Here is a 221,551-nt window from a genome sequence, read left to right as displayed (position 1 = left end):
TGAGAGGACTGGAATGAACCGAATAAAATTACTATTAATTAACCTAAGTAATAAATTAAATATAACCCATATGTCTGTTACGAGTGCTGAGGCACTTAACAGACCAGGATTACATAGCGTGGACTTGACCATAACCCAAAAAAGAGAACATCGCACACCAAAATCCCATTTCACGGGCGGAACAAGTTTTACATAATTTAAAGTATAAAACAGTTATTTAACTAATTAACTAAAATCACATAGAAAACTGAATAAACAAGTTACACAAATTCAAATTTAAGTCACACTTATCTTGGTTGCTGGACGTGCGTCGTTAGTGGTATGGTACGTCCTCATTGTAGATTCAAACAAACGCAGGACTCAACCACAAGACTACAAAAATTCATTTCTGATACATTGGACTGAACATTAACACTGAAATAAACCCAACAGCACGCAGCGGAAGAAACGAAAAGAATACTGAAGCGTCTGATTGGAATAGTCAACAGTAGTCACGACGAGTAACTTTGGCAATATGGTCGGGTTACTGAATCACAGTTCTAGCGGAATGTGAATGTCAACCACCGCTAAACAAAGGTGTACGATAGGTCTTACTTTGATTGATGCACACTCTGACGCGTAGCTACTGCTACCGGTACACAGACTTGCTTCCACACCGGCAACGTAGACGAAACAGAACTGGCAAAATTTCCATAACGTCTTGAATGAGACACCATTATTACGTCCCAACGCCAGTAACCTTATCGAGGCCGCGTCCACATGCGGCATGCGAGCGCCGACGACGGTCGCACTACTCGCAGCCCCTCCCCACTGCCGGCCTTCCCGTCACCCCCTGCTGTGCGTACAACGAGGAAACGCTCCACGCAGAGCACACAGAGCCCGCCTTGGAATAGCTAGTAAACAAAAGATGCAGCGTGGCGGGAATTGAAATTAACGCTGCAAGTGACATTAAGAGGGAGAGGAATCGAACTGTGAGGAACACACAGTTCAGTTTGAAATGTTTATTTCTTCTATAAAAAAGAAGAAATTTCCATTCGATTTGATCATGGAGCACAAAAATTCTAAACTCTGATCTCAGACACTCACTTCGTTTAATGCCGCGTGCGCGATCTGATGAAGTAACATCATAACTTTGACTGTCATTTTATGGGAAATTATTGAGTGTTGTCACCTACGACAAAATAGGTACCCATTTATTTTGTAACTGTTCATATTTTTGATTGTTCTTTGTTGCATGTGTTGTTGTAAATTAAACTAGACTAATTTCCTACTCATGTCTGTGTGGAATGAGAAACTGAGCAATGCAAGTAATGTGTTTGCGTAAAAGTTATTTGATAAGAAGAGTCGTCAAATCCAACTGAAATTAAATAAATATTAACAATAATAATTAGAAAACTTAATACTAGATACTATACAAACGATTCTTTGAAAAACTGTATTGTGAACAGAGCTATAATGGATGACATCGCAGCACCTCCCTTGCAGTTCCAACATACGAAACTATTAGAGTAAAAATTTTACATATAATTAAAAACCCTACTTTGAAAAAAATGAATCTCTAAACAGCTTTTCTGAAAATGCCCTATAAATTTATTCATGCAAGTTCATCATCATCACCACCATTATCATCGTCATCGTTTTCCAACTCCACTTTCCCAGGTGTGGCGCATAAGCGCTCGCCATTTCCTTGTGGCTTCATAATTTTTCTGTACCAGGAAAACTCATTTGTGTCCTTTCTCCTCTGCATCTGATCTTACGGTCTCTATCCAGCGTTTTTTTGGTCTTCCCCATGGTCTTCTCCTTACGAGGTTCGGCTGAAATGTCTTTTGGCAAGTCTTTCACTTACCACTGATGCGTGCGTTTCTTTATGACACTGGTAACAGGAACCTGAATCTCAGCTACTTCTTTATCCACATCGTTGTTTCTAGTTGTCTGGTTGATAGTTCTAATGAATCTGATTTCTGTTGTCTAAATTCTGCTGAGGTCTTTGTTTATAAACCATATGTTAGGATTAGTACGAAACAGGTGTGGTAAATCTTCGCTTTTGCTTTTGATGGCATTTCATCGCCCCAGAGAAGACTTCTGATTTGATTGTAAAACCTATGAGGTCATCCGCAGGAGTGCTAAAAGGAATCCGTTAAATTTCGCTTACACGACAAATCTGTCAAATATATAGCCCCTAAAACTCAATTCAGTACCTAGGAATTTCAATTACGAACAACTTAAACTGGAATAAACACATACAAAATGTTGTGCAAAACTATAGACTTTGTTTCATTGGCAAAACACTTAGAAAACGTAACAGATCTTTCTGTCCTCCTTTTTAGTACTGCTGCGCGGTCTGGGAACCTTACAAGATAACTTTAACGGAGTACACCGAGAAAGTTCACGTAAGAGTAGCACGTCCTGTATTATCGAGAATGTCACTGAAGTGACAGAGGACTTGGGGTAGACATCATTAAAACAAAGAAGTTTTTCGTTTCTGCAGAATCTTCTCAAAATTTCAGTCACCAACTTTCTCCTCCAAATGCGAAAACATTTTGTTAACGCCGATCTGAATAGGGAGAAAGGATCATCATAATAAAATATGGGAAATCAGAGTTTGCATGGAGGAATACAGATGTTCGTTTTTTCTGCGCGCTGTTCGAGATCGGAATAATAGACAATTATTGTAAAGAGGCTGAACCCTCTGCCAGGAACATAAGTGTATTTTGCAGCGTATCCATGTAGATAAGTATCCGCGTAGTAGATGAAGAAAGTTCATACAGGAGAATCGTACAAATGTAACATCATTTGTTCATCGGGACCGACTCCCGTGTGGACGACATAGTAATAACCATAACTTGCGTACAGAAAGAACAAAGATTTGAAGGCAAATAAATCACCACCCTCGGATGGAATACCAATTCGATTTTACACATTGGCCCCTTACCTATCTGTCATTTATCACACATTTATCATCTAACACGAAGTCCCACGAGACTGGAGAAAAGCGCAGGTCATTCCAGTATATAAAAAAGGTTAAAGAGCGGATCTGCAGAATTATAGACCAATACCCCTAAATTTGGTTTGCTGCAGAATCCTTGAACATATTCTCCGTCCGAATATAACAAACTGCCTTAAGACTGAGAAGCTTACCTCCACGAATCACTACACTTTTAGAAAGCATCATTCGTACGAAAGTCAGACCGCTCTTTTACCACACGTTATTCTGGCAACTAAGGATGAAGGGCATCAGACAGATTCCATATTTCTACATTTCCAGAACGCATTTGACCCGGTGTCCCATTGGAGGCTATTAATGAAGGTAAGAGCATATAGAATAAGTTCGCAGATACGTGAATGGCTCCAAGACTTCTTAAGTAATAAAACTGAGGTGAATATTCGTCACGGCCAAGAGTGTTATCAGGAACGCCCCTGGGAAGTGTGATAGATCCCCAGTGTTTGTTATGTACGTAAATGATTTGGCGGACAGGGTGGTCAGCAAACCATGGTTTTTTGCAGATGATGCTGTGGTGTACTATAAGGTGTCGAAATTAGGTGACCGTAGGAAGATAGAAGACGACTTAGACAAAATTTCTAGCTCGTGTAGTGAATGGCAGCTATGACTAAAAGTGAAAAATCCTAAGTCAGTGCGGATGAGTGGGAAAAAGAAGCCCTGTAATGTTCGGTTAAAGTATTACTAGTGTTCTGCTTGACACAGCCAAGATGTTTAAATATATAATTCCAACAATGTAAAGCAATGTGAAACGGAACGAGCATCCGAGAACAGCGGTAGCGAAGACAAATGGTCGACTTCGGTTCATTGGGAGAATTTTAGTAAAGAGTGTTTCACCTGCAAAGGAGACCGCATATAGGATGCTGGTACGACCTATGCTTGAATACTGTTCGAGTGTTTGGGATCCGTACAAGTTCGGATTGAAGAAAGACATCGAAGCAATTCAGGGGCGGGCTGCTATATTTGTTACCGGGGAATCCCTGGAGGGAATACGACATTCTTTTGAATGCGAAATTCTTTTCGAGAAACACAACTGAAAAAAAAAATAGAGAACTGGCATTTTAAGCTAGCTTCTGAACGGTTCTACTACCGCCGACATACATTGCTCGTAAAGATCACGAAGATAACATCCGAGAAATTCGGGCTCATACAAAGGCATATACAAAGTCAATTTTCCCCTGCTGTATATACGAGTGGTACATGGTACGTCGGCCACGCACCGTGCGGTGGATTGCGGAGTATCTGTGTAGACGTAGATGTAAACGGGGAAAGTGGCAACTGCATAGTTGTTGCCCTGAACAGTACTGCAACTTGCCAAGATTTGGTGGCAGTAGCGAAACTGAAAGGGCAAGCTTGTTCCGTTGTTTTTAGTGAAGACCGTTTTGATTTTGAGTTAGCTGATATTTTTTAAATGTTATTTGTTGTATTCGTGTTATCTCATACATGTGGAGCGAAATAATTTTTGACAACGTCAATACTTATCAAATTCCTTTCATTCACAGATGTAGTTCATTGTTATTTCTTTCAGTTTTTTAGTTTCTTCTGTGGATCACTAATGCCGACATGGTACCAAACCGGAATGAACTGCCGCACTACCAGATGGGAAATGTGGCCGAGGTGTTTACCTTGATAAGAGTTTCTTATTTCCAAAGAACACGCATAATTCATTAGAGTAGGCAGAATCTTATAAAAGCTTTAATCTGGAATTCTATCCCCTTGTGATATTTTCAGTTACTCAAGTTACATTATTTAAGAGCGCCGAATACAACAACCTATTGAAAATGGTCTGTTGCTGTTCTTCCAGATAGTGTGGTGTGAAGACGCTTAGGAGTGTGCTCGGAAATCAGAAAAACAAACATGAGATCATGTTGCGATGGCATTGGGCACGTTACCCTCTTAGGTACGGAAAACTGGTCACTACTTAAACCTTCGGAAGAATGCGTGTAGCTCCTATATATTATTTTCTTTTCAATTAAAATATTTTCTGTGACACCATATAAATTCTGTAGATACACAATGTCCAAGTGGCAAGCGTCTGCCAACAGCCATGGCTTGCGGAAAATTAAATTTCCCTTTGAGTGACCACTTTACGCTTTACCCTACCAGTTGCCCGCCCCCACCTATGCAGCCCGATGTGTCACGCTACAGTGTCAATAGTGGCTCACGAGTAAAGAAGTTTGACGACCACTGGAATAGAGGGTTTAAGTGGAAGTTGCAAGTGTATTTTCCGATTATATGACGAAAACATGTGTAAGTACGGTGGTAGGTACTAGATGGGACGATTGACAAGAAGTATAGTTATGTGTGAGTCTGCGAATATAAGTGAAAATGGATGCAAAGTGTAACAATGAATTACATGTGAATAATAACAGTAGATGACACACTAGCAGTAATCGTAATGACCGAGCAGAACACGAGTGACATAAGAGATGAGACACGCAATGAGTCACGAAAACGTTGGGTTTTAAATCACTTGGTAACGTTCGTTTCACAACTCAGAGCAGAAAATATTTCAAAAAGCAGGGCAACGATAACTTCGTCTCCCCTCAGACAGACGCGATTATTTGCATATGCAAATAACGCACTATGATACGATAATCACCTATAAACGTCAAAGATATTACATAAAATACATTCTTGCATTAATGTCTTTCACTGTTTGTTACATTATGCGAGTTCAAATGTGGTACACTGTGAGCATACAAAGATATCAACTTAATAGAAGTGTGAAACATGCGTTCCGTACGAAATTGAATTAAAGAACTGCTTTAAGACCACTTGTCAAATACAGAATGGTATAAATCTGTATATATCTGTAGTAATAAGGATAATTAAGGTGAAAGTGACTCAAGACAAATATTTGCTTCCATCAGCATAAAGAAGTAAGACTAAACATTTACATATACTTGACAGGAACAGTAAAATTGAGACGATGTAAATCGTATCGCTTTGTAAACAGACTTTGACAAAACAGAAGGAAAACGCAGTGCCGATTCTTTAACGACCTCGTCCACGTCAATGTGTAGATAATACACAAGAGTTATTCATGATTAAGCTACGCTGTATTATTTTTATTTTTGTCTTTTTCCAAAACATTTTTTTCTTATTAATGTAATCAGACTCTATGTACTCTCTGATACATGCCCCTCTATCGCAGCTTCTAGGTAGGTACTGTAGAAACCACCCCTGCTGAATGTAGCTAAAAGCTTAGATCTGACAGAACTACGATGAAAATCCTGATCTGCAGTGAAGAAATTACCTAGAAAAATGTCTGAAATAGGAAGAACCTCGAGTTACCCAAAACAAACTTTAAAATTTCCTTCTGTACCTAAAACAATGTAATACAAAGAAAACTAACACGTAGCAAGCCCACTCCTTCTTTTAAAATGTTGGTTTCAAAATTTTTGCGACACAAATTATAAAAAGCAGTATGTATTTTAGAGTAAACATGTGTCGAAAATAATATTTTAACGGGTTTCTACGTGAAATTGGTGCAAAGGTGCACGGAAATGTGGAACGATTTTCGTGCATCCAGAAGGTACAGGGACAATAAATTGAAATTGTGACTCGTGAGATGTATGCACAGTCTTCGTATTAAAAATATGTTACAATGTTCAAATTACGGAACAAAGACTTCAATCATACGTGCATCAACGGGTGTACGACGAAGTGTTCCCTGGACGGTAGTGAGACAACGGCTGTTAGGCACGGGCGAATTGTCACTTGAGAAATCTGTTCGTGGTGGTGCAGAAAACGTACCTTATAAAGGTTTTGCTTGTATGGACCAGTTCTGACTTCTTCTTCGCGTCGTTCGGCCACATAAGAATCTTATATTTACTTGGAGGGACATTTATGGGACACCAGATAAATATGAGCGTGCAGTCGCACCCACTAGCAGTGCAAGGTGTCAGCTTATTCCTGTTAACCGACGCGCTGACAACATTTCAGTTCTAGCAAGTGGACCCAAATAAGACGACTTAACAGCAAGGAAAGTCGAACAAGGCTGTTTAGATGTCGAAAAAAATTGCTACATCAAGAAGAAATGCAGATGATAAACGGGCATTCATTGGACAAATATATTATACTGGAACTCACATATGATTACATTTTCACGCAATTTGGGTCCATAGATATTGAGAAATCAGTACCCAGAACAACCACCTCCGCCCGTAATAATGACCTTGATCCGCCTGGGCATTGAGTCAAACAGAGCTTGGATGGCGTGTACAGGTACAGCTCTTCATGCACCTTCAAGACGATACCACAGTTCATCAAGGGTAGTGACTGGCGTATTGTGACAAGCCAGTTGATCGGCCACCACTGACCATACGATTTCAATTGGTGAGAGATCTGGAGAATCTGGTGGCCAGGGCAGCAGTCGAACATTTTCTGTATCCTGAAATGAAACGTCCACTGTTCAATGTGCCGTCAATGCGAACAAGAGGTGACCGAGACATTTAACCAATGGCACCCCATACCACACGTCGGGTAATACGGCAGTATGACGATGGCGAACACACGCTTCCAATGTGACGTCATCGCGATGTCGCCAAATAAGGATGCGACTATCATGATGCTGTAAACAGAACCTGGATTCATCCGACAAAATGACGTTTTGCCATTCGTGCACCCAGGTTCGTCGTTGAGTACACCATCGCTGGCTTTCCTGTCTGTGACGCAGCGTCGAGAGTAAACGGAGCCATGGTCTCCGAGTTGATAGCCCATGCTGCTGCAAACGTTGTCGAACTGTTAATGCAGATGGTTGTTGTCTTGCCCCCATCTCTTGACTCAGAGATCGAGACGTGGCTGCACGATCCGTTACAGCCGTGCGGATAAAATGCTGCAGCCATGCGGATAAGATGCCTGTCATCTCGACTGCTAGTGATACGAGGCCGTTGGGATCTATCACGGCGTTCCGTATTACCCTCCTGAACTCAACGATTCCATATTCTGCTAACATTCATTGGATCACGACCAACGCCAGCAGCAATGTCGCGATACGATAAACCGCAGTAGCGATAGGCTACAATCCTACTTTTATCAAAGTGGGAAACGTGATGGTACGCATTTCTCCTCCTTACACGAGCCATCACAACAACGTTTCACTAGGCAACGCCGGTCAACTGCTGTTTTTGTATGAGAAATCGGTTGGAAACTTCCCTCATGTCAGCACGTCGTAGGTGCCCCCACCGGCGCCAACCTTGTGTGAATGCTCTGAAAAGCTAATGATTTGCATATCAAAGCATCTTATTCCTGCCTGTTAAATTTCGCGTCTGTAGCACGTCACCTTCGTGGTGTATCAATTTTAATGGCCAGTAGTGTAGTAAAGGAATATGACGCAGGGAAAAAGTCACGAAACACATACTGAGCGCGGTCGTTTTATTTCGCGTTTGTGCAGAATAGAACTGAGAGGTGTTCGCTTCGAGTTACGGGCGAGACGTTGAAGCGAGTAATGTCTTTACCTGCTGTGGGCGGGGCCTTTTATGTTCTGACGTCACAGCTTGGCGGTGTCTCGACTGCCAACGAGGTGACACCCTCTACAGGAATATAAACAACAACGAAAAAAGGAAGGAATGTAAACAACAACGAGCAAAGGAAATTCTAAAATGAAATGTCATTTAGCCTTCAATGAGTATGTTCTACATATTTTGTATGTTGTATCTGCTCTAAGTTACGAAGTAATTGTGATTGTACACCAACAGTAACTAATACAAGACAGTCAATTGTGAAATGATGACATCACTTCGTAATTAGAATAGATGTGGTTTTTCGTTCCTTCAATGACAGCTAGAACGGGACGAGTTCAAATCTTTCCACGGCTACCTACTGTTCTACGGAGATAGTTCTTTGCAGGACCTCCATTTAAAAGTATAATTAACGGTGACCGAGTTACTTTAAAGTTGAATTAACGCACGATACGTCGGATGAAATATCGGATGTGGGTGTTCTGACTCAGCTCCAAACACGTAATAAGAGGGTCAGAATCAGTAATCGTCATCCACTGGTCCATTAGTAAAGGATTAAATCCCTGGTCCATGTTACACTCACAGTAACATTTCGTATTGTAAGACTATATATGAATTTCATGTATAAAATATCATAATGTATACACTGCTGAGCCGTTCGTAGCTCGTGTTCCTGCCATCATGTATTTACACACTGTTTTTAACGTACTTCCACCTCATTACGTTAATTTAAATTGATACTTCACTGAGTTGCTGCTGTGCCTGACCTTGAGCGGCGCTAGCGGGGCTTACCGATATATCCCTTCGTAGTATCTTTGCTCTACTGCTATTAAATCCCGCTTGTTGCTTGATCTAATTTTGTTGGTGGCAGTTCATCGCGAGTTCGGTTTGCGAGTTCGGGCTGCCAGTCAGTTGGAACGCGTCAGGAGCGTGGTCCGGACCTGCCAGTCGGGAGTTGCAAAGCGGCACTGGTGCAGTCGGATTGGAGCAGCAGTGAGGTCTGCGTCGACATGGCTCGCCGGACTATTGCCGCCACGTATCAGTCAAGAGGGGCCACAGTCTTGGCGGATCGTCGGTCGGTCGTCCAACCGGCATCGACTACCGATTTGTCTTCGTATCTGTTTAGTTACTGTTGGGGTGTCATTCAAGTATTCGTGTGGTGTTTCTCGGGCTGTGTGTGTTGTTGGTGTCATTTCCTGGCGACTATTTTAGATGTTGTCTGCATTTTGAGAGGTGTCGGTCGGTTGTTGCCGACGAGGGAACTAATCTCCTCGTGGTGCAGTCGGCTGGGGCCGCTGGCAGCCCCTGCGCAGTGTCGGAGCGTGTGTGGAGCTGTCCGATCGCTACGAGCTTCGTGGTTCGCCGACTGAGGAAGTCCAGGTTGAGTAGTGGTTTCAACGACCCAAGCCACGTCTCTTCATGTTGTGGTGGTTCGCATAGGTGGTTTGCTTTTGGGGAGGTTTTCTGGTGAGCAACACCGAGTGGTTCTACTGCTGAGATTTAGCCGCCATACGGTGCAATTAACTTTTGGTCCACTACCATTTGAGTGCACCAGTGGAATTTTCTGTCTTTTGGCCGTTAGTGCCGTTAGTGTTCTGGTTACCTGCCCTGGCCACTAACGTAATTTCAGGCATCGTCCTTTCCTCACATGTTGTCGTTGTCCAACATGGCGTGTAATTTTTACAGCTAATACATATTCCGTTGTGGATTATCACGTTTGTAAAACTGCCGATTGGAGTTCTCATGTACTGATTGACGGGAAGCAAGTAGTTGTTTCGGTCGGTCAGTGGCAGTCCCCTGGTTGGATTCCGACGAATCTAGCATAGTTGCGCTCACCACCTGTCTCTCCCAAGTGAACGAGGGCAGAACGACCTCCTTGGAGGCCTTCTGAGTGCCACCGGTGGTTAATTATCTGTTGTCAGCTATTTTAAATTTTAGGCTTATTGTTATTTGTTTTGTTTCTTAAAATTTTGCAAAATTAAATTTTAAATTTATTTTCCAAGCTTAAACACGGCTGCCTTCTGCCTTTAAAGTTAATGGAAATATTTTTTGAAATTTTGGAATTTAAATGTGGCCCTCGGCCATTTTTATTGCACTTTGTGCGTGTTGTTTTTTGCGTTATTTTATTGCTATCTGAATTGGGTTTTAATCTTGTTAATATTTCCTGTTGGAGACCTTCAGCCGTGAAAGAGCTGGTTGTAAAAGTTGTTAAATTACAATAAATGATAATTATAAGGAGAAACTGACCTCGACCTGTGGCCCCTTTCCACAATCCTATTACCTGTTTTGCCCAGCGGGTTTAGCGGACGTCTCAACTGCGTACTGTCCTCGAAGGAATTAAGATATCGACGCCAGTGTCCAGTGATGATGGAAAGAAGAAAGAGTGGTCATTTTTCCTTTTTGATTCGACGATAAACATTATTATCTTATAACAGCTCACGCTAAATTTCACATAGTAATGGAAACCAGGAAACATGATATCTGTAAGCACCAAATTAAAGTGAAAGATTAGACTGCATACATTTTTTTAATTAGATTCTTCTGTCAGAGGTGTGATGTTAAGAGCGATGGTTGTACGGAGCATACATAACAATACTCTGTAAGAAAAATGCTTATGTCGAAAATATAACTGCAAGTGTCGTTAAAAGCCAAACTTTTTTACTTATTTCTCTGTGAAAGTGTAAAGGAGTCGCAGCCCATCGGAACACAAAATCAATCGATCCCTGAATCCCGGCTACACGGACCACAATGAACTAGCAGGAACTGAAATACTACGGAATGCATAGATAGAAGCCCATTTTCACTATTTTCAAACACATTGACACCAATATTTTTCCAGAAAAGACAATATAGATAAAACTTAACATTGTGTAAACAAAAGGTTAGTAAAAATTTTTTCTAATGTTTCTTTCAGTATCTGTGAGGGCCACATTAAGACTATATAACCACATAACATTGTTTTTTATGGAAAGCTTTGTGCTACAAATAACAAATGGTAAGCTGCGTTCGTTTGGTTTTCGTCTGCCTATTAGGCTCCATCGTAGTATTGCTGTCAATTACATGTAGTCGTTGCTGTGCAATTGTTTCTTCTAAAGATATTCTGTCATTTATCATGTCAGATCCGACGTTTTAACTCTAAAAAAAAGCGTACACCACCATTTGTCTTCTTTCGATAGCGTGAAGCTTCACTGTGTAAAAATCAAATATTTAGCTGTGCCTGTCAAACACGGTTGTGTGGAATATTCCAGGTACAAAGAACTCATAATATGCAATTAACTATTGTAAATATGCAAATCATATTACTGTGTTGCTGTCAAGTAACATACACTCCTTTGAATATTTCATTTTATCATGTCTGTTTTCTGTGTTATAGTTTCGATAAACTTGTTCGCAAAATTAATAAACTTTAATTTCATGAAAACAAGTTATCATCTTTTTAGAAAAGAGGAAAAAACTATCAGGGCAAACTGTACTTCCAGTTACATAATTATTTATTAGGGATCTCCTAATTTTCATATTGCACCTCTATAAAAAATTCCGATCATACGTTACTAATTTCCATGGCATGGTTTAGATACCTTAAAAATTTCACCCAATGATTACCAATTTCCTTCCTCCTGATGATTTTGGAAGCAGTTAATATGGGAGTATCATAACAAAACTCTAAGTCTTATCTCAACCATGAAATTCGTAGGAGCACAATACACCAATAACTATAAAATGGCTGCTGTATTACTGCGGTTTCTGCACAGTATTATTATTATAATTGTTATTGTTATTGGCGGCAGTGGTCAGATACAAACATTGGCAGCCTCCTTCCAGTTCCTGTCAGATCAGACGGTAGGAGTGAAGCAGTCTCGTGATTTACAAACAGTACGTATTGTGCATACATTTTAACTTGGTTGCTTTTGAATGTGGATGTAGTCTGTCGCTGTGGATCGAGTGGTGCAGAAGAAGTACGTTTCGTAACAAGTGTTTGTCCTCAAAATGGGTAGCTAACATTCTTCTCAGACAACAAGTTGTAGATGGCATTCGCATCGCACTGAGAATTGCTTCATCATTCTACAAATGAAGGTTATAAGAAATAATTGTAATGCCATTTGTCTCACTAACTCAAAAAGTTCACTGTTTAATAAAATATGTAAGAAAATACATATCATTCTTTGGTCGTTTAAAAAATAAAAGTGGCTTTGGAAAATGCTTTTCATTAAAAAAATTGTTTAGTACACACAGGCGTGGTCCCTTATGAGTTGTTAATTTTATTGTGATGAACGGTTTGAGCAATGTTCTCCACTCCAGCACTGATGGGTCTGCTCCACGCCAGCGACATCAACTATAACAAAGGAATGTAGATATGATGATGATGATCTCTGTCGTAGCTCTAAACCTGTCAACAAAATAGAAAGTAACAAAAAATGTTCCAGAATATCCCAAAATTTAGCTACAAGGTAATACTGTTGATGGTGAGAGGGAATAGCAGCTAATATCTGACTGCACGCTGGGGTAATGATTTCAGCAACTTTGGAAAACACTGGTCTAGTAGAAAAACGTATAAGACAGTGGACGACTTTATAATTGAAATATGTTGTAACTGATAATAATTATACATTTGATGCCAAAGAACTTTCCTTTATCCTACTGTAATAGTTTTCGTGCGTTGATGATGGTCGTTTGACAGAAACTGGGCGTCGATAAACAAATACGGATGTCTGCAGCTTTTGCTGGTTTCGTGGCACCGCTCTCTAAAGAGTTTATTAGTATTGAAAGGAAGTTTTAATGCTTCTAAACGGTGACATATGGTTCCAGACGACCTAAACGCTAACATATGATCTCCGACAACGAGGAACAGCCTTAGCAGTCAGGAGTTGTAGAGGCATCAGTCTGGATGACTGATCTGATATTATAAAACCCACAATGACCTTGCTACAGTCCAATACCACCAAAAAAGGAAGGAAAAAGACGCACCAAGAAGGTATTATTCGAATAGAGCTCAAAACCGGTAGATATGATGTACACGTAGAGATAAACAAATGACTGCAGTTTCCCAAAAATTGGTTAATGTATCAAGATAAAGAGCTTCACAAATTGGCCCTAATGCAAGCAATTCGGCTTAGCTTGCGCCAATTGATGCCGGTATTCAATGTCCTTCCGAGAGATATCCGATCTTCGTGAAACTATAATCATTTGTTTGTCTGCACATGCTAAACACATCAACCCATGTCCGTCTCATTCGAATGAATCATTCGTAGTAGGTCTTTCCTTTTTTCTTGTGTTGCAAGTGGCTGCGGCTGTTATACATACCGAGCTCATGCAGCTGTACTGTATGTTGTAATCGGAGGAACAATATTAATTTCTACAGGTCAGTGCGTGGAATAATAGATTCCTTAATTGTGTAGGTAAATTAGAGAACTTGGAAAAAGCGAAATGGGTAAGATGATGTCATATTTGGTGGGAATTTGTGTAATGCGGTTGCAGCAAGACAGGTCTTCTAGTCAGAAGAGTACAGAGTTATCGAGACAAAGTCAAATAGTGGTAATGCAGGAGTAACAATGAATAAGGAAAACTCCTCGGAAGAGCATGGTGAATGACGAAGACTATTCACTGAATGAGCTGCGTGTATTGCTCTCAGGTGCCCAGTTGGATGCAATCTTTGACAAAACATAGTCGAAGAGCTTACCTTGCCATCAATTTCTGATGACTAATACTACAGAATAAGCGTCTTTGCTACACCGCGTCTACTACATCGCTGTCGAAGTACTGTGTTTCGTCGAACAGTTGCAGCCGGCGGGACGTCTGAGGGACACGAAGACAGCATAGTGAAAGTATTATCTTCGTCAAGAGAGGCACGCAGCCAACTTCCAGTTTAGTAGCACGAGTTTATATGCCAAATAGCTCTGCGGATAACGAAGAGATTGGAGAAGGTATAATAATATACAATAATTTATTCAGATCGTTAGTTGTATTTGGGAATTGTAATGCGTTAGTAGGCACAGTAAGATAGGAAAAAATAGAAGGACGTGGAGTAAGGAAAAGGAATGAAAGGAGAAACACTTTATCTGAGAATCACGAGAGAAGGTCGTGTACGTGGCAGAGGTCTGGAGACCTCTGATTATTATATGTAGGTAAGATTTTAAAATGTAAAGCACTTAGAGGGGCATGTGTGGGGTCTGATTTTTTAATTTATTTGTTATGATCTGCCAACTGGAACTGGAAAACGAGACAAAGGGAGGTAATTAAGGATGTGGAATCTGTAAAATCTAAAAGAAACAGAGGTTTTAGAGAGTTTGAAACGGACCATTAGGCAACATTTGACTGAAACAGAGGAATGGATGCACTGTTTTTCATTCCTAGCCATATTCAGTTGTCTCAGTTCACACATAAGTTGGTTGTTAATTTTGGACAAATACATTATTATTCTGACTGAAAATATGCTACATAATAATGAATATTTCTTCAAAACAATACAAATCCGTAAAAAAGACATAACGTTAATGTAGACTCAATTTCACCATTGTAAGTTTGCTGTGAATGAGACTCCTTCCATATATTTTTATAGATGTTTCCGGGACATTCCATTTTTATCGATTTGACGAACGCTTCTAGATGATTTTAATTTATCAGTAACGTCAAGGACGTGGAGACGCTTTAGTGCAGCTCAAATTAATGACGTAGACAAAATTTATATCACCTGGTCATGCCCCTAACTTGGCGTAAAAGCGGTCATGAGTTTAATAAAAGCTTTCTACAGCCAGGGCGATGTCGTTTTCCTTGAAGTGATGTTGACAATGGTTACTGTTGCTCTCAATGCAAAATACTACACATAGATGTAGTTTGAGGCCACTGTTCCAAGTTGTTTTCATCAGGGTAGAATTGTATTGATTAAGGCGTTTTACAACAGCAGCGTAAACGTTAACCTTTATAGAAACATAACAACGCAGACACATACACCGAAATGTTTCATATCAGATGCGAACGGCTGTAAAGCCTTCTCTCTCATGAAGTTAAATTTGAATTTGCACAAGTACTAGGCATTTGTTCACAAATTGTGCAGATATCTCCTCAAGGATAATACTTGTACTTACCTTGTGGTCTGTATATGATTAGTGAATAAACAAAATAAAACAAAAAGTAAGGGAGACAGTGAAAAATCGTGAAAATTATTCATCAGACAGTGATTTATTATTTATTTCGTAGATAGCTTGAATGGATATTCCAAAAGCAGCGCAATATTAGGAAGGTATTACAACTTTAACACGAATTTGCCGAACCGATGGATCGGTACGGAAAATGACGGACAGCGTAACAAGGCAAACGACGCAACAACGTTGTCCATGGTGGTACCCTAGTCTAAGTGACAACGTTGCAGGCGATGTAGGTGGGATCTGCGATGCAGTCGGTCCAGGGCACCCACGTGTTGTTCCAGCGGGATGGGCGTACCAGCTCGGGCTCCACAGGGTTGTCCTGGACAGGCAGCATGGGGTCCGAGAGCGCCTCCAGTCGCTCCTGCAGCGTGTCCAGTACGTCACTGGAGTTGTCAGAGGTAGCGCCCTCGCAGGGGTCCAGCACCACGTTGAAGACGCACACACCGTCCTCTGTCTGAGGGACGCACGCTGGCTCTTCCGGCCTGCTGGGACAGGACACAGTGGCCTCCGCTCGCAACCGCAGCATGTCTTCAGACGTGGAGGTCGCCCCCAGTACGGAGGCCACGGCTCGTCCTGCCAGGCTGTTCGCCACCTGTTGTGGGTCGTACTGTGGCGTGTAGCGCGGATCCTCTGCTCCGCTCGCTCCGTAGTAGCCGTTGCTGGTTGCTGGTCCTGCGGTATGGAAAAAAAACCAGCAATACACGCTTGTATATTACCCGCCTTACTGCAGCACGGTTTAAGCCTATGTTCAACTGTTGTTGTCGTTGTCTTCAGTCCTGAGACTGGTTTGTTGCAGCTCTCCATGCTACTCTATCCTGTGCAAACTTCTTCATCTCCCAGTACTTACTGCAACCTACATCCTTCTGAATCTGCTTAATGTATTCATCTCTTCGTCTCCCTCTACGATTTTTACCCTTCACGCTGCCCTCCAATGCTAAATTTGTGATCCATTGATGCCTCAGAACATGTCCTACCAACCGGTCCCTTCTTCTTGTCAAGTTGTGCCACAAACTCCTCTTCTCCCCAATTCTGTTCAATACCTCATCATTAGTTATGTGATCTACCCATCTAGTCTTCAGCATTCTTCTGTAGCACCACATTTCGAAAGCTTCTATTCTCTTCTTGTCCAAACTATTTATCGTCCCTGTTTCACTTCCATACATGGCTACACTCCATACAAATACTGCCAGAAACGTCTTCCTGACACTTAAATCTATACTCGGTGTTAACAAATTTCTCTTCTTCAGAAACGCTTTCCTTGCCATTGACAGTCTACATTTTATATCCTCTCTACTTCGAACATCATCAGTTATTTGGCACCCCAAATAGCAAAACTCCTTTATTACATTAAGTGTCTCATTTCCTAATCTAATTCCCTCAGAATCATCCGACTTAATTCGACTACATTCCATTATCCTCGTTTTGCTTTTGTTGATGTTCATCTTATATCCTCCTTTCAAGACACTTTCCATCCCGTTCAACTGTTCTTCCAAGTCCTTGGCAGTCTCTGACAGAATTACAATGTCATCGGCAAACCTCAACGTTTTTATTCCTTCTCCATGGACTTTAATACCTACTCCGAATTTTTCTTTTGTTTCCTTTACTGCTTGCTCAATATACAGATTGAATAACATCCAGGACAGGCTGCAACCCTGTCTCACTCCCTTCCAGACCGCTGCTTCCCTTTCATGCCCCTCGGCTCTTATAACTGCTATCTGGTTTCTGTAGAGATTGTAAATAGCCTTTCGCTCCCTGTATTTTACCCCAGCCACCTTTAAAATATGAAAGAGAGTATTACAGTCAACATTGTCAAAAGCTTTCTCTAAGTTCACAAGTGCTAGAAATGTAGGTTTGCCTTTCCTTAATCTATTTTCTAAGATAAGTCGTAGGGTCAGTATTGCCTCACGTGTTCCAGCATTTCTACGGAATCCAAACTAATCTTCGCCGAGGTCGGCTTCTACCAGTTTTTCCCTTCGTCTGTAAAGAATTCGCGTTAGTATTTTGCAGCTGGGACTTATTAACTGATAGTTGGGTAATTTTCACATCTGTCAACACCTGCTTTCTTTGGGATTGGAATTATTATTATTATTATTATTATTAAGTTGAACTATGCTATATTAATGTGAATATAGCGACCAACAGTGAGCACAACCTGAATTGTCTCTACCATCCCAGAGGAAAAAATAAAGATCTGTCCAGAAAAATGGAATCACCTTTTTAGAATAAAATGTCCCGACTCGAAAGATTCATTCCCACCCTCCTGCGGCGTCGGACAATGGTGCTGGAGCACGTTACCTGTCTCTCCCACAGAAACGAGCCTATATCAGTCGATGTGACTCGCAAGGGCGGCGGGTGAACTCGAGCGCTGAGATCCGCACGGTTATGTGCTGAGAATGTAGATCACTCATTCCGAGAACAGCGTGTAACATTACAGGACATATTGGGACATATTGAAGTATTCGATACTGTAGACTTTTAGGGGATGTCGATACAGATATGCAAAATGTAAAGGGAAACTTTGGTGATGTTTAAATATTGTACTGTGTCAATATTAGGACATTTTGCACAGAAAGAACAAAAATATAATTAATGTAAATATATATTAGTGTTAGTAACCTATTTTTATTCAATTTTGTAATTATATTTCATTTTGTAAAAGAAAGACTCACTGTTTGCTGTAGCTCTGATTAATTGTATAAATTATCAGTTTTGAGCTAAATTATTTCGTATAATATGGACTAGATACTTTTAAAAACTCACCAGCTAAAGAGAAAGTCTGAAAATGAACGTTGTCTGGAACTTTATATGGAGAAATTCTATATTACGATCGCAAAAATACGAAAACTTGTGAAAACTGTTTCATAACCTAATTTCGAAAGACGATTTGTATCAAGAAATATTGCTAAAAAGATTTATTTACGTTTTGAAACACGATTTAAATCATTTTACATATAAATAGTTGTTCTAAATCACTCAAGAAATATCCAGAATCAAATGTCAAGATATTTCTGGAAACATCGGTACAAATCTGGTGAAGGTTACCCAGAAGCTGGTAGAAAAATGTTATAAAATCTATTTGGAAATTATGCTTGTAAGAATTTATATGTACTGATCCTTTTACTTACTTTAATCTGTACTAAAATTCTGTAATGTCTAATTTAGTTTTAAGTCGTGAATTACTATCGTATTGTAAACAAAACATTGTCGAAGACTCTCATTGTTTGGAAAGATATTAATACACCTAGGAGTTGTCAGTTGCCAGTTCAGTTCAGTTCGGATATGCAGTGCGGTTAGCTCGGAGAGTCAGTTGTTGAGTCAGTGAAGTCTGTCAGTTCTGTTTGTAAATAAATGTCTGTAATGAAGAATTACTTGTTGTCGTCAATATGAACTCAAGACCCTTTGCACGAAGCAGACACCTCCTAATGCAACGTTTTAATTTGGTGTTGAGGAGCTGAAATGTTATAATTTTGTGCAGAAAGTCCTGGGACGTTATAATTTGGTTGAGGAAGCTGGGATGTTATAAGCGGTATGAGCCATTTGCACGAAAAACTACGGGTCTTACCGTGAGAGAAATTTGACTATCTAACAGAGGAGTTTTGATAACGTGAAGAAACAAAAATCGATATAAATGGACCAAATACCCAGATTGCAGTCCTGTGAATAATTTCCATATTTTCTTTTGCATAAAATAATTTTGCTATCTGAACAACAAACTACAAAACTACAGTGTGAAGAAGTACAAGTAAAGTTACATGATGGTCGTTTCAACAACAACCAGCCCTCGACTTTCTGAACCAACTTGCACGCCTATGTTTCAGTATGTGTGGCAAAAGGATTGCAATGACTATGACATTCCAATATTGTGTTTGAAATTGTGATTAGTGTGGCGTTTGGTACTGAAATAGTGCTACGCATAAGCGGTGCTCAATGTGAAAAAAATGGCTTTTACGAAATATGCGTTTTGTTGTTTCCTTCTTTGCTTCGACCAGTTCATCGCAATCGCACAGCTGCACTTTTAGCTCTGAATAGCCATGAAGCGCAATGATTTCGGTGTAAAGAGTCTCTCGTTCAGATAACGTAACTTTTTTAAGCAGAGGGAAATACGAGACTAAGAAGGACTTGAAATGTGTATGATTTTGGTCTTATTATATCGATATTATGTTCCTCCGCTCTACCAAGATTATTCTATTATACCTTGGATAGAAGATCATTCAAATATCTCTCGTGGTAAGACGTGTAGTTTTACAAGCGAATGCCTCATACCACTGTTTTTGGGATAGGGCGATGTATACTTCAAGAACATTTTCGTGCGGTTCTGAGCAATCGAGGTCACGTATAGCCTTTCTCAGAGAGAAAATTCACACACCAAAGAAGAGGCGGCACAAAAGAATGATACAAATAGGACGGAAATCGGTAGAGACAAATGATTATAATATCAGGAACGCTCAACGATTTATTGAGGAGAAAGAGCTTCACAAATGCCAAGTCAGTAACGCGTTGGTCGACGTATGTCCATTACGTAAGTAGTATTAGGATTGGTATTGACAGGCAGTTCTTCGGCTTGGCATTGACTGACGGAGTTCTTGGATATCCCCAGATATCGTACCAAATCAAGTCTAATTGGCACGTTAGATCCTCGAAATCCCGAGCTGTTTGAAGCGGCCCTGCTTATAACACTCCAAACGTTCTGAACTGGGGAGCGATTCGGCGACCTTGATGGCCAAGGTCCACCAAGAGAAGCATTACAAACTTTCGACGTGTGCAAGCGGACATTATCTTGCTGAAATGCAGGCCCAGTATGACATTCCTTGAAGGGACACGAAAGGGGGCAGAGAATATCGTCAATGTACCGTTGTGCTGTAACAGTGCCGCAGGTGACAACCAAAGGGGTCTTATTATCAAATCACGTACACCAGACACACTCATGATTCTCGGGCCATATGGTGGACGAAAGTCCGGTTCGTGACCCACAGCTGTCCAGGGCGTTTCCATAAGCGTCTACGCTCCTGAATCTGATTGACTGAAGCAAAACTGCCTTCAGTGATGAGTCCCACATCGACCAGAGCACTGATGACCGGCGAAGACCTGTCTGAGGAAGGGCTAGACAGCAGTGGAGTTCCAACCTGACTCTTGGCCCCCATACTGCTGGACACAAGGGGGTGGTGGTCAGGAATGCCATTTAATTTGATACCAGGACCCATTTGGTTTTCATCCACCTCACCCTTACTGCACAGCTATACGTCGACAGTATTCCGTGCACCGTTTTGTTACCCTTCACGGTAACCCATCCTGGAATTATATTTCAGCAAGATAATTCCTGCCGGCAGACACCTTCTCTTCGTGTTGTCAAAATCTACCTTGTTTAACAAGGTCGCCAGTTGAGAACGATTATGGGCAGTCGCGTCAAGCAACGCAGAATTTTAATGAGCTAAAGCGTCAATTGGACAGATTTTGGCACGAGGTCCCCCAGGGGGACTCAAATCAACTCTATTATCAGTCATGGCCGAGCCAAGTAACTGCTTGCATAAAGGCCTGGTGTGAACCAACTTATTGACTTGCTCAGTTTGTGAATCCCTGTCCCTTGAAGTAATCATTAAACTGTAATCTTTTTATGCCTGCAGATGTACATCACATCTACAGATTCCTGTCCCGCTCGGATAATTCCTTTGTGGGTGGCGATTTTGAAGTGGCATAAACACTAAACTAACACCAAGCTGCTTCTTCCTTCTGTCACTCAGAAATTTACGTGATCGCTATTTGTGGAAGATCGGTCGTGTGGTGAAAACGCAACAGTTATGGGAGCAATCCACCACCACCAACAAATGACCAGCTGTCTGTTCACCTTCTCTTCTCACCTTTGACGAGCTTCCAGGCGCCAACCCTGATGGCAGCCGTCCCGTCGTCGTCGTTGCGGTTGATCAGGACCTCAGTGCGTGGCCAGTCGCTGGCAGTGACAAGCGCATCCCATGTGTTCATTCCGTCCAGATCCGAAGGGATCTCCGTCAGGTTTCCCCCTGAGCATCAAGATACTTCATCAGGAGAGCACTCTGTACAAGACTGACACAGCAACCGGGCTAGAATATATTTCCTATATCTCGCATCATCCACACCTAGGGCAGCTTACGTACATTGGTTTCTCTATCTTTAGGTGCATGAAATAATTTAAGGGACAGGTTAGTTTTGATCACCCTTATAGATCTCGGATATCTTACGTAATTTTGCCTCTGCACTTACGAACGAAAGTAAACAATCTTCTACTGTAGCACGTGTTGGAGGTGTGTTGCTGAACTACTTGCCGTGTGGCGCACTCACCAGCAGCAGCGTAGAGCGTGGGCAGCCAGTCGCTGATGTGCATCAGCTGGTTGGACACCCTGGGCGCGCTCCGCAGCAGTGGACTCCACACGAGGGCCGCCCCCCGGACGCCACCCTCCCACAGGGAACCCTTTAACTGAGACAAAAGGACACAAAACACAGCACTGCATCTCACTGTCATAACTGAGTACTGAAGTAGATATGTAGATACATCGGTGAGCTAAAAATATATGAGCACAAGCAGTACAGCGTATTGGTTTACCACTGGGAAGCAAAGTCGAAGCAATTCTGCGTTTCATTGAGTCAACAAGTCCTTGGCAGGTTTTCGAATGCATCTGACAACAGGCGCAATGCACAAATCGCGCCACTCCCGAAATTTTTGGTCCGGATGTTTGCAGTCGCGCAAAGCCTTGCAGACAAACAAAAACTAAACGAAGCGGAATGTACTATGAGGAGGGCTATGCGAGAGACGTTCAACGAATTCTAAAGTAAAGTTCTGTGCACTGACTTGGCAGAAACTCCTAAGAAATTTTGGCCTTATGTCAAAGCGGTAGGTGGATCCAAACAAAACGTCCAGACACTATGTGACCAAAATGTTACTGAAACAGAGGATGACAAAGGCCGAAATGCTAAATGTCTTCTTCCAAAGCTGTTTCACAGAGTAAGACTGGCCAGTAGTTCCTTCTCTAGATTGTCGCATAGATGACAAAATGGTAGACATCGAAATAGATGACAGATGGATAGAAAAACAATCAAAATCGCTGAAAAGAGGAAAGGCCGCTGGACCTGTTGGAACACCAGTTCGATTTTACACAGAGTACGCGAAGGAACTTGCCCCCCTTCTTGCAGTGGTGTACCATAGGTCTCTAGAAGAGCGTAGCGTTCCAAAAGATTGAAAAAGGACACAGATAATACCCATTTTCAAAAAGGGACGTCGAACAGATGTACAGAACTATAGACCTATATCTCTGACGTCGATCAGTTGTAGAATTTTGGAACACGTATTACGTTCGAGTATTATGATTTTTCTGGAGACTAGAAATCGAATCTGTAGGAATCAACATGAGTTTCGAAAAATACAGTCGTGTTAAACCTAGCTCGCGCTATTCGTCCACGAGACTCAGAGGGCCATAGACACGGGTTCACAGGCAGATGCAGTGACTTCCGCAAGGCAGTTGATACAGTTCCCCATAGTTGTTTAATGAACAAAGTAAGAGCATATGGACTATCATACCAACTGTGTGATTCGATTAAAGAGTTCCAAGATAACAGAACGCAGCATGTCACTCTAAATAGAGAGAAGTCTTCCGAAGGAAGAGTGATTTCAGGTGTGCCGCAGGGGAGTTTCCTAGGAGCATATCTATTCACAATATAAATAAACGACCTTGTGGATAACATCACAGGTTCACTGAGGCTTTTTGCGGATGATGCTGTAGTATAACGAGAGGTTGTAACAATGGAAAATTGTACTGCAGTGCAGGAGGATCTGCAACGAATTGACGAATGGCTATTGAACCTCAATGTAGACAAGTCTAAAGTGCTGCGAATACATAGAAAGAGAGATGCTTTATCATTTAGCGACAATATAGCAGATCAGCAACTGAAGCAGTTAATTCCATAAATTATCTGGGATTATATGGGAGTAGGCATTAGGAGTGATTTAAAATGGAAAGACCATATAAAATTAATCGTCGGTAAAGCAGATGCCAGACTGAGATTCATTGGAAGAATCCTAAGGAAATGCAGCCCGAAAACAAAGGAAGTAGGTTACAGTACACTTGTTCTCCCACTGCAGGAATATTGCTCACCGGTGCGGGATCCGTACCAGATAGGGTTGATAGAAGAGATAGAGAAGATCCAACGGAGAGCAGCGCACTTCGTAACAGTATCATTTAGTAATAGCGAAAGCGTTACCGAGATGATAGATTTACTCCAGTGGAAGACTCTGTAAAAGAGACGCCCAGTTGCTCGGTACGGGGTTTCGTTTCGAGAACATACCTTCACCGAGGAGTCAAGCAGTATGTTGCTCCCTCCTACGTATATCTCGCGAAGAGACAATGAGGATAAAATCAGAGAGATTTGAGCCCAGACAGAGGCATACCGATAATCTTTCTTTCCACGAACAATACGAGACTGGAATAAAAGGGGGAACCGATATAGGTACTCAAGGTACCCTCCGCCACACACCGTCAGGTGGCTTGCCTGGTTCAGACCAGATGAGTCAGGTGGCGAAGAAATAGATCTGAGCACACTAGCATGCTCCTCGAACCACCGCAGTACGATTCTACCATTCTGACACGGACAGCCATACTAGTCTAATAGATGCCATCACCGTCGGAGAAACCACCGAGGATGAAGAAATGCAGGTGGTTCGCAGCAGCCTTCCGGCAGTCCACAGCCGTGGTGGTGCCATCAGTTACAACCGTAAGATCAATGGAGGCCCAAGTGGAAGGTCGACACCCGAGAGCTGCACCTTTCGATCAGAGGTTCGCTTGGAGAACGGCATACCTGACCGCAACATTCGATACGGTGTAACAATAAACGTGATTCATTGGGACAGACGACATGATTACGTGTATCCAAGGCAGAATATCTTTGACCCTGGGCGAAGTGCAATTGTAATTTTACGGTGATGTTACGTCAGTATGGGAATTCACAGTCGCTGTACAGATTGTTCAGATACACTTCAGCCTACAACAGCAATCCATGTTACTTCCGCCACAGGTCGCGACTTATCCTGCTCTGCTGAGCGAGCAAGCTTCCGATCCGTACGTTCTGTGATCAGTCGTGGACGTTCAATAATTTGTCCCCTGCTGGTGGTTTCACTGCCCATCAGTCGCTTTTCACGTCAGTAGTACGCGAACACCCGAGCTCCTGCGGTCTTAGAGTAAGCTCTTTTCCGAGCCCTGGGTCGTCACGATCTGCCCCTTGTCAAAGTCGGTTATGTTAGCGGATTTTCACATTTACAGCTTGTGTGGTAGTTAGAATAACTTATCATTTCCTTCCCTTGTGTCCTCACCGCCATCACCATGGCCATGGCCAGGGGTCAGAATTCCAGGTGGTTACAACTAAATTGCAGCTCTCACGATGTTGCGATATGGGCTGCAAAGCTTAACAGATACGCCTATGCATTAATGGGGATACGAACTCCGCTGCAAAACAACTTAGTTCCAAATTTTGCCAGCAGGTTCAAATCTGGCGCTGTAAACTGTTTGTATGAGGTTATACGAGTAATATCCACGCTGTCATCTGACACGCCATAACGTAAGTGAACACCATGACTGTCGAGAAGAGAGAGAGTGGGCTTTTAATGAAGCTGTTTTATGTGAACGGCAGCAATTACAGTGCTGCACTGAGAAAGCATCGCCGACTGAAAATCTGAGGAGAGACCGGGTGACATTAAATGGTTTAAACAAAATGACAATTAAACTAGAAAACAGGTCTGAACTTAGTGAGGTACCTGGAAGAGTAAGGGTTCATATCCCGGTGAAAGCTGTTGGTGACGTTGATGTTGCTGTAACTAACAATGCAGCATGTGCCCTGGTAATTCCGACAATTGACCATAGTCAACAATACGGAAAATTTTGCTGTCTGTTTTACACTGGTAGCTCTACAAGATCCAGAAGGTGCAGCAACTGAAACTTCGTAGCAACGTTTTGAATTTCCTCTTCGCTTTTTGACATGGATCGAAGATGATGACACTCGGCCGGGTAATAATGCATGTAATGACCCCGAGGCACCTTTTACGCTAGACAGTGTGGTGAATGCACAGAATTGCCGAATCTGGGGTATTGTTAAATCGCATAACGTGCACAAGAGCCATATGTCACAGTGTGGGTCCACAGGTATCTCTATTATCAGTGTTGTTCTTTGAAGTAAATACACCCAGAGAGACTGTCAGTTGTACAGTGACGCCTGTATGTCGTCGAGACCTGCTTGTACAGCATAAAATTCCTTCTTTGGGAGAAAGCAACTGTGTGGAAACCACTATTTTCATGAAACATGAGGCAACACCCCGTGTCGATGCCCCCGTTACAGATCTGCTTGAAGCAGCTTTCCATGAACTTGGTATATGAGGAGGTTTTATCAGATGCACGGCTTGCTACATCACCTGATCTGTATCCACGTGGCTTTTGGCTCTGAAGATACGTGAAACAGGGACACGTTCGGTCTCTACCTGATGATGATGATGATGATTATGATGTTTGGTTCGGTTTATGGGGCGATCAACTCCGCGGTTACCAGCTTCCGTACAAATTCCCAACTTTGCTCAATCCATTCTCGCCACTTTCATGAAGATAAAATGATGAGGACAACAGAAACGCCCAGTTATTTCGAGTCTCTACCTGATCTGAAGCCCAATATAGAGTAACAGGTTACTCGTGCGAGGAACTTTTGATGCCGTCGCTGTACAGATGCACCATCTCGTCGACGTCTCCGGTGCCCATATTGAACCAACTGTGTAAGAGGTGGTTAATAATAAAATCAATATTATGCCTTTCTGTCTTGTTTGATTTTTCTGTCCACGTCCCGTTTTTTCCTTCTCATATTGAAGCATTTGTGTATCTCTTTCTTTCATTCACAGCGCCAGATTTTCAGCTTTTAGTCAAAATTGGAACTAACATTTTTTACAGCGTAAATCTGTTACGCATTAACGCATTAGACTAATAATATAATTTCGCCGCCATGTGCTAATTACAGGCGATACTGGACCTCTGTGAGTAGCTGCACTTTAATTACAATCACCTGGAATAAGGGGCGATCAAAAACAATCCGTGTGACGGCGTTGCTGCAGCGTATATACAACGTTGCACGACTTCGATGCTGATGTAGACAAGGGATTAGAGTGGCATTATTGTCTTTCCGACGGGCCTGCAATGAATGCGGAAACGTGAACTACGGTGACGTCATTACCATACCCATCCAAACAGGACCAAAGTGTCCTTTTTCTTTTCTTGGTTGCCAAATGACAAACACTGCTAGACAACCATCGAAAAGTTAAGTATCTACTTAGGGCAGCACGTCCTTAGAAAACGACCGTTGCGGAATGCGGTGCCAAGTTCCGTGCTCCTGCTTCGCGATAACGAACGACCCACCATCGCAGAGGTTACACCAGCTCAAATGGCAGCATCCGCTAACGCTTCGGTTCATACATTCGGAATTGGAAAATTAAGAAATTGTCTTTGCTAATGAGATAGGAAGAAACAATGCAAATGTTATCGAGAGTGACTTCCCTCAATACGTCATGTTAAATCCTAGACTATATAAACGGTAAACATTCCTACGTCTACACCTAACTTTACATGATTACTCTGCAATTCACACTTAAGTGCCGGGCGAAGGGTTCATCGAAACACATTTAAGCTACTTCTCTGCCATTCCACTCTCGAACAGCCCGGAGGAAAAACGAAAACTTTTTCCGTGAGAGCTCTGATTTCTCTTATCTTATTATTATGACCATTTCTCTCCCTACGTAGGTGGGTGGTAACAAAATATTTTCACACTCTGAGCAGAAAGATTATGATTAAAATTTCATTAGAATGTCCCGCGGATTAAAAAACGCATTTGCTTTAATGATTGCCAACCCAATTCGTGTATCATATCCGTGGCTTTCTCTCATCTATTTCGCGATAATGCAAAACCAGCCGTCCTTTGACAATTTTCGAAGTCCTAGGTCGGTCCTAACTGATGCGGATGCCACACCTCGCGGCAGTACTCCAGAAGAGGATGAACAGGCGTGGTGTAAGCAATCTATTTAGTGGATCTGTTGCATTTTCTATGTGTACTGCCAGATACCGCAGGTAAAGGAACAAAACAGAAATTAAACTGCTGTATGATCGAGAGTGGTCTGTTAGTTTCAAAACAATAACAATAAATTAGATTTCGTAATTATCTGTCATAACTGCAGTAACATTAACTCACCCCTCTGTGTGGGTAGTTGGAGCTCCAGTTGGGCTGATCCATCCCATCAGACGGCGCTCCATTGTCTGACACAAAAACGATGATGGAGTTCTCCAGCATCCCGCGTTTCTCCAGCGCCGCCACCACGCGACCCACGGACTCATCCAGCTTCCAGAGCACACCTACGGACATGCGAGCGAAAGGCATCAGTGTGCACCTGTGTGAGCACACTCTGTATTAAACAGACGTCTCCGCACGTCACAACTAGCGCACCTGCCGACATCACTTTACACGGCTGGCCGATCAGTTTTATGGCACATCGGGTCAGCAGAATTCGAATAGGTTATAAAGGTAAACGCTCAAATATTTGTGGATTGCGGTATATTCCACAAGAGTTCCAAGTGTCTAGATCCACTGGCAGCAACTATCGTTTGCTCGAATCGCCAATGAAATGTTGAATTCATGATTGGTTAAATATAGCCTGCTACTACCAATCCCTTGTTTATTTTTTATACTAGCAGAGACTTTCGGCCGTAGGACATTTTTAAGTTATTAGACGCAATTATTGGTTGAGCTACTGGTTATTTAGAGCTGATTCGTAAATAAAATCTGCTACAGATAATTTTTTTTCGGATCATGCGATGAACGATTACTTCAGCAGGAATGGAAACTACACTCATGCTCATAAATTAAGGATAATGCTGGTACATGGTGAAACAACGCTCTGGTTGGCGGTTTGCGGGTTTAAATCTTCTCGTGATATGACCATGGGGTGCAAATGATCTGCTGTCGTGGCGCTGGCAGCAGTCCACATACGCAGAGGTGTGTTGGTGCATGTCAAAATACGGTGCAGCGAGTAAGTGTGCAGACGTTTTCAGACTTCCTAATGGTGACTGTGTGTTGAAAATGGCTAAAAGAACACACATTGATGACGTTATGAGGGGTGGAATACAAGGGCGACTGGAGGCTGGTCAAACACAGCAGGTCGTAGTACGGGCCCTCCGTGTGTTACAAAGTGTGATCTTAAGATTGTGACAACATGTTTAGGAGCTAGAGAAAGGGGCGTCCTCAGTATACCACACCACAGGAAGACCGATATCTCACAATCAGTGCCCGCAGACGGCCACGGAGTACTGCGGGTAGCCTTGCTCGGGACCCTACCGCAGCCACTGGAACAGTTGTCTCCAGACACACAGTCTACAGATGACTGAACAGACATGGTTTATTCACCTGGAGGCCTGCAAGGTGCAGTCTACTGACCCTTGGTCACAGGAGAGCCCGTAAAGCATGGTGTCAAGAACACAGTACGTGGTCACTGGAAGAGTGATCCCACGTTATGTTCACGGACGAGTGCAGGTAAGTCTAAACAGTGATTCTCGCCAGGTTTTCATCTGGGAAGAACCAGGAGCCAGATACCAACCCCTTAACGTCCTTGAAAGGGACTTGTATGGAGGTCGTGGTTTGATGGGGTGGGGTGGGATTATGACTGGTGCACGTGCGCCTCGCATGTCTGTGACAGAGGAACTGTAAAAGTTCAGGTGCATCGGGACGTCATTTTGCACCAGTATGTCCACCTTTCAAGGGGTTCAGTGGGTCCCACCTACCTCCTGATGGATGAAAATGCACGGTCCCACCGAGCTGCAATCATGGAGGAAAACAGAAGGCATCATTGAAACAGAAGACATCAAACGAATGGAGCAGCTTGCCTATTCTACAGACCTAAACAACATAGAGCAGGTCTGGGCTACTCTCGGTCGACGTATCGCTGCACGTCTTCAAACCCCTAAGACGCTTCAGGAGCTCCTACAGGCACTGGTGCAAGAATGGGAGGCTATACCGCAGCAGCTGCTCGACCACCTGACCCAGAGTATGCCAACTCGTTGTGCGGCCTGTGTACGTGTGCACGGTGATCATATCTCATACTGATTTAGGGGTACATGCGCAGGAAACAGTGGCGTTTTGTAGCACATGGGCCGACCGGTGTGGCCGAGCGGTTGTAGGAGCTACAGTCGGGAACCGCGCGGCCGCTACGGTAGCAGGTTCGAATCCTGCCTCGGGCCTGGATTTGTGTGACGTCCGTAGGTTGGTTAGGTTTAAGTAGTTCTAAGTTACTGATGACCTCAGAAGTTAAGTCCCACAGTGCTCAGAGCTATTTGAACTATTTTGTAGCACATGTGTTTCGGGACGGTTTTCTTAACTTATCATCAATACCGTGGACTTACAGATCCGCGTCGTGTATGATCCCTATGTGCCTATGCTATTAGCACCAGTTTTGTGCAGTGCCACGTTGTGTGGCAGCACATTATGCAACTATACTTAATTTACGATCATGAGTTCACATTATCGCAAGAATGGTGTGTTTCTTTGCCATTAGTGCTTCTGAGACAACGTTAATAACATAGTGAAATTGTGTCGCCATAGTAATTCTATTTATAATAACTGTTGGTGATCTTCGAATTGCACAACATGCTGCAACATTTCCAGTTAATCAGCACTGGAGAGTATGTCGTGTTATGTAATCAGGTGCTGACCAATATCAAGGACATAGAAATTAACACTTCTAGTGGTACAAATTTAGAGTCCAACAACGGAAAATAAATGGAAGTTCAGCACTTCTGTACCGGATGATCATAATTAAACTTTCCACATTTAGCAAGTTGTAACAGGGAAATTAACTATCGTGCGAGCATCAAACATGGTGGCAGTAGCGTCCGTGCGTCACAGCGCCACCGTCCAGTGCCGACTGTGACCACCTGCTGCCGTCATCACTTATCTCACACACCCGACCCGTCGCAGTGCACTTGTTAACGTGTCAACATGAGCTTGGACAGAAGGAGCAGGGCAACATTGGTGAACCTATATTATCAAAACAACAGTAATGCTACTTCAAGAGTATCGTCTGCTGTGCGGAGCATGATGAAGAATTTCGAATCAACTGGAGAACTGGCCGTGGCTCCGGGAGGAGGCCGACGATCGGTTGCACCACAGGTGGTGGATGTAATCGCTGTCGCTATGGCAAACAACGCTGCGCCAAATTTCCGATCGCCAAGCAATGTGCGTGATGTGTCACGACAATTGAACATGTCGTGGTCACCTGTACGGTAGGCGCTCCGAACCATTCTCAAATGGTATTCGTACAAGATCCATACCCTACAGCAGCTTGCACCACAGGACGAACAACGACGTGTTGACTTCGCTCTCCATTTTTTCGCCAGGATTGAAGTTGACGAAGGGTGGTCCTGGACATACGAAACTCAGTTTTCTCTCAAGGGTGAGCTGAACATACAGAATTGGCGAGTGTGGTTATCTTCACCTCCAGTCACTGTGCATGAAGTTCCTCCGTATAGTGAACGTGTCACCGTAGGGTGTGGCTTTACGGCTACCTTTATCAATGGCCCATTCTTTTCTGAGCAGGTTGTCGCTCAAGGACCAAAGATGTGCAGTGTCACTAACCAGCATTACTGCGATGCGGTTCGCCGGCATGTCATACACGCCCTACAGGAGAGATACGCATTGAACTCAACAGTTTTCATGCAAGATGGGGCTCCAGCGCACATCACTCGTGATGTTCACCTGCTTCTCTGAAACGCATTTCCAAACGATCGAATTATCAACCGATCGTTTCCAAATACTTGACCAGCACGATCACCTGCTCTCACTACCTGTGATTTCTGATTGTAGGGCTGCCTATAGGACAGGGTTCACCAGGAGAACATCCGTACATGTGCTGATATGAAGCGCAGCATATAAAGAGAGATAGCGAGCATACCTAAGGACATGCTTCGTTCTGCTGTGTAGAATACAATCCGGTAATTTCAATCTCTTCAGGACAATCATGGTCGCCATATTGAGCCCCTTTTACAGCAGTAATGGTGCCGGTATGTGATGAGATGATGTAACCTAGCAGCACATTAAGTTTTCCAATTGATTCTTCATTACAGCCGTCCGCTGTGGCCGAGTGGTTCTAGGCGCTTCAGTCCGGAACCGCGCTGCTGCGACGGTAGCAGGTTCGAATCCTGCCTCGGCTATAGATGTGTGTGATGTCCTTAGGTAAGTTAGGTTCAAGTAGTTCTACGTCTAGGGGACTGATGACCTCAGATGTTAAGTACCATAGTGCTTAGAGCCATTTGACCATTCTGCATTACTTCTCTTCACCAGTTCTTGACATTAACGCTTAAAAGTTTGACCCTCGTGGGGTAATTAGTTTCCGTGTTATAACGTGTTAAATAGGGAAAGTTCAATTATAACCACCCACTAGATGAAGGTTAGTGGCACTCGGGCTTAAAACTTTGATAGTCTTCGTGGCTCAATATCACCCTCTTTCCATTTGAACAAGTATTGTTCGAGCCCGTACATCACCACCTATATAAAAATTTTCTTTGTTCTCTCGTACCACGGCCTCTAAATTCATTCCGTGCTTTCTCGAAATTTTTCCGACTATTTTTGGGCTGTTCGGAAAATTTGTGTTTCAGCAGTGTGGGACCATCGTGTGTTTTTCGTGTTTCATCCATATTCTGGACATGTATTCATTTGCGTTTGTTGGATAAGTCAGGTTATTGAATTGTGTTCAACACAGTTGGGAATGATATTGTTTGCGCTATAACGAACAGAAGGGACTTGTGTTAATTCTTTAACAGTCAAAAACGATTTATTTTGCGTATCAGCGCTTACGGTATCCGCCAGTCAATAGTGGCTGTGATATTTATTTAAATACACAACTACTTTATGAAACTGTGTCTCACCAACATCAGTTTGTTGTAGCTTTCCCCATCACCTTGACTCCATTCAGGTACCGTGAAGTTCCAGGCAACTGTGTTCTACAACTTTACCTTCTGAAATGTCATCGACGAATGCGTCCTCCCTCCTAGACAACAAATGGCCGAAAGCAGTAATTGTGGTCGCGCTTTAGATCAGTCTGTGGTGCCAGAGACGTACTTCAGAAACATTTTATTTTGACAGTCGTATGGACTCAACTGCCACTATTGTCTTAATTTATCTCATGACACAAAGACAATGATAACAGGAAAGAATGTAGCTTCGGATCCATACAAATTACAAATTTTAAGAGTGTGGGACACGTTATGACTGCACATAATACTAGTCAGGGTATTTAATCATACAACCAATTACAGGAGGTTTAGTGTAGCAAAGGAAATGTGTTGTAAGGAAACACTTTACACATGCGCTGAATGTAACTTAAAGTGACAAGAGAAATAACTGACTTGTCGATGAGTGTTGCTTTTGTTAGAAATAAAGAATGCAGTCAACAGCATCACAGCGTGGGAGTTGTTAGATGTCTGTAGATCAACAATTCCGTCTAGTCCTTTCTACTCTCGAATTTTTGTAGTAGTGTAATAATTAAAAAGAAAAACTTCGTGTTCTCTCTTACGGCAGGTCTTCTCATGGGGGCACGCCTCGTCAGAGAAGTGCACCACATAAGCGTCTAGGGAAGTGATTGCAGTGGTGGTTTCCCGTTGCCTTCCACTGATGATGATGAAATGATAATGTGGACAACACAGCACCCAGTCCATGAGCGGAGAAAATCTCCGGCCCAGCTGGGAATCGAACTCGTGCCCCTTGGTGTGACAGAAAGCGGCGCTGACCACTCAGCTATCGGGGCGAACAGTCTAATAATTATGTACGGGAAAAAAAAAACACCTTTCGAATGATACGGAAATCGATATATGTGATGTAAATGTGTAGACAAACAAATAATTACAATTTAAGAAAAAAATGGCGATTTTTTCAGGATGAAGAACTTCTTAAACTGAGCAAGTCTTTAACGCGTTGGTCCACTTCTGACAACATAAAAGGCAGTTACTCGCCTTGGCACTGATTGACAGAGTTGCTGGATGTCCTGCTACGGGATACAGTGCCACAATCTGTCCATGTGGTGCCTTACGTCGCCATAGTCCGGAGTTGGTAGGAAACGTTCTCCAATCGTTCTCAACTGGGGAGAGATCCAGTCACCTTTCTGACCAAGGTAGGGTTCGGCAAGGCCGAACACAAGCAATATCTTTCTGAACTGTAAGCCCACGATGTCTTTCAAGGAACAGCAATAAAACGGAATGTAGAATATCGTCGACGTACCGCTGTGCTGTAAGAGTGTTGAAGATGGCAGCCGAAGGGCTGCTGGTATGTTGCGAAGCGGCACTCTACATCATCACACGCAGCTGTCGGGCCGCATGGCGGCGTACAGTCAGCTTGGTATTCCACCACTGTCTGGGGCGTATCCAGGCACGCCATCGGCCTTTAATCTCATTGGCTGTAGTCGGTTTGCGTTCAGTGATGTGTCCGCCTTCGAACTCAATCAGGATGACCAGCGAAAATGTGCCATGAGACGTCCCAGATTGCGGTGGGATTCGAAGTTGACCGTCGCCCACCATACGGCCCAACAAACATCAGTGATGGTTTGGGCTGCCATCTCACTTCATAGCAGGACCCCTTTGGTTGTCAACCTAGGCACCCTTGCAGCTCAGCGGTATTCCAACGATATTCTACGTCCCGTTTGACTGCCCTCCACCCCCTTCTGTTCAGCAGCTCCTCATTAGTTACACGATCTACCCACTGCATCACATTTAAAAAACTTTTTTCTTGTCTAAACTGTGTATGATCCACGTTTCACTTCCATACAAGTGTGCTCTCCAGACAAACACACTCCGAAAAGACTCACTAACATTTAGATCAATATTCGATGTCAAACGACTTTCTTTCTTCTGGGACGCTTTTCTTGCCTTTACCAGTCTACGTTTTAAACCCTCTCACTTCGGCCATCGTCACTTTCCTGCCGAAATGGCAAACCTCAGCCACTTCTTTAAGTGCCTCCTTTCCTCATCTACTTCCCTCAGCATCGTCAGATTCCATTCGAATACATTCCTTACCTTTGTATAGCTTTTGTTGACGTTCATCTTATATCCTTCTTTCATTACACTGTTCATTTCATTCAGTTGCTCTTGCAATACTTCTGACGGAAGTACAATGTCATCGTGGAATCTCATTCCCTATATTTCTTCTCCATGAACTTTACTCCCTTCTCAAATTTTAAAAAAATTCAGTGGAAACGATTAAATAAACTCTAGTGATCGTTTGGTAACAGCAAATATGCACACGAAATGTTCACAACGTCCAAGGTAAGATACGTACAATCGGAATCTTAATATACATAGTTCTTGTAAGACATTGAAGGGTATCAGACGGATGCCATATTCCTTGACTTCCTGAAAGCGTTTGACTCGGTGCCCCCCTGCAGATTCCTAACTAAGTTACGAGCATATGGGATTGGTTCCCAAGTATGTGAGTGGCTCGAAGACTTCTTAAGTAATAGAACCCAGTACGTTGTCCTAGATGGTGAGTGTTCATCGGAGGTGAGGCTATCATCAGGAGCGCCTCAGGGAAGTGTGGTAGGTCAACTGTTGTTTTCTATCTACATAAATGATCTATTGGATAGGGTGGATAGCGATGTGCGGTTGTTTGTTGATGATACTCTGGTGTACGGCAAAATGTCATCGCTGAGTGACTGTAGGAGGATACAAGATGACTTGGACAGCATTTGTGATTGGCGTAAAGAATGGCAGCTAACTCTAAATACAGATAAATGTAAATTAATGCAGATGAATAGGAAAAAGAATCCTGTAATGTTTGAATACTGCATTAATAGTGTAGCACTTGACACAGTCACGTCGATTAAATATTTGGGCGTAACACTGCAGAGCGATATGAATTGGGACAAGCATGTAATGGCAGTCGTGGGGAAGGCGGATAGTCGTCTTCGGTTCATTGGTAGAATTTTGGGAAGATGTGGTTCACTTGTAAAGGAGATCGCTTATAAAACACTAACACGATCTATTCTTGAGTACTGCTCGATTGTTTGGGATGCCTGTCAGGTCGGATTGAGGGAGGACATTGAAGCAATTCATAGGCGGGCAGCTAGGTTTGTTACTGGTAGGTTTGATTATCACGCGAGTGTTACGGAAATGCTTCAGGAACTCGGATGGGTGTCTTTAGAGGAAAGAAGGTGTTCTTTTCGTGAATCGCTACTGAGGAAATTTAGAGAACCAGCATTTGAGGCTGACAGCTGTACAGTTTTGCTGCCGCCAGCGTACGTTTCGCGGAAAGACCACAAAGATAAGATAAGAGAGATTAGGGCTCGTACAGTGGCATATAGGCAGTCATATTTCCTTCGTTCTGTTTGGGAGTGGAACAGTGAGAGAAGGTGGTAGTGGTGGTACAAGATACCGCCCGACACACACCGTATAGTGGAAGCGGAGTATGTATGTAGATGTAGATGTAGACAATGTTTACAGTCCTTGATTTAGTTGTGACATGATTTGAACTTGATTTGTGCTATCCTGCAAAGGTAAATTTACGTATAAGACAATGTTTCCCGCTATCTCATATGAACCTTCATTGGTTAGTGATAACCTTCACAGATAAAAACTTTCCTTAAAGATATGAAAAGTGCAAGGAGTTGCTGGAGGAAATAAAAATATACACGCCCACATCAAGTCCACTATGCAGGTAGAGACGAAAGGTGCCTTTCCCTTCTCTGTCGTCCTTGGCCACCGAAAAGCAAATGGACGTCTAAGGGGCAATAGTTACCGAAACTCGTCCTACACGGACTGATATCTGCACGCTAGACTCTCACGGACTGATATCTGCACGCTAGACTGTGCCACCAACCAAAAGAGAGATGATCTTTCCTGAGGACGTTGGTGCTTCGTACGGAATCGGTTTCAGACGCTAATAATATGACGCAAGAATTGTGCGCCTATTGCTACAACAACCGACAAATTTCGGAAGCCTTTTACCGAAGACACTTCAGGAGCAAGATGCTGATCAAGAGACGAAGAAACTTATCTTTTTGCTTTTCCATGTGTCAGTGACAGAGAAGATTAGCCAGCCCACAAAGAGGCATAAAATCGATTTAGTTTTCCGGTCATAGCAAAGATTCGGCAACTCATAAGAGCTGTGAAAGATGGTCTAGGCGTTAGGGACATGCAACACCATGTGTGTGTACGTGTGTGTGTCGACTGCTTTACGTTGGACAGACTGACCGCAGTATTGATCAGCAACGTTTACAACGCGAGAGGTGATTACGCCTACAGTATGCCGAGAAATCAATGCTAGCCGAATTTGCTCAAGAAAACAAGCACTGAACTACCTTCGATAAGAGACTTATTATAAAACGCGGAAATGGTTTCCCGGACTGTGTAACACATGAAACAGTCGAGGTAATAACATTCAGCAACATCCTCAAAAAGACTCTGGCCCACATTACCTTATACGATGCTGGACTAGTTACCAGTGACAGCATAGGTTGTTTCACCGCTATACGACGTGTTAGCGGTATAAGTGCAATGCTGTTGCTAGTAACAGAGAGCAGTGTGCTAAACATTACATCAGTATTTACTTCATTTTCAGGCTAATAATTAAAGCTATTAGGAGTAGTATGTTTTTAGCATTGTTGGCACCTCCAAGTACATGTGGCAAGAGTAAGCCATCAATGCAAATTTTCCCCTGACCATCAGGTCAGTGTTGAAATGTGGATGAGTGGATGCAAAACGATGAGTTTATACTGATAGGTGTAGTCCACTTAGTGGTGCTGTTATGCATGCGTAGAAGAGATCAGGTAGTAAATTATGCTAGCTGTTTGCGGGAAGACAGTAGGATGCAAAAAAAAACTGAAATGGGTACATATTAAAGTACCAATGATCACAAGGTCTTCACTTGAGAAACCTAACAACCTGCGTGAGGAGAATAGCAGCAACCAAACGACAGTCACCATTTGAGACTGGTCGAGAAAGACACACCTGTGAGCTCATCGATATCTAACAACTAGATAAGAATAGAAGCACGTGAAACTTTTATTAAGTTATATCACCATGAGACCATGCATTCGTTCAAATTTTCTTAAGTTTATCACCAGGTTCCGAATGTCCTCGCTGGCAATGAATGTCGTGCAGTGAATGTCTAACTATGTAGCTGTAAGCCATGAACCAATTCATGTGGTAAACCTTCTGGAACATCCAGAGTTCGTGCACATATTGATAAAATTTAAAAAAAAAATGTTCTTAATAAAAATTATAAGGAATGAGCTACACTGTTCTTAATAAAAATTATAAGGAATGAGCTACACAATGTGCCTAACGATTGAATATACTTGCTATCTTTTATACACTCACGCTCATAAATTAAGGATAACTGAAAAATGTGGTGCCACACAACGTGGCACTACACAAAAATGGCGAGAACAGCATAGGTGCATGGGGAACAAACACCACATGGACCTGTAAGTCTACGGTATTGGTGATACGTTGAAAAAACCGTTCCGAAACACATGTGCTACAAAACGCCGCTGTTTCCTGCGCATGTAACCCGCCATCAATACGGGATATGATCACCATACACACACACATAGGCTTCACAACAGGTTGGCATAGTCTGGATCAGGTGGTCGAGCAGCTGATGGGGTATAGCCTCCCATTCTTGCACCAGTTATTGTTGGAGGTCCTGAAGTGTAGTAGGGGTTTGAAAGTGTGCAGCGATACATCGACCGAGAGCATCCCGACGTGCTCGATGGGGTTCAGTTCTGGAGAACAGGCAGGCTACTCGATTCACCTGATTTCTTCGGTTTCAAGGTACTCCTCCACGATGGCAGTTCAGTGGGGCCGTGCGTTATCACCCATCAGGAGGAAGGTGGGACCCACTGAACCCCTGAAAAGACGGACGTACTGGTACAAAATGGTGTCCCGATACACCTGACCTGTTACAGTTCCTCTGCCAAAGACATGCAGGAGTGGAGTGTAAGCGCACCAATCATAATCCCACCCCACATCATCAAACCACGACGCGCATACAGGTCCCTTTCAAGGACTTCAAGGGGTTGATATCTGGTTCCTGCCTCACGCCAGATGAAAACCCGGAGAGAATCACTGTTCAGGCTATGCCTGGACTCGTCCGTGAACATAACCGTGGACCACTGTTCCAATGAACATGTACTGTGATCTTGACACCAGGTTTTAGGGGCTCTCCTGTGACCAGAGATCAGCGGAGTGCACCTTGCAGGTCTCCGGGCGAATATCCCTTGTCATTTCAGTCGTATGAAGACTGTGTGCAAGGAGATAACTGTTCCAGTTGCTGTGGTAAGGTCCCAAGCAAGGCTACCTACCGTACTCCGTGTCCGTCTGTGGGCACTGATGCTGAGATATCGGTCTTCTTGTTGTGTTGTACATTGTGGGCATCCCGTATTGTAGAGCCAGGACACGTTTCCTGTCTGCTGGAATCGTTGCCATAATCTTGAGATCACACTTTGTGGCACACGGAGGGCCCGTGCTACGACCTGCTGTGTCTGACTAGCCTCCAGTATTCTACCTCTCATAACGTCATCAATATGTGTTCGTTTAGCTATTTTTAACATACAGTCATCATTAGCACAGCTGAAAACGTCTGAACACTTACTCGCTGCACCGTACTCTGATATGCACCAACCAACCTCTGCGTACGTGGACTGCTGCCAGCGCCACCGTGCGACGACCGCAAGTGAGATGCACCGCATAGTCATACCCCGAGGCTTTTTAAACGTGCAAACTGCCCACCACTATGTGTCAGCATTATCCTTAATTTATGAGCATGAGTGTATATGCTTCTCTACTTACATGATCTACCTATATGGTTCTGATAATGGTGGTTTAATTAATTTAAACAATATTTCGGCTTTTTCGTACGTTAAAGAATCCATGTGATTTCTATGTAAAGCATGCAATCCATAGCGTCGCCTCGTCAGCTATTGCATCACTGTTGCTTATACAGAACCTTGCTGATGTTACTGTCATTGTGAGTTTGATACCACTCTACATAGCAGTCTATTAAGCCCATGTCTATTCATGCATCCATGACTTCTGTAAGATATCTCTATTTTAACCTATTTACTGTGGTGAAACTTTTGTGTCTGTCTACAGCCTTATCCCCCCCCCCCCCCCCACACACACACACACACACATTCATCTGTATTACGAAACTAACAACTGTTCGATACCTAAGGTTGTGTCCTATCAAGCCAAACCCATCTTTCAGTCAAGCATTAAATTGCTCTCCTAATTCGATTCGGTACCTCTTCAGTGTACCCATCTTCGCCGTTCTTCTATAGCATCAAATTTCTGGTGCTACTATTTCGCTTTGTTTGTACTATTAATCACTTCTGTGCAAGACTGCAAATTCTGCAGGTAGGATCGACCCAGGGACCAAGATGCAGCCCTCATTTTCACAAAATATCTTTAGCATTTTAATTTATATTAGGTGAATCGCCAGTCAGTTTTTTTTGTCAAGAAGTGTCGATCATTTTTGGCATAAATGCATTTATTGATATGGCGGTAAAGAATCCTTATCTCTCTTCAAAGCTCACACGTTTCCCGAGGCTCCCGAAATTCTTTGAAACAGCTCTAAAAAGCCTTTTTGCATGGTGATCATTCGACTCGTCGCTGTCGCTTTTTTTTGCATTTCATGGTTTCTTTCTGATAACTCTAATCGTGTTTCTTTCAGGGGTACTTACAGCATCAGAAACAGCAAGAAATGGAGATATTCTGTGGGGGAGGGGGGAGGGGGGAGGGGAATAGGCAGCCTGACTATCAACTGGAATGCATGAAGCCAATGCGCAGAATGGGCACGTGCGTGATCCTGCTGGAGGTGCCAGCTCTTTTCTGGCCATAGATTGGGTCATTAGCCACCCACAGCATCATGAAGGTGACAAGCGACGGTCTGGCAGAATTCCTTTGTGATATTTTGGCATTGCGAGGCGTATCCTTGATGCAGTACGCCTACAGAGTCGAAGAAAACGGACAACATGACCTTAACATTAGTGTGTGGAATGCATCTTGGTCCCTGGGTCGGTCGCACCCGCAGACACACATCTCACTGCCTGTGATCATAGTCTTCAGGAAAATGGGGCTACTTTTTTGACCGTCTAGCATGAGGACCGCGCTTTTCCATACGGCTTCACTTCTGCTTCTTTATCGACAGTTTCGGCATACATTTCGCGGAAAATATCCCCATGCCAAAATAGTGGTCAAATTTGAATTTACCGATCCGCTGTTCAGCCTAATGTCACTCAGAAGTCCTCACTCTGTGATACGATATTCTTCAACGACCACAGTCCGCATTTCCTAAATGACTGTCATTTCGGCTCCTTGATGCTCAGTCTGAACGTGGTTCGATGTCTATTGATGTGCGGCCATCTTTGAACTGGTTGCACAGCTTCCCTGCCCGTTGAGTTTCTCATCGCATCTTCTCCGAAATCCTGTTTGATTCCCTTGATTCCCACTTGGACATCGCCGACGTTTTGTCAAAATCTGATGTAATATCGCTGCTCAATTTGTTTCGCCATTTTACAGCTTGTTCGAATCCGACAAGCCCTCACTGAACTTTCTTACTCATGGGTCTGACTAGTTTCGCTTGTGGGAAACAAATTCACGGGTGCGTAAGTCCCAAGTCATATCCAACGTAGAAAGTCTGTCGCACTTATTAGTTTACGTGGGGAAAAAGATGTTTTGAGCCTTTTTAAACATATCTCATAAACACAGAAAGCAGGTGGGATACAGTGCATGCAAGTGATCACCAGCAGTGTAGAAACTTACGGTATTTATCTGAAAACTAGGATTCGAGCTACTAAATAAAATCACTGATTTTAGCGTGGCTACGTAACTTCCGCTTCCTAACGCCACGACAGAATCTTGCCGTAAGAGAGTGCAAAAATTTAACAGAACATGGAGGATGCTCCGCTGAACAATTTGAGTTAGGGAACCTGAGGTCTGAGAAGCCAGCGTAAAGACATAATAGGAATAAAATCACAGTCCTGTGTAGTTCGTTATTTACATTTGTTACAGTTAACTGCAAATAGTATCACTGACATAATGAACGTACCTTTTGTACTGTATCTTACAAAATGTGCTGGAACTAACCGTCATCAACCTCAATGCAAGCATAACACCGGCGAACAAGATTCTGACGCATCCTGACAAGTATCATTGGCGGATTTCTAATAACGTCACAGGCAGCTACATTACCGGCAACTAACTCCATCTCCATATCCACTGGGGTCTCATACACAATTGACTTTAGATATACCGACAGGAAATAATCAAGGTCCATGGACTAGGATCCCCCCTTCCAATACAACTACAAGGGAATACTTCCTAGTTACCGGGCTCATCCTCCTAGTTTCCTTGCAGGAAATAAAGAATGTACATATAAATAGAAAGAGCATGTTAGTTGTAAACAAGCGTGAAAACAGTAATGCTAGACAACGAAGTAGACAATAAATAATCACATTGCGTGATGAGGATGAAATTATGGTGAGAACAACACAACACCCATTCCCCGAGCGGAGAAAATCCCCCATCCGGCCTGGAATCGAACCCGGTCCCGCCTGCATGGGAGGCGAGCAGGTTACCACGCAGCCTTTTTTTTTATTATTAGTTCGTTGCGTTTGGTCTGGGCGGACGTCACAAGACATGCGCTGAAGTTGATCGTTGACTCCTTGATTCATTTTTTTTTTAATTACAGAGAGCATGCAGCCCTCTGAGCGAACACGCTGAGCTACGGTGCCGGCATGTAAGGGGGCGGACAACGAAGTAGACAAGAATACTTTCGTACCTCCTTAAGCTGGCTTCTCCGACCCTAGGTTCCCTGCCTCAAGCTGTTCAGTGGAACGCTCTCTATGTCCTGTTCCATTTTTGCACCCTCTTACGGAAACATCCTGTAACTTGTGATAGTACTGTTCTTTTGTTAATCCGAATTCGGGAGCAGCATTCCTCCTGGATGTGGCTAGTTAATTTTAGTTGTTATTCCCGACTACGCTCAGAATTGGAAGCGCAGATGCAGTACAGGTAGAATGAATGGCTAAAAGCCTGTTCAAACGGTTCAAACGGCTCTGAGCACTATGGGACTTAACAGCTATGGTCATCAGTCCCCTAGAACTTAGAACTACTTAAACCTAACTAACCTAAGGAAATCACACAACACCCAGCCATCACGAGGCAGGGAAAATCCCTGACCCCGTCGGGAATCGAACCCGGGAATCCGGGCGTGGGAAGCGAGAACGCTACGAGATGCGGGCTAAAAGCGTGTTACGTATACATTTTCAATGATAGATTTTGGATCACGGGCCCCAATAATGGAACCCCACTCGAAGTGTTAGTTATCATTTAATTGCCAGATATCGACGATACCAGACGAGTGGTAGCCATAGATGAAATAGTTTAAATGTATGTAGCAGGTTCAGGTAATTTTGCGCGTTTCAATGTCATTTCGATCTCTGTGTGCGCGATGGCACTAGCTTCAAACGGACCGCAGACCACGCAACGGTTCCCGATGATTGCGTCAGGTATTACAGCACTCCGAGGAAAAATGGTTCAATTACAAGTTATGTTTTGCAGAAATTAATTGGTAAATTAAATATTGCGATAATGAACGACATTTGCAGAAAACACAGAAGGGCTTCGGCCATCGAATACTGAATGTGGAGTAGCATCATGCGCCAATTTTGCGGGTGAAGAGCGTCCGAAATTTCGAATGTTGAATAACAGATATTGATATTTCAGCGAAAATTGCATCTAGCTCCGAAGATTGCAGTGGTGTGATGCTACACTGCCAGAAAAAGACGAAGAGAGGATTGTCATGAACTTAATTGTGTCTGATTTTTTCCGCAGGGCTATTTCAACGGAGTGAATACTTCATTATTTGCTTTCCTGTCATTTAGAAGGGTGAATGAGGGCCTAGACTAAATCACAAAGCAGCACATTTTTGTAAATAATAAGAAAACAAACAATGCTAAATATAAAATCCCAAATCCTAAAACGAGTTGTTGTGGTGTCTTGAAGCGGTCGCACTTGACAGTGAGCAGAAAGTCGCAAGACTCTACCAAGATAGAGTACGTAGCGAACTAGCGAAAATCGTTTTTTCCACTTAGGAAACTGTTAGATTATGAATATATAAACTAAAATTGCCATAACTTATTTCGGAAAACGACGTAGTTCACTTTCATTTTGAACTTTGTCATATTTGAAAATGCTTTAGTGGCTGATCTGTTCTACGTTATGCGATTGGGAGTAATCAGTACAACGCTTATTCAGTTCTTAACGTGTTTAATCCATACTTTCATAGTTGTACCATTATTATTAAACACGGAAATAACTCTACCTATTACGTTTTCACGCCTGAACCGATTCCGGTGACATTTGATATGGGGTAGCTTGAACCCTGAGAAAGATCATTGGCTACTTTAGAAAGTTGTACTATCTTTCATGGTATTATTAAGACTTTTAAATACGGTGTAGGTGAGTGGGATGCGAACAACGCTGGTGCGATAGTCGGCGCCCTTCAGTGATTATAGATTATTCCGCGGAACTGGAAATATAGTGTTATTGTGTGCGTGGTATATGATATTGAGTTGCTACACCACTTTGCAAAGCTGTAAATTTTCTGTGGTGATACAATAATAAAATCCGATGGCAAGCCCGAGAACTGCATTTAAAACTGTTACAACAAGCCTCGTGACCGTAAGTATGATTCAGAGCATAGTTCAAAGCGAACTCGAATTGTGTTGGTTTCTCGAATTCAATATAACTCGCAGCACTCTCATGTCCGCCAGAACTAGGATGCAGAATGTCAGGTGGCCTTAAGAGCTAGAGAGGCATCATAACAGACGCGAGCCCGACGCATTTTAAATGTAGAATGTCATGCGTCTGTTACAGCTTCCGATACGTTGAGCCTCATTTAAAGACTGTGCGGCAAATAGAAAAAGACGTCGTACCTTTACATGGCGAACCTGGGAGGCTTATGGTGAGGCTGCATTAGAATATTATCTTTCAATTGACTATGTTTATTATAAATTAGTCATCTTAGTGGGATGGATCAAAATATAGGTACTATGATGCACTGTAATTTGAGATACAAACGGTTGGTACGTGTTTCTCTGGTAGCAAAATCTCTCATCCAGTACCAGATGTGCCAGAGGAACCTCTAAAAGCTCTACTTCTTTAAGAATGCATTGAATTGAGACATTTTTTAATCACAGTAAATACGATGCATGGGTTGAGATTCTATTTGCAGCAAAATAGAAACACATCCATTACCTACCTGCATACCGGCCTTGCATAATTTTTTTGTGTATTTGTCTCTACATCTCTATATACAGAGACGCGTATAAGTTGTCGTCTCACTCATCATGACTACTGATACGCGAGCGCAGCTGCGGTTAACAGTTAGTGTCAGATATAACACTCTTATCATAATGACTGTGGCGCAAAATATATAGAATGGCTGGTTAAGTATAAGAAAGTGCCTGATGGCCTCAAACTTTTGAAGGTTGCAGCAGTGTCTATAAAGGAGGTGCTTCTACTACACATTTAGAATTACACATCATCACTAGATTAATCACGGATTGGGCAACAACACGTCATACATGTGTATGGAGTTATCTACCTAGCCCATTAGACAACTGAGTATCGTATTGTGAACACCTCACACATATGTAAGGGGTCATCATCTTTATACGTAATATAACTGAGTTTCAGATTCTTATGGATGAAACAGATGCCTCCATACATATTTATAACGTTTTGTCACGAAAACACTTATTAATCTGAAGATGATTTATGAATCGAAAGTAGATGCCTCCATACAAATTTATGACATTTCGTCACGAAAACACTTATTAATCTGATGGTGATGTATGAATCGAAACTCGTAATTGAAGGAAGTGGTAACCACACAATCTGTGACTTCCGTGTATTTTTATAGCATACTTCGCGCTAACGCAACCTTCAAACTACGTAAAAATGGGTGCATAACTCTTACGTGGCTTCACGTCAAACCTCGACTGTAATCTCATCAATGTCAATAAAATTTACCAACCACAGTGTAACGTACGATGTTATTTGATTTTATTTCCAAGAGCAGCAGTTTCAACATTTCACTATGCCATCTTCAGGCACCATATGCGTCTCTGCAAACAAGACGAAAATATCATATAGAGTCATAAATACCTGGATGTCATGAATTCAGCCGGCACTCTAGTGCTTCATTGTAAGACTTGATAGCAAAAAAGCTGCTAACAAACAACTGTAAGAAATTTTCGTTTTTATTTGGGTAGATGCATAAGTGGACTGAATATGATTCAGTCACATGCTGAAACTGGTAGACTTCAAAATAACATAAAATAACATCTTAAGTCACATGCCTGTTCGTGAATTCCATTGACATTGACAATTACTAAATCATTCGATGATCATTGCCCATGATGGACTAACAAAGACAATCTTATTAGGATGAATGAAACAATAAATAATATACAATGAATGAATGAACCATGCCGGTTGATGCAGTGATGCTTGGGAATGGGTAGCAGGCGATTACATCTAAATCTGTGTATGCACACACATATACTTTGCGGATAAGGGCATGGTGGAAGTTACTAAGCATATCAGATTTTCTGACCATTCCAGTCGTGTGTGCAGTGGGGGAAGAATTACGGCTTCGATGTTTCTGAGCTTTCAGTATTCCCATTCTAACCGCTGTAAGTTGAAACCGCGATGGATGACGACCAACAGTTCTACTCTGTTATGAGCTCGACCTGAACAGGCCCATAGCCAGCTCCATGTGGCCCCAGGTAGCATCGGTGTTGTAGACAGAGCAGGACCAGCATCGGTCGCTGGTCGAGGGTGTTCCAGTGTGTTCCCAACGTTAACTCATTTCTGGCTGTGCACCGTTGCGGTGGCGCACCGGGGCCCTACTTCGAGCCACACAAGCTTCGAATACATCAACCAGTTTAGTTCAAATTCTTTCGGTTGTGTTCACGTGTCTCCTTTCCGAAATAACGGCACTATCTGCAGTTACTTGGCATTTCCATAATCAATGGTCTCCTCGGTCTGATGATTCATCAGGGCATGGCCATGTTCTGTTCTATTTCGCTTCAATCCCTTATCGGCAACTTGCGAAGTGCAAGCTGATTCGCTAGCGTAGACTGTATGGTCAGCACATTGTTTTAAAAAAATTTCTTTAATGCAATTTTTATGTTGGACACACACTGCAACACCTTCTAAGCTCCGCATGGTCTTTGCTGAACGAACTTCTGACCCAAATGAAATTTTGGAAAATTTATGTTAATCATATTTTTTGCGTTCTTGTTGTGGTATTACCACAGTAACTTCATCCTTAACACATCTTTCACCGAGAAGTGAAATACCACTTTTTATACATCTACCTTTGAAATCTTTTTAAGAGAAGGAAATATTTTCTTAAAAATTTGGTCCTCTGTTTTATCCGTTAGTGACTGAATTTCCTAAAATTCTGAAACACGTATATATTTTCATTTCTGAATGAGAAACGCAATTTCAGCTTCAAAATAGCCTTATTACCGACTTATACTATAAGAGCCTTTCTCCCTATTTCACCTCCATAGGGCTCAATTTTCTAGAACAGTGAAACACAATCTTTATTTCCAAACAAAAATTCAGATTTTAATATATTTAGCTTTAAAAATTCTTTCATAATTCAACAATTTCATATAACATTAGTGATGATTTTCCAAAAGCCCTGAAACACTTCTATTTTAACCGAGAACTGTAATATCAGTTTTCATAGATCTAGTTTTAATAATTCTTAAACAGTTCTTTATTAATAATCTATTTTCTTAAACCTCTCTCCCATTATTTTACGCTCATAGAGGTCATGAGCGATTATAGTGCTATTACTATATTCATAACGGTTTCTCTGATAACTAAAAATATGACTGCGTTTATTATTGCACTGATTTGCTGTACGCCACAGATGGATTGGAAGAATTTCTACTGCGTTTATTATCATTTTTATGTTTCTAATTTCGTAGTCTTGAGATATTAGCTAGCAAGTCAGTAATGGAGTGACTATTTACGGATAGTCTTTGACCCAGTCGTATTCAGAGCTGGGTCTGTATTCAACTAACATTTTTTTCCCTGTAGATTGAATCTTCTGATGTCTCCTGAGAAAACTGAAGGGAAGTTGAACTCACATTAATATTTCCTATATTATAAAGTATAAGACCAATACGGGGGTCCTTTATTAGAATATTTGTAGCTAGTTCTCGTCCTCGCTATTTATGTAAGGAAAGAGATTTTCATGAATTCAGGTCCTAGTCACATCCAGTCCCCCTTAAATTAAGTTGAAAATTTTAGCCGCTGAGTTAATGTACACAATTTCCGCTGACAGTTCTACTGCAGGAAGATTGCTTGAAATATGCAACATGACGAAAACAGCATTTGCACACACTTGAATATTATTTACTCCTGTTTGTATAATCATTATAGTTAGTGGGATGATACTGACATTCGTGAATATTACTTTTAGATCTAAACGACGATGTCATTGAGGTGGCAAATTCCTATGAAACACAAAATTTTTAGTGACTGCGTAATGAACTGATGGGCAGACGTTACGCAACCGCACACGGAAGTTTTAGAATTTGGAAGAGACTCTGATGCAAATAGTACAACAACTGTTTCTACAGTTTCAAACACTAACACATTAAGACTGTAAGAATTGTAGTCTGGATAGTGAGCATCAAGTTCACTAGTTAGTGAAACGTCCACGATAGATGCAGCACGTATGGTAAGTTAACCTATGTTTCAAGAATCTTTTTACGTAAGTCGTGAAACTATCACCGCTTCTAAGTGGCTGCAAATGTGAATAATAAGCATGGTCTAAAACTAGTTGTGAACCACACTTCTTTTGGAAATATTTTCCTCCGGAACAGAGGCTGTGACGCTGATAATTTCCTACAGTTTTTTCAAACTTACCAGTGAAACTACCATGCATAATTTCGTACTCCTGATTCATTCGTATGAATATGCACCACCCCATAATCGACGCTGCACTTACGAATATATAAGAAATTGAATAGTTTTTCGATTAGGTTTATCATTTCGAGAGAGTACGCACTGACCATTATCTCATTGTTTCTGTGGTCTTCAGTCCAGAGACTGATTTGATGCAGCTCTCCATGCTGCTCTATCCTGTGCAAGTTTCTTCATCTCCCAGTACCTATTGCAACCTACATCCTTCTGAGTCTGCTTAGTATATTCATCTCTTGGTCTCCCTCTACCATTTTTACCCTTCATGCTGCATCCAATACTAAGTTGCTGATCCCTTGATGCCTCAGAACATGTCCTACCAATCGATAAATTCTTCTAGTCAAGTTGTGCCTCAAGTTCCTCTTTTCCCCAATTCTATTCAGTACCTCCTCATTAGTTACTTCATATATCCATCTAATCCTCAGTATTCTTTTGCAGCACCACATTTCGAAAGCTTCTATTCTCTTCCTGTCTAAACTGTTTATCTTCCTTCTTTCACTTTCACACATGGCTAGACTCCATGCAAATACTTTCAGAAAAGACTTCCCGACACTTAAATCTCTCTTCTTCAGAAACGCTTTCCTTTCCATTGGCAATCTACAATTTTTATCCTCTCTACTTCGACCATTATCCCAAACAGCAAAACTCGTTTACTTCTTTATGTGTCTCATTTCCTAATCTAATTCCCTCAGCGTCGCCTGCTTTAATTAGACTTCATTCCATTATCCTCGTTTTGCTTTTGTTGATGTTCATCTTATATCCTCCTTTCAAGACACTGTCCCTTCCTTTGAACAGCCCTTCCAGGTCCTCTTTCACTGTTATCCTCGATGAAACATTTTTCAGCATTAGTTACATGGATAATGCGGATGCCGCTTTTTTGATTGGCAGTGTACCGCCACAACTCACCGGCCAGTATGCGCCTGTTGGGGTCGCTGATGTAGAGGAACCTGTTGATGACGTCGTGGGGCGCGTCCAGCCACTTTGCGGCGTCGCCCGCGTGCACGGCCTGGTGCGCCAGGTACAGGAACAGCGGCCTCTGCAGGTCGTGTTGCTGGATCAGACGCTCCGCCTCCTCTGTGAAGACGTCCGTCGCGTACCGCCCGGCGAACTCCAGGCGGTCGTCATGTTGCTGTGCATGTCGTAGCCTGCGCCGATGTCCTGCACGGAAAAAAGCAGTTCTCCTCTGGGTCGTGGGCAACCTTGACGTAGTCATTCCGCAACGTAAAGCAGTCACTTGTGCCGGACACTTCTTTGTATAGTAAGGCAGGGTGACAACTACTGAACTACATGAAAACAAATGTAAATTATTTACAAACTACGATGTGCACACACCATGTAAACGTCACTTTTCCGATGTAGGTTATGACGCATTCGATAAGCCTGCCATCATTGGCGATGATGTGGCGGAGACGGAAAGCGAAATTCTGCATGACCCGCTGAAGTTTCGGAACGTCAGTGCTGTCAATGTCCTCCTGAAGAGCTGTTTTCAGGTCAACAATGGTTTTGAAGTTATTGCTGTACACCTGTACAAAAAGGTGTCGCATCTGTCCCAATCGGGAGAATACGACGGCCGATCGAGGATCATGCCAATGGCTTCTGGGTACCCCAGAGCCAGAATGCACCCCCAAAGTGCTCCTCTAGGACATCACTCTCATACTTAGGTACGGTCGAGCTCCGTCTTGCATGAACGACATCTTGTCGAAATCAGGGTCACTTTGGATAATGGGGATGAAATCACCTTCCAAAACCTTCAATTACCGTACGGTAGTCACTGTGATATCAAGGAATATCGCAACGATTATTCCGTGACTGGACATTGCACACAAAGTGACCCGTTGAGGGTGAAGACACTTCTCGATCGTGGAATAACTATTCTCAGTCCGCGCTAATTTTGCTCATTGACGAACCCATCTACATGAAAGTGAGCTTCGTCGATAATCCAAATCATACGTACATACTAATTCCCAACGGTGGAGTTCGAACGTCCTAACGCAAATCGTTCAGAAGTAATGACAATCTTATTTCATATAGTACAATAATTGTCACTCTGTATATATAATGTTTCAGAAGTGAAAGTAAATACTTCAGAACGTAGTACCACAGACTAATTCGATTAAAACAGTCTATTTGAATCCAGTTTTACAAAGGACACAGCTGCATGAAACTCAAATAAATACTGGCACAAAAGACCAATCATCGAGCTCAGAGCTGATTTTCAAAAATTCCACCTCCAGTTTCAATATACTTACGGATTTTTTTGGCACCACAACGTGTAAGTCTTTCTAGGTCATCTTGCCGTTCTTTTACGATTTTTAAGTAAACTTTTCCACTCCTTTTGTCATTTTGTACAATGATGTTTTCTCTTAATTTTCTACTGGTACTTAAACAATGAAAATTTTATCTTCTAAGACAAATCTCAGCAACTAATGTAGCGTATGCGGCACACCAACACACACACACACACACACACACACACACACACAGGTACTGTTTTTCGCTAAGATTATTTCAATAGTTTTCTGGGTAGCCGACTGCAGTTTGATCGTCTCCATATCTCTGTTCTTAACCTGCAGTCTCTTCACTGCCACATGTTCACTGCATCAGTGGCCTACTGAGTTTGTGGCATGAGGTTTCCCTTGGCAATATCTTTCTGTTTTTCTCGGTGCACCATCTCATGTAGAGGAACCTGGCCCATTTCCTTCTTCTCAATTTCAGTCACAAATAAAGTGAAAAAACTCAATAGCAGCTTGCTTATATCTCCCTCCTTCTTCTTTATACCTTATATTTTCATTGCTTCCAGTGCTGAGGTAAATTTACAGACCTGCTCCTAAATTAGCGCGATGTTAGTGTGATGTGCTATCTTGCTCTACCGCTAATCGTAGCTAGATTCTTCCTACAGCATTGCCATATGACGCTGTTCTCTCCACAAACGTTCTGCGGTGGTCGTTAAGATGTAACGCCACACTTTCTACATTTGCCAGACTGTGATAAATGTAATCTATGAAGCTTCTTTTTTCGGTGGTTTATTTCTTCCATAGTCATTTACTAGACTGATCATATATCGGTTTCTAGGACTTTTTGAGAATGTTCTCCCAGATTACTGTATGTTCCAGTTCTTATAGTGCGTTATTATCTCCCCCAGGTGGCTACCTTCCAGCAGGAAATCCTGTTGTGGTTCGGTACTGGGATGTGGCCCGGCTCAGGTGTCTCTATAGCACTACTCAGCACAATGTCCGAGAATTTTTGGCTTAGTTGTATCATACTCCGTATCAAAAGTGCCTGGTATTTTACTTGGGTTTTGTTAGCCCAGGGTACATCTTTTATGGCGGGAGGTTTCATCCTTCCAGATGTACCAGCCAATAGCAGCCACTATTTTCCTAACCAAGCTTTGAACCACAGGGTTTAGTTGAGCAAAGTACCATATTTTTGGTATTTTGGTGTTGACCAAATCTGCCCTCTGTCTTTGTTGTGTTTAGAGTCATCTATTCAGAATACTCTTCCGATTGGCATTAGACTAGTTTTTCCTGAAGTTTGCTTTAGAGTCAGACACTGTTTCATTCTCCTATGTGTTGTTATTGACTTCCTGATGGTCCTAGTCCGATCACACTGATACCCGCGTCATCTGCATATGCTACGCATTCAGTTATACTTGAATACAGATTTATTGTCTGATGTTTGCAGTTCACCATTATAATTAATGCGTCAACTGCAATAACGAAGAGCGGCATTGACATGGGGTTGCAGTGTCTAACCGACGTCTCATTGGCTATTTCTCTGGTTATCTGTTCATTGATCAGATTGTTGGAACTGGTACGGTTACATATTTTTAATCATTTTAATAGGTTTTACTTTCAGTCCTATATGGTTCGGTACTTGGAACAAGTAATGCTGAGAAATCCCGTAGACGGCCTAACTTAGATTTAACACTAAAATTCCAGCCTGTGGTCGCGATATAGCGAAGTAAGACGTGATTTCTCTATAATCTGCTAGACGTTTAACCTATTGTTCGTCCTTTTACTGATGCTGTCTGCCTATTATGTATGATCTCCCCTAGAACATTCTTTATTCTAGCTTCAATAACGCGGGCCACAAGCTTATAAACACAGTTCAGGAGAAAATGGGACATAGTTTATTTAAATCTTCATGTAGGCGATCTTTCGGAATCATGACTATAAGGCTATCATTTAAACTTATCGGTATTTGCTTGGCTGCTAAGCTCATTGTATGTGCGTCCAAAGCAATATTCCAATTAACAGCATACAAAAGCGGCTTAAGACATTCCATTGACAGACCATCATTTCAGGGTGGTTTATTAACCTACACCTTCCGCGGTGAACTCCGAATATATTCCGCGATTACTTTATTTGTTAAACGATTTGTATCGTGCTCATTTAGCGTTATTGAAAATAGTTCTCATTGTAGTAGTTGATTCTACGTTCATACTTTGTACACTGTACAGTTGTGCACAGTATTCCGTGACATATTACCTTCATTCAGCCTGAGATGTCACACAGCTGCCCTATTACTTTTCAATCTGTTAATAAATTGTCCTCTTGTGCGATATTTCTGTTTCCTGAGATGCAACGATAGTGAAGATTCGTGGGAGTTACTGTTACTATGTATGGAAAGCATTTTAATTTCATCCATTAGTCTTCTTTTAAACAGTGACAAAGTTGACTTAATTCTTTCGACTTCTATGAAACTTTCCGCTCCTAGAAGTGTATCACAATACAATTCACGAAGGAATCGAAATTCGGTAATTCGTTTCTGCAGCTGATTTCCTTCATAACTATAAGCCAAAATGTAGCTAATGAGTCGATGTTTCTCACAGCATCACTACCACAGCAATATCGATTGAAATGTGTGCTGTTAGCGCCAAATGGTCTACCATATTTCTTGCACTCGTTTACGTAACTCCTTCTTCTCAATTCTGTCTTGTCAATCGAAAGGTACAATGGTACACCAAGTGGACTCAGGAATATATTGGCCGGATTCAGTAGCTCATTTTCTTCGCCACATACATTCTATAGTGGCGTAGCTGTAGCACTATGATAGGAAAAGCGTTGTCGATCTCCCTTCACAATTTCGCAAGCCTCCTCTAATTCTAAATGAACTACATCTACTTCTAAACTGCGCTTTTGATTAAGTTTGGTCTTTGTCTTTTGGCTTTATAACACCATTAAAATCTCCGCCGACAACCGCTTCATCCAAATTTTTTGGTAGGCGATATAGCATCTCATCTGGAGGAAATGGGCTCGTTTTCACGCACGCTGGTTCCCGTATAAGTTCATAAATCCAGTGCCGTTATACTCAGAGCTCTGACAGTTGAAGTGGCCTCGGTGCACGTGCTTCGCGCGTCCACGACGGCCAATCAGATCATCAGATTTTGGTTAAGTTATCGTGACGATGCCCCAGTAATACTGTCGCGTTAGGCAACCCCTGCTTTCAGGCAGTGGTACCGCGTGCTTCATTCAGGTTTGTGTGTTTACATGTGCGCACCACTAATTTTGTGAGTTTCTTGCTATACGTGTAGAAAATGGCGTCCTGTAGTGCAAAGAAAAGAACTTCTGGAAAACGAGCTACGCTGAAATCTCAAGTACGCTAATTGCGCGTTTACTTTGAAAGCGAAAGAGACACTGGTGGGCCCTTGACACCAGTGAGTGATGCGATTGGCAGGGTGGCAGAAGCATTGAACACCTACAGTGACAGTGAAGAGAGTCTCTTTATGTTACTGAATCATGTGGTGCGCAAACCGATGCTTCTTCACACGTACAATGCGATGTTTGTCGATGAAATCGGAATGCCTACACATTCATTGGAAGCAGTTCTATTAAGGTGTATACCGTTACGTAAAGCATGCGACGGGTACGTTTACTGACAGGTAAAAACAGCTTCACTCGCCTGTTATAGAAGTGCCGTACTATCATCACCAGCAAGGAAAATCACAAGTAGAAGCTATGCAATTAAAATGTATATCTTGATAGATAATCAGTTGCAGGCTCCTGCTTTCCAGGAAATGCTTCCATGTTCGTGGCTCCACGCCAAATTATCGCCAGATCGCGAGGTTGTTTTCCTAATGATACGTACACAGAAATTGTGAGTGTGGTATATATGCCTTCCCAGGTTGCTTGTGGTGCTCCAAAATACTATGCTTTGAATCTTTTTGTGAATGTACGTATTCTCTTGAAGAATAAAATTAAAAATAAAAATACTAGAATTTGTATGTTTTTGATTTCAGTTACTGTTAACTATATAAAACAAGCGATGAAAAATTCTATTTTAAATAAGATTTGAAATGCTGTCGAGTAAGAGCGTGGTCGGCATTACATACAGATGGTAAAAGATATCGGCTCAGTACTTTCACAACACGACAGAGGGAACCTGTGTCCTTCGTGCAATCTTCATAAAGCATTGTTGTTGTTGTTGTGGTCTTCAGTCCTGATACTGGTTTGATACAGCTCTCCATGCTACTCTATCCTCAGCAAGGTTCTTCATCTCGCATTACTTTCTGCAACTTACATCCTTCTGAATCTGTTTAGCGTATTCATCTATTTGTCTCCCACTACGATTTTTACCCTCCACGCAGCCCTCCAATGCTAAATTTGTGATTCCTTGATGCCTCAGAACATGTCCTACCAACAGGTCCCTTCTTCTTGTCAAGTTGTGCCACAAACTCCTCTTCTCCCCAGTTCTATTCAATACTTCTTCATTAATTATGTGATCTACCCATCTAATCATCAGTAATTTTCTGTAGCACCACATTTAGAAAGCTTTTATTCTCTTCTTGTCCAAACTATTTATCGTTCATGTTTCACTTCCATACATGGCTACACTGTATACAAATACTTTCAGAAATGACTTCCTGCCACTTAAATCTATACTCGATGTTAACAAATTTCTCTTCTTCAGAAACACTCTCCTTGCCATTGCCAGACTACATTTTATATACTCTCTACTTCAACCATTAACAGTTATTTTGCTCCCCAAATAGCAAAACTCCGTTACTACTTTAAGTGTCTCATTTCCTAATCTAATTCTCTCATCATTACCCGACTTAATTAGACTTCATTCCACTATCCTCGTTTGTCTTTTGTTGATTTTCATCTTATATTCTCCTTTCAAGACGCTGTCCATTCCGACCTCAAAGTTTTTATTTATTTTCCATGTATTTTAATTTCTACTCCTAATTTTTCTTTTATTTCCTTTACTGCTCGCTCAGTATACAGATTGAATAGCAACAGGGATAGGCTACAATCCTGTCTCACTCCCTTCCCAACCACTGCTTCTCTTTCATGTCCCTCGACTCTCATAACTACCATCTGCTTTCTGTACAAATTGTACATAGCCTTTCGTTCCCTGTATTTTACCCCTGCCACTTTTATAATCTGAAAGAGAGTATTCCACTCACCATTGTCAAAACCTTTTCCATGTGTACAACTGCTAGAAATGTAGGTTGGCCTTTCCTTAATATTTCTTCTAAGATAAGTCGTAAAGTCAGTATTGCGTCACGTGATCCAACATTTCTACGGAATCCAAACAGATCATCCCCGAGGTCGACTTCTACCAGTTTTTCCATTCGTCTGTAAAGATTTCGCGTTGATATTTTGCACCTGTGACTTATTAAACTGATATTTCGGTAATTTTCACATCTGTCAACACCTGCTTTCTTTGGGAATGCAATTATTATCTTCTTTTTAATGTCTGTGGATATTTCACCTGTCTCATACATCTTGCTCACCAGATGGTAGAGTTTTGTCAGGACTGGCTCTCCCAAGGCCGTCAACAGTTCTAATATTGTCTACTCCCAGGGCCTTGTTTCGAATCAGGTCTTCTAGTGCTCTGTCGAACACTTCACCCAGTATCGTATCTCCGATTTCATCTTCATCTACATCCTCTTCCATTTCCATAATATTGTCCTCAAGTACATTGCCCTTGCATAGACCCTGTATATACTCCTTCCACCTTCCTGCTTTCCCTTCTTTGCCTGGAACTGGGTTTCCATCTGAGTTATTAATATTCATACAAGGGGCTCTCTTTCCTCCAAAGGTCTCTTTAATTCTCCTGTAGGCAGTATCTATCTTACCCCTAGTGAGATAAGCCTCTACATCCTTGCGTTTGTCGTCTAGCCATACCAGCTTAGCAATTTTGCACTTCCTGTCGATCTCATTTTTGAGACGTTTGTATTCGTTTTTGCCTGTATCATTTACTGCATTTTTACATTTTCTCCGTCCATCAACTAAGTTCAATATTTCTTCTGCTACCCAAGGATTTCTACTAGCCGGCTTCTTTTTACCTACTTGGTCTTCTTCTGCCGTCACTACTTCTTCGCTCGTTCTTCTTCTACTGTATTTCTTTCCCTCATTCCTGTCAACTGTTCTCTTACGCTCTCCCTGAATCTCTGCACAACCTCTGTTTTAGACAGTTTTTTCCAGGTCCCATATCCTTAAATTCCCACGTTATTGCACTTTCTTCAGCTTAAATCTATAGCACATAACCAATAGATTGTGGTCAGAGTCCACATCTCCCCTGGAAATGTCTTACAATTTTAAACCTGGTTCCTAAATCTCTGTCTTACCATAATATAATCTATCTGATACCTTCTAGTCTCTCCAGGATTCTTCCATGTATACAACCTTCTTTTATGATTCTTGAACCAAGTGTTAGCTATGATTAGGTTATGCTCTGTCCAAAATTCTACCAGGCGGCTTCCTCTTTCATTTCATACCCCCAATCTATATTCACGTAGTATGTTTCCTTCTCTCTCTTTTCCTACATTCGAATTCCAGTCACCCACGACAATTAAATTTTCGTCTACCTTCACTACCTGAATAATTTCTTTTATCTCATCATACATTTCATCAATTTCTTCATCATTTGCCGAGCTAGTTGGCATATAAACTTGAACTACTGTAGTAGGCATGGGCTTCGTGTCTATCTTGGACACAATAATGCATTTACTATGCTGTTTGTAGTAGCTTACCCGCATTGTATTGTTTTTATTCATTATTAAACCTTCTCCCGCATAACCCCTAGTTTACTCTTAATTGTTGACTGAGGTACAAGAGAAGAGACGTGAGTGCAGCCTACGCGTCGCGTTTATCAAAGATATTTGATGCCGACTGCCAAACGTTGGTTCATCGTTAAAAATGAAGATTGGATACTTCAGGAGAGCAAATATGGGAGGCACCGCAGAAGGCTTTGCAGCGACTAGAAAAAGAGGAAGGTGTGCAGGTACTGGATCGGACTTCGTTCTGGCGTAACCACAAGCTCCGGAACGAAGATGAGAAACGCAAGACCAGATGAAGTGAAACAACGTCGGCCAATGGTGAGCGGAATAGGACCGCACCACTATTGAAGCGCCTTCAAGATGAAGTGAATATAATCGCCGCTCTTGCCAGCCTATCCATTCAAATCGGCTGAGTATACGGACAATATAGGTACAATTGTAGACCGGCACTCGCAGATCAGTTATTAGCAACGTGTGTCTAATTTAAAGGGATTTAGCATAGCCAAGAATATTACTGTTTGCACTTCGCTCATCGTTTGTGACTACTCCTTGTTAATCTCGGATTATCGTTAATCTGCTTTATAGAAATGAAACTTCTAAAGTTTTTTATTGAACTGTTGTACAGCATTCCGAGAACGCCGCATCCTTTAGGCACCCTATACGAAACAAGTGGGCAGAACCCAACAGACCTCACATTCGCCTTGCACTGTGCTGGAATTGCAGCAACGTAACTACCTCTGTTAAAACGTTGAGGCACCACCCCGTCCCAGTACATGAGAAACTGGCGAAAAAAATATGAATTAAATGAAAGTGATAATTTCTCGTGGAGAGGCGCAATAGAAGTGTATCCAATCTCTCAGGAGAACACAGATTCCTAGGAACACTATACGAGCAATTATGTGACTAATAAAAAATTGCATGCTTGGCCGAATTGGTAATTCTACCTCCTAGCTCTATAGCGCTCTTTAGATTAAATGGATCTTATTTGGATTTAACTTATTCCCCAACATAAACCATCAGTATATAATCGAACAAGGCACAATCCATCTTACTATTAATGAAGCGTTTGCTTGACTATAACACTCGCCAGTAATACTTTAAATTACTCTTCATCTGTAAATAACGTCGTAATTGTTACTGAGTTGTATCGCTTATATAATCCAGAGTCTGGAGTATTTATATTTTTCTTTTGTGAAGAATTCGCCCAGTATAATTATGTATCGTATGGATATGTAAGTTAGCATGTATCATAAATCCGCTAATAAACTAAAATATCTTATCTCGCATTAAAATACAACCTTGAGCATGTGATAGTTGGGACTAACTTTTATATACCATCAATTACTTGCAAATCCATAAGTGTTGAAAAGATTCAGAATTTAGATATTTTCATAATGTATTCTGACATCCAATTCGAGAGATACAAATTGTTTCTAAGGCAACGTAGATAAACTTCTTTAGGAACCTCCTCTGATTATTTGTACTGCAACTCATGACTGTTTAATATAATCTTCAGATATATATCAATTCATTCCTTTCGCAAACCTTTTAGAAATATTCTCGCCATCTCTAGTATTTAATGTATCGTAATATTTCAATTCCAACCTCTTACGAAGTCGTTTCAGTGTTTTAAGCTAACAGGAGATATTCATTTAAAATGACGCTCTTTCTTTTAACTGTTCTCAATGTCATTATCTAAATCCAATCGCTGATTCGAGCGCTCTTACGCAGTTTACTCAAAGTTGCTTTTATTTTTAACTCTTTCCCTTTGAAAATCAATTATTGAAAAATCGCCGTGGCTATATGATAATTCGGGAACTAGAATTTATTTTCAACCAATGAAAGTTTATTTTCTTTCCTTTTAAATCTAAGTGCTTTGTAATGATCAAACGCCAAGTGTGAGTGAGTGACGGTCAAAAAACCTAATATCCCACACTAAACTAGAAGAAATTCGTATGGACAAATGACGCTATCTATAACAACACACCTCAGATTAGTGTTTTCCTGTGCTTTATTCGCCAGTCCAGAAAAGCTTCGAGAATAACGCTAGGTAAGCAGTTACTCCACCTCTAAAACAACGTTACAACCACGTACTACGATTTCTCAACTAACTTAGAATGAGGCTTTGTGAATACCATCTAACCAAATGCAACACCCAAATCCACTGGTATGTGTATTAACTAGTGTCGCAGAAACACTAAACATATCACTTGAGACAAAATCACTGAACTCAAGCCTTACGTATCGTCATATTTTAAGGACTCACGAGTTCTACAATCAGATACCGAAATACCCTTGTCTAAACACGTGCCAACTTAAAATCACTTGGCCTTTCGTCAAAGGTTATGCAAAATACAAAGAGACTGACTCTGACAAAATTCAGAAAACAATTACACTCCCCATACCTTGGGGAGTACTCCTTGCATTTTAAACACATTTCTACAAAATCGCGGAAAATTACACACTGACGAAATAATCGATACAATTTTGCGCTAGGTAGGTATCGATCAAGACTCTTTTAGGCGTGTCCTAACTCATATGCAGTAAGACATATGTCATCTTACTGACCCAAGCGCGCTATCTGGTCAGCTTCTCAAAGACGACTTACTGAAACCCCCTTGAGTGACATAGTTGAGCTGTTAATTCAGAAACATGTGGGCTGCTACCTTTATTAAAATAGAGAATCTCATGGCCACCAGTTGCTTTTGTAGCGGCTGATTTCTGACGCCCCCAAGCTCTGTTGTCGGGCAAGATGCGTGGACGATCTTTGCCTATCGTACGAATACATGCGTGGCTAGACACAGTATGGATTTTTCTAGAACTTATGTATCACAATAGACTTTAGTTACAATGAATTCAAAATGTCACATGCTCTTCGTGGACTTAGGTAACTTCTTGGCTGCTATTACAGTAGACTGGAGTGATGATATATTTGACGACACGAACACCGCTTTTTTCCGTTGTATCCTCGCGCTATTCCTATTGGAAATGTATAGTTTTACGTAAAAAAGAAGTAGCGAGAAGAAAAAGATCTCCACTTTAAAACAGCTGCCAGAGCAAATTCGATGCATTTCGAGGTCTCTTGCTCGTGAATACGCAGAAAACTTGGTTTCCAGTATGCCTGGAGATGCCAAGCTACCATCGAATCTGCGGTTGACGGAAAGTATTATATACTGTAACTGCATTTTTCTTTTGTTCACATACGTTACACATATACGCTTTAGATTATTGTCGAATAGATTTTTCTACTGATTAACCACACTACGATCTTGCATAACAAACTGAATTAACTTTATTTATAAATCCATTGCATTTTACGTTGTCACAAAAACAGTGATGTGACATCTTACCACGACAGAAATAGAAAAATAAGACGTAAGATTCGATTTCAACACGGGACTTAAAACTTCGAAATTTTGCTATTAGCGACTGTACTACTAACTCACTTCTTGTTACGATGACCATGTGGAATGATGAAGTTTTACCGTCAATTTCTCGAAAACAATTAAGTGTTGATATCTAAGCCGCAATAGATTTAGCATCATTTTCACGGTTACTTAAACGTGCAAAGTTCCGACTGTAGAGAGCGAACTAAAGTAAGTTCCCCTTGTTATAGAGAATTACAGTGACAATAAACATGTTATGATGCGTACAATTATGTGGTCTATTATAAATACTAAGACAATAGGCAGCAGTTATGAATAAACCACCACCACAAGACGTTCAGAACATTTCTGAATGTCGTGGCACCATGAACCAAGCGTCTCCGTCCCGGACGGTTACCAGCCTCGCTTTCAGCCTGCTGAAGAGGTCAACCCAAGATCTTCTTGATTAGCTCTTTCCACCTGCTCCCTGCTCTTCCTCTTGATCTCTTCCCTCGATATTCTCCTAGGTTTTGTCCATGGCTTCTCACAATATGGTGAATGAAGTGGAGAATTTTTTGGTTGACTCGAGAAGAAGGCTCCTGGAGATGCTGCGTTGCTCCATAATTGGCACGTTTGTTGTTCTTTTGGCCTATTTCATGTGCAGCATCGTGCACCAGCACCAAAGCTCAAATGCATGAACACAGTGCTTGTCTCTGGCCTTAAGCGTCCATGTTTTGCAGCCATAAAAGAACACAGAAGCACGAGCGTTTCAAAAAAAAAAAAAAAAAAAAAAAAAAAAAACTCAGCTTGGTGGTCTTCGTTGTCGCTTTGTTCTGCCATATTTCCGTGATCTGCTTCATGAACACTCGGCCAAACGAGATCCTCCTCCTTACCTCATGTTCGCTGCTTCCCGTGTCGGTTGACCCAAAGTAGACGGAAAAATACACGACTTCCAGTTTCTGCAGTCGACATGCAAGTTTAGTTCCTCGAACAAATATCGTGAACAAATAAATCAGAATACCTCATCAATTTTGTTTTACACTGTGTTCACTGTTTTCTGCAAAACTTCAAATTATTATCACCTCGCAGAAATAGCACCGCCACCTGTTCGAAAAGAGACAGCTGCGAACAAGTGGAAAAGAAAATTACTCATCCTCTGTATGGCCATGAACCGCATCCGCAACGACTGAAGTCAAGGAAGAACTTCCTTAGCACATCAAAGGAACCTAGAACCACTGCTGAGAAAGCTATACTACAACTACGGACGGTTGCGACCTGCCTTGCCCCTGGTTGGAAAAGAATTTTTGAAGCTTTATCTCCAGGCCGTGATGGGGAATGGACAACTTGGAAGTCCCTGAATAGGCTGAGATCCGGAGTCGATCAAAAGTTAAGGTGGCAAAATGGGGATACACAGATCCAAATGATACTACGGTCTGACTGTGGAGAGGAACAGACAGTCCGGCACATGCTTCGGGGTCGACTGTGCCCACTCTCCTGTTCAGAAGATGACCTTCAACAAGCAACAGAAAATTCACTGGAAGTGGCCAAGTTTTGGTCAAAAGTAATTTAATCACAACTCTATAAAATGTATGTACATGTGCCTGTATGTTTCTGACATGAAAATAATGATAACATTTGATGATAAGTTTCCAAGGAACTTATTTACATGAATGAAATAATCGTATGGCATTGACGGCCGGGAGGCCCCATTCGGAAGGGATCGGACTAAGTATTGCAAGTCGTCTTTAATTGACGCCACATCGGCGACTGGCAAGTCAGTGATGGTAGGCACACAACAGCCAGTCACCTGCCGGGAATCGAACCCGTGCCCCCTTCGTGGTAGGCGGTAACGTTACCACTACGCTACTGAGGCGGACACTTAATTACATATCAACACTGATATGTTAACCTATTCCTGTATACCATCGTTTGGAAGATATTCACTCAAAACCTAATACGTCAAAATAGTTTTCGGTGTGTTTTATCCCTAAAAAGTTAAAATGCGCACAAACAAATGAATACGTCTTGCATTATTTTGCCCCCTCTACACACCCGCCAAGTTTCATCAAGATAGTTCATTGACACTTCGAAATGTTTCCTTGATAGTCGAAGATTTTCCGACAGTTGTGCCCTCTGTGGTCGATCCACTTTACTATCACGGAGCACATGTGTTTGTTCTACGTCCAATGTGACCGCTTTGTAAGCGGCTTAATTAACTGACATTCAGACTCATACGACGTACGTCTGCCTCTATGCTGCGCTTCGTTCGGTGTTAATGCTCGGTTATACTGACCGTTTTGTAAATACCTGTGTCTTATATACTTACTCCGGTTTATTACTATTACCATCTGACGTACTGTTTTCTTTCAGTCGATGATTTTTTCCCCTTCATTTTGACGAATCATATATTCATCCGGTAATATGAAACGGTTCTGATAGCGTTTCGTGTTTACTTCTTTCCTCGCTTTTGGAAAATAATAGAAATAACAATAATAATTTTAGAGCAGATTGGAAATAAGCCCAAGAATTATACTTCTGTGCGACATTGGCGTTCTTTTTTTTTAGGTTTTTGATAAAATCTGATGTATACTTAACCAATCGGAAAGCATTATTTGTAATAAAAATAACATTACAGGTGAGACTGTTTCTTTTCACAAAGAAGTTCGTTTCTACTTTGAACTGCTGCAGATACAGAGGTCAGAAACAACTAAAGACAAGTGACATTTGAATGGCAGCATTGGTTTGCTGTTGGATTCAATAGCGAATATGTGGAAAGATTAGCCCAACTTCAAATGGCTCAAATGGCTCTGAGCACTATGGAACTTAACTTCTGAGGTCATCAGTCCCATAGAACTTAGAACTGCTTAAACCTAACTAACCTAAGGACACCACACACAGGCAGGATTCGAACCTGCGACCGTAGCGGTCTCGCGGTTCCAGACTGCAGCGCCTAGAACCGCTCGGCCACTTCGGCCGGCCAGCCTAACTTCGAGCAGCAGCCTGTAGTGTGTCTCTGGAATAACAGAGCGCCCTGCATGGAGGGGGAAAAATAGTCTGACTCTTCCATTCCTTGCCGGCCGGAGTGGCCGAGCGGTACTAGGCGCTACAGTCTGGATCCGGGCGACCGCTGCGGTCGCAGGTTTGAATCCTGCCTCCGGCATGGATGTGTGTGATGTCCTTTGGTTAGTTAGGTTTAAGTAGTTTTAAGTTCTAGGAGACTGATGACCTCAGAAGTTAAGTCGCATAGTACTCAGAGCCATTTGAACCATTTTCTTCCATTCCTTAATGAAATGAGGAATCGCGAAGTAATTCCAAACCAATCAGACTGACAACAGTATTCTGTAGAGATATCGGACATATTTGGTACTCACGTTTCGTTACTTTGAAACAGGTTTCGGAATACCTTCCTGTCGGAGTCAAAAGAGACTGCACACCATTGATCGTAAGAAATTAACTATAAGACTGATAATTTAAACACTTCTTAGCCACAAGTGCGATTTACAAACGTTTGCTTAAAACAAACCATTACCCAGTTAGCATTTTTTACTGTGTGAACCCCGGGGTTATAGTATATATATGATGCGTGTATGAGTGGTTGCCAATGTTGTGTCCGCAATGGAAACATCGCACATACGAATGAATTAAAAACAGCCCTGTATTGACAAACTACACCTAGAGGAATACATTAGATGAGACACCTAGTCTAGCTTAATTAGTAAATCTATAATGTCGAATAGATATCCTACTAGGGTAATACAGCTAGATACAGTAAAATTATTTATTTTCAAACAATAGAGGAATGATGTAAATGTATAAAACAGGTGCAGAATGTTAAATCCTAATCTAGCTTTGAGATTGGGAAACACCTGTGACTGTTCTCTAAATGGCACCCTCGTTTATTAGACGCTCACACTAAGTTGGGTGATACCGATTATCCCCGTGAGCCGTAAGACTTCCAGCCTTACTGGCACTGACACTAAAGGGCTTAGAGAGCAGGCAAATGGAACTAACCACATTTAGTGTGACTGTGTCCCCATCTGCCAAGCAGTGGTGCGTGTGTCACCGATTACGGTGCAGAAGATGTATATTGATGACCCAAAACATTATCACTACCTGCTTAATAGCTTGTTGGTCCGGCCTTGAAACGAAGTACATCGCTGATTCTGCATATCAGGGATCCGAAAATTTGTTGGTAGGTTTGCGGAGGTATGTGGCATTAGACATCTTGGGACAGGTCATGCAATGGTTGTAAATAACTGACCGCTGGCTCACGTATGCGATGCTGGTGAATGATAGAAACGCAGACAGGTTGCATAGGATTTACATCAGGCAAATTTGATCATCGAGATATCAACCTGAGTTCACTATAAAGCTCCTCAAAGCACTGTAGCACAGCTCTGAGACAGGGACAATTACAATGCCAATAAATGACATCGCCGTCGGTAAAGACCTCAAGCATGAAGCGATGCTGCGTTTCGCAACTCTGAGTGTGTCTTCGATTACTACCACAGGTCCCTGCAAGCGCAGAAGAATGTCTCCCATATCAAAGTACGAACGCCGGCAAAATGTGATTCACCCGAAGAGGTGAGACGTTTCCATTGATCAACGGTCGAATCCTAATGGTTCCGTGACAACTGAAATCTTAATTGACAATCTCATTTGGTCAACGGATAAACACGTATGGCTGGTGTTCATATTCAACAACGTACGATGAACGGTGTGCCAGGAAACACTTGTGCGTGCACCAGCATTATGCTCTTCCGGCAGAGATTCCAAAGATCACCATTTATCCTGATTTACAGATGAGCCTCCGAACGCCACGTTCTCTGAAGAATCGTGGACGTCGAACCCAATTAGCGCCTGGAGGTAGTTCCACTGCCCTTTAGCCTCTTTGGGTAAACGCTCACGACACTAGCACGTGAACATTCGATCAGCTTCGCGGTTGTAGGGATGCTCGTTCACGGGCTCAGAGTAATAATACTGTGCTCTTTGTCAAAATCGATTACCTCAAAAGATTTCACCCTTGGCAGCCTATATCTTTGCTAGGTGATCACCCGCCCGTGTCTGCTCCTTTCACATGCTTACCGCGTCACGTGATAGCAATCCAATCAGGTGGCATCCAACGTCTCAGTACGCAGTGGTCGTAATATTTTGGTTTATCGGTGTACGTTGCATACCTGTGAATTCTGTCTGCACAGTGGAACTAGTGTAGTGTCCGCAACCTCCTAAGGCTGAAACTGCATGAGTGCGACACAGAAACGATTCGAGGTTTCTGTTTGCTCAAAAACTACAACAGAAACACAGCTCAGTTATTCGTTCGTCAGAAAGAACTTCAGTATGCCGCATACTCTACAGAGAAGCAAAGAATCGTCACTCTGGTTACTTAACTCACCCTACGTGGCGATATCGACACTTTGCCAATTCTGACATTGAGACTCTTCAATCCCTCCCTTATCAGCGTTCCTTACCAGCAATACGTCCTCTTTCGACGCCTGCAGGTGTGTATCTTACATGCAGTGTGCCGGTTTCCTGCGAGGCTCGCGGAAACTACGTGTGGTCTGCCTGCAACGAATCCCCGTGCCTTACGAAAGCAGCGTCTCCCACTAAATGGGTCATGAAACTCCCAGCCAATTCCCTGATGATCATATGGCGTATAGGACACTGTTCTAATACACACTAAAACTCAGCCTACAGCCAAGGACACCACTAATGACATTCAATTCTCTATTTTTTTGACGGGAAACATCGCTCGCTTTTCTCGTGGGAAGGTCTCGCATCCGCCGTTCGTGACACCCTCGCATCGCTCCTTATGCCCTCTTCACATGTGAGATGTTAACGGCTCTCCACCCCCTGCTCTCAGCCTCTGGCAGGTTTCCAGCGACACGAGTTCGTCTAACCTCATTGCACCGGCCTTGTCACAGCGAGATCTCCCGTATGGCTATATAGCCGCTGTCTCCACACTGTTTCCTATAGTGCATTCAAACTCGTACCTCCCGGTCGAACACGACACGGCGTCTCTTCTAACCTCCCTTATGCTGATCGCCGCTTTCACGGTAACGTGTTACAAACACCAATACGTGCTGTCAGGGATCAGCTGAAATAAATTTCCTGGCATGTAACACTGCAGAAAAATTTTAGTGCCTGAGCTACTCAATATCAGACAAAGAAATGATCAATTATCCAATCACTGACCGTCCATCGCGATGTCATTTCGGATAAAATAGTTAAATGAACTGGTTCAACGTTACATGTATGCGCAAAAAATACTGCTACCTTTCATCGTATCTCCTTGCTCCCCACCTGGAGAATCGTTTTGGTCTCTATTTGTCTTTTTGCGGTGTTATATATTTCTTTGCGACGAATTTGTCGTGAATTTGTAACACACATTTTAACGTTAACACATGCGTAAAACTGTGTCGACTTTGAAATCCATAATACAAATACGCGACAGATTCGTTGCACAGAAGTGTCCACCTCTACACGAAGCCCCCCGTCGGGAAAGCAATGAAACCTGTAAGACACATCTGGAAATTCATTTCTAATAAATCCGAAACGGTTTATACTTTGCTTTCAATAAACCTCTGTAGGCCATACTAGTGTCTGGCTGGTTTTTAAATTATAAACTTCGCCGTGTATTACAGCCGCGTTACTCAATACGTCTACTTTTGACAAGATAGCGAGAAACTAATTAATCTCTTACCACTCACGCATTTCAGGTTGTAGATAAGGGAGCGCCAGCCTACAATGTGTTTCTTGATAACCGGATACCTTAAGTACACCTCGGACAAATCGTCAAGGGAATATCGAAACTGGACAGTGATTTGATTAAATAGTTCATAAATAAGTGAACGCGATATTTCGCTGTTGATAAGATGCTATCACTACAATCAAACTGCTTATCAAATGTTTATGCGACACCCAGTGTCAACGCAAAACTTCTTTTTTCCGGTGGAATAAACTGGTTTTTAAAACCGGAATTTTACGTTATAATTCAACAGAGTGGTCCCACATTGGTCTAGCGTCGTATAAGGTTCGTGATAAGTGTTATATGGAACAGTAAAACAGGAAAAATAACTAGTAATCCAGTGGCAACTGCGTAGCGCCGTTACATAGCTGGCAGGTAGTACAGGTAAATCACATGTAAATGTTATTTTAGGGTTTTTTGTATGGTCACGTATTAGGTCAGTAAAAAACGCCAAATACTTTGTTTATTAGAACAGTCTTTCAACATCTCCTGGACTTCGAAAAGGCAACTGCGCTCAGTTGGCGATACGAACAGTGGAACATGTGACTTACGATTCAAGTAGACAATATCAGGCAGAATAGGTACGAAGGAACCTAGTCCACAGTTGCTGGACGACATTAGCAAAGACTCTTTCCCGGTTTTGCCAAGAGGAAATATAGATTTTCCGAGGTTACGAACCTGTTTCCTTTCGTTCGGTACAGAACCTCTTCGTACATATGTCGACCAAAGAGCTTCGCTCCATGAATGTCACACGAATGTTTTACATATTAATTACTAAGTGTTATGTTACACCGACGTAATGCTTTTGAGATACAGAAACGTGGTGGTATATCTGTAAGTACTAGTGTACAGAAAAACAGGTTTTGCACTCGTTTCAGCACTGACATACAGTCGTAGATGTTCTGGCTGCACATCTTGAGAAACCACTTCACACACACACACACACACACACACACACACACACACACACACACACATATATATATATATATATATATATATATATATATATATATATTACTTTCTCTGGTTTTTCGTTTTTACTACTTGTAGCTGGTGTGAGATCTAAACATGTACTGCTCATAACGTCCTCGTTACCAAAAAAAAAAAAAAAAAAAATAAATAAATAAATAAAAAATAAAAAAAAATTATTTTTAAAGTGGAAACTTACGTCCCCTTTCCATGGCATAGCTATAGATATTATGAAAGCGTCGGAAATTGAATGAAAATGTTATGTAAATATAAGGAAACTGTAAATCGTTTTGCTTTTGATACTTGTACAAACATGTTAAATTTGTTTCTTTTTGGTAAATCTGGAAAGACACCATTTAATGAAAAAAAATGTTTAGAGCAGATAATGATGAAACTGAAAACAATCTAAGTTTTCTGCCTAGGAAGAAGCAAGGATCAACTGCACATGCTATCACAATTATCCATAATACCAAGCTTCTGTTATTTTGAAAATTGGAATTTTCTTCTAACTTTGTAAGGAATTCACCGAAGAAGATGTGTGACATCCCTCTTGCTTCGTAGTGAATTATATTTCATAAATTTTACGTTTGCAAGAATTCAGCAGAAAGCAGAAGTAATTTGTTACTCTAAGAAGCGCTCTACGATAGAGTGCCAGGGAGAGGGAAGCTGGTTCCCACGAACGGAGCGGTGACAAGTGGTCCAGTAGTCAATACGACGTGATAGTGAATCATGGGAATGGAGAGAAGAAGGAGAGCCCTGAGAGCTAATGTTGCTAGAAGGTCAATACTGAGGTGAGTCACATGTGTTCCGGTGCGGAACTCGGAACTACCTTTACTAAATATTAGTTATTAAGGTCGAATTTTGACATAGCAAATACTTGCAGCAACCTACACGTCATCAGAGCCTTACTACCATAACATCGCTATGCAGTGACCCAGTCAGTTCAGTAGCCAAATGACTTCTCTTACATTACTGAATATTAACTAGGGGCTACGATGTTTTATGAAGCGTGCAAGTGAATTCGGCCGTCCATCAATGTTGCAAGTAGAGAAAGAGTTCTTACGCAGGCCGGGATAAAGGGGGGGGGGGGAGTCAGTCGGGAGGGATGGGGGGACAGAGCGAGTTATCTGCCTCGGGCGGTAATTTCAGGGGGGGGGGGCAAATACATATTCTTGAAGAAAAAAACCTTATTCCACGAAGTTCCTATCATCCAGGTCACCTTCTTCTATCGATTATTCATATGATTTTAAACACATCTGAGTTGGTTTTTGAGCAGTTTTTAACACACTCTAACTTGCTTTCTGAACAAATCATACGTTGATTTTTGGATGCGTGCATGATGTACGAGATGTCTTTGCCAGGGGAATCTCTGTCGCATCTAGACATAAAAAAAACTTCCCCCTGGGAAAAGGGGACGGGGCTATACGAGCTGAGCCGAATAAACCCGAACGGGTGAAGGCCAATCGGTGTTTGTGTAAGTGGTTGATTGGACGAGCAAATTATCAACGTTGTTATAATGATTGGTGATTCAAAGATTCAGATTACTTCAGTGGAAATAAGCGACTAACAGTAATAACAGGTAAGAAAGATTACGTATCATCTTCTCGCTGTATCGAAGAAAACGAAATTTTGACACAACATTTTTGCCAGATGGCAACAACAGCAGTTGTTCAGTTCTCGTTTAGCAGCCACTTTAAACTCTATTCTAGCAAGAGCGTGGAAGAGGCGTCGTACGAACACGTAATAAAGCTTAACCGGAGAATAACGCGGGATTCTGTGGTTCTGGCACGTTTGGTGAAGTTAACCGTAGAATAAGTTTTGACAATGGCAGGAACAGTTACAGAATCGGTGGTGACAAGATTGTCCTTTAGAACGAGAAAGGACAAGAAACGGGGACATTACACAAATTATATGGAAGAATATGAAGATTGCAAATTTATATAAGAATTTCGTACTACTACGTTTCGATGTCATGTTCGAGAAAATGGAGCTTATAAATGGAATGTCTAACTATTTTCTGGCACAAAACATTCTGATTGTAGTAGGTCTCATAAGCATTCGATATTGGTACCACGTGAATTATATTCTGTCATGATACTTATATATATATCAGGTAGACAAACATGACGATTTGTGCAAAAACTGTCTCGCTTATTTGGTGTGTGTTGCAGTTGCTGCAATGTTAGAAGGACCTTTTTCGTTTTATCATTCACAAAATAAACATACACTATGTGATAAAAAGTATCCGGACACCTGGCTGAAAATGACTTACAAGTTCCTGGCACCCTCCAACGGTAATGCTGGAATTCAATATGGTGTTGACCCACCCTTAGCCTTGACGACAGCCTCCACTCTTGCAGGCATCCGTTCAATCAGGTGTTGGAAGGTTTCTTGGGGAATGGCAGCACATTCTTCAGGCAGTGCTGCACTGATAAGAGATATCGATATCGGTGGGTGAGTCCTGGCACGAAGTCGGCGTTTCCAAACATCTGAAAGGTGTTCTATAGGGTTCAGTCAGGACTCTGTGGAGGCCAGTCCATGACAAGAATGTTATTGCGCCGGCCGGAGAGACCGAGCGGCTCGAGGCGCTACAATCTGGAGCCGCGCGACCGCTACGGTCAAAGTTTCGAGTAATGCCTCGGGCATGGATGTGTGTGATGTCGTTAGGTTATTTAGGTTTAAGTAGTTCTAAGTTCTAAGGGACTGGTGACCTCAGCAGTTAAGTCCCATTTTTTATGTTATTGTCGTGGAACTACTCCGCCACAGGCCGTGCATTATGAACAGATGCTCGATCGGTTGAAAGAGGCCATCGCCATCCCCGATTTGCTCTTCAACAGTGGGAAGCAAGAAGGTGCTTCAAACATCAATTTAGGCCTGTGCTGTGATAGTGGCACGCAAAAAAGGCGTGCAAGTCTCCTCCATGAAAGACACGACTACACCATAACACGACCGCCTGTCAATTTTACTGTTGGCACTATACACGCTGGCAGATGACGATTACCGATCATTCGTCACACCACACCCTGCCATTGGATCTCCACATTGTGTAACGTGATTCGTTACTCCGCACAACCTTTTTCCACAGTTCAATCGTGGAACGTTCCCGCTCCTTACAGCAAGCGAGGATTCGTTAGGCAATTATCGGCGTTAAATGTGGCTTATGAGCAGCCGCTGGATCATGAAATCCCAGTTTTCTCACCTCCCGCCTAAGTGTCAGAGTACTTGCAGTGGATCCTGATGCAGTTTGGAATTCCTGTGTGACGGTGTGAATAGATACCTGCCTATTACACATTACGACCCTATTCAACTGTCGGCGTTCACTCTCAATCAACAGACGATGTCGGCCTGTACGCTTTTAAGCTGTACGTGTCCCTTCACGTTTCCATTTCACTATTACATCGGAAACAGTGGACCTAGGGATGTTTAGGAGTTTGGCAATGTCGCGTACAGACGTATGAAAGAAGTGACACCACATCACCGACCCAGTTAGAACTCCGTGAGTTCTGCGGAGTGCCCTGTTCTGCTCTCTCACGATGTCTAATGAATACTGAGGACGTTGATATGGAGTACCTGGCAACAGGTGGCAGCACAATGGACGTAATATGAGAAACGTATATTTTTGGGGTGTCCGGTTACTTTGGATCACACAGTGCAATAAAACCGAGAAAACAGAGCAGTCTTGGGTACTATTCGTATTAACAGCTTTTTCAGCATCAGACAACGCCATTTTGATTTTTCATGTAGAAAAACGGTTGACGAAGCTTGAGATAGTAGATTCTTTCGCAGAATAGGAAAGCACGCCGTGCAAATATGAAGTAATATTAGAGAGAAAAAGATACTCGGACCTAAGGATTGAAGAAATGTGTACTGTCTTGCTTGTTTCTTGTTTTTTCTAATTTTATGTTTCCTATATTTAATTTTATGTCCCGCAAAAGAGAAACTTATTAGCTAAGAACCAACAAAGGGTACAAATTTTCTGAAGAGTCCTTATTCTTCCGGTCGCAAGTAATTCCACTCAGTGTTAATTTTTTTTTTTTTTTAAGAGGGGTAGAGTACCATACCGGCCTTCTAGGACCAGATGAGGTACCGTAGAAAATTTTAAGTTCCACCGTCCTGAATATAGGTTTGATGGCTCCCACTACAAAATACACACCTTGAAATTCCTCACAGCGGAATACAGTGACGTGCGATAGAGGAAGTCTGGTCCCAACCGCTCAAGGGCTGACGGAGGGCGGAGTTGTGGGGGCAGGACGGGCGCCAATATCAGGTTTTTGCCCCGGTTCTGAAATACCGAAGATGGGGGGCTGTTCTTACGTTTCAGCCAGTCTCACAATGCCTTTAAGTTTTATTAATCGTTTGAGAGGAATTATTTCATAATAGAAAATTGTTACCCTTTTAAGGTGTATGTTAATAAGCACATCGTAATGGCATCCCGGGACTTATGTCAAATAAATTAGCTATACGCATGTGAATCATTTCGAAGAATCCAATGCACTAAAGAGTTGCTTCGACGGACAAGATCTACGAGAGAATCACAGAAAACAGGTAGGTGAAAATCACATACAGCGATTCACTGAAATAATCCAAGAAATGGTTAGATTAACAACTACAGTTTCGTGTAGGAAGACTTGACCAGTTATCAGTGCTTTACTTGTATCTCTTTCTACGGAATCGTGACTAACTTGAGAAACTTTTACGCCAGTTTCCTACAACGACGGAATGTGACACGCTGTATCCCTAAGCTGGGAATAACCTAGTGGGTAAAAACTAATATTTTACAGGCAGAAGATGCAATTTGAAATTAAATACAGTGAATCCTCTGGAAAGAACTCAAGTTTAAGCCGACCAATTCTCTAAATGGCCGTATTTTTAAGGAACGGAAGAAAACCGTCCGTACGACCAATGGGTGACGTGTGACAAATGAGCAATGAGGAATGTAATATCATACTTTTCGTAGATAATGCACCGGGTTATCAAACCTGGATCTAAAATTTATTTTTCCTACGGACACATAAAAGAAGGTTGTATACATGGATGAATCCTGGAGATACTAAAAGGTATCAGATAGATTATATAATGCTAAGACAGACATTTAGGAATCAGGTTTTAAATTGTAGGACATTTCCAGGGGCTGATGTGGACTCTGACCACAATCTATTGGTTATGACCTGTAGGTTAAAACTGAAGAAACTGCAAAAATGTGGGAATTTAAGGACATGGGATCTGGATAAGCTGAAAGAACCAGAGGTTGTACAGAGTTTCAACGAGAGCATAAGGGAACAATTGGCAGCAATGAGGGAAAGAAACACAGTTGAAGAAGAATGGGTAGCTCTGAGGGATGAAGTAGTGAAGGCAGCAGAGAATAAAGTAGGTAAAAAGACGAGGGCTGCTAGAAATCCTTGGGTAACAGAAGAAATATTGAATTTAATTGATGAAGGGAGAAAATGTAAAAATGCAGTAAATGAAGCAGGCAAAAAGGAATACAAACGTCTCAAAAATGATATCGACAGGAAGTGCAAAATGGATAAGCAGGGATAGCTAGAGGACAAATGTAAGGATGTAGAAGCTTATCTCACTAGGGGTAAGATAGATACTGCCTACAGGAAAATTAAAGAGACCTTTGGAGAGAAGAGAACCACATGTATGAATATCAAGAGCTCAGATGGCAACCCAGTTCTAAGCAAAGAAGGGAAGGCAGAAAGGTGGAAGGAGTATATAGAAGGTTTATACAAGGGCGATGTACTTGAGGACAATATTATGGAAATGGAAGAGGATGTAGATGAAGACGAAATGGGAGGTAAGATACTGCGTGAAGAGTTTGACAGAGCACTGAAAGACCTGAGTCGAAACAAGGCCCCCGGAGTAGACAACATTCCATTAGAACTACTGACGGCCTTGGGAGAGCCAGTCATGACAAAACTCTACCAGCTGGTGAGCAAGATGTATAAGACAGGCGAAATACCCCCAGACATCAAGAAGAATATAATAATTCCAATCCCAAAGAAAGCAGGCGCTGACAGATGTGAAAATTACCGAACTATCAGTTTAATAAGTCACAGCTGCAAAATACTAACGCGAATTCTTTACAGACGAATGAAAAAACTGGTAGATGCAGACCTCATGGAGGATCAGTTTGGATTCCGTAGAAATGTTGGAACACGTGAGGCGATACTGACCTTACAACTTATCTTAGAAGAAAGATTAAGAAAAGGGAAACCTACTTTTCTAGCATTTGTAGACATAGAGAAAGCTTCTGACAATGTTGACTGGAATACTCTCTTTCAAATTCTGAAGGTGGCAGGGGTAAAATACAGGGAGCGAAAGGCTATTTACAATTTGTACAGAAACCAGATGGCAGTCATAAGAGTCGAGGGGCATGAAAGGCAAGCAGTGGTTGGGAAAGGAGTGACACAGGGTTGTAGCCTCTCCCCGATGTTATTCAATCTGTATATTGAGCAAGCAGTAAAGGAAACAAAAGAAAAATTTGGAGTAGGTATTAAAATTCATGGAGAAGAAATAAAAACTTTGAGGTTCGTCGATGACATTGTAATTCTGTCAGAGACGGCAAAGGACTTGGAAGAGCAGTTGAACGGAATGGACAGTGTCTTGAAAAGAGGATATAAGATCAACATCAACAAAAGCAAAACGTGGATAATGGAATGTAGTCAAATTAAATCGGGTGATGCTGAGGGAATTAGATTAGGAAATGAGACACTTAAAGTAGTAAAGGAGTTTTGCTATTTAGGAAGTAAAATAACTGATCATGGTCGAAGTAGAGAGGATATAAAATGTAGACTGGCAATGGTAAGGAAAGCGTTTCTCAAGAAGAGAAATTTGTTAACATCGATTTATGTATCAGGAAGTCGTTTATGAAAGTATTTGTTGGAGTGTAGCCATGTATGGAAGTGAAACATGGACGATAACTAGTTTGGACAAGAAGAGAATAGAAGCTTTCAAAATGTGGTGCTACAGAAGAATGCTGAAGATTAGATGGGTAGATCACGTAACTAATGAGGAGGTATTGAATAGGATTGGGGAGGAGAGAAGTTTATGGCACAACTTGACTAGAAGAAGGGATCGGTTGGTAGGACATGTTTTGAAGCATCAAGGGATCACAAATTTAGCATTGGAGGGCAGCGTGGAGGGTAAAAATCGTAGAGGGAGACCAAGAGATGGATACACTAAGCAGATTCAGAAGGATGTAGGTTGCAGTAGGTACTGGGAGATGAAGCAGCTGGCACAGGATAGAGTAGCATGGAGAGCTGCATCAAACCAGTCTCAGGACTGAAGGCAACAACGACAACAACACGGACACATCATCAAGTGTTCAGCCTCTTGATCAAGGAGTGATCCGGTCTTTTCAGCTGAATTACGGAAAAAGCTTCAGCATTCTCTAGATGTGAAAATGCACAACGCCACATCCGTGTATGCCCTAGCTAAGTCTGTAACAGTAGACGATGCTGTCAGCAAAAAACAAAAAAAAAAGGCAATAAATCACTTGCGCAATGCTGCCATTACTGAATTGGATATTGCTACAGTGAACGAAGATATTGGGTGCATCAATAGTAATGGTAATTTGTAACATGATCGGAAATGAACGCACATCCTCAGTGTAGTGACAACCGGAACAATTATAGTGAAGATGACGCAGTTCCTGTAAGGCAGTTCCACTAGGCGATGCCTTACATAGCGTTGCTAGACACAAGTCCCTTGCTACTGAGTTTTCCAACCAGAAAGTGATGAACTTACTATCTGAGGTGGGAAAGGAACATGAGAATGTGATTGTAAACAAACGTATGAAAAAGGATGTGCAGATCCCGATTTCAGCGTACTTTGCTACGTAAACAATTAGGTACTTACTGTATTATAATTATGGTTATTCACACATCACAAGAGCTTGTTTTTCATTACGGATTTTTTTTTACTTTATTTGTATTTACCTTGATCACTCTTTAAGAAGACCATACAGACAGACGACTACTTTCTGAGGAAAATTCAAGTCGTCAGCTCTAAAAGGTTTCTGTCTAAGTAGAAAATAGAAGCAAGAAGTGAATTGTAAACTAGAAAGACTGAAATTTGTGGCTTTCAGGCAGCAATGTCGAGTTACAGTTGTGTGCGTCGCGGAGTACGACAAGTGTGTTGCGGAAAGTAACGAATTCACTTCTCAGAAAGTTGAACCGCGTCCATGGATGATGAACATTTCATGAGTGAAACACACCGAACGATAGCCAGGAAGATATTGCGAGGATGAAAAAAGAAGCCAGCGGCAACAGTCTTGGCGACGGCAGTCACGTACCCGGGGGGGGGGGGGGGGGGGGGGGCATCTATGCAATCTATACATGCAGAGGGCGTGGGGGAATCTGTCTGTCACCACGGCAGAGAGGGGGTGTCCCTGAGGCGCAGAGGTCCGGAGTTCGACACACCGGCGAATCATCGGCAAAATGTACAAATGGCTACCTCATCCGTAGAACAATAAAACTTGCCTATAGAAAGTCAAAATTCACATAAAATATGAGAAGGAGTAAATAAAAATTTTGAAATATAAATAATTATGGGTAATGTTGTGCTGCCTAGGAGTGATACTACGAGCCGAAAAGTCAAGTAGAAAACACGGAGCATAACGTGGCTCAAGAAGCGATAGGCTCAGCAAGAATCAGTAACTCATATCCATGGGAATATTTAAGTGATTTAACGTTAAATCACGAGCAGGAAACGGTTCAATTGGCTGTGAGCACTGCAGACAATGTATCTGAAGCACATATTCTGGTCGCCATTTATAAGGACGTAATAACAGAAAGTAAAAAGTGTACATTGAAGGAAATAATGCAGAGCTTGAAGACTAAAGTTGCTGAAACTAACTACAAAATGGAAGAATTTTGTAGGAAGTCTAACCAAAAGTTTGAAGAAATGAGGAAAATCATTGAGAAGACTAAGAGAGAGACTAGGAGATGGCACCTAGTAAAAATATGAATGAAAATGAAGATACGATTAAAGTTTTGTGAGCTGTTGTCAGTGATGAGACTGTAGAATGGAGGAGGACAGTCTCTGATGCAAACAATTAGTTCGTTCCAAATGAACAGGTTCAGTTCATACTAAATATTACAATAAATTCTGAAGTAAATATGAATCTAATTAAAACTTAGTTACAGATGAGCCAATCCAAAATACACCATCAATTAATGTGGAATCTGTTAGTAATGCAAAGGAGGTGCTTGTTAAATTTGCTGACATTCAGTTATGATCTTAAACTGTAGACACGGAAATCTCTCCTGAAAACGTAAAGAAGAAATTAGATTCAGAATCGAATACGAGGGCTAAAGTAAGAGATCATCAAAGATGACAACCAATAAAAGTAGGTTGTTTTTGTGAATTTCCATGTAAGAGAAACGTGCATCGTATTGAGAATCACAGAAAGAAAATAGGAAATGTTTCGGAAGCTTTGTGTTAGGTGATTGATTTGCCAAGAAAATGCAGCGAATGGAAGAGGGTTAGACGGAAATTAAAAAAAATGGGGGAAAGGAAACAAAGGCAAACTTTCCCTCAAAATAGCATTAAAGGTTAGGTGATGGTTTCCCTAGGAAAAGAGTAGGTGCGAAACGAAGGGCTTCATGTTTTACGGCTATATGCAAAACAATAACTGTGACAAAAGAAACTCTGATGAGTATTTACACTCTGATAGTAAGAGACAATTTAACGATTTTGACAAAGAGGACTTTCACAGGACTTCAGATTTTCATTGTAATACATGATGTAATAATCATGAGTAATTTAAAGGGAAATGAATAAGGGATGAGAATACAAAGAATTATCAGTTTAGTGTGAGTGCTGACGTTCTTGCTATTGAAACAATAGTGGTCACTGCAATCAGTAGCAGGTTAGATGCCATTTTACAAGGAAGATCTTACGAGCTAGTGATAAGTACATAGAGCATGCCAGTTTGTCCAGTGCATAAATTGCAGGTAGTACATGCCGTTAGAATAAAGAAACAGGCAATAATTGAAAAGGAAAAGTAGTGAGAACTATTGCCATGCTGGTATCAGATCGATGTATTGGCTTTATTATAGAAAAGTTGGTGAAGTCGTGCGTTTTGAGAAGGATAGTGTGACCGTTAAGATCTATGGTACAGAAAATAATACAAAGTTCGCAAATACTAAGTGTCTTGTAAAGAAGTCCAAAATCGATCCTTTGTGACGATGATTAGTCAATGTTTTCTGTACGAAACCAGTAAATATGAAATTGCCAAGGGAAGAAAAAAGAATCGTCATAATATTGCTGAAACAAAGAGCGTCAACCAGTAGATAAAAGTTAAAGCAAAGGAAATGAAAATAATTAACAACATGGAAAAAGGAGGAGAAAGTAATTGGGGTTTAAAATATACGAATGTGGTTTCAAATATCACAAACGTGGTGGAGTGTGACGGGAAGATACACTACATTACTGATATGGTAAAAGTAATTTAGAAGCTGTAAAGGAAGGATTAACGAATTGGCTTTCTAAGCAACAGAATGAATTTTGGGAATGTACAAGATTATTGAAAATGACGAGAAAGCATTTAGTATTATGGGCAAGGTAAAGCTGTGTTATTAAATTCCTGAAGACCTCTAAATTATGGGCAAGGTACCCAATTCAAAAACAGTAGAAGTGACGCACTCTGAATCCCAGTCGTTAAAAGGCGATGTTAAAAAATACCGTCGTAATGAGTATGTGGCTAGCATGGATTCCAGATAATGAAAACAGCACTTCTTTTGTGAATAAATGGTCGAAATAAATGGTTGATAGGTAAAGGACTATGTAGTAGGGCTCAATGTCTAGAGGAGAGTGGGGAGATGCTACTGGCAAAGGGCAACTGATGTTAAGAAATCATGCATAATTTATTTTATTATCGTGTCTACATACACGATGTCAACTGAGTTGAACGGCCTTGTAGATAAGGAAGCGAACAGAAGGTGATGTCCGGAGTGGTATTTAACGTGAAGGGATCTAAGGACAGTCCCGAACCAATGGATTCCTGGAAGGTGGCGTCCAAATGTCAGGTCGACGTTAAAACGATCGCATAGGTGACGTAATAGAGGTGAGCCACTGTTTGCATATAGAAACAGCAAACACCAGTAATATTAAGGGACTATTGTAGCCAAATATTCTATGTTTGATTGCTTTGTAGTGAGTTCCGTTTTACATGAACTAGTTGAACTGGTGAATATGATTTAATGTGTATATGTAGTAAATTCAGTAATTAATTAGTCGGGCCGTTGAAAAAAATTTCTGTGCCATTTGGGAGAGAAAGACAATAATTAATAATATGCAATCAGTATGGAAAATGTGAAAGCTTTGTAGTATGTCGTGTATAAAATATGTTCGTTTATTGCACGTTCGCTACGGTCGCAGGTTCTAATCCTGACTCTGGCATGGACGTGTCTGATGTCTTTAGGCTAGTTGGGTTTAAGTAGTTCTAAGTTCTAGGGGACTGATGTGCTTAGAAGTTAAGTCCCATAGTTCTCAGAGCCATTTGAACCATTTTTTATTGCACGTTACCGTAATGAAACTGATGACGCCTGGAACCACAGGAAATTTGGAGCCATGATAACAAGATGACATGACATGAAAGTCAAAAACAGAGTGGCAGTCAGTAACAAAAAAGATTCGACTGAAAACCGCGTAATTATGGCTGACAGTGACGAAGTATACTGCGACTACAGCATCCAGGATCTACAGTTTCAATAAACGAGTGAAGCACGGTTTAAATGAACATAATGTCTCAGTGGCATAAACTATAAAAGAACTACAATCAGGTCGGTAGCGCTTATTGAAAATGTTGTGGTCGACGACCATGTGTTGTTATAGAGTAAAAGGAGAATAATTACCCTGTGTTCAACGTAACTGAATACCCGGAGCGATAGCGAGTAACTAATTAAGGCATATGTTTTTATATTTGGTTTATGTAATGTTAAGGAATGTGGTTATGGATTTCTATAGAGCGTTAACGAAGCCGCCAAAAATGTGAGTCAAATATTTAGTGTTGTTTATACAATTTACTGTTACGAAATGACATGTGACTAATAATTACCATTAAATTCTGTAATTAAAAAGAATATTTGAAATTTTGTGTTCATTGTCTTGAATGCTGAATGCGAAGTTTGGCATTCTCTTTATTATTTTGCATTCATTATTTATTATATTAAAAATTGTAATGGGTATATATATCACGAGAGCATCTGAAATGGAATGGAAATAATTTGACGATACTCACACACTGAAAATCAGCGTGCTTTTGATGTTTGTATAAGCTCCTCTTTAGTCAACAGTAGCAACTGTAAACTACGTTCTCAAATGTTCACTGAATGTCTTCCTGTACAGTTTTTACTGCCTATCGCTCCATCTAGTAACATGGTGTCGTAATAGTAATTCTGTCATCCTATCCTTCTTCTTGTCAGTGTCCTCCATATATTCCTTTCTTCACCGATTCCGCGGAGAGCCTCCTCATTCCTTAACTCAGTAGTCCACCTAACTAAGAACACTCTTCTGTAGCGCCACACCTTAAATGCTCCGATTATCTTGAGTTCCGATTTTCCACAGGTATTCCAAATGTACATTGTCTGAAATTTCTTCCTCAATTTAAGGTCTATGTTAGATACTAGTAGACTTCTATTTGCCAGAAACATCTTTTTTGTCAATGCTAGTCTGTTTTTTTATGTACCTCACGCTCCGGGCATCATGGGATATTTTTCTATGCCAACAAAATTCCTTAACATCGTGTAATTCGTGAGCCTCACTACTGCTGTTTTGTTTCTCATTATACTCATTTCTGCTACTTCTAATTAGTGTCTATTTTTTGTCTACTCCTATAAACTATAACTCGATGACTCCCTTTCTTTCAAAAACGGAATTTTCTTTCAATGAATCTGCAATTTTCAACGAAATCACCGAATAAATTTTACGTTTACTAGAACTCATCAGATAAAAGAAGTACGGTAATTCGAAGGTTTGAAGCAGAGCTGTAGAGAGTAGGCAGCTGGTTCCCACGAAGGTTACGGTGGCGAGTGGACCATATGGCGCGGTAGTGAATCATGTGAGTGTGCACAAGCACGCGAGCCGTGAAAGCTAATCTTGCTCAGTAATCAATTCAGAGAGGAAGGACTGTTGTTCTGGCTTCAAACTCAGAATTTCCGACGTTAAATATTAGCTACTGAAGTCCACTTTTGACATGTCAAATACTAGGAGTAGACTACGGATCATCAGACCATTTGTTCCTTAACATCGCTACACAGTAAACCAGTTAATTCAATAGAAATATGAATATGGTTAAATCACCGAAGATGTAAATAAGAGGTTTCGCCAGTCCCACCATTCGGTGATAGGACGTTCCATGTAGCCTGTTGTTATGCAGGAGTCGCTCTTACAATGCGCTCGAATTTATTCACTTTTTGAGAGGAATTGTTTCATACCACCTAATTTTAACTGTTTTTATGTGTTTGCTAATAAACGCATCGTAATGGCAACCTGGAACTTACATTTTAAACAATCGGGGGTAGCCTGCCTGCACCTTCCAAGGAATCCAAAATGCTGCAAGAACTACTTCGATGGACAATATCTGCGAGGGATTGACAGACAACACGTATGAGGTAATCATATGCGCCAATTCGCTAAGATAATCCAGGAAAGGATTAATTTACCTAGCGCTATCTCGTGTGGGAAAGCATTTATGTCACTTACCACACTTTCTATGGGATCACGGCTAAAACGAGAAACTTTTTTATCTGTTTCGCATATAGAGGAGAATTTCCGTACTTTCTGCGTGTCATGTCACACAACAGGAAGGAAACTTGCAGCAGGTGGACTAGGGCATTATCCTCTCATGTGTTGTCCGCTGTTAATAGCACGACAGAAGCTGCTGTGTTTGAAGTGATCCCATGACTGCGAATGGCGTCGCGATGTGTTTAGCGTGTGTGACATCTTCGGCGAATATGGCGGCCAACTGGAGACTGGTCCCTTTCTTCCAATGTTTTTCAGAGCCACAATGGTGGTACTCCTGGCATCATGGTGCGGAGAGACGTCGATTAAGGCGTTGGATCATGGCGGGTAGCTCTGACGGCAAAACTGTACAGTACGCACATCCTTTCACGCCATGTTTCAACAGGACAATGTTCACCTATACTAGGGTCGTTCAATAAGTGATGCAACAATTTTTTTTCTCGCACAGGTTCGGTTAGTAAAATGCGGAATTTGTTGTGGGACGTCGTGGAATGTTCCCTCTTCGGTTTCTACAATTTCGTGAGGTTCCGATAGCTGGTGGAGCTTCAGAATGGCGTCTGTAACGGAGCTGCGATCCAGTCAGAGATCTGTGAGTGTCTTTTGGTGGAAAACCAGAGCATCCATATTTACAGGCGCTTACAGAATGTCTACGGAGACCTAGCAGTCAACAAAAGCACGGAGAGTCGTACGCGAGGCGTCTGTCATCACCGCGACATGGTCACGCAAACCGATCCGATCTCCTGCGTATTGGTGGACCGCACACAGCTCCTTCGAAGAAAGATTCAAAGCTGTTCACTCAACCAGTAAGGTCATGAAGACGGTGTTGGGGTACTCTGGAGGGAATATTGCGTAACATGTCTCCCTAAGGGTGCAACTATCAACTCTGAAGTGTTGAGCTACCTTCAGGAAACTACTTCGGCATGCTACTGGACACAAAAATGGAATCGAACTTCTCTACAATAATGGAAGGCCTCTCACAAGTCTGCACATCCCAGAGGAGCTCAGAAAATTTAGTTGGAGGGTACATCTTCGCTCACCCTACTGCCTTCAACTTCCGACTTCCATCTGTTTCGCCGACTGAAGGACGCACGTGGATGGTGTTGAGGTTACTGATGCAGCATGACTTTGGCTCCAACGTCGCCCAGTAGAGTGGCACCATTTGGGCACACAGGATCCCCCAGTAATGTGGCGTAGAGCTTTCGAACTTGACGGAGATTATGTTGTAAAATAGGCTTTTTCAGCCAAAGGGTAGGGGAATAATACGGTGCAATGGAACCTGAATGAAACCAACTTCATCTAAAAAAAATTGTGCTTTACTTATTGAAGCCCCTCCTACATGGTATATGTCACTATGAACCATCAGCGTGATGCTGAAATACTTCTGCGGGCAGCAAGATCCCCAGATCTGTTCCCGACGCAGCATATGTGTGTCTTGTTCAGTTGTGAACTCTTTCCCAGCGCCATTGTGTGGGATGTCAACGACCAGTTACCATAGCTGTAGGTGATATACGTAGCTTCGGGAGAGGATACCATGCCATTATGACATACCTCCGAATCGAATTATTGCTTGCATACAGGCCAGAAGCTGTGAAACGTCATAATGAGGGTGATCATATTGCCTAGGGTCTTTTTCTCCTTTTTTTTCTTTTTTAAATCTGACTCGTTCTTAATTACTGAAAAAACATTACATACCCGCTATACACATCAAGTTTCATTTCTTTCCTTTCTTACCTTCTTGGTGCTAACTTGTTTTTGTCAAGAATTAACGATACATAGGTACAAAATGAATGAATGGACGTGTGTAAGTGTTTGTGTGTATATGTTCCACATCTCCTCCTAAACCTCTGCAATGATTTCCACTGGCTTGGTACGTGTATGCCTTACTGTCAGAAAATAATTGCTGTGGGGGTAATAAACATCCACCTATCATAGTTCAGGACATATGACGTCATAAACAATAAGATGCGTGAAAAACTGCCTCATCACGTGTTACGCAGAAGTTTATTGCTTCTGTCCTACTAACGCTGGACGCAATACATGTAGCAGGCAGTATCCAAATATGCCGGTGAATACACCTGCAACATCATATCTCGGTAAAACATATAGTCCAGGAGATGTAACGTCATAAACAATGAGATTCTTCAAACAAAGCTGTATTGCGCAGAGCGTTTAACTTTATTACTCCTTTGATACTAATTCAATTCGCAACAACTTTTGCAGACCGTACCCACATATGCCGCTGAATGTACTTACAGCAGTACACCATCGTACGAGACGCAGTGCAAGATATATGGTGTCATAAACACTGAGATGCACGAAGAAATCCCGCATCATGCATGAATGTCTAATATATTTATTATTTGCTGCTGAGACACAGTTACAGAAAATTCCTGGCACCTGTGAGCGCTTTTGAGAGCTTGCAAGTGCAAAGTGCCAACGGCTGTATGCGCAAACAACAGCCGTTTGTGGAGCTATGTAGAGGCGTTGCCATAGAGACGTTTACAAAAATGCGTTGTGGATATGCAAAGAATCTCCACCCAGCGTAGAGGAACAGTTTCATAATTTCAAAGCTGTTGTGTTTTCACGAATACAAATTTTTTGTTTTCGTTCCTAATAAAACAATCTGGGCCGAGAAACGTCATATTTACAACTGAATATAACCTGGTGTCATGTGTGGGCACCTGATGCTTTAGAGTTAGTATACAGTGCATTTCGTACGTGTCTCTCAGGTTTTCATAATGTTGATTTGTGACAACACTAAGACATACCTAAAGCAGACAAGTTCTTATTTCACATTAAAGGTGCTTACCTTTTGTGACTTGCCGGAAGTCAATAAATCTATACAACTGATTGAGGCCGGTGACACTAACTACCTGGAAATCTGTGACAGCAACCTCCTTTAGAAGTCTGTTTAAGGGTTGCCTATTTGCAGGTGTGAACTAATTACATATTACAGTAGAGAGTGGACGATTGGTCCTAATTATCTGACACGGCCACCGCCTACCGCAACTATATCACAGCTCATATTACGAGTAGGAACTTGTAGAGATGTTCTGTTCACTGATATGTATATTCGAGCAGTGATCTACTGAAACCTGTATAAGCCCATCAGAGACGAATCGGAAATTAATGTATAGAAACTATTTGGAAAAGGGGAAATTGACTTTTTCAAAGGGGTAGAGGAATAAATTTGGAAACGTCACAGAAGGGTTCCATCGATATTAGACCAAGTGAGTTTGGTGGCCAAGACATCAATGAGTTCGTTACCACGCTCCTCAAACAACGGAACTACGATTACTGTAAATATGAAATGAGTGTTAACAGCAAAAATACATCCAAGTAGTCAACAGGGCTGGCAAGCTTGGGGAATTTTGGCAACTGACTAATGACAGAAGTCACTGGGAAATTAACATTTTCCTAATATACGCAGACCAAAACATTTAGGTGCAAAATTACACAGGGGATTGTAGAGCGAAAATTGTGGTGAAATCAGTTTCGGCTGACTGAAGAAAATAATTACTGGCCACTATAAAGTACCGGTAATAACTTGTCGCTGGCGAAATGTGGACGTTGAATGAACTCATTATTATAGAACTCACATTATCAATGCAGAGGAATGGAAAGATTAGAGTTGGCGTCCACAAAGGAAGAAAGAGAAAAACGGTAGATAGAAGACGTACAAAACTGTCGGTCACTTAACGGAAAGAGCACAGACCTTGTCATGGCAGTCGCGTGGTCATGTCACTAGAAGAAAGGATGGCAAAATGGCCAACTCAAATGCTAGAGTAGAGGTTAGTCAAACGAAAAATCTACAAAGAACGAAACTTGTCTAGCTTGATGGCGCTACGGTTGGCCCGTTAGATGGTGCTGCCGTAGGTCAAAAAGGCTATCAACTGCGTTTTTTTAAATAGGAACCCCAATTTTTAATTAAATATTCGTGTAGTACGTAAAGAAATATGAATCTTTTTGTTCGACCACTTTTTTCGCTTTATGATAGATGGCGCTGTAATAGTCAGAAACATATGGCTCACAATATTAGCCGAACAGCTGGTGACAGGTAGGTTTTTAAATTAAAATACAGAACGTAGGTACGTTTGAACATTTTATTTCGGTTGTTCCAATGTGATGTACCTACCTTTGTGAACTTATCATTTCTGGGAACGCATGTTTGTACAACGTAATTACCTGTAAATACCACATTAATGCAATAAATGCTCAAAATGATGTCCGTTAACCTCTATGCATTTGGCAGTACGTGTAACGACATTCCTCTCAACAGCGAGTAGTTCGCCTTCCCTAATGTTCCCGCATGCATTGACAATGCGCTGACGCATGTTGTCAGGCGTTGTCGGTGGATCGCGATAACAAATATCCTTCAACTTTCCCCACACAAAGAAATCCAAGGACGTCAGATCCGGTGAACGTGCAGGCAATGGTATGGTGCTTCGATGATCAATCCACTAGTCATGAAATATGCTATCCAATACCGCTTCAACCCCAATCGAGCCATGTGCCGGACATGCATTGTGTTGGAAGTACATCACCATTCTGTTATGCAGTGAAACATCTTGTAGTAACATCGGTAGAACATTACGTACGAAATCAGCATACATTGCACGATTGCCATCGATAAAATGGGGGCCAATTATCCTTCCTCCCATAGCGCCGCACCATAAATTAACCCGGCAAGGTAGCTGATCTTCCACTTGTCGCAGCCTTCGTGGATTTTCCCTTGCCCAATAGTGCGTATGATGCCGCTGTTGGTGAATGACGCTTCGTCGCTAAATGGAACGCGTGCAAAAAATCTGTCATCGTCCCGTAATTCCTCTCGTGCCAAGTGGCAGCACTGTTCACGACGTTCAAAATCGTCGCCATGCAATTCCTGGTGCGTAGAAATATCGTACGGGTGCAATCGATGTTGATATAGCAATCTCAACACCGACGTTTTTGAGATTCCTGATTCTCGCGCAATTTGTCTGCTACTGATGTGGGATTAGCCGCGACAGCAGCTAAAACACCTACTTGCACATCATCATAGGTTGGAGCTCGTGGTTGACGTTTGACATGTGACTGAACACTTCCCGTTTCCATAAAGAACGTAGTTATCCGGCGAACGGTCCGGACACTTGGATTACGTTATCCAGGATACCGAGCAGCATATACAGAAGACGCCCGTTGGGCATTTTGACCACAATAGCCATACATCAACACGATATCGACCTTTTCCACAATTGGTAAATGGTCCATTTTAACGCGGGTAATGTATAACGAAGCAAATACCGTCCGCACTGGCGGAATGTTACGTGATACCACGTACTTATATGTTTATGATTATTACAGCGCCATCTATCACAAAGCGAAATAAGTGGTCCAACTAAAACATTCATATTTCTTTACGTACTACACGGATATGTAATTAAAAGTGGGGATTCCTATTTTTTAAAAAAACGCAGTTGATATTCATTTGACCTAATTCAGCGCCATCTAGCGGGCCATCCATAATGCCATCTGGTTTCCCCCTTCAAGCTAGACGAGTTTCGTTCTTTGTAGTTTTCTCGTTTGATGCTCCTTTTGTGGGATATTTGGCCCGGTTACTATCAGTGAACCACCCCGTATATGTGTGTGTGTTTCTTTATGTGTGTTTATGTGTAAGAAGAAAATGAATTAACACAGATCTATACAGCTTGGTGTTGTCACTAAATATTATTATGAAACGCAGGAAGAGTTGAATACGATCAGTGTTTGGCTGCAAAACTGACAGAGAATCCTCGATGGAAATAAGAGCAACATAACATGTGTAATGCTTGTAACTACACGGAAAGATCCGATAAGTTATGAATACACGATCGCTGATCACGCACCGAGATCAGTCACAACAAGCAGATGGTCCATGGCGATTTCAAGTTGCGGTACTACTTGAACCTAACAGTGTGGAATGTAGATGGAAGACATCTATTGGAAGATTTATAAGGAACCACAACGGACCCACGTACAAGGTAGCTTACAAAACACTGGAACGACCATTTGTTGAATTTCGTTATCAGGACTATTACATTTGGCTGAGGGGAGTGACATAGAAGTTTAAGAGGAGAGCAGCGTGTTTGATTGCTGGTTGTTGATTTTGACCTGGAGCATCACACACAGTCTCATCAAACTTTGATGGAAGACGTTACGAGAAGGTTTTGTGCATCGAATAGTGTTCCGAGGATACTCAATCAAGTACGAGTCAATACACTATGACTTTCGACTTACCTACATTTCACATAATAACAACAAGCAAAACAAGGAATAAACTACTGATATTATTGCATGTAGAGAAGTACTACCATATACAGACATGCATTCTTTGCTGTGCGGCATTCTAGAAAGGGACAGGAAGAGAGAGAAATAGTTTCAGCGGGCTGTGCAGTCACACAAATGTGGTGGGGTTTTGAGTACATATGTACGTGTACCACAAAAGTACACAGTGCTCTATAAAAGTCTTCAAGTGTTTATTGCACTGTGGCATCTATGTGTACGGTACTGAGATGTGCATGAAGTAAGTTACTTAAGAACTTAGTAGAAGATACTTACCCGATAGTCCAAAATGATGTCATAATATCCAATGTGGCCGTTCCAGTAACCTAGGTGCGAGTCGAACCCGCGGTATGTAGGCGTCAGCTCCTTCTTGTGGAAGCCCAGGTGCCACTTTCCGATTGCCCTGGTAACGTAGCCCAGATCCTTGAGGTACTGCGGCAGGATCTTGCCTTCAGGTAGACCTCCCTTGATGGTGGGATTTAGAGGCGCTCCCTGCATACCTGAGCGCAGAAAAGAAAAAGCAGACGTAGAATAAGGACGTGCTTAGCAGGACTTCAAACGGAGAAAACGTTCTCCACTCTAGGAAGCAATATTACACACTTCGGCTACACAAAGAATATTTCAGAACTGGCTTAAGTGCAGATCGCTTTCATCAACAAAAGTGCTTTACTGGTGTAAGATGCTCATGTGTAACTGAAGAATAAGTTCTTGCAAGTTTACGTCTGAGCCACTTGAGGACTGAACCTTAGAAAAATGAAGAGGGGACTAGTAGAGTCTGAAGCTATCAAAAAATGGAGACTATAGTGTAGGCAGTAAAATATGAATTGAAAGGTACTGCAAAGACTAGGTACAGAAAGTAGTCTGTGGTAGACAATTACAAGAAGAGCTCCCATATGTATTACCACTTCACTATCGAGCACATATTAAAAGTACAAGTAGATTGTTACTGTCGTAACTGCGTTTTGTGAATTTAGTTAATAATGAAAGACTCTCAAGAAATTGTTGAAACCGTAGTGAATTTCTTATAGACGACATAAGATGCCTCAGTACTTAAGCAGGACGATTATGGACACTACCCTGCAGCTGCTTCTCGTTTTATTACAGACAAAAAATCATCGTTTACCTTACACATATATTCACTTTTATCGTAGATTTCAAGATAGGGCAAAATACACTCATGGTTCCAATCTTTCAATAATTGTAAGGAAACAGTCCGAAACAAAGAAAATTACCATAGACAAATTTTTCAACGTGTTTTTACTTTTCCTGATGTCACCACATGGATCAGTATTGAGTATACATTACTTCTCCTCACTTAATTGTAATTTTTGTTATATGTGTAAAGCAAGTCCTGTCAGTAGCGAAGCAAAGGAAGACTTTGCACTGCTCGCAGCGTAAAGAGGTAAGGCCCCTGCATCCTCCTGCTGGGCATTTTCACCTGTTCTTCGGAACATGGCGATCAAGCCTGGTATTCAAGCTGAAAGAATACAACGCCACTACCAATGAAGTAAACAAATTGGGATTTGAGGCCGAGGTATCATAATGTAGGATACTTGGAAGATTACAGCTTATAAGTCCGTTGCAACGCTAAATTATAATTAGCTATTAATTGAGGAGTCTTTTTAAAGCTTTAACAAATTATTAAAGCATGTGAAAACACCTATGGTTAGAAAAAGATCTATCCAAAGCCGAGACATGCAGTGTAGCTGCACGATTAGAATCGCAGTGAATGCTGACAGTCCTGTGGTGCTCGTCAGAAGGATGAAGAAGTGACAGGTGCAGGTGCGATGTGTATTGCGATCTGTATCGCACATGATACGACAGGTCAGAAAACGTTTAGCTGCGTACGCGCCCGAGAAAAAAAATGAAACCTGGAGTTATGGCTTATGATACCTCTGGGCGGAAAGCGTAAACCAGCTCCAGGTTCAAATGGTTCAAATGGCTCTGAGCACTATGGGACGTAACTGCTAAGGTCATCAGTCCCCTAGAACGTAGAACTACTTAAACCTAACTAACCTAAGAACATCACACAGATCCATTCCCGGGGCAGGATTCGAACCTGCGACCGTATCGGCCACACGGTTCCAGACTGAATCGCCTAAAGCCGCTCGGCCACTCCTGCCGACTAGCTGCAGAGGTGAGATTAGTTTACAAATGGGGTAACGTGTTAAATATTAGACTTAAAGCGCGTAAAATCTATAGGCTGAAAATGCACAATCCCGAATGGGTGAATACTAATAAAGTGTGTGCAGAATTCTGTTAACTTCCCCAAGTTGTATTGAATGTAATGATATTTGTTTGATCTTCGAGTAACTATCAACCGATACATTTACTGTGCCAACATCGCTGCAGTGACACACTTGGTTATTTCAATGACATCTGGAGATTAATGGGTAGAAGACTAATGGCAGTGGTTGTTGGTCGATAAACGATCCCCTTTTTTTAATGTACATGGATACTCGAACATTTAGGTGCATAATTATTGAAATGGTAGGAAAGGATAAACTGAAAACTGTGGTAAAAGTAACCGGTGGCTGCAATTGAATATTTTAGACGGTAGGACTTCGTAAATGAACAAAGCGTGTAAGGAGCATCTTCGTAAACGTCTTACGTTTCGTAACAGATATACTCGTGGCCACGGTCAATTTTAGTACTGTTAGTCGTAGATTCACTAATGAGCCGAAACGTGATGATCAGCTTCTTAAAACAGTGTTGGTCCATCTATGGAACGTAATATGGCAGCGTTTCTGGGTACCATGAATTCGATAAGTCCTTGATAGGTTTCCGAAAGTATGCAACACAAAGTGACACGGGGAACGTATCTCTTGTAAACTGCAAGCCGTTGGGTTGCAGACGTGGAGCTATTTCCCAACTGAGCCATACATATGTTCGTTTGTGTTCAGAGCAGGTGAATTTGGTGCTGAAGACATCAATGTGATATCACTAACATGCTCCTAAAACCACGGCCTTCCGACAAGGTGACTCATATTGCTGCAAAATTCCATCAACTTTGAAACGATGCATGTGGTTCTTTATAACGATCACGCGTGGTCCACAGTTTTCATGGTGTCTTCGATTACCACGACAGTTCCTGTAGGAGACCAGGTGAATAACGTTACACCATTAGGCTTGCGTTTGTGCCACGGTGCATGTCTAGAGCAACCGTTCACCCGGATGACAGAGCATTTGACCACAATCCTCGACCTCGTGTAAAAAGATAATTCATCCTATCAGTCGACAAGTTTAACTTGATGGACGATCCAATCTCGGTGAGACTGTGCCAGCTGCAAACTTAATTGACTATGTCGTTCAGTCAACACGGTATGAGTCGCCGGATGCGGAGCCACTTGTTCTACAATGTTTACTGAACGGTATGATGCGAAACATGTCGGCACCAACACTGTCGTCAGATCTTCCACGGATCGACATCCATCCTGCTCTACATAACGGGCATGTATACGACATCCACTTTGTCTGATTAGGGGTGGACGTCCAAGGCCTGGTCACCTACTCGTGCTTTCACCGTCGTTCAGCTACTTTACATGGTTGCTCTTACACAGTAAGTTACGAGAAACTGAGTTGTTCCAGAGCTCACGAGGTCTGCGACGAAGAAACTTTCCCACAGAAGATTTTGAGGAAATGGTAATTGATCATGTGCGAGAAGATTCGAGAGTAAACATCCTACAATATGTCTCTGAAAGGTACATTTCGAGAAATACACGTTGGAGATGTCTGGAACAGTAGTCTTTGTGTCCCTGTTGTAGACAACGTGTGCAAACATGGGGCCAGCTGATTACGAGACCGGAGTTTAATCCGTAATGAATTATCCAAAGAAGTATTGCGTTCCTGAACTTCCACAGTTATCATTCTTAACTGTGGATTCCTTTTATAACATGACAGAGTTGTAAACTGCTGTAACAGCCATCTATGAAGTGATTGAGCTCTGCATGTTGTGGATCAGCAATAACGATTCTCTACCAACTTGTTAGTTGAAAATGTACTAATTCAATTATCTATACCAGTGTAATGGTGTTCCTAAGCCAGCATGAACCTAACCTGTACTGCCACAGCATTACGGAAACGATAACGATAAGTGTGGTTTCAACAGCATCGTGCACTACCCCATACAGATATTAATGTCCGAGAGGACCTGAACGGCAAACAGCCTATTTACTGAATTACAGTGCTGAGCTCATGTTTCGCGGATAACATTTATATCGGGCACCATTCAGCGGGGTGTTTTTCTTATCTGACTACGTGAAGTCGTTAGTATATGAAATATCAGTAAAAACTGAAGGTTATATGACTGACAGCGATCTTTTATCGAGAGAGTGCGAGCAAAATTTCATTATTCACTTTAATGTATGTACTGAGTGCGATAGTGATGACTTTTAGAAGTGGATCGTGAGCCAGAGCTGTATTACGTGTAACGTTAGTCAACCTAAATAAAGTATTCGTTACTGTACATTAGTTCTAATTGCTAATGTCTCGGAGCTCTGAGCACTATGGGACTTAACATTTGATGTCATCAGTCCCCTAGAACGTAGAACTAGTTAAACCTAACTAACCTAAGGGCATCACACACATCCATGAAGGATACAATATACGAACCTGCGACCGTAGCGGCCACACGGTCCAGGACTGCAGCGCCTAGAACCCCTCGGCTACCGCTGCGTTCTCGTTTCCCGCGCCCGGGTTCACGGGTTCGATTCCCGGCCGGGTCAGGGATTTTCTCCGCCTCGTGATGACTGGGTGTTGTGTGATGTCCTTAGTTTAGTTAGCTTTAAGTAGTTCTAAGTTCTAGGGGACTGATGACCATAGATGTTAAGTCCCATAGTGCTCAGAGCCATTTCAAGAAAAGAAACGTAAATTAGGTACATACTACGGCGTGCACACACTTTATTCAACATGTAAACATCACAACAGATGTTCGTATTTAGTTTATGACACGTTCGACATGCCTGCCGTCATTGGCTATGATGTGGCGCAGACAAATAGCGAAATTCGGCGTAACCCGCTAAAGTATCGGAACATCGAAGCTTTCGGTTACCTCCTGAATGGCTGTTAGCTCAGTAAGGATTTTGAAGTTATTGCTGCTCAACTTATCTTCAATATAGCCCAACGAAAAAGAGTGTCATGTGTTCAGATCCGAAGAATGTGGCGGCCAATCGAGGCCCATGCCAGTAGCCTCTGGGTATCGCAGTGTCTTGTCGAAATCAGGGTCGCTTTGGATAGTGGGGATCAAATCATCTTCCAAAACCTTCACGTACTGTTCCGTAGTTACAGTGCTGCACACCACACAGTCACCAGTTGAGGGTGAAGAGACTTCCCGTTCGTGATATGTGGATTCTCAGTCCACCAAATGCGCCAATTTTCCTTATAGACGAACCTACCAAAATGAAAGTGAGCTTAGTTGCTAAACTAAACCATACTAATTTCCATCATGCCTCGCAGCCGTCTGTATAGTTTGAACGTCCTAACGCAAACCGTTAGAAGTTACGACGACTTTATTTCATATAGTTAAATAAATATTACTTTGTATGTTATTATGGACAACTATTTCTGTCTAATAACTTATAATCACAGTGCTTTATCGATGTGTCAGTCACGTTTCAGCTATCGCGAAAAGATTTCCTGCTTTTAAGGCAGATGCCTTGTTCCATATATCAGGATCTTGAGAAAAGTATTTTCCTCACCTAAGCGTATGGGATATTTCCCTGTCAGCAGGGACGCCCTGGACGGTGTACATGTTGGCATCACGTAGTGGCTGTTCAGTATGATGCCGTTGTAAGCCAGGGCGTCAATGTTGGGCGTCGGGATCTGATCAGAGCCGTGGAAACTCAGGTCATTCCAACCCTGAAAAACAAGATTTTCTGATGTAGTAGTTATTCGTTCAAGAAACGAGGGGAATGGTATACAAGATAGAAAACGCTTTACACTTATATGATCTTAATGTTCGAAGTTTTTTTAGGAGTTGAAAAACGTCATGCTGACGTCCTTGAGCTGCTGAAAACATTTGTTATTTAACAACCAATTCCGGTTGACAACCATCATGAATTTCCTGTATATCATTTTAAATTATGCTCGGATATTTCAGAAGAGCAGGAAATTTACACATATTTGCAAAAAACATACGTAGTTAGACCTACTGTTTGAAATGAAATAATCTGATGTGAAAAATAAGATTTCAAGGGAAAATTTGAACGTCATGTCACAGATCATGTACGTGTTCCAACAAAGACGTCTGGTCTAATTTTATCTTAGTATCACATTACAAACTACTCTATCCCCCATGTACATTCAGTGATCTCTTTTAAGCAAAATACTTTTTGTTTTCATTCGTTTCTAAACGTCTGTAAAATAGCTGTAGTATTGTATTTGTTTTTATTTGTTTTAAAACACGTGTAAGAATAGCTGCAGCAACTCTATAGGCCTTGTTACGAGGGTGAGTCAAATGAAAACGTCAAATACTTTTTAAATATTATTTATTGTGAAGAAGTGGTACCTAGCTGTATCACTTTTCAACATAATCTCCCCCAAGCTCAAAGCAAGTCGTCCAGCGTTCACAAAGTGCGTAAATTCCTTTAGAAAAAAATTCTTTTCATAGTCTGTGCAACCACTCATGCACCACGGACCTCCATCCCTCCCAATGCGTCTTTGAGTGGTCCAAACATATGGAAATCATTTGGGGCAAGGTCTGGTGAATATGGTGTATGAGGAAGACACTGAAAATGCAGGTCTGTGGTTGTTGCAACTGTTGTAGGGGCAGTGTGGGGCCTTGCATTGTCATGTTGCAAAAGGACACCTGCTGCCAGCAATCCACGTGACTTTTATTTGATTGCAGGCCGCATATGATTGTTTCGGAGATCTGCACTGGTGACAGTGGTCCCTGTAGGCATATAATGCTCCAAAAATGATGCCTTTCTCGTTGCAAAAGAGAGTCTGCATAACCTTCCCTGCTGATGGTTCTGTTCGAAACGTCTTTGGGTTTGGTGATAAGGAATGGCGCCATTCCTTGCCTGCTCTCTTCGTTTCCGGCTGGTGGAAGTAAACCCAGGCTTCGTCCCCAGTAACGATTTTTCCAAGGAAGCCATCACCTTCTCGTTCAAAGCGCCAAAGAATTTCTTCACAAGCGTCAACACGTCGTTCTCTCATTTCAGGAGACAGCTGCCGTGGCACCCATCTTGCAGAAGCTTTGTGAAAGTGGAGCACATCATGCACATTGTGGTGTTCTGACCCAAGACTCATCTATAAACATTCTGCAATGTCATTCAGTTTCATGCGGCGGTTTTCCTTCACTAAAGCTTCAACTGCTGAAATGTTCTGTGGAGTCACAACTCGTTGTGCATGACCTGGACGAGGAGCATCTTCCACTGAAGTCACACCATTTGCGAATTTCCCACTCCATTCGTAGACTTGCTGCTGTGATAGACATGCATCACCGTACTGAACCTTCATTCGTCGACAAATTTCCATAGGTTTCACACCTTCACTACGCAAAAACCAATTAACAGAACGCTGTTCTCCCCTCGTGCAAGTCGCAAGTTGGGCGGCCATGATTATACTGATACTGCGACGGTATGTGTGCATCTGCAGTATGCTGCCACCTACAGGCCATTCTGCACTCTGTTTGTAGCACGCTTACCAAGTTTTCGGACAACGGCGCGGAATTTCGATTTGTTATTACAAATTTAAGGTTTTCGTTTGACTCACTTCCGTACTTCATTGTGTACATGTTGGACATGACAAGGCTTAGACACTTGTTGCCATCCGATGTTCTGTTGATGTGGTTAATTCTAGTGCGAAGCTTGTCTACGTGAGATTTAAAATTATATGTAATATAGAAGAATTAGTTGACTTACATTAACTGTACACTTCATAAAACATAGTTAATTCTGCATTCGTCTCTGTTGCTCCGTAAAAGAATTTAAGTTATCATAGGCGGGGGTTCGACTCCTCCCTCGGGCTTGCGTGTGTGTGTGTTTGTCCATAGGATCATTTAGGTTATGTAGTGTGTAATCTTAGGGATTGATGATGTTAGTAGATACGTCCCACAAGATTTCACACACATTTGAATTTTTTTTTAAGTGATCTTGCATTAGACACAACTGCCGCTTTACTTGTTTACCGGAAACGTTGATCAAACTGTTCGTCTGTGAAATCCAGCATGTTACATCTGTTATACACAGTTCTGTTGCATAAAGATGACAACCGTCTACCTTCGACATCTAAGTGCAATAACCACTCCCAGGCGGCAGGTTGCCGCACCAGCAGCGTAGGGAATGTATGGAACGTCAGAAGGACACTAAAAACAAGTGCCATCGTTGTTTTAAAGCGAAAACAGAGCGTTTTGCCTGTCGGCCGAGATGTCATGGCCAATGAATTTTGGGTCACGAGTGCAGCACGGGCCACAGATGACACGGGTAAACGATGGCTGCGGGAATCCGTACAGGGCGCATAGTCGTGCGTTGAGCAACTGACTGCTCAGATGAACTAAGGACTGACAACTTCTCAACGATTTTTCAGCGAACATTGCAGGGTATGTTCCGCCGCAGCAGGCGCCTGTTTCATGCACCTATGCCGACTGTTGCTCATTGGAGACGAAGATTGCGATGTACACGGCAATACCGCAAGCGTCAGTGGGCTTTTCAGATCTATCACGTTCCATGCTTCTTAGTACAGGCGGCCGTTGGCCTGTGGGGTGCGAAACGGTTGGAAACAGACTACCTGGAACAATCGTCGGAAGCGTCCAGGACGGGGGAGCGAGGTATAAGGTGTAGGGCGTATTTCCGCGGAATGTCCTGAGTGATGTCGTCATTCTGTAGCCCACGATGGATCAACACTAGTATCCGCCTGTCCATGCTGACCACGTCAGCCCCTACATGCAGTATGCTACCAGCAGGACACTGTGTAAGAGGTCCGTAATTAAAGATTTTGTTGCTAGCGCACTCGAGCTGATGTGATTTCGATGTATTGCTCACGCGCTGCCTGCGATATGTAAGCTAGAAGAGAAAATCTGTGAATAATAATCTTTCTCATAAAAAAAGTGTAACCTCCCCACAAAAATAAAATAATATGAATAATATTCTCATTTAGTGTAACCTGAAAACAGAAAAATTCCTAAACCTTTCAACAGTAAAAAAATATAATTATGTCGTTCACATTCAGTATAAACTACCAACAGGAAAATTGCGTAACGTATCAGTAATAAAATGTAACTAATCTCTCAATAAAAAAATGTGGGTCACTTATAACCTTTCAATAATTGACAGTCAATTTAACCTGGTAAATTTTGGACGTCAGCATTGCTGCGTCATGGCCCTGATACATCATTCTGAATGAACTGAAAAATCTTACCATAATTAGATCGCCGGATAAGGCGTATATATCTGCTCCTACAAGAAATTTTCCTCGCGCAGCTAAGTGCAATGCTGACCGATAGATTCGTCTTATATAAAAGGAAAGAACTGATTTTTCTTTTCAATAATCGGGATGGCCAAGGATTGGAGAAATTAGTGAATTCTTTAAATTGAGATGAATGTCAAAAGATACTTTTTATGAGAAAGATTATTATTAACAGATTTTTTTAAAGACATTTACATGGGACTTGATGTAACAATACTACATATGCGCGAGGCTGCTTTTACCTTATCCTACAACGCTCAGGCTCCGCCATCGCTGCACACGACCGGCCCAGCCAACACGATACACCAGACACGACTGCTCGCTAGCAACAACTTACTCCTACTAAAACACAGTTCTTACTGCAGTCACCGAGCGAGGTGGCGCAGTGGTTAGCACACTGGACTCGCATTCGGGAGGACGACGGTTCAATCCCGTCTCCGGCCATCCTGATTTAGGTTTTCCGCGATTTCCCTAAATCATTTCAGGCAAATGCCGGGATGGTTCCTTTGAAAGGGCACGGCCGATTTCCTTCCCCATCCTTCCCTAACCCGAGCTTGCGCTCCGTCTCTAATGACCTCGTTGTCGACGGGACGTTAAACAACACTAACCTAACCTACTGCAGTCAATACTGCTCTTTGGTCTCAGAATCTCTTCTAGCTTACATATCGCAGGTAGCGCGTGAGCAATACATCGAAATTACATCAGCTCGAGTGCGCTAGCAACAAAATCTTTAATTACGGACCTCTTACAACTGCTATGTGGCATACAGCTCGCACTGTACGTGCGTGCTTCGAAGGGTACCAGAATGAGTCAACCATACTCACCTACCCACGTAACTCCTCAGATTTAAAGCCAATCGGGAAACTGGGGGACCATTTCGATCTGGCTGTTCGCGTCACAACCAGGAAACCAAGGGGAGCTGGCCACGGCATTGGAGTTGGCGTGGCTCCAAATGAAATGGCTCTGAGCACTATGGGACTTAAATTCTGAGGTCAGCAGTCCCCTAGAACTTAGAACTACTTAAACCTAACTAACCTGAGGACATCACACACATCCTTGCCCCATGCAGGATTCGAACCTGCGACCGTAGCGATCGCGCGATTCCAGACTGAAGCGCCTAGAAACACTCGACCACCACGGCCCGCAGTTCCAAATCCCTGTAGGTTCCTTCCAGAACCTCACTGACCCTCTTCCCACACATCTCACAATGATGAGCGCTACCAACTGTGGTTATTCAGGTTTTGACGGCTAGATTAAAATGACGGGACAGTGTTTTTTAACATTTTCAGACAATTCACTTAGACGTGCACTTTATGTATCAGTATAGCCTGCCCTTTAATGTTACCGTACGGCGCAAACAGTGCACATGTGGGATGGGGCTACAGCTTGTCTGATACTAGAGTCTGTGTGTGTATGTAAATCGTTGTCTTATGCATTCCCCCTTCTGTCACTGCAACTGAGATTCTGTGACTGTAACACGTGAAAGTTGCTGTTTGACAAACCATAGGGGCTATCTGATATGAATGTCACGTTTCCTAATCGCAGAATACGACACGCAGCTTTTTCTCTTTTTGGGAGGGGTGGGGGTCATCAGTCATCTGACTCGTTTTATGCGGCCCGCTACGAATTCCTCTCCTGTGCTAACCTCTTCATCTCAGAGTAGCACTTGCAACCTACGTCCTGATTTATTTGCTGGATGTATTCCAATCTCTGTCTTCCTCTACAGATTTTGCCTACCTACAGTTCCCTCTAGTAACATACAACTCATTCCTTAGTGTCTTAACAGATGTCCTATCAGCCCGTCCCTTCTCCTTATAGTGTTGTCCACATATTCCTTTCCTCTCCGATTCTGCGCAGAACCCCCTAATTCCTTACCTTATCAGTCCACCTAATTTTAAACATTCGTCTGCAGCACCACATGCTTCGATTCTCTTCTGTTCCGGTTTTCCGACAGTTCATGTTCAACAATCAAACAATGCTATACTTCAGACGTACGTTCTCAGAAATTTCTTCCTCAAATTAAGGCCTATGTTTGATACTAGGAATGCCATTTTTGCCATCGCTAGCCTACTTTTGATGTCTTGCTTGCACCGTCCGTCAGCTAGTACAGTCTTAAGACACCACTCATAATCAATGCATAATGAACTCTATAGCCGTCTTTGGTTCTACCAGTAAGCAGTGATCGGCTGTGCATGTGGGTGTATGTGGTATGGATCGGTTCATGACGCAACGCCGACTGAAGATGTAACGCTAAAGAGTGCACTACATAGCACAAAAATGTTCAAATATGTGTGAATTCCTAAGGCACCGGACTGCTGAGGTCATCGGTCTCTAGTCTTACTCACTACTTCAACTAACTTTGGCTGAGAACAACACACACTCGGTAGCGTTCTCGCTTCCCGCAACCGGGTTCCTGGGTTCGATTCCTGACGGGGTCAGGTATTTTCCCTGCCTCGTGATGACTGGGTGTTGTGTGATGTCCTTCGGTTACTTGGGTTTAAGTAGTTCACAGTTCTAGGGGACTGATGACCATAGATGTTGAGTCCCATAGTGCTCAGAGCCATTTGAACCAACACAGACTCGTTTACCTGAGGGAGGCTTCGAACCTCCGGCGAGAGCGTCAACGCAATTCGTGCATCGCTGTTCAAACCACGCGGCCATTCCGCACGGATACATAGTATAGTTTTTGTAGTGATAATTTATATTACGATGTGACAACAGGCAACTCTGTATAAATGTGAAGCATTTGTGTTTTTATGAAACGATTTGTTCGTAAGTGGTTACGTCACTGCACATTTTCAGTGATATATTCACGGTTTTACTATCTGATGTCAGAGATTTTCAATTCACCTATGTTTTTATAAATACACTCCTGGAAATTGAAATAAGAACACCGTGAATTCATTGTCCCAGGAAGGGGAAACTTTATTGACACATTCCTGGGGTCAGATACATCATATGATCACACTGACAGAACCACAGGCACATAGATACAGGCAACAGAGCATGCACAATGTCGGCACTAGTACAGTGTATATCCACCTTTCGCAGCAATGTAGGCTGCTATTCTCCCATGGAGACGATCGTAGAGATGCTGGATGTAGTCCTGTGGAACGGCTTGCCATGCCATTTCCACCTGGCGCCTCAGTTGGATCAGCGTTCGTGCTGGACGTGCAGACCGCGTGAGACGATGCTTCATCCAGTCCCAAACATGTTCAATGGGGGACAGATCCGGAGATCTTGCTGGCCAGGGTAGTTGACTTACACCTTCTAGAGCACGTTGGGTGGCACGGGATACATGAGGACGTGCATTGTCCTGTTGGAACAGCAAGTTCCCTTGCCGGTCTAGGAATGGTAGAACGATGGGTTCAATGACGGTTTGGATGTTCCGTGCACTATTCAGTGTCCCCTCGACGATCACCAGAGGTGTACGGCCAGTGTAGGAGATCGCTCCCCACACCATGATGCCGGGTGTTGGCCCTGTGTGCCTCGGTTGTATGCAGTCCTGAATGTGGCGCTCACCTGCACGGCGCCAAACACGCATACGACCATCATTGGCACCAAGGCAGAAGCTACTCTCATCGCTGAAGACGACACGTCTCCATTTGTCCCTCCATTCACGCCTGTCGCGACACCACTGGAGGCGGGCTGTACGATGTTGGGGCGTGAGCGGAAGACGGCCTAACGGTGTGCGGGAACGTAGCCCAGCTTCATGGAGACGGTTGCGAATGGTCCTCGCCGATACCCCAGGAGAAACAGTGTCCCTAATTTGCTGGGAAGTGGCGGTGCGGTCCCCTATGGCACTGCGAAGGATCCTACGGTCTTGGCGTGAATCCGTGCGTCGCTGCGGTCCGGTCCCAGGTCGACGGGCACGTGCACCTTCCGCCGACCACTGGCGACAACATCGATGTACTGTGGAGACCTCACGCCCCACGTGTTGAGCAATTCGGCGGTACGTCCACCCGGCCTCCCGCATGCCCAATATACGCCCTCGCCCAAAGTCCGTCAACTCCACATACGGTTCACGTCCACGCTGTCGCGGCATGCTACCAGTGTTAAAGACTGCGATGGAGCTCCGTATGCCACGGCAAACTGGCTGACACTGACGGCGGCGGTGCACAAATGCTGCGCAGCTAGCGCCATTCGACGGCCAACACCGTGGTTCCTGGTGTGTCCGCTGTGCCGTGCGTGTGATCATTGCTTGTACAGCCCTCTCGCAGTGTCCGGAGCAAGTATGGTGGGTCTGACACACCGGTGTCAATGAGTTCTTTTTTCCATTTCCAGGAGTGTATGATTTGTTCATAACTGGTTACATAAATGTCTGTGTCATACTTTTATTTTCAGTGAAAAATTCATAGTTTTATTACCTGATGCAAGCGATTTTGTATTCTCCGAATCAGATGCTATAATTGCAAGTTTATTATCTCTGTGTTGTTGTTAACATTTGCATTATTTTAACATATTCGTGACAATTTAATCTTGTAATGGTATTTGTGCATTGTACAAACAGCTTTCTGGATGGGGCAACAACAGCTCAGAGACACTGTGAATAATATAAAAAAACTCTCAACACTCAATAACCATTAAAATTATCATAAAAATTATTACAGTTAGAAATGTTAGGAATGAGGATGCGTTTTCAAATGTTGCATAGCTGCCTGAATGTGATTTATTCGCAACTACCGGTTTCACGTCAGTATAGAGGGAATCTTCAGGTTTATCTGCAATGAACACAAATCACTGTTAAATTTTACCAAAAAGTGGAAATACGCTACTGTAGATAGTGTTGGGTTTCATCACGAAACAACGACAAGCACTCACAATGATTATAGTACCAGCGTTCGGGAAGTTATCCACGTTAAGAGTTAAACCACACTGGTGGTTGTCATTATAATAGTGAGTACACCCACAAGATCTTAGTCAAAGGCGTACAAAGCTCAACTGATGAATGAGACAGGCCCAGAAAAAGCGGTGAAACACAAATACCGTATTTTGCGGACTATAATACTCTACGGACTACAAGACGCAACTTAACTTTTATGCAGTTTTTTTTAAAAAATAACATTTTCACCATTTTTGTTGTTAGATTGCAAGCCAGGACCAAAAAGTCTTAGTTCATAAAACAGAACTGACCCGTCAAATCCCCGAAAATCGTCATCTTCCAGTTTTGGCCATTTTGCATTCGGTCCTCTATTTTCACATTTCTTTCTTTTCTTCTTTAACAGTCTGTCAATCCCGAATACTTTTTTTCTGTTTCTGGAGGGCCGAAATACCGCTCAGCGGCTCTATTTCCATGTTCTTCTGCATAAGCTCTTACATTCAATTCACAATATAGCCCATATCAAAGGAATACATTTCATTTTTTCATTTCGAAACTAGCTACTGACATAAATATTAAAATATTGTACTGTTACTCATGACACAAATCGCTTTCAGTTCGTTTATTTCACTAGGTGGTTCGATGAACCCCCTGCCAGGCACTTAAATGTGATTTGCACAGTATCCATCTAGATGTAGACTATAGACTGTAATTATGCATCGTACGGTAAACAATGTTCTGGGTTTGTGGTGGCGCGGGAGGGAGAGGAGGGGGGGGGGGGGGAGGGAGACAGGGAGACACTGTTAGCAAGCTTGTGAATGCCCCCAGCTCATGTTCGTCGCATTGATGCACTGCTGTTACCAATAGAATCCAATGTTGCTAGACAGAGATACGTTTCCCATGGCATCGAAGATATGGCCATTTTTAAGACTAGTGGAAATTTTAAATAAAACACTGAATATTTTTATATTAATTTTGACTAAAAGACGCACCTGTGTTTTGGAGGCAATTTTTCTAAGAAAAAAGTGCGTCTTATAGCCCGTAAAATAAAGTAATGAATAGGGCACTAATTTAAACGTGGATAAAACATGTAAAAATTAGCTAATGTCAAGGAAAAGTACTAATGTACACGGAAAGACTTCAGTATTAATTTTTGGATGACATCTTCCTGCCTACATAGAGTACGGTGTGCGAGAAGACTGACTGTTCAGAGGCCACTGTGAAGGGTGTTACTAGGCTTTGCATTCGCTATTCCTATGGTAGTAATACATAGGCTGCTGTAGTACATTCCACGATTTCTCCTTTTTATACAGATACCTAAAAGTTTATTTGTCGGCATTCGTGAGAAAGCATCCCTTTTAATACAGGTTTTTGAACATGTCTTTCTCACTACTCTTACTGTGATTTTTCCTGCTGCACTTCTTCGTATACGCTCAGTGCTGACTATTATTATGATATGGTGTGGGTGGCATGCACTAGATCAATGTGCTAAGATCAGTTTTTGTAAAGAATCTTCTTTACAGACTGACTGTATTTTCACAGTAATGAACGGATGCACCCACCTTCTTTACTGACCTACTGTGATTATTCCATTACACTTTCCTCATTATTGGACCCGCAGTGCTATCAAGTCAATAACACAGTAAGAAACTTAAATTAAAAGGAAGGTCAGCGTTGGCCGTTCCTTTTAATTTCACATATATGGTCGTTGTGCATACAGCACTCCATGGAGTCGCCAATCAACAGTTATAAACGGTATCAATATCTTCAGTTAGGTGTAAACAACTTAGTGTACACAGATACTGATAGAAAATTAGGTGTTCAATTTTTAAATATTCATATTATAACTATCTCAATTAATGTCGAAGCATTTTATTTAAATCTATGTAAATTCATTTTTATTAATTATGTCGAAGCTGTGCTAGAGAGCATTATTTTCGAAGTTGTAAGTTCTTTGATTTATATAGTGAGTCTGTTATTGTTCATCGTGCGCAGTCTTATCGGGGGAGCAGTTGCAAATGGACAACCTTGGCGGAAATGTGACGCGAAATGGACTGTCTCGTCGAAAGACCTATTGTAAATGGAGCAAATTTATTTTTGTAATACTGCTGATGGCAGAGGAAGCCACCTATTACAAATGGAGCTGGTGTGTATTTGCAGTTCTGCTGAAAGCAGAGAGAGCCGTCTAATATCAATGTCCTTTCACCATTATTTTGTATTAGAAATCGGATGCGAGACCAGCATGCACTAGATCAATGTGCTAAGATCAGACGGACAGATGACAATGAGGCCACCAGCAAAATAACAACGTAAGTGTTATTTTATAATTCAAGATGTGGATCAGGGATTCGCTGCAACTCATATTAAATTTTGATCAGTTCCTTGGATATTATACAGCGAAGACGCCATTAGCCACTCAAGGAAGCAAATGAGTTCACTGATTCCAATTGTACCCCGATGATACTGTAAGCGTAGGAAAATATGTAAATATGTTTTTATGTTTCGGGAAGTGCACAGTTATACGTTTCTGTTTGTTGAAAATAATTAGCAACCTCTGTAGCATTTTAAAATCTTACCAAGATCTGAACAGGCATTTGAAGAGCTATTTTTCTGACAGTACTTCATTACGGATACCTGTATCCTATGAATAAAATCTGATGTTACTATTAGTACTGATTGCCAGGTAACTCATACACCAGGAGAATAGTAAGGGTCCCAATACGGCTCCCTGCGACACCAAAGAAGCTAGTTCTATTAACGTACATGTCTCTTCATTCAAGGTACCATGGAGATAACGCATTTAGGGTGTATTAGTACATCATATCTTCCACATAACAAATGGAGAAATAAAGAAGTTATCGGAACACATGCTTTTCAATAGTTTCTTTCTTTGCCAGAGATCATAACGAAAATGAAACTAATTTCTATGAATTCATTTAGCGACTTTTGCTCTTCCTTCATCGTGAAGCGAAACTTACCAAGTCATCTGCAATTATGAAAATGATGTTTGGTGGCGTCGATTGTCCCTGCACGACTCCAGCTGCTGTAAGCAGGCACACTGCGGCCAAGAGGGCGGACATGGCTCACTCTGCGTGCAGAACAACCGCCAGTCTGTATACCTGCAAAAACGTTAACTTCTCTTCAAGAAGAAATGTAGTTGAATTCTGTGTGCAGCTATGCGGGTCTGTTGTTCGGCTGTACTTTCAGATCGGATTACCCTGAGTGATAAGAACCTACTCTGGATTCTTACTTCACTTTACGAAATTCTAAATAGGACGAAGTCAAGTACTCGTGACGATGTTAAGACTACAGACTTCAGGTAACTACTGTATGCGGCTGAGGTTAAGGTAAAAATTATAGTAAATTTTACTGCAAAATAATTTGTACGAACACTCAATAACGAACTGTGAGAGTTAGTGCTTTCTCGAAGGTTACAAGGAGATGGAGGTTATGTAATTCATTTCATGGGAAGAGGAAACAACGGAGGGAATTATTACTGTGGATAACAGTAGAAAGCTGATGCTTGACATTTTCCCCGTTGATCCCCTGTAACATGATGGACTAACAGAAAAAATGGTAAAGCAGAAAAGAACGGATTTCAACAGCTATTTTTGTCGACAGGACGACATCAGACTGTTGTAACAGTTGTTTGTAATCGACGAGAAAGAGAGGATGGACTGCGAAGTGCTACTGGTCCATTTGTCCTTTCTATGAACCGTTTTAAGAAAAGTCATTGGTGACTGTTTAGGGGAAACTTCAGACTACAAACAAGGAATGCATCAAGTTATCTTTAGAAGTGGTTAGGGGACAAAGGATCATCTACAATTTGGCAACAGTATTATAGAAAGGAGGAAGAAAATGTTACATAACTGCAGACAACCGCGTAGGTATTGCCGCCTGAACTACGAGTAGTCAACTTGGCTATTAATATCCGCTTCAGCTGTATTTAGTTCTTTCTCATTGGATCACTACCGGTTTCATGGCATTATAATCCATATCTTCAGGTGAACATATGACTAAAACATTAGAGCGGAAAAGCGCGGAACCTTTTTACCCAAATTTCATTGCCCGTCAGCACACGACAAAAAGACGTATTTTCCTGCGATTACAATATCAGTGTGCTACAGTCGGAATCACTGGACTCATTTGCATTCTGGGGTGTGTAATGGCGTCTTCGCAGCTTAGCATTCGCAGCACGCTACCGCGTCACCTGTATGCGATTCCGTGGAGATCGGAGAAGTAGCCCACCCATTATATTCGAATCCGGCTGTTTGATTGTACGACATACCGCAGCTTAGTAGTGGTTTGTTCTGACGGACAGCGAAATTTGGGTAAAAAGTTTCCGAGCTTTGCCGCTAGAATGTTTAAGTCACATGTTCATCTGAGGATGTGGATTTTAGTGCCACAAAACCGGTAGTAATCCACTGATAAAGTACTGAATACACGTGACTCGGTTATTAATACGCAAGAATGTTACATAACATTCGGAGGTCATGAGAAAACATTTGAGTCTCTCATAACAAAATCTGTGCTGGCACGGCTCGAAAACAATGAATGAAATGTATATTCATCAGTTTGCTGAGGATATATGGTATGTAGGAAGAGAAGGGCTTCTTTCGGTTGGATCGTGGATGGAGACAGGTAGCTGGTTCAAGACATCGTGACGCTTGGAGGGTCATGACGAGTAAGGTTATGATTCTCTACTACGACCACAGCAGACTGAAATGAGTTTACAGCTCATTACATGGGTGTTAGAGTTTAGATAGGAAGCGCACCGGTGCCACGACTCTACTAAATCCGATTTATGCTTTAGTGTCATTTGATGTGGTAATCAATGGGACACTGGAGATTCTGAATTAATCGTTGGGTCGTATTGGATTAATGATTTCATATGCAGCTAGCATACAGCAGCCATCCCTCCGGTTGCCTATCTTGTCAGCAATTAACTTTTTTTCTTCATAGAATGTTGATGCCAATACTTGTAACTATTTAATATAATAAAAACTCGGTTTATGTTTCACTTGCATTTTTACTTGAAGAAGCACGTAGTTCACTGATTTTTTCTATTGAGGGAACAGATAGTTATAAAGTAGGATTATTGTGATTTTTCACATTATCATTCTATGTTATGGTATTTGAAGATAGCAATTCCGTTGCATAATTCACAGTTAACATGGATCTTTAGAGGAGTGTAACGGAGACTGCGTAGGTCAGTTACTCTGACACGATATTGCACATCCAGTGCAGTCTCCATTTATGGCTGTACAAACAGTATGAAGGGCTGCATATGCAAAGGCCAATGTCCTGGTCTGACTACTGTGCTGGAGAACAATGTTGATCACGTTCCCGCAGCATTCCAGCAAAGCCTACAGAAATCAATGCTTCGTGCAGGCTATGAGCTTCATGTCCGGCGAACAACAGTTCGCATAATCCTGTGTAACCACTTGCGCATGAAACCGAGCAAATTACAGTTTGTGCATGCACTGAATCGAGGAGATTATTCAGCACGATCTGACTCCTGCATCGGTGCCTTGGCTAGAATGAACAATGAGAGTGACACGTCAGACAGTATAAGGTTTAGTGCCTATGCAACATTTCATACTATAGTTAATCGGCGCGATACCAGTTTTTGGAGAACAGAAAGCCCCAGTTCTCCATACAACACGAGCGAGAGTCAGAAAGATCAATGTATTTTGGGCTGGGAAAAAATTTAAATAGGCATTTTCCTTTCTTGACATGCTTTCTTATGGCTACTTCATGAGAATTCCATCGACTTCATGTGATAACAATATGATGCTACTCCTCTTTTTCGTTCCGCTATACGGGAATACCTATACAAACATCAGCCTTGATGATGGCTTGGCCGTGTAATGCTGATGACTTTGTGTGGTGAGTACGATAACCAGGCTTAACTGTTTGTGATTTTTTTTTTTTTGTGGGTCAGTGTGGAGGACTGAGTATTTGTCCCTTCCGTGCCACATTCCTTGTCGCAGTTATTGCAGGCGATCGAAGCTGCGTGAATCGCCACCGACACGCTGCAGTAGGTTTCAAAAGGGTATGAATATCGTCTTGACGATTACAATCGGAATGCATGTAGAGTCTCTGCAATACAGGTTATCATTACAAAATTTTCCCGTAAGATTTAACGTTCGTCCTTAAACACATTTCCCTAGGGGAACGTAAGAGGAAATGGACTTTGAAGATACTGACTGGGAGAACAGTAAAACTAACTGTCTTATCAAATGGTTTAGACGTATTACTTGATGCGGCGCTCGTGAACCATTATGAGACTCAAAGGGATTACAGACTCATTAGATGCCGATGGGATAGCAGGAAGAAAATATGTAAGCCCGAACTCGGATTATAACAAATTAAGTATGATTACGAAAGTACACGAGATTAAATTTAGCCAAGTGTTCAGTATCTTAGAAACTATGTATGTAGCATACTTTCCTGTGCGAATTACTGAGGTTATATCAAATGCACCAAGGCTTCTATTAAAAATAAAATTAATGTTTCGCGCAAGTGATGACAGAAATGTAACGGAATTTTCTGAACTTATGGCAACTGTTCGCAGACAGTGAGAGAAGGCACCACGAAAATGTAGTAAGTGAGACAGGTGGAAATAAAATAAAAGAGTATGTAGAGACTAAAACGAAACATGTTCGGTGGAGATCATAGGTCATCAGTTAAACAGCAATTACGATTCAAGAGCTGAATCAGAAATTCAGATAACACCAAGAATATATCTACATTTCCGAAGTAATACAAGGTAAGGCGTATTAAATCATTTGAGACTAAAAAGAAATGAAAGCAGTGGGGGAAGATAACGTTCAGTTACAGACTGTTTTAATATAGTATCAGAAACATCCTTAGAAGATGTGCTGCTGACTGTTCTGACGATGTGTTAAAGCAACTGTCGCTCTCTGAAAATATACGTAATACCCCGAAACCGGACGTAGTATCTTAAAGTATTTTTGAGTGGTTGCGCTCTCCAGCAACAATCCCTAACAGAAAATGTTTAATCAAGAAAAAATAACACAATGGAGCATTTAAAAGTTCTGAATGTAGTTATGGAGGTGGGGAATCGGTTTCATTTATCGTTTACTAAACGATGAATAGTTCCTGAAATTGCTGCTGATGTGGTTTTAAAAACTCTGTACTAATAGCCAGACTGTACTGCATAAGGAATAATTTAAAATTTAAAGACAAGTCAATAAAACACGATCCATATAGAGTTGACTCAGAAGAACTTTTACAGTTCCTCTACCTGTCATGGTAATGAACGTCAGCCACCTTCATTTTGCTAATGTCAGGTGGTGTACATCTGTTTCCGATATATTTTGACAATCAGTGGGAGTGTAGCAGAGCATCTTTCAGTGTATGCCTAAAGACAATTATAGTTCAAGATAACTGCTTGTTGGGTAGTAAAATGGGTAAAAAGAAGAGTAAAGAGGGCTATTCTTTTCATTAATAATTTTTCAAAACTGCTTTTCAGCTGTATCAGTTGTGCCTCAGGCCGTGTTACTTGGACTTTCAATGAGTAAAACGATCGAAACCCTGCAGGTGGCTCATAGAGTGAGGGGGAGATACATGTCTGAAGGGTAGAAACACGAACACAACAAGTGTATCAGGGAGCACAGTGTTTTGGAGAATGTGCTTCTGTATGTAATGATAAACATAAATGCATAGGACATACAGCCATGTGAATGAGTGACTGCTGGTCCAAGAAAATTCTTATGTCTATGAAGATTTTCAGGGAGTGTCAGTTTCATTAAACCTTTATAGATTTGAGCTGCTCGGGGGAACAAAATGGTAAGTGCCAAAATCACAGCTTCGAGATACAGCGCATCTAAAGTTTCAATTGATCTGGAAATCTGAATAATTTTATTTGAACAGTCCTTTTATTCTGCAGTGATTGTAACATCTACCTTCTACTATACAGACATAAATGAAACTCTGAACTGACTAAAACAAATGAAATATTACATTACCATACACATTAACAACACATAGTGATAGAACATTACATATTAAATTTTACAGTAAATCTTCAACACTGTACTGAAACTGCAAAACCATTCATCACTTTTATTACTATTGTCTTTTTCATCTAAAACTGTTGGCTTTAGTGACAGGAAAAATCCGTTGTGGACAGGAGGTATATAATTTAGGAGCGACAGGACGTCTTAAACTTTTTTCTTTTCAATAAGCCTTGGCCCATTGTATTTAAGTCGAAGCGTAGGAACTGGTCCTTGCCTTCCACGTTTCCTGAAGTTTATTTCATTCCAAATGTCATGACAAAATGTCTCACTGATGATTAAAGATGATGGATATTCGGAGGTCACCTTCCACCTACATACTTTGCTTAGGTTGACATCTCGACCATCAACTGTCTCCTATCTGAAGACAAACGCTTCTTTAGAGTGTCGTATTTGATAGAAATCTTCTCTTTTCATATTATATACAAGAATTGGATTCTTCTTAGCCGACTTCTTGATGATCTCGCACCACTGATCTCATCTGTAAACATCTTATACTTTTCGGCGAACGTAATTTTCAGTTGTACTTCAGGAACATAATGGCATGTACATGCACTTACCATTATGTTCGTGAAACGTACTAAAGACAGTATTTTACAAAATAACATACCACTGAGTCATCTGAATCGTTAATAATGCATTGTGGATCCCTCTCGAAGATATTAGTATCATTGGAAGTATATTCCTCGTCTTCTGCCATGTGCACTGTTGCCATAATCTCGGAGATGTTGGTCGGCCGCGGTGGTCTAGCGGTTCTAGGCGCGCAGTCCGGAACCGCGCGACTGCTACGGTCACAGGTTCGAATCCTGCCTCGGGCATGGATGTGTGTGATGTCCTTAGGTTAGTTAGGTTTAAGTAGTTCTAAGTTCTAGGGGACTGATGACCAGAGTAGTTAAGTCCCATAGTGCTCAGAGCCATTTGAACCATTTTTTTTTCGGAGATGTTTTTACTTGCCGCCATTCTCTCAGCCACTTACCACTATGTTTCCGCAACAGACGGGCAGTGGCGGTTACCATTTAGCTCCTCCCTGACATCTGTTGAGTGAATTTGGAAGTATTAGTAAGTTTACTGCATTGTGCATTTCACAGGTGGTGTCATTAGCCATCTACCGCAAAATACACGGCGTTGGCGCTTACCATTGTGTTTCCCCGAGCAGCTCATTTTATTTTTCCTGAGACTGCAGCGTCAGCGAGACATTTCAAAATAGCCAGTCTCACCTGGCAAAGGAACGGTGTGTGTCAGTCCATCTTCTTTTATGAGGTACTCAGCTGCTCCTCCTCAAAAAAAGTTTTGTACGAAATTTAATACATTTTGTATTGGGAGACGCTGTATTTTTCGAATTATTTAAGAGAAACGTACAGAACTGACTCTGAAACATGTTTTTCTTGAAGAACTCGAAACCTGTGGCCTCCAGAGAAAAAATATCCCAGTTCAAAATTTAATGTACCTACAAAAAGGTCCAGATCATTTGAAGGGCTTATTTCAATTGTGGTACAAGTCCATTATCTCCACTTTTCTGTCTATAATGATTCTGAAATTAATGAGCCAAACAAACAGAAGGAAAGGTTCATCTCTAGCAAGAAGCCATATGCATGAATATTTCTGGTATCTCAACTGCACATTTTTCAGCGCTCTTTTAACTTTAGGACTCTGTATTTCAATATGAACAAAAATGAACTTTTTGTACCACATTTGAAATAGGAGGAGGAGGAGGAGATTAGTGTTTAACGTCCCGTCTACAACGAGGTCATTAGAGACGGAGCGCCAGGTCGCGTGAGGGAAGTATAGGGAAGGAAATCGGCCGTGCCCTTTCAAAGGAACCATCCCGGCATTGCCTGAAGCGATTTAGGGAAATCACGGAAAACCTAAATCAGGATGGCCGGAGACGGGATTGAACCGTCATCCTCCCGAATGCGAGTCCAGTGTGCTAACCTGCGTGCATTTGTTCTGCAGGACTAATAGTTTGCAAGTAGTGAGCGAGAGATAATGAAAAGTGGGAGCATGGTTTTTGTAGGCATTACAGGTTGCATAAGACCTGTCGGTATAGGCGCTGAATCACCCTGTATACGATACATATCTGCGTTAAGCATGTGCGCAGATCTCGCAATGGCCTCTCACAACAGTTCGCCTATGGTTTGGTCGGTTGTCAATGTAACTGGCAAGTCCTGCCCGCCACACACCGCAGCCTTGCACACTGCAGACTGCTTCGTCTCCTGTCTTATTGCGTCAAGTGCTGGCTGCCAAGCTTCGCTGAGAGCAAACTCCTTACTTCAGTTAACATGTGTTCCCGTCACTCGAATATCCATTGCCTTCTTGACAGTACTGCTCCAGAAACCATTATCTGAGCAGTTTCCATTTTTTATGACAGGGGAGGATCCAATGCAGATTTATTTTACTGCCTGCGTCTTACGTTGCAAAGTAGGGAGATACAGAGATGCATTCGTCCGTTATAACATTTTCCACATTCACACGTACTGTGAAGAAGACCGAAGGTATCTTTCACACTGCCCGGAAGGTCCTTGTTTTTTCAGGCGGAGAATAAACCGGCTTTGTATCTTTCTTACACAGAGCCCGGCGGATTCTTACGTAATCTGCGCCCATGTATGGCAGGAACGGAAAGTTCTGTTTAATTGTTTGCTGCTTCTTTGCTCTTGGTACGTCTGTGTTGACCCAGCGGCTTCTTAATTTCTTATTTTATGTTGCCATGGGAAGTAAAGGTCTTTTACGCGATCCAGCTCCAACTGTAAGATGCTGTTACCACAGACTGTCTTCGTGCTTTGTGCCATCGTCGTTGGGAACGAGAATAGTAGATGGTGGCAGCTAATCGCTGAAAGATACATATCTGTGTGGCTGGGTTTTCACGTTCCAAACTACTATCAGGCTTTTTCTGTTCGTGGACGTCCAGAAACGGAGATCAGTCGTTCTTCGCGGCCTCCGTGCTAAATTTAATACTTTGATGGATGAAGGTGGTCGAGGAATTCGTTTAGTAAATCCCTCCCGTGTTGCCACAAGACGAATGTTTCTTCGACGTATCTGTAGAAGTTCATAGGTGACCGAGGCGCTGTCGTTAGTATAATTTCTTGAAAATAATCCATGGAAAAGTTACGAAACGTGAGGGAAAAAAGCCCACTGGAACCCCATCATGTTGTTGTTAATATTTTCCACCACGCAGGAACAAAATTGTTGTTAAGCAGTGATGCTGTGCAAATGCTGTTGGGCGGCCGTTTCGTAGTTAGGCCCGACGCTGATACCTACCGTATACAACGAGACGGACCGTAGCACAATGGCACTTAGCTTGGAAATACATTACTGGCCATTCAAATTACTACACCAAGAAGAAATGCAGATGATAAACGGGATTTCATGGGACAAATATATTATACTAGACCTCACATTTGATTACATTTTCACACAAATTGTGTGCATAGATCCTGAAAAACCAGTAGCGAGATCAGCCACCTCTGACCGTAATAACGCCCTTGATAAACCTGGGCATTGAGTCAAACTGGGCTTGGATTGCGTGTACAGGTACAGCTGCCCATGAATCTTCAACACGATACCACAGTTCATCAAGAGTAGCGACTGGCGTATTGTGACGAGCCAGTTGCTCGGCCGCCATTGACCAGACGTTTTCAATTGCTGAGAGATCTGAAGGATGTGCTGGACAGGGCAGCAGTCGAACATTTTCTGTATCCAGAAAGACCCGTACAGGACCTGCAACATGCGGTCGTGCATTATCCTGCTGAAATGTGGGGTTTCACAGAGATCGAATGAAGGGTAGAGCCACGGGTCGTAACACATCTTAAATGTAACGTCCACTGTTCAAAGTACCGTCAATGCGAAAAAAAGGTGACCGAGACGTGTAACCGATGGCATCCCATACCATCACGCCGGGTGATACGCCAGTATGGCGATGACGAATACACACTTCCAAGGTGCGTTCACCGCAATGTCGCCACACACGAATGCGACCATCATGATGCTGTAAACGGAACCTGGATTCATTCGAAAAAATGACGTTTTTCCATTCGCACACACAGGTTCGTCGTTGAGTACACCATCGCAGACGCTACTATCTGTGATGCAGCATGAAGGGTAACCACAACCATGGTCTCCGAGCTGATAGTCCATCCTGCTGCATACGACGTCGAACTGTTCGTGCAGACGGTTATTGTCTTGCAAACGTCCCCATCTGCTGACTCAGGGATCGAGACGTTACTGCACGATCCGTTACAGCCACGCAGATGAGATGCCTGTTATCTCCAATGCTAGTGATATGAGGCCGTTGGGATCCAGCTAGGCGTTCCGTATTGCCCTCCTGAACCGACCATATTCTTCTAACAGTCATTGGATCTCCACCAACGCGAGGAGTAATTTCGCGATACGATAAACGGCAGTCGTTATAGTCTACAATCCGACCTTTATCAAAGGAAACGTGATGGTACACATTTCTCCTCCTGACACGAGTCATCACAACAACGTTTCACCAGGCAACGCCTGTCAACTGCTCTTTGTATATGAGAAATCGGTTGGAAACTTTCCTCGTGTGAGCACGTTGTAGGTGTCGACACCAGCGCCATCATTGTGTGAATGCTCTGAAAAGCTAATCATTTGCATATCACGGCATCTTCTTCCTGTCGGTTAAATTTCGCGTCTGTAGCACGTCATCTTCGTGGTGTAGAATGAGTCAGTGGGGGGGAGAAAGAGAGAGAGAGAGAGAGATAGATAGAGAGAGAGAGAGAGAGAGAGAGAGAGAGAGAGACAGACAGAGAGGGAGTGAGGGAGTAGCCTTTCCGAAACGTCATGCTCACACTGGAGTCTTATGTGAAAAGACACCCATGAAGAGAATTCTTATCTGAATTCCTAGAGATAAGACTGATGCGAACCCATGACTAAAGATGAGTATCGATGATTGTATAATTTAAGGTGACAACAGCAATGTTTCGAGAAAAATTGGGGATTTTTATCCAAGCTTACTATAACCGGTTGACAATAATGAAGAAAGTATTTGTGGTGGTGAGCCATAAACTCTACCAGTCAGCCAACAACACAGAGCGAGGGAACTCCTACTAAACCCGCTTCTTACGCTTAATTAACTCCAGTGCAATTATATGGATTCGTAGCACAAAGTACTTACGCATGCCAGGCAGGTTGATCCTTCTCGCTCTGCCGTATGACGTACAGCTTCGTCTGATTTCTACTCCCGAGTTTACACAATCTCCTCTTAATTACCTAGTTATCTCGATAACTGAAATTCCCATCAGATAATTATTACAAGTGACTTTGTCTTTCCGGGAGACATAGAGAAGAATATCCTTACGATAAACATATTGTAATTGGTGTGCCTGGACATTGATCAAGTATAGCTTCGTCTGATTTCTACTCGTGAGTTTGCGCAATATCCCTTTAATTACCAAATACATCGACCACTGACTTTATCTTTCCAGATAACTGTCCATTGGCCAACACCCGTGGATAACGACTTTCTCCGCTAAATAAACAACAGCCTATTTCAAAATAAATTTTGATGTTTATTATCATAGTTTGTGTTTAACGTCTGCTACTAACTTTATAACATTGGTAATACAGAAGTTAATCATTAAGCAGCAAATATCAGAAACAGGATTTATTCAACTCGTGCGTTGGACTAGGTTTCACAATTATTAATATAAAATACCAAATTGTGGATGGTGCTTCTAGTAGCCCTGGGAAACTAATGCTTACATCTAATTTCTGCAACTTGCAGAACATTTTTTTGTAGATTTCGTTTTTTCTGAAAGTCTCTCGCTGCAAGTATTGGCATTACATTAAAGAACAAACTGGAAACTGTTGTAATAACCTAATATCCACTGTGTCTTATAACTATTATCGAAAATAAACTGTTGTCGAAATTGAGTTGCAAGTATTCGAGTGCTGTTAGCTTGGCTATGCAAACTGAATACAGGCCCACAAATTCCAACTATTTCTGAATATTTTAACTGTGCTGGCTTTTATCAAGATACTTTAAACTTGCTCTCGAATTTATCGCGATCTTTGTAATCAACATATACATCCACATCACTGCTGCGCAATTCACGCTTAAGAGCCTGGCAGAAGGCACATCGAACCGCTTTCATGCCACTTCTCTTCTGCTCCACTCTCGAACAGCATGCGTGAAAAGTGAACAGAAACCTTCCGTACGATCTGTCATTTCTTTTAATTTATTACGATGATCATTTCTCACTACGCAGCAGAGCGTCACCAAAACATTTTGGCAGCCGGGGAAGAGAGTAGGAGAATACTATTTCCTGAAAACATCGCACCGCAACTAACAACGGCTATGTTTTAGTGGTTGCCACCCCAACTCGCCTATCCTATTCGTGACACTCTCTCTACTATTTTGTGTTGATACAAAACGCTCTGACCTCCTTTAAACTTTTTTTTTGGTCCTCCTTCAATCCTGTCTGGTAAGGAACCCACAATGGACAGCAATACTCTAGCAGTGGACGGACAAGCATAATTTAGGCAGTCTTTTTCATAGATTTGTTGCATCTTCTAAGTATTCTAGAAATTAAACATGGACCTGTGTTCGTCTTCCTTATAATAATTTCTATGTAACCGTTAGAACTTAACTTGTTCCTAACTGTCATCCCCAGGTATTTGGTTGGAATGACGGCTTTTATATTTGTGTGACTTATCGTTCAACCGAAATTTAACGGATTCCTGTTGGTACTCACGTGTTTGATCTCACAGTTTTTACTATTTAGGGCCAACTACCACTTTTCACAGCATATGGTTATTACCAGATCATACCACAGCCGTTCCAGAACGAATATTGTATACTGCAGCGGAGTATGCGAGGGTTTCAAACTTCCTAACAAACTAAATAGGTAACTCCTCGAATACAGGTCAGTCACATTCCTAGCAACCGGTCTTGGTAAAGTGTGTTCTTCGTCAATATTTACGTAAACTCACTGCCAATATAGTGTGTCTTACGAAGGCTGGGACCCGCTCACCGTGGAAAAACCATGTTCCGAACATCAAAGCTGCACCCACCGTTTCCACCAATCGAGTCGGCTACTGCTGAATACAGTGTCCACACTGGACATTCAGCGGAGTATGGCAAATCAAAAATTTTGCCACAGCAGCATCATTTTGGGACTTAATGAGTCAAGAAGCCTTGCTAATGCACGTGGCATATAATTTGATGGACTACGATGGCGGCTACTAACTGGATAATGTGTGTAACAGGACCATTTCGCCGATTTTCTCCGATTGAAGACGAGAGAAGGCGCTCTACGGCATTGCACCCTTAACTAGCCAGCGTTTATCGCGAATTTTCTAGTTCAAAACCCAAAGGGATTAGAAATAGGCGCAGGTGGCTCCTCTATATGAGAATGGAAAAAGAACAGACCCGCAAAATTACCGATTAATACCCTTAACAAAGATGAGATGTAGAATTCTTGAACTTATTCCAAGTTCGAATATAACAAATTCATTAGGGACACAACAGCTTCTGGCCGCAAATCAGCATGGGCTTAGATAGTATCGATCTTGCGAAACTGAGTTTGCTTCTTTCTCTCACGATGTGTCGCGAAACATAGGTGAAAGGCTACAAATAGATTATATAACGTGTGTGAATGCAGTGTCTCATGGCGATAACATTGAATAAAATGTTCTCGGGTGTCCAGTCGCGTCAATTGCTTGGCCATTGTAAAGTGTTATGACTGCCAGTGGGTTGTTAATCCACCCTTATACACGCTGGCTATCGGCTGTGACGCCACTGGTGCCCGGGAATTGCCATATGTGGGCATGACTTGATTTGGCTTTCGAAGTGCCCTTTTAAACCGCGCGATCGCTGGATCCCACGCAGCGCTGAGTTGTAAGTCATATGTGGCAATGTCACGTGCACCAGTCACGTCAAAACTGGCAGCTAGTTTATATAAGGCCGCAACAACAGTCCACTGGCGGTCATAACACTTGAGAATGGCCAAGGAGTTCAACTGGTTCAGCTGGCTCTGGGCACTATGGGACTTAACTTCTGAGCTCATCAGTCCCCTAGAACTTAGAACTACTTAAACCTAACTAACCTAAGAACATCACACACATCCATGCCCGAGGCAGGATTCGAACCTGCGAACGTAGCGGTCGCGCGGTTCCAGACTGTAGCGCCTAGGACCGCTCGGTCACTACTGCCGGTGGCCAAGGAGTGCTTGGCCGAAAGCTCGTGTAGTTTTAAGCAATTGACGCGGTTGGAAACCTGAGAACATGTTATTCACATTATATAACGTATTTACGGGGTTATCAAAAAGTCAGTATAAACTTGAGAGCCGCGCGGGAATAGCCGAGCGGTCAAAGGCGCTGCAGTCATGGACTGTGTGGCTGCTCCCGGCGGAGGTTCGAGTCCTCCCTCGGGCATGGGTGTGCGAGTTTGTCCGTAGGATAATTTAGGTTAAGTAGTGTGTAAGCTTAGGGACTGATGACCTTAGCAGTTAAGTCCCATAAGATCTCACACACACATTTGAACATTTTTAAATTTGAAAACTTAATAAACCACGGAATAATGTAGATAGGTAAAAATTCACACACATGCTTGGAATGACATGGGGTTTTACTAGAAGAAAAAAAAAGTGCAAAAACATTTCTCACAGATGGCGCCTCATCTGAACAGAATATCAATAATACCATAACAAAGTAAGACAAAGCAAAGATGATGTTCTTTACAGGACCCTTCCTATCATCAATGGTTCTTCTTTCAGCAGGGGATGCAAAGTCATCCGCAAGAAGCGCTGATACTTCCGGCCTGTTAGGTTCCAAAATACGGTCGCCAATTATCCCGGTCCACACATTCCGGCTGCTCCGTTCCTCACTATTCGCTGCCATGGGGATTCTGCATACTGTTCCGCTGACGACTGCTATGAAAGTTATAACTCCACGTGATGGCGGCCTCATCTTTGAATGAAACAAATTCACGAATCGTGGTTGAATAGTGAAGAATCCAGTGACAAAACTGTTTACGATGTTGAAAGTCTGTCGCAAGTAAGTCTTGCGCATGTTGTATGTGATAAGGGTAGAAACAAGCATCCACACGGTCGGCTGCCTTATCCTGTACTGGCTGGCCAACTGCTTCGTACTAACAAGGCGGTAGTCTTCACCAGTGTTAATAAAATTTTCCTCCAAGTCTGTTGTCCTAGCATTTCGGATGCGTTCTTCATGATTTCCTGCTCCCTGAAACGACCGTCTTAGACGCACTTGCAAACAGTGAATACTGCAGTTGTCGGCTGGGATAGGTGTCATACAAACTTGCTCACAGCTGCCCGTTGCCATTTCCCTTTCCGTAAGTAAACATAATACCAGCAAGCTCTCGATTCGAATACGGTACCATTGTTTACAACGCTGTACCACGTCTTCTACAGGGTGAGTCAGCAAGGAAAATGAATCGGACAAAGCATTACCAATTACCGCGGCAGGAGAGGGCGCTAGGGCATGAGGTATGAGCAAAAGTACAACCCTCTAGGAGGAAGCCATGCGTACTGTAACTGCGGCTGCACGGTACAGCGTGTACCAGACCGCAGTATCTGTAACAAAGTGTGGTTGCGTGAACGGTGTCTAGCACGGAAACGATACGTTACCGGACATAAGTGCATTAGATCTTTTTTTTATTCCGTATCCTCTCATCGATCAATCAGTAGAGTATGTACACGGTAGATGTAGATGTAGATGTAGACAGAGTACACTGGTGATCATGGCGAACAGCAAACCTGATGGCACCTCACCTGAGCCATTCAGATCCACCTGCGACGGCGCTATACGCCGGTTGTCAGGGTCAGTCCGTCAACATGGTCTTAGCGTATGGGTGGAGTACACACAATGCGCTGACAAACTGCGTGACAGGAGAGTCTTCGTCAGTTTTCTGTGGCACATCTGACACTCATTGGCAGCCGCCTAGTCGAAGCGTCTTGGATCGCAATTATTCAGGTCCGGCTGCAATCCTGCATTGTTTCTAAATACGACTAAACGGCAATACACTATTATTAAAACTCGGCTCGAGACGGCAGCAGCATAATAGAAGAGTAAGACAATTTCGATAACTCATCCAGTAGGCTGCTGTTGTAGTTAAAGACAGAGCAGATTAGAATACTGGAGGAATGGATTTCGAATTCCCAGCCACTAATGTAGATTTAGTTTTTAAGTGATTATGCTAATCAATTGTCGTCTCCATCCTAGTGCATTCTGGCCGTTAGCTCAGTCGCTTGAGACTTGGGTCTTCCTATCTCCATCAACGAGCGGGGTGTGGCAGTCAGCTAATAATGCTGTATCACTGTTAAAGTAAACATGTGATTACTGCTAGTGTCCTAACAGTTGCTGTCTTATCTAAGGAGTGTACTTATGAAGAACAAAACAAAGTGTTTAATAAAGAGTGATGGGAGCAATTCGTTTTCATAGAGAATAACAGTTAAACAATGTGTTTTAGCATAGAATGTCGCTGTCATAGTACAAGACGAGTTATCTCGACCACCATCATGACACCAACCACAGTGGTTTTCGGAAAAACTTTCCTGTTGTTCCTCAGCTAAGGAAAACTAAAGCGCGTCACTGCTGGAAAAACTTCAAGGGCAGTGTAAGGTTACGAGCACGTTTTCCAAGGAAGGAATACCTACTGAAACTGCCGGCTTTTTGTATTCCAATATAAAGGACTGCTTACACAGAGGGAGAACCCATAGAGAACAATATGACACAAGCTGCTTTTGTTTTAGACCTTGACAGTAAGAAACTACAAATAGCGATTGACCAAATGTCCCGTTCTATACATACTTTAGATACGCAAAGTTTCTACCATTAGTAGTGAAAGAGTAACTACAAAAAGAAATAAAATTATATGTGACTACTCAGCAATGAGCTTGACTTAGGATGAATCTGCCGGTATTCGAGACCTGTGTTCGAATTCCAGTACGGCGCAAATTTTCAACTTTCCTCATTGATTTAAATCAATGCCCATTGGCAGATAATGTTTTTAATTCCTTTGTGTCTTGAACCGTTGTGATTAGAGGTTGAAAAGAGTGTCTGTTGTTTGTAGCCGGCCGTGCTGGCCGAGCGGTTCTAGGCGCTTCAGTCTGGAACCGCGCGATCGCTATGGTCGCAGATTCGAATCCTTCCTCGGGCATGGATATGTGTGACGTCCTCAGGTTGGTTAGGTTTAAGTAGTTCTATGTTCTAGGGGACTGATGACCTCAGATGTTAAGTCCCATAGTGCTCAGAGCCATTTGAATTTTTGTTGTTGTTTGTCCTAAAATACAGTCAGTACATTTATAAGAATATAGTGCAAGAATGTTAAATAGTTCAAATGGCTCTAAGCACTATGGGACGTAACATCTGAGGTCGTCAGTCCCCTAGAACTTAGAACCACTTAAACCTAACTAACCTAAGGACGTCACACACATCCACACATCGATGCCCGAGGCAGGACTCGCACCTGCGACCGTTCCAGCAGCGCCTAGAACCGCTTCGCCACAGCGGTCGGAATAAGAATGTTATTTTTAAAGTAATGTTTCCTCATTTATGTTAGCTATTAGCCTCTAAGAAATGCTGCTCGCTTCGAAGCAGCTCCACATATTTGCGTCTCCCAAAAGTAATGTAAGTTGCCGTCCTGGTGAGCAAATTGTATACCAATGGTGGCCACTTACCTTTGGGAGACGCAAAATTGTGCAGCCGTTTGGAAGCGAGCCGCATTATGTAACAGACACACACACTCATTATATATATATATATATATATATATATATATATATATATATATATATATATATATATATATGCCAGGAATATTTATTCAGGTAGCTAAACGTGCAACTATCAACGAAGTTGATCAGTTTTAAGTGGGATGCAGTAACGCCCTTAAAAATGTTTCATGATAACGTTATTTAATTTTTTATATAGCTGATTCATTTAAACCAGATGTTTAATGTGGACACGATGACATGACCACAAGTCTGTGAATATCCCCACCTAAAGAAACTTACTGGCGTTTCATTGGACGATTTTGCGGACCTTTCCAGAGAACACGGTTTCCAAATTATCGACCAGGAAATATGTAGTTCAGTTCTTGCACAACATGGCACCAAAACTGACTGTGTGGACAAGGTTCTGTGACCATACCACCATATATGACCTCTGATGCCTAGACTGTTATTTTCGAGGTGAGCATTTACAATAACAGCTCGATACATGTCATCTGTCAGGGCGCCTGCGAAGCAGTGTGAATCCCATATACCTTCATGTCTTACGATTTCATAGTGCGCGTTAATGAACCACATTCTTTGAAGATCGACGTAACGAATTCGACTTGGATTTTCTGTGAGACAGTAATGTTTCATCGCAGTCGAGTGCACCATAATTTGCTGAAGTATGTTATTGAGCGAAAATATTAAAACGTGAGACGACCGGAGCGCAGTCATTCACGGCCTATCAGCTGAAACTTTCGAATTGAAGCGCTTCCCATGCAATTGTTGTGTCAGTGATAGGTGGTACGGGTGAAACTTGTGACCGTGTACCGTTCGCCACGCCGATACAAGGCTGGAATCAGTGACAAGAGCAACTTATCGTCAGATAACTTACATATCGTGGTGTACTGTAGCTACAGCAAGATCTTTCATATGCTCACTTCTGTTGCTATCCGTCTGAGTGTGCCACACATTATGCATTTACTTCTATCTCGAAGTCGATCTTCACCACATAAGAAAGCTACTGCTGTTGGAGTTCGGCCACCAGGATAACTAACAGCATTAACCGTGGCTGTTACGTTGCAGCGTGCTGGCATTCACGGAGACTCAGCGATATGTGAATGTACTCGTTGGTTGTTGATGCCACGTTTATTAAACGTCAATTTCTGCAGCAGGCCGAACCTCGTTTACATGTTCATTCAGCGCTGCCTTGTATACTGCAGAGTTGAGGAGGAACTCTACAGTCTAACCGAACAAGTCCACAAACAGCAAAGCGACGGAGCTTGTCCCTCCATGATACCAGCAACTTCACGTACAGTCTGTTGCATCCACCCTCACAACTTTAACAGTTTCTACATCCCTAACTGAAACTGACAGAAGTTTGATTTAAACTGATTTCTACACATAACGTGAGTGCTAGTAATGAATAGTGTTGTATTTAAAAAATATAAAGCTGTTTGACACTCTTTCGTAAATAACTAAATAAAGTGCGTGTGTGTGTTTGTGTGCGTGCGTGTGTGTGTGTGTGTGTGTGTGTGTGTGTGTGTGTGTGTGTGTGTGGCAGAGAGAGAGAGAGAGAGAGAGAGAGAGAGAGAGAGCGAAAAAGGTTGTGTAACACCTCCACAAACACTGCGCCTTCCACCTCGTATTTAAGCTTCGTATGTGACAACAATTGACACCGTTACCAAGCAGTTGAAATGTGTCCCTTGCATCCTTAGTTGCAGCAGCATTTCATACAGAAATTTACAGCCATTCTGTCTGTTTAAACCTACGCAGCTGAATTGCTGGTCTTCAGGACAAAAGCGTTTCTTACAAGATTTAGTATTATTCCGATCCATCATAAACAAAATAATATTAGGTATTTGAAAAATTCGCTTTCTTGCGTTATCACCCGTTCTGTTGTATTCCGTAGAATTTGCATCAATGTGCAAAAGGCGCACCGATATCAGTAACCGAGAGTTTACAACGCGCTAACCACCCACGATTTGCTCGCAGTCAGAAGTAATGACATGATGAACCCAGCTTGAACGTAAATGTTATGCACAATACCAAAATCTGGTGACAAAAAGAATGAACAACCAGCCAAAACGATCATGTAAATAAATTTAAAACAAGGGCACTGTCGCGCAAGGAAATGTATTGTTTAGATGAATATTAACAGTGGTAGTCCAACTGAGTCTGAAAAAAATTAGTACCACATCACTCACACAAATTTATTAATCAGAGGAGGGATCCTCTAGCTATGAATGGAAACAGATGGTCACTATCACATTTATATTTATAATATTTAAACATTGAAGTTGCCAACAGATATACTAAGAAGAAGCACTTACAAAAGTGCAAATGATCGTAAACGTGAGGCATAACCTTGAGTAGGATGAGACACAGGTACATTAATAATGACCGGTGACTGCATAAGTTGGTAATTAAAAGTAGTAAGTAGACCGAAAGATAAGAGCGAGCACCATAATGTTGCCAAAATGTGCACTGAGAGCAAGAAGCCAGATGCGTGAGTTTACAGTTACTCACCTGGCTCCTGTGGGGAGCGAGTTAACTCTGTGGCTGGACGATGTCGGCGGGTGCGACGGTGACGTATATTACCAAAGTGTGCGGAACGTGAATAAGATTCTCGGTGGCAGCAACAGCAGTTGTACTTATTGCGTAAGTATCTACATCTTTGTAGTGGCAGCAAGGCTGATCTCACCACGTATCTCTCCTGTCCTAACCGGAAGTCTGAATTCTGAAAATCTAGAGTGAATTCTTCACCAAATACTACAGTGATGTAATATCTCTGCAAAAGCCTACGCCGAAGTGTACTCCTTCTGGCCGATCTGTAACTTTGCTGTTTCTCGTCACAAAAGCTGGTCAACGGCAGTAATGTTTCCTAGCGCTGACCAGTGAAAGTCGAGTGAAGATGTTAAAAAATATCCTATTCTCCTATATTTTCCCTATGTTGATCAAATAGAACTCTTAGCTTTGGAGGGATGAAGAAAATCTGTCCCACTCCATATCAGAATTCTGAAAAGAACCTGTACAATGCCCTGCATATAGCTGGAAAATAGCACCAAGACTCAATCATAATACTGGATTTAAGCCGAACGTTTGTCGGAGGCGTCGTAACGAGGATTCACACGCCCTGTGGTAAACCGCAGCTGCCTAGAGACCTCTTATCTTGATAAAAGTCTTCTGTGGAGAATTATTTTTATGACGGCTAACTCCTCTTAAAGGCTCTCCTATCTCGTGCAGCCATAATTTAAGCTTTCAGCTTTTCGAAACCTCCGCGTACTGTTTAGTAAAGTCAGAAAAATGAATACAGCCACTGGTGATGCCAAGCCGGATCTGCAATTACAGAGCGGTGTAACTGAACGACTACTTGATCAAGCGAATTCGCATCCTCTGAAACATGTCAGGACAGTTTCAGAGAAAAATGGGCACGCTCCACATCGGCCAGAACTGTTTCGCAGGGGTGTACACATAACATGGCGGCTGATGAAGCGATGTGCAGTGCACCGCATGACGTCACAAACAGTAACGTCACTCTCCCGGCTCTGTCTGTAGCCTGTGCTTCGCGCTGTACAGAGAATGTACATAGTTGACTGCCATGTTACTTCTGGTATGGCGAGGGAACTTTTCCACTGTCATGGACTGTGCGACTGGTCCTGGCGGAGGTTCTAGTCCTCCCTCGACGTGGGGTCTTTAGGATAATTTCGGTTAAGTAGTGTGTAAGCTTAGGGACTGATAACCTTAGCAGTTAAGTCCCATAGGATTTCACACACATGTGAACATTTTTTGAACTTTTCGACTGTAGTGTTTATTGTGGGTAAGAAAACAAACAAGGCACTAATATATTACGAAGCAACTGCAAGAATTTTTCCAGTACATAAAATTTCTTCCAGTGACAGTCAGAAGAAGAAATATTGGTGCTATGCTGCGTTCGTCTCAGCGTGACCCTGTATCAGGGTACGCAGTAGCTAGTGAATGGGGCGTGGGACAGAAACGGAGACCTCACTGATGAAGCCCCACAGGTGTGCGTAAATCTGATCGCATACACGACAGTGCAGCCACCAGCTAGAAAGTGTTGTCCGAATGTTTTGGGGCCTCATGAGGTAGGCATTATGGAAAGCATCTAACGACTTGAGGGTTTAGAGACAAACAGAGAGTATCGTAACAAGCCAATACAGTAGATACGGCAGTGTAACAGGAATGCTAGGGGAAGTTAGGTGGGAATCCCTGGTATAAAGGTGGCGTGTTCTCGCGAAACTCGGTTGGATTAATTTAGACAACGTGTTTTCGATCATGGCGGAGCGACCATTACGCAACACTCACCGTATGTCTGACGTTGAGATCGTAAAAAATCTATGAAAGAGATTAGCGTGGATGCAGATCAATCTTCCCTCGCTCAGTCCACGAATGGAGTGGAAAAGAAAGCTGATGACACTCGTACGACATACGCCCCAATATGCACTTCACAACAGCTTCCAGAGTGTGTAGTAAGACGTAAAATAAACAATTTTTTATTTAACAGTATTTCCCTTATTCTGTCATCGTAATTACAACATGTATATGTATATGGAAGTAATATACTCTTTCTGAAATAATTAAAAGAAAAATACATAAAACACCTGGTACAAGTAACTGTATGTAAGTGGCACACGTACACACCATCACCTAATACGCACATTATTGCAGCTGCATTTCTCTATGATGCATTAGTGTTGTTCTTGTTTATAGTTGTTACCGAGGATTGTAGTGTGTATAACGTGAACATAAGTAAAAGCCGACAAACATCAGGGACGGATTCCTGACTGCCAAAAACAAGAAAAAAGGTGGAATGAATAAATGGTTCAAAATGGTTCAAATGTCTCTGACCACTATGGGACTTAACATCTGAGGTCGTTAGTCCCCTAGAACTTAGAACTACTTAAACGTAACTAAGGACACCACACACATCCATGCCCGAGGCAGGATTGGAACCGGCGACCGTAGCGGTCGCACGCTCCAGACTGCAGCACCTAGAACCGCTTCGCCACTCCGGCCGGCAAATGAATATGTATCCGGAAATGCATAGTTGCCACAGTGGATGGTGCTGACGAATGACGCTTCCTGTGACTATGTTCCGTGTATTCCTTGTAGACTGCAGGATATGTGATTGATAAAAATTACTGTTAGCAACATAATGGTTCGATTTCATGTCGGAAGGAGTTGAGATGGTTTTTGTGTACGGCCGAACAAAGGGGGATGACGGAGATGCAGCAGAGCTGTACCAAATCAGGTACTCTCACAGACACCAACCACATCACGCAACATTTCAAGCCTTTCTTGGGTGTTTGTCTGGTCAAGGGACCCTTCATGCAGAAGAACGTGCAGGGAGGTGGAGGACTGTAAGTACACCAGATTTGCAGGTCTGAGTGCCATAAGATATTGAGACGAACGCTAGAAGAAGTTCCAGGAAGTAGTCCGGCAACATTCTCTTGGTCAAACTACGATCATACGTATCCTGCAAGGCAACCGCTACTATCCCCATCCCCTGAAACCCCACGGAGGCCACTTTGGACATCTGTTGTGACGTGGGTGCCAAGCAACTCTGTACTGTGTTCCGGGACGATTTGTTGTCATTGCACGCACACCGTCCATTTCCGGACTCATGTTCATAGGACCTCTTTTCCTCCATTTACATGCTTTCCAGTCATGAATCCGTCCCAGAGGTTTGTCGGTTTTCTTAATGTTCACTCCGTGGAAGAGGCGATAATAGCGTCAGATTCTGAGTGAGCAATCTGAAGGACCCGGAGAGACCGCGTACTAGAGGGAGACAGCTTTATAGGTTTCTGATAGAGTTTCAGAGGGGACGTATAGCGGGCGTTTGACCTGCTGCTTGAATTGTAGAGCGGCCAGAGGCGTCTTGTCACGGCCCAAGCGGCTACCCACGACGGGCATGGGTGTATGTTTCGTCCTTTGCGTTAGTTTAAGTGAGATTAAATAGTGTGTAAGCCCAGGGACTGATGACCTCAGCAGTTTGGTCCCATCAGACCTTACCACAAATTTCCAACTTTCGAACCTTAGGATATCCACAGTTGTGGTTCACTTGGCTACGACAGTGACCCGATGTTGAGTTGCACGGGAACGTAAGAGCAGACATACTCTCCGATAACGTTCCGGCTCTTCAAGTCTGACCACCACGTGGGGGGATCCCCGCAGTGTGCATAGCAGCCCCTTCACATCTGCGCCAGCCGTGAGGGAACAAGTAATGGACTCCCCCCAGCGTTGTGTCTGATCTCGCACCATTGGCGAGTAGCAGAAGCCAGAGTAGGAAATTACCTGTACTCATCGATGAATCGTGGTTCTGCACTGCTCAGATGACCTTCGGCGGCGTCTGTGGGTACGACCTGTGGAGAGGGTCTATTCTTTCAATGTTTTAGACAGGCACCGCAATTCAACTCACAGTGTCATGCTATGGAGAACTATAGGTTATGGCTTAAGGTCACGCTCGGCAGTGACTGAGAGAACTCTGATTGCAAAACATTATGTCACGGAGACCTTTCGTCCATATCTGCTACCTCTCATGTGACAGTATCGTACCATTTGCAACAGGATAGCACTCATCCACACATGTCAAGTCTTACTATAAAATTTCAGCGTGTTCTGACGTATTCCCGAAGCCAGTCAGACCCATAAGATTTGTACATTTGTGGGACCAGCTCTGATGTCAAGTAAGCCCTTGTATCACCATCCAAAATATCGATGACCGCATACAGTTGTCGACCAGCGTGACTCAGGAAAGGGTAAAACAGCTTTATGACGCCCTTACAGTCGATTCACTGCATGCATCCAGGTCAGGCGGGATGCAACGTCATAATATAATGCCTGCTCGTACTGCCGAATTCCTTGTAAATTTGATATGATTCTGTGATCACGTATGCTCTCAAAACGGTAAGTTTCATTTCCTTTCCACCTTTACTTCCGCATGCTTCACTGTTCTTTTACAACGTTATGTATCTGAGGCCTCTTCAGGAAAAGTGTTTTCAAAGCTCTACTAACGATCCTTCTCGTATTAGCCTACGGTTTTATTTTATTTCTCCTGAGTTTCTTTATTTTACAGGTCCTTCTTGATCACATAATTTTTTTTTCTTTTTCAACATTTCTCTATGACCGTTTTGGGGAAACTGCCATCTTCAAATCATAAAATACTCTAATGTAGTATCAACGTTTAGGTTGACGTCCATAGAACATCGGAATATTTTATGATCTGAAGATGTCAGTGGCCGATAGAGAAATGTTAAAATAATATGTGATCAAGACGGGCCTGTAAAATAAAGTGGCAAAAATATGATCACGGATTCATTTTCAGACGTTATGTCTCCAATTGATCTCCTGAGTTTACTGACGTCGAGTTTCCCACAAGTGACGAATCATCTCTTTGCACTGCCTTTACCTGTTCTTCTGATAGTAACAACCACCACAAAGAGACGAACTGTAGCAAAGATAATATTGGGAGTAGTTAAATACACTCTCAGAAAAAGAAAGAAAGAAGAACGAGGCACCACAACTTAACTATCCGATTGGGTCATTCTGTTTCACTGAATGGTGCACTGAGATACATTTTTAATAGTTCTTTAGGAGAGGAAATGAATTACCGAATAAAAATACAGGGTGCCATTTAAAAAAGTCATACCGCTCTTCATATCTTTGTAAGCAAACAAAGCTACAACGAAGGTAATCATGTTGATTGATATCCCCCTGACGGCTAAACAACATTTGCTTGAAAAACTTTGTAATTTGTATCTGGACTTAAAGTTATTTAGGGTGGTCAAGATAAATGGGACACCCTGTATAACGCACCAGTTGGACAGAATTTGGCACGATATCCCTCAGGAGGGCATCCAGCTCCCTATCCATCAATGTCAAGCCGAATAACTGCTTTCTTCATGCAAGAGGTCGACTAACGCGCTATTGTCTTGCTCAGTTTTGAAGCCTTTTCTCTTGAGTAAATCATCAAATTTTTCTATAACTGTAATTATGATTGAACATGTACATCACTTCGAATGATTCTCTCAGATCATTCGTTCTTGGTGTGGCGGTTTTTCTTTGCCCATAATGTATGTTTCTTCACTAAGTATGAACTAGACCAACTTGACTCCTAGGCAACTACTTAAACCTAACTAACCTAAGGACATCAAACACATCCATGCCCGAGGCAGGGTTGTAACCTGTGACCTCAGCGGTCACACGGTTCCAGACTGAAGCGCCTAGAACCGCTCGGCCTCCCCGGCCGGCGCACCGTTTGTACCTGGACCTGTTAAAACTTGGTGTATAGAACAAACGGCGGGTGGCGGTAAATCAGAGTTTTATAGCGATATTTCTGAAAGCTGGTCGTACCACTAACTGGCCGACTGCTCCCTAACAGTAGCAGATAATAGGGCTACCCTCCTCCCGGAGAGGCCGATAAGTTCGAGCTTGCTAGATATCTACGTGTTTTCACTATTTTTCGTTACCTTTCTGTGGCTGCAACTCGACGACCTCCGAAGAGAAACCGCTGGGCACTGGGGTGTTCCAATTTCCGCTGCCCGTATAGATGACGCTGTTACTTCCAGAGGAACAATACGTTGCCCTCCGCGGATGATACGCCAGTGGAACTCATAATCGGCACTGTATTCTGACTGCACTGGAATTATGACATTGCACGTTTTCTACGTTACCAAAATAGAATTCCGGTTTTCGTATTTGAACCGGGGACATCAGCTACGTGACAGATACTGACGGAAACCGCAATGCTACCGGACTAACGCCTCAGAAATTCTATGCGTGTGGGATACGTGGATTAAATTTCACCCTTGTAGTAATTTTCTGTAGGGAAGAAGTTATACCCATTTAAGAATAATGGTGTATGCACGTGATGGCTGTTGAGTGTGTCTAAGGTAATTAGTTCCATGTTTAATGAAACAGTTTTCTCAGTAAATCGTAATGCTGTGGAAAGAATCATTTTACACCGTCACTGAAAATTAATACACCTTCATTTAAGTCCTACCCACCTTATATTTAAAATAATATAAATTCCACAGAATAGGAGGAGATGTCAAGGTGAAATTTTTTTAGTTTATTTTAAAATATTACTTTCCTGCACACCAGGCTTTTTATGTCACTGGATAAGATATCAAAAATTTTTATTCTGGCATTATGCACCCCTTTTTGTGATAAAGACAATTTTAACTGGAGTAATGAATGTCATTATTCCCTCTGGTATTGTAACTGTCTACGCCAATGCTCCTTTTGAACTGTAGAGGAGTAGTTACATCAAACTTCATGACGGAATAAACATACTGTGAAGCAGTAGTCAGAATTCGCTGCTCCTTAAAAAGATGCCTACAAGATGATCATGGATGACCACGATATGTTATCTTTACAGCACGTATTTCAGCAATGAAGACCTTCTTCCTTAAAGATGAGTTGCCGCAGAACAACGTTTCATATGAAATCATTCAATAAAAGAGTGCAAAATATCTCAGCTTGTAGATTCGTCTCTCCCCAGTCTTTTCAATCATTCTAAGTGCAAATAAGATTGAACTAACATGATTTAGGAGTTCGAAAATGAGCCTTTTCCAGTTCAAATTTTGATCAGTGTACACTTAAGAATTTTGAAGTCCATAACCTATTTATTATTTCCTCGACATTTACACTTATCATTGGTGTAATAAACCCGTCAACATCGACATTGGACTATTGATGACTTGAAACACGATGCCTGGTCGGACGAGTCTCGTTTCAAATTTTATAGAGCAAACCTTATATGGAGCAAACCTCTTCAATCCATGGGCCCTGCATGTCAACAGGGGAAAGTTCAAGTTGGTGGAGATTCTGTAATGGTGTGGGGCGAGTGCAGTTAAGGGTAGCAATCGTCAGTATTCTATAGGAAACACAATCAAAGAGGAGAGAATGAGATTAGTGTCGAGCGTCCCGTCAACAACGAGGTCATTAAAGACGGAGCACAAGCTCGGATTAGGGAAGATAGAGAAGGAAATTGGCCGTGCCCTTTCACAAGAACCATCCCAGCATTCGTCTGAAGCGATTTAGGAAAATCAAGAAGGCCGGACGCGGGTTGAACCGTCGTCTTCCCGAATGCGAGTCCAGTGTGAAAACCACTGTGCCACCTCGCTCAGTGAAAAACCATCAAATGCCGAATGACATTTGATTTTTGAGAGTATTTTATCAATTTCTGGAGGAGGCTTTGGTGAGAAATTCATATGTCTGAATTTTATAAGGGTTACTTTCTCAACATACTCATGTGATCTTTCTCTTCAATTGATTCTTACTATACTTTCTACTAAACAGGGTGATTCTTATTAACATTTAAAAACTCTGGACCGACGTAGATGACGATGAGGTGGCCGAGCGGTTCTAGGCGCTACAGTCTGGAATCATTGACCGCTACGGTCGCAGGTTCGAATCCTGCCTCGGGCATGAATGCGTGTGATGTCCTTGGGTTGGTTAGGTTTAAGTAGTTCTAAGTTCTAGGGGACTGATGACCACAGCATTTGAGTTCATAGTGCTCAGAGCCGTTTGAACCATCTTTGAACGTGAGGCCGCAAATGTCGGGAAAATACCCCTAAAGTGGATGACAAGTGTTGAATATGTGACGTCGATACATGACGTACGTCGGCGGAACTTGCAGTGATTGAGCCTATCTGTCTATGGGACTTGATCACTCCAACAGCCACGAGGAGTGACCACGCGGTTTATGGTGCCATGCCACGGTTTGGGCGGCCCCTCCCGTCGGAGGTTCGAGGCCTCCCTCGGGCATGGGTGTGTGTGTTGTTCTTAGTATAGATTAGTTTAAATAGTGTGTATGTCTAGGGACCTATGACCTAAGCAGTTTGGCCCCTTAGGAATTCACACACATATGAAAATCATGCTAAGGCATGTCAAGCATTAAGGCCGGTGTGGCTGCGGTCGAATGATCAAAACTTCCGCGCATGGATCTCAGGGTTCGAGCCATCTGTCGGGCAGACAGCACTTTTCTTCATTGCGTCAGACAGTTATGTGTTTACGCTGATATAAGATGTACTGTTTTATTTGCCGTTCTCATGTTTTGTAGCAGTACAGCAAAAACATACCGTACTGCGTCACAAGTAAATTAATATAAAATTCCGAATTTCGTAGTAACCTATAAATGACCCATGTTGCCTTTACTACACGATGTCTGTAAACAAAGGAAATAAGGACCAACGGAAAGAAACAGAAAACAAGAACAGCATTTGCTTTGCGTTAACGACAGATCACACTTACAAAATGTACTCGAAATTTGCATCATTATGAAGAAATGGGTAGCACTGCCCCATTCCTGTAAGTATAGGATCGACAGGCACAAGCGTAGCACGTGCGGCGACGTACGTCATCTGGTTACGCCACATGTTCAACATCTGTCATCCACTTGTGGGGTATTTCCTGCCATTTGCGGTACCATGTTTCTCATATTAAATCATTTGTCGCAGCGGCGTCTACATCGCTTCGGGTGTTTTTAAACGTTAATAAGACTCACCCTGTAGTTACGAAATTATTATTAAATTTATTTGCTACCTGTGAGTCATCGTGTATGTTCCTGGAACTTTCCAGGTGAGGATCGAAACATAGTATGTCCAGGGGAGTTCAGCACACCGCTAACTTCTGGCTTTTAGTAAGGTCGCACCAATGGAATGAGGAACACGGGAGAGTCATACTGACATGTCACAGAGACAGCAGCAGAGGGGTTCAGGAAAACAGTGTGGCAATAAGAGTAGGCACGGGCTCTTCCAGACGGCCTACTCCACGAGGAGATCGACGGAGAACAGTAGTAGGCGAAAGACATACGTAGTCCGAGGCACCAGGCAGCGTGTCTTCAGGAATTTTGGGGAGCAGATTACTGGAAGCTGGGTTGACATCTCTAGTCATCATGTGTCGTTTGCCGCTCATACCAAACCACAAACAATAGAGACGCACTCCAACTAGAGCAATATTCGACTTGAACGCTCAGTGTAATTCTGTTGTGTGTAGCGATGAGTGTCGCTTCTGTTTGTGACGGACGCATCAAAGCCACTGTGTCTGTAGATGCCCTGGTGAAGGGTCACAGGATGCAGCGATTGTCGAGATCCATGCCTCCCCGATTCTTGGAATTATACTGTAAGGAGCTGATTCGCATGATAATGGGACTGATTTGTTCATTGTTTAAGGGATTCATATTGGTCACCTACATATGACAAGAACGATTAGCAACTTTACCATGATCTTCATGACCAGAGGTCATGAGAGGTGGTAATGCAAATACCAAGCAGCAGTTCACACACAAACGTCTTGAGGAATGTATGGATATATGACTGGCCTCCACAGTCCACTGTATTGTCACAAATAGAGCATTTCAGGGATGAAATGGGAAGAAATATCCATTCAGGTTACAAAAGTCATGGGACGCCTCCCAATATCGTGTCGCATCTCCTTTAGCCCAGCATATTGCTGCAACTTGATGTTGCACACACTCAATAAGTCATTGGAAGTCATCTGCAGAAATACTGAGCTACGTTGCCTCTATAGCCGTCCATAGACGTGAAATCTTTTCAGTGCTGAATTTTGTGCACGAACTGACTTCTCCAATGTGTCCTATAGATGATCGACGTGGTTCATGTCGGGAAGTCTGTGTCGCCCAACCATTCGAATCGTGCAGTATGTTCTTCAAACAAAGGGCGAACGTTTGTGGTCTGGTGATATGGTGCACTGCATCCTCCAATATTCCGTTGTTATTTGTGAAACACGAAGTTCATGAATGCCTGCAAATGGTCTCCAAGAAGTCGACCACAACCATTACCAGCCAATGGTCCCTGTTCACACAGCCCACGTCATTATGGAGTCACCACCAGCTAGCACAGTACCTTGTTGACAACTTGGATCGATAGCTTCGAGGGGTCTGAACCATACTAGAATCCTATGATCAGCTATTACTAACATCTCACCAGGCCACGGTTTTCCAGTCGTGTAAGGTCCAAACGTTATGGTCACGAGTTCAGAAGAGTCGCTGCAGGCTATGTGCTATCAGGAAAGCCACTCGCATTGGTCTCTGCTGACATACATCATTAAACCCAAATTTCGAGGTATTGTATTAACGGATACGTTTCTCAAACTTTCGACATTAATTTCTGCGGCTATTTTTGTCGCTGTTACTTGTCTGTTTCCGCAGACAGCTCCACGCAAATGCCGCTGCTCCTGATCGTTAAGTGAAAGGCTGTTCTGAGAGATAATGTCCATTATCGCTTGCAGTCGCTTCATAGCGATGCCCTGATACACATACACTATGTGATAAAAATTATCAGGACACTTAAGAGTGGACACCCCCTTCATCTTCACCTGCACTTCCGACTATTTTGCAGGAATAATGGCGTACTATCCAATTGTAAACCACGCAGGATAAGGATAAGTAATTATTGATTCTGAGACGGCTTGAAGCTGTTTTGAATGTCAACGGCTCTGCTGCATCGCATTAGGTATGGTAATGCGTTGCGTTTGTGATGTTTTCATATTCCTGTACCGACAGCAGTGACCGAGCGATTCTAGGCGCTTCAGTCAGGAACCACACGACCGCCACAGTCGCAGGTTGGAATCCTGCCTCGGGAATGGATGTGTCTGATGTCCTTAGACAATTTAGGTGTAAGTAGTTCTAAATTCTAGGGGACTGATGACCTCGGAAATTTAGTCCTATAGTGCTCATAGCCACTTGATCAATATTCCTGTCCACCCCCTGCATCATCCAAGCTGTTCGACTCGATGCTGAACAGGGTTAGAGCCACTGTTCATCATAGAGCTGTCTACTCCCCATACTAATTTTCCCACCCTGTACATCCTTGTATCACCCAAAAGCTTTATCTTGATTTCTTTCCAATATATTGGAGATCCACAGAAAATAGAATTTCGTTATTTGCCATCCTTTCTGTTGTAATTTTTACACTGCATATCGATGAGCCATTTTATTGGAAAGACATGTCAAGTGTCATGTGACACGGCAGTACGTCACAATGACTTAGGTGACGCATCGTGACGTTTACACTACCAGACATCAGAAGTGTCTGGGTAAACTTTATGATCCAGGACCGCCCAATCGAAGTCGGCAACACAGAGATTTGTCAGAACTAGTTTTAATCGATGCTTCTCTTTTCGTTAAGTGACCCTGTATCACGGTGATGCAGTTTGGAGAGACACAATCTGTGGTTGAAGGTACAGGTCGCCGCCGGATCATCTTAAACAAGAAGACTAACGCATATGACTGGGCAGTAGGCTGCTACACTGATCGCTGTAGACAGACGAAAGGAAGTGTGTTATGGCTCACATTAAATTCTCCCCTCCCCCACACCACTTCACTGTCAGCACTCTTATGTGGTCTGGGAGTCACTCGTAACAAGTCATCGATGTATAAGGGTGTGTAATGCTAGTTATAGTTCTCATTTCCATACTCTTGGCGTCTAATGCTGCTGTTACTGTTTCGGCATTGGTGCGGTTGATCACTGAGCAGGCAAATGTTTAGTGTATCTGTTGTCCATCTATCCAGCCTAAAGTCAGCGGGATCTGAGGGTGATCTCCGTCGTCAAAGCGTAGCTGCTCACGATAGCTAATCCGTGCATTACCGGAATTTCCCAAACCCACTACATCCTCATAGAACGGATGATTATTCAGAGCATCTCAACACACGCCAAAATTTTTCAGCTTACTGTATATGTATGTATTTACTCCTTACACATTAAGTTTACAATATGAATCAATTTTCAGAACTACAGATAGTCAAGGTGAATAGAAACAACATAGTTCAGAAGGTCACGATAAGTTCAAAAATTGACAGACTTTTATTACGTAAATTTTCGTGGCAGTTTGAAAAAAAAGTTCAAATGTGTCTGAAATCTTATGGGACTTAACTGCTATGGCCACCAGTCCCTAAGTTTACACACTACATAACCTAAATTATCCTAAGGAGAGACACACACACCCATGCCCGCTGGAAGACTCGAACCTCCGCCGGGAACAGCCGCCCAGTCCATGACTGCAGCGCCTCAGACCACTCGACTAATCCCACGTGGCTCGTGGCAGTTTGAAACTGTATTCCGGGCTGGGAGTCGAAGCGTGACTTTCACTGGAAACCCTCTTATTGCCTGAGCACATGTCACAATTTTGCAGGGACAAGTGTTTGTGCACACATTGCGGCAATTCCGAAAAGTTTTTGTCTAGGGACCCTTAGATTACAGGCTTGAGTAGTATGACATTGAAAGAAGGGAACTGAACACTGAAGGAAAAAAAACCTCTAGTGAAATGGCCGAAATAACTCAACCTCTTTGGCTGGACTCTGCAAGTCCAAATATATGTATCGATGTTGAAGACCTAGCAACAAAATTCCTCATGTATGTCGGATAGTTGTGTCGATGGCGCCCACACAATATCTGTGGAACAGCATTCCAACGATGATGGTAGATTGTCATAGGTATCTGATAGAGCTTCCGGGCCGGCCAGAGTGGCCGAGCGGTTCTAGGCGCTACAGCATGCAACCGCGCAACCGCTACGGTCGCTGGTGCGAATCATGCCTCGGGCATGGATGTGTGTGACGTCCTTAGGTTGGTTCGGTTTAAGTACTTCTAAGTTCTAGGGACAGATGACCTCAGTTCCATAGTTCTCAGAGCCATTTGAACTATTTTGAACAGCTTCTGGATTTATGGTTATCCCTGAAAGCTTACAATGCCCAGCGGTAACAGATTTGTTGGGAGTGAAGGAGAAATGTCAACTTGATATATAGGCCAGGTAATAGCGTTTACTTCTACTTCTTATAATCTTCATGTACAAAAGATGTGAGAAGGAAAAACTGGTTCAAGTTTAACATAACTGAAAAAATTAACAGGTGCGCCATGTATCCGGTATATTGTATATCTTCAGATTTCATCTTTTCATTCTACAAAGTTACAGAAAGAGTGCGAGCTATCAAGACTACAGGTGGTCCACGGCACCCAGGTATAGTTCCAGCGCGCAGGGTCCGATATGTCCGGATGGCTGTTGGACTCCTCCTGAGGTACCACCTGCTGCCAGAACTCCTCTAGTCTCTCCAGCAGCGTGTTGACGACGTCCTCGGGAACCTCCACGTCTCCAGCCTCGCACGGGTCTTGCGTGATGTTGTAGACGCAGACGTCGGAGGCGTTGAGAAGCTGGCAGAGCGGCGTCTGTGGACGGTCGGGGCAGGACACGGTGGCCTCGGCACGCAGCCGCAGCATGTCCTCAGGAGAGGTGGACCCTCCCAGCACACTGGACACAGCCTGACCCGCCGGGCTCGCCAACACCTGCTCTGGGCCGTAGGCCGGCGTGGAGCGGTTGTTTTCCGCGCCACTCGCGCCCAGGTAGCCAGTACCAATGGCGTTGTTCTGGACTCCTGTTTCATGAACATTAACCACGGGTGTTGTGCGAAGGATCTATAGAACTGCAACAATGTGCAAGTGTAGTGGATGCTGACATGAAATGGATAATTTGTGCAGGTAAGCAAAGTGGGGATAATGAAAAACAAGTATTTACGACCGCCTGTCGTCGGCTGAGGACACCACGTGTCGCTCTTTAGACAATGTAAACAATGAGTCCGTGAGGATCAAAATTACATGAACACCTTGGAACAGATTCTTCACTAATTCATTCCCAAATGTACAGTACTGGCCATTAAAATTGCTACACCAAGAAGAAATGCAGATGATAAACAGGTATTGCTTGGACAAATATAATATACTACAACTGACATTTGATTATATTTTCACGAAATTTGTACGAACAGATGCTGAGAAATCAGTACCCAGAACAACCACCTCTGGCCATAATAACGGCATTGAGTCAAACAGAGCTTGGATGGCGTGTCCAGGTACAGCTGCCCATGCAGCTTCAGCACACAGTTCATCAAGAGCAGTGACTGGCGTATTGTGACGAGCCAGTTGCTCGGCCACCACTGACCAGACTTTTCAATTGGTGACAGATCTGGAGAAAGTGATAGCCAGGGCAGCAGTCGAACATTTTCTCTATCCAGAAAGGCAAGTACAGGACCTGCAACATGCAGTCGTGCATTATCCTGCTGAAATGTAGAGTTTCGAAGGTATCGAATGAAGGGTAGAGCCACGGGTCGTAACACGTCTGATATGTAACGTCCACTGTTCAAAGTGTCGTGAATGCGAACAAGAGGTGGCCGAGGCGTACAACCAATGACACCCCATACCATCACGCCGGGTGACGCGCCGGTATGGCTATGACGAATACACTCTTACAATGTGCGTTCACCGCAATTTCGCCAACATAGATGCGACCGTCATGATGCTGTAAACAGAACCTGGATTGAACCGAAAAAATGACGTTTTGCCATTCGTGCACCCAGGTTCGTCGTTGAGTACACCATCGGAGGCGCTCCTGTCTGTGACGCAGTCAAGGGTAACCGCAGCCATGGTCTCCGAGCTGATAGTCCATGCTGCTGCAAACGTCGTCGAACTGTTCGTGCAGATGGTTGTTGTCTTGCAAACGTCCCCATCTGTTGACTCAGGGATCGAGACGTGGCTGCAGGATCCGTTACAGTCATGGAGATAAGATGCTTGTCATCTCGACTGCTAGTGATACGAGGCCGTTGGGATCCAGCACGGCGTTCCGTATTACCCTCCTGGACCCATCGGTTCCATATTCTGCTAACAGTCATTGGAACTCGACCAACGCGAGGAGAAATGTAACGATAGGATAAACTGCAGTCGCGATAGGCTACAATCCGACCTTTATCAAAGACGGAAACGTGGTGGTACACATTTCTCCTCCTTACACGACGCATGACAACAACGTTTCACCAGGCAACGTCGGTCAACTGTTATTTGTGTATGAGATATCGTCGGCCGGTGTGGGCTTGCGGTTCTAGGCGCTTCAGTCTGGAACCGCGTGACAGTCACGGTCGGACATGGATGTGTGTGATATCCTTAAGTTAGTTAGGTTTAGGTAGTTCTAAGTTCTCGGGGACTGATGACCTCAGAAGTTAAGTCCCATAGTGCTCAGAGCCCATGAGAAATCGATTGGAAACGTTCCTCGTGTCAGCACGTTGTAGGTGTCGCCACCGGCGCCAACCTTATGTGAATGCTCTGAAAAGCTAATCATTTGATAACACAGCATCTTCTTCCTGTCGGTGAAATTTCGTGTCTGTAGCACCTCATCTTCGTGGTGTAGCAATTTTAATGGCCAGTAGTGTAGGTTACAATAACATGAACACTATGCCGACTTGTCATCAGATTGTCAGTCAACCTGACGCGAATACTTACAGACTTACGGAGTCTCAAAAGTGTCATTCGACAAGTACTCACACCTGGTCCGTCTTCGGGCAGCTATACAGCTTTCCCGCTGATAGTTTACTACGAGCAGGCGGCCATCCACCTAGCTGTTGAGGCATTCTGTGGCAAGCGTCCATCCTTACCGACGCATTTATTTTATCAGTGTTTCGGAGATGGAGACAGCCATGAGCGTCCACACGAGTTGGTGCGTGCATTTCTTGGACTAAATGGAAGACTTGTTTCTTACTTTTGCCACAACAGCTTGCTGACAGGAAGACGGCAAAATTGATTAAAACTGCCATAGAGTAAACCGAATCGTGTTTGCAACATTTCTGCCAACCATCGCTGGAAGGGACGTGACCTGGTGCTACCAGCACAATCTGCCATTATACTATGGCTGTTGGATTTCTCCTGAGGCACCAGCTGCTCCCAGAACAGGTAAACAAGCGGTTTGCAGTGCGCGGGTGTGTGTAGTCCATTTCGACGAACATCGTAACTCGTGTGTCATCAAAATTTGCATCAGTTCCAAAATCAACTCAGAATGATGGGTTTTAGTGGATAGCCCGTCAAATACTGAACACAGATCAAGTTGAAAACAGGGAGAAAGTGCACTGGACTGTCAAAAAAGAACCAAATTGAAACAGTGAATGATCCAGGCAATTTCGAGAGAGCTTCGGGAATCAGGACGTCGTAGTTGTGTGTTCAAGATGTTGGACTGCAAAGTGGGAGATCATTGTTAAAAATCTCCTTCAGGACCTCATTTATTTTCGCAAAGTTATCGACTTTCCGCCCGGTGATTGACGTGTCTCTTCTCCGTCGGTAGTCTTGGCAATTGTCATATTATACATTGGTTATCATCGTGGACGATGTCACGTGGTGAAAACATATTACCGTCGCAAGTAAATGTGATGAGTAGTGATAGCAGGCGTGATGCGACATAGACAGACTACTCACAGAAACGAAAACAATAGTGAAACAAGTGTGAACTATGTCACAACAAGGAAATTCAAGAGTCAAAACTTCCAATAAGGAACATAAGAGTAATAATACGTTGTACGTGTAGAACAAATAGGAGTTATGTACGCCTGGAGGTCCCTACCTTACACCTCGCGGTTGCAAACGGACGTTACACCACGGCACAGACACAAATCTGAATTCAGCGGACAGACATGTCAAATACTGGACAAACAATTCAAAATTTTGTAAAAAAAAAGCGAGAAAGAGAAAAATTCGGGAGCACGAGATAGATTTGAACGCTGATCTTCCCGCTCGCAGTCAAACACCGCGACCACACAACTACGATGCTGTAGTTGTTCAAAACCTCTCGGTGTTACTCATCTTAGACTTGGTCCGTTCACCGTCTCGAGTTTGCTTCTTTCTTCACAGTTCAGTACACCTCATTCCTATTTTCATGCTTGAGCTGTATTCAATTTCTGAAGGGCTATCCACAGACAATCTTACCACTAATTTTGAACGGGGTGCGATGGGGAGTTTCCCTCGTTAGATCACAGTTGATAGCGTTCTTCCGGACAATGTCATCAGTTTTTGGCGTTGTTATGTCATGTTTATTGTACTGACAATAATGCTACGTGGTTCATTAACAGTGTGACACGATACTCACCTTTCACAAGCTTCCAGTCGCCGATGCGAATTCCTCCGTTCTCTACCCTCTCGTCTATATTCAGCAGCACCTCTGTGCGGGGCGACTCTCCATTCGTTACGAGAGCGTCCCACAAGTTGACACCGTCCAGGTCTTCAGGAAGTGACGAAACATTCCCTCCTGCAAAAGATATGTGGCTCAGAAGTGCTTTGAAGAGAATCTGTTAATTCAGTAAATTTATTCTTCATACTTCTCACAGAGGGAACTTGTCTAACTTGCTTAAATTTATAATTTTCGACTCGGCCACTTGTTATGTTATCTGAAAATTTTGATTCAGTAACTACTCGACTCACTTTGAGTTTCATAGGCTAGTCATACAACCCTATTTCTTTCAATTGCGGAGGCTGGTGTAGTGCAGTGGGTGGGGGTGTTTCTTAGTCTTTTGAATGGGTAGGTAATATCCGCCAAGATTTCCTATCCTACACACCCTGTCTCCCGTAGACTTCCTTCTAACATTCTCTTTTCTTTTCCATATCGTTTAAATCTGTACTTTTCTTTCAAAAGACAGTCAATTCTCGGACCGCTTTGTGTTTCTGCTGTCGCGCCACTACTGACCAAAGAGGACTGCATTCAGTCACGTTAGAGGCTCGCCACTGGGCAGACGCATGGATAGTGCCACGCGGCTTCTGTCGAGAAAGAATGGCATCTTTTATCAGCGCAATCTACGTTGCACTACTACATGGGAAACTGGTTCTTAGCCACCCAGTAAGGCAGTGGCAGCGTTCTTGTGGGAAGGCCATTTCCCACAACACCAAGGTATCTTGAACGGACATACACAACCGCTGCTCGCCTTACACTTTACAGATAAAGACCCGATAGTCTTATCTACAGCTTCTGAGCTTGCATCAAAAACTCGATAGTTCGCACTATATTAATAACAACGTGACAATCCGACTAACCCATACCCTAGGGCCCAATCATTTTGCCTTGAGATAATGTACACTTCGACATCGATGAGGAAGAATGGTCATTACTTTCATTTTTCAACTCCGGATCGCTTATTACTGGTGCAGAATTACATAAATACTAGCTGAGTACTCGGCGTTGCCCATATATATATGTTTATATTAAAAATGAATAAGTTCCTCCAGTTCTGTTTGAGGTGTCGATTCTATATTGGCAACTAGTTTCAACATTGTAACAACGTCATCTTCAGGCCCATACACACGTTGACGTCAACTGCGTGCGGCTGATACTAGAAGTCAGTGGTGAGATACGGACGTGCTTCGTGTGCAAACTGGTAAGTAAATACTATGGATGTACGAAGATATGTAATTATTCCAGCCTTCTATTAGTCCATCTCCTCCCTCCATGTCTCTCTGTCCATTGACACCCCTCTCTCTAGATGCACCTCCTCTATCGCCACTCTTAATTCATCTCCTCCAGCTCCCCTCCCTACTCTTCCCACACATCTCCTCCTGCCTTGTCACATTGACAAAGTGCTCCTCCCGCTCTGTCCACCTGCTGCTTCCTCCTGTGTTCATTTCCTCCCTCGCACTAAATCCATCTCCTCCTTTCTCTTTCTTGGTCAGCCTCCCCCTACCCTTCTCTCTTTTCCTCTCCTCGTCCCCCTTCCCCTGTCCATCTCCACCCCTTTCCTTCCCAGTGCATTCTCCTCATCATTTCCCTCACTGTCCGTCTCTTTTTTCCCCCTTTCTCTTTACATTTCCTCCACTCGCCCTCTTTTTTTCTTCCGCATCTCTTTGCCTGTGCCTTCTTCGTCTCCTCTTTGTTCCACTCCTGCTCTTTCCTGTCTCTGTCCATCTCCTTGGGGTGTCTGTGGTGAGAGGTTATACCTGAAATTTGGTATTCTCGGCACGCTTTCGACACTGTGAATCTCGGAACGATTTCCGATTTGGAAAGACCCAAGCGCCTGTCTCCAATTACCATTCCGCGTTCACAGTCTGTTATTCCCGTCATGCGGCCATAATCAGGTCGGAAATCTTTTCACATGGATCACCTGAGTACTAATGACGGATATGCCACTGCACTGCCCTTTTATAACTCGTGTACGCAATACTGCCGCCATCTATATAAGTGCATTCGCTAACCCATGACTTGTCAGCCCATTGCAAGATCTCTATTGATACACTGGACTTCTGTATGTGACGAAATGGGGTCTTCCTCATATTTTAAATATATTACATTTATCAAAATACTGCCCGAATTTCGCATTCTAACCCCACTGGTTCTGTCAGTAACTAGAGCGCGTAGTGGTGTTGTCTACCGTTTTGACGTGGACCTCTCATTCTGTCAAATTAGTGGCCTCATTCCTATCAAGAGTCTAGCTGCTTTGCTGTCGCCGTTAACACCACCGGCAGGAAAGTAGTTTCAGCAGAGAGGGCATACATTTTCTTTATATCTTTTATGATATGTGTAAGCACCTTTATCCGGTCTCAACATGAACACTTGCTATCACAGAGGGGCCTGAACATTGGGCAATGTAACGCCGAAATCGATTAAAAATAATATAATAACTATAAATATATCTGAATGTGTCCACCTTACTCTATAAGGTACAGTAACAGTTCGCGCCACGTGATGTAACGGTATATTTGCTTACGGAAGTGTAAAGATTGCTAACAACGAATGAAATCGGATAGCATTAAGAATTCGACAAATGTAAAACTAATTTGGAAAGCCCCCATAAAATGTGTATAATAGTGTTGCTACCATACACCATTTACATCAATGATCTAATGTGAAACAATGGGGGTGTCATAAGCCTATTGGCGACTTAAAGTGGAATAACCGCATAAAAATGGTATGAAAAGAAAAAGCCGTAGTGGGGTTCATTGGGAAAATGAGAAGGAAATGTAATTCATTCACGAAACAAGTGGCTCACAAATCACTCCGACTTACTCTTGAGTGCTGCTCAACTTTCGAGACTGATGGACACTGTAAGAGAGACGCTGTTCTTTACGGACGGGTGTGCTATTGAAATTTCGAGGGCGTACGTTCCAAGAACATCTGGATAACGTATTCCCTCTGCCTACGTACTTTTTACGAAATAATCATGACGAGAAAGTTAGAAAAATAAGATGTCGTACGGAGCCTCACCGATAATAATAATTCCTTCGCACCATTCATAAAACGAACAGAAACAGTTGGTAAAGGCAGTGGCACCAGATGCATCCTCCGCCACACACTGATATCTACATCTACATGTACATCCATACTCCGAAAGCCACCTGGCGGTATGTGGCGGAGGGTACTTTGGGTACCTCTATCTGTTCTCCCTTCTATTCCAGTCTCGTATTGTTCGTGGAAAGCAGGATTGTCAGTATGCCTCTGTGTGGGCTCTGATCTCTCTGATTTCATCGTCATGGTCTCTTCGCGAGATATACGTAGGAGGGAGCAATATACTGCTTGACTCTTCGGTGAAGGTATGTTCTCGAAACTTCAACAAAAGCCCGTACCGAAGTAATGAGCGTCTCTCCTGCACAGTCTTCCACTCTTCCTCTATCATCTCCGTAACGCTTTCGCGATTACCAAATGATCATGTACCAAAGCGCCCTGGTCTCCGTTGGACCTTCTCTATCTCCTCTATCAATTCTATCTGATACGGATCCCACACTGGTGAGCAATATTCAAGCAGTGAGCCAACTAGAGTACTATAACCTACTTTCTTTGTTTTCGGATTGTATTTCCTTAGGACTCATCTAATGAATCTCAGTCTTGCATCTGCTTTACCGACGATCAACGTTATATGATCATTCCATTTTAAACCACTCCTAATGCTTACTCCCAGATAATTTATGGAATTAACTGCTTCCAGTTGCTGACCTGCTATATTGTAGCTAAATGATAAAGTATCTTTATTTCTATATATTCGAAGCACATTACATTTGTCTACATTGAGATTCAATTGCCATTCCCTGTACCATGCGTCAATTAGTTGCAGATGCTCCTGCATTTCAGTACAATTTTCCATTGTTACAAGCTATCGAGATACCACAGCTTCATCCGCATAAAGCCTCAGTGAACTTCCGATGTTATCCACAAGATCATTTATATACAATGCGAATAGCAACGGTCCTACGACACTCCCATGCGGCACACCTGAAATCACTTCTACTTCGGAAGACATGCTGCTTTCTGTTATCTAGGAACTCTTCAATCAAATCACACAATTAGTCTGATAGTCCATATGCTCTTACTTTGTTCATTACACGATTGTGGGGAACTGTATCGAAAGCCTTGCGGAAGTCAAGAAACACGGCATCTACTTAGGAACCCGTGTCTATGGCCCTCTGAGTCTCGTGGACGAATAGCGCGAGCTGGATTTCACACGATCGTCTTTTTCGAAACCCATCTACATATTTCTAGTCTCCAGAAAAGTCATTGTACTCGAACATAATACCTGTTCCAAAATTCTACAACTGACAGACGTTAGAGATATATGTCTATAGTTCTGCACATCTGTTCGACGTCCCTTCTTAAAAACGAGGATGACCTGTGCCCTATTCCAATCCCTTGGAACGCATGCTCTTCTAGAGACCTACGGTACACCGCTGCAAGGAGGTGGTCAATTTCCTTCGCGTACTCTGTGTAAAGGTCCAGCGGCCTTTCCTCTTTTGAGCGATATTAATTGTTTCTCTATCCCTCTGTCATCTATTTCGTTATCTACCATTTTGTCATCAGTGCGACAATCTAGAGAAGGAACTACAGTGCAGTCTTCCTCTGTGAAACAGCTTTGGAAAAAGACATTTAGTATTTCGGCCTTTAGTCTGTCGTCTTCTGTTTCAGTACCATTTTGGTCACAAAGTGTCAGGACATTCTGTGTTGATCCATCTACCGCTTTGACACGAGACCAAAATATGTTACGATTTTCTGTCAAGTCAGTACAGAGAACTTTACCTTCGATTTCATTGAACGCCTCTCGCATAGCCCTCCTCACATTACATTTCGCTTCACGTAATTTTTGTTTGTCTGCAGGGCTTAGGCTATGTTTGTGTTTGCTGTGAAGTTCCCTTTGCTTCCTCAGCAGTTTTCTTACTCGGTTGTTGTACCGCGGTGGCTCTATTCCATCTCTTACGGTCTTGCTCGGCACATATTCATCTAACGCATACTGTACGATGGTTTTGAACTTTCTCCACTGATCCTCAATCTGTACTTAAGACAAAACTTTTGTGTTGAGCCGTCAAGTACTCCGAAATGTGCTTTTTGTCACTTTTGCTACACAAAAAAATCTTCCTCCCATTTTTAATATTACTGTTTACGGTTGTGCGAGTTTTCAGATGATGCACTTAAAAATATTTCACTGGATTCTTTGCCCCTGCCACCCGTTATAAACGTTTGTGACTGCCAGTCTATATCCGGCAAATTAAAATCTCTACCCAGAACTATAACATGGTCGGGAAATCTACTCGAAATATTTTCCAAATTTTCCTTCAGTTGGTCTGCTGCTGAGCCAGGGGGCCTATGTTTGAGCCTGTTTTAACAGTGACCTCCACCCAAATTATTTCGCATTTCGGATCTCCGTCAATTTCCTTAGATACTATTGTACTTTTTATCGCTATAAACACGCCTCCCCCTTCACTGTCCAGCCTATCTCTGCGGTATACATTCCAATCTGAGTTTAGAATTTCATTACTGTCCCTGATACTATGTGGGCGTCGTGACCGTTTATTAAGGAAAGCAGTTCTGGGACCTTTCTATAGACAATCATGCGGTTTACTATTAGCACATTAACATTGTTACTCCCTATTGCGTTTTGCGTAGCACTACCTTGTCACGTCTCAGGAGGCTTATTGTCGGGCCTAGGGAGGAAATTCTGTAACCTAAAAAGCCCACATGTGCACTCCACACGTACTCCGCTACCCTTGTAGCCGTTTTCTGCGTGTAGTACACGCATGACCTATTCAGGCGGACCCTACATTTCTGCACCCGATAGCGGAGGTCGAGAAATTTGCACCCCAGATCTCCGCAGAATCGTCTGAGCCTGTGGTTTAAGCCTTCCACTCGGCTCCAAACCAGACGACCGCGATCGGTTTTGGGAACGATACTCCAAATATTAAGCTAAGATTCCACAACGCTAGCGAGGCTTTCCGCCTTCACCAATTCCCCAACCACCTATATGAGCTGAGGATGATCTTTGAACCCAGACGACAGGAGTCATTGGTGCCGACATGAGCAACAATTTTCAGTCGGGTGCACGCAGTGCTCTCTGTCGCCGCCGGCAGGGCCTCCTCCACATCTCGGATGAGACCCCCCGGCGAGCAGACAGAGTGAACATTAGCCTTCTTCCCCGACGTTTCCGATATCTCCCTAAGGGGCTCCATCACCAGCCTAACGTTGGAGCTCCCAATTACTAATAAACCCCTCTCCCCGTGTGCCTGCTCGGACCTTGATGAAGCAGCGGCCACATGTCCACTCACAGGCTGAGCGGGCGATGCCACACGGCCAGCCTCCACATTGGCCCTCCACCTCGTGCGCCGCGAACGCTGCTGAGCCCGAACTCCCCTTGGGGAGAGGGTAGCCCAACCACGCCCGGTACCCGCGAAGCAGAGACCGTGGGCGGAGCATGTAACACTTGGGGTGTACCATGCGACGCACCAGACTCCCCACTGCCGCTACACTCCGAGGCAGCAGCCTGAAGATGGCTGACCGCGGCCATCAACACGTTCAGCTGTTCGCGAACAGTGGCCAGCTCCTCCTGCGTCCGCAAACAGCAGCACACATCCTATCCATCCTCTGAAATGAATTTACTGTAGAGAGTTAATCAACTTTTAACTAGACTGCTAATTCACTAAAAACGGCTGATAACTCGCTAAACTGTGGCTGCTAGACACTTCTTGTTTACAACAATAAAAATAGGCATTACCTGGTTCTTGACTGTATTCAAAACGAACTCTAGCACTATTAGCACTACAGCTGACTAAAGGGACCTTCTCTGACTGTATCAAAAGAAAAACGAAATCTATGGAACACTATTACTAGTACTCGAAAATTAAAGCTTCCTAAAAGCAAAAACACACGGAAGAAGAAGTGACAAGTAAGAAAAATACTGTTAATTCTTAAATTAACGTAGCTTTCTGCACAGCAGATATGAAGCAGACGGCAGTTACGACGATAATTGGCTTATACGTAGAGATACGTAGATAATCGCCATATGCTTTATCTAGAGTACAGCATTATATGGCGAATGAAACTATATGCTTCCATCGCTCTTAGAATACCAAAGATCTCTGATGAATACAAGCAGACTGACAATTTTAACAAGGCTGGGATTCCAACGCTGGGCTCCTGCTCAATAGGCAGATGCGCCAACCACTACGACACCCAGGCACAGAGGCTTTCTCAACTACACGGACAAACCAAATACGCCTGATGAGGCTTTGTGCCAATACTGGTGGAGAACCTCTTCAATGCTGTTGTAGTTTATGAGTAATACCGAGTGGACTGAGGTGTGAATGGGAATCTGGAGTGAGGAGGGATGCGTACTAGGGCAGTCCGTCTACTTGTGGAAAGATCCGGGCTCGAGTTCCGGCCTTGCTACTGATTTTCATTTGTCGCTTCAGTCTGCATATATACATTAATATATGGCACTGTATCATATACAGTCAAAATAAAGCGGAAAAATTCTTCGATAGTTTTGAAATGTTATTTGTGGAAAAGCGTGCTCAAAGTTGAGTGGACTCAGGGAATGACTACTGAAGAAACACTCTAACAACACGAAAGTAAAGACTAGTGGAAATGGCGATGAAAAGTAAGGTATACTGAAGAGATGTTGACGGCGAGGATAAATTTTCAAAGAAAGATTTCATGAAAGAGAGCAATGGGAAAGACAACAATTAGATATCTGGATAACATTAAAACGCGCGATGTTATGAGCAGATTGAGGAAAATGCCAATGACCGATGAAAGTGAATTTCGTCTAGCCGATAACTCTCGTACACAGAAGTGCCAAAGAGAAATACGCACAAATGAGTTGCTGTTGGTTCTCAGCGTAGAATCCAGAAACGTAGTATCTGTATAACCGGAGCACAAAGTGGAACTCAGTGATGCAAGCCACTGCAATATTGATGTCATCTCAACTTGAAGTTTTTTTTTAACGACGACTTTCTTGTAGGTATGTCTTAGCCACCGAGAACGGAAGATAAGTACTCACCTGCAGCAGCGTAGAACGTGGGCAGCCAGTCGGTGATGTGCATCAGCTGGTGGGACACCCTGGGCGTGTTCTGCAACAGCGGGCTCCACACCAGGGCCGGGGATCGCACACCGCCTTCCCACAGCGTCGCTTTCAACTGGAAAGGACCATATGTACTGGTCAGTACAACTTGTATCGAGTCTGATGGTAAAGTCAGTGCCCGAAAATCTAAGGATAATTGGGTCGAAGATTTTCGTTGTGACTTCTCATTTCTTTTCAGCTCTCAACAACGTGAAGATTCGCCAAGAACGACAGATGATTCCGATTTCACACTGAATTATTCGTAGGAGTACTGGGTAGATTGCAAATAAGTGGACTCAATCTCAAAGACTTGCACTAGGCTTCTCAGGTATACAAAGTTACAATTTTTACTAGATCTTGTAGCTCGTCTTTACTTTGCCTCTCATGACAATGAAAACAAAATGCTAAAGGAACATGGATTCATACATTCCTCACATGACAGATTTACACATTTCACTCACATTTCGACGGATGTCTTTGATAATCGCCTTCCATTTGGATCTCATCCACAGAATAATAGCGCCATATACTGTACAACTTAAAAGTTAGTGAGAAAGGGTAATTGTGTAGGCCTCTCAGTTTCTTACAAACCAGAACACAAGGTTTTGTTTCGGTTTCAGCATAATTGCGACCACATGATTTTTGCATCTATTGTTGTTTGATGTAGTACTGTTTACATTAAATAAACGTCCACTTGAAGGTATATTGCTGAATACATCGCCTTGATGATACTTTATAGTCTCATCACATAGCATACATGCATATTTACTGCCTAAAATGAGATATCAATATTTATTTTGGAGTAGAGACAACGTTCTTCGCTCAAATGGTTCAAATGGATCTGAGCACTATGCGACTTAACTTCGGAAGTCATAAGTCGCCTAGAACATGGAACTATTTAAACCTAACTAACCTAAGGACATCCCTCACATCCATGCCCGAGGCAGGATTCGAACCTGCGACCCTTGCGGTCGCTCGGTTCCAGACTGTAGCGCCCAGAACCGCACGGCCACTTCGGCCGGCAGGCAACGTTCTCCTTGTAAGTGTTCTTTTATTACTTTATTAAAGGGAAGGGCAGTGTTCTACCGCAGAACTATCTGTTCTTCATGAAATTGCCCATAGAGACATTCAGATTGGATACATGAATGATTCTGCTAAAATGTCGTTTTACGGCTTATTGTTGCATCTTCAAAAGCTTGCTGACGTCAGAAACGGATGACTGTTGACAATTTTATCGGATATGGCGTAATGTGTACTTCATTTTTAGCTTCTAGTATTTGATATGGAAAACACACCATATAACACCAAATTTGTAATCTACGTAAATCTTAGTACAGTGTTTCATTTTCTCCTGAACAAGTCCCATATCCGAAATATACTTATATAGGTGCCTAAATATTTTAATATTCGTTATATAAAGTTCATGTTCTGTATTCATAAATAGTGCCAGGAAGCTGTAATGCAGGCTGTATCAAAACGAATCATCCGATTTTAAAAAAATCATAGCTATTATGTTATTTTAAGGTATGTGCGTGAACGACGTACTGTCGGAAAGAGCAAACTCCAGAGTTTTACATGGTTTCCACTAGATAGCAGCAGTGTGCGTCCACTTCATTTCTAGTAAAAATTGTGTCGGGACAACAGAAAGGTGACGAACAACAACGTGCAGAGTTTTGTAATTTCTTTCTTGCCAAGATGGAGGATGACTGTTTTGTTCCACGCTTAGTCTTTAATGACGAGGGTCCATTCCATTTAAATGGAAAGGTGAACCGTCATAATTCGAGAATACGGGGTACGGAACAATCACATGAAGTTATACCACATAAGAAGGATTCTCCAATATTTAAAGTGTTTTGTGTAGTTACATGGGAGAAGGTGGATGGTCCATTTTTCTTCGCTGAGAACACTGTAAAAGAAATCACATATCTCTATATGTTTCAGAACTTTCTTTTCCCACAGTTGGAGACTGATTCGAACGACTTCACTTACCAACAGGATGGGGCACCGCCACACTGGCATCTGAATGTGTCAATTTTTAAATCACTGCACGATGGATCGGTCGCACTGAACCAAATGATTCAGCTTTACATTACTGGATTCCAATGTCACCAGACCTGACTGTACTTGATTATTTGTTGTGGTGGTTTATAAAAGACTCTATTTATGTGCCTCTGTCACCAACAACAATGCATGAACTGAGACATCGCGTAACGGCAGCTGTGGAAGCTGTAACTCAAAGCATACTCACTGCAGTGAGGAAACAATCTGAATACCGCACTGACATATACCCTGCCGCACATACCACGATGCGGCAGCCATCATAATGAAAGAATCTCACGATGCAGAGCAGCCTAGAGCAGTGGTTCCCGCCGGCCAGGGGTGGCCGAGCGGTTCTAGGCACTACAGTCTGGAACTGCGTGACCTCTACGGTCGCAGGTTCGAATCCTGCCTCGGGCATGGATGTGTGTGATGTCCTTAGGTTAGTTAGGTGTAAGTAGTTCTAAGGTCTAGGGGACTGATGAACTCAGTTGTCCCATAGTGCTCAGAGCCATTTGAACCAGTGGTTGCCAACAGGTGTGCCAGAGGGATCCGCAATATGATATTAGAATAAAAAGTATATTAAATATATTTCGTATGATAACAGATTTTTTTGTTTTGGTCGCTTCCTGCATGAGCAGAGCTTTAGCGAACGCTAACTTCTGCGTCTAGGGTCTTCCTGGAGCCAAATGACATTAGCACACTCTAGCGCCAAACTAGAATTAGATAGAGGCAAATAGTTCTGCTGTATGCCTTAGACTGCCCGCGCTGCCTCATTGCAACTGACAACTGACAGTCACTTTACACAGAAACTCGCATTTCAGACGACAATGGACCATTGTTAATTTATTGCCAGTGCTTTCACATACCATGTTGTTTACATATTCAATATTCTGTATTAAGACAGTAGTGTTTGTAAGGCTTTGTTTTTCGTGGAAGCTACAGTTCGCGTAGTTAAAAATGGACCGTTGGTTAAAAAGTGGTTCGTTAAAACGAGAAAGGTCTACAGATGAAGAGGAAGATAATGCATTTGATGTTCAAGCAAGTAAGTCAGTGTCCATCGAACATATTCCAAGGCGTCCCTTGTACCTAACCCTTCCAAGATCAGTGTTAAGCTCACTGGGAAAATTAGAAAATTTAACTCTGATTACTTGGAAATCGGTTTTACGTTCACTGGACCTGACCAACAGCTTCAACTTCAAAGTGTAATTTGCTATGAAAGCCTTTCGAATAAATGTATGAAGCCAGCAAAACTCCGGCGACATCTTGAAACGAAGCACCCAGAGTACTAAAGTCATTAGATTTTTTTCAAAATAAATTAGGAGTGTTGAAAACACCTCTTAAAACAATTACCAAACACTGTGATGCAAATGTAAATCAAAATTCAAACCTTGCGTCTTACGAGAGTGTTGCTAAATGTGGGAAAAACCACACAATTGCTAAGGAACTTATACTGCCATCAGCAATAATGTTAGGTGATGCAGCTGCTAAGGTAATACGAATTGTCCCGCTCTCAAATAATACTGTTCAAAGACGAATTACTAAATGGAAGTTAACATCCAAGAAATATTGGTGGCTAGAGTTTGCATGAGTGACATGTACGATCTAAAATTGGATGAAAGCACAGACATATCAAAAAAAGCTACAATGTTGGTTTTCGCACGGTTCTTGTGGGAGGACAAAGTGTTTAATGATTTACTTTTTTCATGCGAACTACTGCATGCAACAGCAAGAGATATTTTACTCCACTGAATAATTATCTCATTGAACACGATGTCACCCGGAAAAAATGTGTAGGCTTGTCGATGTATGGAGTAAAGTCAATGACTGGCAAAGAAACAGGACTTCTAGCTCATATAAAAGCAGTAGCCCCTGAGGTGAAATGGAATCACTGTTGTATCCATCGTGAAGCCTTAGTAGCCAAAAGATTGCCTGAACCTTTGCAAAAGATACTTAACGAAGTAGTTCAAATCATCAACTACATTAAAACTCGAAATCTGAGATCCAGATTATTTTCTTAGCTGTGTAAAGAAATCGGCGGTCAGCATGAGCATCTATATAGTAGTAAGATGGCTTTTTCGAGGTAGGATCTCGTCAAGATTTTTGTAAGTTAGAGACGAAGTTCGTGTGTTCCTTCTTCACACAAATTACGCGAGTTTTCTCACTAACTTCTCTTGGCTTTGCTCAGTTGCAAACTTATCTGATTTGCTTGAACACTTGAATGTGTTAAACTTGAGTTTACAAAGGAAAAATGTAGACATGGTCAAAGTTGAGGATAAGATTAGTGCTATGGTCAAAAAATGTCATATCTAGGCGTCAAGGATAGTAAACGAGTCACTAACTAACTTTTCTACTTTAAAACAATTCTTGGAGTCATCAGAGAAGAGTTTGCCTGACCATATCACGATCAATGTAGCCGAGCATCTACGCAGCCTAGTCACCACTTTTAGAGAGTATTTCCCTGAACCTGACCCTGACGACAGATGGATTCGAAATCGCTTCAGCTGTGAAGAAATAGGCATAATCCAAGGCCTCACTGAAGAAGAGCAAGATCAAATTGTGGTTCTGTGCAGCTGTGGTACGATGATAAACATTTTCATCGGTGATAAAATTACAGATTTCTGGGCATCAGTACGCAAGGACTACAAGAAACTTGGAGATAAGGCAATGAAAAAGATCCTTCCACTTGCAACCACATATCGGTGTGAGCAAGCATTTTCTTCCATGTGTTTCATGAAAAACAAATATAGGAATCGGCTAGCCTTGCGGTTCGATTTCAGAGTGAAAGTTTCAAGTTTGGAACCTAATATTTCAGAAATAATAGACTCAAAGGTCACATTGAAATCATCTCCTTAAGAACTGAATATTAATACTAACTGTATATTGATGCAGTACTCTGTATGAAATTAGTGTTTTCTTATTTTTCACACTTGTCTACTCTATGCAATCTCAAGTGTAGTACACTTGAAAGACGAATACATTCAGTTTTAAATTTTTACTGTCATTTTCAGTTCATACTCAATTTTTATTTTTTTAACCAATTTGTTATACTAAACAACAAGATTTGAAGACAAATATTTTGAGCAATAAGCAAAAATTTAACAATAACAGTGATGGCTAAATTGAAAAAGTTGTAAGCTCAATATTTTTTCCTCCTCCTATCATCATCACACAATACGCACATTCACTACATTCATGTACACTAAACAGATAACATACGATGCAACGTTCACAAACAGTGACCAAGGAGATCATTCTGTGCAGGACAAAAACTGTCCTATTAGAGTAACCTATCCTTTTGCTATCCCAGCCAACAGTGCCGGAAGACACTTCTTTCCTTATCATTTTTATGTACGATTTTCGAACTATATTGTAGATAGATGACGCTGAACAGGATAGAGAAAATGGTGGCTGGGATTATGAATACGTACAATGGGGACATCTTATGAAACATGACTCACACTTACTACATGGGCAGCATACCTTGAGGAGGAAATTTTTTAAAAATTTTCCCTTGTTGCACAGCTTTCCTCATTCCTATGACATGCGGTTTATGCAGCAAACTTGAAAGTAGCATAACATTCTTGACACCTTGTAGCTTATCTCTATTGTAAAACCACATTTTATTTCCTTATTTTTTCAGTGTACCATTTTGTTTCACTTCTGCAGACATCATGTACCATTCAGGGAATAATGCGGTACTGCAGATCGCCCACAGATGGGAGAAAGTTCATTTCCAACGCTGGCTGAGGGAGCCCGTGGACCACATGGCGTTGCCAGTGGAAGGTGTGAGCAACTATGGCTAGACATGAGAACGACCGCTACCTAAGCCTTGCAAGGCAGGCCACGTAACCAGAGGAAAGCACGCGACGTGTCGGCGTCGCACTGAAATCACTCAGCACAGAGTAGCGGCAGGGAAGGGGTGAACTGGAGGTCTGAGGGTTACGTCACCCAGTAGAGTACTGAAATGTACCCAAAGTTTAAATCTAGACCGGTTAACGCTGTATTATGTTAATTAATGTTACTTGGAAGTGGTAGACTAAGTTAAAGAGTTGCAAAGGGCGACCTAAATGGAACACCAAATGGTCCTAGGGAATTTGGATATTCCAGAAAATAGTGATATGTTTCCTTTTGCAAAATCTAGGGGAGTACCAGTAACTAGAATGAGTCAAACGGTAGTAAATGAGGAACGGGAAATACGAGTGGATACTTTAAAGTGAACAGGAAACATTGCTGAGTCAAGCAAACAATTGTTAGTGGGTTCACACTGCGGGAAGTGAAGCTAATAAAAATAAAGGGCACTGACTTTAGTACGCAAGAAATGTTTGCAGCTCTGATGAGTAAACAAGAAGCGTCTAAAAGCAAAATGGAATAAACTGCTACAGATATTAAAACAGCTAGTTAAGACTAATCTCAAATAATAGCGACTAATAACAGAATAAAAGAAACTGCTAAGGATACTAAACGGCTGCTAGTGAAAGTCGTTCTGGAAACAAACAAAATAACCACTCGTAAATTAGAGAAATACATCAGGCAGACTGAGAAATGTTGATCTGTCTATGACATGGAAGAAGGCAATATGAAGAAAACAATAGCAAAAGATTTATCAAAATGAGACGCGACTACGGAAGCAGCAGTAGTAAATAATAGCAAGTGTATAAACGAAATACAACAGATCATTTCAGGTGCAAAATTTTCTGAGCTTATCCCAGACGACAGTCGCTGGTTCAATGACTTGCTATGAACCACCTATGTCATACCGCACTACATAAAAACAAATACTTTTTAGGCACCCACTCTTTTTAAATTTGTGTTGGAGGAAGGCTTCCCGCGGATCGTGAGATGTTACTATTAAATTTTTAGCAACTTTTGATTCTAAAAACTGACGCTTCAAAACCAAACATATACATGATTGCTAGACTATTTATTATTCACAAAATTTTAACGAAAATATAATTACTGAATGCCTAAAAGATGATCTACACACATAGCAATATTGCAATTGTATCACATTATTCTTGATCGTTTTTCGTCTTTTCCTGTTCTACACATACAACAATGCTGTACTTCATAATCTTCTGCGGCAGATGTTCTTCCATGTTTGAAACTCGGAGTTCATAAGGAACACCAGTGTCTCTTTTTTATTAAATGAGTACAGATGGATGCCCACGTCGTTTCCGTAATGAGAAACCTAACAGCAATTCTCTTTCTAACTTTATACGGAATGTTAGCTACCCTCTATTATAAATGCATTCACAAAAATAAAAAGTTCTGTGTCACCGTTTTAGAGATCGCCGTAAAACTCCATACCGTTCTCGAATCTGAGCGAAGAGATCTACACCGCCAATTGCACTGTAGTACAAACGTATGGAAGTTGGACAAGTTTTGCTACATATGGAACCGTCATTCCTGTTCTGGAAACGAATCCTACATCCTTCGGAGATGTTGCTGTAGACGGAATTTTTACTGTTCTTGTGTCTTGCCACTTAACGCAACGACTGACTCATTCATCTGTGCCTTAAACTCGCCTGGAAAAACTTGGTTTCCGGAAGACCTTTACTGTTGAGTCTGATAGTGCCAAAAGAATATATTCCATCATCAAAAAGAGTTTTCACCAGGGCGTACAAAGAGAAATAGTTGTCACATGCAACAATACATTTACTATTTTTTCAAAGATGAACAGAATTCAGGTGCAGCTGTCTACCCCTTCTCTACAAAATATCTGGAACCTCAGTAGACAGCCTGTCTTAGCATCAGCCATGCACCAGATCTTGTAGCCTCATTTTATAGGCTGCATGCGGATATAGTGTTTTATGCTTGATCTTCCCTTGAAACGTATCATAGCTTCATCGATGGATAATCTGCCTGAATGATTATATGCCTCTAAGAAATTACTATTTAGGGCATGAGTTAATAACTTCACTTTATATAATTTATCATATTCAGGAGAACCGCTCCCCTCGGCCTTCGAATTACCGCTGAGATAAAGCTTCCATAAAAAAATTTTGAATCATTTCAGAGTCATCAGTTTCAAAACTGATTCAACATGCAGAAGAGGATTTTAACTCCAGTAGTTTGAAAAATGTGTCAGTTTATGTATTGATTGGTCCAACAAAGATGCAGCCATCTTCAGGTGAGTACCTGAAGATGGCTGCAAGTTTGTTAGCCGAAATATCGTGCCAAGATGTCAACGTGATCCGGCTGCAAGCCCGAAATATGATGGACTAGTAAAAAGATGGTTAAAATTATGTTTTCAGGACAAGGGGACATACTTTCAAAATGTACAAGAATAATGAAACACGACGAAAAATCATTCAGCATTAGGGACAGACAAAGCTCCAGAAAGAGAATTTTGAAGTACAGTATATTATGAGCAGGGTACATACTTGTCATGAGGTAGCAGTAGCACATGCTGAATCAGAAGCAATGAGGAGTATATACAATGTAGTTGATGAGCAGAGACCGTGGTAGTTAAGGTGAAGCTGGCTGGCTCTGACAAATTTTAATACGAGCTACCGACGAGATTATCTCTCTAGGAAACAAACGTATGAAGCGTGCTTGAAAGACCCAGTGCTGAAAAAAAAGGACAAACTTCTAAAGGTTTCCGATTCAATCAAGATTTTTCGTGGCAACAATGCTTACAGAGTACATGAAATGATGACATTTACGGATCAATAGCACAAGCTGTTCTGAGGTGCCAGGTATCAGCCCATACTGAAACATCTATATTAGTAAGTGGTACACCTCCAAAGGCTGGGATGTGGACGTGGGCTCTTGTCATACAGTCGATCGGACAGAGCGAAAGTTACTGTCCTGGCATACATTATTCTACGCTGGCTCGTTCTCTTCACGAAGTTCTCTAAGAGTTGTTGGTTGACGCACAAATCACTTCCGAATCACTTTTCATCCCGTCATATTCCACACAAATCCCACACGTGCGCCATTTGAGACAAGTCCGGAGATCGTGCTTGGCAGGGAGGTAGCTGTACGTCTCGTTTGTGGGTGAGCATTATCCGTTTGAAATAACACATCACGTTCCTGTTGCAAGAACAGCAAAAGCACCAGTTAAAGCACGTATCAAAAGCAGCTTAACGTCTCCTCCAGAAACACCAAAGCTGAACGAGAATTGTAGCTTATCGCACCCCACACCATACGTTCTGGACTGGGACCAGTTGTAAGTAGGTTGTTTAGGTTTTTATGTTGCCAACGCCATGTAGCACTCTATATGAAAACCTCAGACATCATCCACAGACTGCACACAGCACAGTCAGTGATTTCCATATAGAGCGCTACATGGCGTTACCAACATAATAACCTAAACAGCCTACTTACACAGTGTGTCTTGGACGAACGGACCCAACGAGACAGCGCTCACCAGATCTACACTGTGTACACAAATGACCATCACTTGGGTGGAAGCAGACTCTGCCTTCATCACTGAAGACCACGGCGCGCCATTCTATCTCCCAATTGGTCTTCTGACAGCATTAGTCGACCCGTGCACGTCGACGCTATGGCGTGAGTGGAAGACAGGCTAGAGGTGTGCGTGGCCATCGTCCCACTGCTAATAACTGGTTAGCAACAGTTCATGTTGATATGTCTGAGCTCACACGTCCTCTGTGCCGTGGCAGCTGTACTATTTGCCACCTTTGCCCTTACAACACAACGATCCTGGTGGATGTCTGTGCTGCGTGGACGTCCAGTAAAAAATGGCTGGCTCTGAGCACTATGCGACTTAGCTTCTGAGGTCATCAGTCACCTAGAACTAATTAAACCTAACTAACCTAAGGACATCACACACATCCATGCCCGAGGCAGGATTCGGAACCTGCGACCGTAGCGCTCGCTCGGCTCCAGGCTGTAGCACCTAGAACCGCACGGCCACTCCGGCCGACGGACGTCCAGTACCTCAACTCTGAAATGAGAATGTTCTTGTGAACACTCAGAACGCAATCGTTGCACAACTGTCAAAGCACGTCCAAGTTGTGAGGCAATTCCCCGAGAGGGCCTTTCCGCTACTCGGAAGTCACAATATGACCACTTTCAAACTCGCTCAGTTGCTTTAGGAAGCACGAGTGCATCTCGGTTTGCACAACGCTAAGCAATCCGGCTGTTAACCCTCCCTATTAAAGGGTAGATACAGGTGGTGCTCTGGTAGCTATGCCCCTATGCCCCTAAGTAGCATATGTCATTATCGGATCGAGATCGACGTCGCCTTTCCAGGTGAGTATATCAAATAATTCACTATACATAGTTGCTTGTTTAGATTGTAAGGGTATTAATAGGAACAATAGTTTTAAGCTTTTGGAGAAAACGTGTGTTTAGTTCCATGTTTGCATACAGAAAGTAGCAGGAGTTGAAAGAACAGGCTCGTGGATCTTGTAATGATTTTTTAAATTCTTTTAGAGTGTCTTTATGTTAAAATATTTATTTACGACTGTTTTTTATCCCTGTTGTGACGTCAGTGTGGCAGTTTAAACCAGTGAAGACTAATGATAATGGCCTTTAAACGACGAAGCTGACGCAGCCGGATGAGTGAATGAATGGAGGCTGACGTGACGTAATAAAGTATGCGTCTCAATAGGTCTGTAAGTAAACTGGTTAGTTGAAGTGTATTAACCTGTATGTTTATACTGTTTACACTGTCAACTATATCTTAACTAATGTATTATCAAATTATTCGTTTCTCTACATAACTATTTTTTATCTCTAATTTTTTTTCTCATGTGATATTTGTTATTATTTGTATTATCAACTTTTCGTTTCTCCACATAACTATTTTCATCTTTAATTGTTTTTCTCATGTAATTTTTGTTAATTATTACATTAGGTAGTCTCACTTCCATGCTTAATTAGCAACCCACCATCATACTATAGTTGTAATCCTCATAAGTGAAATTAATATCACACACTGTCGTAAAGTGCAGATAACTCCCGTTGTGTTTAGCGAAATTCCTTCTCCTGCTAGCCCACGGCTGCTTCCAGAACCGTTGCAGACCTTGCTGACCTTGGCCGCAGATGCCGTTGCCTCCCCGGGGACCTACCCCCTCCCCTTCCCGGACCGCTTTCACTGCACAGAACTGGGAGGACACTCCCTCACCCCCCCCCCCTTTCACACGCCTTCCGCATTCCTCATGCCAGACCCTCTAGTCACCGCCAACCACGACCAGCAAACATCGGTCGGCAGCCTCCTCGGGCAATCAACACCCAAACGCACCAAGCTGCATATTGCACATGCAAATGTCCAGTCTCTGCCAGCTCACTTTGACGAGTTCAAATATATATTTCAAACTGCTGATATACACGTAATACTTTTGTCAGAGACTTGGCTCAAACCAAGTATTCCTACAACTTCCGTAAACCTAGATGGCTATATCTTTCTCAGGCACGACAGACGCAACAGACGAGGGGGCAGAGTAGGGGCATACATACGCTCTGATTTGTCACCTGCAGTACTACACACATCCGACAACAATGTAGATAAACAAGTGGAATATATGTTCATAGAGATCAAATCACTTAACAGAAAGTGCTTAATATGTGTCCTTTACAAACCTCCTAACGTAGATGGGTTTTGCCTGCTTCGAAACTGCCCTCTCTAGTCTCGAATCGTCATATGAACATGTAATTGTAGCAGGTGACACTAACATTAATTTTCTGTGCAATAGTCCTTCCACTGGGAAATTTAAGAGGATGCTTTCTTCCTCACATATGACGCTACTTCAGCTGGCACCTACTCATCACACAGCTACCAGTCACACTTTCATTGATATTTTCGCAACGAAATCTCCGAACAGAATAATCCGCACCTCTCAAATATCTGTGCCTGGCATGTCTGCCCATGACATCATTTCCATGATGTATTCACTAGAATGTCCTAGAAAGAAACAAAAACTGTCTACATACCGATACCTCAAACGCATAAATTTGCCTGAACTCGAACTGAGGCACAATAAATAGTTTGGGGGATGACCTCTTCTCCCCTCATGGACATAAACGACAAACTCCAGCATTTCACTAACAAAATTACTCAACTGTATGACAAATATGCTCCAACAAAGACCAGAAAAGTAAAAAGGCAACCTGCACCCTGGCTGACTGATGAACTAAAACAGCTCATGAATCTCAGAGATGCAGCACATCGAGCATACAAGATACACCCTACACCTGAAAATGATGCTGTATACAAGCTTAAACGAAACAAAGTCAGTCAAGCGGTGAGAAACGCTAAGCTCAGACATGCCCGTACATTAGCTGACAATAGATGTAGACCAGCTATCCTGTGGAAAAATCTTCGTAGTCTCGGTTTAGGCAAAATAAAAGTTGCAGAAAATCACATGGTCCCAGCTGAAGAACTAAACCGATTCTTCACGTTACCTACAACCAAAATTGTACCGCAAAAAAAACAGAGAATCATTGATTATTTCATGGGGTTGAACGACTGTAGCAAACAAAAATTCTATCTACAGGACGTCACTTGCAGTACTGTCAAGAAAGCCATAATGCGGATTAGATCAGCATCTGCTGGACATGATGGTATCACTATCCAGATGGTAAAACTTATTATTGACCAACTACTGCCCTCTATAATAGACATTTTCAACGATTCATTAATCACATGTGTTTTCCCTGAGGCCTGGAAACTTGGACAAATTAAGCCACTGCCTAAAAAGGACATAGCCACAGCACCCTCTGACTACCGCCCCATCCGCGTTCTTCCTGCACTGTCAAAGGCCTTAGAATATATAGTTCATGACCAGCTCACGATCTACCTCACTACTGACAAACTACTAGACGAATACCAATCAGGTTTCCGTAAACATCGAAGCACAACATCCGCTCTGATAAAGGTGACAGATGACCTGAAACTTGCCATGGGCAGACAAGAAGCGACTATCATTTGCTTCTTAGATTTCAGCAAAGCATTTGGTACTGTCGACTTCGACATCTTACTAGCCAAACTTAGCGGTCTAAAGTTCTCACCAAGTGCACTGCAATGGTTTCGCTCATACATGACGTCTCGTCAGCAACGTGTCCTATCTGGGGATATAAAATCACAATGGCGGCAGGTAGTGTCAGGCGTTCCCCAAGGCTCAGTATTAGGTCCTATACTCTTCTCTCTGTATGTCAACGATGTGTCATCGGTTCTGACCTATTGCAAATACCATATGTATGCTGATGACCTTCAGTTGTATCTAAGTGCGAAACCAAGCAATCTCAAGAAAGCTATTGAAAATTTCAATACTGACCTCGATGCACTGTCAAAATGGGCACAGGACATAGGTCTAAAACTAAACCCATCTAAAACCCAAGCGGTACTTGTCGGTCACTCTAAGCTCATTAGCCCAAAACATCGGGAATCCTTACCACCTCTTATCCTAAATGGAACAAATATTAACTTCTCTCCCTCAGCAAAGAGTTTGGGAGTAATAATAGATGAAAATCTAAATTGGACAGAGCACGTAACTGCAGTGTGCAAAAAAGCATCAGCATCCCTTCATGTCCTACAAAAATATTAAAAACTCTTCCCTTTCGATCTGAAAAAGAAATTAGTACAAACGCTTATACTCCCAATCATTGACTACATCGATATTATCCTACAAGGCCTCTCTCAGGAAAATTCCCGACGTCTAGAACTGGTCATGAATGCCTGCGTCCGATATATCTGTGACGTTCGACTTTTTGATCACATTTCACCAGCATATGCAAAATTGTCCTGGCTGCGTGCAGACAAACGCAGAGATTTCCATACACTCTGTCTCATCTACTGCCTTATAAATGTAAACTGTCCCTCATATCTCTTCTCGTCCCTAACGCTCATGTCGAAACAACATGACAGAAACACACGTTACCATTATAATAAAATCCTCTCCGTTCCACTGCATCGCTCGGTCACCTTCTCCAAGTCCTTTACAGTAGCGGGAACCCGACTCTGCAATAACCTCCCTCGTTATGTTAGAGAACTTAAAAACATGTCCAGCTTCAAAAAAACAGTTAATGACGTATCTACTTAAGCAACAGTAATGCCTTCCTCTGTACATGAATGCACTTCACCTCATTACTTCCCTCTTTACCCCTCCTTAAATCTCCATTCCCCAAAACACGCTAAACTAGTAAACATCTACTTTACACACCAAGATATTATGTACATCTGCACAAACCTTCATTACTATTGCCAATCCTTCTCATGTTTGTCATTATTATTTGATTTTTTTACTGTTATTATTATTGCTTATTATTGCTTTTATCATAATCTGTATGTATAGCACCTGCTGTAAAAATACTGCCAGCATTTAATTTATTAAGTCTTAGTCATGTTTATCATTACATTTTTTTACTGTTATTATTATTGCTTTTATCATAATCTGTATGCATAGCACCTGTTGTAAAAATACTGCTGCATTTACTTTATTAGGTCTTAGTCACTACTCTTTATTCATATTTTCACTAGAGTAAGCTAATATTCTCATTTAAACTATGGTCATGATGTAACTCTGATGTGTGAAATGCTGCATGTGTGGAACACTGGTCCGATGTAAGAGAGGGCCTGATGGCCCTAAACTGATCAGGTTAAATAAATAAATAAATAAAATAAAATAAATAAATAACCCTAAGGAAGGGGTATAAACAACATACGTAAACATAGTTGTTTCACGTTGGAGATTAATAGTTACTGTTAAACAACAAGTTAAAGTGTAATACATAGCAGAGCCAAAGAAACTGGTTCACCTGCCTAACATCGTGTAGGCCCCCTAGAGCACGCAGAAGTGCCACAACACGACATGGCGTGGTTGGTTTGGTTTTCGGGGATTGAAGGGGTGAGACTAGATAGGCCATCGGTCCGCACTTGGCATGGACTCGACTAATGCCTCAAGTAGTGCTGTAGGGAAATGACACCATAAATCCTGCAAGGCAGTCCATAAATCCGCAAGACTAGGAAGTGGTGGAGATCTCTTCTGAACAACACCTTTCAAGGCGTCCATGATCAATAATGTTCATGTCTGGGTAGTTTGGTGACCAGCGGAAGTGTTTAAACTCTGAAGAGTGTTTATTGAGCCGCTCTGTATCAATTCTGGATGTGTGGGGTGTCGCATTGTCCTGCTGGAATGTTCAAAGGACGTCGGAATGCACAATCGACATAAATGGATGCAGGTGATCAGACAGGATGCCTAGGTACATGTCACCCGTGTCTACGCATACCATGGGGTCCCATATCACTCAAACTGCACACATCCAACACCATTACAGAACCTCCATCAGCTTGAACAGTACCCTTCTGACATACAGAGTCCACAGACTCATGAGGTTGTCTCCATACCCGTACACATCCATCCGCTCGATACAATTTGAAACGAGACTCGTCCGACCAGGCATGTTTACAGTCATCAACAATCCAATAACAGCACTAACGGGCGCAGGCAAGGCGTAAAGCTTTGTGTCACGCACTCATCAAGGGTACACGAGCGGGGCCTTCGTCTCTGAAAGCCCATATCGTTGAATGAATCGCACGCTGACATTTGTTGATGGTGTAGCACTGAAATCTGCAGCGATTTTGGGAAGGGTTGCACTTCTGTCACGTTGCACGATTCTCTTCAGTCGTTGTTGGTCCCGTTCTTGCAAGAATTTTTCCCAGGCGCAGCGATGTCTGAGACTGATGTTTTACCAGGTTTCCGATACTCATTATACACTCGTGAAATGGTCGTACCGGAAAATCCCCTCTTCATCGCTACTTCGGAGACGCAGCGTCCCATCGCTCGGTCACCGACTATAACACCACGTTGAAACTGATCTTGATAACCTGCCACTGTAGCTGCAGTGACCGGCCTAACAACTGTGCCAGACACTTGTTGTTCTATATAGGCGTTGCCGATCACAGCACCGCATTCTGCCTGTTTACTTTTGTGTGCATTTGAATACGCACGCCTACACCAGTTTCTTTGTCACTTCAGTATGTAATGAAATAACAGTTCAGCAGGCTTACAATTGGGAGATCATTTTAAGAAAATATTTAAAATAGTAAAGAGGCAGCAGGAAAAAGAGCTGTGATGAGAGGAAAGGAAAGAAACGAATGGTTTGATGACGAACGTAGACTACGAATAGAACACAAAAATGCAGGGCGACTAACAGTGTTGCAGAGAGCGACAAGAAAAATGTGGAGGTGTATAACGAATTATGGTTTAATGTTCAGAGGATATGTAAGAAATAGAGAAAGGAATGGCTAAAATCAAACTTTCAAGAGATAGCAGACCAAAAGGAACAGAATTAGACAAGAAAATCCTATAATGCAACAGGAAATAAGAGAAAAAAATTCGACACACGCAAATTTGCATGACAAAATAGAAATTTTAAGATAATCAGGGACGAACTACACAAAATACGGATATTAACAGAATACTTTGAAATTATGCTCAGTACAAATTTAGACCAGGTACCATGTGATCCACATGAGCAGGAGGAGAATATAGGGCAAGAGCAGATGAAAGGAAAAAACAGTGGAGGAGGTGGAGTCAGTGAACATATGAACTGAAAAATAACTGTGGTCCTGATGAGATGGGATAGTGTAAGAACTTGTGAAATTAGGTGCCCATCACACAATAACTGAAATACACGCATTAAAAAATAACATCTAGGAAATTGAAAGAATGCCTGAGAATTGGAAAACTAGAATAATAAGCCCTATATGCAACAAGGGATAAACATTTGATTGTGAAAACTGTGGAGGCATGACTTTATGGAGCACATCCTACTAGATATTTTCCGGGCTGTTGAATGAAAGGATGAAAAAGTGCTCTGAAAATATTCTTGGGTAACACCAGTGTGATTTTCTATCAATTAGAGGCACTTCCGACCCGTCGTTTTTTATTAGACAAATAATGGAGAAATTATTACAAATACAATATAGGTCTCCATTGACTATTTGTTGCTTCTAAAATATTTTTGATAGTGTTAACAGACCAGCATTGTATAACGTACAACGTACAACGTGATCAAAAGTTTTATCTTTACAAATGGAGTGGAACAGACTTATAGTGTCCCTTCAGTCCTCAGTCCTGTTTAACTTCGCACTTCATAGTTTGCCACAATAAAGTAGAAGAATAATGATGAAATCTAGTCATACATATGTGATACAGATAATATTGCACTTATGGCAACAGATTCAAAGACCCTTATGGAAATGTACGAAATAATGGAAGGTGGAGGAGCAAAAATTGGACTTACAAACAACCTAAAGGAATTTGAAAGAAAAATAGTGTGAAAAGTTTATGGGCACATGGTAGGAGAATAAGGTACAACAGCGAAACACAAGAGATTATACAAGGGGAAGCTATAGTGAAATTTGTTGAATTTCAAAGCATCCGCTGCTTAGGACATATGGAGAGAATGTCAGATGACAAGATGCCCAAATGAATAATTAAAGGTAGATCTAAATCCACTAGACGGAAAAGCCTACCAAGAGCTAGTGGTCCAACCTTAACAAGATGGAGACCAGAGGAAGGGAGAGAACAGAGATGTATGGAGGAAGACTGTTGAAGTGTCCTAGAGCCGTCAAGGGCTCTAGTGGCAAAGAAGAAGGAGGAGGAGGATAAGTGAAAATAGTTATATTTCATCTAATGAATTAGATGTTTATTAACTTAAAAGACATATTTAATAAGGAAGAATCACTAATTAATAAGAATAGCAGTTTGATTTCTTTTAATTTGTAACATGGACAGAATAATAAATCTGATGAATAAAATATTCGCTGTCTGAAGAATGTAAACCGCATTCGTTCTTATGTTCTTTCTAAAGAACCGTGTATGTTTTTGATGCATGTACTCATACTAAATGTAATGATGAATGCAAACACAGGAACATTCGGAGCACACATAAAAAAATAACGTGCACTGAGGGCCGAACCAGGTGAACAATCAGCAGCAAGAGACGCGGTTGGCACAGATGCAAATGATGGCTTTCATTAGGGAAACGCCTCGCCTAGGACATAAGATAATTGTGTCAGTATCATGAGTTCTGAAAGGGCTACCACGAGGGGTATGTGCTTTTTAATAAAGCGTTATGGTGGGCAGTAATGCTCCAAAGTAGGGCAAAGAGATATAATTTCCTGTGTCTATTGCGTATAATTGGTTTTGAGTATTCTACCATACAGTGTTTGCGTAGTGTAAATCGTAACAAAATGGGTCAGGTGTCAGTAAGACTCACGTACTGAGAGTTCTGTACAAACTAAATTATGTATGTAGGCACTTCATAGATAATCTCCACCATTTTTGCCTGTTATCGACATTGATACTGGCAAGTTATCAGCTCCAGCGATTCCTCGATTTTCGACAATGTTTTCATTTCATTAATATGAAGGTAACATATAATCAGGCGAGAGGCAGGTGAAGGTTATTATGATTATCATCAGTTCTGCAATCAAGCAGACTTGGCGACAGACTAATCTGCGAATGTTTGTTTCACATACAGATTGATAAGCCATATCTACGTCAGTAATCGCTCCTGTATATCTATTGATTCACAAATTCCGAAACGTGTCATACGAGCAAAAAGTCATTCCTTGGGCGACGTTTAATTTTTACCTTTACAATACAGTCAGCTTGAATGTAAAACTACTGACTGTTTTAATTTCAAGTCTGACGTCGAAATCAAATGATAAAAGAAATATTTTTTGTTGTTTAATTACAAATTAACTGTTTTCGTATGTTTTGCTTTACGTTTACTGTAAAAGTTTGCTTCTGGCCAAATGCTATGATTCTAGGTCGACGGAAGATATCCTACAGCATTTCACTAGTGGGTTTGCGGGAGTCAACATGTGTGATCTAATTGGCCGTAGCTTCTGGTGGCATTGACACTACATCGCCAACGGCCTATGGACCTTGGTATGCGACATAAATTTGAATTTCCCGTTCCTGAGGGAAAAGGGTCTTAAAACACGGACGACTAGATTCAGATAACAATTGAAAAAAAATTTTACTCCGCTGATATAAATACAAGTTAACAGTTTTCTAATTTTTACTTCACCTGTTCTCTGAAAACTTGCTTCTTGCTAAATATCATGATTCTAGGACAAGGGGAAGCCCGTAGGTTATGATGAGTGACTTGCGCGTATCAAATAATGTGACATAGACTGTGGTACATTTTGATTGCATTCACTTAGAAGCTAACGTTTATTATTCGCCAAGACACCACACATCTTTGTATGTGACATACATTTCAACTTCATGCCTCTGCATATTCCTGAAGGAATGAGGTGTTTACAGACGGACGTACAGACAGACAATTGGAAAAGAAATGACAAAATCTGTTTTTCGTGTGAATTAACAACAAATTTACAGTTTTCGGAGGTTTTCCTTTCGTTATACTGTGAAACCTTACTTTTGACCAAATTTCATGATTGTAAACTGACGAAACGTACCCCAAGAGATTCATTGAGTGAGTTTGCGAGTGTTTAAATACATGACATGAACAACCGTATCTTTTGACTCAATTGACCTAGAAGCATCAATTTTTTACACCGCCAAGGAATCACAGATCTCAGTATGTGACATAAATTTAAACTCGATACGTCACCTGTCCCTGAGAAAAAGGGTTTTCAGCAGTTCGACAGACACGCGGACAACAATGTCCTATATGTGTTTCATTTTTACCGACTGAGGCACGGAACTCTAAAAATGCTCAGATGGGTTTCTCTGGGACGGCCAACTGGCCGCTAGAAAATGCGAGTGAAATGTTTTTATTATTTTTGTAAAAGCTCGTAAAATCAAACAATATTTTGCTGATGTTGTGAGCAAATTTTATGTTCATAATCAATATTCTGCACCTTATATTTACTATTTTTGATGTTGTATTTGAAGTGTTCTGTTTAATATGTTATTGGTGTTCAAAGATTTTCTATTTGAAAGATTGATGATACCTGAGCACGGGAGGTCAAATTCAAAGGTTCTCTTAATACAAATAATCGGAAAGCTAAGACGTGCTGTTTATTGCCTGCAGATGTAAGAGCACCTCTTGAAAAATAAGATATTGTGTTTAAAATAGCACATAATGGATTACTAAAATTAATTTGACGAAAAAAGAGATATACATAAAACAGGTGGCGTAAAAAATGTACTGATCTAAATTTTTCTGGCTGCTCCTGAGAGCCAAAGTACCGCGTTTCCAGTGCTTCCAAAATTACGATTTTGCTAAAAACGGATCACCGTTTTGGAAAAGAAATTACCGAAGGTTATGTGTAAGATATTCCTTACGTTAAAGTCATTTTATTTCCTTATTTTGCAGTTTTACAGATCTATATCACATCTGCAGACAATATGTAGCACAGGCTAATGCCACACTAGGCTATTTTCTCCACCGAAGGTAATGATTTTTGTGGCGCCGGAAACGGAACGCCATGTTGCAACGGAAGATACCACACCGGCCTGTAATTGTCGCTCCGTTAAGTTTCCGAGCGAGACTGACGCTGTCGAATGAGCCCGGGCCTATTTTTGGTGCGGCAATAATCGTCGTCATCCCTGCCACACTAGACTGTTACTACATAAAAGCCTCGCAGTAGCCTTAAGGGTACTGTACTCTGTTCTGTTTCGTCTGTGTGTGTGACAATGTCCGAAAACTCTTTAAATGTCGTTCCAGTGGATCATGAGGACAGTTAATTGATACTGACTGAGGTGGAGAAATATCCCTGCCTCTACAGCGTAAAATCGCAACATTATAAAGTCCGTCAGCTGAAGACAGAAGCATAGAAGAAGGTGTGTGCATATGTTGTTGGGGCTGAGAAGTGGAACTCGTCATCACGGGATGCTAAAAATGTAGTAGGTAAGCTGATAGACGTACATACTTGTACATAGTTGCTTGAAAAGTTTCATGATAATCGGCGTAACTTTCGCCTAGACAACAGCTAAAAAATTAATTTTATTTTTATTTTTCCATCTCCATCTAACAGTTTAACATGCATACAAACATGTTGCACCAAAACAATGTAACTAATTGTGTTGAAACTTTGCATGATCTAATATAATGTTTTAGAGGTATTTTCAGACTATTTTCTGTATTTGGAAAAAGTCAGAGAAATAAATACTCTGAATCTGTACAATTTTTTCTTACTTATATCTCAATTTAATAATACCTAAGGTTTTGAGGATACAGTTGAAGAAAGGTCCTAAATTTAAGGTTTTATAGAATAAGTTATTTCAACAAGGGAAACTACAAAGGGTTGTTTGAAGGAACGGTATTCTTGTGAACGTATTCGTAGCATTATGTATTTAAGTCATAAACCAAATAGACTGACACGACAATGTTAACATGAAATGTATCGAATATTAATACTTCTAAGTTCAGCTGATGACTACAATGACATCCTCATCTGCAGACGTCTAGTTTTCTTTGCCGCAATGTATGCACCTTGCCAAAGATTTAATCTTTCCACAGAGCAGGAGAAGTTGCAAAACGCGTCTCTAATGTTACAATCACGGTTGATACCTCTTAGTCCTATGTTTTCCATAGACTCCAGAGAACAGGTTAAAGTATCTTCAAACCGATAGCCATCATGCTTCTGCACAAAGTTATGCGGCATGCAACAAGTGTTTATAATACTTTCAGCCAAGTTGCTATTAACATCTGTGGCCCTGTGGAAAATTTTCCACTTGTTACTAAGTATGCCAAAAGAACATTGTACTACACGCCTTGCTCTACTCAGCCGATAATTAAACACTCTTCTCGAGAATGTGAGTAATTTTTTTGCAAAATGCCGCATCAAGTGTTTATCAAGTGCAAAACCTTCGTCACTTATAAATACAAAAGGCACATTTTCATTGTTTGGTTCATTAGTCAAAGGTTTAGCCTGTGGAAAATGTAAATTGCTCTCACGAAGTTAGTTCCTTTCAAAATATTTGAATCGCCATCATGTGCATATCCTCCTATATCAAAGTATTGAAAGCAATAGTCGCTATCCGCAAGCGTCGTAAGCACTACTGGAAGAAACTGTTTATGACAGTAAAATTCACCTCCACTATTCCAGGCTTCACCAATCGCAGGTGCTTACTGTCAATGGAACCTATGCAGTGAGGAAAATTTGGAATTTTCTCACCATTAACAGCAATTTCTTGTAAGACCTTTTTCGTTGGCATTGGCATTGGCATGTACTTTGGTTGTAAGCAGTTGTAAATTTCTGTGTATGTATCTTCACTTATGGATGCAGTAATTGAGCCTCCTAGTAAAAACTGATAGTACAGAGACTTCGTGGAGCATCCCGTTCCCAGGTACCTACTACAGATAAGTAGAGTATAAAACACAATATCAGGTTGATGGAAATAAATTAATTTCAATGAACAGGTGTAAGAATAATTATGTCTACGTTCCTACAGGAAAGTGTATACAAAAACGGTGGACAAATATGAGTAATGCATACAGTCGCAGCCCGAAACAATTACAAAAAAATTAAAAGAGTGGAAGCGAGACAACTAGAAAAAAAAAACGCAAATCTACTATAGACAGGTGCCTTTCGTGCAAGAAGCCATGGTATTGAGGCAGTAAGCACAAACTTTCTTCTGAAATTTTGAAACATTTAAATCTATTTCTAATAGATATGGCAGTTAATCACCTACTCAATACTGGCTTATTATACTTATCACATCACACACATTTGTACAGTACAAAGTGGTATGTGGGTTTTCCCAAAAATGTTTCTTTTAATTTCAGGACCTCAGAAAATATTAGTCATGCCTCTATTCTTGATAACGATGAAGCGGAAAGCATTATGAAGACAATGCACTGCCACCTAACACTGCTGCTAAGCCTTCCACTGCTAAAGCAAATAAAAGGAAACTTCAGGACCCACTTGATAGAGAGTTGATAACAGTTTTGACACATAGTTCAACTTGTGCTGTACCACAAAAGAATCCTGATGACTTGTTTTTGACGTCTCTTTTGCCTTACTTAAAAGAAATGACTCCGACGATAAACTAGACTTTCAAATACAAACATTACAATTAATAAAATCTTACAGCCGGAAGACTGTAGAGAGCAGCACTATTACTGACTGCTTCATAAGTACTGCGCCGTCAGGTTCGCCGACATTGACAAGAACACAAAGTCCTTCACCTGAGAGTCAAATCACTTATTTTTCGCCAGTGACTGGACTGCCGGATGAAGACTCGGTCTTGTCATTTGAAGAATATTATAAGTGATGAGGTAGCTGACATGAACTTGTAATGTAAACTCTTTCACTGTAACCAAGCTTATGTTAACGTTGTGTTTCAACTGTATGTTCATGTCCATAAATTATTTACTCTATGTAATTAAAAAAACGTACGTCAATGTTACTGCAAGTTTTTATTCCGCCCCAACAGAGTCACGTAACTTTGTATCCTTCTTTTGTGAGTTAATTTCTATACTAGAGATCAGTAAGTCGAAAGATGCTAATGATATGCGGTAATATGCAAGGAATTTCTACGGAAAACTCCTAAGTTTCTTGTGCAACAACACAAACTTTCCTTCACTTGGACGATTCATAATAATTGGCTGAATCCACCATTTTCGTTGGCGTTCACGCCTTCTGCGACTTCTAACTACGTGTAATGTTACTGCAGCTAAATATTTCAGTTTCGAATGACAGGTCATCATGCATGGTGTCTCTCGTGGCTGATTGCAACACACCTGCAGAAACCACAGATTTTTGTCGCTAGTGCGCCACTCAGTTTCGTCGGCGCGACTTCATCCGCCGCGATTACAATCGTTCGAAGCGTGACACTAGGCGACTATTTCAGCCGCTATTATTATCTAGGGGAGAAAATAGCCTAGTGTGGCACTAGCCTCATTGAGTAAAGCGGGACTGCAGAACGCACACAGTCGGGAGTATGATTTCAGTTCCCTCGCTGGTTGAAGGAGCCGGTGGACGATACAGCATTGCCAGTGGGCAGTGGTGCGAGGCGCTGTGGCTACAAATGAGACCGCCCCGATACGTCAGCTGTGAGATACGTAGGAAAAGTAGTTATTCGGATGCAATGTAGGTAATATTATTTAATAAATAATTGCTAGTAGAAGTGGCTTTTCCTATGCAGGTATCAGGAGAGGACTACAGATCACAAATGCTATGTTACACCAATTTACAACGCCTAATATCTATCATCCTCATAAATAAGTGACTAACGTTCACTCTCTAAAGCACTAATCTTCAGGCTACGAGAAGCTTACTGGGATCATCCGACCGCCGTGTCACCCTCAGTGGAGGGTGCGGATAGGCGGGGCGCGGGGACAGCACACTGCACAATGTCAGCACTAGTACATTGTATATTCACCTTTCGCAGCAATGCAGGCTGCTATTCTCCCATGGAGACGATCGTAGAAATGCTGGATGTAGTCCTGTGGAACGGCTTGCCATGCCATTTCCACCTGGCGTCTCAGTTGGACCAGCGTTCGTGCTGGACGTGCAGACCGCGTGAGACGACGCTTCATCCAGTCCCAAACATGCTCAATGAGGGACAGATCCGGAGATCTTGCTGGCCAGGGTAGTTGACTTACACCTTCTAGAGCACGTTGGGTGGCACGGGATACATGCGGACGTGCATTGTCCTGTTGGAACAGCAAGTTCCCTTGCCGGTCTAGGAATGGTAGAACGATGGGTTCGATGACGGTTTGGAAGTACCGTGCGCTATTCAGTGTCCCTTCGACGATCACCAGAGGTGTACGGCCAGTGTAGGAGATCGCTCCCCACACCACAATGCCGGGTGTTGGCCCTGTGTGCCTTGGTCGTATGCAGTCCTGATTGTGGCGCTCACCTGCACGGCGCCAAACACGCATACGACCATCATTGGCACCGAGGCAGAAGCGACTCTCATCAATGAAGACGACACGTCTCCATTCGTCCCTCCATTCACGCCTGTCGCGACACCACTGGAGGCGGGCTGCACGATGTTGGGGCGTGAGCGGAAGACGGCCTAACGGTGTGCGGGACCGTAGCCCAGCTTCATGGAGACGGTTGCGAATGGTCCTCGGCGATACCCCAGGAGCAACAGCGTCCCTAATTTGTGGGAAGTGGCGGTGCGGTCCCCTACGGCACTGCGTAGGATCCTACGGTCTCGGCGTGCATCCGTGCGTCGCTGCGGTCCGGTCCCAGGTCGACGGGCACGTGCACCTTCCGCCGACCACAACATCGATGTACTGTGGAGACCTCACGCCCCACGTGTTGAGCAATTCGGCGGTACGTCCACCCGGCCTCCCGCATGCCCACAATACGCCCTCGCTCAAAGTCCGTCAACTGCACATACGGTTCACGTCCACGCTGTCGCGGCATGCTACCAGTGTTAAAGACTGCGATGGAGCTCCGTATGCTACGGCAAACTGGCTGACACTGACGGCGGCGGTGCACAGATGCTGCGCAGCTAGCGCCATTCGACGGCCAATACCGCGGTTCCTGGTGTGTCCGCTGTGCCGTGCGTGTGACCACTGCTTGTACAGTCCTCTCGCAGTGTCCGGAGCAAGTATGGTGGGTCTGACACACCGGTGTCAATGTGATCTTTTTTCCATTTCCAGGAGTGTAGATTCCCGCTTCATCACGTAAAATGACAGTGGTAGAATTGCACTTCAACAGAGAACCAGACGACGCTGGTACTGCTTCAGCGAGGAGCATAAGCTTCAAGAGCTTCTCGGCAAAACAGGTGGAAAGGAACCTACATGACGACTCTTTAAGATAGTCCAAGGACTTATTGTCTTAATCTCCGCAAAACTCGGATGGAAAAGCACAGTCCCTCATATTGTACGTCTTTTATGCCATTCTCTATGGACTCACTGGCTGAACTTGAAGATTTCTGGAGTTTTAGTGCGAGTGAGGGTGTTCTGGCGTTGAAAATGACCTGCCCAGCTGCGACCCATCTACGATGCTCTATGCCACGCTGTATTTTATACACTTACGCCTCTGAAGGGGTAGTTGGATCCCCAGTTGGCCGTCCCGCCTGTCGAGGGTGCTCCGTTGTCCGGGCTGAACACGATGATGGAGTTCTCCAGCATTCCTCGCTGCTGAAGCGCTGCCACCACCCGCCCCACCGATTCATCCAGTTTGGAGACAACGCCTGTAACACGAGAAGGTGCTGATACCGCAGTTCATTGAAAGGATGAGCAGTGCCTGTCACCATCGCTGAAAACAAATTGCATTTAGAGATCGGCTAGGAATCATCTCTTTTGATCTGGAAATGGACCTCTCTCGTTGTAATACTCCCACTGGTGAAGCAGTTGGGCTTTCGTTCTTGGAGACCTACTGTGCCAAAATTAGTCTCTCCAAACTACAGAGAATCACACACTCCGCCGCTCTTTCTGTATTACCTACTGTTCACTGCATATCTACTTTCCATATCTCCATACTCCTCTCGTACGTCTCCGGTAACCAAAATGCCTACACCCTATACTCACCGTACCCGGTGCCACGACTCTATCAAAAGGCTCCCCTTCCCACCATCTCAATGCACTACATATCCAGTCCCAACGGAATTTCAATCGCTCCTAGACATTCATGATATTTACCCCCCTTCTTCCCCTTCAACCTTCCAATCATAAGCTACTCTACTCATCTCAATGGACAGTACTACCCCACTTTTCCACTGACTAATCGACACCTTACCATAACATCTCAGCTATCAGACTACCCCCGTAATTCCCTATCAAAAATCATGTCTTCAGTACCTCTCACGTCCAAATCGCCAGTCAGATTTATCAGCAGTACGTGTGACACACTTCTATATTATGATTTCGAATATGGTGGAGGAGGGATATAAAGTAATTTTAAATAAAGAAACTAATAATAGTCTAATGCCGAATGGTGATACCTAAATAGATAGTGCACAGATAGTAGCTCTACTGTATTTTTGCGCATCCACACGTCAATCTATATAATGACCTGTCCAGAATTCTCCTCCCTTTCAACTGGAAATGAGGACTGCAAAGCCATATAAACAGATGGTAATCATTTTTAAAATCACGAGTGATCTCAGTTTTAATAAGAATGAGATGCGCCTCCCCTTGGTTGACACGTTGAATGGCGTCATCAGTTGTTGAAGATACTTTATGCCACCGATAAACAGTAAACGAAGAATAATTCAATTCCTTCGTAATGCAGGAAGACGTACTCTCTTTCTTCCCTAACAGTTAGCATGATTGGAGGACGACTTATGCAAAGCGTGTATGATATGTGTGTCCTGTGAATAAAAGACATTGCAGCAAGAATAAGTGAAGTGGAATTTTTCTTTCAACAACGCGAGACTGCGTTAACGTAGCGTTGGACAGAGAGTAGTGACAATAACAGAATTCCTTTGAAACTCTGTCAGTGAATAACTAGTACATTTTGCGAAATTTGTAGATAAAATTATGTATAACCAATGGCAGTTACAAGTCGAGCTGCCAGTACTTCGGTGTTGCAACAGTCCACAGGGTCCGTGCAAAGTCGGAAAATAATCGTCAACTCTGAAGTGAGCTACAAACGTACTGGTACCTGGCGACGTCCCAAGGCTGCAAAATGGTAAGTACCCATCCCAGAACTCATTTTTCAGTTCTGCAAGTGGTTTGAAGGCATAATTTACTAGATTTTAGAGTTCGTGGGAGTGGTTCATTTTTTGCAGCAGACGTTATTCAAAATAAACGGTGCTGTTACCTGCTTGAGTTGTGTGTATGGAGACTTCTGTAGATAGACTCACTAACGTGGGTAGGGGACTGAATTTTTATCTGGGATTAATGCATGGTAACGTCTGTAATCTACATCCCACAAGTCATGTTACGGTGAGTGGCTGAGGATACTTTGTGTACCATTGTCGCTTCCCGCCGTTTTCCGGTTCCAGTTGCAAATGGATCGCGGGAGGAACAATTGCTAGTATACGTTCATTTGTGCTCGAATCTCTCTGATTTTACCTTCATGGCCCCTTCAGAAGATGTGTTTAAGAGAAAGCATTATATTGGTTGACCCTACTAGTATATGGGTATTGGGACTTTAAACAGCGCCATGATGCAGAACGCCTCTCTTGCATCGTGTTCCAACGGAGGCGGCTGAGCATTGCCATGATGTTTTCGAGCTTACTAAATGAACCTGTAACCAAACGCGCTATCCTTCTTTGGATCTTCTCCATTTCATCTAGTACGGATCCCAAATTGGAGTGGAATATTCAAGCAGTGGTCGAACGAGGGTTTTCTAAGTCACCTCCTATGTGGATGGACTATACTTATTGAGAATTCTGACAAAGAATTTCATTCTGCCATCTGCCTTGCTTGCGGTTACGCAGTCGTTCTATTCTGAATAGGTTTTATTAGTAGGTCCATCTCAGAACTTACTATACTTCTCAGCAATATGTCATGGCATTTCCCTGGCATTGGAGAACTGTTGCTAGTTTAACGGTCTTGCCTGCAATAAAAAAGGTACGCCACCTGAATAATATCGAAATTTCAGGGACAAGTTAGTGGCTGATCAGACAAACAGGTGCTCTTGGTTATACAGAATCGTCTCTAAGCTTTGCACCTGACATCTTTAACCTTTATTTTTTGAGTCATCAGTCCTCTGACGGGTTTGTTGCGGCCGCCACGAATTCGTCTCCTGTTACAGCCTCTTCATCTTGGAGTAGCACTTTCAACCTACGCTCTCAATTATTTGCTGGATGTATTCCATTCTCCGTGTTCCGCTACATTTTTTGCCTCTACAGCTGACTCTAGTAACATGGAAGCCATTCCATGATGTTTCTTACACATGTCTTATTATCCTATCCGTTCTCCTTGTCAGTGTTTTCCAAATATTCCTTTCCTCGTCTAATCTGCACAGAACATCCTCATTCCTTATCTCATCAGTCCACCTAATTTCCAAAATTAGTCTGCAGCACTACATCTCAAATGCTCATATTATTTTCTGTTTCAGTTTTCCCACAGTCCATTTTTCACTACTATACAATGCTGTGCTCCAAACGTACAATTTCAGACATTTGTTCCTCAATTTAAGGCCTATCATTGATAGTAGTAAACTGCTCTTGACCAGAAATGCCCTTTTTGCCAGCAGTAGTATGCTTTTGATGTCCTCCTTGCTCCGTCCGCCATTGGTTATTTTGCTGCCTAAGCAGCAGAATTCCTTAACTTCGTGACCATCAATCGTGATGTTAAGTTTCTCGCTATTCTCTATACTGTTACTTCTCATCCTTTCGTCTTTCTTCGATTCAACCTCAGTCCATATTCAGTACTCTTTACAGTGTTCCTTTCATTTTAAGCAGATCATGTAATTCTTCTTCACATTCACTCGGGATAGCAATAACAACGAATCGTATCATTGATATGCTTTCGCCTTGAATTTTAATTCGACTCCTGAACCTTCCTTTTATTTCAATCGTCGCTTCTTCAATGTATAGATTTTTGTTGCACATCCCCTAATTATTTTAGAAATTCTGATGGAATGTTATCTACCCCTTCTGACTTATTTGATCTTAAGCGCTCCAAAACCTCTCATAAATTCTGATTCCACTATCTCTTCTAAATATATTCCTCTTTTGCCTCTTACAAACCCTAAAAGATGAATTTCACTGTGAAAAATTATAAAAATACATAGAGGCTTTCGCCACACCAGATGCAATTAAAGCCGTGCTTTTCTACGAGCTCGACTGAATTTCATTTTGTGAAAGAGTAGGAATCCATTCCTTTATGTCAAGTACAGAGTTCTCACTGTTTAAACAAGAGTAGAAAATGCAAATAAACACAAGATGGACGATTGGAAGCATCGTGTCACGCGTGCACTAGCAAAATCTCACTGAACTAAAAGAACAACCACCACACTCTACTTGCAGAAAGAGCAACATCACATTTCGAGTATCGCTGTCGTACAGTAAATATTGCAGACCTCCTTGACGGCACAGGTCACATAGATAACTGAACATTAGGGAAATGGTACTCGTACACCTGAGCAGATCATTAGACCGGTAGAATCTTGATGCCTGTGGTCCACACGCGTACGAACTAACATGTGGACGCTGGATGAAACGATCGACCACTGATGACTGGACGAAGCCCTTAGTATCCAAAGTGAAGAGTCAAAACATTGTGACCACCTCCTTCATAGCGTGTTGGCCCAGTTGTCTACACGGTGTGAATTCGACAAGTCCTTGCGAGGTTTCCGGACGTATGTGACCCCAGTTGTCTACGTACAGCCAACACAGTTCCCGTAAACTACAAGCTGGTTGTCTGTGGGAGCGGAACTAAGAACAGATGGTGCCGTAATTGTGTTCCATCCAGTTCAGATCAAGACATTAACATTTCATTATCAAGCTTCTCAAACCACTGTAGCAGAATTCTGAGGCGCATCAGTTGGAAGAATCCATCACTATCTTGAAAACGCATGAAGAGATGGAGGTGCTCCGCATATGTGTTAACGTAGTCCACAGGGCAGTAGTGCCTTCGACTGGTATCACTGATCTCTTCGGAGCCTTGGTGAATGTTCCCCGTATCAGAAAACTGCCCGAAGTGGTCTGTGTCCGTTACTTAATGCCTGTTTCGAGCAGACATTTTTATCGATAATGGCGTATAAGGACAAGACCATCAACGTAGTATAAAAATAAACGTGATTCATCTGACCAGGTGACATTTTCCATTCCCCATGACACAGTCGAGGGGGACACGTATCCTTTGCAGCTGCGACTGACAATGATAATCGGTCGACCACGGGGCCCCAGACTGAATAATTTGCCCTGAAAGGTGTGTTCCGAAACACATCTTCCCGCACAAGCACTGTACTCTGTTGTCAGACCTGCCACAGAGCACCGTTCACAAATCGTGTCAGTCCTCCACGTCCTTTGTTGAGGTGTGGGCGTCCATAACGTTGTCGGCTACTCTTTGCTTCACCGTCCAACAACCACTTTCCTTAGATGATCATGACAGCACCACGGGAACAGCCGCTTGCGAGGTGTTCTTTCCCAGCCACCGGAACGCAATAATGAGCATTTATTAAAGCTTACGTCAGTGGATTTCCCATTTCATGCATGTATAGTGGCTAGTATAATTCTCCTTTGGTCTCTGCTCCTTCCCGCAGTTAAGTGCCCGTAACTTCACTAGACGATAGCAATATCTAAAGAGTTGCGTTAAATAACTGTATCTGCAGTGTAGATTGCCAGTAGTAGACTAGCAACCGCATACTGTTGTACTGATTAAGCCATTGCCTTCAGTTCTGAACAAGTGGGCAGTACCTCTTCTATGGCTACCAATTCATGGTGATTTGCACTATATAGCATTATATAGCATTGCCTTCAATTCTGAACAAATAGGCAGTACCTCTTCTATGGTTACAAATTTATGGTGATTTGCACTATATAGCATTAAATTAAAGCTTACGTAAAGTTGCGTAGGAGAGGACACTGTTATGTTTGGATGAAAACATATTTTTTTCCTATTCTATGGCTGTTTTTATGGTGCTGTACCTCAGTCACTAAAAACATATCCCTTACGAGATCATGTTGTTGTCTTTCTTCACACACAGCCATGCCAGAGGCAGGATTCGAACCTGCGACCGTAGCAGTCCCGCGGTGCCGGACTGAGCGCCTAAAACCGCAGAGACCACCGCGGCCGGCCAGTTTGTAGCTCCTTGGCAGTGTAATAAAGGTAAACTTCTGAGTCAATGCAATCAAAAGATATGGCCATTTATCTCGCTTCCCACGCCCGGGTTCCCAGGTTCGATTCCCGGCGAGGTCAGGGATTTTCTCTGCCTCGTGATGACTGGATGTTGTGTTCTGTCTTTAGGCTAGTTAGGTTTAAGTACTTCTAAGTTCTAGGGGACTGATGACCTTAGATGTATAGTCCCATATTGCTCAGAGTCATTTGAACCATATGGCCATTTATGTCACATATTTTGATGCCCGCAACCCACTCATTCAAAACTACAGGACAATTCCCTTTAACCGAGAATGCCGAAACTCGACGACAGGCAAGTTTCCATAGTACTGGTAAAGGGAAAAATCTGAAAATTACTAAATTGTAACTATACCAGATAAAAGTAGATTTTACTTCGCCTGTGAAAAGCATGTTGTTATTGTGTTGTGGTCTTCAGGCCAGAGACTGGTTTGATGCAGTTCTTCACGCTACTCTATCCTGTGCAAGCTGCTTCACGTCCCAGTACCTACTGCAACCTACATCCTCCTGAATCTGCTTAGTGTATTCATCTCTTGACCTCCCTCTGCAATTTTTACCCTCTACGCTGCCCTCCAAGGCTAAATTGGTGATCCCTTGATGGCTCTGAATATGCCCTACGAACCGATCCCTTCTTCTATTCAAGTTGTAATACAAATTTGTCTTGTCTCCAATTCTATTCAATACCTCCTCATTAGTTATGTGTTCTAACCATAAAAGGATAAGAGAAAATATTACTGCATGCAAACATAAATTGCAAGTTTTACTTAAGTTTTATTTAATAAGGAAATAAAAGGATTTTGTTAAATATTCTCTCTATATATATGTAAATTGCAGTACCTTGCACGCTTCGTTTTGAGTATGGGAGGTTTACTCAGCGACTACTGTTGAAATTTTGATACAATCTTGGAAGTTCCGGGACCAATATCTGGCTAATATCGATATCGACAACGGGTAAAATCGTCGATACTAGCGAATACCGGGATGGATGAGCTTTCGACATACATAAATATGTTTGTACGGAACACACAGTGCCCGAATCCTACACGCATTTCGCCAATTTTTTTACCAAGGTTCCTGTTTTAGACCTTATAGGAAATGTTTTGGATGTGTCTGGCGATAAGACGCACACGTTTGCTCGCAGATAGCTTACACCTGTGCTTTCGTGATAGGCGATTTATATTCTAAGCACATTTTCGAGCAGCTCTCCGCGTTCGAGATGACGCACTTCCTTGTAAGAAGAACAGCGTCTGCCGTCAAAAGTTTGTTTTTGCGAGCACGGAAGTGTCACGAAGTTGCCCATCCGCCTCCAGTGGTAACACGTCGTGTGCCTTACTATTAAATTTCGTAAGTGAGGCAACCAGCGTAGTGTGTGTGTGTGTGTGTGTGTGTGTGTGTGTGTGTGTGTGTGTGTGTGTGTGTGTTTGAAATCCTATGGGACTTAACTGCCATGGTTATCAGTCCCTAAGGTTACACGCTACTTAACCTAAATTATTCTAAGGACAAACACACACACACCCATGCCCGAGGGAGGACTCGAACCTTCGCCGGGACCACCCTCATACCAGTATAGTGCTTCCACCTGCGTATCTCCCGCTGACTGAAGTGTAAATGGGGCGAGTGACAGTTATACAGAAAGTACACTTCGCCTCTCGTCTTGACGTGAGTTGAGAAGGACGACACCGTTTCAGATTTCGGATTGTTGGCCTATCAGCGTTCCCCTGCCTGAGTTTTTGTTTACGTAAGACAGCTCTTCAGCGTACCTGCGTATATGCGCCTGTTGGGGTCCGATATGTAGAGGAACTTGTTGATGGCCTCCTGAGGCGCGGTGACGGGGGCGGCGGGGTCCCCCGCGTGGCAGGCCTGGTGCGACAGGTACAGGAAGAGCGGCCTCTCCGCGACGTGCTCCAGGATGAGCCGCTCCGCCTCCTCCGTGTAGACGTCGGTGGAGTAGCGGCCGGCGTGCTCCCACGCCGTCGTCAGGTTCTTCCACAGGATGAAGCCGTTCAGCTCCTGTGAGGGACAAAGAAACAGATTCATAGAGTGCTTTGATGAATTGTGTTTCGGCCAGAGATTCAGCCAGGCTTTCTCAACCAAGACGTGCCTGCCAGCCACCAATGTCTGGTGGCCTATGCAAAAACGCCGACACAGCATCCTGGAAGGCTACGTTCTGGTGCCAGTAAATTCACTTTGTTGCAATTAATAAAATATTCCGGGTTATTAGGCCATGGTCGAAGAGATTTCACTTTAACACACGACGTCCCGTCCCCATCAGAGGATGTCATTTTCCAGAAGGATCGTAGCTTTGCTGAATGTCCGATTCACACCCTGCCTCGCTACTGACCACGGCAAAGTTCCGCTTCCGCGAGCTTCCGCACAGAGACGTGGCGTCAGATATTTTGAATTCGGCACACAACTGGCCGTTGTCGACTGCCGTCGTTCGCTCTATCAACCCATGGTGGTTCAAAATGGTTCAAATGGCTCTAAAACTATGGGACCTAACATCTGAGGTCATCAGTCCCCTAGAACTTACAACTACTTAAACCTAACTGACCTTAGGACATCATACACATCCATGCACGATGCAGGATTCGAACCTGCGACAGCAGTAAAATGGTTCAAATGGCTCTGAGCACTATGAGACTCAACTGCTGTGGTCATTAGTCCCCTAGAACTTAGAACTACTTAAACCTAACTAACCTAAGGACATCACACACATCCATGCCCGAGGCAGGATTCGAACCTGCGACCGTAGCAGTCGCACGGTTCCCGACTGCGCGCCTAGAACCGCGAGACCACCGCGGCCGGCGCGACAGCAGTAGCAGCGCTGCTCCGGACTGAAGCACCTAGATCCGCTCGGCCACAGCGGCCGGTCAACCCATGGTGGAATCCCAATTTCATTAAATTTCATGCCCTCCTCCTTGCTATTGAAAATTCTTGGAGTGTTTCACAATCTCTATGGCCTCTCTGTATAGCCTTTCGTAGTATCCGCTTGTGGCTGCCAGTACTTGAATCCTATCAAAATGAATGTGGTGGTCTCCTGACTTTAAGGCATGTTCCTCAACAGCTGATCTGTCAGTCTGTCCTCTTCTGCAATTGCCATTGTGCTCTTCCAGTCGTTTTCTGACTGTTATTTTTGTAGTACCCACGTACACCTCCCAACAACTACACGGTATCCTATAAATTCCTGCTTTATAGAGCCGTTGGTGAGCATCCTTTTCCAGTTTTAGGTGATAATGTATCCTCCGTGTGGGTGTGTAAATTACTGCTATATTCCGCTTTATCCGGTGGATAGCATCAAAGCTATACAAAGAGGCCATAGAGATTGTGAAACACCCCAGGAGGATGTGAAATTGAATGAAATTTGGATTGCGGTGCTCAAGAAGACGCGTACCTGTCTTTCACCATGGGTTGATTATAACAGCGGGCGACGGCAGTCGACAACGGACAACTGCGCTGGCGTATTCAAAACATGTGACGTCACGCTTCTACGCGGAAGCTCGCCCAAGCTACTTTAGTCAGTAGCCAGTCAAGATGCGAATCGGACATACACCAAAGCTACGTTCCCCCTTGAAAATGGCCTCCGTAGATGGAGACGAAAGTAAGATTTTGAAGTGAAATTCCTTCGACCACGCCATAAGGCCCCGGAATATTTTATTAATTGTGACAATGCCGGCAGTGAAAATTTACATTTTACAACTTGACTTCGTTTAACCCAGTGCGGAACAACGTGTCGTTTCCTCATCCGAGTGAGCCTACCACCAACAGTAACACATCTGGGCGCAGGGAGGGGAAATGTTAGCAGCTCCGACCATAGCAGCATTATCTCGGCGCCGCGCAACGGCCCGGCATAATCTCCGAGCTACTCTGCCCTCATCGAGAACCACCAAGGTAAACGTACTGTTCTACCAAATTACAGGTAGCCATGACGATACCGGTCTTCAGGCAAGATCCGTAGGGTAGAAGTAGCTCAGTTCCCACTGCCAGTCGGGGCACATGTCGGTCATCAATCACCTTTAGTTGAGCTTGGAGCTACTGCAAGTTTCTGGTAGGTGCACGCTTCTGCCAGATGCCTGTACAAGCCGTGGGCCTTATGTCACAAGAGCTAATACGGTAAGTGATCAGCAAGGAGACGACGCAGAAAGCCGCAGTGGCGCTGCAGTGGCTTTACGCCATTCGTGACGTCACTGACTGCCTAGTAGCCACGATCGGAAACTGGGACACAACCGTAGGAGTGGTGTACGGAAGGCATTAACTAATAAAAGTATTTTACTAATACTAAGCCTAAAGGAGGAAGCCGATTGGTGGGAAGAGTACACTGACTGCCTCTGAGATGAGTGGGGGGAAACAGGCCTGATGATGAGACAAAGGAAGAACTAAGAATCGATACGGAAGACATAGTGGTACCAGTATTACGAGTTTGGAAGATTTTGGAAGAATGACGATAAAATAAGGCAGAAGAGAGTTTCGGAAATGACTGTGGGGAACTGACAACGAAGCGACTATTGAAGATGATGTGTAGAAATTATGAGTGTTGAGACATACCATCAAGGTACCGAAAAAATATTCACACATTCACCAAGACATGGGAGATGCATCGAAGTTGCTAACAAATATTATATATAGTACTTTCCAAAAGACAATTAAGAATCTTTTAGATGACGATCACTTTGGCTTTGCCACTGGTAAGAATACCAGAGAAACATTTCTGATGTTGTGGTGGATGATGGAAACAACAGCGAAGAAAAATCAAGGAACTTTTATACGATTTGTCGACTTGCAAAAGCGTTCCACAATGTAAAATATAGCTGGATGCTCGAAATCCTGAGAAAACTAGGGCTTAGGTCTAGGGAAAGAGGGTAATATACAGTATGTGGAAGAACCAAGAGGGAAGACTAGAAGACCAAGGAGGTAGTTACTGAATTAAGAATCCGGGGATGTATTCTTTTGATCTTACTGTTCAGTCTATATAACGAAGAAGCAATGGCGGAAATAGAAGAATCTTTCAAGAACGAAAACTAAATTCTGGTTCAAATTATTCTATGATAATATTTCCTGATGACATTTCTACGACAGTGAAAGTGAATATGAATCACAGGACGTTATGAATGGAATGAAAAGTATGAATACAGAATATGCAGTGGGGATAAATCGAAGAAGCAGCAGAAATGAGAACAGCAAGAAACTTAACATCAGAACCAGGATCTGGAAGTAGATGGAGTAAAAGATTTCTGGCTCCTAGGAATCAAAATGGCACATGATGAGCGAGGACATACAAAGGAGACTAGCACGGGCAAAAAGAGCATTTTCGGCCAGAAGAACTCCGTTAGATGTTTGTTTAGAGGACAGCATTGCATAATAGTGAAACATGGAATGTGGGAAAACCTGAACAGAAGAGAATCGAAGAATTTGGGTTACACAAGAATGTTGAAAATTTGGTGGATTGATACGGTAAGGAATGAGGAGGCTCTCAACAGAATCGGAGAGGAAAGGAATATAAGGAAAACACTGACAAGAAGAAGAGACAGGATGAAAGGACATTTGTTAAGATATCAGTGAATAACATCCATGCAACTACAGGTAGCTGCAGACGGTAACAACTGTACAGGAAGACAGAGACTGAAATACATCCAGCAAATAATTGAGGGGTAGGTTGCAATTGCTACTCTGAGATGAAAATGTTGGCTCAGGAGAGGAATTCGTAGTTGGCTGCATGAAGCAGACAGAAGACTGGCAATTCAAAAAAAAAAAAAATGTGTCCCAAAACAAGAAATAACTTTCCAGTATACATACCTTCAGATCTACGAACACTTGTTCATCCTCAATTAAAGCCTGGTGTAGAGAAAAGGTGCCGGCCGCTGTGGCGGAACTGTTCTAGGCACTTCAGTCCGGAACCGCACTGCTGCTGCGGTCGCAGGTTCGAATCCTGCCTCAAGTATGGATGTGTGTGATGTGATGTTATTAGGTAACTTAGCTTTAAGTAGCTCTATGTTCTAGGGTACTGATGAACTCAGAAGTTGATCTGTATCATTTTTGAAAGAAAATGGTTTTCGTTTTGTATATTACCATACCTTCGGGTTATATATTAAGAATTGGATTTCTTTTTACTGTTGTGTACTGTTATATTTATAAAAGAGAAAAACGTTCATATGTTTATGCTTTCCTAAAATTTTTGGTCGGCATGAAGAAGTTCACCCGTGGTATTCACTAAGAAGGGGAGGTCTTGATGCTGAGCTCACAGATTTACTTCGAAATTTGTACACCTTTAGTAGGCCATTATAACAAAATAACGTGTCAGTAGTAAAGTTCACTTCTCTGGGATTTCCGAGAAAATCTCATGAGAAGTTTTATGTGGCTTATGTACCTTAGTGTAGGTGCCCGATCATGGTGACCAAGTGATTACTGTTCGAGCTTTGTTTAGTCAAACATGTATGAGGCAACGGTTCGAGTCCCACTAAAATTTAATTACTAATCTATGTTTTTACCAATGGTCATATTATTTAATTTGTATGGCAGTTGATAAGCAAAATAATTTTTTTTAAAAAAAACGTGTTTTTGCATGAAATTTCAATTTATGTTTCCCATGTCTGCATGACAAATACCATCCTGCAATGTGTAATGTCGCGAGCACATCTACATGACTCTTTTGGTCTGGCATATTGTGACTTACTGTATTACTGATTGTGAATAACGCCATTCGCATCATTTTATCGATGTTTGATTTGGGCTTTCCAAGCCTATATCTCGTCCTTGAAAATTTAAATACAAATACTAAGTAATCAAATACCATATGAAATTTGCTACTACTTAACGAAAATGGGCGTGATTTTTTTTCCATTATATCAGCTCTCAAATGTCATATACATTAAAAAAATATACAGGAAGAAGTAACCGTTTGCGGGACTAGAACCGTTGCCTAGTCTACAACAATGTGGCAAAGCGCAGACGCTAACAACTTTTGTTTGTTTTAGATTTTTAGTCGCATTCTGTTCTTTGCAATTTTTTGGGGCGGACGTTCCATGACATCCGTAAAAATTCATCGTTGATCCGTTCATTCAGTTTTTTATTAGAAAGGGCTGCTAATCCTCTCACCGAACACCCCTTTGACCCAACGACTTCTTACGGCCGAAACCTTCGAGCAGATACATCAGTCACATAACAGACGCATAAAGATTCCCTTACCGTTTTCTGGGAATGGGCAGACTAGTGCACTTTACTACTTGCTCACTACGTTGTTTTACTGGCATACGAAAGGTGTACAGAGTCTGAAGTAAATCAGCGATCCCAAAAATGCGGCCTCCCCTTGTGAGTCTAATGAGGTCTCCTGTCCCCGCTAATAGCGATTATCACCTATTGTTCAAAATTATTTTAATAAGCAGGCGTTGAGGTTCCCTTGTTTCCCTGGATCGAGTTCTTGCCGTTTATTGTCATCATCTTCTTCCTTACATGGGCGAATTGTAGTTAGCATGAGTGCATCTCTTAGGGTTTGTTATCTGCTGTAAAAGGATTTTTAGAATTGTCATACTTGTTCAATTCTTTTTTAATTGCTGAAACTGTAATTAAGTGGTTCACGTGTAATTGTTAGTTACTGATTTCTTGTCCTTTGAGGGTTTATTGTGAAGGACTTTGAAACAGATTTTAAAGGTCTTTTAAATTGAATTGATTTTTCTGTATGAAAGCTTTATATTGTTGAATTGTTGTTTAAATATCATAAACTCTGTCTGAATTTACAGTAACTTCATATATTCGTGGAAGTTTATTGTTTGTTTTAATTGTGAAACCTTCTAGGAGTAAATCATTCTGCACGCAAATAATCGTGAATAACGAACCAAACATTGGGGACCATTCCATCCCGTAAAGTCCGTATTGGTGATTTTGGGACGTCGAGGTTTCCCCATTACATTAATTTTTCTAAATAGTACATAATTTTATTTTATTTTGTGACTGAGCACAAAAACCTTTTAGCGTTAAAATTTGTGCATCATGGTGTGACAGGCCTGAGGTTTGCCCAATGAAACAAATCCTGTTGATAGACTCAACAACCACCACTGTAATGTGAGCCATGCCTTACGCCTTCAGTGCCTTCTCAAGCCCCCTGTTAATGCGCTTAACAGCTATATTAAGATGCCTGTCAAGACGGAACATTTGCACGAAATGCACATTTGTGAGGTCACCACTCATGTCATACTGCCCACCCGTATCAAGAATGTTCGTAACTTCACCGACAATCACTGCTTGATGCTACTTCGTAAGATTCCTGCATAACTTCACTATGTTAATAATCACGTGAGCCAACTTTGCACTAGGCTTCACAGCGCTGGTGACCTGATACTCATTCCCCAACACTTCCTGTAACTGATTGCCAATTCCTCTGCTATGCGAACTACCAAACAGTAGAACCTTCTTCTTCGTACTAAAATTTGCAGCTGACTTACGCTCCATAACTGCAGAGATCTGCTGCATGATTCATACACCTACAGCTACAAGAGATTCCTCTCCATTGCACTCTGACCAGCTGGTCAGATCTATTCATAGCAGGCATAGTGCAACCACCTGAATGTCTCCATACCCTAGCAGACTTCTTGCCAACTGCCAATTACCGTTCCTGGGACACCTTCTCCGTCCTGATCCTACCTAGTTCCCTCTTTGCGTTTTTGTCTGCACGTGAAGTGCACAGATATTACGCTGCTGTTTCTCTGGGTAACTTATTCTTTCTACATATCCTGCAATTCCAGAAGAGTATTTCAGTAGAATTCCCACTGGCTTCCCCACTGAATTCTCTCCAATGAACTCTCAGCGCAGGTGTAACTAATTACCTTGTCTTCGGGCGTCCTTTGGATGATGAAATCGAAGTAGCCGATGGAGCCGCCCCAGTGGCCCAGATAGGAGTCGAACCCGCGGTAGGTGGGCGTGAGCTCCACCTCGTGGAAGCCTAGGTGCCACTTGCCGACGGCCCTCGTGACGTAGCCCAGCTCCTTCAGGTATCCAGGCAGCAGCGTACCAGGGGCAAGGCCGCGACCCTCGAACTCGTCCATAGGAATACCCTGCTGACCTGTTTATCGCGTCAGTGACTCACTCATGAGATAGCGATTTGACTCTTATCATTCATTTTTAATGTCAGAGATGTGGAGACAAATTTCCGGTACTCGAGGATGGGGGTTTGGCTGTGGGTTAGCATACCACCACAGTATACACCGATTTGAAACATTCCCTAAAGAAAATGTAAACGTCAGATGGATTAAAAGATATCCACTCTGATTAAGAACAAAGACTCTAGTTTATGGAACACAGAACGTACAAGAATTTGCATGTAAAATTGAGAATTTAATTCGAGAAATGAAAGTACTAAGAATGGATAGCCTTGTAATGACAGAAATGAAACATTAGGGCTGAGGGCAAAAAGTGATTTTAGACTATCCTGTTTTGGGGTGGAGTGGCAAAAACTGAAATAAGAGGTAGCAGTTTTTACAAGATGGAAATGGAAACAAGGAATAATTAACTGGAAAGAAGTGATTGCAGGAACAAACGGTGTAACAACAAAAATTCGTGGAATGGAACTCGAATTAATTTCAGTTATTGTCTAATAAAAATGCCACTGAGAAGAAGAAGAGAGACGTACTCGATAGCTACAGGAAGTGAATGACGAATATCCAATTGTTAATAATGGAGAACTTAAAACAACGAATTGGAAAGACATTAATTAATAACATTTCAGGTTCATACGGGGTGAACACAGAGATGTTGATGGCAGCAGGCAGATTAACGATGGTAAGGTTCAGAAGTGTACAGTTAAGAATGGCCAATTTCGGCACAAAGAAATTCGTAAATACACCTCAGATAATTTGCTAACAAACCTAAAATCAGTTACAGTCTAGATAATAGTATGAAGAAAGCAGGAGATAAGGTTCAACATGTAAGGTAAAAACTCTGATAAAGAGTGGCTCCTGCCATTGTGTAGTTACTTCAAGGACTGCTTTTTCATTTAAGTTAAAACAGAAAGCGTAGGAGCAGACTGTTGGAAGCACAACTATAGAGAATCCCAAATAAAGAACTTAATTTAATCTATATTTTGCAGCTGTGAACGTGACTGTACGCAATACACACGAAGCTCAAATAAAAACGCGTTTACTCACAAATTTTTGGTGTTTCATTAAATGCATGACGCATTTCGGACCCTATGTATCCATCCTCAGGCGAAAGCATTTGATGCATAACTTACATTTACTCTTGATTAATGTGAAAGCATTTTTGAGTTCGGCCTATATTTGTTTATTTTTTTAGAATTCTTTAAAGATAATGAAGAGATGAAGTTTACCACACAATGTCTGGTATCTGAGCTTTGAGAAGTTGATATATGGAATTAATAAATTTAAGATAACTCTTTAAAATTATTAAAATAATTACAGATAACGAAATTTTTTCATTTAACTTGAATTCAGGGATTTTGGTTTACCGGAGGTATATTTTCAATTGTTCTAACAGACTTTGGGTCTAGCCATTGGTTATATTGTGCAGTATTGTCAGATTGTTTTCTGTTACACTGATCAACCGTTTGGTTTCTTGTATAAGCTGTGCAATAACTGATTTTTCAAAGGATTTGAATATGAAAACATTTATGTGTTCTTGGAAATGAGTTTCGAAATTTCTGACTTTTTTCCCTTTATAGTACGCAGGACAACTGACACACGATAGTTTGTACATTCCACTGTTCTTGAATTTTTTATTACCTTCTTCCACGTTGTGGACTAATAATTGTCCTAATTTTTTATTAGTGGATAATGCAATTGTTACATTGGATCTATTGGAGAGATAAGCAATTTTATTGTGCTATGGGGTCAAGGTACGGGATGGTGGCAAATATTTTCTTGTTGTCGTGCTTACCACGTAGGGAAGACAGTCAGATATTTAGAAACTCATTTCCAAGGACATATAACTGATTTCAGACTCAACCACTTTGAAATATCAGTTAATGCACAGCATATGCTAGAAACTAAACGCATCATCAACATGACTGTAAAGACTTTGATAGTACTTCATAGTGAAGAGAATAGTAAGACCTTAAATCCATAAGAGCATTTGGGAATATACCTGCACAAAATCGAAAAGCATGAATCTATGTTAAATGAAAAAAACAGATTTCGCTACTGTACTTACTTTAGTAATTTTGAAGAATCATCTACAATTTATTCCTTGCATATATTAACTCCTTAAAACTCAAATTTCTGTGTGAAGTGATCTGAGACGACAGTACGAATAAACTAATACATGCTTACCGCAAAAGGTTAAAAATGTTCTTCCGTGTTGATTCTGTAAGTTTTTCATTGCATTTTCCTACGATTTTCACATATTTTCGCAGTCAGTTCACGAAATACGAAACTTAACATCAAACTTTCTCATAACAAGAATATACATTTCACTTTAGTCGAGAGCAAATATAAATGATGTATTAAACGCTTTGCGCCTGCAGCTGGTATTCAGGGTCAGAAATGTGTCGTTTAATTAAGTAAAACAGGAAAAAATTCTGACCGAAGACGTTCTTATTCGAACTTCCTGTACAAAATGCAGGATACATCTACTACAAGAAAAATTGTAAAAATGTTATATTAGCAAAGATAAAGGTTGGATGCAATTGAGAATGGTTGGAGTTCAAATGAAATATACAATTTCCTGAAACAATCGATTAAGGAAGCAGCGGAAGAGGCTTTGTGAGGGAAAAGGAGATAACAGTAAGATCTGATTAAATGGCCACGGGCCACGGAGTTGTAGGAGGTGGATGTGGAAAAGAAAAAGCTGTATGACTTAGTTGAGCTGTGGGAGCAAGAGGATTGGAACTGATACAAGGTATGAATGGAGAAGGCTGAGGAATTCAGAGGAAATTATAGTGAAGGTAAGAATGGAGAAGGGTGAGGAATTCAGAGGAAATTATAGTGAATAGGCATGGGTAAGATTACCACGAGAAATAGAGCATTTGCTTGAGTATAGGAGATTGTAGAAGTCATGGAAGATGATAAGGGAATGGCTACCGGTCCTGCACCCACAATATAACGTGTACCTATTAGACAGTGGAAACAGCAAAACTAATGGTAGAGGAAAGAAGAAACCAGGAAATAGAAAACTACAACAAAAGCAGTACTAGACGAAGATGTAAGAGAGATGCTGAAAAAGGTAGGAAATGGAAAGGCTGGTGGTCTGAAAGGAGATGTGACAGAATTGCGGAGATACGGGCCGCCTGATATGGATATAGTGTAAAGTGTTCAGGCTGTGGAGGGAGAGGAACTACCAAGAAATTGGTGTGTATCATACATATCGGCTATCTACAAAAAAGGAAACAGGAACCATCCAAATAACTGCAGGGAAATTAATGTTATGGCATCTATGAGCAGAATGTTTAGCGCTATACTGCAAAACATCTCAAGAATGAGGTTGAGGGAAAGAATCGGTTAGATGGCTCATACTTTTATCCTTAGGCAATTAAGTGAGAAGGTGAATTCTAACGGTCAGGAAGTACAACTAATATTTGTGTATTTTGAAAAACCTGTCAATTCACTATGGGAAGTAATGAAGTATATAGGTAGAGATGCAAAGCAAATAATACATAATTCGGAGACTATACCAGCAATCGTTCGCAGTGGTTAAGTAGGGATGCACTTGAATGAACCATTCCAAACATTGAAAGGGTTATAAAGGGCTGCGTTATGTCACGCCGACTTTGTTTAAAATATGTATGCGGTATATACTGAAATGGTGGAATCAGTCTTGCGGAGGTATGAGAATTGGAACAGGGAACTAGGTACTCATTATTATTTGGAGATGACAAAGTACTGATTGTACAAAGTAGGGAGAATGCGGAGTTTATGATAAAGAGGATATTGGAAGAATCAGAACGAGCCGGGCTTAGAGTAAATGTGACCGAAACTATCTAACAATAGGAGGAGATTGAAGGCACATAGCATTGCCGAAAGAAAATATAGTTCATATATTTAAGACCGATAATCCGAAGTTGTGAAGCAGATGTGGAAGGTAGGATCCAGCAAGCAAGAGGAGCAATTAAGATGCTAAATAGAATTCTGTGGTGCCGGGCAATATCAGAATAAACTAAGAAGTAGAGTCAGGATATCCATAACAGAGAGGAGAAGAAATGAGGAAATTAGGGAGATAATCGATATGGAACAACCAACTGTGCACAGGATTGAGGAAAACATGCTCTTCAATGCTATGGCCATGTACGGCGAACAAAGCAAAAACAGTGGTCGAAAGCAATATGTAACGGTCGCCACCGGCAAGGAGTAAGCACGGACGGCCTAGACGCTGAGAGCAGTTCAAAAAATGGCTCTGAGCACTGTGGGAGTTAATAGCTATGGTCATCAGTCCCCTAGAACTTAGAACTACTCAAACCTAACTTACCTAAGGACATAACACAACACCTAGCCAGGCAGAGAAAACCCCTGACCCGCCGGGAATCGAACCCGGGACCCGGCCGTGGGAAGCGAGAACGCTACCGCACGACCACGAGATGCGGGAGTAACTGCAATGATGAAGAACAGGAAGACTGCCACGGTCGTATATGCTGGTGAATGGGAATACAGGGCAACTGCTGTAGAGTAAGACTCCCTTAAAACTAGGAGTAAGTACTATGTCTAGGGGTGATAATTGTTCCGTCGTGTGTTGAGCGCTCACCTGTGCGAATGGGATACTTTCCCGTCATGAATGCGGCCCTGGACGGCGTGCAGAGTGGCTGGACGTAGTGGCTGTTGAGAATGATCCCGTGGTAAGCCAGTGCGTCCATGTTTGGCGTGGGAATTTGGTCAGACCCGTGAAAACTGACATCATTCCAGCCCTGTTGGACACGAAGTAGAAAGCGTTAATTCAGTTCCAGGTATTATTTTTTTAATAAAGTTGAAAACGAGTTGAAGTGAACTACAGGAACATTACGTCAGAGTCTAATTTAGCCAACGTGAGGGAGACTAGCTCTTATGTACATTTGCACAGAACATTAGAGGAATGGCGGAGTCTGAGTAATAGGATTAGGAGCCGCAGCCCTAGCAGGTTTCATAAACCTGTTTTTATGGGTCTGGGACATCAGTGGCATAAAAATTGACGTCTGTACGCCGAATAAAAGGAGGAACAAATTCTGATTTGACGTCGACCAAAGCGTAGTCACAGATGAGGCAATACATTATAACAACCTGCTTAATACCGCGTGGGTACACATCTGGGAAGCAACATAGTAGCGATTGTAGTGTGGATACAAGCCCTTGTACGTTTCTGGACCTATGTGGTACCAGACGCTAGGTAAACTACCATGCTTCTAAAACCACTGCAGCCTCAGTCTGATGTAACACTGGCGAGATGGGAAGAAATAAATGACGAAAGGATGCAGGCAATCCATTGTAATGTCACCTATATCACATCTACCATGGTGGCCTATTAGTGTTATAGGAACCATGCAATCCTAGGTGCGCTTTCACTCTGTCGTAAGATGTCACAGATCGCCACGTATCTTTGTTTACAGAGGGGGGCAACTTTCAGACCCCTCTTTCTCTCGCGATGTCTACCACCATGTCACCTACTCGAGGTTTCACTATATTTCAACCTGTTTCTATAGATGCTCAAACAGAAGCACGCTAACGTCCTACCAGCCTTGGCGTTTGTGAGATGTTTGCTGTCGACCCGATCCAATGCCTACCTGTTCCTAAGACACGACATATCTGCCCTTTGACTGAGATTGTTGTTGTTAGCTTGCTTTAGAGGTTGTCAGATTTATCTGAATCTAACTGAACTCAAATGCTTAAATAATTTAATGAAATGATGGCCCTGTCATTTTTGTTGTCAACTGTTTATGGGTGATTAGTATATCAACATGGAATTGATGCTTCATGAAAATTATGGCGCGAGTTTATGGATGATAAAATAGGACAAATAATAAAAGTTATACATGATGATAAATAAATCTTGATATATTGGCAACATAAGTAGACGCAACAAATAGTTAACACTTCAGTGGTTGGCAATAGGTTGGCAAAGACTAGGGTTTGTCAGAGTAAACTATTTACTCTGGCTCAGAAAGTGGATAAGGCAATCTGAAATTATCTAACGGTAGACTCTGATGGATTTACCCTGTACAGGAGTTATACTATGCTGGTGCAGCAGAGAAAAAGTTTAGCGCTGACTCATGGCACAGTCGTGGTTTGATCATGTGCAGATCAGTGATGAGCAGTACCTGTAATTCGTTATCGTGGTTACAAAATATGTGAAGTTGTGGCTAGCAATCTGTTAGACAGATCGCAATTAATCTCTAGTGGGAGGCGTGTCTGACCAGGAGCCTCGGATAAACTAACAGAACTGCTTTTATGTTCCATCGTAGACCATTCGAAAGGCTCCATAAATGTTCTAAAATTGTTTACAAAGATCTGAGGCTTCCCAGACACCCAGAAGGCAGAGGGATGACACGAAGTGACAGCTCCCTCGACAGCATCCGGTCCACTTTGAACATGGAAACACGCAAACTTTTATACCCGCCCTTCTGTTAACAAACGGTGTTTACGACACTGTCGAAATGCCTTGGCAGTGCGACCTGAATTTCTCCCACACCGATGCACCTACCGTGGCAAAAGGCACCTAACAACTAGGCCAAAGACGCAGCCTTTTTCCTCTTCGGCCAAAAGCATTGTCTACACACTAGTGCGAGTAGTTCATGGGACTAGGATTCTGCCTCCGGTAAATACTTGGAGATATTCCTTTTCCCTAGTACATCCACATGGCTTCCAAGGCCCAAACGTCCACTGTAAGATTTGCTGTTAAATGAACAAATTGCCTTCTTGTTCTCAAGTCCAGGATACCCTATTCAAAGGAGAGCCACAATAGAGATCTAACATGCATTAACAATATGTATCGTACCACTAGTGCCTGGGGCTGGCCGGTGTGTCCTAGCTGTTCTAGGCGATTCAGTCTGGAACCGCTCGACCGCTACGGTCGCAGGTTCGAATCCTGCCTCGGGCATGAATGTGTGTGATGTCCTTAGCTTAGTTGGGTTTAAGTAGTTCCAAGTTCTAGGAGACTGATGACCTAAGAAGATAAGTCCCACAGTGCTATATTTTCAGTGACTACTCGTGTTGATAACTTCCTGTCGTTTCACAATAATGTCTTGAGTGTAAAATCAGAGTGTGAAATCAGAAAGGCCTTGAATATGAAAAATAGTGAATGACTCGTCCCCTCTCAAGCCTGATGCTACGAGTATTATCTGATCAGTGGAGTAGGATACCCAGATGTTGTGAGAGACGGAACGTACAGACATGAACGTGTTATAATGTGCTTGTTGAGCAACATGCCATTCCTCCTCTTTGGTGTGGACAGATTTGTTCGGAATGGGCACTTGCTGCACACGTGGATTACGTCACGGCATCATTCAATCCAGCTTAGAGTTACTGAATTGTTCAAATGCCCCACACGCGTTGGTATTGAACAATTAGACCAGGCAGTCACATGCGGACTCACAATGCAGCCTGTTTAAAACTCTATACGTTCTAGTAACGTTGTCACTTGATCAGGCGCCATTCTCTGAGACTTGCAGTGTTTACTAAGTAACTGACATTGTGTCACCAGCCAATTCTGCATTATTTGTCACTTCTTTGTCAGATAACATAGTCTTGCCCAGCCGCTCTCAATGTATTGTGGTGGCCCCTCTACATTGCAGTTTTATTCTCACCGATGGTAATCATACACTACTATTTTAAAAGTATCCAGTTGCACGTACGTAATGTGGAATTAATCGCTGGTGACATGAGAGACAGACCCACCAGTATGAAAGGACGCAGCAGTATTGTGTTGTCGGTACAGTAGCCAAAGCAGCGGAATGAAGTGGTCGGAGAGCTCAGAGACCGCAAATGTGGACTAGTCATTGAATTTTACCCGAGTAACAAACCCATCAGGGATGTTTCAACGCTTCTATTGGTGCCCAGACTGACCGGTGCGTCATGTGACTGTGAAGTGAAAACAGGAAGCAAGAACCACAACCAAAACAAGAGCAAATAGACTCATGTACTGAGAGACAAGGTCCGTCGATTTCTGCGGAGCGTGTTTGTAGAAAAATCGCATAAAATCAGGGAGAGGATCACTCATTAGTTCCAGTGTGTTAATAGAAGTTCAGTTTGATAAATGACTGCATGTAGGGAGTTATGAACGTGGGACACACTGGTGACCAGTTGGAAATAAATGATCTGGAGTGGTGAAACACCCTTGCATTCTTATGGAAGAATTTGTGTTTGATTAATTCCTGGAGAGCGTTACGTGCCATCGAGTGTACAGCCAGCTGTGAATTATGGCGGAGGTAGTGTTACCGTATAAGAGTGTTTTTCGTGGTTAGAGTGTGATCCCGTCATTTCGATTCGGAAACCGCTAAAAGTAAGAGATATGAACACGCTGCAGAGCATTGTGAAATGTGTCTAGTACAGGAACAACTCGGAGACGATTACAGTTTATGTCAACGTGCAAACCCACCTTTTTATAAAGCAGCACCTGTTAGGCAACAGTTCGTGGACAATACCATTCCTGAAATTGACCGGACTGCGAATATTCTGTCCCTGAACCAATTTGAACAGATTCGCGGTTAGTCAGTATTCCGTCATAGCTCCAAATATCTGCGTCCAACATCAGGACATTCTTTGGTTTGCTTATTGAATCTATGCATAGTAGAGCTCACAACGTTACAAACGCAAAGTATGATTACACCTCATATTAACATCCCCCTTCTCGTAGTAGTGCCAAGGCGCCGCGACGAAATATAGTCCTGTACGCTTCGGTGTTGATATGATTCGTCGTCTCAGCTTTGAACCACTGCGAGAAAAGGTACACAGCTGGATGCGACTGGAAGGGGAAAGTGCTCTTATCGCCTTCCACCTGCAAGTATCAAGATTATACACAACTTTGGACTGTGACTGGGTCGACGCAGCTACGTTTTCTCAACAAATGTCATCACAGGAACAAACAACAGAGAAGCAGAAAGGGAAGTTCGGCTGTCTTTCGCAGCAACACGGCGAGGACCACAGACCCACACATCGGAACGTCATCACTTTCACGGCGAGAGATATAGCTTTCGGTGCAATGTCAATAGTCAAGATAGGACTTAATTTGGCACCTTCGCCGCCGGCCTTTCATGTCTGTGAAATGAGTGACATCGAAAATGCGGTCCGCTAACTCCGAAACGGGGGACGAAATAAGGCATGAAAGAAGCCCTACTCTCAGGAAATCAAAGTTACCAGTGTCCCACAGAGCAGCGCTAAAAGGTAATGTTGTCCTTCCTGCTAAAAAGGTCAATCCAGCCGCAACTAAGGATGTTTTCTTTATTTATTTTTTCAGTCATCAGTCTTCTGGCTGATTTGATGCTGCCGGCCATGAATTCGTCAACTGTGCCAACCTGTTTGAGTAGCACTTGCAACCTATGGATGTATTCCAGTCTCTCCCTTTACAGCTCCCTCTAGTACCATGGAAATCATTCCTTGTGAGTGTTTTTCACATATTCCTTTCCTCTCCGATTCTGCGATACACCTCCTCATTCTTTGCCTTATCAGCCCACTTCGTTTTCAACATTTACTTGTGGCACCACATCTCAAATACTTCGATTCTCTTCTGCTCCGGTTTTCCCACAGTACATGTTTCACTGCCATAGCATTCCGTGCTCCAAATGTACATTCTCAGAAATTTCCTCCCAAATTAATGCATATATTTCATACTAGTAAATTTCTCTTGGCCAGGAATGCCGTTTTTGCCACTATCTGCTTCTGCTTTTGATGTCCTCCGTCCATCATAGGTTACTTTGCTGCTTAGGTAGCAGAACTCCTTAACTTCATCTACTTCGTAACCATCAATCTCGACGTTAAGTTTCTTGCTGTTATCACTTCTGCTACTTCTCGTTACCTTCGCCTTTCTTCGATTTACTCTCAATCCACACTCTGCACTCATTAGATTGTTCATTCCATTCAACAAATCATGTAATTCCTCTTCAATTTCACTCAGAATAACAATGTCATCAGCAAATTGTCACTCATATCCATTGACCTTTCATTTTAATTCCACTCCGGAACCTTTATTTTATTTCCATCGTTACTTCTTCAATGTACAGTTTTAAGAGTTTGGGGAAAGACTACATCTCTGTGTTACACCTTTTTTAATCCGAGCACTTTCTGCTTGGTCATCCACTCTTATTATTTCCTTTTGGCTCTTGTACATACTGTACATTAGTCGTCTCTACCTATAGGTTACCCCTATTTTTATCAGAATTTCGAACTACTTGCTCCAATTGACAGTGTTGTACGATTTTTCCAGTTCGACAAATCCTCTGAATCCCCTCTACTCTTGCTTCCATTATCAACCGCAACGTTTTACCTTTCCTGAAGCCAAACTGATCGACATCTAATACATACTCAATTTTCTTTTCCATTCTTCTGTATATTATTCTGGTCAGCAATTTGGGTGCAAGTTTATTGTGCAATGATTCTCGCACTTGCCGGCTCTTGGAATACGAAGACTATAATATACGCAAATTTTTTCACTTCTGGACCAAGTTTCTTAACAGAAACTCCCACTTGGCGCTACATCGAGAATAATAAGAAAAACATCTCGACTTCTCAGACACGTAGACCTTCTACTGCTCATGCTTTACTGAAGATCCGCAATGAAGGAACGTCATTCCTTCTCACAGTATCCAAGATCCATTCACCTACATATAAGCTGGCGACGTACTTTGCTAGTTTCCTCGCTCGCTCGCTGAGGCACCTACGCAGTAACGTATATGAAGATGACCAAATAAACGATTTTACGCAATAAACACAGTAAGGGCAGGAAAAGAAACTTAATTTCTTGCATTTCTATTGCTCCGTGTCGGGAAGGATAAACCGGCTGCTGAGAATACACATGATCAAATGGATATTTAGGCTTCCGGCTGAAGTTAGTCAATTACGTAGACCAATAATACACATTTGACGTCTCAGGACACCTGGGGGTCTGCAAGATACATTGAAATTGTGGCCTGTCCTTCGCCCGACGAAGAGTTGACACTGTGGAACAACGCAGGAAGGAGGATGAGAGGTTTTGTCGCCTAATCTATACGAGAAACAACTTTAGTTGAGTATGCTACAGAGGACAAATGTCACTGCCGGCGGCTAGTATATTTATATAGCTTACGTACCAGCAGCCCACTGGCAGGCATGGCACCTGACAATGGCGACAGGAATGTTTGGCCGAAAGCTCGTGTAATTTTGATCACTTGACTCGGCTGAATATCCGAAACCTTTTACATAGTGCTACCACCGTGAGATTCTGCATTCTCACACTCCTTCCAGGAGATTCACTTAGTCAGTGAGTGCATAAATTATGTGGCTAATACGACTAAAACAACTTTTTACTTTGTAATTGCACCTGTAGCACAGAAATAACATGGATAAGGTAACATCTTTAAAATATTGTTTTCATTTAGAAACAAACACCAATAGTTAAGTTGAAACTTCCTGGCATATTATAACTGTGTGCCGGACCAAGACTCGAACTCGGGACCTTTGCTTTCCGCTGGCAAGTGCTCTGCCAACTGAGCTACCCAAGCACGACTCACACCCCACCCTCACAGCTTCTAAATCCACCAGTACCTCTTCTCCTATCTTCCAAACTTCGTAGAAGCTCTCCTGCATACCCTGCAGAACTAGCACTCCTGGAAGAAAGGATATTACGGAGACGTGGCTTAGCCACAGCCTAGGGGATGTTTCCAGAATTCATTCTGGCAAAGTTAAGCTAATTATCTGCTTCAGGATTCTCATAAATCTTTCCTAGAGTGGTCATTTGTTCTGTCTGGAGGTACAAGAGCAGAGGATTTTGGATATATAGCGAAAACAGTTTTCTAAAATGCTTGATAGTAGCTTTAAAGTCCTCGAAACAATCTATATGAAAGCAGGTCACCTGGTGTTTGTCTTGAGGCAGAGTAACGTGGCAAGCTGTCAAGGAAGACGCACGCAGAGCGTTGTTGATTCCGAATTTTTATTTCTCTCCGTGTCTTTCTCTAAGATCTGTTCGGACTCCTTGCTCTCCCATTGACTGACAGAGCGGTGAGAGGGTTCTCTTTTCCGGGATCCAGTTCCCTGGCTTCCAAAAGACAAGCCACCGCCTGCTGGGTACATTGGTACCAACACGATGGTTTGCGAACAGATACAAGGGTTACAAAGATGTCCAAATGTAATATACAGTTTAGTTTTCATTATAGAAGGAAAGAAAGACTGTCACTTTGCTGCTGTAAAATATAGTGAGAAACTCAACTTGATACAAAATTGCTATGGTATAGTGCTAATATTTGAAATATCAAAAACTAATTTTAATTTTTTTAAAGCATCTTCTTAGCTTCTGCCAGCCTACAGAAAGCGTTCGACGGTGTAAACAGCTAAGAGACCTTTGAAACATTAAAACAGATATACGGTTTAAGGCAAAGAGAGTAACATACAATATGCACTACGTGGTCAAAAGTATCCGGATATCCCCAGAAACGTACTTTTTCGTATTAGGTGCATTGTGCTGCCATCTACTACCAGGTACTCCATATCAGTGACCATTAGACATCGCGAGAGAGTAGAATGGGGCACTCTGCGGAACTCACAAACTTCGAACGTGGTCAGGTGATTGAATGTCACTAGTGTCATAGTCTGTACGCGAGATTTCCACACTCCTAAACAAACCTAGGTCCACTGTTTCCGATGTGATATTCAAGTGGAAACGTGAAAGGACACGTACAGCACAAAAGCGTACAGGCCGACCTCGACTTTTTACTGACAGAGACTGCCGACAGTTGAAGAGGGTTGTAATGTGTAATAGGCTGACATATATCCAGACTTTCACATAGGAATTCCAAACTGCATCAGGATACACTGCAGGTACTATGACAGTTGGGAAGGAAGTGAGAAAACTTGCGAAACGACGCCTCGCCTGGTAAATGGTGGACGATAGAACAGTGGAAAAACGTTGTGTAGGTTGGTGAATTACGGTACACAATTTGGCGATCAGACGGAAGGTTGTGGGTATGGCGAATGCTCGGTGAACGTCATCTGCCACCGTGTATAATGACAAAATTAAAATTAGGGGGCGGTGGTGTTACGGTGCGGTCGTGTTTTTCATGGAGGGGTCTTGCACCCCTTGTTGTTTCGCGTGGCACTATCACAGCACAGGCCTACACTCATGTTTTACGCACCTTCTTGTCTCGCACTGCTGAAGAGGAATTCGGGGATGGCGACTGCATCTATCAGCACGGTCGAGCACCTGTCCATAATGCGCAGCCTGTGGCGGAGTGGTTACACGACAGTAACATCGCTGTAATGGACTGGCCTGCACATAGTCCTGACATGCATCCTATAGAACACTTTGGGATGTTCTGTAACGCCGACTTGGTTCCAGGCGTCACCGACCGACATTGATACCTCTCCTCAGTGCTGCACTCCGTGAAGAATGTGCTGCCATTCCCCAAGAAACCTTCCAGCACCTGACTGAACGTATGGCTGCGAGAGTGGAAGTTGTCATCGAGGCTAATGGTGGACCACCACCATATCGGATTCCAGCATTACCGGTGGGGTGGGCCACGAACTTGTAAGTCATTTTTAGCCAGTTGCCCGGATACATTTGACACACGTAGTGTATGTAAGACTCAAAAGAGAACAAAGGAAAGGAACAGAAAAGTGATAGGGTAGAACAGGCCGTAGGTTTGGGATTTTGTCATTGTCTTATACTCTTCAACCTATGTAAGGAGAGCAATGAAAGAATTAAAAGTTGGTTGAAAAGTGCGATCTAAATTAATGTTAAGAGAATGTAGGTAAAAAGATCGCAGTCCTCTGAAAAGTGAATAAAAGTTTCAAGACTGACTGAATTCAATAAACACACTACTGAGCGCACAATATGGATTGAGAGTAAACAAAAGAACATAAAATGATTAAGAAACAACAAAACTGCGATCAGGGCTGAACTTAAAATGCAACTTTCTGGCACTTACCATATCGTCAGCGAGTATGAAAATGATGTGAGGCGGTTTAGTGTCAGCAGAGGAGGACGTCGTCAGCAACGCGAATAGTAGCAAAACCATGGGCAGCATGTTTTCCAGTAGGTCCATCACAACTAAAGCACTGAAAAATAAAGTTTTCTGTAAATATAAGCTGTCTGTTCTCTAAAAGACTGCTGTAAAATCATTTCTTTTACGTTCTCTCAGGATTCTATTTTATTTCTAATGAAACTGGAAGTATACAGGAGGTGGACCAAGATATTGAAAAGATAAACGGACAACACATTACCATGCCTAAGAGGGTGTAAGGAACCGTTCACAAACAAAACACATTACGGTTGTCTCTAAATGGATAAATACATGTCGTGCATGGTTTACAAAGGAAACTTATGCCATTCTTCTTACAAAATAGTGGAAAATTGAGATAAGAAAAATGTGTAGCTATCGCGCACGCTCCTTTCCAAAGCAGGCCAGAAATTCCCAACAGCAATGAGATCTGGTAACTGAAGTGATCAGGAGAGATGAGACAGTCCGTCCTTGTGCACACGGAACCAGCCCCGGACGATGCGAGCTGTGTGAACACGGACCCTGTCGTTTTGGACCATGGGATCACGATTGGGGATTAATTGTTTTACGATGGGAATGACCTGATGGGTCAAAATGGTCACATAATCCATGGCAGTAATATGTTCAAATATGTGTGAAATCTTATGGGACTTAACTGCTAAGGTCATGAGTCCCTAAGCTTACACACTACGTAACCCAAATTATCCTAAGGACAAACACACACACACACACACACACCCATGCCCGAGAGAGGACTCGAACCTCCGCCGGAACCAGCCGCACAGTCCATGACTGCAGCGACTGAGACCGCTCGGCTAATCCGCGCGGCTTTGCAGTAATAAGACCTTGCAGAATAAACATGGGGGTCGTGGAATACCGTGATACAGTCACCCAAATCAACACCGAAGACACGCCGTTTAACTCTTGACGTGACATGGAGCTTCTGAAGGCAGGAAAATTACACCGGAGAGCCATCACAGAAAAGACCACTAGTCTAATCTTCACAGTAAAATACACGGGTGTAGTTAATTTCTTCGGAGAAGCACGCAAAGAAAAAGAAGAAAGTAAATTACCGTGTATCATACAACTCCCGCTCTGCTACCGCAGCTGTTGCATCTGCTCGGCTCGGCGCCTGCCGGTGCATAGCGGGAAACCTCTGGTTGTCATCCGCTGCAGCGCGACCTCACAGCACAGCGGCACGTGGACGATATTCGGCGCTCTGTCATGTTGCCCTTCATGGCAAGCCATCCTGTGTTTACCTTTCAGGAAAGTAATGCCCGCTCGCAGACGACAGAGTGTCTACTGCTTGTCTTCGTGCTCGCCAAATCCCACTTTTTCCGACCATTTCACTGGATCGCTCCCCAATTGTGAACACTTGGAGTGTTGTTGGCAAGACCCTCCAACCAGCTCAGTATTTTGACACTTTAATGTGTCAGTTGGACAGATTTTGGCACGATATCCCTCAAGAGCATATCGAATAATGCTATCAACTCCATCAAGCCGAACAACTGCTTGCGTACTGACTTGATCAATTTGTGAAGGTCTTTCTGTTGACTAAATCATCCAACTTTTCAGAAATTGTAATTATTTCTTGTTAGTACACGTACATCACATCGGTCGGTTTCTGTCCCATTTGGATAATTCCTGCAACTTGCATTTTCATTTTATTTTACTTTTATTAGAGTATAATAAGTTAATAGGATGGTGTAGCATACTTGTATCTACTTGTCGCTGCTGTCTGAAAGATATAAAATTTGATGTGTACTGAGACAATTATGGTCAGCACAGGTGTACTGTAATGGAATGTGTGGGCCATGCCCAGAATACGACTAAGTAATATGGAGATGTTGTGGTGATAGGTGGAGTATGTTGTGTGGAATACGATTAAATATGAGAAAATGAAGTGTACCTACAGGTTCTTCTGTTGGCCTCTGAAGCACAGCAAATTACATGGTTCAGTTTCTGTTATTATTGCTACTGTCGTAAGTGAGTGAAGCCTTATTTTGCTGTAACATTGTGAAACTACGTCATGAAGCTAGTTTCCAGTGTGTGGAATGCGAGTTTGACTGTCTGTTCTATCATATGCGAAAGGCAATACGTCTCTGAACTCTCCCGTAAACTGACGGAACCCTACTGCCCACTCTGCATATTGAATCAATTGATTTGACTCTACTTGTCTTAATTCACTGTGTCTTTTGCGAATATTTCATGCTAATGAATGAAAATGTGGTGGAACTCTGCCGTAACCTGACAGAAGGCATCTGACTACTCTGCATATTGAGTTCATTGATTTGACACTACTTCTGTAAATTCACTGTGTTGTTTATAGGTATTTCATGCTAATTAATGGAAGTGTGGTGGAAGTTAACTTCTCGTGCACCAACCAATTTATAACTGATAATGTTGACAAAACACCTGTGGCAACGCATATAGATCAGTGAATTTATTTGGTCTGTGCTCATATTTTATAGATTTTATCTGGTTGTAAATATTAAAGATCTCTGTTGTATGAGAGACCAGTTCATCAAGGTTGTCAGACACTTAAAGGTACCCTCACTTATTTATTGTAGACGTTCTGGCTCTTGCACTATTATTGGATTAACCAGCAGACGCTACTCAGTCATCTTGATGAATTTTGACGTCAAAACTGTGCTTCTTTTAAAGAGGCATCATGTGCATGCCCTTCTGTACACTTTTCCAAAGTTAAGGATATTACTTTGTTTCTTTTAATTCTTATGAATTTCCTTTAGCTTTTTATGTTGATACTGGGCTTCGCTTAGAATGGAAACAATGCAACTGATTTGTCTCATTTTCTACGTTCTTCTATGGAACTACCTTTTACATTTCTTATTTATTGAGTGTTCTTGTTCGGAAACATCTGTTTCTGTTCTTTCCTACGAAACTTTAGATATAAAGAATTAAAAATATGCACATGTCTTTAATTTGTGAGTCTACTGCGATCTCTAAACTAGCAGTTTCTCTGCCCTTGTTACTGAGGAAATTGTGTTCTGTCTATTGGCTCCTTTCTCGGGTTCTTCGGCGGACGTGCATCTAATGATTTTACTGACGTTTCGCCAGCACGAGTGGCTGGCATTGTTAAAGCTTCACCCTTCGTTGCCGGTGGTGAACTGCGGCCACAGACTATATGTACCTGGCAAGTCAACGTCCGAGGGCTTCTCCTCGGTCATTTCCTGTCCGGTTCTCTTGCTACCTGCGACGGTCGTTCATTGCAGTACGGGACGCCAGGATCCGTTTACCTTAAGGCTTTCCTCTTTGTTGTTGAAACTGTTCGCGTGTTTTTTTATTTCTAAAGCGTCTCTGAACAAGCGCGTGTGATAGTGCTTTTATACAGCCAGAACTTCGGCGTTGGCGAATTTTACGTGGTCGGTCTCACTTAGGGCGTGCTCTGCCACGGCCAATTTCTCCACCTGCCCCTTACCTGCAATGTCGCTTATGTTCTTTGCTACGGGTGTTGATTGATCGTCCAGTCATTCCGACATGTGCATGTACACGGTATATTCTTGACAATGCAAGAGGATCCCTTTTCTCCTTCGCCCATCTAAGACACTAAGATCTTCCTTGTGGGTTTGAAAATCGTCTTTACGCCGTGTTCGCGCAATATACGGCCGATTTTGTCCGTCACTCTGGGAATGTATGGCAGAAAGGCAGTACCCGACATTTCTTTTTCTGATTCCTTACTTCGCCGAGTGTTTGGCTCTGTTAAACTTCTAATTTAACTTGTGGAGTACCTATTGCTCCTCAGAACACTTTACAGGTGTTGCATTTCGCATCTGAGGTGCTGCGGCTCACATATTCGTCCAGCTCGCGTTACAAGGGTATTAATCATGCCTCTTTTTCTGGCTCGGGTGGTGGTTTGATAGTTTTTGCATTTATCGGTCCGTGTGAGTCGGTTTTTCGATACACGCTGTGTTCAAGGTTTTCACCATCCCTTGTGACCAGCACATCTAGAAATGGCAGTTTTTGTCCTTTTCTGCTTTCATGGTAAATTTTATGTTGCCATGTAGGCTATTCAAGTGTCTTAGGAAGTCACCATGGCTCCACACAACAAAGGACAATCGACGTACCTGTACCGCACCTTAGGTTTACAAGTTGCCAAGTCCATTGCCTGAGCTTCGAATTGTTCAGTGAAGAAGCTGGCCACCACTAGACTAAGTGGACTACCCATGGCGACGCGTTCCAGCTGTTCGTAGAAATCGCCATTCCAAGTGAAATAGCTCGTGGTGAGACATGCATGGAAGATCATTGTGATGTCTTGAGGGAAAATGGAACCGATGTGCTCCAGATCTGCACTGAGTGGCACTTTCGTAAACAAAGAAGCAACATCGAAGCTGACCAGGATGTAGTTCGATGCAAGCTTCAGTTTCTTCAGCTTCTCCATGAAAGGTCCTGAGTCTTCTATGTATGTGTCGGTCTTCCCCAAGTGGAGCAGAGAGGCCAAGTGTGTGGTCAGTTTATACGTCGGTGAGCCAGGAGCGTTAACAATAGGTTTTAGTGGAACGTTGTTCTTATGGATCTTGGGTAATCCATACAGCAAGGTGGTAGGGCTTCTGTGTTGCGCAAGTTTCTCTGTATGTCCGCTGGCATAGAAGACGCCTTGATTAATCGATTCGTATTCAGTGTGATACGCTCCGTCGGATCAGCGCTTAGTTTTCGGTACGTCGTAGGATCTAATGGGTCTCGGATCGTTTGCTCATAATCTTCGTTCTTCATTACGACGGTCGCATTCCCCTTATCGGCAGGCAGTACCAATATACTCTTGTCGGCGGTAAGACTCTTAATAGCTTGTACCTCTTTTTTCTTCAGGTTTCAAGCTGGTGGTTTTACTCGGTGCAGTATATTGGCTGTTTCAGTGCGTGTTTCCTCTCCCCTTTCAGAAGGAACTATACTGTGAAGGAAATCTTTGCAAACACCGAAGCGGCCATTCGGATCATTCCTTCTGATAGGGTAGTACGGGTATGTACTGAGGTAAGTGCTGTATTGATACATTAGTTTGCGTTAGACTTTTCTGTGTGTTTTGGGGAAAATTACACATACTACGTCATATGATCTACATGTTATGCCAGTTCATTTCAGGAAAGTTATTTAAATCACTGTGGTGAGATATTAAACTTTTGGTGTACTGGCATATTACTAGCACTGAACCACTTCTTACCTATAGTGACACTAAAGTGAAATAATTTTGTACTCGTGTAATTTCCCATTTTAATTCTTTAGATTATTTGTAGTAAGTAATATTTCATATGCTTTGCGACAAATCAATGGAAGATCACATGTGGGCTGAAGATTCTCTATGAATTCATATTAAGTTACATTCAAGGCATACCTTAATGTTTTGTGGAGATGGAATGCTAGAGACGGTTGAACAGTTAGATGAATTTATAAGGATTTGCTATGATGATGTATGAACAGATATAATGAAAATTATGTTTACTGTGGGGCAGATTACCATTTTGGAAGACTTTGTTGGTGTTGTGTGACATTTTATAACATTGAGACAAGAGTATTTTTCTTACATTTTTCTTTCTTAACGAAGCAGATTTCATACTTTTGGATTGCACCCTCTATAGAAATCCCTGCTACATGATGGGAATAATATGTACAATGGTTTCCGTAGGTGGTGATGCATGAGGTAGTCAGTTGTGCTCTTACAAAAGATAGTTTATGGGGAGTGAGTATAGTCGATCTCATGTGATCAACGTTAACATCTTTCACAGGGTTGTGCTTATCTTAATTTTTGTCTCTTATACCTTCATTTTGTATTGAAGTTTTATTCCTTGCTGGGGTAGCTCTCTACGTCTTTTGTGCAGTTGTTCCGAGTGTCATGTGTGGTATGACGATATTTACTGCTGTTCCATATGGGGTTGAGGTGTTAACAATTTGCCACATACATGCTTCCTTAAGAACTCTTTTGCTTCATGTTCTTAAAGTAAACAATGCATGAGTCAACTGAACTTTACTTGACTTACTGAGATGGTGGTGCAGGTTGATGGTTTTTGATGTTGTGGTTCTGGAATTTTGATAAGCGATCTAAAATGTGATTGTCTGAATTACTTTAGGATCATTGAATACAATGTTTATGTCTTTATCATAGGCTTTTGTGTGTTGTTGAGGTATTTGTTTGAACCATACAATTTCCTCAGATGGGGTCTCACCTAAATGAACACACTGATGCGTGAGTTGATCTAGTTCGTTTGTATACAGACATACCTATCGTTAAGAAAGAACGTACTTACTTTATTCACAAGGTGCTATTTTATTGTTGCTGATATCAAACAATACAGCCCATGTCTCTGCAGGGAGTTTTTGAACTTAAAAAGAAAGTCGGAATGAAACAGCTCCTATAGCCCCTTTAAATGCAGTGGTCAAAATAAATGTTGCATATTGCTTCCTTATCAGTGTTGAATATAACCGGATACAAAATCAGTTTCGTTCGGTCAGATACAGTCATAAGAAAACAAAAATAAAGATGATAAAATATCACTTGATAAACAAAAACAAAGACCCCTAAAAGACTGTACAGCTTACTGCAAACACCTCATAAATGAGGATAATTTAGAATACTTTTACGCATACTGCTTACATACTATTCAGATAAGCCTGTTGGATATTGTCCCATTCCTCCACAGCAGCCTGTGACGCCCTGTCAGGTCTCTGGTGGGACAGGAAGACAGCAAACCGCTTGTTCCAGCATCACCCATGCCTTATCAATGAACTGGTATGTGGAGAATTTGGAGGCTATTCCATTCATCTAATTCTGAGCTCCGCTAGGAAGCTGTTCACAGGATTGTGGCAATGGGGACGCGCATTCTCCTCCACCATCAGTGTGGTGATGCATCAGGGATTTTCAGCAAACGGAGCCACAATGCTTGCAAGGATGTCGTCCAGATACTTCGTGCAAGTCATCCACCCATGTGTCCTGCAGCCAAACATGATTTCACCTCAAAACAGAACCGAACTATACTGATAAGGGTGGCGGTCTACCATAAAGTTAGGGTTTAAACGTTGCTCTCGTTGTCTCCACACACGAATATCAGGATTTTCAGGGAGGAGCCAGATACAAACCTCAACAAAAATGCTAGTTGTATCCCAATGCAGTCCAATCCAGAAACAATCCTTGTAATTCCTGCTGATGAAGCCCATTTCATACTTTGTGTTGATACCAGCACTCCTGTACCTGTTGATGATACCTGCACTCCTGTAGCTGTTTGAAACTACCTGGGTAGATGTGTCGCATTATGTTAATAGTTTCCGCTTGCTGATGTACGCAAAAAATGTTCAAATGTGTGTGAAATCTTATGGGTCTTAACTTTTAAGGTTATGAGTCCCTAAGCTTACACACTACTCAACCTAAATTAGCCTAAGGACTAACACACAAACCCATTCCCGAGGGAGGACTCGAACCTCCGCCGGGACCAGCCGCTCAGTCCATGATTGCAGCGCCTGAGAATGCTCGGTTAATCCCGCACGGCTGTTGTTCGCAGATATCGGTTCTGCACATGTGCTGTTTTCATTTTGCCGTCAATTATTTGACGATCCTCAACTGATTCTGTGGCTAGAAACTCGTTCTAGGTTTTAGAGACATCGCTTTGACTCAGCATGACATTCGCTGCGACGTCTACCTGTCTCATTTCTCGCTCCACATGAGTGACTATATGGAGCTTCTGATTGTGTGTGATTGTTGTCCGCACAATCCTGAAGCAGCACAACTCTCTTAATGGCTCACAATACTAGTACTGCAAAGTTTCCTCTTGACGTAGTTGTCGTAGACTGCACATACAGCCCCTTTTGCGGCGGGAGCATTGACTGTTCTCGCAAAAATCGCATTACAGACAAACCATGTATTATTGGAGCAGAAAGTTCAGTATTAATTTTCGGCAATACGCAAAATTTATTTTGATCACTGTTCAATATCTTGCACCTGGAGTAATCTTTTAAAAAATTATTTGTCTGTCCGGTATAATCGTAATGTGGATTAAGCGTAAAAGCACATTCAGCACAGAAGTGTATTTCCCTTTTGCAATGCAACACGAGCTTCACTGAAGAAAATTACTTGAAAATTGGTTTGTTATTAAATAAGTAACAGGGAATTCAGCTTTCTTTCTACGAACAAATTTGAACATATTTACAATTAGCCATTATTTTCTGTGTGAACGTACAGCAGATTAATATCCAATGGTCACATTGTTCCTAACCTATACACTGTAAAGATTATTCTCATTTTGAACTACCTCATTTAAAAACAGAGTTTCCGCACCAATAATGTGATAGATTTTGGCAATATCACCATATGTAAATTTTCTGCTTGACAACACTATTACAATTGTAAAAGAGCCTTCTCATATTCCATGAAAGGGCAACTCGTTTTCTAAAGAAGAGTCTGGCTCCTGTTTGTAAACACTGTGGGTCACCCCTTCTTTCAGGGTGGCCAGCCAATCAGTGCCGTTTTCTGCTTCCTTCATTTCTCTGAGTAAACTACTAGACTGGCAATCGAGCTCTACCTCCGAGTCCAGTCCGAGTCCTTTCTATATTCGGTCACTGAGAGTACATGCTAAGTTTTCTTTAATTAACTGTGTTTCGCAGCCGCTCTTCTGATTCTCATCCGTCACACTCTGCATCTGTACAGCGTGAAAAAGACCAATGAAGCCAACAAAAACCGGGACAATTGAAAAATTGACTCTATTATTCTAAGAAGTTACAATGTATGAGACTACGTATCAGCTTCTGAAAGTTGCTTATTTCTAAGTTGACATAGGTTCGACACAGAGAATAGAAAACTCTCAATCGCGTCCACAGATGGAGTACTACAAAGTTTTAAGTAAAGGTAGGTATGTTTATGTCCTTTCTCTCCACGTGAGATAATTTAAGCACCTACTGTCTACCAGAAATCAAATAAATTATATGCAACGTAACAAGACTTATAAATATCAGTTATTTTGTACTTATTCAGTTCACAACGTCAACAGGCCGGACGGTCTAGAAAATCATCACAGTCTATCATGCCAGGGCAGGTGCGGCATAGAATAATACACTGTTTGATATGTATACTAAGTGGCACCGCTTTGACACTACTCACGAAAGCAAATTTCGGTGTGTATTTATCAGATACGAAGTATATTAAATAAATGTTCCGTAGGACAACATATTGGATCCACTATTGTTCCTATATTGTTTTAATGGCTTTAGAACATTAGTCATGGAGAACAGAACTGTGATTTATGACGATTGTAGGTACGTAATAACAAACAAAACGCTAGATTAGATACGGAGTACGAAAATGAAAATTTTGGCGATGGTTAAAAATGATGCGTGTAGTAAAGAAGCCTGGATCAGTTCTTAACTGGCCATTGTTATGATGATACTGTGACAGCAAATAAATAATGTAGTATAGAAGAGATTGAGGAAGTTCAGTCGGTTATCTAATGAATCAAGAAAATTATATAAGTGTTTTCCACAAGCGAAGGGAGATTTAGCAATGTCACTTCATCATGATAATAAACAATGAATGCAAACCGAACGACAAGGTTCCAAAATCGAGTGCCCTGTTTTGGAATAACCCACAGCGCTTCCTTTAAGGAAGTAATAGTAAACATGACGGGCAGTTCCCAAGGAACAGTAACAGCACCAGAATTGGTCAATGTTTCATCTTTGTAGCCCAAACTAAAAATGTAGCTGGCATACAACCAAGAAAGAAATACAAAAATAAATATAAATTTAATTTTCTCTCCATGTCAAAACAGATCGAAGTTCACTGAAGTTTGCATAATGAAATATGCGAAAACATGAGACATTCACGAATACCTAAATTTGTTGGTCGTCATTGAGTAAATCGAATGACAACGCAGATTGAAAGGCTGGATCTCCCACTGTGTAGGAGTGGAATGTAGCCGTATTTCTGTGAGACCCACCTTAAAAGAGGAAGTGACGTAGTGTGACCAGGCGACTGCTTTAGCGTCTCAGACCTCTCCCTGCGCTGCTCAGAACTTAAATGAGGCTTTCGCGCTTATATCTCTGGTAACCACTCCACGAAAGGCTGTTATCTCTTTGTCTCATTCAGTCGATTGGCCCAAAATGACCGTCATGTTAACTGTTACTTCTTCAAAGGAAACACTGTGGGTTATTCCAAAACAGGGCACTCGATTTTGGAACCTTGACTTCGGTCTGCATTCATTGCTTATTATCATGATGAAGTGAGATTGCTAAATCTCCCTTGATACCCCTTCGCTTGTGGAAAACACTGATATAACTTTTTTGATTCATTAGATAACCTAACTACACTTCCTCAATCACTTCTATACTACAGTATGTATTTGCTGTCACAGTGGTCAATTCAGAACTGAAAGAGCATTCAGGCAAAAAGATTTCACATCAACACACCAAATTATTGATATTAACTCTACAGGAATTTTTATATCATTAATCGAAGTACATCCAGAACAGTATAGTTATACCAGTGAGGTTTCTTTGCTTCTGGTGATGTAAACTTGAACAGTAAATCTACACACTAAACGCAGTAAAGAGTTGGTATAATAAGAGAAAAGCAATGTATAATTAACACATCATAAAAAAACTGGTCTATATTAACGATTAAATCATTCTGATTCTTGGTGTTAAAAGATAAGATGGATAGCAAAAGAAGGAAGCAGAATAGTAACTTTGCACTGGGGACCTTTGGGTCAGCAAAGCATTCAATGTGATAAAAAGGAAACTTTTTAATTGTAGCGCATTACCAGTTTGGCTTGCCAAATATAGTCAAGTGAACTATTAAGATGAAAAGCTTAACTGAAACAACGAAATCAAGAAACTGTACTATGGGTAACTGAAGACACCGACTAAATGAACGGTAAAGGAAACGAACGAGAGAAAATTGCACAGAATGATTTTGGTAAACAGAATGTGTCTATCATAAATGAGCTTCAAATGCCTGAAACTAGAGTTTATTGTCAGAGTGTTTTATATTGTCTGGCATGCATCATTTAGTCATGTACGTTACTGAGCCAGAAAAATGAAACTGTATTGTGGAAAAAATAAATTAATTGCATTTTGGTTAGTTGAAGACTGAATGGGCAGTAAAAGAAATACACGTAAGAGTAAAAATAGCTATGACAGCTTTAAAAACTTCGTTTCCAAGACCATGACTAAAGTGTGCCTGGAAAAGAAAGTTTCCAAGCTGTGTCTCTTAGCGGTTTTGATTTGCGACTGTGAAATTTTTACCGCAGGATTTAGAAAAAAGAAAAATGAGTAGCTAAGTATGCTATGGAGGTACGCATGTTGGAAGTTAATGAAAGAGACAAGTAAACATACAAATTCATTGTGAAAGAGATTGGAGTGCATCGCGCAATTATGGCAGCAATAAAAAGAGAACTGGGTTGAAAATATAGCCAGGTGAACTAACGAAGTTCTTTGTGAAATTACAAGATACGAAGAAAGACTAAGATGTGCTACAGGAAGCTGAGTAGATTACATAATAACATGTAAAGTAGCAAATGAGACTCGTCTAAGACCGTAATGAGTGAACAAGTCTGGAGAATTTCTTTGTTTACTACTGATAGGGTTAATGGTACGACGGACTTTGTAACAATATTCTAATTGCTTATTCAGAGTAATCTCCTTCAAACTCCTATCTCCGAGCCTCTTTCGACTTTTAACTTTTTCCTGCTTTAATCCTTCAAGAAAAAATATTTTACTCTTTCTTTATAGTAAAAGGGGATCTTGAAATGTAATGAATAATTTTAGGGAGGCTGCTCATATTCAAGTAAGGCCATTCGAAAGCCAAAAATCGTCGTCGTTGTCGTCGTTATCTTGCAAAGAGGGATTAGGCACTTGTCGACTCCGTCTGCACAAAGTTTACGCCCATCTTTTCCCTGGTGTACATGTAGGCGTCTTTCTTTCGTGGTGTGTTTAAGAACTTTCTTGAGTGGTCTTTCAGTATGCCCACACATTGTTTCTGTCTGTCTCTGTGTTCAGTAACTTCGTCGTTGCGTGTCGATTCAGCTAATTTCGAACATATTCATTCTTTATTAAATCTCTGTTTGTGCATCGCCTTATTGTCCTCGAGTATCTCATCTCTGCTTCTTGTATTTCGCTGGCATCTTACCTTTTATTCATCCACCTCTCGCTGCTATTCAATGGTAATGGTGTCACCACAGCTTTGTAAAAGCTTACTTTTATATCTTTTCGGGTTCTGAAAGTAAGCTCAAGGTAGACTAGCATGGAGGACTGCATAAAACGAGTCTTCGGAGTAAGGACGACGACAACAACAAGAAGTGGTAAGTTTTATGCTTACTGTTCGTCATATTGCTTGAAATGTGTGCAGGTTTTCATTTAAATCATTATAATAATCATTATTGGTGTCGCGACAGAAGTATAAACACATGGCCCGGTTCAGTTACATCGTTGTCAGCTATATTTTTCTATCGTATTGTCTAATTCATCGATAATGAATAATAACGTCTATTGTAATGAAAGATTTAGGTTGTATTCTGCACACATTCTTTTTTTACCGGTATAGTGCTAACTGGAGGTCGTCTCGCCTTCTTGAATTATTATTGTATTCCCTGAGGATTACAAAGGAATTAGATTAGTGTGTTTATCTAATGTAAGTTCTGGATAATTATTTGATTTATAATTTTTAATGACATTATTAAAATATATGATGAAAAAGAATGCATGGAAGGAAACACCTCTCTTTCACGAGTAGTGGGTTATTACCTCATTTGTCCCTTTATCTCCTGTATTTATTAGCATTTTTATTTCACAGTACAAGATTTGATTAAAGACAAAAATGCAGTACCGGTGGCGGAAGTTTTTATTTTCAGATTTCCCATACTAGTTTCGTCTGTGGTAGACATTTTCAGATTCTAGAAACTGTGAACGGCGCACGCCGTCCATTAAAATGATTACACGACGCGAATACGTCGGCAAAATTCGATTAGGATATCAAAAAGTTGCAGATCCCCAATGTCTGTCAAATGAGTACCTCATTCATTGCCATGAGTAAACAATGCCGCAGAAGCTACGAACAGATGCACTTCCAAGCTTCAGAGGGAGCACAAGTTCTGTTTTGTTAGGGGGTCCGCTCATACATGTTGTGCACTCGCTCTATCATGCTCTGCTGTGGACCTGTTTCTAACTTGTACAGCGTACTGTGCTCATGGCAACGAGTAAGGAACCCACTTAGGCACGTATGGGGATTTTCTACTTTTTAATGTAAAAATCGCATTTTCCCGATGTATTCGCATCGTGTAATCATTTTTATGGACGGCGTACGCCGTAACTAATTTCTGTAATATGAAGATGCAATCTACAGGCGAAACGCTTCATGGAATTTGAAACCAAAATCCCCAGTAGCCAATATTCTATTTTTATCTGGCATCCTACACTGGTTGTTGTATCAGCCGCAACGGTGGAATGGAAATTTTTTTATAGGTTTTGACTGACTTTATTACACATGCGACGGGTAGCGACTGCCATTCATTCATTAAATTCATTTTATTTCTTATGAGTCTTTTATTTTAAACGTACGCGTATGTAAACAGAGTTTAATCTTTCTGGAGACATCATGGACACACGGTTCATTGTAACCTGAGCAATTTTCTTGTAGCTACTAATTTTCCCCCCAGTTAATGGGAACATATTCTGATGAATAACTTCAGAACGTTATGATCTGCTATGAGATAGTCGTACTTCCGTTCTCAGATTTCGCTACCTGTGACTGTTGCTCCGAACTACCGGCAGGAGCGATGATGCATCTTTTATGACAAGTGTTTTACTGACGACTGGATACAGTTCAGATTCTTGTTTACTCATGTTTACACCAAAGTAGGATAAAGCCAGAAGTGTCTACGTAGTAGTATTTCTGCTGAGGAATAAATAATTGTCCAACTGCTGAATAACCACTCCAGTTCCTATAAAGCTCCATGCCTTACTCCGCAATTCGTTTTGGCTTGTACAACCCCATTATAACTAAAGTGAAGCCACTCACAAAGATCCAGTGTTGGCTGTAACTATCGCATGGCAGCGAAATTTGGTAAATATTCTACTGGGTCAAAGTGAAACTGCTTTACACTAGGAAAATGTAGATCCATTTCTGGCACTGTGAATGCAAGAAAGACGTATAGAAATGTTTCCATATGTAATGGATTCGAAACGGATTCTGAGGAGAAAAAGGAAAACAACTGATAAAGGCATAATGTTGGTTTCATTAGAAATAGTCGCTTGCACAGTTTGTTCTATACGAGCACCGGTCGGTTGATCGTTTCTAAGATAATATAGAGACGTAATGTCGGTATGGAACCAGTTGTTTCTGCTGTGCAATTTTTCAAAACATTCTGACCGTGCGCACAAAATTCAATGCTTGAAAAATATTTGTACATATGTAAAAATATAGTAAAAACTGCAGAATAACGGCCAATGAGCCTGAAAATACGAGAGCCGGCAAATTATGAATCAATATATTCAAATACAGGAGATCCCGGGAAATACGGGAGATTTTGGTGCTCCAAGTATTGTCAGTTAAATGCCGTGGCTAGTGAGAAGTTGGGAGTGGTGAGGTGTCATGTTCCGTAACATAACATTTGAACCAGGAGAAAAAATTATAAAAAATCGTACTGAAGATACTTATACATTTACTTAGCTCATCTTTAATACGTGTGAGGAACTTCAAGAAATTGAAGCAGAAAGGCAGCACAAATTTTGAGTTAGAAATGAAACATTTTAAATTTGGATGCCCTGTGCAAAGTTTAAACTTAACACGTGGCAATGTCTTCAGTAGGTCAGTTTCAACATTGATTAAATGAGGACATTTCCATTAGCAACTATTGAATACCAATAATACTAGCATGAATGGGCATTTAGGTCAGTTCAGAACAATTAGCTATTGTCAAAAATCCCTATAAAACAAACGATAAAACGTTTCAAATAAAATTTAACAAAGAAGGTTCAGTTGGCTTCATCACTGTAATACATTTAATGCTGCGTGCCCCAGCCAGCGTACATAATACTTCTGAATTACGAACTAGATACGTACCCAATAAAGAGGAATATTTGCTACATGAACAGAGAGAGGCCATTAGTAATGCATGTGGCTTGGTTTAACATTCCATCGAAAAGGTATACAAATAAATTTTTGACCGTAATGCCCACACGTCTTAAACTAAGACAGAAACTGAACTTGAACTATGCTGAGTACACAGTATAAAAATTTAACTCCACACCAGCAGGCTATGAAGACGCGACGGTACCGACCAGCCTCCGTATCATTCACAGCCCACAGGCGTCACTGGATGCGGATATGGAGGGACAGGTAGTCAGCACACCGCTCTCCCAGTGTATGTCAGTTAAAGAGACTGGAGCCGCTACTTCTCAATCAAGCAGCTCCTCAGTTTAACCCACAAGGGCTCACAGACAGGACGGTTAGCCATGGAAGTGATAGCCCAGCCGAACAGCCCTTAACGTCGGTGATCTGGCGGGAACCGGTGTTGACACTGCGGGAAGGCCGTTGGCACACAATAAATCACCAAAAGAGCAAAAAGTAAAGAGGAAGAGCTAACCGTGAAGGAAAGACTAGTTTATGAACATGGCTACCGGCAAATGCCAGACAGTAATACGGCTCCGTCATACCTACACATAACACGTTGGGGTTGTGGTATTGTGGGGTGTAAAATGGATGAAGGACGCACGGTGAAAGATATTAACATAGGCGTGCGGCGACACAGAAGACGAGAAAGGAAAACGGCAGTGGAACGAGCCAACCGGTGTGTATGGTAAACGTATTGTCGTACTGCGTTATTGGGGCATGTGGCCTTCATGGGTTGTAAGGGTTGCTTGCTTTTTGTACGTATCGTGATGCTGATCC

General features: G+C 42.3%; 2 protein-coding genes across 2 annotated transcripts; both read right to left on the bottom strand.

Moving 5' to 3' along the window:
• Positions 1-15,803: 15,803 nt before the first annotated feature.
• On the bottom strand, positions 15,804-116,273 carry LOC126356026 (arylsulfatase B-like). The gene is given in 10 exon segments (XM_050006680.1): positions 15,804-16,277; positions 21,461-21,619; positions 21,918-22,053; positions 27,840-28,000; positions 49,604-49,807; positions 49,810-49,855; positions 89,109-89,332; positions 94,529-94,688; positions 106,035-106,175; positions 116,236-116,273. Coding segments are annotated over 9 exon segments (1,659 nt in total). The 5' UTR covers positions 106,137-106,175; positions 116,236-116,273; the 3' UTR covers positions 15,804-15,810.
• A 22,308-nt stretch (positions 116,274-138,581) lies between these two features.
• LOC126356025 (arylsulfatase B-like) lies at positions 138,582-215,688 on the bottom strand. The gene is made up of 9 exons (XM_050006679.1): positions 215,604-215,688; positions 205,606-205,735; positions 196,272-196,431; positions 191,411-191,646; positions 184,358-184,607; positions 176,880-177,037; positions 150,885-151,020; positions 142,733-142,891; positions 138,582-139,208 (listed from the first exon to the last, which is right to left on the bottom strand). Exons 2-9 carry the CDS (start codon positions 205,720-205,722, stop codon positions 138,733-138,735), a joined length of 1,692 nt encoding a protein of 563 aa, XP_049862636.1. The 5' UTR covers positions 205,723-205,735; positions 215,604-215,688; the 3' UTR covers positions 138,582-138,732.
• Between the last annotated feature and the right edge of the window lie 5,863 nt (positions 215,689-221,551).

The sequence above is a fragment of the Schistocerca gregaria genome, chromosome 3 (genome assembly GCF_023897955.1).
Source record: "Schistocerca gregaria isolate iqSchGreg1 chromosome 3, iqSchGreg1.2, whole genome shotgun sequence".
Classification (NCBI taxonomy): Eukaryota; Metazoa; Arthropoda; class Insecta; order Orthoptera; family Acrididae; genus Schistocerca; species Schistocerca gregaria.
The sequence above is the reverse complement of the archived record's forward strand: the minus strand, read 5'-3'. Positions and strand labels throughout refer to the sequence as shown.

Coding starts and splice junctions, on each gene's coding strand:
- LOC126356025 (XM_050006679.1), bottom strand. CDS start 205,722: ATGGACCTACTGGAAAACATGCTGCCCATGGTTTTGCTACTATTCGCG. Junction 184,608..191,410: donor AAAGGACGCCCGAAGACAAG/GTAATTAGTTAC, acceptor TGTCCCTCACAG/GAGCTGAACGGCTTCATCCT. Junction 177,038..184,357: donor CAACAGGCGCATATACGCAG/GTACGCTGAAGA, acceptor CTCGTGTTACAG/GCGTTGTCTCCAAACTGGAT.